General features: G+C 46.5%; 9 protein-coding genes and 8 long non-coding RNA genes across 46 annotated transcripts; 10 read left to right on the top strand and 7 right to left on the bottom strand.

The window, feature by feature from the left end:
* The first annotated feature begins 8,952 nt into the window (after window positions 1-8,952).
* On the top strand, window positions 8,953-33,836 carry LOC119135783. The gene is made up of 3 exons (XM_037273659.1): window positions 8,953-9,308; window positions 29,140-30,764; window positions 33,833-33,836. Exons 1-3 carry the CDS (start codon window positions 9,141-9,143, stop codon window positions 33,834-33,836), a joined length of 1,797 nt encoding a protein of 598 aa, XP_037129554.1. The 5' UTR covers window positions 8,953-9,140.
* Window positions 18,271-18,899, top strand: LOC119136477. The gene is made up of 2 exons (XR_005100744.1): window positions 18,271-18,460; window positions 18,492-18,899. It is a non-coding gene; the product is annotated as an uncharacterized LOC119136477 (long non-coding RNA).
* A 4,246-nt stretch (window positions 33,837-38,082) lies between the features above and the next one.
* LOC119136481 lies at window positions 38,083-41,164 on the top strand. Its single transcript, XR_005100747.1, has 4 exons — window positions 38,083-38,280; window positions 38,644-38,681; window positions 38,770-38,855; window positions 41,079-41,164. It is a non-coding gene; the product is annotated as an uncharacterized LOC119136481 (long non-coding RNA).
* A 1,452-nt stretch (window positions 41,165-42,616) lies between these two features.
* LOC119136486 lies at window positions 42,617-54,300 on the top strand. The gene is made up of 3 exons (XR_005100752.1): window positions 42,617-42,629; window positions 51,748-51,750; window positions 53,962-54,300. It is a non-coding gene; the product is annotated as an uncharacterized LOC119136486 (long non-coding RNA).
* Window positions 45,345-47,550, top strand: LOC119136480. Its single transcript, XR_005100746.1, has 2 exons — window positions 45,345-45,382; window positions 47,006-47,550. It is a non-coding gene; the product is annotated as an uncharacterized LOC119136480 (long non-coding RNA).
* Window positions 54,301-58,546: 4,246 nt separating the features above from the next.
* On the top strand, window positions 58,547-64,032 carry LOC119136485. Its single transcript, XR_005100751.1, has 3 exons — window positions 58,547-58,712; window positions 61,059-61,063; window positions 63,954-64,032. It is a non-coding gene; the product is annotated as an uncharacterized LOC119136485 (long non-coding RNA).
* A 19,169-nt stretch (window positions 64,033-83,201) lies between these two features.
* polr3glb (RNA polymerase III subunit GL b) lies at window positions 83,202-100,462 on the top strand. 9 transcript variants are annotated; one of them, XM_037275023.1, is made up of 9 exons: window positions 86,838-87,011; window positions 88,900-88,948; window positions 89,071-89,177; window positions 89,247-89,385; window positions 89,452-89,523; window positions 93,628-93,684; window positions 96,062-96,153; window positions 96,371-96,466; window positions 96,523-96,864. In XM_037275023.1, exons 3-9 carry the CDS (start codon window positions 89,076-89,078, stop codon window positions 96,607-96,609), a joined length of 645 nt encoding a protein of 214 aa, XP_037130918.1. In that variant the 5' UTR covers window positions 86,838-87,011; window positions 88,900-88,948; window positions 89,071-89,075; the 3' UTR covers window positions 96,610-96,864. The 9 variants fall into 9 exon arrangements, with proteins under 9 accessions (XP_037130914.1, XP_037130919.1, XP_037130916.1 ...); XM_037275019.1 differs by lacking the exons at window positions 86,838-87,011; window positions 88,900-88,948 and adding an exon at window positions 83,202-83,387; XM_037275024.1 differs by lacking the exons at window positions 88,900-88,948; window positions 96,523-96,864 and adding an exon at window positions 99,362-100,462 and having other exon boundaries at window positions 86,832-87,011.
* Window positions 89,592-120,306, bottom strand: myo1eb (myosin IEb). 11 transcript variants are annotated; one of them, XM_037274880.1, is made up of 28 exons: window positions 120,148-120,301; window positions 119,226-119,363; window positions 119,063-119,152; window positions 118,509-118,603; window positions 118,344-118,431; window positions 118,185-118,274; window positions 117,981-118,112; window positions 114,259-114,393; window positions 114,030-114,162; window positions 113,774-113,970; window positions 113,625-113,705; window positions 113,452-113,538; window positions 113,291-113,377; window positions 112,926-113,093; window positions 112,772-112,857; window positions 112,614-112,695; window positions 112,350-112,555; window positions 112,114-112,285; window positions 111,918-112,032; window positions 111,685-111,854; window positions 111,449-111,594; window positions 111,123-111,269; window positions 110,871-111,028; window positions 110,736-110,810; window positions 110,478-110,661; window positions 110,046-110,221; window positions 109,817-109,947; window positions 89,592-89,640 (listed from the first exon to the last, which is right to left on the bottom strand). In XM_037274880.1, exons 1-27 carry the CDS (start codon window positions 120,148-120,150, stop codon window positions 109,835-109,837), a joined length of 3,354 nt encoding a protein of 1,117 aa, XP_037130775.1. In that variant the 5' UTR covers window positions 120,151-120,301; the 3' UTR covers window positions 89,592-89,640; window positions 109,817-109,834. The 11 variants fall into 11 exon arrangements, 8 of the variants coding, with proteins under 8 accessions (XP_037130775.1, XP_037130779.1, XP_037130774.1 ...); XM_037274884.1 differs by having other exon boundaries at window positions 89,593-89,640; window positions 109,817-109,934; window positions 120,148-120,300; XM_037274879.1 differs by having other exon boundaries at window positions 89,608-89,638; window positions 109,799-109,947.
* LOC119136487 lies at window positions 91,903-93,122 on the top strand. The gene is made up of 2 exons (XR_005100753.1): window positions 91,903-92,883; window positions 92,939-93,122. It is a non-coding gene; the product is annotated as an uncharacterized LOC119136487 (long non-coding RNA).
* On the bottom strand, window positions 97,721-107,907 carry prune (prune exopolyphosphatase). Its single transcript, XM_037274989.1, has 9 exons — window positions 107,627-107,907; window positions 107,094-107,204; window positions 106,819-107,024; window positions 101,532-101,716; window positions 101,310-101,468; window positions 101,148-101,239; window positions 99,634-99,792; window positions 99,398-99,488; window positions 97,721-98,002 (listed from the first exon to the last, which is right to left on the bottom strand). The coding sequence occupies exons 1-9, from the start codon at window positions 107,663-107,665 to the stop codon at window positions 97,788-97,790; spliced, it is 1,257 nt and encodes a 418-aa protein (XP_037130884.1). The 5' UTR covers window positions 107,666-107,907; the 3' UTR covers window positions 97,721-97,787.
* A 5,402-nt stretch (window positions 120,307-125,708) lies between the features above and the next one.
* LOC119135896 lies at window positions 125,709-128,942 on the bottom strand. The gene has a single exon (XM_037273887.1). The coding sequence runs from the start codon at window positions 128,890-128,892 to the stop codon at window positions 125,818-125,820; it is 3,075 nt and encodes a 1,024-aa protein (XP_037129782.1). The 5' UTR covers window positions 128,893-128,942; the 3' UTR covers window positions 125,709-125,817.
* Window positions 128,943-131,917: 2,975 nt separating this feature from the next.
* Window positions 131,918-132,847, top strand: LOC119135901. The gene is made up of 3 exons (XR_005100632.1): window positions 131,918-131,929; window positions 132,168-132,169; window positions 132,746-132,847. It is a non-coding gene; the product is annotated as an uncharacterized LOC119135901 (long non-coding RNA).
* A 12,721-nt stretch (window positions 132,848-145,568) lies between these two features.
* On the bottom strand, window positions 145,569-149,097 carry LOC119135900. 3 transcript variants are annotated; one of them, XM_037273895.1, is made up of 6 exons: window positions 148,991-149,097; window positions 148,724-148,792; window positions 148,587-148,651; window positions 147,795-147,894; window positions 146,975-147,131; window positions 145,569-146,377 (listed from the first exon to the last, which is right to left on the bottom strand). In XM_037273895.1, the coding sequence occupies exons 2-6, from the start codon at window positions 148,784-148,786 to the stop codon at window positions 146,115-146,117; spliced, it is 648 nt and encodes a 215-aa protein (XP_037129790.1). In that variant the 5' UTR covers window positions 148,787-148,792; window positions 148,991-149,097; the 3' UTR covers window positions 145,569-146,114. The 3 variants fall into 3 exon arrangements, with proteins under 3 accessions (XP_037129790.1, XP_037129792.1, XP_037129791.1); XM_037273897.1 differs by lacking the exon at window positions 148,587-148,651 and having other exon boundaries at window positions 147,795-147,895; window positions 148,747-148,792; XM_037273896.1 differs by lacking the exon at window positions 148,587-148,651 and having other exon boundaries at window positions 147,795-147,895; window positions 148,747-149,027.
* A 79-nt stretch (window positions 149,098-149,176) lies between these two features.
* pi4kb (phosphatidylinositol 4-kinase, catalytic, beta) lies at window positions 149,177-157,949 on the bottom strand. Of its 4 annotated transcripts, none has more exons than XM_037273888.1 (12): window positions 157,794-157,949; window positions 155,078-155,659; window positions 154,218-154,553; window positions 153,849-154,076; window positions 151,613-151,840; window positions 151,441-151,550; window positions 150,800-150,904; window positions 150,612-150,735; window positions 150,281-150,546; window positions 149,917-150,049; window positions 149,720-149,840; window positions 149,177-149,637 (listed from the first exon to the last, which is right to left on the bottom strand). In XM_037273888.1, exons 2-12 carry the CDS (start codon window positions 155,618-155,620, stop codon window positions 149,456-149,458), a joined length of 2,376 nt encoding a protein of 791 aa, XP_037129783.1. In that variant the 5' UTR covers window positions 155,621-155,659; window positions 157,794-157,949; the 3' UTR covers window positions 149,177-149,455. The 4 variants fall into 4 exon arrangements, with proteins under 4 accessions (XP_037129783.1, XP_037129785.1, XP_037129786.1 ...); XM_037273890.1 differs by having other exon boundaries at window positions 151,441-151,547; XM_037273891.1 differs by having other exon boundaries at window positions 151,441-151,547; window positions 151,619-151,840.
* A 1,132-nt stretch (window positions 157,950-159,081) lies between these two features.
* Window positions 159,082-167,298, bottom strand: selenbp1 (selenium binding protein 1). 2 transcript variants are annotated; one of them, XM_037273892.1, is made up of 12 exons: window positions 167,063-167,298; window positions 165,817-165,870; window positions 165,633-165,745; window positions 165,217-165,402; window positions 164,505-164,625; window positions 164,266-164,448; window positions 163,845-164,026; window positions 163,630-163,708; window positions 163,429-163,550; window positions 163,258-163,350; window positions 159,639-159,757; window positions 159,082-159,477 (listed from the first exon to the last, which is right to left on the bottom strand). In XM_037273892.1, the coding sequence occupies exons 1-12, from the start codon at window positions 167,064-167,066 to the stop codon at window positions 159,315-159,317; spliced, it is 1,419 nt and encodes a 472-aa protein (XP_037129787.1). In that variant the 5' UTR covers window positions 167,067-167,298; the 3' UTR covers window positions 159,082-159,314. The 2 variants fall into 2 exon arrangements, with proteins under 2 accessions (XP_037129787.1, XP_037129789.1); XM_037273894.1 differs by lacking the exons at window positions 165,217-165,402; window positions 165,633-165,745; window positions 165,817-165,870; window positions 167,063-167,298 and adding an exon at window positions 164,878-164,991.
* Window positions 167,299-167,446: 148 nt separating this feature from the next.
* On the bottom strand, window positions 167,447-181,746 carry pogzb (pogo transposable element derived with ZNF domain b). Of its 6 annotated transcripts, none has more exons than XM_037273884.1 (18): window positions 181,417-181,746; window positions 180,757-180,869; window positions 180,069-180,205; window positions 177,671-177,728; window positions 177,490-177,597; window positions 176,771-176,984; window positions 176,554-176,699; window positions 176,395-176,495; window positions 176,052-176,198; window positions 175,667-175,801; window positions 175,407-175,600; window positions 172,420-172,545; window positions 172,298-172,357; window positions 172,122-172,234; window positions 170,083-171,729; window positions 169,970-170,006; window positions 167,748-169,725; window positions 167,447-167,683 (listed from the first exon to the last, which is right to left on the bottom strand). In XM_037273884.1, exons 2-17 carry the CDS (start codon window positions 180,863-180,865, stop codon window positions 167,859-167,861), a joined length of 5,199 nt encoding a protein of 1,732 aa, XP_037129779.1. In that variant the 5' UTR covers window positions 180,866-180,869; window positions 181,417-181,746; the 3' UTR covers window positions 167,447-167,683; window positions 167,748-167,858. The 6 variants fall into 6 exon arrangements, with proteins under 6 accessions (XP_037129779.1, XP_037129778.1, XP_037129776.1 ...); XM_037273883.1 differs by having other exon boundaries at window positions 181,615-181,746; XM_037273881.1 differs by having other exon boundaries at window positions 180,757-181,745.
* Window positions 181,747-186,595: 4,849 nt separating this feature from the next.
* On the top strand, window positions 186,596-207,990 carry LOC119135962. Its single transcript, XR_005100647.1, has 2 exons — window positions 186,596-187,239; window positions 207,873-207,990. It is a non-coding gene; the product is annotated as an uncharacterized LOC119135962 (long non-coding RNA).
* The last annotated feature ends 2,695 nt before the right edge of the window (window positions 207,991-210,685 follow it).

The following is a 210,685-nucleotide window of genomic DNA, read 5'->3' as shown; positions in this document are numbered from 1 at the left end:
CGTCACAAGCAACATGGAACTTGCGGACTGCAAAACTGTTCAAATTCTGATTAAAAACGTTGAACGAAACGTCTCGTTTACATTTCCGACTGGTCGCAAGAAATAGCAAACACAAATTAAAAAAAAAAAATAGAACAGTCATGTCGGGATTTAAACCCTTGACGCAAAGTAATAAAGAATAGCTCACTGGCCATTGGCTTAACGTTATCGTACACCCACTGATCAAATGATCAACTTTCTAGACACGTAAGCAGGGCCGGTTCTAGGAATGCACATAAGAGGGGGCAGTCAGAAATGTGAAGGGGGCATGTTCTTTTTTTTTTTTTTTTTTTTTTTTTTACACATTTTTAACACTGTTAGTGTTTTCTTCACGGCAGTTGTTAGCTGTGTGTCCAGATCTCAACCTGGAGAAGTGGATTGCACTCTGTCAGGCCTCTACACTAAGACCTGTCCAGCTTGGGTGTCCCACCTGAAGATTAAAGCTTCTGCTGGTATTGCTCTTAGGGTCACTGAGGCACGCAAACCCCCTGACCACAATAAGGTGGCACTCTCTCAGGGGGGGGAACATATAATATGAATGTTATATTAACTATTATTTGAGTTGTCGTTAATCATTAGTTATATCACGGGCAGGGCCGGTTCTAGGAATGCACATAAGAGGGGGCAGTCAGAAATGTGAAGGGGGCATGTTCTTTTTTTTTTTTTACACATTTTTAACACTGTTAGTGTTTTCTTCACGGCAGTTGTTAGCTGTGTGTCCAGATCTCAACCTGGAGAAGTGGATTGCACTCTGTCAGGCCTCTACACTAAGACCTGTCCAGCTTGGGTGTCCCACCTGAAGATTAAAGCTTCTGCTGATATTGCTCTTAGGGTCACTGAGGCGCGCAAACCCCCTGACCACAATAAGGTGGCAATCTCTCAGGGGGGGGAACATATAATATGAATGTTATATTAACTATTATTTGAGTTGTCGTTAATCATTAGTTATATCACGGGTCATTACGACGAGTTTGGTGGAGTTTTTACTGCTTCTTCCAACTCCTACCGCGCTGACTGTAACTTGACACTCTCTGGCTGTGTCTTGCCTCATTTGCATACTCACAGTGATTGGATGTTTACAGAGGGGCGCGGAGTCCTGACAGCAGGCTGTGTGAGGACACACACTGCACCGACATGAGAGAAGAGAGGGGGCTGATTAACGTGTGTTTCTATCAGCGGATTTTTCACTTCTAAAAGTTTGATTCGAGGGGGCAGGACATCTGTTTGAGGGGGCGTTGCCCCCTCTTGCCCCTGCGTAGAGCCGGCACTGATCACGGGTCATTACGACGAGTTTGGTGGAGTTTTTACTGCTTCTTCCAACTCCTACCGCGCTGACTGTAACTTGACACTCTCTGGCCGCGTCTTGCCTCATTTGCATACTCACAGTGATTGGATGTTTACGGAGGGGCGCGGAGTCCTGACAGCAGGCTGTGTGAGGACACACACTGCACCGACATGAGAGAAGAGAGGGGGCTGATTAACGTGTGTTTCTATCAGCGGATTTTTCACTTCTAAAAGTTTGATTCGAGGGGGCAGGACATCTGTTTGAGGGGGCGTTGCCCCCTCTTGCCCCTGCGTAGAGCCGGCACTGCACGTAAGGAATGGGTCCAAGCACTAAAGCAACGGTGTCACCAATGTTATATTGATCGGCTTTGCATATCAATAAGAGTGTGGAGAGAACAGAATTTCACGAATGGTTGTCTGTCATGCGACGCGCGAAGAGTGAGCGGTGGGATATACAGGACTGTCTCAGAAAATTAAAATATTGTGATCGTTCTTTATTTTCTGTAATGCAATTAAAAAAAAAGTCATACATTCTGGATTCATTACAACCCAACTGAAATATTGCAAGCCTTTTATTATTTTAATATTACTGATTATGGCATACTGCTTAAGAAAATTCAAATATTCTATCTCAAAATATTAGAATATCATGAAAAAGTATACTAGTAGGGTATTCAACTAATCACAATGGTCTAATTAACTCGAAACACCTGCAAGGGTTTCCTGAGCCTTGAAAAACGCTCAGCTTGGTTCAGTATACTAAATCACAAGTATGGGGAAGACTGCTGATCTGACTGCTCTCCATAGGACCATCATTGACCTCCTCCATCAGGAGGGTAAGACACAAAAAGAAATTTCTCGAAGAGCAAGCAGTTCACAGAGTGCAGTTTCAAAGCACATACACAAAAAGTCTGTTGGAAGGGGGAAATGTGGCAGGAAACGCTGCACAGCCAAGAGAGATGACCGCAGCCTTAACAGCATTGTGAAGAAGAGTCGCTTCCAGAATTTGGGGGAGCTTCACAGACAGTGGACTGAAGCTGGAGTCCAGGTATCAAAAGCCACTGTTCACAGACGTGTCCGGGAAATGGGCTACAATAGCCTTATTCCCATGGTCAAGCCACTTCTGAACTCAAGACAACGGAAGAAGCGTCTGATTTGGGCTATGGAAAAGAAGCACTGGACAGTTGCAGAGTGGTCCAAAGTCCTCTTTTCAGACGAAAGCAAGTTTTGTATTTCATTTGGAAGTCAAGGCGCCAGAGTCTGGAGAAAGGCTGGAGAGAAGCAAAATCCAAGTTGCTTGAAATCCAGTGTGAAGTTCCCACAGTCAGCGATGGTTTGGGGAGCCATGTCAGCTGCTGGTGTTGGTCCATTGTGTTTCATCAAGTCCAGAGTAAATGCAGATTTTAGAGCACGACATGCTTCCGTCTACTGAAAAGCTCTATGGAGATGATGATTTCATTTTCCAGCATGATCTGGCACCTGCCCACAGTGCCAAAACCACCAGTAAATGGTGTACTGACCATGGCATTACTGTCCTCGATTGGCCTGCCAATTCCCCTGACCTGAACCCCATAGAAAATTTGTGGGGTATTGTGAAGAAGAAGCTGAAAGACACCAGACCAAACAATGTAAATGAGCTAAAGGCCGCTATTGAAGCATCCTGGGCATCCATAACACCTCAGCAATGCCACAGGCTGATTGCCTCCATGCCACGCCGCATTGATGCAGTAATCCGTGCAAAAGAATTCCCAACCAAGTACTGAGTGCATTAATGGACATTTTCAAATGTTTGATTTTGTTTAGCTGTTTTAAATCTTCTTTTTTTACTTGGTCTGAGGAAATATTCTAATTTTTGAGATAGGATTTTTGAGTTTTCTTAAGCTGTAAGCCATACTCAGCAATATTAAAATAATAAAAGGGTTGCAATATTTCAGTTGATTTGTAATGAATCCAGAATGTATGACATTTTTGTTTTTTTCATTGCATTACAGAAAATAAAGAACTTTATCACAATATTCTAATTTTCTGAGACAGTCCTGTACAAAGGTTTACCACTGAAAAGGTGGTACACTTCCGTAGCCCCCCAGCCAAGGATGGTTTATTGTTCTGTTAAGTTTGACATCAGAGCACTCTTTGCACAATGTTGACATTCAAAAGTCCTTTTACTTTTACCAGAGAAGCGCTGTTAAACATCAGACAGTCTTCTTCTGGTATTTTATCTCCTGTTCTCTCTGATCCGGACTGTTTGACGGAGATTTTAGCCGGAGCGGCGGTGCTATACAAGCTAGCACGACGAAGACGACGCGGAAAACGAGCCGGAGCCCTCGTAAAGCTGAGGCAGAGAGGGTTCCGTTAAGCCCTACCATCAATTTATCTGGCGAATGTCCGCTCCCTGGCGAACAAGATGGACGAACTGCTGCTCCTCACTTCAAGGAACACGGACTTCAGCAGATCCGCCGCTCTGTGTTTTGTTTAAACGTGGCTTAACGGACGCACCCCCACCACGCCGTGGAGTTAGCTGGGTTTCGGCTAATGCGTGCAAGATCGCAGCGCGGTGCTCACCGGAAAATCAAAGGGAGGTAGTCTCTGTTTCTACATTAATGAACGTTGGTGTACTGATGTCACCGTGTTGAAAGAGTCTTGCAGCCCTCTCCTAGAAACACTTTTCATAAACTGCCGGCCGTTCTATTCACCACGGGAGTTCTCCTCGATCGTCATGGCGGCTGTTTACATTCTACCACCACACGCACGTGCGAGTGAAGCCACGCAGATGCTGGCTGACCAGGTGACAGACATGGAGAAACTTCTACCAAATTCACTAATCATTGTTCTGGGTGATCTTAACAGGGCGAACCTCGCACACGAACTCCCCAGATACAGACAGCACATAACGTGTCCCACTAGAGGGGCACAGACACTGGACCACTGCTACACCATAATTAAGAATGCATACCACTCTGTGGCTCGTGCAGCTTTAGGACTCTCGGACCACTGTCTAGTTCATCTGATCCCCTTTGAGGAAGTGGCCAGTGGAGTCAAGGCAGGACCTCCAAGCCTGCTTTGACTGCACCGATTGGGGAGTTTTTGAAGCTGCAACTTCAGACCTTCATGAACTCACTGACACTGTCACATCATACATCAGTTTTTGTGAGGATCTGTGTGTGCAGACTAAGACCTTCTGCACGTACAACAACGACAAACATTGGTTTACACCGAACCTCAGGAGGCTGCGCAAAGTCAAGGAGGAGGCCTACAGGAGCGGCGACTGGGACCTGTTCAAGCAGACCAGAAACACACTGAACCGAGAGGTCAGGAAAGCCAGGAGGTGTTACGGGGGAGAGCCTGGAGAGACACCTCTCTGCCAATCCTGATCACTCGACAGTGTGGAAAGGTCTGCAGAGCATCACGGGCTTCAAGAAACGAACCCCCCGTCCTGTGGAGAGCCCAAGGCTTGCAAACCAGCTAAACAGGTTCTACTGCAGGTTTGATCGGTCCACCCACACAACAGGACCTCCTGCAACACAATCAACATACTCACCTCCCCCCACAACCGCTCTGTCCACACCTCCATCACCGTTGTCACCTACTCTCTCTCTTGCAGAGGCTGCGCCCACACTCCAGATCCGCAAGGAGGAAGTGCGCCAGATGTTCCGGAGACAAAAGATCAGGAAGGCACCAGGCCCAGACGGCGTGTCACCTTCCTGCGAGTCTGTGCTGAACAGCTGGCACCTACCTTTGCACGGATCTTCAACTGTTCCCTGGAGCTGTGTGAGGTGCCCTCGTGCTTCAAGAGCTCCACCATCGTACCGGTGGCCAAGAAGCCCGCCATCACAGGTTTGAATGACTATAGACCTGTCGCTCTGACATCTGTGGTCATGAAATCTTTCGAGAGGTTAGTGTTGAACCACCTGAAGGATGTCACGGGCCACCTGCTTGACCCCCTCCAGTTTTCCTACCGGGCAAACAGGTCGGTGGATGATGCGGTCAACATGGGACTGCACTACACCCCAGGAACGTACGCCAGGATCCTGTTTGTGGACTTCAGCTCGGCGTTCAACACCATCGCTCCTGACATCCGCCAACAGAAACTCATCTAGCTCGCAGTGCCTGCCTCCACCTGTCAGTGGATCACCAGCTTCCTGACCAACAGGACACAGCGTGTGAGACTGGGGAGCTTCACATCTGACACCCGAACCACCAATATCGGCGCCCCTCAGCGGTGCGTCCTCTCCCCACTGCTCTTCTCTCTCTACACCAGGGGAGGGCAAACATTTTGAGCTCGCGAGCTACTTTTGAAATGACCAAGTCACAAAGATCTACCCACTAAAAAAAATAATATATATATATATATATATATATATATATATATATATATATATATATATATATGTGTCATCGTGAAAAAAAAGTCCTACTCCCATTCCCTATGAAAGTGATACTTCTTACTATGGCCAGCTGCCCCACTCATTATTATACCCTTTCTTAAGTTTAAGAGAAAAAACAGGGTTCTGACAATTGGAGGGAACTCGCGAGCTAGCGTGTTTGTGTTGTGTTGTTAGCGCCGTTGTTTGTACACGCGTCAAGTGCGGAAAAAAAAAAAAATTAATATCACGCGATCGATCAATAGTGGCTTGATCGTGATCGACGTATTGAGCACCCCTGCTCTACACCAACGATTTCTCCTCAGGTGACTCTCCTGTGAAGCTCCTGAAGTATGCAGACGACACCACTCCCATCGGACTGATCCGGGACGGTGACGAGACTGCGTACAGACAGGAGGTGGAGCGGCTGGTCCACTGGTGCAGCCAAAACCACCTGGAGCTGAACCCGCTCAAGACCGTGGAGATGACAGTGGACTTCAGGCGAGACCCTTCACCACTTTCACCCCTCACTATCCGCAGTAATACTATTCTCTCCACAGACACCTTCAAGTTCCTGGGAACCACAATCTCTCGGGACCTGAAATGGACCGGCCACATAGACTCTGTCCGGAAGAAGGCCCAGCAGAGGCTCTACTTCCTGAGACAGCTCAAGAAGTTCAACCTGCCGCGGGAGCTGCTGAAGACCTTGTACACTGCCATCATCCAGTCTGTCCTCTGCACCTCCATCACTGTCTGGTTTGGATCGGCCTCCAAACAAGACAAGCACAGACTGCAACGGACAATCAGGACTGCAGAAAAGTTAATTGGGATCAACCTCCCATCTATCCAATACTTGTACCTGTCCAGGACCAGGAAACGTGCAAGTAACATCTCTACAGACCCTTCTCACCCAGGTTGCAGTCTGTTCGAACTACTGTAATTTTCGGACTAAAAGTCGCTCCGGAATATAGGTCGCATTAGCCATAAAATGCACAATAACGTGAAAAAAAACATATATAAGTCGCTCCGGAGCATAAGTCGCATTTTGGGGGGAAATTTATTCGACAAAATCCAACACCAAGAACAGACATGAACGAGCAACAACAGGCTAAACGATAGGTATGCTAACGTGACATAAACACAAACGAAGAGCTGAGAACGGGCCTGACGTAACATTCAGAGTTATTCAAAAAACTATTACATAAATAACACGTTTATAAAACCATCTGTGTCACTCCAATTCATTAAATCCATCGATCGTCCTTTGTCAACAATGGGTCAACAATGGGTGCACGCCGCTGACGGCACTTCAAAATATTCCACAGGCCCATATAACGATATATAAATTAGATATCAAATAACTATTATATAAGCAATAATATTATCAAACCATCTGTGCACTCTAAATCATTAAATCCATCGATCAAATTCCTCGTCCTTTGTCAACAACGCCGCGCGTGCACCCTGACGTCAGCCTCGTCGTTATTCCACAGATCTATACTATATAACTAGATTGTAGCGTTAACAAAGTACAAGAAAAGACGTGGGTTTGGTAAACGGCTCTTTATTTAACAAAACAAACTTCCAGGCGTGTGGCGGCGTGGACTTCCAGCCACGGAGGTGGAAGAGAGATCCATAGAATAGGACCGGGCGTGCGTAAAAGCCATGACCGAGCCCCATCTACCGTCCCCGGACAGCCACCCGGCCGAGCGCCGGCCCCCGACTTCTATCCACGGAGGTGAAAGAGAGCTCATGGTGAAAAATACAATAGCTTGCACGGAGAACTGAAAAAACAGAAGGTACCGTATTTATTCTAATTATCGCCCAGGGCAATAATTAGAGAAGGTTTATGTCCAACAGGGGGGTGGGCGATTAATAGAGAACACTTTTTGTCCGATCGCTTTAAGGGTATATTTTCTATATTTTGGCATTTTTTCAGCCGATCATTCAAATCCGTCTGAAATCAAATATTTCCAGGAAAGATTCGCGTGGTTTCATTTTCCTTGGCCCAATCAGAAAACTTGTCAATCCGGAAGTGAAGGAATGGGTTCGAAATACAAAAAGTGAAGTGAATGGGAGACAACATCGTGAAATGGAGCCAAAGCCTGATAACAAGTGTGGAGAGTTTTAAAATAGCTTATAATAAATTGTAGACCTTTCCAAGATAGGATCAAATAGGTGGGAGAGTATTAAATGTAAAAAATTGGAACAATAACATACAGACTAAAAACGAATTGGTAACAGGTGGATAACTTATGAACGTTAAAGTTTGAATAACACATTATTCACGTGATTCATTTGCAGGATAAACAATGGAAGGGATTGATAAATTGAACAAATTTAAGACGACTGCAGGAGTATTATGTCGAAAACAAATAGATTCAACAAATTTTTCTTTCCCTATAAAATGGTGGCCTTTGGGTTTGAAGTACGTAGTCGCTTCAAAGGAGGAAAAGCATGATTTAAGATACGTGATTGATCAATGATTAAATGTTAAAACAACAGATTGAATAAATTACGATGACTATGCTTTGAAAAGGCTATCCCTTATACCAGGGGTGTCAAAAAAAAATTCGCGGGCCGCATTGTAGTCATAGCTTCTTTTGGAGGGCCGTTATGACTGTCACCCCAAATAAATGTCTGAGCACCTCATATTATATACAGTAAAAGCTACAAAACAAACTGACAAGTAACTCGTTTTCAAATCAGACAAGTAAAAACTGGTCTAATATTTAAAAATAAAATATTATTAAAAGTGAAGACAATTTGCAATTCGAGTAATGACACATGAATATGAAGCACAATTTGTCTTCGCGGGCCACATAAAATGATGTGGCAGGCTGCATCTGGCCCCCGGGCCTTGAGTTTGACACCTGTGCCTTATACAAAGGTAAAGTAGGATTAGAATTTGATAAAACTGATATGGACATCCACATATTCCTTTAGAGTTTAAACTGCTTGCAATACTATTACAAATAAGTGAACACTTGTGAGTGAGATTGATTGATTGATTGATTGATTGATTGATTGATTGATTGATTGATTGATTGATTGATTGATTGATTGATTGAGTGACTGACTGAAAGACTGAGTGACCGAGTGACAGAATGACCTAGACCAAATGACTGAGTGACCGAATGGGCAATCGTTCGATGTCTGTCTGTCTATATGTACGTATGTATATATGTATGTATGTATTTCGTTATTTGTTTATGTATTTTTCGCTCACATTTTCTTTCTCATCTTCCTCTTCTTTCAGCTGCTCCTGTTAGGCAGCGGAGCAATCGTTTCCATATCTTTCTATCCTGTCACACCAACCATCTGCATGTCCTGCAACATCTTCATCTCTGCCACACTCTCCATTATTTTGGCCAGTAGAGATTTCCAAGCCTCGCTTCTAACATTCTTTCCTACAACTTCATGCTTTGCTTGATCAACATAACACCTCTGTAGCTAATGCAGTTCTGTGCATCACCGTGGTCTGAAATAAAAAATAGGAACCAGTACCTTTCCTCAGGCATCTTCTCGCTTTTTAAGGAATCTCCCCTGCCATCTCTCCTTGATAGTTCCATGCTGTCACTGGAATGTCGTCTAGGCCAATTGCCTTTCCACTCTCCATCTTTTACAAATGTCTGGGTATGAATTTTATGTATATTTATTTTTCTCACTCATTGGCGGCCCCACAGAGGGACTTGGTGTGCCAACAGAGGGACCCTGGTGGTATCAACGGTTTTGGTGACCTCAGTTAAACTGAGGTCAACAGAGGGAGTGAAGGAATGGGTTCGAAATACAAAAAGTCCTGCCTAGCTACAAAAACAGATATGCTCAAACCTCATTGAATAAAGTACATAAGCAGACAAGTATATTCAAATATTAAAGCAATAAAAGAAACATATTAAGCATATAATTATACCTACACACCAAATCAATAAAGAAGACATAACTAGACATTTTTGATAGGGGGTAATGACAAAGGTTTTTATAACTTTATGATCTGATATTTATTTCTGAGCACTTTGAAATAACGAATGTTTTTTGATATATTGCCTGAATAGCTTAATGACCCTTAAGGAACTGTTTAATGCAGTGGTTCCCAAAGTGGGCGGTACCGCCCCCCTGGGGGCGGTGGAAAGATCTGGGGGGGCGGTGAGGAAGAAAGGGGCGGTAGGGGGGCGGTAGGGGGGCGGCAGTCGATTTGTACACAACACGCCGCTCTGGCCCAGTCAGATCCGACATCATAGACTACAAAAGCAAAAGCTCAGGTTTGTAATTTCAAGCTTGTAATGTTCAGAATTTTATCTTATAATAAAAACCGCATTCTGGCGGTCAACATCATCTTGAGTTCAAGTCAACATGAAATTGGGGACTCGCCAGAACGCGCTGTGTTGTGTTGTGTTGAGCTGGTTAGGGCAGTGGTCCCCAACCACCGGGCCGCGGACCGGTACCGGTCCGTGGGTCACTTGGTACCGGGCCGCCAAGCCGCACAGAATTTTTTTTTTTATCGACGATCAATTAATTCAGGTCAAGACACTCGTCCCGGTCACGTGACATGTTTCCCCAGTCGAGCCCGCAAAGCTAATATGTGGCGACAGGCTAACTAACCAGGCAGTGAAGCATTCAAAACTGCTTCAACACATGGAGACCAAGCATCCTGCAATAAAAGACAAACCTTAAATCACTTCGGGTGTCATTGTCTCCGATTACGTCTAGATGGGACCGGCTCGTTTCTGAGAAACAAACTCAGTGCTCCCACTAATTCAACGTAATGGTAATGATATTATAAATGTATTATTTATTTATTTATATAAATGTATTATTTATTTATATAAATGCCTTGGGGGGGGGCGCTAGGAATTCACTGGGGAGCCAAAGGGGGCGCCAGTCTGCAAAAGTTTGGGAACCACTGGTTTAATGCATGCCTGATGATTTTCTAAATCACGGACACTGCCAAAGTCGTCTAAAAATGTTCAGTACTTTAAAAATTAAAGATTAAAGTCCCAATGTTTGTCACACACACATCTGGGTGTGGTGAAATTTGTCCTCTGCATTTAACCCATCCCCATGTGATTTTAATCCATCCCCTGGGGGAGAGGGGAGCAGTGAGCAGCAGCGGTGCCGCGCTCGGGAATCATTTGGTGATCTAACCTCCCAATTCCAACCCTTAATGCTGAGTGCCAAGCAGGGAGGCAATGGGTCCCATTTTTATAGTCTTTGGTATGACCCGGCCGGGGTTTGAACCCACAACCTTCCAGTCTCAGGGCGGACACTCTACCACTAGGTCACTGAGCTGGGTACTTGATTGTATCTTGTTTTGACTAATGCTAGACGCCAGTTTTCGATTACTACTGAACGTTCTGGACAGAGGGAAATATTTTGCCTAACAAAGAAAAGATATGGTTGGAAGTGTTGGAATAATTTAAGTGAAGCCTTGGCCTGCCAGACCTGGAGGCCTTGTCTTTACGAGTTTATGACTTTCCTTTTATCTAGGTTCTTCCTCTTTAGTGACAGGGATGTCTTTTGATCCCTGTCAACCATATGTATCCTTCCTGTCCTTATGTTGTCTGTGTGTTTTTGTTCCTGTAAGAGTCGCTCTCTGTTTATTTGTCTTATTTTGTGTGTTTTCTGTGTCCTCTGCTGTCCATCCCGGATCACTTTTACTAGAGAAGCGCTGTTAAACATCGGACAGTCTTCTTCTGGTATTTTCTCTCCTGTTCTCTTCGATTCAGACTGTTTGTCGGAGATTCTAGCCGGAGCGGCGGTGCTGTACAAGCTAGCACGACGACGGCGGCGCGGAAACCGAGCGGGAGCACTCGTAAGGCTGAGGCAGAGAGGGTTCCGTTCTGCCCTACCGTCAATTCATCTGGCGAATGTCCGCTCCCTGGCGAACAAGATGGACGAACTGCTGCTCCTCACTTCAAGGAACACGGACTTCAGCAGATCCGCCGCGCTGTGCTTTGTGGAAACGTGGCTCAGCGAACGAACGCCCCACCACGCCGTGGAGCTAGCGGGCTTCAGGCTAACGCGAGCAGATCGCAGCGCGGAGCTCTCCGGAAAATCAAAGGGAGGTGGTCTCTGTTTCTACATTAATGAACGTTGGTGTACTGATGTCACGGTGTTGAAAGAGTTTTGCAGCCCTCTCCTAGAAACACTTTTCATAAACTGCCGGCCGTTCTATTCACCACGGGAGTTCTCCTCGATCGTCATGGCGGCTGTTTACATCCCACCACACGCACGTGCGAGTGAAGCCACGCAGATGCTGGCTGACCAGGTAACAGACATGGAGAAACTTCTACCAAACTCACTAATCATTGTTCTGGGTGATCTTAACAGGGCGAACCTCGCACACGAACTCCCCAGATACAAACAGCACGTAACGTGTCCCACCAGAGGGGCACAGACTCTGGACCACTGCTACACCGTGATCAAGGATGCATACCACTCTGCGGCTCGTGCAGCTTTAGGACTCTCGGACCACTGTCTAGTTCATCTGATCCCGGCCTACAGGCAGAAACTAAAAACTTCTAAGCCTGTGGTGAGGACTGTGAGGAAGTGGACAGTGGAGTCAAGGCAGGACCTCCAAGCCTGCTTTGACTGCACCGATTGGGGAGCTTTCGAAGCTGCAACTTCAGACTTGCATGAACTCACTGACACTGTCACATCATACATCAGTTTTTGTGAGGATCTGTGTGTGCAGACTAAGACCTTCTGCACGTACAACAACGACAAACCTTGGTTTACACCGAACCTCAGGAGGTTGCGCAAAGTCAAGGAGGAGGCCTTCAGGAGCGGCGACCGCGACCTGTTCAGGCAGACCAGAAACACACTGAACCGAGAGGTCAGGAAAGCCAAGAGGTGTTACGGGGAGAACCTGAAGAGACACCTCTCTGCCAATCCTGATCCCTCAACAGTGTGGAAAGGTCTGCAGAGCATCACGGGCTACAAGAAACGAACCCCCCGTCCTGTGGAGAGCCCAAGGCTTGCTGACCAGCTGAATAAGTTCTACTGCAGGTTTGATCGGTCCTCCCACACAACGGGACTTCCTGCAGCACAATCTACATACTCACCTCTCCCCACAACTGCTCTGTCCACACCTCTATCATCGTTGTCACCCACTCTCTCTCTTGCAGAGGCCGCGCCCGCACTCCAGGTCCGCGAGGAGGAAGTGCGCCAGATGTTCCGGAGACAAAAGACCAGGAAGGCACCGGGCCCAGACGGCGTGTCACCTTCCTGCTTGAAAGTCTGCGCTGAACAGCTGGCGCCCACCTTTGCACGGATCTTCAACCGTTCTCTGGAGCTGTGTGAGGTGCCCTCGTGCTTCAAGAGCTCCACCATCGTTCCAGTGGCCAAGAAGCCCGCCATCACAGGTTTGAATGACTATAGACCCGTCGCACTGACATCTGTGGTCATGAAATCTTTCGAGAGGTTAGTGCTGAACCACCTGAAGGAGGTCACGGGCCCCCTGCTTGACCCCCTCCAGTTTGCCTACCGGGCAAACAGGTCAGTGGATGATGCGGTCAACATGGGACTGCACTACATCCTGCACCACCTGGACACTCCAGGAACGTACGCCAGGATCCTGTTCGTGGACTTCAGCTCGGCGTTCAACACCATCGCTCCTGACATCCTCCAACAGAAGCTCATCCAGCTTGCGGTGCCTGCCCCCACCTGTCAGTGGATCACCAGCTTCCTGACCAACAGGAGACAGCGTGTGAGGCTGGGGGGCATCACATCTGACACCCGGACCACCAATACTGGAGCCCCTCAGGGGTGCGTCCTCTCCCCACTGCTCTTCTCTCTCTACACCAATGATTTCTCCTCAGATGACTCTCCTGTGAAGCTCCTGAAGTATGCAGACGACACCACTCTCATCGGACTGATCCAGGACGGTGATGAGACTGCGTACAGACAGGAGGTGGAGCGGCTGGTCCACTGGTGCAATCAAAACCATCTGGAGCTGAACCCGCTCAAGACCGTGGAGATGACAGTGGATTTCAGGCGAGACCCTTCACCACTTTTACCCCTCACTATCCGCAGTAATACTATTCTCTCCACAGACACCTTCAAGTTCCTGGGAACCACAATCTCTCGGGACCTGAAATGGACCGGCCACATAGACTCTGTCCGGAAGAAGGCCCAGCAGAGGCTGTACTTCCTGAGACAGCTCAAGAAGTTCAACCTGCCGCGAGAGCTTCTGAAGACCTTCTACACTGCCATCATCCAGTCTGTCCTCTGCACCTCCATCACTGTCTGGTTTGGATCAGCCTCCAAACAAGACAAGCACAGACTGCAACGGACAATCAGGACTGCAGAAAAGATCATTGGAATCAACCTCCCTTCTATCCAAGACTTGTACCTGTCCAGGACCAGGAAACGTGCAAGGAACATCTCTACAGACCCTTCTCACCCAGGTTGCAGTCTGTTTGAACTACTCCCCTCCGGACGGCGTTATAGAGCTCGGTACGCCAAAACCAGCAGACACCGAGACAGCTTCTTCCCCCAGGCTGTTGCTCTGATGAACTCACACCACTCATAGAGTCTCAGAGGCATTACTGTGCAATAACATCCTGCTCTTCACACCTTTTGAATTTGTCTACACTGTTTTTGCCATTATTCACATGTCCTGAGTGTTGTTAGTCACCTATATGTTGAACAGAGGGTGTGTTTTACCGAAGTCAAATTCCTTGTTTGGCACGCTCAAACATGGCGAATAAAAACTCTTGAATCTTGAATCTTGAAAAGAGGCCTTCACTAACAATGAGCAGACCTTATTTGCACAGGCGAAATGTTCTTTGTTTGGTTCAAAGAAACTTCATTCCTTTTAGTTAACTGTAGGTTTGGTTCATAGATTGTTGTTGATCAGAACTGTTTTTCAGTTTGAAGTAGTTGCATACAAGTTATCCCATATTTACTCAATGTTTGTTTAAGGAACTGCATACCAGTTACCTCACATTTACTTAATGTGTGTTGAAGTGTTTAGGACAAGTTACTCATTATTATTGTGTGTTAATTTACCAAGTAGATAAAGTTAGCAAAGGTTTAGTTGCATTGTTCCACAGGAAAGCGGCAATCAACATGATTCAAGTTATCTGATCACAGTCGAGGACGAGTCAGCCAACCATGGCGGAAGACAGCTGGTTGAGGGTTCAGGGTTGCTACAGCCACAATCTCCCCTCCCTTTAGTGTAGCAACGCCTCTGTAACCAGGGCAACCAAAACATTAAAAAGAGGGGCACGTGGAGTAAGGACTCAGAATTGATGGAGATTGTAACTGAGGTTCCTTTCTCTATCGTTCTCCTCGCGAGTAAACCTGTTCTGGTTGTCTTCTCCTCTTCCTTCCAGCGTGTGGTTTAATGTCTGATGGTACTTAGACCTGACAGGAAGCATGATTAAACTAAGAATATGATGACGTAAGCAAGTACATGGAGTATCAAAAGAACGAACAAACAAAAACATGGTAAGTGGTGAGTACAAACTTTGCATCGTCTGGGAACATTAATAAATTGATGATGTCACAGCCAAAAGCTCACATAATTCCGTACAAAATGACAAAATTGAAAGAATGATGAATGGGCGGTGTGCGACAGTGGGCGAAGTGGATGTATGTGCAAGAATGGTTTACAGGAAGGACACTTGGAGATAAAACCGGTAGAGGTGCCAGAGGAAGAGCGGCAGGAGGAAAAACAACCAAGAACCCGGCCAAAGGCCGAAAGACGGGATGGAAGACAACAGCCCTCACACACACCGAATCGCCCATAATCAGCACCCACCCCCACGGAACCAGCACTCACCGAACCAGCACCCACTCCCATGGAATCAAAATCTCCTGCGAACTTGCCACACCCCCTGACTCATCACCCATCAAACTCGGCCCACACTGGCATGTGCAACTGAATATAAGCTGACCAAAGAACCTTGAACGTTGCCTTTTCTGAATGGAGACTTTCTGCTCTTGAGCATGGTCGCACGAAAGGCCCAGCGCTGTATTGTACTTTCCTGAAAACAGAGCTTTCTTAACAAGAATTGTGATTGAACTCAACCAACCTGTTTAAGTCTAATTTCTGCTTCAGTGTCTTAGCATTTTCCTAAATCTGAAGAAATCAAACGAGCACGCAGTGAGTAAATTGGATAACAGGTGATTGGCAATGGCTTTTGCCGTGAGGCGCAGATAGCGCGCTCCCTAAATTGTGGACCACCAGGCCACCAAAAGGGTCAGGTACTCGTGGAACTTGTGGGATGCCAATGGCTCGCATATGGGCACCGGAGTGGCCTCAATACTAGACGCTTAGGGACTTTGTACTGTTGCTTAAGGTCAGGGTCGATTAGATCGGCCAGGCCACCAATAAGAGTCAGGGACTCGTGAAAAAAAAAAAAAAAGGTGAAGGCATCGCTGATATAGCAGGACGGATGCCTGGCGACCTCAATAGTGCGACCTTAGAGACTTATATTGTTGTCTAGGGCGAAGGGTAACTGGGTTAACCAGGTCGCTACATAATTGTTGAAGTGTGTCTATGTTGATATTGTGTGGAAAGCAGGCTTGGCTGTCAGATGGGACAGCGACGCAGCTGGAGAAGTGAGTGATTAGTTGTGGTGCTGCTGTTCATGGGGTGGAAGTGATGATTTGTGGTTCATGAAGAACAATAAGTTAATTTGTATAAAATTGATGATTTTTTTTTAATTTGGCATGTGAGTTGGAGTCAGAAAAATGGCTTAACAAGAATTTGACAAAGAATGTATATATATGAAGGTTGTATCCCATTGTGAGGTGAGGTTAAACTGTAACAATTTTTGTTTTCAAAAGGGTGCGGCTCTCAAGTTTGGGCCAAACGGTCAGGTGGGCACAAATGCATATTTTGGACAGAGGTGGGGGGTTGCATTGTGTGACGTGGTGGTGGCGAGGCTCTCCGCACTTCAAATGCCCCCCCCCCCCCCACTTGTCATCGGCTGGGAAGATTGTCATGTCTATGTTGTGGGCCCGTGTGTTATCTATGTTTGTGTTTGTGTACCAGTTCGTTATAAATGATGGAATTGGGCTAAAATGGTGCACGAGAACGGTGTGCTAGACAATGGTTTATCAGATTTGCATTGTTAAATGTAAAAATTTGAAATTATAGAATAATCTGAGGGTTGTGGGCAGAAACTGATCCAACGAGGAGAGTGCCCAGCCCTCATAAAAAATGTGAGAGTAAGAGAGAACATACATTGTAGAATTGGATAAAATTAAATTGTGATTGCAGATGTTACATTTAGGAGGAATTATTGATCGATTAGGACATTAGACTATACAAGGTGGTTACATGTAAGAATAAGTCAAAGATTTGAATCACTTAGAGTTAAAAACAACAAATAAAAACGACATTGCAAGGGGGCACTTTTTATTAAAAGAACACCAAGTAAAGTATTACCGTTTTTTTCCATGTATAATGCGCCCCCATGTATAATACGCACCCTAAAAATGGCATGTTGATGCTGGAAAAAAGCCTGTACCCATGTATAATACGCACCCAATTTTTATTTTTTATTTATTTATTTTTTAAAGTCCCAATGATCGTCACACACGCATCTGGGTGTGGTGAAATTTGTCCTCTGCATTTGACCCATCCCCGTGTGATTTTGATCCATCCCCAGGGGGAGAGGGGAGCAGTGAGCAGCAGCGGCGCCGTGCTCGGGAATCATTTGGTGATCTAACCCCCCAATTCCAACCCTTAATGCTGAGTGCCAAGCAGGGAGGCAATGGGTCCCATTTTTATAGTCTTTGGTATGACCCGGCCGGGTTACTTAAGTCCGTAAACGTAAAATTATTTCAGAAAAAAGATCATCTTTGGGAACAACCGGATGTTATTCTGCCGGTCAGTATCACTGCGCATGCAGTAGCAAACTCGATAGCGAAGAAATATGTGAGACTCTCAACGGGATCACCAATATTTGAGTGATGTTCCAGTTATTTATCACAATTATTTATTATTATAATAATAATATATATAATATATATAATAATTATTTATTTATTATTCACAATTGTCATGGTGATCTTTCTGGTGATTTCTTAACTAGGCTGGATGTATTTTTTTTGTTGGCGTTGATTTCTCCGACTGCCCATAAAGGCACCACCGCGATCAGTTAGGTGAAAATGAAGAGAGAGGAAAGGGACGTGCGGACATGTGAAAAAGGCGGCTCTGTATGGGAGAGAAGTTGAAGAGGAATAAAAACACCCTTGGAAACCAAAACTTGCCCCTCGTCGTGACTCGGAGCCGTTTCGGATTTGTGTAGGGTACATTGTGACAGCAAACGAGCAGGTGATCGAGCAAGCGTCTGATACGAGAGCATTGTGTTCGTATGGAGCGTGTTTGAAGTGAACAGCAAAGAAGAAAGGAACAAGGCAAAGTGTTGTGAAATAAAATATTACCTGTAATACGCATTTAGGTAGAGAACTGAACTCTCGCTCTTTATATAGCTGACGTGTCAAAAAAAAAAAAGAAAAATTAAAAACATTTTAAAAAAATTGTACCCATGTATAATGCGCACCCCAGATTTTAGGACAATAAATTAGTTAAATTTTGCGCATTATACATGGGAAAAAACGGTAAGTAGGGGGCATTCGTGATTGGGATTAAATTAAGGATAAAATTAGGTCAATGATTAGAAATCTATAGTGCTCTACACAAAAAGGCTAAAATTTTAATGAGGAAATATTTGGAGTATTGTGTGGGTCCACATATGTCATGGTCCTAGTTTATTTGGTTTTGATTGTGGGTTGGATTTATTTTGTTTATTGTTAAGGTTTTCCTTGTGTTCTGGGGTTAGGGTTCAGGTGTTCCTTGTTATTCTCTTATCCCCTGCATTGTAAATGTCTTCTTTATGCAGATAGGTTAACAGGCTAGGAATTTAGTGAGGAGATAATTGATCAATTGATGGGGGTTAATAATTGTCCAAATTCTAATCACATGTTTTGAGGGACCACAGCAACAACATTATATTTAATTTGCAGGCCATTATTTAGTATGTGATGACAGTGTCTAGATAAGTAGACTGTTTTATCAAAAAATGTGAGGGTGAAGGAGGAGGTTTGATTTGTAATCTGGCATTTGGGTGCCACTTTTAAGAGTCTGTGCAGGAGCATAGATTGTTTTTGTTTGTTTTTAAAGATATATTTAACAGTTTATCTCGGTGCAGTAAGGATATAGCAATTTTGAAAGACTTAAAATTAAAAGCAAAATTACATTTTAATTCTGACACATGCCAGCTAACATGAGGATGGAAAATAAATACATAAATAAATACTGGCTGAAATGTGGCATGTGTTGTAAATTGGGCAAGGAGACATTCACTTTTCAAGCACTATCATTTAGCGCTCTGACAACAATAATTTATGAGATGGTAAATCAACGAGGAGTGTCATATTTGGAACACAGGCGCTGTATGACCTATAGATAGAACAATAACATTTACCGCATATACAACCATGTTGGTAGAATGTTAAATTACATTACAGTTTATTACAAAGGATTTCGGAACTTTATTTGATGATGAACACTGGAACGAGGATTTTAGCCGTGTTAATGGGTAGGGTGGATGGATTACTCAGAAGGAACAAAAAAAAAAAAGCATTTGATAAGGGCGGCTTGATCGTAAGATGATGAGTGTGCGCAACTGATACGATACAAAATGTTAATAGGAAGATTTGGGGTGTAGGGAACAAATACTATACAGGAAGACTGATAACACGAAGATAGTTTTGTGAAATTTGTGTCCCAGTGTGTTCTGCCCTAGCGCGTGACACAAGTCCTGAACTGAGTCCTCGTAATCCACTGGCTGTCTCAAAATCAACAGAGGACTGTCCCTGGTCATGAGACACCTTTGACCTTTGGGAGAACAACAGGAACTATTATCATGCTTGAAGGGGGCAAGCACAGCTCTTCACAGGACTAGAACCATACAGTTGGTGGAATACACACAGTTGCAGATCAAAAAGAAAATGGACTGAAAGAACAAAGACAAGATGGACGCATTTGAGAGTGGCGGACGGTCCAGCCCTGAATCATCATCATGAGAATCTAGGAGGAGAGGCTAAAGACTTGCACGAGTCACATGAAGTCAAACTGGACACAATTGCTAAAAACTGCTGAAGCATTACAAAGTTGATGGAGTATGGGACAAAAGAAAAAAAAATAAATAAATAATAAAATTATGTGGGAGAAAATAACTGTGTTTGGGTGCTGGGACGGACATAACTGAGGAGTTTTGATAAAAGAGGGAATAATAAGGCTGCTTGTTGACACTGAAACGGGGATAAAAAACAAAATACATAGATGGACAGTGAAGATGCACTAATAATAACAAATCATATGACAGCGTGATCAGAAACTTTGCAAAGTGGACATTGATCGATAGAAATTAAATCATTTGAATCATAAATGTTTATATGTAACATACAGAGGCGTAGCCAAGCCGGGGCGAGCCGGGGCGGCGCCCCGGTTAGGACTCCCTGCGCCCCGGTTGAAAAAAATCGAGCTTTTTCGATTCTTCATTTTCATGCCGTTTTTTTCTTTCGGTCTTGCGCGGATGTGCTTGCGCTATTCTATGTGCGCGATGTTATCCATTCACCGTTTGCCTCCCGGACCCGGATGTTGTTTTAGCGATCAGCGAACGGCGTGGGTGATGTTCGATTTTTTTTCCTGTGGGCGTGCGCCCCTACTGGAAAAATTCCTGGCTACGCCTCTGGTAACATAGCATTTCGAAGACATGATGAATCTAATTGAAATAATGAAATTTTATAATTGGACCAGTGAAAATTTGGATTCGGGCAACAGAAGGCTGAATTGCTAAACTTAATTGACCTTTATCAAAACGACAGAATTTAATTACACATCAATTGCGACTGATTTATAGGATGCATATTTGAGCTTGAAGGGGTGAAGGGCCATAAGAAATTTGGAATTCTGGATAGTCAGCAGAATAGTAATACAGGGCACTACTTAATTAAAAAAGAATACAGTAGGGCTTTAAATAACAAATACATTGACATGACGACCCTTGCGACAATTGATTTAAATGGCAATTTATGATAGGCACTTGGGGTTAGGATTAACAATCCATCCATCTATCCATTACTGGTGCGGCTTGTCCTTACGAGGGTCACGGAGGATTGACAATGATAACTAGAATTTGTAATTTCTGTGGAAATTGCGTGTTAAGGCGAAGAGGCTGAAAAAAATTCGGGGAATGCTACAAAATTATGTTTAAATTTGGAACGTGGTGAATTGGTCAGAAAATGTATGAAAATATAGAAAGAATTTTGTAAAATTGGGGGTTAATTGAAAGTAGAACATTTTAAATTTTTGGTAAGTGGGAAGTTTTGGAATAGGTAGGCATAAAATGAACAATTAAAAGTTGAAATGGGTTGAGTCAGTGAAAAAAGAAACTAGAAGAAATTAGAAGGGAAAAATGAAATTTTGCAAAATTTTACCGCAATGTTAAAAGTGAAAATGTAAACTTTTAATCTAGGAAGTGAAAAAAGGGGAATTGGAGGAATTATGTGGAAGAAAATGAGAAATGTTGAATGTGCCATGAAGAATGAATGGTGAAATATTGGCTTAAAATTTGTAAATTTCTCGAAAACCGTAAATATTTGGAATATTTGGCATGAATATTTGAAATGCGTTAAAAGTGTAATGGAGTAAATCAGATGAATTATGTGGAAGTAGTTAAGATAAAAATAAAATAAAAGGCAGAAGAATGCAGAAGAAGTTGAATAATAATAAAGTCAAGGCAAGTCAAGTTTATTTAAAGAGCCCTAAATCACAAGCAAGTCTCAAAGGGCTTCAAATGTACAAAAATTGACAATTTAAAGTGCAGGGATAACATGTGTGAGGGCCACAATGATGATCATGACAGCAAAAATATTTCTTATTGTTTTTTTATAGGTACAAAGGGGGAACGTGGAAGAAGGTTTTCAAAATTTGTGATATAGCGTGACTCCATTATCAAGAGTAAGCATTTCCTTTTAATTCTAAGAGTAATTGGTATCAACAAAAATGAGAAGGATAATCTTCAAGGTGATAGTGTAAGTGGCAGGAGGAAGCTGTGTATATTGTTTTTTAAACATTATTTTTAGTATCATTATTTTTTAGGAGGAGGGTCAGTAATGCTTGTGAGGAGATGAATGAAGGAACAAGGTAACAGTAAAAGGGAGTGCTCTATAAATTTTTGGTTCTTTGCCTGAGGTAGTTATTTGGAGGGATGAATTTAAACTGAAAGCAAAATGGAAATGTTTTAGTGGAAGAAATATGGGAAGGTGGAAATATTGAAGTTACAGCTTAACACAAAGTGTCAAATAGTCTAAGTGTGAGATGTGAGCAAACTAAATGTCAAGTCAAGTCAAGTTTATTTGTATAGCCCTAAATCACAAGCAGTCTCAAAGGGCTTCACATAGACAAAAATTGACAATTATTCTCAAAGCATCCCCTGATCTTAAGCTCCCAAATGGGGAGTTAAACCATGTTCCAGCATTATGCATATTGGCAAGCGATGAGAGGACAGGAGACCAGACAATTAGATATTAATTTTGGATTTAACATAAAAAGGGAAATTTTAATTGCGGAGAAAATTTTGCGTAGGAAGGGTTCCTTTTCATGATGAAGTGCTTCGAAAGGCTGCTCAAAGAACACATCGTCTCCAGACTCCCCCCAACATTCGATCCGTTCCAGTTTGCCTACCGGCAGAACCGCTCTACTGAGGATGCCATCTCCTCCGTTCTTCACCTGAGCCTGGCTCACCTGGAGCAGAGGAACACCCACGTGCGGTTGCTGTTCCTGGACTTCAGCTCAGCGTTTAACACCATCATTCCACAACATCTGGTGGAAAAACTGGAACACCTGGGCTTCAGCACCCCCCTTCGAAACTGGCTGCTAGACTTCCTCACCAACAGACCTCAGTCAGTCCGGGTCGGACAGAACACCTCAGATGTCATCACCCTCAGCACAGGCTCCCCTCAGGCCTGCGTCCTGAGCCCCCTGCTGTTCACCCTGATGACACACGACTGCGCCCCCAGGTTCACCACCAATCACATCGTGAAGTTTGCAGACGACACAACGGTGGTGGGCCTCATCAGGGACAACAACGACCTGGACTACAGAGAGGAGGTGGAGCAGTTGGTGGGCTGGTGCAGAGAAAATAGCCTGATCCTGAATGTGGAGAAGACGAAGGAGATCATCGTCGACTTCAGGAAGAACCAGCCTCACCACGCTCCACTGATCATCAACAGCTCAACTGTGGAGGTGGTCAGCAGCACTAAATTCCTGGGAGTCCACATCACAGACGACCTCACCTGGACTGTGAACACCACAACACTGGTCAAGAGGGCACAGAAGCGCTTGTACTTCCTGCGGAGGATGAGGAGAGCCCACCTGCCCCCACCCATCATGAGGACGTTCTACCGAAGCACCATAGAGAGCATTCTGACAAGCTGTCTCTCGGTGTGGTGTGGAGGTTGCAGCGCCTCCGATTGGAAGAACCTGAGGAGAGTGGTGAGGACAGCAGAGAGGATCATCGGGGCTCCTCTTCCCTCCATTCAGGACTTGTCATCCCAGCGCTGCGTGTCCCGAGCCCGTAATATTATCAGTGACCCATCACACCCCCACCATGGACTGTTCTCCCTGCTGCCCTCTGGGAAGAGGTTTCGCAGCATCCGCTGCAGGTCCACCAGGTTCTGCAATAGTTTTTTCCCTGCTGTCGTCAGACTGTTGAACATTCAAACGTAGCATTCCTCTGCACACTTGTAAATACTGCTTTTGTCTCCTGCACTGTTTACATACTTTATCACTGCTGCACTTTGTACTTTATAATTATCTTATTTCATATTTTTATATAGAATGTCACTTTTTAACCAGCCGAAATACCACTACATTGTTGAAAGCCGTATGCAACGGAATTTCGTTTTGTGTACACCTAGTGTTGACAAAATGACAATAAAGTTTGTCTAAGTCTAAGTCTAAGTTTTACAATTTAATATTGCATGGTTTTTTTTTTTGTGCGTGTTGTGGGATGGCAGTTTGTCTGTAATGGTGTATGAATGTCAAGTCTTTGCTTGTGGTGTGGTGTTTGTGTCGTGTGAATGGTTAAAGTGATTCAAAGTTGGGGTGATGTGATCACAGCAGAGGATAACATTCCTCTCACCTGAAAAATATAAAGATACTACAGATTTGAAAAAGCAAGATTGATCAGGGCTAATTTTGGACTAAATACGGGTTTAGGATTACTCTGGGGCACCATTGACAACAAAAGACCTCAATGGAGAAGGCCCATTTCAAGATTATGACCAGACGTGACTATACCAGCATTAACAATCAAGACTCTGAGCCAAGACAGTGTATGACAACAACTCTGGACTTACCTGAAATGTATGTGACGGAATTTGTGATGATTTGCTTTGTTTTGATGTTTTACCTAATTGTATTGCAGTCTCTAACAGCAACCCAGGGAGCAGATTGTGCTTTATTTGTTAAACTCGTGTTTTCTTTGCAGGTTGGAGAATTTTGTGTCATGTCTGTGAACATGCATTAACAACTAACCCCTTACTTTTCATAATGAGTTTGTAAATGTGATTTTCTTTTCAGGACAGGCTCAGCAGGCTCCAGTTTTCAATTTGATACGTTTGACATGTGTCCGTGTGTGGATTATCTTTTGTGTATCATTGTGAATTTTACTTTTACTTTTTGGTATTATGGATGTTTATTGTGAGGAGAGCTGCATGCACAGCTGCAAGAGGGTGATGGCTTTTGTTCATACAGCCATGTGTGCCAGTTGAGTTTCAGGGACTGAGAATTGGTGATTCCAGGCCAGGATGGCATCTGGAGGTACACCGAAGTCCAGCTGGCGATGGGTATGTTACCATGGACATTGTTATTTTTACTTTTTAACCATAGTGACACATTTTTTAGAATGTGTCAAAAGGGGGAGGGGGAAAAAACCCACCAAAAAAAACCAAAGGGGGGAATTGTGAGATTTTATTTGTTTTCAGAATTGATGGTGTTGGGAAAAATATACTTTTTATCATTGGATTCTATGTATCTCCTTATGTGTGCAAGACCGTCCACAGGATGTGACATTTTGACCTCGTGATAATGACTTGGGAGCAGATGGCTGGCTAAGGAGCCCATGGCTGGAGTCACGAGTCGCGCTGTACAATAAGCCCCATAGTTAGCTATACATGAACAGATCATGAGTTTGTCATGGGATGGCTGAAGTGACAAACGTCTTATTTAAGTAGAAGTCATGAGAACGCCACAGAAGTATCCATCCCATGACCACGAAGACTACGTCTTTGTTAAGCTAAAGTCATGAGACGACCATCTGCTTCTGTCCGTAATAGTATCGCTGTTGTGCTGTGGTCATGAGATGTAATTGTGGAATGTCCTTCCTGTCTAAAGAAGCTATGCATTCATGTACACTTGCCCCATTGTTTTTTCCTCAATAAAAGGCACGACCAAACTGAGAGAAGGCACGGGTCTCAGTCACACTTGCTGTGTCTGAGCCGCGTCCATCTGCAGATGATCGCTTGCCATCGAAGACATATCCTGCCTCTGTGAGATTCTTTTCAGACAAATGTTGTGAACCCAACATTTTTGGGGGCTCGTCCGGGATTCCTGAAAATCTGCTCGCTGATCCGAGGAGTGTTGAAGACGCCGAATCCGTGCACGGCAGGAGTCAAAGGACGCCTGAAGGAAAGCCCTGGGGAGCGACGTTCATCCACCAGGCCGGCCCAGTTCAGCACCTCTCGGCGGCGACGATTGACGGAATCTTCAAGAGAAATCTTTCACAGACTCGGTGAGACCTCTTCGTTGGCTGCGTGGTTGGGGTATTTTAGTCCCCAGAAAAAAGGGTACCCGGGTAAGGACGGCGGAGTCCTTGTTGTGAATTCCAAGTAATAGGAATTCGGTCTACAGATGGAACTTGTAGGCGTAAATACACCTCGTTGTGTTAAGAAAATTCCGCGGTGTGAATGTGTGTGTGAATGGTAGCACGTATGTGCTGCATGTAATATAGTGGGAAGAAATAACGAATTTCTGTGGAAGCACAGGCAAGAATTCCTCACCAGGAAACTGGTCGAAGCAGGAATTACCACAGAAAGTCGTTATCCCACTAAAGAAACATTCCAACTTTAGAAATCCCTAGGATTTGACAGTTGGACTAAATTGATTAAAATGGGGGGCCGTCAAAGTGTTACTGACAAGGTATCAGGAGATGAGAAGTATATGTTAAATAAGTTTCCAGACAGTATCGAATGGTTGACAAAATGGAACAAAAAGTATGGTGTGACTGGTCACCTTAAAGTAGATCAGTGGAAAAATGTAGTTGCCAAGCTTGAGGCTAGTGTGATTATGAAAAAAGGAAAGAAAAAAGAAAAAAAGGAAAAAGAATTGCAATGTGCAAAATTATGGTTAAAAGAGGCTGAAAACCGACGCAGAGCTGGACTAAAAGCTAGAGAGGACCGAAAAGCACAACAAAATAAAATGACTGGTACAATTTGTTTTGTCAAACCAGAGGACAATGAAGGACAAGGACGACTAAGACAGAGACAAAATGACGCGGCACCACATGGACTTGACGGAATGAATGAGGAAGCAGTTCAAGCACAACCTGAGCGTTCCAGTCTGTATCCCACTAGGGAGTTACAGGCCGCAGCTAGAGCTGAAGCTAGTGTGCCCCCACCTTATTCTCCGGTTTCTCAGCACACTAGACAAAAGACAGGACGAAGGACAGTCCAGCCGCAGGCTGTCCCAGACAAAATGACTGAACTAACACGTGACAAATACTCAGATGAGGAAGGTGACGACCCGATAATGGGCAATTATCCCATGATTCAGGTCCCTAATCCAAATGCCGACGGACCTAATAATCAACACATGTATGTATTTCGACCTTGGTCAAACAGAGAGTGCAGAGAAGCTGTTGAGGGAATCCCTGATCCACAAGAGGATGTAGAGTCCTGGATCAGAGACATGGAAGGAGTAATACACTCATATAGATTAAATGGTAGGGAGGCAGGAGAAGCCTTCCAGTGCTCTGTCCCTCGTTTATGGGGAAGAGTGAGGGGAGATTACACAGGTAGAACTAATCAAGGGGAAATTTTCCAATACCCAAATGATGGACAATTAAGAGGTCCTTATTTGGCTCAATTAAACGCTTTATGGGACAGATGTAGAACAACATTTAGGAGAAGAGCTGATTATGGACGTCTGGCAGGGATAAAACAAAAATTGGGTGAAGATGTTGATGACTTTAGAGTGAGATTTGAAAAGGAATTTAGAGTTCACAGTGGAATCCCTGTAGACGACCAAGACGCAGGCCCCTACCAACAACAATTAAAAAATGCCCTTTTAAATGGAATGGAACCCAAAATCAGTGAATGGATTCGAAAACACAATGTAGAGGTAGACACAGCCAGTGTTACTACCGTAATGCAATGGGCTAGACACGCCGCTAAAATTGTAAAGAAACCTAAAACTCCCACAGGGTCAGCCGGAGTTTTTTGGGCCAACTCGGACTGCGTGGAAGAATCAGAATTCTTCTATCAGAACCACCTGCCCTATCGAGGCAGAGGTGGACGCAGAGGAAATTTCAGGGGGAGAGGTCGAGGATCAGCATCCAAAAATCCTCCCCACTGGTCTGGTGACCCCAATGCCTGCTGGCATTGTGGAGAAAAAGGCCACTGGTCCAAAGAATGTCCTAAAAAGAAAAAAGGACCGCGGCCAGAACAGAGTGCATGACTAGATGAGGAGGACAAGCATGATCTCTTGGATGTTTTTACAGCAGTCGAATCATTGAGTCACTTAAAAGAAAAACCATTCATAGATTTGATTGTTAATGAACAAAAAGTAACCTTTTTGTGTGATTCTGGCGCCTGCACATCAGTTTTAAGACACAAAGTTAAAGGCCTGACCACTGGAAAGCAGTCAATTTGGGTAAAAACAGCTAATGGTCAGACATACCTGGAACACATGACACTACCACTAAATGTTAAAGATCCAGAAACAGGCAGTGTGATTTCAGCACCAGTCGTCTACTCACCTCACTGTCCTGTAAATCTCCTAGGAAGAGACTTAATGTCAGCCCTAGGCATAGCTGTGTTCCCGCTAAAAGATGGGATGACAGCGGCCAGAGTGCCACACCTCTTACTCACAGAGGGAGATGAAGCCGTTTACTATTCACTTGATTTCCCACACTCCCTCTGTGACAGAGAAACGGCAGATCTGATCAAATTTGCAAAATCCACCATTTCTGATTTACAAGATGAAATGCAGTACACCAAATTACATGTCACAATGAAAGTTTCACCATGTTCAGATGTTGAATATAGTGAGGAGTTTCTAAACAAGCCCTCCGTTCCAGTGTCCATTGACTATATATATTCTGATCACAGATCATTTGCAGGTGCCACAGTAATCTTACCTACAAATCTAAAAAACATGTATAGAGGAGGATCAGTGCCTCACGTGTCACTTTTGAAACCAGAACATATTCAGTGGAAAGACACAGGTCCGAAGCTAAAAATAGCTGGTGCAGCAACTGATTATAAGCCTTGTGAAACAGGATGGGAAGCTCCAAGTTGCGAGTACAGCCCGAGCTGTGACATGTACAGACATAAATTTTGCATGTTATTCACAGCTACTCCAAAAATCCATGCCCTAGAATGACAGACAGCAACTATTGCATTTTCGGAGGAGGATGAAAAAGATTTGAAGAGTGTAGATCCTGTTGTGTGGGCCACAGGCCCAACAGATGTTGGTCTGATTACAGCCATTCCACCTGTGGAAATTAAACCAATATCTTCTTACAGACCCAGAGTAAAACAATACCCTTTGAAGCCTGAAGCTTCTATAGGCATTGAACCAGTCATTAAAGATCTATTAAACGCAGGAATAATTAGGAAATGTAATGACTCTCCATGTAATACACCTATATTCCCAGTTCAAAAAGCAGAAGCATCAAAATGGAGAATGATCCAGGATTTGAGAGCTGTAAATGATGCAGTGCAGACCAGGGCACCAAATGTTCCTGATCCACACACATTACTAAATTCATTGCAGCCAAATAGGACTCATTTCACCGTGATTGATTTGAGTAATGCATTTTTCTCTATTCCTGTAGCTGATGATTCTCAGTATTGGTTCGCATTCACATACAAGGGTCAGGGGTACACCTACACCAGATTACCCCAAGGTTTTACCGACAGCCCAACCATTTTCACACAGGCTATCATGAACTGTATGGCTGGTTTCACACCTTCATCTGAGAGTCAAGTTTTGGTCTACGTTGATGATATTTTAATTGCTTCAGAAACAAAGGAAGCATGCAGACGTGATTCCCTCCTCCTTCTGCAACATCTAGGCCAGACAGGAAATAAAGTCAGTAAACAGAAGTTACAATGGGTAAAACCAGAAGTGAATTATCTTGGTCACACACTCTCAGCAAGGGGAAGAGCAGTACAACAGGGCAGGAAACAGGCTATATTAGACACACCACGACCTGTCACAAAGAAACAACTTATGTCTTTCTTAGGACTATGTAATTACTGCAGAGCCTGGGTTCCACTCTATGCTGAGATGGCTCAACCATTGATAGAGGTAGCTCATGGACAGCCATTAGCACTCAAAGATAAAATCACGTGGACACCAGAAGCAGAAGAAGCATTCACAAAATTGAAATTGGCATTGGTTCAAACAGCAAATTTGATCCTACCTGACTACAGCAAAAGGTTTATGCAAACAGTGGACTGTAAAGATGGGTTTATGACATCAGTACTGACTCAACAACATGGCATGAAATGGCTACCAATAGCTTTCTATTCCAAAAGACTTGACCCTGTAGCTAGAGCTTTGCCACCATGTGTTCAAGCTATATGTGCTGCTGCGATGGCAGTAGAATCGTCAGCAGATGTCATCTTGTTCCATCCCACAGACCTGTTTGTACCACATGCTGTTGATGTGTTGTTACTTCAAAGTAAAATGAATATGCTGTCCCCAGCCAGACATTTGTCTTATACAGCTCTGTTACTGTCACAGCCACACATAACCATTAAACGCTGCACTGTATTAAATCCAGCGACTTTACTCCCTACACCAAATGATGGAATACCTCATAATTGTGTAGAGGAAACTGAACAACTGCAGCTACCCAGAGCAGATTTGTCAGACACACCACTCACCACAGGTAAAACGTGGTTTGTAGATGGGTCTTGCTCAAGAACACCAATAGGAAAAACGCAGACAGGTTATGCTGTGGTGGAAAACCCAGATACAGTAATAGAAGCAGCAACTCTTCCTTCGCATTTCTCAGCCCAAGCAGCTGAAATCATTGCGCTGACTAGAGCATGTACTCTAGCAGATGGACAAGACCTAACTGTATACACAGACAGCCAGTATGCATTTTCAACAGTTTTTTACTTTGCAAAACAATGGGAAAGGCGTGGAATGATAACTTCAACAGGAAAGCAAATAACACATGCACAACTTCTAATCCAGCTCCTCCAGGCAGTAATGTTGCCCACGAAGCTTGCAATTTGCAAATGTGAGGCACACACACGGAGGAAAGACTTGGTATCACTAGGCAATGCCTTAGCAGATAAAATAGCAAAGGAAGCTGCTATAGGAAAATACGGAACCTCAGACCTATTTCTGAGATTGCCGTCAGAAAAGGAGGAACTAATAAATACACAGATCTTGCATGATATGCAACATTCAGCCCCTAAACAAGAACAGAAAATGTGGATTGCTAAAGGTGCACAACTGACAGACAAAGACATATACATTGTAAATAATAAGCCTGTTCTCCCTAAATCCCTCTTTAGGGCAGCTGCGGTTTCGACACACGGTAGTTCTCATGTGTCGACAGGGGGGATGCAGGAGCTAATATCACAACACTTTACAACGTATGGTTTCAATTTGTACTCAAAACTTTTTTGTAGAGCGTGTGAAGTCTGTATAAAAAATAATCCACAAGGGAATGTAAGACCAAAGAGAGGAAAATTCCCAGAACCAGCATATCCGTTCCAAATGCTGCATATGGACTTCATAGAACTAAACAGGTACAAATACTGTTTAGTCCTAATAGATGCCTTTTCAAGGTGGACAGAAATAATCCCAGCAAAGAATGCAGATGCTATAACAGTAGCAAAGGCTATCTGCAAGACCATCATTCCCAGTTATGGTATCCCAGAGACCATTTACAGCGACAACGGACTACATTTTGTCAATTCAGTCATTCACAAAATGGCTGAACATTTGCAGATTACATTAAAAAATCATTGTTCCTATCATCCATCGAGTGCTGGCCTTGTTGAACGGACAAATGGAACAATTAAAAATAGATTAACCAAATGCATGGCAGAAACAGGAAGACCATGGCCCGAATGTCTAGATTTGGTAAAACTCTATATGAGGATTACGCCCTGTAGCAAGGGTTTAACCCCTTATGAGATCATTCATGGCAGAGCATACAGGCTCCCTCTGTTCTCACATGATTTAGACAAAGCCGCAGAAGAGCTAACTCTAGCCGACTACATGATCAAAACCATGCAAATGAAAGAAATCTCAAATGCAAATTTACTGCCCTCCACTCCTTTATCTCCACAGGATGACTCAGCGAAACCAGGTGACTGGGTCTTCATCAAAGTAATCAAAAGAAAGACGTGGTCTTCACCCCGGTGGGAGGGACCATTCCAAGTCCTACTCGCCACACCCACCGCTGTCAAGATTGCAGAAAGACCCAGCTGGATACATCTCAGCCACTGTAAGCTGCAGAGAGTGCTTGGCTCCTAGGCCTCGGTCAGGGCGAAGTCTGGCTACAAAGGGGGTGCCAATTATAGTTTGGCATCAGTCTCAAACCGGTGAAGAACTAAGAACCCTGACCATTTAGCTCCCTAGGGGTTCAGGTGGCTCTGTGGAACTGAACGGAAAATGGCACTCAGAGGAGTGCTTGTCTGTGCTGTGGCTGTAGCATGCTTGCCAATGACATGGAGTGTCCAGGGTCCCCAAGGGGAAAGTGGAACTTCCGCTCGAATCAAGAGAATGACGACCGAACTGTTGACAAAGTATATAAAGATAAACCCAGATATACCCCATGCAGACAACATGTGGTACCAGTATGTATCCATGTTGGCCGAAACATACAATCAAACTAAATGTTATGTATGTTCCATAATGCCACGATCAAGTCAACAACCTGTCCTACATGCCCGACCCATGCCAGAGAAAAATGCATGGTGTTTCGCAATACTAAGGGCTTTTGGGTTTAATCCCCTCAAAGGACTCAGACGGTCGGAAAGTAATGAGGCACAACTAGCCGCCCATCCCTGTTACAACATCTCAAGGCCATTCACAGTAGTGTCAAGAAGTTCTGTCGTCACACCCGCACCAGTGACTCTCGAAGTGAGTGAAACCATCTCACATCCCCTGTGCTTCCGACGAAGACGTGTTGATGGAATAAAGGTGGGAGAAACAAAACGCTGCATCACCACCTCACTTCTAGGACCTACCGACGAGACCTCGTTGAATATCACAGAAGCAATCAAACAAGTCCTAGCCGGAGGAGAAAGTCCCCACTCTATCATCGAAGGGGGATGGTGGCTCTGTGGTCGCCGAGGCTACGCAGTCCTTCCAGGACGATGGGATGGCACATGTGCCCCCGTATATGTGTCAGATCACACTGTGTTCCTCAGTCTGACACATCTTCAGGAACATCATCAGCGAAAGACACGTGCAGCTGTTGCTCCCACCTTCCGTCCCTACGACAGTGTCTGGGGCTCAGACGTACCAGATGAATACAAGCTTTGGAGCACAGGACAAAAGGTGGCACTCACACTCTTCCCACAGGCGGGTGTGGCTAAGACTATTCTCCGAATAGAAACTATGGACTACAGGTTGAAGACCTTTGCCAATTTTACTCTAGAGGCCCTTACAGGTTACCAGACGGAACTGCAAGCCCTGAGGCTAATGGCACTACAGTCCCGAATGGTTTTGGACCTCCTGACTGCCGAAAAAGGAGGTGTGTGTGAAATAGTTGGTACCTCCTGTTGTACCTACATCCCAGGAGAAAATGACACCCACATCGAGTATGCTCTACAAGGACTTCGGAACCTCCGTAGGGCTATGTCCCAGGACGAAACTCCAGCCAAGGATGTCCATCCCTTTTGGTGGCTGTTTTATGGCAATTGGAAGCAACTTTTCTTGAAAGTCGCGGTTCTTTTAGTTGCCATACTGTTATTTCTCTGTATTTTTACATCATGCATCATACCTTGTATTCGTCACATGATGACTAAAATGTTGACATCAGCGTTTGCTGTCCAGAATATCATGTTGGTCCAGCGTGAACAAGATGAGTGGGACCACCTAGCGTAAATCGCCTACCTATTTGTTTTTTTCTTTTGATGGTCCAGAACAAAATACATTCCATTATGACGAACATGGCCAAAGCCGAATGGAGAGCTGTAGTTCTGATAAACTCTGGAATGTAAACGTTCATACTTTTTGTTGTTGCCATACTATATTGTGTAGGCGTATACTCATTTATACACATATGTAGTTATTAGTTTATGTTTTGTTTTCCCATGAATTCCAATGTTAAACAGGGGGGAATGTTGGGAAAAATATACTTTTTATCATTGGATTCTATGTATCTCCTTATGTGTGCAAGACCGTCCACAGGATGTGACATTTTGACCTCGTGATAATGACTTGGGAGCAGATGGCTGGCTAAGGAGCCCATGGCTGGAGTCACGAGTCGCGCTGTACAATAAGCCCCATAGTTAGCTATACATGAACAGATCATGAGTTTGTCATGGGATGGCTGAAGTGACAAACGTCTTATTTAAGTAGAAGTCATGAGAACGCCACAGAAGTATCCATCCCATGACCACGAAGACTACGTCTTTGTTAAGCTAAAGTCATGAGACGACCATCTGCTTCTGTCCGTAATAGTATCGCTGTTGTGCTGTGGTCATGAGATGTAATTGTGGAATGTCCTTCCTGTCTAAAGAAGCTATGCATTCATGTACACTTGCCCCATTGTTTTTTCCTCAATAAAAGGCACGACCAAACTGAGGGAAGGCACGGGTCTCAGTCACACTTGCTGTGTCTGAGCCGCGTCCATCTGCAGATGATCGCTTGCCATCGAAGACATATCCTGCCTCTGTGAGATTCTTTTCAGACAAATGTTGTGAACCCAACAGATGGTTTTTAAGTCTTCAACATACTAGACCAGGGGTCTCCAAACTACGGCCCGCGGGCCAACTGCGACCCGCGATCCAGTTTTTATTGGCCCGCAGCAAATTCTGAAAACATAATTGAATATGGCCCGCACAAGAAGCTTGAGCTTCTCAGTTTCCACACTAGATGGAGCCCGCCACACAAAGCGTTTGACAGCCCATTAGCACCCCCCCTCCCCCGGAAGAGAAGCGAACGCGCAGCGTTTGACGTCTCCTTAGCACCCCCCCCCGGAAGAGAAGCGAACGCGCAGCGTTTGATGTCCCATTAGCAACCCCCCCCGGAAGTGAAGCGAACACGCAGCGTTTGACGTCCCATTAGCACCATTGATTGATTGATTGATTGATTGATTGATTGATTGATTGACTGATTCATTGAGTGACTGACTGAATGACTTAGTGACCGAGTGACAGAATGACCGAGACCAAATGACTGAGTGACCGAATGGGCGATCGTTCGATGTCTGTCTGTCTATATGTACATATATATGTATGTATGTATTTCGTTATTTGTTTATGTATTTTTCTCTCACATTTTCTTTCTCATCTTCCTCTTCTTTCAGCTGCTCCTGTTAGGGGCCGCGACAGCAGAGCAATCGTTTCCATATCTTTCTATCCTGTCACACCAACCATCTGCATGTCCTGCAACATCTTCATCTCTGCCACACTCTCCATTATTTTGGCCAGTAGAGATTCCCAAGCCTCGCTTCTAACATTCTTTCCTACAACTTCATGCTTTGCTTGATCAACATAACACCTCTGTAGCTAATGCAGTTCTGTGCATCACCGTGGTCTGAAATAAAAAATAGGAACCAGTACCTTTCCTCAGGCATCTTCTCGCTTTTTAAGGAATCTCCCCTGCCATCTCTCCTTGATAGTTCCATGCTGTCACTGGAATGTCGTCTAGGCCAATTGCCTTTCCACTCTCCATCTTTTACAAATGTCTGGGTATGAATTTTATGTATATTTATTTTGCTCACTCATTGGCGGCCCCACAGAGGGACTTGGTGTGCCAACAGAGGGACCCTGGTGGTATCAACGGTTTTGGTGACCTCAGTTAAACTGAGGTCAACAGAGGGAGTGAAGGAATGGGTTCGAAATACAAAAAGTCCTGCCTAGCTACAAAAACAGATATGCTCAAACCTCATTGAATAAAGTACATAAGCAGACAAGTATATTCAAATATTAAAGCAATAAAAGAAACATATTAAGCATATAATTATACCTACACACCAAATCAATAAAGAAGACATAACTAGACATTTTTGATAGGTGGTAATGACAAAGGTTTTTATAACCTTATGATCTGATATATATTTCTGAGCACTTTGAAATAACAAATGTTTTTTGATATATTGCCTGAATAGCTTAATGACCCTTAAGGAACTGTTTAATGCATGCCTGATGATTTTCTAAATCACGGACACTGCCAAAGTCGTCTAAAAATGTTCAGAACTTGATTGTATCTTATGTTTTGACTAATGCTAGACGCCAGTTTTCGATTACTACTGAACGTTCTGGACAGAGGGAAATATTTTGCCTAACAAAGAAAAGATATGGTTGGAAGCATGATTAAACTAAGAATATGATGACGTAAGCAAGTACATGGAGTATCAAAAGAACAAACAAACAAAAACATGGTAAGTGGTGAGTACAAACTTTGCATAGTCAGGGAACATTAATAAAGTGATGATGTCACAGCCAAAAGCTCACATAATTCCGTACAAAATGACAAAATTGAAAGAATGATGAATAGGCAGTGTGCGACAGTGGGCGAAGTGGATGTATGTGCAAGAATGGTTTACAGGAAGCAAACAAACTATGATTATGACCTAATTTCAAGGCAAATCCCATGGCATTTCATAGGCTCTCAGAACCAGGCAGCGAGTGAAGGTGTTTGATAAAATGGCTACAAATTCACACTTGTCGGAAGAACAGCTTTGTGTGATTTATGGAGTTTATGGAGAAAACCAATTTAAAAGGGACATTCGACGTGCTGTCAGATCAGTCATATTCAAACTTGCGCAATGACGTCGGCATGCGGTCGCGGAGGAAAACGAAAGTTTTGGGGGGAATTTTTAGCAGCAATAATTAGAGGTATCAATGTTTTTTATTTATGTCATCGCTAACACACACTGGGCGATTATTAGAATATGGGCGATAATTAGAATAAATACGGTAAATGAAATGTTGGTTGGTCTGAGGAAACGGCAATCTGTTTTCACCCGGAGCCGATATTTCAGTGATGCTGCAGTGAAAGCCAGCTACGTAATTGCTAGCCAAGTAGCATTAGCGTCAAGGCTGTACTCTGAGGGGAAATCGGAGAATTTATGGAGAAAAAGGAAAAACCTGTTCAGGAATTACAGTGCCCAATATGGCTGCAGGACCTTGCATTTATGGTTGAATAACCTGAACAGAATGTTGCAGGGACGCAAAAGATTTGTAACAGTATTATGACACCATACGTGCATTCAAGTTAAAGCTCACGTTATGGGAGACACAGATAGCAAGCGGAGACCCTGCTCATTTTCCCTGTCTCCGAGATGTGTGCACAGAAAGCGTGAATTCTAACGTGAAACAGTACAAAGACAAGATTTCAGGGTTGCTGAGGGAGTTTGAGAAACGATTTCAGGTCTTTAGCGAACTCGAGACAGAATTCGCAGTTTTTCGCTCACCATTCACAGTCAGAGCTTCTGATGTGCCTGTTGACATGCAACTTGAAATCATTGATTTGCAGTGTGATGTAGAATTAAAGGACAAATTTGCCTCTGTGGGCTTGGACACATTTTACAAGTCTCGCCTACCACGCTATCCTAAATTGACTGTCAGGAATGATTAGAGCCAGGGCGACCAAATGGAGCTTGAACCAGGGTTTATTGAAGGGAAGTGTTTGTGTGTAATATATGTACTGATATGAATGAGACCCAAGACGACAGCTGTTGTTCCAGTCTCTCTCTGTATTCAACTGCCGCGGCTCGCCTCATGACGTCACACAACACAGTATGACATCCCTAACAGGAAGGGGAGTTGGAAGGGAGGTAGGTGGGGAAACGAAGACACAGATGGGATACAGACTCACGGCCAGCAAACAGACAGACAGAAGTCCACTCGGACACGGAACAGAATCTGACCGTGAGCCTCCACACAAGACCGGGGGGGAAACAGCTTAGGAAAACAAACTGGCTTTTCCTCGCGGAGATTTTCGCCGGTGGTCCGTCACTAAAACGGGTCCGTGTGAAACGACACAAAGCTATGAACCGAAATTCTTAATGTATGAACCAAAATACTTTGAGCTACAATACTGCCTCAGATGCAGTTACACTCCCACCAAAAACATATCAACTGTACTGAATATAATTTTAAAATTACTACTGCATAGAAAAGGTAAACAGATCAATAACTTGGTCTTGGCGTCTTCCAGAATGGTCACCTCAGACTGCACCTGGAGTGAATGACAGAAAGAGGAGAAAAAGAGGAAAGAAATGGAATCTTCAGCTTGCTTCTACCAGTGTCACCGTCTTGTGGATGGGTCTTTCCAGGTGGACAGGTTTGGAGGTGCGCTTTTTCTTCGCATCAAGGGTGGAGTCACTGATGAGCAACTTGACCTTTCGTACCCTCCCATCCTTTCCCGGGTACACTTCAGTGACCTTTGCCAATTTCCACTGGTTACGCGGTGTAGTATCCTCTTGCAGGAGTACAACATCATCCACCCTTGCGTTCCTGTGACTTTTGGTCCACTTCTGTCTCTGCTGGAGGTTCAGGAGGTATTCCTTCTTCCATCTTGTCCAGAAGTGGCTGGATAATAGTTGAACTCGACGCCATCTCTTGCGGAGGTACAGATCTTCATTGGCAAATTTCCCAGGAGGTAGAGCGAGGATTGTGGACTTCAAGGTCAGTATGTGGTTCGGCGTCAGGGGCTCTGGACTGGAGGAATCACTGTGGACTGGAGGAATCAGTGGTCTGCTGTTCACAACTGCCATGTCCTTGTCTTTGACAGCCTCTATACATTCTTCCTTTGGGAATGTAGCTAGGACTTCTTTGCTGTTAGAGATAAACTTATGCAGCCGGAGTTTGCCTGTGCTGCAAAGCTCTCTAGCTACCTTCACCAGCTGTATTGCTTGATCTTCCGATGCTACGCTTGACAGTCCGTCATCAAAGTAGAAGTTCCGTTGGATGAACTTTATGGTGTCTTCACTGAAATGCCCTCGTCCTTCATTGGCGATGTGCTTTAATCCGTAATTGGCACAACCAGGTGACGAAGCGGCACCAAACAAGTGGACTTTCATCCGATAGATGGAAGTTGGCCTTCAAGATTCCCATTCTCCCACCAAAGGAATCGTAGGTAATCTTGGTCTTCTGCCTTGATGTGGAACTGGTAGAACATGCGTTCTATGTCACACATGATTGCCACCGGACCTCTTCGATAGCAATACAGAACTCCCACCAAAGCGTTTGTAAACTCGGGACCCGTCAGGAGATGGTCATTCAAGGATGTCCCCTGGTACTTGGCAGAGCAATCAAAGACAACACGTATCTTCTCAGGCTTTTGAGGGTGATACACACCATGATGTGGGATGTAGCAAGCTGGGGTTTTGTGAATGTCTTCCTCTGGGACCATTTCTGCATCACTACGGCTAATGGTCTCGTCCATGAAGGTCTTGTAATCTTCGTAATATTGATGATTTCTTCTCATTTTCCTTTCAAGGCACTTCAGGCGTTGAATAGCACAGATCTTGTTATCAGGTAAGTTAGGCCTTTCTTTTTTGAATGGCAGCGGCATTTCATAATGTCCGTCGCTCTTTAACTTGATGCCCGTTTCCATTTCTGACAGAAATTTTAAATCCTCTTGAGAGATGGAACTGGCCTCTGATGATCTTTCAATGAAGTCAGACTCCAGCATCTTCATGACATCTGCAGGTAAGATAACTTCTTTTATCTGTGTTCTACAGACATAGTGAACTTCACTTGTGAGGTCTGATGAGGACAGTAGACCTCGCATCACTTGCTTCGCTATCACTTGGTGACTCATTCCAATTGCATCTCCATAGTTGAGACAGGGGTTACCATATCCCAGCCCAAGTCTGTTCTCTGCGCAAACGGCTGACGCTCTTCCCCAAGCACCACTTGTCTTGGTATAAGGGCCTGAGCACAGTTGTAGCCGATTAACAGGCCGACATCACAGCTTTGCAGAGGAGCAATCTCATCAGCAATGTGTTCAAGATGAGGCCATGCCTTTGCCGTCTCTGGTGTGGGAATATGGTCTCTGTTTGCAGGAATAAACTCTCTTGAGTACGTCACTGGTAGAGTAATAAGCTTGTCCGAATAAAATAAGATAAGATAAGATAAAATAGTTGTACTAGGTTCATCTTGTTTTTTCTTTTTCAATTACTTCACTGGTTCTTCTATATCAAACAATTTTCTTTAGGTTCATTTACCTGACATGTTTCGGCGGGTTCTTCCGCCTTCATCAGAGTGTCAGTGATGTGATTGTGACGCGTCTTTATCAGCTGATGGATGAAGGCATGGCTCACCTGTCAGATTTGACAGATGAGCCACGCCCTCTGCTGTCCGTTCACCTCTCCAAAATGCTGTTCCAGGTTGTAGAGAGCATGTAGGCTCCCTCGTCCCTGTTGATGGTCCTCGGGCCCCGCTTGCGGATCTCAATGGCCTCCCTGATCCAACGCTGATGTTTTTTGTCTTCAGTGCGGATGACTCTGGCCTTTTTCCAGTCCATGATGTGGTTTTCTCTTTTACAGTGGTCGGTGATGGCTGACTTGTACTGTTCCTGTTCTGCTTGTAGTTTTATTGCTCTTGTTTGTCTTGTTGCTGTCTCCTTCTCGCATTCCTTCTTGTGTTCCGTTTTTCTTGTGATGAAGTTCCTCCCTGTCTCCCCGATATATGATTTATTGCATGATTTGCATGGAATCTCGTATATGGAATTGCATTTATTTTCCGGATTAACTTTGTCTTTTGGGTGGACCAGTATCTGACGGAGTGTTGTATGTGGTTTGATAGGCGTGCTTATGTTGTATTTTAGGGAGCCTACATGCTCTCTACAACCTGGAACAGCATTTTGGAGAGGTGAACGGACAGCAGAGGGCGTGGCTCATCTGTCAAATCTGACAGGTGAGCCACGCCTTCATCCATCAGCTGATAAAGACGCGTCACAATCACATCACTGACACTCTGATGAAGGCGGAAGAACCCGCCGAAACATGTCAGGTAAATGAACCTAAAGAAAATTGTTTGATATAGAAGAACCAGTGAAGTAATAAGATAAAATAATCCTTTATTATTCCCTCAATGGGGAAACTCCTGTGTAAGCAGCAGTACACTTAACATATACACACACACGCATGCGGGGAAGGGGATAAAAGATTTTAAAAAAGTAAGAGATATATATAATTAAAAAAAATATGGACAGTATATACACAATACACAATATACAGTGGAGATAAAAAAAGTATTAGATAAAAAAATAGTGCAAAAGAAGAAAAAAACAGGTAGACAGATGTAGACAGATATTGCACATATGATTGCACATACGGTTATTGCACGTTATTATTGCACGTAATTATTGTCCGTTAGCTACAGTGATTAGCCTGGTTATACAGTCTGATGGCAGCAGGGAGGAAGGACCTGCCATGCCTCTCGGTGGTGCATCGTGGGTGACGAAGCCGGTCACCCACCCCCAAAATCCTCGTACTTGTAGACCAGTCAGTTTCTGGCAGGACACGACTGTGTTTCTCGAAGCCAGTGTTGAGAGCTTTAACTGAACTGGTGCACTCTTTGTGTTGAGAGCCTTTACCGTCTCCTCGAGGACAAAGGTTGTGTCACTTTGTGTGTCAAGGAGTGCATACACAAGGACTTCACGATTTGGCTCACTTACAGATGACAGCCACACTGGAATTATTGTGGAAGTATGCGTGTCCACAGTATTCTGTACAACTCTATTTGTTGTTGCCTCATTTGATGGTGTTTCTGCCTGCTCTTGTGGCTGTTAATTTTTCTTCTCTTTGGGCTTGTCAGTGTACCTTGATCCATAAGGCTTTGTTGGCATTCTTTCTTCCTTGGTGCGATCATCGTGAAGGCAAGTTGGATGTCCTTTATCACAAGTATCACGCGTTTCTTTTTCCACAGTCCTTGGAGCGATGACCAGACTTCAGACAGCCAAAGCACAACTTCTTTTCTTGAACAAACTTGACTCGTTCTAAGATTGTCTTCTGCATGAACCATCAGCACAAGTCGATCTTGTCTCTGAAGGCCTTGGCAATTAGGAATGGATTGCCATGTCGTTCTTCTAGCATTTGCCATGCTGCATAATAGGCGGACTCCGAGCCCAGCAACTTTCTATGGACCTTTTGGCAGCTCCACCCACGTACTTGCGAAGATAATATGTCTTCTCTTCTGTAGGAATATTCTTTCTGTCAACGAGCGTCTGAAAGAACACCTTCCAGTCATTGAACCTCAGTGGTTCACCATTGAACACTGTGGGTTCAGGTAGACGAATGCGACTCACACTGATGGATTCTGCAAGTGCTCTGACAAGAGCTGATGTGCTGTCCTCAACTCTGTCTTCTTGCCTTGTTGGAGAACATTGTAATTCTAGTATTGGTGGAGAACGGTTCTGTGGCGAACTAGTTTGAGACTTAATTTCTCTCTTCACAGAGACACGACGATGTAGAAGCTCATTTATTTCTTCATCTGAGCAGTTGCCATTAGACACGTGACCTGATCCTTCACTCTGGTCATATACTTGTTGTCGTGCCTTGGCAGCGTTTAGCTTCTTAATAGTCTCCAGTCGCTCTAGTTCTCGGCCTTTGGCTTCTACCACTCTTTGTCTCTCTGCATTTTCAGCCTCTTGTTTGGCTTTTAACTCAGCAGCTTCAGCTTCCAGTTTCTAAAGCTCCTTAATACGACGTTCTTGTTCCAGCATTACCTCTAAGGCAGCTTCGTTAGCGGCAACCTCAGCAGCTGCACTTTTCCTGCTTGCAGAGGAGGATTTAGTGTGGTGAGAGGTAGTGCTTGTCTTATGTGAGGCTACAGACAGCCTTTCATCAAGTATTTGTTTTTCAGGCCTTTGACCTTTAGCCCTTTTGTCGAGAAGGTCCATCGCTTCCTTGACAATCATCCCTGTCACTACTTCACAGGTGTCAGCTCTACGACGTGTTTCATTGTCAGGAACATCAATGCGTCTCCACTCATAATACACATCATTCAGCCTCTTAGATGCATTGCATACTTGAGTGATATATTCATTCAGCTGCTCATCTGAATACCTTCCAGTGTCTCCACGAAGTGCTTGTTTGCCCACTTTAATAGCATCCTTCCACTTGTCATAGCACACACTGAAACGATGTGCAACTCTTCTTAATTGCTCACTGTGCAGTTCTTGACCCTTTTCTGTCCTATTGCGGACTCTTTGGCCTAGTTGCGGCTCTTCTGAGGTAGTCGGGTTGCTGACCATTGTGCCATCAGTCACTTGTGGCTGCATGGTTGTACTGCACTGCAGCAGCTCCTCTTCAACTGCTTCCTTGTCAGACACTTGTGGTTGTGAGTCTGCGCCCTTTCGTGCTTTCTGCCACTCTCAGACATCTTACTTGGTTTATGTTGCTCACTGCTGTCTTCTGAAGCAGTAAGTTCTCACTATAACTCCCTCTCGTATATAGAAGACAGCTTCAAGTTCTTCTTGTTACTGATCTGTTTTATTTTGACTTGACAGACCATACAGACCATCCTTTATAGACCGTGAGAACATATTAGCTGCACATACAGGCTTGAGAGGTGGTTAGTAAGGCTTTGTTTCTTCATTATAAAGAAAACTTAACTATAACTTGGCTCGTCAACAGCTTAGCAAAACAAACAGACCGGGGGGGAAACAGCTTAGGAAAACAAACTGGCTTTTCCTCGCGGAGATTTTCGCCGGTGGTCCGTCACTAAAACGGGTCCGTGTGAAACGACACAAAGTTCTGAACAAAAATTCTTAATGTATGAACCAAAATACTTTGAGCGACAATACTGCCTCAGATGCAGTTACAACTGTTGACTAAATGTATAAAAAACATTGTACCGTATTTTTCACACCAAAAGGCGCACTAGATTATAAGGCGCACCCTCATTGATGTTTTTTATTTTAGAAATTATTTCATATATAGGGCGCACCGGAGTAAAAGCCGCTTAAAATAGAAGCTATACTGCAACAAACTGAGGTTGACGATTGGAAGGGAAACATAGGTAAGCAGTACCAATGTGTTAGATCGAACTTTAGTCAGTTCTGATCATTTTATAGGAGATAGTTTGAGAAATGCAATTGTTTACAGAGGGCTCATTGGTTATTGGCTTGCGGTATGCATCCACTAGCCCAGGGGTGGGCAAACTTTTTGACTTGCGGGCCGAATTGGGTTCTAAATTTTGACCGGGGGGCCGAACCAGGAGCAGATGGATGTAGTGTTTGTGTGAAGTAATATAAATGACATGTAAAGGTCATTGCATAAAAGGTTTTTACTTTTAGTAGATACTAAAGCATGGATATTAAAAAAAAGCTTTTTGAAAACAAATGCATTTATTAACAGCATTAAAAAAATATTTCACCAAAAAACTACTATCAGTGATTCTTATTAAATACGACACTGTTATGATGAATAACATTTTCCATCACTTCAGCGCCTGCAGGTCAGATTTATGAAATATGTTTATCTAATGAGGCGAAATCACATCCAACGGCAAACATTCTGACCAAATAAATCATCTTGAAGAATCGGTGAAAGAATACATCTAAATAAAGTAATAAAGTAGTATTGTTGGTCTCCCTTTTTTGCAAGTGCATCATGGTCTGGAGTAAAATTTGTTGTGGTAATTCTTAGGATAGAGCCGATGTGTCGGTCCGTTAACCTAGATCTGTGACGGGCTTTGTTGACGTTCATGTGGCTGAACGTCTTCTCACACACGTAGGTCGAGCCAAATTGTCCACTCTTTTTTAACATTCGGCACTCAGTGTCCACCTTTCTTTTCTTCGGGCCACTCATTTTAATGGAAGGATTCCAGGGGAAGGTTTGTGGGTGGCATTAGCGTAAAACTGTATCTGAAAACTCAGCGCGCGAATTACGAGAATATTGACGTCACAGCCTACACTCGAAATTCGGCACTGATAGATGAAATTACTGCCTACTACTGAGTACGCACACGCACTTGTGAGTGTGCACCGAGCTTTCTGACACGGCTCCCGGGAGTAAATGCGCGGGCGAGCGCTTCCCCATCTACTGGGGAAACATAGTAATTGCAGGGAAAATGACCCCCAAAAAAATTAATAATACAATTTATTCAGGTTTGGCGGGCCGGATTAAACGGCCCCGTGGGCCGGATGTGGCCCGTGGGCCGTAGTTTGCCCATGTCTGCACTAGCCAATAACCAATGAGCCCTCTGTAAACAATTGCATTTCTCAAACTATCTCCTATAAAATGATCAGAACTGACTAAAGTTCGATCTAACACATTGGTACTGCTTACCTATGTTTCCCTTCCATATCGATCCGTAAATTTACACGAAACATTAACAGAGCAGCCTATTTTGACATGAAATAGCCTCGCGCGTATAGCAGCTATCATTATAGCATTAGCCACCCGCAAACTCCCATGAGCCTCAGCTCGCAGACTCCCATGAGCCTCAGCAAAGTGTAAACAATCACGTTTCTCAAACGATCTCCTATAAAATGATCGGAACTGACTAAAGTTCAATCTAACACATTGGTACTGCTTACCTGTGTTTTCCTTCCATATCGATCCGTAAATTTACTCGAAACATTAACAGAGCAGCCTATTTTGACATGAAATAGCCTCGTGCGTATAGCAGCTATCATTATAGCATTAGCCACCTGCAAACTCCCATGAGCCTCAGCTCGCAGACTCCCATGAGCCTCAGCAAAGTGTAAACAATCGCGTTTCTCAAACGATCTCCTATAAAATGATCGGAACTGACTTAAGTTCGATCTAACACATTGGTACTGCTTACCTATGTTTCCCTTCCATATCGTTCCGTAAATCTACTCGAACATTAACAGAGCAGCCTATTTTGACATGAAATAGCCTCGTGCGTATAGCAGCTATCATTATTAGGTGGCGGGCCGAAGCTCGCTAGAGGCATTCGTTAGTGAAATGAATGATATGGTTGTAGGGAAGATGTGATATTTTAATATGACCTGCATAGATTTTATATGAACACATTTCTGATTGTTGGGAGCTGTTTTTTGGTCATCGTTTTATGAAAATCAATGTTTGATTGAGAAACGCAACAGGCACTGCTGCAAAGGGGTCCTTGCTGCAGAACCAATCAAAACTCGTAACAACGTCACGTGACTTGATGTCTCCCAATGGCATTCCTCCAACTCAGGAATAGGAAGTAAATATTGCTTCGGATCTATTGACAACAATGGACTTTGTTCGCACTTGGTAAGTTCTTATTTGATATAAATTCATATTGAAAATGGCTAAGGATATCCCCGAGGCTAAGAACGTGCAGTGTGAAAAGCCCTAAAATGTGATAGATGTTAGGAGTCATCAGCAGTTTATATGCAGTCAATTATGGCTTCAGAGATTACACATGACTAAATTACGTGGAATACCATTAAACAAGACCAAAGAGAGGATCATAGTGGTAGAGAACATTTATATTTGTAACACAATAACAGCATTACCATTTACCGTATTTTCCGCCCTAAAAGGCGCACCGGGTTATAAGGCGCACCTTCAATGAACGGCCCATTTTAAAACTTTGTCCATATATAAGGCGCACCGGATTATAAGGCGCATAAAATAGAAGCTATACTGCATCAAACTGAGGTTGACTAGGGTTGCGGTATGCATCCACTAGCCAATAACCAACGAGCCCTCTGTAAACAATCGCGTTTCTCAAACGATCTCCTATAAAATGATCAGAACTGACTAAAGTTCGATCTAACGCATTGGTACTACTTACCTATGTTTCCCTTCCATATCGATCCGTAGATTTACTCGAAACATTAACAGAGCAGCCTATTTTGACATGAAATAGCCTGGTACGTATAGCAGCTATCGCAATAGCATTAGCCATCCGCAAAGTCTCACGAGCCTCAGCTCGCAATCTCCCATGAGCCTCAGCAAAGTGTAAACAATCGCGTTTCTCAAACGATCTCCTATAAAATGATCGGAACTGACTAAAGTTCGATCTAACGCATTGGTACTACTTACCTATGTTTCCCTTCCATATCGATCCGTAGATTTACTCGAAACATTAACAGAGCAGCCTATTTTGACATGAAATAGCCTGGTACGTATAGCAGCTATCGCAATAGCATTAGCCATCCGCAAAGTCTCACGAGCCTCAGCTCGCAATCTCCCATGAGCCTCAGCAAAGTGTAAACAATCGCGTTTCTCAAACAATCTCCTATAAAATGATCGGAACTGACTAAAGTTCGATCTAACGCATTGGTACTACTTACCTATGTTTCCCTTCCATATCGATCCGTAGATTTACTCGAAACATTAACAGAGCAGCCTATTTTGACATGAAATAGCCTGGTACGTATAGCAGCTATCGCAATAGCATTAGCCATCCGCAAAGTCTCACGAGCCTCAGCTCGCAATCTCCCATGAGCCTCAGCGAAGTGTAAACAATCGCGTTTCTCAAACGATCTCCTATAAAATGATCGGAACTGACTAAAGTTCGATCTAACGCATTGGTACTACTTACCTATGTTTCCCTTCCATATCGATCCGTAGATTTACTCGAAACATTAACAGAGCAGCCTATTTTGACATGAAATAGCCTCGCGGGTACAACAGCTATTCGGTGACGCCCCCTGACTACAGTTGCCGTAATGCTGGGAAGCGATGCGACCTTGTAATTTACTAGTCGTACTAAAACGTACTGAAACATTTTGGCAGAGCACTGTGTACAACCAGTATGGATCAACAAATTCATCAGTTGATCCATATATAAGGCGCACTGGCCTATAAGGCGCACTGTCGGCTTTTGAGAAAATTTTAGGTTTTTAGGTGCGCCTTTTAGGGCGGAAAATACGGTATTATTAACAGTGTTCAGACAGTCCAAACACACACACGTCTGTACACGGTAGGTGTTTCACAGAAGTGCTTGTATCCTCTTTGATACTGTGTGTTCCCTGTGCTCTTGTCTTAGTCATTTCTCTCTCTCAGTTACGTGTGCCTCTGCGTCTTCTACATTTGAAAGGGAAACAAAGTGGGATGGGGGGGGGGGGGTTAGATAGAGAGATAATGTGATGACTAACTTTATGTTTTGTAGTAGCAATGCTCCAAAATGTATTGGTTGTTTTTCTGTTTCCCCAGATGCTCAACCTTGGACGACACTACAGATATCTTCTAGGCCTAATCTGACCTATCCTGAGGGGTCTATTGTAATCTTGCAAGATCAAAGATTGAGCTGGACAGCCCTGCACTGTAGTTACACATCACAAAATCAGTCTGTTAATTCCTGTCTATTCCGGACTAGATCTGACCTTGACTCATACATGCTGTGCCCATGTTACAGGATTAAGATGCTGTGTCCATGTTACAGGATTAATACACATCTCTCACACCCATATTCATAGCTTTCTCCTTTTCTCCTTAAGAGAAAAACCAGAGCAAATTTCACAGCCAGTCCAGTAAAATAAAACACAGTAATCATGTGTCATAAGTAAAGTGCATCATCAAAGACTCCTATCATCCCAACCACAGACTGTTTACTCTTCTTCCTTCTAGGAAGCGATACCGGACTCTTCGGGTCAAGACGAGTAGACTGAGGAAAAGCTTTTTCCCCTCTGCCGTCATCGCCCTGAACTCCGCAGCACAACACCCCTGTCACCCCCCTGAACTCTTATCATTCTGAACCCTGCAGCACAACAACCCCACCACAACAACACCTGTATTACCTGCATATACTGTCCATATCTGCATATAATTGCTGCATTCCTATCCTACAGTGCCTTGCGAAAGTATTCGGCCGCCTTGAACCTTTCAACATTTCGCCACATTTCAGGCTTCAAACATAAAGATATAAAATTTTAATTTTTTGTCAAGAATCAACAACAAGTGGGACACAATCGTGAAGTGGAACGAAATTTATTGGATAATTTAAACTTTTTTAACAAATAAAAAACTGAAAAGTGGGGCGTGCAATATTATTCGGCCCCTTTACTTTCAGTGCAGCAAACTCACTCCAGAAGTTCAGTGAGGATCTTTGAATGATCCAATGTTGTCCTAAATGACTGATGATGATAAATAGAATGCACCTGTGTGTAATCAAGTCTCCGTATAAATGCACCTGCTCTTTGATAGTCTCAGGGTTCTGTTTAAAGCGCAGAGAGAACCATGAAGACAAAGGAACACACCAGGCAGGTCCGAGATACTGTTGTGGAGAAGTTTAAAGCCGGATTTGGATACAAAAAGATTTCCCAAGCTTTAAACATCTCAAGGAGCACTGTGCAAGCAATTATATTGAAATGGAAGGAGTATCAGCCCACTGCAAATCTACCAAGACCCGGCCGTCCCTCCAAACTTTCATCTCAAACAAGGAGAAGACTGATCAGAGATGCAGCCAAGAGGCCCATGATCACTCTGGATGAACTGCAGATAACTACAGCTGAGGTGGGAGAGTCTGTCCATAGGACAACAATCAGTCGTGCACTGCACAAATCTGGCCTTTATGGAAGAGTGGCAAGAAGAAAGCCATTTCTCAAAGATATCCATAAAAAGTCTTGTTTAAAGTTTGCCACAAGCCACCTGGGAGACACACCAAACATGTGGAAGAAGATGCTCTGGTCAGATGAAACCAAAATCGAACTTTTTGGCCACAATGCAAAACTATATGTTTGGCGTAAAAGCAACACAGCTCATCACCCTGAACACACCATCCCCACTGTCAAACATGGTGGTGGCAGCATCATGGTTTGGGCCTGCTTTTCTTCAGCAGGGACAGGGAAGATGGCTAAAATTGATGGGAAGATGGATGGAGCCAAATACAGGACCATTCTGGAAGAAAACCTGTTGGAGTCTGCAAAAGACCTGAGACTGGGACGGAGATTTATCTTCCAACAGGACAATGATCCAAAACATAAAGCCAAATCTACAATGGAATGGTTCACAAATAGACGTATCCAGGTGTTAGAATGGCCAAGTCAAAGTCCAGACCTGAATCCAATCGAGAAACTGTGGAAAGAGCTGAAGACTGCTGTTCACAAACGCTCTCCATCCAACCTCACTGAGCTCGAGCTGTTTTGCAAGGAAGAATGGGCAAGAATTCCAGTCTCTCGATGTGCAAAACTGATAGACATACCCCAAGCGACTTGCAGCTGTAATTGCAGCAAAAGGTGGCGCTCCAAACTATTAGCGCAAGGGGGCTGAATAATATTGCACGCCCCACTTTTCAATTTTTTATTTGTTAAAAAAGTTTAAATTATCCAATAAATTTTGTTCCACTTCACGATTGTGTCCCACTTGTTGATTCTTGACAAAAAATTAAACTTTTATATCTTTATGTTTGAAGCCTGAAATGTCGCGAAATGTTGAAAGGTTCAAGGGGGCCGAATACTTTCGCAAGGCACTGTATATATTTATTCATCACTCTTACTCCACTTGTACGTATCTGTTCATATCTGGTTATACTGACACTAAGTTGCATATTTATAACCCTATATTTATAATTAGCATTCTAGTACCGCCTGCAAATATTTGTTCTACTGCACCTTATTGTAAATACTTAGCTAGTCACATCCGTACCCGTCCCTCATGTATATTATCCTGCATAGTATAACTCACCTCATATTTACCTGATTGTACTGTACCTACTGCTCAGTATTACTTTTTACTCTGCACTTTACTGCTTTTTGCACTTCTGGTAGGATGTCAAAGTTATTTTCCCTGTACTGTACTTGTGCTGTACATTGACAATAAATTTGAATCTAATCTAATTTGGTACGAACCTTTTGTCATTTTTTCCTTCCTCTTGCGGGCAGCCTCTATGTTCCGTGTGTTTGCAAATTGCACGTAGCATTCTCTGTGGTAACCTGCATTAGCGAGCACATCTGGAATCGGGCTGTTAACTGTTAAGTTTAATGTTTTAACAGCAAATTGTGCTATTGCACTCTCTGGGACATCTAAATTAGCCCACTGCAATGTACAATTAACTTGTCTCTGAAAATGGAATTATTTTAGTGGGCTTTTTACATGAATGGTACACATGCATGCAGCACCCCATCTTCAATCTTTCCCACTGTAAATACATAAATGAATAAATACGCTACCTAGTAACATTACAACATTATTCCCATTGAGGGAATAATAAAGGATTATCTTATCTTATCTTACAATCACTAACGTTAATATCACGTTAACGTTAGCCATCTAGGTTAATTGCAAGCAAGCTCGGTAACGTCAGTATGGCTGAATACAGTTTGCGAAATACAAGAGGAAATATGCCAGGGTTCAACTATCCATCCATTCATCCATTTTCTGAACCGCTTAGTCCCCACGGGGGTCACGGGTGTGATGGAGCCTATCCCAGCTGTCAACGGGCAGTAGGCGGGGGACACCCTGAACCGGTTGCCAGCCAATCGCAGGGCACACAGAGACAAACAACCATTTGCACTTGCACTCACACCTAGGGACAATTTGGAGTGCTCAATCGACCTACCAAGCATGTTTATGGGATGTGGGAGGAAACCGGAATGCCCGGAGAAAACCCATGCGGGCCCGGGGAGAACATGCAAACTCCACACAGGGACGGCCGGAGGTGGAATCGAACCCGCACCCTCCTAACTGTGAGGCGGACGTGCTACCCAGTGCGCCACCGAGCCACCCAGGGTTCAACTATCTTAGTAAAATTTAATGAAAACACTACACAAGTTGGATCAGTCTTGAAAGTTTTCTTAGAATTGTATTTACTGTCTTCCGATGCAATGCAGACAGCATGCAGTTCCATCTTGTTTACATTTTGGGGGGGGTCCTTAATCCCCGTATGCGAATTGTCATTGGTTTATCAGCTAGAGGTGTCCAACGATATGCATGAGAAAACATTTCATTAAAATGTAAGATTGTGAAAAAGGATGACCAAAAATTAGCTCCCAACAAATAGTTTTTGACTTAATATGATAACTAGATATCACACACAAAGAATTGTGTACTCCCTCGATGCAGATCAATCAAGTTCACTTAAATCGCGTTCGGCCCGCCGTCTATATAGCATTAGCCACCCACAAACTCCCATGAGCCTCAGTTCACAGACTCCCATGAGCCTCAGCAAGGTGTAAACAATCGCGTTTCTCAAACAATCTCCTATAAAATGATCGGAACTGACTAAAGTTCGATCTAACACATTGGTACTGCTTACCTATGTTTCCCTTCCATATCGATCTGTAAATTTACTCGAAACATTAACGGAGCAGCCTATTTTGAAATGAAATAGCCTCACGGTTACAATAGCTTTTCAGTGACGCCCCCTGACCACGGTTGCCGTAATGCTGGGAAGCGATGCGACCTTGTAATTTACCGTTTTTTTCCATGTATAATGCGCCCCCATGTATAATACGCACCCTAAAAATGGCATGTTGATGCTGGAAAAAAGCCTGTACCCATGTATAATACGCACCCAAATTTTGACTCCTGCTTAAGTCCGTAAACGTAAAATTATTTCAGAAAAAAGATCATCTTTGGGAACAACCGGATGTTATTCTGCCGGTCAGTATCACTGCGCATGCGCTAGCAAACTCAATAGCGAAGAAATGTTTCGGATTTGTGTAGGGTACATTGTGACAGCAAGCGAGCAGGTGATCGAGCAAGCGTCTGATACGAGAGCATTGTGTTCGTATGGAGCGTGTTTGAAGTGAACAGCAAAGAAGAAAGCGCATCTGTAATGGCGGCCTCCGTATGATATCCGGATAAAAAAAAAAAAATAAAAATAAAATATTGTACCCATGTATAATGCGCACCCCAGATTTTAGGACAATAAATTAGTTAAATTTTGCGCATTATACACGGGAAAAACGGTACTAGTCGTACTAAAACGTACTGAAACATTTTGGCAGAGCACTGTGTACAACCAGTATGGATCAACAAATTTATCAATTGATCCATATACAGTGCCTTGCGAAAGTATTCGGCCCCCTTGAACCTTTCAACATTTCACGACATTTCAGGCTTCATACATAAAGATATAAAAGTTTAATTTTTTGTCAAGAATCAACAAGAAGTGGGACACAATCGTGAAGTGGAACAAAATGTATTGGATAATTTAAACTTTTCTAACAAATAAAAAACTGAAAAGTGGGGCGTGCAATATTATTCGGCCCCCTTGCGCTAATACTTTGTAGCGCCACCTTTTGCTGCAATTACAGCTGCAAGTCGCTTGGGGTATGTCTCTATCAGTTTTGCACATCGAGAGACTGGAATTCTTGCCCATTCTTCCTTGCAAAACAGCTCGAGCTCAGTGAGGTTGGATGGAGAGCGTTTGTGAACAGCAGTCTTCAGCTCTTTCCACAGATTCTCGATTGGATTCAGGTCTGGACTTTGACTTGGCCATTCCAACACCTGGACACGTCTATTTGTGAACCATTCCATTGTAGATTTGGCTTTATGTTTTGGATCATTGTCCTGTTGGAAGATAAATCTCCGTCCCAGTCTCAGGTCTTTTGCAGACTCCAACAGGTTTTCTTCCAGAATGGTCCTGTATTTGGCTCCATCCATCTTCCCATCAATTTTAGCCATCTTCCCTGTCCCTGCTGAAGAAAAGCAGGCCCAAACCATGATGCTGCCACCACCATGTTTGACAGTGGGGATGGTGTGTTCAGGGTGATGAGCTGTGTTGCTTTTACGCCAAACATATCGTTTTGCATTGTGGCCACAAAGTTCGATTTTGGTTTCATCTGACCAGAGCACCTTCTTCCACATGTTTGGTGTGTCTCCCAGGTGGCTTGTGGCAAACTTTAAACGAGACTTTTTATGGATATCTTTGAGAAATGGCTTTCTTCTTGCCACTCTTCCATAAAGGCCAGATTTGTGCAGTGCACGACTGATTGTTGTACTATGGACAGACTCTCCCACCTCAGCTGTAGTTATCTGCAGTTCATCCAGAGTGATCATGGGCCTCTTGGCTGCATCTCTGATTCAAGATTCAAGATTCAAGAGTTTTTATTCGCCATGTTTGAGCGTGCCAAACAAGGAATTTGACTTCGGTAAATCACACCCTCTGTTCAACATTTAGGTGACTAACAACACTCAGGACACGTGAAAAATGGCAAATATTCTCAAACATCCCCTGATCTTAAACTCCCAAAAGGGCAAGGAAAAACTCAAAACTCCAGCTAGGGAAAATGAGAAACCTTGAGAAGAGACCACAGATGGGAAGGTCCCTCTTCCAGGATGACCAGGCTGCAATGGATGCAGAGAGGACACATAGTACAAACAGTGTAGACAAATTCAAAAAAGGTGTGGAGAGCAGGATGTTATTGCACAGTAATGACTCTGAGACTCTTAAGAGTGGTGTGAGTTCATCAGAGCAACAGCCTGGGGGAAGAAGCTGTCTCTGTGTCTGCTGGTTTTGGCGTACGGAGCTCTATAACGCCGTCCGGAGGGGAGTAGTTCAAACAGACTGCAACCTGGGTGAGAAGGGTCTGTAGAGATGTTCCTTGCACGTTTCCTGGTCCTGGACAGGTAGAAGTCTTGGATAGATGGGAGGTTGATTCCAATGATTTTTTCAGCAGTCCTGATTGTCCGTTGCAGTCTGTGCTTGTCTTGTTTGGAGGCCGATCCAAACCAGACAGTGATGGAGCTGCAGAGGACAGACTGGATGATGGCAGTGTAGAAGGTCTTCAGAAGCTCTCGCGGCAGGTTGAACTTCTTGAGCTGTCTCAGGAAGTACAGCCTCTGCTGGGCCTTCTTCCGGACAGAGTCTATGTGGTAAAGGAAAATGTGCTTTTTGGCAGCTTGCAAACATATTTTATTGAAGGCTAAGTTAGACATATATATATAATCACAACAAGTAGTGGCTGTACTTATGCAAAGCATTTGATGAACCGGAAAGTGAGGAAGTGTGCAGACAACTGCACCAAGATGTTTTCTCCTTGGTGTTGTGTACACAGGGTGCAAGCATCGGTCAGGCGAGACCAAGACGCGTACAAGCCGTCAAAAATATCTACAGAGTGGAGAAGTGAGAATCACACCTCGTCGTTGTGGTCAGGCGTGCTAGACAAACCCCACCACCAGAACATCTGCACTCGCCGATAAGCACCCAGTGGGGAGGAGACGGCCATCGACCAATCATCTCACGATGTTTTGCATGTTTGAATATTCATAGTGTGTTTCTTTATAACTGGGCAATCCGAAAGAAAGTGGCAAAGAGGCTACATGAGAGATGGATTCGAATCCCTTTGTCTGTGTTCTGTGCTCGTGCGTAATCTCTGTAAAGTTTGTGTCAGTCTGTCGTCGTTCGTCTGAGCTCTGTGTGCGCGCTTTGTGTATTGGCGTGCGTGTGGATGCGTGTGTGTGTACGTGCGGTTGTGTGCGCGCTCGGTGTGTGTGCGTTTATGTGCACACCCTGTGTGGGTGCGGGCGTGTGAGGAGAGGCGACAGGCTCGGGAGGGGGATGCATCCCGCGTAGTCACATCCACCCCCGGTCCGAGCCCTCAGGCGTCCAACGTGACGAAAGAAGGAAGCTGGCATAGACTTAGTGCCGAGAACAAGGAGAAAATTGATCAAGCCGATGAACAGCGTAGTCAGGAAACGAAGATGTTAAAATGGGTAATGGAGAAAGTGAGACGAGAAGACGCAAAGAGCGAGGGGAGACAGAAAGAAAATCCATAGTGGGACAGCAGCGAAGGTGAGGAAGAAGATGATCTTGTGATGCAACAGAGAAAAATGTTAGAGTACGCGAATCAGGACAGCAGAAAGAAGCGCGCACAATATAATTTGCGAAGTGGTCAAGGGCAGATGGTGCAGGCCAAGGTACGGAAAGATGAATTAATGTGTCCACTGGTGGCCACACCAGTCGGTCAGCATTACGAGCCCATGGTGCTCCGCGATGTGACCGTGATGATGGAAAAAAACACACGGAGGTCAGTACTATCAACATGATGATCTCTGGAGTGGACAATTTGAATAGGGCTGCCCGGGGAGCCAGGGGAGCAGCGGCCCGGCAGAGCCAATGCTTCATGTGACAGTGGAGGGGACACCTGTACAGATGCTGGTGGACACAGGAGCAACTTATTCATCAATAAACACTGCCCTACCCGTATCCTCACTGTCAAATAAAACAACCACTTTGGTCGGCTTCTCGGGAAAACCACAAACTCTGCCTTTTACCAAGCCACTTGAGACGGTGATCACCCGGACGGGGTGTAGACTGTGGCACAAATATATTCATTCCACAGACACTCCAATCAATTTGATGGGGAGGGATTTGCTGTCTGCCGTCCAAGCCAAAATCTTGTGTGGGCCAGAAGGGGTGATTATTCAATTTCCAGATGGCGTCAGCATCCCGTGCTCACAGCAGCTACAACAACATGGCCAGTGGCTAATGGCGCCCCTACCAGCAGAAGCAGAAACTGCAACCATCTACTGGGCCAGGCTGGAACCAGAGACCCCTGCTGGTGGCGGTGTGTTCTCGACCTACCTGTTGTGGAAACCCTGGATCTGCTCACTGGCGCCATACCACCCACCTGTTGATCCTTTTCATTGCACTCTATATTATGACCGAAAATGTGATGATGTATATCGGGATTTGTTTGAAGAAATTGAGGGACACATGTGGGATTTAAATTCATCAAGCATTCTAATTGGCAAAGAGGGAGTTGCAGCAGTAACTGAATTGACATCTGAACAAATGCAGTGGTTCAAAATGACAGAAAAAGGGGCACCACACATCTCACTGGCTCTTGCCCCAGGGCACGAGGCCAGACAATTGGGCTCAATGGTCAAGCGATTGTTGCAACAGACCGATTGGCGAAAAACTCACATCCCTAATTTATACTGGTCTGAATCTCAGAACGCTTACCAAATTCAACAACACATGACAGACATAGGATTGCTGGAGATGAGGTTGGTATCTCGCACACATGGCAGGGAATTAACTGATCATGAGGACGCTGAAGTAATGCTTGCGGCCTTGCCCGACACCCTGTGGTCCCAGGGTCCATTTGATGTCGGGTTTTGTCACTCGGTGGCCCCTATTGATCTCCAAATGGATGAGACGCAGCCTATCAAACGGCCTCAATATCGTTGGCCAAAAGAGGCGGACCAAGGCATGGAAGACACCCTGTGCGGTCTCTGGGACGCAGGGGTGTTGGAAGTGTCGTGCTCCGAATGGAACACCCCGTTGAGGCCGGTCAGGAAAGCAGATGGGATGACATGGCGCATGGCACACGATCTGAGAACTGTAAATGATGTCACTATCACTCCTGTTCTTCCTGTACCCGATCCGCATCGCATCCTAGCTTCATTGAACCCTGCCTATCAGTGGTTCTCCGTGATTGATTTGGCCAATGCATTCTTTTGCCTCCCGCTTTCCCCCTCAGTGCGGCACGTGTTCGCATTCACATACAATGGGATCAAACTGCAATACACTCGCATGCCGCAGGGATTCAAAAACTCGCCAGGATTGTTTAATCAGGTCCTCAAGGAACTCCTCGAGCCGTGTCAAATGCCAGATGGCACTGTGCTGTTGCAGTATGTCGATGATTTGCTGATTGCGGCTAAAAACGAACAGACATTGTCTTGAAGGAACAAAGAAAGTGTTGTTGTGGTTAGGGGAGAAAGGCTTCAAAGTGTCAAGGAAAAAACTGCAATGTTGTCACCAACAGGTCACTTTTCTAGGTCGAGTGCTGACACCTAGTGGCCTCGCCATGTCGCCCGAGCACAGAAACTCCATCCTCCGGCATCCACGGCCCACCACTGTACAGGAGATGCTGTCGTTCCTGGGGTTGTGCGGCTATAGCAGACACTACATCCCCTGCTTTGCCGACAAAACCGGTGTCCTCCGAGCCCTGATCCGCGAACAGGGAGCCAGGAACCTCAAGGCTTGCCTGGTCTGGACACTGGAGGCTGCCGAGGTCTTTGTGTCACTGGTGCAGGAGCTGGCCTCTGCCGCGACTTTGGCCACTCCTGACTACACCCTGCCCTTCCATCTATAGCAGGAGTCACCAACTCCGGTCCTCAAGGGCGCCAATCCAGCCTGTTTTAGGTGCAGCCCTGCAACAACATACCTGATTCAAATGATCAGCTCATCAGCAAGCTCTATTAAGGCTGATAGCGATCCTGATTATTTGAATCAGGTGTGTTGCAGGGGGGATACATCTAAAACAGGCTCGATTGGCGCCCTTGAGGACCGGAGTTGGTGACCCCTGATCTATAGGGTGTTTCATAAAGTACGCAGTTTTTTAATTGCGCGGGATTTTTTTGTTTGAAGATTGTCAGCACTGTTCCTATCATTTTCGTTATCTATTATCACTCCGATTAGAAGACCATTTGTCGTTTTTCCATTTTGTAGCCATGGAGCGGTTCAGTATCGAGCAACGCATTCTTATTGTGAAAACGCATTACAAAAACGGGGAGTGCTACGCAGAGACTGTCCGTAAACTTCGCGCGATCTTTGGACGTGACAATGCCCCGACCGCAACAACAGTTTCGAGGTTGGTACAGAAATTCGAAGAATCTGGGTCAGTTGCAACCAGAAAATCGCCCGGTCGAAACCGTAATTCCCTGAGCGTCTGATCTCACTTCGCGGCGGCGACCAAGAATGGCCTCCGAGGTCATGTGACCTCACACCTTGTGACTTCTTTTTATGGGGATATGTGAAGTCACAAGTTTACGTGAACAAACCTCAAACGATTACCGAACTGAAGATGGAAATTCAACGGGTAATCGGCGAAATCGACAGGGACGTCTGCAAAAGAGTTATCGTTAATTTCAACGATCGGATGACTGCCTGCAGAGAAAGTGGAGGTGGACATATGCTCGATATCATTTTTCATTATTAAATTGAAGTATATGTTGAATGAAATTAAATAAAAATTTTGAATTTTGCATCGATTTTGGCTGATTTATTGCATTTTTAAAAACTGCGTACTTTATGAAACACTCCATTTCAGGTAAAGTTGTGAATGGAGCTCTGTACCAGAAAATGCGGCACGGTCGTGCCGTGTTGATGTACTGCAGCGTCCCCTTGGACAACATTGAGCAAAGACAACCCGATTGTTCCCGATATGCTGCTGGTCTGGCAAAGATCCTGCTCAAAACAGCCCACACGGTCATGGGGCATCCGTTCTATGTGTTAACTGATCATGCAGTATCCTCATTTGTTGCGTCAGCGGCGTTCACGCTGACTCCGCTGAGACAAACACGGTTGTTGAAAATATTGACTGCTGCAAATGTCAACTATGTCCATTCCGGGGTGAACATGGCCGATCAATTGTTGGTGGGTCCGCACTGTTAGGAAAATGTATATATATATGTTATCATGCGTTCTCTAATCGATGCTTTACCGCAATATTACTGCAATATATGCTTGCTGTTTGGCCTTGCTGTTTTTATGATGTACCACAGAAGAGAGAGGTTACAGCTGGGTCCGACAGGTCGCAGCGGACAACTCAGCAAAATGAAGACATCTACCAAGACAGTTCCTTTTAACAAAGACCCTTTTGATCTGATCAACAACATGCCTCATCGCTATCTCGCACCCCCCAATGAACCTGCAAGTGATCACTCATGTTTCCTGATTTCATCACAGACACAAAGAATGGTTGCTGATCACTCATACTCCTCATCACACTGTTCCTTTTTTAATATGTAACACCTTGTGATTTTTCTGCTTACGAGACAAAGCCCACGTTCTATTCCCCTCCCCTTTAGGGGCTTTATCTCATTTTGTGGGTAGGGCAAATCCAAATAAAAAGCGCAGGAGTGCATACAGATATTTAGTGTAGTGAGATTGTTGTAAGCGATCTGTACTGCACTCCTCGCGAGAAAAGAACTAATATTCCGTCTCACTTGTGGTTTGTTTGCTGATGCTCTTCTCTTAATAGTTATTCAGTCAGTGAATTAAACCTGACAGAAATTGGGGGCTCGTCCGGGATCTCGACACACCTGGCGGTTCCAGCGGACTCTTCGACGCAGGCGAAAATCCTCGGCCGAGGTAAACAAAAGCCCTTTGACGGGACTGTCTCGATCAGTCCGGCTGGACACCGGGAGGGTTGACGAGATCTTCCGAGGAGGAGAATCAGCAGACCGTGAGTAGGAATATTAATTCTACTGAAAAGGAATGAATGAGCTGTGACAAGAGGTCACTTGAAACGAGCAGTGACAAGAAGTCACTTAAAGACCTTGGGAATTCTAGACCCTGTCAAGTGCAATTAGAAACAGTTAAATTCCGCAGTTGGAGTGCGGACTCCTCTGTTATTAAAAAACGCGCGTGGTGTGATTGTGTATGGTTTGACTGAGAGTGATCTCATTAGAGCGCTACTCTATATAAACACACAGGATTGTAAACAGTGGCTTTGTGTGGATGCAGAGGCAAGAACTCTCCGCTCCCTTCGGGGAGGTGAAAGGAGACTTACCACACATCGAATTTTTAACCACTGTCCTGTGAATAAAGTTGGTTTTAGGACACTGTAGGTGCCATTCAAACTACCAACTCCAAAATTTAGAAAAATAAACCATGGGAAACTTAGATAGTAAGCGAAAGTCCCTACCCCGACATGAACTAAAATGCAAAGATTGGAAAATAAATGGAAAAGAATTACAAATAGCTTTTAAAAGTAAAATAAAGAATAAATCTGACAAGTAAGACGAGCAAAAAGGTGTTCTTAGTGGGATCTATGTGGTCTTATACGTATGTTGTGCGTCATCCTTTTGTGTTGGTGTGTGCGTGTGTGTGTGTGCGCGCAGAGGATCCTCATGAATGAGTGTGTGTATGTGTGCGCGAGTGAGATGTGTGTCCTATGGAAGACATCAGTAATGGAGAATGTTCAGGAAGCTGTTTAGGAATAATAGGAAAATTGAGAAGTAGGCGATAATGTGTTTAAGTTGGTTGGAGAAATTGAGATGAGCAGTGTGTGGCAGAAAGTGACTAGAACGGTGGCTTGATAGGACGAGAATAAGAGACAGCAAATGTTGTGTAGAAGACAGTGAAAGATGTTGAATGTGAACATGACGAAGGGCGCAACAGCAAAGCTGGCCTGCCCTTTGAGAGGGCAGGACTGATAAGCGTGCCTGCGATTGCGCGTAGTCGCGGGGCGGGGCTGTGCGCTTGGGCCTTTGCTATGCTTGTGTGGGCGGTGGGCCGGCATCATGGTTGTTGCAGGAAATGGCCAGCCTGTGACCAATCAACATTGATGCTGCGCCACCCTCGCACGAGGGGTGCTATGGCTGCGGGCGAAGCAGGGAAAGTGTGAGTTTCTCAGAGAATGTCTGAATATTTGAAGCAGGGTGATGCTTAAGGAAGATGTGACAATATTTGCTTGAAGGATAAAAGGCACTGATGAGAAAAAAGTATAACCAAAACGTCAGAACAGAGGATGACGTTTGCGCAGCGTTGTTTGTTGGTATTGTTTGTGAGCTGTGTCTCTGCTGTTTTTGTGTTGTCTGTGTGCTGTCAGTGTTATGTGTTAAAATTGGCTAATGTAGGTGCACAAAGGAATTTGGAAGACTGTAGTCTATCTGATTTGCACCACAAAACAGAAGCAATTTTGTAAAAATAAGAAGAAAAGAAAGGCAAGCAATTTTTCTTGTGGGCAGAAACTGGTCCACACTGCATTAATGCCTAGCCCTGATGAAACAAAATTTGAGAGATGGAAAGAACTTGCTTTCTGGAATTGGATAAAGCAAAATTATTAAATAACAACATTTCAAAGCTATATTTAGAAGAAATAGTCGATTGGTTGTGTCAAGACTACACAAGTTTTTACATTTGAGAATAAGAGAATGATTGAGTTAGTTAAAGTTAAGAAACGACAACAATTGACTATTATATTAATTTACTGGCGGTTATTTTGTTGGTTTTTATCTTTTATTTTGATTGGTTTGACACCTTAGGGGAGGAAAGATTAAGATGTGGAACACCGGTTGAGACAACCGGTTACACATGCAGAACGTGTGCACTGGGACACATTTTAAAAGGTGTGTCAAATTAAATGATGATGAAATCATGTGACAATGTCTAATCATTTGCTAGCTGAGTCGCTCCCCTTTCGGGGAAGCCATCCATTTACTTGCTAAGCTAGTTGTGGAAGCAGTAGCCATATGCACGTGCGCAGTGCACACACACGAGACTGATAAGGTGTCAAGGGGTAACAAGCTTGCAGATAGAACCGCAAAACTGCAGCGCAGAAGACAGTTCAAATTGTACATACACAAGAAGCAGATTAAGTTACTGACACATTTTTAAAGATGTAAAGCGACAAAGTCCATAGACTGAAATTCAATTATGGACGAAAAGAGGGGCAAGGGTGGAGAATGGTATCTATAAATGACCAGAAGACTGACCTATCCTACAAAAAACCTATATAAATGGGCAGCAATATTGAGCCATGATGTGTGTCACATGGCTCAAGAGGAGGGATAGTGGGGCAGTTCATTCAGCTTTATACAACATGTGGATTTGATTCATATTCAAAACATTTTCAAAACAAAATTTTTTTGTAGAGTTTGTTTAACATGTGCTAAACACAATCCACAGGGTTATACTGCCTGGTCATAATAGATACATTCTCAAAATGGTTTGAATTGGCTTCAACAAAAACACTGAATGCCTTAACAGTGGCAAAAAAAAGTTATGTAAAGAAATAATACCGAGATATGGGATTTCAGAAATTAATTCTCATGACAGGACTGGTATAAAGTGTGAAAATGTGCATGGAAAAAACTGGAAGATCATGGACAAAATGTTTAGACCTGGTCAAACTGTTCATAAATATTACAATTACTGTGGGTTTAACCCCGTATGAAAAATTGTTTGGGCGACAATATAGATTACCATGTTTTAAAACCAAGTGGGATACTAAGGATGATTCAAATTTGGCATTTACATTTTATATTTATAATTAATATTTTAAAGGCAAAAAGAACAAAGCACGTTCTCATTAAGAGCATTGAAAACGAAACACTGGTGTTCTTCCAACGGGGAAGGGCCACATTGAATATTGATAATTACATCAACTGCCATTAAAATAGCAGAAAGGTCAGTTGAGGTGGTCCTAGCAAATTACAAAAGGGTAATTTCTTTTGAGGTAACGTTCAATCGGAAAAAGTGACCCAAAGAAAGCCTTACCTCTTAGAGAAATGCCGGGAACAAGAAAATGGAACAATGACGTTATTGCATGTAAGGTGGCTATCTTTGTTGCCATTTTGTTAACTTCAGCAATATGGTATTTGTGGGAACTAAGTCATAATGAGTAGGGGAGAGATGAGTGAACAACTTATATTGATCACTCCCAAAAAACAATGCTGCATTGTAGCAATTTAAAAAGATCAATTTGACCTTAGCAGGATGATCTGCTGTGTCGGATCTGGACTGCCATGAAAATATGATGTTTATATGTGTACTTTGTCAACAACCGCTGTAGATGTTAAAGAATGATGTGATATCTAAAATTAATGTGGATATTTTGTTTCAGGTAACTATAAGAGTTCCTGAAAAAACGAAACAATTGATTGCTAATGGCAAAACAAGCTGTAAAGACAAGAAGCAAAAATTGAATATGTCATATGTATGGATTTGCGACCGATTCTTTATGTTGTATCGTTGCCATTGACCATAGATTGTGTGAATATCCATTGAAAAAAGAAAAAAGAAGCCATTGCTTTCAGAGAATGTAGTCAAGCTAAATTGTATATGTATCAACATGCCAAGATCTGGGAAAAAGCTGGAAAAACAAACAAACAAAATGTCTTTAAATTGAGAGGCGACGATGATCTGACTGAAATTGATGTAATCAGAGTCCCCAGAGGAGTTCCTGATTAATAAGAATTAATTGACCAAATTGTAGCAGGATGGGAGTCTTCCATTTGCTGGTGGTGTACGATGAACAAGAACGTCGACATGATAAATTACAACCATTGCAACATGCAGAAATTGGGCAAAGGACACAAGCGGGACTTGAGGCAGTGCACGAACAGCTAGCCACGCCTTCCCTAATGTCACACCAGAACCGCAATGCTCTTGTTATGTTGTTGTCTGAGAAAGGAAGGGTCTGCGCAATGTTCAGGGAACAATGCCGCACCTTCATCCAGAATGACACTGCCCCTGATGGGAGCCTGACGAAGGCGATTGCAAGCTTGCAATCCCTCAAAACGAGGATGAAAGAGCACAACAAGTGGATGACTGCTTTTGGGAAGTATAAAGCCCTTGTGTCCTCAATTACTGCTATACTCACCTTGTGTGGTTGTTGTTGTATTCCATGTCTCCGTGCTCTGTTTAATCGTCTCATCACTACAGCAATATCGCCCATGGAAGACAAGATGGCCGGGGTATGCCTAATGTCTGAACGCCAGCATGTTGATGATAACGATGATGATGATGGAATTTTTGCACTTGGGTTTACAGACTTCTTACCAGATCTGGGTGTTTCCGAATGATAATATCGCAACGTTTATCCTTTCTTGGAGTAAACTTATTTGTGCTCATACTTGTGATCTTACGGCTGAAAATCTTTTTGAAGTGGCCGCTTTTAGGTGATAAGATGGTCTCTGAGAACTTATGATAAACAGGAGGGAATTGTTAGGAAAATGTATATATATATGTTATCATGCGTTCTCTAATCGATGCTTTACCGCAATATTACTGCAATATATGCTTGCTGTTTGGCCTTGCTGTTTTTATGATGTACCACAGAAGAGAGAGGTTACAGCTGGGTCCGACAGGTCGCAGCGGACAACTCAGCAAAATGAAGACATCTACCAAGACAGTTCCTTTTAACAAAGACCCTTTTGATCTGATCAACAACATGCCTCATCGCTATCTCGCACCCCCCAATGAACCTGCAAGTGATCACTCATGTTTCCTGATTTCATCACAGACACAAAGAATGGTTGCTGATCACTCATACTCCTCATCACACTGTTCCTTTTTTAATATGTAACACCTTGTGATTTTTCTGCTTACGAGACAAAGCCCACGTTCTATTCCCCTCCCCTTTAGGGGCTTTATCTCATTTTGTGGGTAGGGCAAATCCAAATAAAAAGCGCAGGAGTGCATACAGATATTTAGTGTAGTGAGATTGTTGTAAGCGATCTGTACTGCACTCCTCGCGAGAAAAGAACTAATATTCCGTCTCACTTGTGGTTTGTTTGCTGATGCTCTTCTCTTAATAGTTATTCAGTCAGTGAATTAAACCTGACACGCACGAATGTGCATCAAAGGTCCAGACGGTGGCGAAAGTCCGACCTGACCTCTATTCCACTCCGCTCGGGCACGGTCAGGTGGTGTTCACAGATGGCTGTTGTTGGAGAGACAAACAGGGCTCCCTCCATGCGGCCGCGGCCGCGGTCGAGTGGAGGGATGGTTCCTTCCAGCCTCTTAGAGTGATGAAGCTCACCACCCGCCCATCGGCCCAGGCGGCAGAAGTCTTTGCCTTGGTACTGGCTCTACAACAGTATAAGGGGGAAGCCGTGACCATCTATTCTGACTCCGCCTATGCGGTGTCAGCGGCCTTAATCGACCTGGTAGGGTGGCTACAGAATGGATTCACGACGGCCAGAGGCTCGGAGATTGCACACAAGGACTTGATGTTGCAGTTGTTTGAGGCGTTAAAGTGCCCGAGTGAGGTGGCCGTTGTCAAAGTGCCTGGTCACTCCAAAGCTGACACCTTAGTGGCTAGTGGTAATCGAGCGGCTGACGAATTGGCCAAACAGACGGCCGGGTACGGCGGGGCAGCGGACATGATGGTGTCCCGCAGTCCATTGATTGTGGACGGGGAACACCCCGACTCCTGCTTGCCTCTGTCACTCTCACATGCCGATCTGTGTGCCGCCCAGCAAGCCACGTCCCCGGAACAAAAATCGGTTTGGCTAGCGGCAAAAGCTGTCAAGCGATCAGATGGCTTGTGGGTCGGACCCAAAGGACAGCCTGCCCTTCCGGAGGGAAAGCTGATGACAGATGTCCTGTCACAGGCACACACACCTTCTCATGTAGGTCCCCATGCCATGTTGATCCATCTCCGAAGTTGGTGACATCCCAGACTTTCAGACGTGGTCTGGAAATTCGTTGCGACTTGTGAAAATTGCAAAACGTTCAATGCCCGCCCTACGCTAAAACCTAAACCCGGCCTGTTTCAGCCGGCCCCGTGGCCAGGGGCCGAGGTGGTCATTGATTTCACCGACATGAATACAAGAGTGAATGGAAAACGCTTTTTGCTTGTGTTGGTTGACGCTTACTCAGGCTGGCCGGAAGCATATCCGTGCTCGAAGGAAGATTCTGCTGCTGTGATCAAGGCTTTGGTCACCCATTACATCCCCACACATGGTTTCCCAGCCCTGATCCGCTCTGACAATGGTACACACTTTAACAACAAAGCCTTGGCCAAGGTAGAATCAATTTTGGGGTTGAAACATCGATTCGGCTGTATTTATCATCCTCAGAGCCAGGGCAGGTGTGAGAGGATGAACCGGACGCTAAAAGAGAAATTGGCCAAAATCATGGCTCAGACGACGATGAATTGGCTACAAGCACTTCCGCTTGCTTTGTTGTCCGTGCGACAATCCGTTAACAGGCAGACTGGATTCGCACCATTTGAATTGATGACGGGTCGTCTGATGCCGGGACCGGCAACGACGCTCGTCCCACCGGAGGATGTTCCGGTACCAAATTTGTCCCACACAGCATACTGGTCCTATTTGTCTGCTTTGGTATCCAGTGTGTCTGCACAGATTGGAGAGAAATCCGCTGCGGCTGCAGTGGAGGAAGGTGTGTCGGTAGAGAAACAGCTCACGCCGTACGTGTACGTCCGAGTCATCTCCAGAAAGTGGACGGATCCCCGGTGGAAGGGCCCCGTTCGTGTCTTGGCCCGAACGTCTCACGCGGCCCAGCTCGACTTCAAAGGACGCAGGTGGTATCACTACTCGCAACTCCGTCCGGCCCCTGAGTTTGTTCCGACAGGATGAAGGTGTCCCTGTTTGGCCGTGTCGCGGACCCGGCCAAGAGAGGGAGGGAAGGTGGAGTAGGAGTAGCGGAACGGAGGGAGAAAGAGGAGAGCCCGAAGGGGTTTTCAGGATTGCTTTTAGTAGGAGTATTAATCATAAGCTGTGTTTTTGTGTGGACATTGATGATGACAATTGATGAAACCTCCCAGCAGAAAACGTCCCAGATTCAAAATTCACACACCTACAGCCAACACCGATGCGGAGAGAAAGTAGTCTATGAAGCTGAGGCAAACACAACAGAAGAGCTCTCACGAGAGGAACAGTGGGTTTTGAGACAGAGATGTGACAACGAAAATTGGCAAATGTATGTCACGTTGTTTAATTGGACAGAGGCAAACCAAACATTACATAACAAATTGGCAGAGTACCAAGGAAGGGTGTGGAGGAAGCAAATTCAACAGGTAATGGATACAGGGCCCCCAGAGAAGGAAGGGACTAGCATTTATCAGTGTAAGGAAGACGGACAATTTATACTCGTGCCAGCATCCGGGAGGGACAGAATCAGGTACATCGAACTGTGGCAGTTTTACGCACAGTGCAAAGGTGAAGAGTATGGCTTGGCCTCGGTTGAGAGGGTGTTGCGCGCCCTGGGGGTTGAAAACAACGATCATACCTGGGCAATTAGAGAAGAAGTAGCTAAAGAAAGCGTGGTGGCGAGGCAACGTGCCCCACCACCGTTGGTAGAACCGGTTTGGTACTGCAATGGGACGTGGTGTAAGACAGGGGGCAAGATAAAACATAGAGGGGAGAGCCAAGGGCAGCATCAAGTAAGGAAACGACAGACATCTGAGTTGGTGAAAGGGATGCGTCAGTTGAACGACCCGTGTGGCCAGGGGCGGCAACGCATAGCCAGGTTGTACTTCTGTTACAGCCCAGGGGTAAACGAGACGATTCTCATGTTAGATTTAAGCACGACATTCGTATGCGGCCACTGAATGGCTCTCTTATGTGTGGTACCTAGACATGCGAGGCTATGAGAGGGCCCCCACTTGGGGCTCGGTGTCGCATGTGATAGGTCAGACGTGGGATGAGGCTAGTTATGGGATCGGGGAGAAAGCCCGAGAGTGGAAAGATAGGATCCCTGTGGTACAGGTAGTAGGACAGCCAAGAAGCAAGGCTTTGATGTTAAAAATCGATCAGTCCCGGTCGCCGTTGCCCCACACAGTAAGTCAGGGAGCCGGGTTTAATTGGGCGCCGGGTTGTTACACATTCCATCTGTGTGTATATAAGGTAGGAAAAGATCCCTGCATGGATTTTTATTTGTGTCCCAATACTACTGCTTTTGTAACATATAACTCCACAGGTAGGGCGGAGAATGTCCGTACCTTATTGACCCTAGGGGAAAAATCCCGTACCAGGGTGGGGGTACGGATCTTGCCGAGCCCGGAGGACGTAGATGAATGGTTTAGGGCAGGGGTCACCAACACGGTGCCCGCGGGCACCAGGTCGCCCGTGAGGACCGCATGAGTCGCCCGCAGGACTGTTCTAAAATTAGCTCAAATAGCGGCACTTGTCAGTGAGCTGCATCTATTTATTTTACAATCAAACCTGGGTTTTCGAACGTCCTGGTTCTCGAACAAATCAGTATTCGAACAAAAAATTCAAGATTTTTCTGCTTTGGTTGTCGAACAAAATTCGGAGGTCGAACCTCGCGAGATGAGCCGGGAGGACCCGAGAAAACCCGACCGCACGGCCCGGATGCCGACTGACTCCGTTGTTATTGTATTTCCGTTACTTTGAGGTTTGTATTAACCCCTAATCATGCCTCCAAAGAAAGTAAGTGGGAGCAGTAAAGCCATCCTAAAACACAAAGACGCTCCTAAAGCAATGCGACAGTGAGCGCTCGACGCGCTGCGGTTGCGCGATCGGACCAAATTAAGCTCCCTGCGCACTGAGGTCCACTTAAATTTTGGAAAGTACATAAGGACTTTAAAAATGTTTTCTAAATTTTAGCGACGGTTCTGTCACAATAATGCGACAAGCGCGGTGCAGTTGCGCGGTCGGCGACGCGCTACTGTTGCGCGTTCGGCGGTGCGCTGCAGTTGCGCGATCGGACAAAATTAAGCTCCCTGCGCACTGAGGTCCACTTAAATTTTAGAAAGTACATCAGGATTTTAAAAATATTTTCTAAATTTCAGCGACGGCTCTGTCACAATAATGCGACCAGCGCGGTGCAGTTGCGCGGTCGGTGACACGCTATGGTTGGGCGTTCGGCGGTGCGCTGCAGTTGCGTGATCGGACAAATATGCCCAAATGAAAAAATGCTTAAAAAAGGTGGGGTTTTTTTGTCTTGAAACGGATTAAAATGTTTCCATTATTTGTAATGGGAAAAATAGATTCGGAATTCGACAGATCCGCTTCTCGAACCGCCTTCTGGAACGGATCGTGGTCAAAAACCAAGGTTTGACTGTATTTTTGCTATTCTTGTCAAAATCACACTTACAGTGCCTTGCGAAAGTATTCGGCCCCCTTGAACCTCTCAACATTTCGCCACATTTCAGGCTTCAAACATAAAGATATAAAATTTTAATTTTTTGTCAAGAATCAACAAGTGGGACACAATCGTGAAGTGGAACGAAATTTATTGGATAATTTAAACGTTTTTAACAAATAAAAAACTGAAAAGTGGGGCGTGCAATATTATTCGGCCCCTTTACTTTCAGTGCAGCAAACTCACTCCAGAAGTTCAGTGAGGATCTTTGAATGATCCAATGTTGTCCTAAATGACTGATGATGATAAATAGAATGCACCTGTGTGGAATCAAGTCTCCGTATAAATGCATCTGCTCTTTGATAGTCTCAGGGTTCTGTTTAAAGCGCAGAGAGAACCATGAAGACAAAGGAACACACCAGGCAGGTCCGAGATACTGTTGTGGAGAAGTTTAAAGCCGGATTTGGATACAAAAAGATTTCCCAAGCTTTAAACATCTCAAGGAGCACTGTGCAAGCAATTATATTGAAATGGAAGGAGTATCAGACCACTGCAAATCTACCAAGACCCGGCCGTCCCTCCAAACTTTCATCTCAAACAAGGAGAAGACTGATCAGAGATGCAGCCAAGAGGCCCATGATCACTCTGGATGAACTGCAGATAACTACAGCTGAGGTGGGAGAGTCTGTCCATAGGACAACAATCAGTCGTGCACTGCACAAATCTGGCCTTTATGGAAGAGTGGCAAGAAGAAAGCCATTTCTCAAAGATATCCATAAAAAGTCTCGTTTAAAGTTTGCCACAAGCCACCTGGGAGACACACCAAACATGTGGAAGAAGGTGCTCTGGTCAGATGAAACCAAAATCGAACTTTTTGGCCACAATGCAAAACGATATGTTTGGCGTAAAAGCAACACAGCTCATCACCCTGAACACACCATCCCCACTGTCAAACATGGTGGTGGCAGCATCATGGTTTGGGCCTGCTTTTCTTCAGCAGGGACAGGGAAGATGGCTAAAATTGATGGGAAGATGGATGGAGCCAAATACAGGACCATTCTGGAAGAAAACCTGTTGGAGTCTGCAAAAGACCTGAGACTGGGACGGAGATTTATCTTCCAACAGGACAATGATCCAAAACATAAAGCCAAATCTACAATGGAATGGTTCACAAATAGACGCATCCAGGTGTTAGAATGGCCAAGTCAAAGTCCAGACCTGAATCCAATCGAGAATCTGTGGAAAGAGCTGAAGACTGCTGTTCACAAACGCTCTCCATCCAACCTCACTGAGCTCAAGCTGTTTTGCAAGGAAGAATGGGCAAGAATTCCAGTCTCTCGATGTGCAAAACTGATAGAGACATGTCGCTTGCAGCTGTAATTGCAGCAAAAGGTGGCGCTACAAAGTATTAGCGCAAGGGGACCGAATAATATTGCACGCCCCACTTTTCAGTTTTTTATTTGTTAAAAAAGTTTAAATTATCCAATAAATTTTGTTCCACTTCACGATTGTGTCCCACTTGTTGTTGATTCTTGACAAAAAGTAAACTTTTATATCTTTATGTTTGAAGCCTGAAATGTCGCGAAATGTTGAAAGGTTCAAGGGGGCCGAATACTTTCGCAAGGCACTGTACATGTGAACTGGAAATTACAATAATAACATAGTGATAGCCCAATTGAGCAAATTGGCTATTTCAGTAGTGTGCGTCAAACTGGGTGCACCTTTGCCTTAATCAGTACCCAGGAAGTAGCTCTCGGTTTAAGAAAGGTTGGTGACCCCTGGTTTAGGGTAACAACGGGAGTGTCAGCAATTAACAACAATTGGCTTCTCATGGCAGAACAGGCTGCCCACTCAACTCAAGAGGATTGTTTGATCTGTCTGCGCGCACGGCTGGTCCTGAAAATCGTACCAGCAGCTATCGACCCAAAATGTGTTTTACAGGTGTTGTCAAGGTCCCGGGCCACAGGTAATTGTAGCAGGTATGACGATGTGTTCCCAGTCGTAGGGAAGGAAAAACATAAACCCATTTTTGACAATCAAGTCACAAAGCAAAATTTGTCATGTTTGGTCCTCAATGGAACGGGAAGAAGCATCGGCCAAGTTGACCAAACATGGTGTCAGGTGAATTTGAACCTAAACACAACAAATCCTTTCTCTCGCGCCGATGTGTGGTTGTGGTGTGGTGATAACAAATTGTACGACCGCCTCCCGGCAAACGCCTCGGGGGCGTGTGCGCTTGTCTCGCTGATTATGCCTGTGTTAGTTGTCCCCATTGATTTCCAGAGCATCAACTGGAACGCGGAGCTCCCGTTGACAGGGCTCTTGCAGCGGGCACGGCGCGACCTACAGCCACCATGGCTAAGCGAAAACGACCCAACATATATAGACGCCATCGGTGTGCCCAGGGGTGTCCCAGATAAGTACAAACTCACCAATCAGGTATCCTCGGGATTCGAAAGCATTTTGATATGGGTCATCCCGAATAAAAATGTGGACCGAATCAATTATGTCCACTATAATGTACAGAGATTGGGAAATTATACCGCTGAATCATTTGCGGCGGTCCATGGGCAACTTGCGGCTACCTCGCTCATGGCCTTTCAGAACCGCATCGCATTGGACATGCTATTGGCGAAAGAACAAGGCGTGTGCGGCATGTTCGGTCAATCTTGTTGCACGTTCATTCCAAACAACACCGCACCTGGGGGGCGGCTGACTAAGGCATTGGAGGGACTCCGCACCCTAAACAAAAAGATGAAAGATCATTCCGGTGTACACACCAATATTTGGTCTGATTGGATGAAAACGTTCGGAAGCTGGAAAGGCCTCATCATGTCTGTGCTTGTTGCTGTGGCTATTTTTACTGCAATAATGATTTTATGCGGCTGCTGTTGTATTCCATGTATTAGATCACTCACTGTCCGGTTGATCGAGAAAACCGTTGGCCCGTTGCCACCGAATGGCCAATATACCCTGGTGACTCAACATGAGCTGCCGGGGGCAGAAAGAACCGACAGTGTGCTGGTCGCTGCTTGCTAGAGTAACAGGTGATGATCTCATAAATGAGGTCATGAGAGGGAATAAAGGAAAATGTGCTTTTTGGCAGCTTGCAAACATATTTTATTAAAGGCCAAGTTAGACATATATATATAATCACAACAAGTTAATCTTCAGTAGTGGCTGTACTTATGCAAAGCATTTGATGAACTGGAAAGTGAGGAAGTGTGCAGATAACTGCACCAAGATGTTTTCTCCTAGGTGTTGTGTACACAGGGTGCAAGCATCGGTCAGGCGAGACCAAGACGCGTACAAGCCGTCAAAAATATCTACAGAGTGGAGAAGTGAGAATCACACCTCGTCGTTGTGGTCAGGCGTGCTAGACAAACCCTACCACCAGAACATCTGCACTCGCCGATAAGCACCCAGTGGGGAGGAGACGGCCATCGACCAATCATCTCACGATGTTTTGCATGTTTGAATATTCATAGTGTGTTTCTTTACAACTGGGCAATCCGGAAGAAAGTGTTGTTCCTTGCTGGTCACAAGAGCACACTAGTTTTTGTGTGAGGGCCCCGGAACCCAGGCCTGTATTAGCTTGCTTTGTCAGGAATAAACAATTGGTAAATTCGGTCTGATTGATCTACTGGTCTTCTCTTTGACAGAACGAACTCGCAAAATTGTTAGGTGCGCCAGTGTGTGGATTAGGACATAGCAATTCATGTGTTAAGTGTTGATCATAATTTGGAGTCAGATCAATAGCTAAACTCCGTAACCTAACAGTGGCCAGTCCATTTCAGGTCCCGAGAGATTGTGGTTCCCAGGAACTTGAAGGTGTCTGTGGAGAGAATAGTATTACTGCGGATAGTGAGGGGTAAAAGTGGTGAAGGGTCTCGCCTGAAATCCACTGTCATCTCCACGGTCTTGAGCGAGTTCAGCTCCAGGTGGTTTTGGCTGCACCAGTGGACCAGCCGCTCCACCTCCTGTCTGTATGCAGTCTCATCACCGTCCTGGATCAGTCCGATGAGAGTGGTGTCGTCTGCATACTTCAGGAGCTTCACAGGAGAGTCACCTGAGGAGAAATCATTGGTGTAGAGAGAGAAGAGCAGTGGGGAGAGGACGCACCCCTGAGGGGCTCCAGTATTGGTGGTCCGGGTGTCAGATGTGATGCCCCCCAGCCTCACACGCTGTCTCCTGTTGGTCAGGAAGCTGGTGATCCACTGACAGGTGGAGGCAGGCACCGCAAGCTGGATGAGCTTGGATGTCAGGAGCGATGGTGTTGAACGCCAAGCTGAAGTCCACGAACAGGATCCTGGCGTACGTTCCTGGGGTGTCCAGGTGGTGCAGGATGTAGTGCAGACCCATGTCGACCGCATCATCCACTGACCTGTTTGCCCGGTAGGCAAACTGGAGGGGGTCAAGCAGGGGGCCCGTGACATCCTTCAGGTGGTTCAGCACTAACCTCTCGAAAGATTTCATGACCACAGATGTCAGTGCGACAGGTCTATAGTCATTCAAACCTGTGATGGCGGGCTTCTTGGCCACTGGAACGATGGTGGAGCTCTTGAAGCACGAGGGCACCTCACACAGCTCCAGAGAACGGTTGAAGATCCGTGCAAAGGTGGGCGCCAGCTGCTCAGCGCAGACTTTCAAGCAGGAAGGTGACACGCCGTCTGGGCCCGGTGCCTTCCTGGTCTTTTGTCTCCGGAACATCTGGCGCACTTCCTCCTCGCGGATCTGGAGTGCGGGCGCGGCCTCTGCAAGAGAGAGAGTGGGTGACAACGATGATAGAGGTGTGGACAGAGCAGTTGTGGGGAGAGGTGAGTATGTAGATTGTGCTGCAGGAAGTCCCGTTGTGTGGGTGGACCGATCAAACCTGCAGTAGAACCTGTTTAGCTGGTTAGCAAGCCGTGGGCTCTCCACAGGACGGGGGGTTCGTTTCTTGTAGCCCGTGATGCTCTGCAGACCTTTCCACACTGTTGAGGGATCAGGATTGGCAGAGAGGTGTCTCTTCAGTTTCTCCCCGTAACACCTCCTGGCTTTCCTGACCTCTCGGTTCAGTGTGTTTCTGGTCTGCTTGAACAGGTCGCGGTCGCCGCTCCTGTAGGCCTCCTCCTTGACTTTGCGCAGCCTCCTGAGGTTCGGTGTAAACCAAGGTTTGTCGTTGTTGTACGTGCAGAAGGTCTTAGTCTGCACACACAGATCCTCACAAAAACTGATGTATGATGTGACAGTGTCAGTGAGTTCATGCAAGTCTGAAGTTGCAGCTTCGAAAGCTCCCCAATCGGTGCAGTCAAAACAGGCTTGGAGGTCCTGCCTTGACTCCACTGTCCACTTCCTCACAGTCCTTGTTAGGGTTTGCAGAATATCTTCATCGTATGATTATGTTGGAATGTAACCTGTAATAATTTACCTAGCTTGTCCTGTCTTACCAAAAGTAGTAGACCAAAGTGCTAAGATCTTTTCACCTGATTGACTAGCTGCAGAGGAAGCAATCAAAGTTGCTTTGTTTCCACAAAGTCGTAAAAGGCCCCCTGCTATGCTTTGATCAGCAGGGGAGCGGCTTCACCCCATCCTGTGTTCCCACACCCCCACTTTCAACCCCACTGTGTTTCTTCTCAATAAATATGCACCTGATGAGGCCTGACTTCAGACTTCATTCGACCATCGCTGTAAGCACAGCGACGAGTGAACTCTCCGCCTGCAGGTGTTTGAAACGACTAACTTGTCTCCAGTGTGGTTCTTGCAAAATAAGTTAGAGTGAGCACTATCCTAACATTTTGGTGCCGAAACCCGGGACCCTCATACCCGCCATCTGGCTGACGGAGGACGACGCGCTGTACACCGTCGACGGGCCAGCGTCCATTAGGAGGACCTGGTAAAGAAAGACCTGGGAAGGAAATCCTTCGCTGGGCCAGCGTCTTAGGTCTGCCTTCGTCTGACAGAGGTGGATTGACGGGACCCGGCAGTGCAACCAACCAGGGGACAAGTAGGTTAACGCCCTAAAATTGTGTGATTGTGTTGTTGTGAAAAAAGTGCACAGGGAAAACTTAAAAAATAGGCAAGACAGAAGATATTAAGTCTTGTGGAAGGAGGGGGTGTTGTAGAGTCCCCCTCCGGATGAAGTGGCTCTTCTGGAGCAGTGGTTTTCAAACTGTTTTATATATTTTTGTAAAATCTCACGTACCTCCATGTACCCTCATTTGACAACCACTGTTCTAAGGGGTACAACTTCGCGTTGGCAGGGCTGGGTAACAGGACTGTTGTCTTAGTTCCCAGGGAAGGAAGGGGTGTTGTAGAGTCCCCTCTCCGGATGAAGCAGCTCTTTTTTTTTTTTTAAAGAAAGAGGACTTCGCGTAGGCAGGGATAAGAAACTTGTGTGGTTGAGTGTGCGACTGGTAGGATAAATTGACTGCAAAGAGAATTTGGTGGAAGGTCAATTTAAACCTGCATTGAGGATCCTCAAAGAAATAAAAAATAAAATAAAAAAAATAAAAAATTGTATAAACCTAAAATACCAAATTAAGATGGGAAACAAAACCGGTAAATCCCTAGTTCTTGAAGGAGATGAGAAGTACATGGCGTGTAAATTTCTTAATTGTATGCAATACATGCCAAAGTGGAAGAAAATGTATGGAGTGGAAGGGAAGTTGAAAGTTGAAGTGTGGAAGATGGTGGTTGATGTTTTGGTGGAGAGTGTAGATAGAACGACAAAGGGACTGAAAAAGAAAAGAAAAGAGAGAGTTGAATTGTGCTAAAATGTGGTTGAAGGCTTCACAAGAGAGATCTTGTGCAAAGAGTGCGAACTATATTTCGAAGACGAGCGAATTATGGTCATTTGGCAGGAATAAAACAGAAGCCTGGGGAAGATACTGATGATTTTCGCTTAGGATTTGAAAAAGAATTCAGGGTGCATAGTGGCACCCCATTCAATGATGCAGCTGAGAATGCTTATCAGCAACGTCTAAAAACGCGCTCATCACTGTTTCCCCCCCTGAAATCGGCAACTGGGTGAGGAAACATTTGGTGGAAGTAGATATTGCAAGTGTGACAACAACTATGCAATGGGCCAAAAGTTCTGATGTATTTCATCTAGGCGATGATGATGATGTTGACCTAGATGAAGATACAGCAGTCTTCTTTCATGGGTCCCAGCAGGCCAGAGGAAGAGGTCGAGGCCAGCAAGGTCGCAGGCCGCCATAGAATTCAAAACCTCCATCAGATTCTGACAACTGTTGGAACTGTGGGAGACGGGGACACTTCGCAGGAGAGTGTCGTTTTGCAAAACAATACCAATCAAAGGGTGGAGGAAGGGGCAGAGGAAAAGCCAAATTGTCAGCATGACTAGATTCCTCCCCTGTGATCTCTTGTGCTCCTACAGAGGAAGAAATAACAGATGTCCATATGAGAGCAAGACATGTCATTGTCAGATTATTAGAACGTTTTTAGATTGTTAGAGCTCCTGTCCATGCTAGGAGTATGACAATGCTGTTGTATGCCCAATGACAAATGACCAGAGATCAAATTGTGTATGTACATTAAAGTTAAAATTTGCAAATCAAGTGGTAAATGAATGCAACTGGCTTCTAGAAGATAAATAAAACTTAGAATGTGCTGTCCTCGTGTGCGTGGGAGGGACCAGCTCATGATCGACCACAGGAAATGGCCAGCCTGTGACGAATCATAGGTGCTGGGATCTACCTTGCGCGCGCGAGAGCTGTGCATGTGTGTTAAAATTATGAAAATTGGCTGAACTTTTAGTGCACAGAAATTTGCTAGACTGTGGTCTATCCAATTTGCACCGCAGAACAGAAACGCTTTTGAAAGATAAAAATGAGAGGAAAAGAGAGAAATCTGTTTGCGAGCAGAAACTGATCCACACTAGTGCATGTTAAGTAAGAAACGACAGAACATGCTTTCAGGAATTGGAAGAATCAAAATTGTGAATTTAAGACATTCACATTTAATAGAAATAATTGACTGGTTGTGTTATAAGATTATACAAACTTCTATATGCGAGCTGAATCTGAGAGACTGGGTTCTTCAAATTTAAAAACGAAGGAAAACTCCTGATTGATTTGCCAGTAGTTTTTTTGCGTGTTGAGTTTTTTTTGGATTGGTGGATTGTTCTATCAGGAACCTTGAGATGAAAACGGTATGTGAATGTTGTGTGGTGAGCTTGGATGAATTGGGACCGATGTGATAGAAAGTCTCCTTCTTGGAGACTGCGTGTGAGATGCAAATGAGCATTGATGACTGATTGCCTGAATGAAGGGAAAATACAGGTTGAATGGTTGGCGTTGTTGGACACTTCTATCGAAAATTAGTAGAGCGACTTTGAAGAAAGAGTGATTTTGAGTACGTTAAATGCTAAGGAAGAAATAAATACATAAAAGGAACAATCAAAGTGGGTATGCAATTGTGAAATTGCCAAACCAGATTGTTGAAGCAGAGAAGCTTCCATACAACAGGTCAGCGCAGGCTGCTGAGCTAATTGCACTAACAAGAGCTTGTGAATTGGCGGAAGATAAGGAAGTCACTGTATACACAGACAGTCAGTATGCGTTTTCCACTCTGTTCTATTTCGCAAAACAATGGGAGCGCAGGGGGTTGACAACATCAACTGGTAAGCCAATTACCCATGCCTCCTTGTTGAAGGACTTGTTGCAGGCCATTCATTTACCTGCTAAACTAGCTGTGTGTAAATGTGCTGCTCACACCACAGGCACAGACGAAGCCTCGAATGGAAACATTAGCGGACAGAATTGCTAAAGAAGCGGCAGCAGGGAAACATGGCCATGAATTTTTTTTAATAGATTCAGAGGACACGCAACTCATAGATAAGACTATACTGACAGATATGCAGGGCAATGCTCCAATGGTGGAAAAACGAATGTGGACGACAAAAGGAGCAATAGCGGACACAGATAATATCCTCCGCGTCGATGACAAACCTGTTTTACCTAAGTCACTTTTTAAAGCAGCGGCAATTGCGACGCATGGGCCTTGCCGTGTGTCGACAGGGGGGATGAGGTCCATCATACATCAACAATTCACTACCTTTGGTTTGGATGTTTACTTAAAAAAAATTTGTAAAGCATGTCCCGTTTGTGTGAAACATAATCCACAAGGAAACATGAGACCTAAGAGAGGCTCATTTCCAAAACCGTCTTACCCATTTCAAATCATACACATGGATTTTATTGAGCTCACACAAAGTGGACCTCACAAATACTGCCTAGTGATGATTGATGCATTTTCCAAATGGGTGGAAATAGTTCCATCTAAACGTGCGGATGCCTTAACAGTGGCAAAAGCCATTTGCAAAGCCATCATACCGACTCATGGCATCCCCCAAACCATTTACAGTGACAATGGTCCACACTTTGTGAACCAAGTTGTACAGAACGTGGCTGTACACCTTGGGGTAACGTTAAAAAACCACTGCGGCTACCACCCGTCCAGCGCTGGCCTGGTTGAACGAGCAAACTATACTATCAAAAGCAGGTTGAAAAAATGCATGGAAACAACAGGCAGATCTTGGCCAGAGTGCCTGGACTTAGTGAAGCTCTATATGAGAATCACTCCCACTTCAGAAGGGCTAACACCTTTTGAAATCATCCACGGGAGGCCATAGACTACCTGTGTTCCATGCAGATTTACAAAAGGCAGATGAAGAACAGTCTTTGGCAGATTACATGATCAGAACGCTCAGACTGACAGAGGTGTCAAATGCAAATTTACTGCCGCCTGATCTTTCATCCTCACAGGTCGACAACGCCATCAAGCCAGGAGACTGGGTCTACATCAAAGTCATCAAAAGAAAGAACTGGGCCAGCCCACGGTGGGAGGGACCATTCCAAGTCCTGCTGACTACCCCCACCGCAGTAAAGATAGCTGAACGGCCCAGCTGGATTCACCTCAGCCACTGCAAGTTGCAGAGAGTGCTGGACCCCTAATTCGGAGTGGTGGGGAAGGCTAACTTCAAAGGAGACCTATCGTTTAGGGTGGGACGTCTCAATGTTCGTGAAGAAAACAACGATCCCCACTCCGCTAGGCGAGGGGATGTCCCGGTGTCTCTGCCATCCTAGTAGCAACGGGGCTCCATATGTCAGATGGATCCTCTGCTGCGTTGTGGTTGGAGCGTGCTATGGTCTATGGACTCAACTGAACAGACCAAGTGACTATGTTGACCGTGGAAAACGATGGTCACACGATGAGAACTTTGAGGACTGGTCATGGGACCCGAGAAACCCATACGAAACCAACACGTGGTACCGCTACGTCAAATTCACTGTGAGATCGCACACACAGGAGGGCTGCTATGTGTGTTCCAAACTCCCTCCGTCCTCCACACAAGTTCACTTGGAGGCCAGAGCAATGAATGTCACTGAAGCGAAATGCATGGCATCCATGGGAGGAGTTGGATATCAACACCGTGCTGTCACAGTTAGTGATGCCGACCCGTCCCGCCCTGGACTTGCGGAAGGTACCTGTGATCAGCTTTTCTGGACAAATCTCAATGTGACTGTTAAAGGACGAACACTGCCGCAGGTGGCCTTCACAGACCGGCCACCTGGAGTGAACTATACGTGTTACATCCAAGGAAGTGAGACCCACAAATGCATTGACAGAGACTGCTCTCCAGGAGGGAACTGGATGGGAGCTTTGGACATCGCCACTGAGTGTCAAGATAAGAGAGCCATTTCAGGCGGTGAGGGCTCTCCGACCAACATGGCTGCACCATCAAACGGAACATACTTCATACAGAATGGCTGGTGGCTTTGTGGTCACAAGGTTTATCCGATGCTGCCCGCCAACTGGACAGGAGTGTGTGCACCAGTGTGGGTGACAGACCACACCTACAGGATACAACATCGTCAGCTGACGACAGCACACAACTCTTCTGGACGTCGACGCAGGGCGATTACAACCTTTGACCCCCATGACCCTGTCTGGGGTGCGAATGTTCCGGACGACTGCTGTTTAGCTCAGCGTTATTTTACAGAAACTTGATGTTTTGACCATCGAAAATGCCTTGCAAGTGATGGGTACAATGATGTACTGTTTCTGTGTTTTTCTTTTTCTTTTTTTTTTTATAACATTCTGGTCGCCTAAGGCAGAGGGGCCGTGTAACTCTTTTCCTGCATTTAATCTGGCCGCAGGTTTTTCAGTTGCACACAAAATTTGGACTGGAGCATTGAGGGAAATACCTCGTCTTCACTGGAAGTTATTGCTGTCATTGTATTTTCTTTCTTATGTTTGATTGATCGGGATTGACATACTCATATGATAAAACAGGGGGGATATGTTAGGGTTTGCAGAATATCTTCATCGTATGATTATGTTGGAATGTAACCTGTAATAATTTACCTAGCTTGTCCTGTCTTACCAAAAGTAGTAGACCAAAGTGCTAAGATCTTTTCACCTGATTGACTAGCTGCAGAGGAAGCAATCAAAGTTGCTTTGTTTCCACAAAGTCGTAAAAGGCCCCCTGCTATGCTTTGATCAGCAGGGGAGCGGCTTCACCCCATCCTGTGTTCCCACAGCCCCACTTTCAACCCCACTGTGCTTCTTCTCAATAAATATGCACCTGATGAGGCCTGACTTCAGACTTCATTCGACCATCGCTGTAAGCACAGCGACGAGTGAACTCTCCGCCTGCAGGTGTTTGAAACGACTAACTTGTCTCCAGTGTGGTTCTTGCAAAATAAGTTAGAGTGAGCACTATCCTAACAGTCCTCACCACAGGCTTAGAAGTTTTAAGTTTCTGCCTGTAGGCCGGGATCAGATGAACTAGACAGTGGTCCGAGAGTCCTAAAGCTGCACGAGCCGCAGAGTGGTATGCATCCTTGATCACGGTGTAGCAGTGGTCCAGAGTCTGTGCCCCTCTGGTGGGACACGTTACGTGCTGTCTGTATCTGGGGAGTTCGTGTGCGAGGTTCGCCCTTTTAAGATCACCCAGAACAATGATTAGTGAATTTGGTAGACGTTTCTCCATGTCTGTTACCTGGTCGGCCAGCATCTGCGTGGCTTCACTCGCACGTGCGTGTGGTGGAATGTAAACAGCCGCCATGACGATCGAGGAGAACTCCCGTGGTGAATAGAACGGCCGGCAGTTTATGAAAAGTGTTTCTAGGAGAGGGCTGCAAAACTCTTTCAACACCGTGACATCAGTACACCAACGTTCATTAATGTAGAAACAGAGACCACCTCCCTTTGATTTTCCGGAGAGCTCCGCGCTGCGATCTGCTCGAGTTAGCCGAAACCCCGCTAGCTCCACGGCGTGGTGGGGGGTTCGTTCGCTGAGCCACGTTTCCACAAAGCACAGCGCGGCGGATCTGCTGAAGTCCGTGTTCCTTGAAGTGAGGAGCAGCAGTTCGTCCATTTTGTTCGCCAGGGAGCGGACATTCGCCAGATGAATTGACGGTAGGGCAGAACGGAACCCTCTCTGCCTCAGCCTTACGAGTGCTCCGGCTCGTTTTCCGCGCCGCCGTCGTCGCGCTAGCTTGTATAGCACCGCCGCTCCGGCTAGAATCTCCGACAAACAGTCTGAATCGGAGAGAACAGGAGAGAAAATACCAGAAGAAGACTGTCCGATGTTTAACAGCGCTTCTCTGGTAAAAGTGATCCGGGATGGACAGCTGAGGACACAGAAAACACACAAAATAAGACAAAGAAACAGAGAGCGACTCACCGTGGCTGCCATCCGCGGCGCCATCATATGACGTCACTCTGATCAGTCTTCTCCTTGTTTGAGATGAAAGTTTGGAGGGACGGCCGGGTCTTGGTAGATTTGCAGTGGTCTGATACTCCTTCCATTTCAATATAATTGCTTGCACAGTGCTCCTTGAGATGTTTAAAGCTTGGGAAATCTTTTTGTATCCAAATCCGGCTTTAAACTTCTCCACAACAGTATCTCGGACCTGCCTGGTGTGTTCCTTTGTCTTCATGGTTCTCTCTGCGCTTTAAACAGAACCCTGAGACTATCAAAGAGCAGGTGCATTTATACGGAGACTTGATTACACACAGGTGCATTCTATTTATCATCATCAGTCATTTAGGACAACATTGGATCATTCAAAGATCCTCACTGAACTTCTGGAGTGAGTTTGCTGCACTGAAAGTAAAGGGGCCGAATAATATTGCACGCCCCACTTTTCAGTTTTTTATTTGTTAAAAAAGTTTAAATTATCCAATAAATTTCGTTCCACTTCACGATTGTGTCCCACTTGTTGATTCTTGACAAAAAATTAAAACTTTATATCTTTATGTTTGAAGCCTGAAATGTGGCGAAATGTTGAAAGGTTCAAGGGGGCCGAATACTTTCGCAAGGCTGTATAAGGTGCACTGCCGGCTTTTGAGAAAATTTTAGGTTTTTAGGTGCGCCTTATAGTCCGGAAAATACGGTACAATCACTGTGATCAGTTTTTTTTTTAAATGTATAATGCACTTAAATATCCTCCATTTTCTATATCGCTTGTCCCCACGGGGTTCGCGGGCGTGCTGGAGTCTATCTCAGCAGTCATCAGGCAGTAAGTGGGGGACACCCTAAACCGGTTGCCAGCCGATCGCAGGGCACACAGAGACGAACAACCATCCGCACTCGCACTCACACCTGCTCAATTGGCCTACCAAGCATGTTTTTGGGATGTGGGAGGAAACCGGAGTGCCCGGAGAAAACCCAAGCGGGCACGGGGAGAACATGCAAACTCCACACAGGGAGGGTCGGAGGTGGAATCGAACTGGCACCCTCCTAACTGTGAGGCGGACGTGCTAACCAGTACTCCACCGAGCCGCCTGCACTTAAATAATTATAATATTTATTTAAGTATTAAATAAAACTGAGTGAAATGTAAAAGGACAATTGATTTAATGTAAAGATTTTTAATTTATTTCTTCTTTGCTTTAATACAAAGGAAAAAAAAGTGGACTTGCTGTTAGTTCTTTGTAATTTTGGAATGAGTTTACTGGTCTGGCCCCCTTGAGATCAGATTAAGCTGTATGCGGCCCCCAGACCAAAATGAGTCTGACACCTCTGTGTTAAATTGTATTCCAATCGGAGTTCTCCATCATGAGTATGTGCGGGCGCGCGTGTGTATTCAAATGCCTATAAGGACTTTCGAATGTCAACATTGTTAACAGAACAATAAACCATCCTTGGCTGGGGGGCTGTGCAAGTGTACCACCTTTTCAGCTGTAAACTTTTGAATATCGCGCGTCACATGACAGACAACCATTCATGAAATTCTGTTCTCTCCACACGCTTATTAATACGCAAAGCCAATCAATATAACATTGCTTTAGTGCTTGGACACATTCCTTATGTGTCTAGAAAGTTGATCATGTCATAAATGCATAATGCCCGACTGCGAGGTTGGCGTGAAGCCTGGAAACGAAACCATGTCAAGTTGGTTCCGAGGAGCCAGTTAACATGGGCGGGTATACACTAGGCATCAGATCAACTCGTACCCTCACCGGGTAATTTGGTTTTATTTATATCCAAGATAATTTGCCATGGTAGCAGTGGGTGTACATAGCGGTTAAGCCGATGACCCATGAGCTATTCTTTATTACTTTGCGTCATGGGTTCAAATCCTGGTTATGACTGTTCTATTTTTTAATTTTTGTGTTTGCTATTTCTTGCAGCCAGTCGGAAATGTAAACGAGACGTTTCGTTCAACGTTTTTATTGAGAATTTGAACAGTTTTGCAGTCAGGCAAGTTTCATGTCGCTTGTGACGAATCTGCAGTCACGAAACACAAGATTGTGCAACTTGCTTTACCCTTACGAGCGCAACTGGAGACGGGGAGCAAGATAACATGGGAGCAAGTTAACCTGTAACACCTGCAGGTCAGATTTATGAAAGATGTTTATTTTATCAGGCGAAATCACATCAAACGGCAAACATTCTGATCAAATATATCACCTTGAAGAATCAGTGAAAGAATACATCTAAATAAAGAAATCAAAACGGCAACACGGTGACGGATATCTGAAAATCAATACAGAGCTTTAACTCACAAACACCTGGTGACAGAGGTGAGGAAACGGGAAACACTTCCTTAAAGTCGGCCTTAAAAACTTTAAAAGTTAAGATTAGTCGAAAACAGGTGGTGCATCAAAAACTTGCCTCTGTACTTGACTTTTGATCCGCAGTTTGTCGGTGAAAAAAGTTTTGCTGAGTCTTCAAATTAGCTGTCAACCTCTCCGCTGTAGCCGCCCGTTTATGTGTTGACTGCTAGCGTAGTTAGTATGCTTCGTAGCAAAGTGACGGTGAAGATTGTACTCCTTGAATACTGCAACTGTTTCTTGGCATATCAGACAAACCGGCATTGATCGGATTTAAGCGAAAAAATATTTTGTTGTCCATTCTTTTTTAAACACTCGGCACACAGTGTCCACCTTTCTTTTCCTTGGGCCAGTCATTTTAATGGAAGGATTCCAGAGGAAGATTTGTGAGTGGCTTTAGCGTAAAACCGTATCTGAAAGCTCAGCGCGCGAATTACGAGAATGCTAACGTCACAGCCCACACTCAAAATTCGGCACTGATAGAAATAGTGCGCCGGGTCCGTACTACTGAGTACGTACACGCACTTGTGGGTGTGCACTGAGCTTTCTGACACGGCTTCCGGGAGTAAATGCGTGGGCGGGCGGTTCCCCATCTACTGGGGAAACGCAGTCATTGCAGGGAAAATAATTAAAAAAAAGTTTAATAATACAATTTATTCAGGTTTGGCGGGCCGGATTAAACGGCCCCGTGGGCCGGATGTGGCCCGCGGGCCGCACGTTGCCCATTAGCTAGAACCATATAGCAACGAAATTAAATTCGTTGACGTGATCTGGTGTATCCTTCGTGTGCAACGTCACAAAAAGGCGCGCGAGAGTTAGTTTAATTCAGCTTTAAACTCCGTTTTGAATAACTAGAAACACGTCGAGTCATTACTAAAGACCCGATCGACAACGGCAGTGGAAGAAGCATTTGTTTCAGGAGGAGACGTGGATTAATTTCCCCAATGGCACTTATGCTCTTAACTGATTGGTTCATTCGAACTTGCTAAGGTTTGCCCCACCTCAACACAACTCCCCAGTCCCCACTGTTGGAACTAAGGGCGCGTCCATCGAGTGTTGCTCCATGCGGGATGTTGAGAGGTGGTCAGGGCCGGTTCTAGGAATGCACATAAGAGGGGGAAGTCAGAAATGTGAAGGGGGCATGTTCTTTTTTTTTTTTACACATTTTTAACACTGTTAGTGTTTTCTTCACGGCAGTTGTTTTCTGTGTGTCCAGATCTCAACCTGGAGAAGTGGATTGCACTCTGTCAGGCCTCTACACTAAGACCTGTCCAGCTTGGGTGTCCCACCTGAAGACTAAAGCTTCTGCTGGTATTGCTCTTAGGGTCACTGAGGCACGCAAACCCCCTGACCACAATAAGGTGGCAATCTCTCAGGGGGGGACATATAATATGAATGTTATATTAACTATTATTTGAGTTGTCGTTAATCACAGTAGTCTCAGAGTCATTACTGTGCAATAACATCCTGCTCTCCACACCTTTTTTGAATTTGTCTACACTGTTTGTACTGTGTGTCCTCTCTGCATCCATTGCAGCCTGGTCATCCTGGAAGAGGGACCTTCCCATCTGTGGTCTCTTCTCAAGGTTTCTCATTTCCCCTAGCTGGAGTTTTGAGTTTTTCCTTGCCCTTTTGGGAGTTTAAGATCAGGGGATGTTTGAGAATATTTGCCATTTTTCACATGTCCTGAGTGTTGTTAGTCACCTAAATGTTGAACAGAGGGTGTGATTTACCGAAGTCAAATTCCTTGTTTGGCACGCTCAAACATGGCGAATAAAAAACTCTTGAATCTCTTGAATTAGTTATATCACGGGTCATTACGACGAGTTTGGTGGAGTTTTTACTGCTTCTTCCAACTCCTACCGCGCTGACTGTATAGAGGCTTTGCAGTCACGTGGTTTTATCACGTGATTTTGTGTTATGCCGCCATCTTGGCGGTCAACTAGTCAGCTCGTTCCTACGTGTTTGTATGGATTGTCTGATTTCTGCGCTACGTTTTCACCGATTTCTTCCGAATTATGGCTGATTTGCTATCCAACGAAGTTAGGCATTTGGATGAAGACTCCAAGAATCGTCACAGAGAGAAGTTGAACCTTGTTGGCACAACGGATCCGTACCTTTTACCGAGAAGCATGCTAAAATCGCCCGAGCATTTTGCAACAGCCGACCTGCCTGAACGCTCATATCCAGATATTTATAATTACCTCGTCGATTTGTTTTGTAATGGCATTTCATAACTTGACATATTAAAAAACTGAATAGAGTGAAATCATTCAGATACTGTACCTGTCTGTTCAAGTTGCTACCATTTTTATTATTTGTTTATTTTTGCATGATGCCACATCTGATTGGCTTGAAAACTTAACCAATAAATATAATTCAATATTTACATTGATAACGTTTTCAAGCATCATGAAAAAATAAACACAAAATAAAAACGGGGGGGGTGAACTGAAGAAATCATCCCATTCCCTGCCTTGCTGCTCTTGCTGCCTTTCTAAAAATGCACCCAGCATTTTCAACAATCATATTTGTATCATCCCATATTGTATTATTTCACATTTTGTGAAACAAATCAGGGGTGAATAGTTTGTTTACATACCTGATATGAAGTCCTCATTGCATATCCTTGTGTAAATCGTAGGTTTCCATCGTTCACGACGAATATCCGCGATCCATTTATCACGTTTTTTCATGTTCGCCGGAAATCTATAGAAGCTAAGATTTGGTTTATCGCCTCGTCTATTGCTACATCCAACAGCACAGCAGGTATCCGGCATTTTTAAGCTCAAATAGCAGCAGATATAACAAGAAAGCGTGTGTGAGTCGTTGACCGGCACTGAAAAGTTGACCGCCATGATGGCCGCCAAGCTAATGTGGGTAGCTTGATGACGTCAGCTGCAAAGCGCGGAGTCCTGACAGCAGGCTGTGTGAGGACACACACTGCACCGACATGAGAGAAGAGAGGGGGCTGATTAACGTGTGTTTCTATCAGCGGATTTTACACTTCTAAAAGTTTGATTCGAGGGGGCAGGACATCTGTTTGAGGGTTGCCCCCTCTTGCCCCTGCGTAGAGCCGGCACTGGAGGTGGTACGTGTCTGAGAGAAAATAAAGTACGTCATCACGAACGCCACGCACGGAGTCGAGTGTGTCTTATTATAGTCACACTATAGCCACTAGCACCAGACCGATCGCTGTAGCAATGACCTGGCTTGCCAGGCTCGGAAGTTGTGAGTTTGCTGCAGTGCTTCGGCGAGCCGCCAGGAGGCGGCGTGCTGACGTCAGATTGGCTGAAGGATCCAAACAGCCGAAAGTAGAAACAATGGGAAGATGGCGGCTGGCGCGTAATGACTCGGGCAACTACGAAAGGCTTCATTTTTCAGCCGACTGACGACTCAGCCGAAGTAAGACTTTGGATGGAAAGGAGAAAGCTTTGTGCGAAAGATTTGACTTTAGTGCATTGCGACGACTGCTGAGTGGAACTTCACTCAACGCTTGAGTGGCGCTTTACGCTTGAGTGGAGCTTCAAGCAAGGTTTGTTGTCGTGTCTGCTTGGAGAACTTGCTTCATTTGTTTCACACTGTGGCCAGTAAGACGGACAACAACTACGACAAAATATGTCCGCTCTCCGATTGTGCTTGACGGCGCGCTTTTTCTGTCGCTGACAACGTCACGGTCACCATTCTATCGACGTTGTACAGTGCACGACTGAAAGGAGAACCTACTTCATCACTAGTCTCCAATGACATTACGTCCAAGTTGGATATGAGATAGAGTAAAGTAAACCAACAATCGAATTTTTGATGGCTGAACAAAGTATGGCTTGGTGGCGATTTAAACGCAACATTCTCAGTCATTCATCGTCGTCCCAATTAAAACAAACACAAACCTCTACATACAAATTTAATTCGTTCCGTTTTCACCAGCAATCTCCTTGTCCTTTATCCATATAAGCAAAAGGCGTACATCTCTTCCAGAGTAGGGCTCTGACATTTAGAGATGATGGGGATCCCCTTGGATCGCTTGACCGCTTTGAGGGCTCCCTTCTGCTTAATGATTGTTGACACGTTTTCACGGTGATATTGTTTTGCAAGATCACTCACACGCACCCCGCGCTCATGTTTTCCTATGATGTCTTGTTTTAATTGTAAGGAAGTGGGGGGCCAGCTTCACGCAGGTGTCACCCCGACGTGCCGCTGTCTAGCGGGCTAAACATGATGACGTCCATGTTGGGAATTACTTTGGATATTGTGTCAAATATTTGATCTAATTTCACATGGTATGATGAATTGTTTTTGTTTTATATTGATATTGTGTCAAATATTTGATCTAATTTCACATCATATGTTGAAAAATTTATATGTTTAAGCAATTGTATGTAGAGGTTTGTCATTAATTGGCTGGTTAATTGATGTATTTTAATCAATATAAAATAGTTACCAGCTATAATAATATTTACCAGCTCAGTGGCCTAGTGGTAGCAGGGGTGTCAAACTCCTTTCCTCGGGGGCCGAATCCCTACATGTTTTCCAAGTTTCCCTTGTTAAACACACCTGATTCAAATGACCAGTTCGTCCTCACTTTCAGCAGGAGCCTGATTAATTGAATCAGCTGTGTTTAACGAGGGAAACTTGGAAAACATGTAGGGATTCGGCCCCCGAGGAAAGGATCTTGACACCCCTGGTAGCCTATACTGTAAATAATATAAGGCGTTTACAGTCATAATGGCCCTCCGCAGGAAACTATGACTACAATGCAGCCCGCGACAAAAACGAGTTTGACACCCCTGTGGTAGAGTGTCCGCCCTGAGACTGGAAGGTTGTGGGTTCAAACCCCGGCCGAGTCATACCAAAGACTATAAAAATGGGACCCATTGCCTCCCTGCTTGGCACTCAGCATTAAGGGTTGGAATTGGGAGGTTAGATCACCAAATGATTCCCGAGCGCGGCACCGCTGCTGCTCACTGCTCCCCTCTCCCCCAGGGGATGGATTAAGATCACACGGGGATGGGTTAAATGCAGAGGACAAATTTCACCACACCCAGATGTGTGTGTGACGATCATTGGGACTTTAACTTTAACTTTGTGATTTAATTAAAAAATCATGTAAGTGTTGTTGATTTGATCAAACATTTGGTCAAATATATTCTACTGAACATTAATGATTTTATTTGAACTTTTTCTTTTCTACCTCTCATCTATGGTTGATTTGACCTGTTATTTATTTTCGCAGTCCTACTTTTGGATGATATACGGTGCACTCTTGAACCTTTTTATTTTGTGCCATCTTCAGGAGGGAAATACTTTTTGAAGGCACTGTAGTTCATAACCGGCTGCCAAAGGTCGCTACCGTGGCATCTTACATGAACACATTAGTTGTGTTTTTCTTGCGTTGCCACGGCGACCACCTTCCAAGCAAAAACAGTCACACTTTTACTGTTGTCGTTGCACAAACGGCTCGTAGGCGGAATGTCGGGGCGTGGCCGTGGCCGGCGCGGTGCAGAGGGCGCAAGCGTCACCAGAGGCGAACCGCTCCTGCCGTCTGTCCAGCAGCCCAGTCCTCTGTTTCCCGTAAGTGACCGACATCGGAATCGGCCCGGCTCGACCTGTCACCTTTGACCTTTTTCCTGTGCGGCGCAGGCAATGGAGCACAAGCCCCTCCCCCTGACGTGCGGCGAAGAGGCAGAGTACCTGTTGGCCCTCAAGCAGGAGCTCAGAGGCGCCATGGGCGCGCGACCAGGTTTCATCCAGCCGCACGCGGGTCACAGGTCACACGCAGGTCAGAGACCTTGCGCTGCTGCTGCACATATCTAGATCCATTGTTTGATTTTGATCTGATATTCAGATGTGGAAAGATATTCAGACAAATACCACAACTCCAGCGAGCAAACGGACGCGCTGACCAACTGGATCACAGGTACATTTACGGACTTGGACTCCCGCTTGCCATACCTTTGTTTTCCCATCCATCCATCATCCATCCATCCATCCATCCATCCATCCATCCATCCATCCATCCATCCATCCATCCACCTTCTTCCGCTTATCCGGGGTCGGGTCGCGGGGGCAGCAGCTTTAGGAGGGACTCCCAGACTTCCTCTCCCCAGTCACTTCATCCAGCTCATCCCGGCGTTCCCAGGCCAGCTTAGAGACATAGTCTCTCCAGCACGTCCTGGGTCGTCCCCGGGGTCTCCTACCGGTGGGACATGCCCGGAACGCCTCCCCAGGGAGGCGTCCAGGAGGCATCTTGATGGGATGCCCGAGCCACCTCATCTGGTTCCTCTCAACGTGGAGGAGCAGCGGCTCTACTCCGAGTCTCTCCCAGATGACCGAGCTTCTCCCCTATCTCTAAGGGAGTGCCCGGACACCCTGCGGAGGAAACTCATTTCGGCTGCTTGTATCCGGGATCTCGTTCTTTCGGTCACGACCCATAGCTCGTGACCATAGGTGAGGGTAGGAGCGTAGATCGACCGGTGAATTGACAGCTTTGCCTTTTGGCTCAGCTCTCTTTTCACCACGACAGACCGGTATAGAGTCCGCATTACTGCCGACGCGGCTGTCGATCTCACGTCCATCCTGCCCTCACTCGTGAACAAGACCCCAAGATACTTGAACTCCTCCACTTGGGGCAGGATCTCATCCCCGATCTGAAGAGAACATTACCCCCTTTTCCGACCGAGAACCATGAACTCAAATTTGGAGGTGCTGACCCTCATCCCGACCGCTTCACACTCGGCTGCGAACTGCTCTAGCGAGAGCTGGAGATCACGGTTTGAAGAAGCCAACAGCACCACAACGTCTGCAAAACGCAGAGACGCAATGCTGAGGTCCCCAAACCGGACACCCTCAATGCCTCGGCTGCGCCTAGAAATTCTGTCCATAAAAGTTATGAACAGAATCGGTGACAAAGGGCAGTCTTGGCGGAGTTCAACCCTCACTGGGAACGAATCCGACTTACTGCTGGAAATGCAGACCAAACTCTGGCATCGATGATACAGGGACGGAACCACCCTTATCAGTTGGTTCAGCACCCCGTACTCCCGAAGCACCCTCCACAGAACTTCCCGAGGGACACGGTCGAACGCCTTCTCCAAGTCCACAAAACACCTGTGGACTGGTTGAGCCGAGGGTATAGAGCTGGTCCAATGTTCCACGGCCAGAACGAAAACCACACTGCTCCTCCTGAATCCGAGGTTCGACGTCCCGACGGACCCTCCTCTCCAGGACCCCTGAATAGACCTTACCAGGGAGGCTGAGGAGTGTAATTCCTCTGTAGTTGGAACACACCCTCCGGTCCCCCTTCTTAAAGAGGGGAACCACCACCCCAGTCTGCCAATCCAGAGGCACCGTCCCCGATGTCCACGCAATGTTGTAGAGGCGTGTCAGCCAGCACAGCTCCATAACATCCAGAGCCTTTAAAAACTCCGGTCGGCTGCCTCAACAATGGAGGCACGGAACATGGTCCACTTGAACTCAATGTCCCCCGCCTCTTCCGGGACGTGGGAAAAGCTCTGCCGGAGGTGGGAGTTGAAGCTCTTCCTGACAGGGTATTCTGCCAGACGTTCCCAGCAGACCCTCACAGTACGTTTGGGTCTGCCAGATCAGACCGGCATCTTCCCCCACCATCGGAGCCAACCCACCACCAGGTGGTGATCAGTTGACAGCCCCGCCTCTCTTCACCCGAGTGTCCAAAGCATGCAGCCGCAAATCCGATGACACGACTACAAAGTTGATCATCGAAATGCGGCCTAGGGTGTCCTGGTGCCAAGTGCACACATGGACACCCTTATGTTTGAACATGGTGTTCATTATTGACAATCCGTGTCGAGCACAGAAGTCCAATAATAGAAAACCGCTCGGGTTCAAATCAGGGGGGGGGGGGGGGTTCCTCCCAATCACATCCTTCCAGGTCTCACTGTCATTGCCCACGTGAGCATTGAAGTCACCCAGTAGAACAATGGAGTCCCCAGAAGGAGCGCTCTCTAGCACTTCCTCCAAGGACCCCAAAAAGGGTGGGTACTCTGAGCTGCCGTTTGGTGCATAGACACAAACAACAGTCAGGACCCGTCCCCCCACCCGAAGGCGGAGGGAGGCTACTGGGGTGAACCCCAATGTGCCGGTGCCCAGTCAACAAGTATGCCCACACCTGCTCGACGCCTCTCACCGTGGGCAACTCCAGAGTGGAAGAGAGTCCAGCCCCTCTCAAGAGGGCTTGTACCAGAGCCCAAACTGTGTGTGGAGGCAAGTCCGACAATGTCTAATCGGAACTTTTCTGCCTCGCACACCAGCTCGGGCTCCTTTCCAGCCAGAGAGGTGACATTCCATGTCCCAAGAGCCAGCTTCTGCAGCCGGGGATCGGACCACCAAGGTACCCGCCTTTGGCCACCTCCCAGCTCACTTAGCACCTGACCCCTTTGGCCCCTCCTACAGGTGATGAGCCCATGGGAAGGGGGACCCACGTCTCATTTTCGGGCTGTGCCCGGCCGGGCCCCATGGGCGAAGGCCCGGCCACCAGATGCTTGCCTTCGAGCCCCACCTCCAGGCCTGGCTCCAGAGGGGGGCCCCGGTGACCCACGTCCGGGCGATGGAAAATGAAGTCCATTTATGTTTTTCTTCATAAGGGGCTTCTGTGAGCTGTGCTTTGTCTGGCCCCTCACCTAGGACCCTTTTGCCATGGGTGACCCTACCAGGGGCATGAATCCCCAGACAACATGGCTCCTAGGATCATTGGGACACGCAAACCCCTCCACCACGATAAGGTGGCTTTGTTTTCCCAGGACAGTCAAAATGGGGGAGACCACTTCCTGCTCGCGCACAAGTGCAGGAGACAAATTGTGTGAGGCAAAGCTTCACGACCATCGAGTACTCCAGTCGCGATTATTATGCGTTGGCTTTAGACAGTCGCCACGGCTGCCCCGTGCAGGCAGGCCGACAGACGGAGGCGTGGCTGCTGATGCGCACCAAGGACCCTCCGACTGCCACCAAACGAGCGGCAAGCTCAGCGGGATTCGAATGGCCGACCCTCCGCTTATTGCTGCCGCCTGAGTCCCAAATGGCAAGACGTATGTTTAAACTAGCGGGGTCCATCCCGAGGCTCGCGAACCAACACGGTTCGCTCTCAAAGCAGTCAGAAGCGGGGGGTTGAGGGTCAACGACATTTGCCATGATGTGTGGGGACGATCTTACTCAGCATCCCGCCACTAGGGAGCGCTATCGGTTTCCACGTCAAGGAGATCTGCTCAACAACTAGGAGTACAATTGCTGCCAAGAGATGGTGGTTCTTGAATCTACTTTTCAGATTTTAGGAGCCCTACTTTCAATACATTTTGGAGCCATTCAATTGCGACCAGGGTCTCTACTGGGCCATTGTCTTTTGGTTCACCAACGACAACATTTGATATGCGAAGGCTCGATTGGCATTTTTGTATGTACTCAAGAGTTGTCAAACGATACGCCATGTTCCAAAGTCACCAGCTATAAAGCAAAGCAAATTTAAGCTTCAATGTCATCGACCGCGGACACAACGGAACGTCTTGTTGTTTCTTTGTTCCTCATAAGGTTTTGTCTTCAAAAAAAGTTGAACACACCGAAGAGCCATGGAAAAAAATACAAGAGCCCAGTCGGCGTGTGTCCCCCAAGGAGGTTCAACAGGGTTGAAGTTAGATTTGAATTTCAGTCATGAAAATAAAACTGTTGGCTCTTGCGATGAAATGAAATCAATCCAAGACTCAACCAAGCAGGGCAACACAGCAGCAGTGTTTAAGTCCCGAGTGCAAATATTACAAGCCTGAGCAACATTGACGCACAAACCAAGAGCATCTGCAAGCTTTTTTACCTCCACCATTCCTTTTCCATGAGTCGAGCTGGTCGCCCCGTTTCCCAGCTTCCTTTTGAGTCTTGAGAACTCAGATGTTCGCTTGCATTGGCCAGCTCGCCGCTGCCGTTTTCAGTCACATGAGTGTCTTTTGCAGATTTGCCTCAACGGGTTCACTTTTATTTTCTGTTTTTTCTTGTTGTCCAGACTGGAAGAGGTTCCCAAAAGAAATACAACTTTGTGTTAGAAGATCACTAAAAACAGGTGAGTGCATAGAAACACGCGCACGCACAGCGGCGAGTAGAAGCGGGCTAATCATCGTTGACTGCCGAGAACAGGTGTCCAGAGGGCCAGATTTGGTGAGGTGAAAATGTGTGAGGGCTGACCATTCAGCCTGACATTCTTGACATGGAACTCAAATCTAAACAAATTTGACTAAGTCACTCAATTTATATGAGCCTTTCTCATTTATATTTCTAGAAGCTTAAACATGTTCGGTTTTTTGAAAACTGACATTATTGGCAAGTAAATGCTCACTGTAAACACGACAAGATATTGGAACTTTTAAATTCAAAACTGAGAAATAGCTAATCTTATTCAGGAGTACAAACACATAAATGTGGATTTGATGGTCACAAAACTAAATTAATTATCTGAACTGCAGTACACCGTCTGGCTCAAAGGCAGTGGTTTTGATGGGCAAGCTGTCACGCAAAGGAGGATTAGTTAGTAGTGTTCTCATGCGGCTCTGTTTTATAACCGAAAAGGTCTTCTCACACAAATACGTCGAGCCAAACAAGCTCAGCATTTTCTTAGCAAATGTTTGAATGAAAGAAAGTAAAAGTCCGCAAGAGAGAGCTGTAGTTGTCGACTGCGGCAATCTGCGTCACACTGCAGCTTAATGTTTCAGTTTGTTGCAGTTTCAGGTGGTCTGGAGCAACTGGATGTTGATAAGAAACTGTTGAAACTGATGGTGGCACACGGCTTTAGAGTGGATATAATCAATAGCCTTCATCAACAGTCTCATAACATGATCATATTTTAGATGTTTGGCAGAGAACTTGCTGGTGATTAATACAATGACGTTTTACAGCTTTACCTCCTTCACAGACTGCTACAGATTAGGGTTGATAATCCTCTCCGGTCGCCAGCCATAGCAGGTGCGCCATTCGTAAAAATCCCTTTATCCCACGGGAGTTTCATGTAATCTACGGCGGAGCAAACAGAAGTGAATAAATCCATTCCTTTTGTTTGGCTTGTAAAGGCTCTTGAGGTCAAGTAGCTCTTCAGTCACATTCATTTCACTGTCCACTCCTTTCAAAACATAAGTAACTGAGCGGTTCCGATGCGTCCGTGCTTTTGTCGCAAGCTAAGGAAAACACGTCAAACTCCTCTCCTTTGGCCCCCAACTGCCTCTTAATATCTGATGAAAAATATGTGATGAAATATCTTCAATTCTTCACACCAGGCAAACATTGGCAAATTCTTGCTTCTTCTCAGGGCAGATTTTCTCTACCATTGACATCACACAGTCTTTGATAAATTCACCCTTGGTAAAAGGTTTGCAGTGCTTCGCAATCAGCCTTGCCACCTCGTAGCTCACCTTTGTGGCATTTTCATTTGACTCTCGGGCTCTTGTGAAAAATCGCTGCTAAATCAGCTTCCAGCTGCTGCAGTTTTTCGCTGCGTTCGTTCCCCGTTACCTTGTTGTATATGTCACCATGTTTCGTCTGGTAGTGTCTATTGACATTGTATTGCTTTAAAACAGACAGTCTCTTGGCAAATTAGGCAGACACAGTTGTTTCGTATTTCAATGAAAAAATAGTCATATTTCCACTTGTTCTGAAAGCGCCGACTCTCCCTGTCAACTTTCCTATTTTTATTTGTGGTCGCCATTTCAGTAATTGGCCGTAAAGAGTCACAGGTTCATGCAGCCAGAGTGCGTTAGAGTGGTGCTGCTATGTGCTGGGTAAATATAAAATAGCTTTTGTAGCCTGCGTGTGTGTTTTATACTTCAACAGTGCGGGCGGGCCACATATAGATTTTATGACAGGCTGCGGGCCTGATGAAAATTTATGTCCAATGATTTGATGTCCACAATACAGCCCGCGGGCAAATTGCGGTCCGCGGGCCAGACTTTGGTTATCCCTGGCCGAGAATGTTTTTCTTGGGCCACGTTGAAGCCAAGCGTTGCCCGCCAGGCGCCAGCCACTAATCAATCGGTCAGATTACGTCCATTGCGATTAACAGACTCCAGGAGATGGTAGCATGCATCACTTTGGATTTGAAGGAAGCGCAACATTTTGGTCAGTTAAACATTCGGCGGTGATTTTCAGCTTGTCACCTAAATTAATGAAGGGCGAGAGAAACGTCGACGTGTCGCATGTTTTGTCACTGACAATTCAACACAGGATGTGTGTGTCTGGCGTGGCAGTCAATGCCACTTAAACAAATTTAAGGTGATTGTCAGCTTGTCACCTAAATTAATAAAGAGGGAGAGAAATGCTCACCAGTTTTGGCACTGACAATCCAACGCAGGATGTGTGTGTCTGGCATGGCACTCAACAACTTGGCCAAATTTAGCCACTAGCAAATAAATCCAGAACACAATGCAGTGTCCTTGCTCAAACCCAAACGTTAGGTGTGTCTGGAGCGGCGCAGCGATCCAAGAGAGGTCGGGCTGATGAGCAGAAGGAAAGCGTGAAAGAAAAACAAGTCCTCCTCAAACTGGAGGTGAGCCAACCACTAAATACGCCAACATCAAGTCCACCTCGCCGCCGTCAACACCCCTCATTCCGCCTTCAATACACGCTGCCACCCTCAATGCTGCCTTCCACTCTCTTCACCACCTTCAACACGTTTCGCTCGCTACCTTCGGTTGCGCTGTAGACACGTGGCTGCTGTCCGTCACTTCTCTTTTAATCATCTGCCGCATGTGGTCGTCACGGAGACGCTGGCAAACGAGGAGCAGCGGGGCTCCGAGGACGAGGGGGAGAAGGAGGACGATCAGGAGGTGGACGAGGAGTACGAAGAAGAGCTGGAGGAGGTGAGCCCGTGCACGAACGGCTTTTATTTTGAAAGGTCACTCTGCGTTTGTGACAGGACACGGATTACATCATGTCCTACTTTGACAACGGCGAAGATTTTGGCACCGAAAGCGACGACGACATGGACGAAGCCGTTTACTGAAACCTTCAGGCCATTGCCGTGGCAACACTCAGACGAAATGACCACTTTGCGAGCTTTCTTTTTTTAATTCCTTTTCATGTTAAATGTTCACTTTTTACTGAAATACAGTGAGTTTTACGCCAAATCCTTGTTTTTGTTTGACGAAGTAGCATAGGAGTGGTCTGACTTGAGATTTTCAGCTTAGGCATCATTAAATTGGCCTGTTGGGTTGCTTTGTGTGAGAGCCAAAAGCTGAGACAGGAGCGGGCTTCAGTGCGAAAAAGATGTACGAAAATGATGCCGGTGTGCGTACATGCGTGGGCAAAGACAGCCACAAAGTACGACAGCTCACCAAACATCAATTGGCCTTGGCTAGCTTAATGCTAAGCCAGAATTGGGAAGCCCATAGATAGGAGCGTCAAGAGTGTTGTGAAAAGTGTTTGCCCCAATTTGAGGAGAGCAACCCCTTTTTGTTTGCTGCAAGGCGGGAAGTTGAGTGCCCCTTGGGGTCGTGCGAGAAGTTGAGCGCCCCTTGGGATCGTGTGCACACGAGTTAAGTTGTGGCTGTCGGGCCATCTTTGCTGCAACAGGCCCACCTTCCTAGAACGTGGCATAAATTGTCGATGTGTAGTTGCCTACTGGCAGGCCAGGTACCGGTTGTCGTGGCGCCGCTCTCATCGCGCATTATTCTCGTATCTGTAAATTCACACGCAGGTGTCCTGTGGGAAGGAGACACTGTCATCAACACACACGCAGTGCTTCATGTAGCACACACACTTAGCTGTCAGTGGTAGAAGGTCAGACCATGGGGCGTCCCACAAAATCTTGCGCAACTGAGAAGTGCCAGAGGGCGGCCATCCTGCATGCTTGGCAACAGGATGGAGTCGGGAGCCAATCCCACCATCCAGACCACGTCAGCTTAGTGTGGTGAAATCTGCTGGCGAGCTCGACATTTGCCAGCCGATTCATTTCCCGATGGGCAGAGCAGTCCTAAAGTGGCACTTGACTTTAGAATGCCAGCGCAAGCCACAATATGCACAAAGCGCTCCTACGAAGCGCTCCTCTCACACACACCGAGGGCCTTTCACCCAACTCGACATTGCCTGCTGCGATGCGCAAGAAAAGCGACCCATTTGAGGTTGTTACCTTTATTTGCACATAAATGACAGTTCGGTTGGAGAAGAGCACATCTTGCGGGCTCAACGAGCGTCGATCTGGCCAAACTTGTCGTGTAGAGCGTGGGCGCTGATGGGGGGTGGACCGGCGTCCAGGGGGCAGCCCTCCACCAGGCTGTTGGCGGGCGTGGGCGGCACCCGGCGCTCCCCGTCCTCGTCGTCCTTGTCCTGGCCGCGGCGCACCCTCACAAAGTCTTTGAGCAGCGGCAGAATCTTCTTTCGCGACGCCGACGCATTACCTGAAGAACAGACGGACCAAAGTCAATCCCATTGGCGGTGACCTTCCACGCTGCTTTGCCCTCACAAGGCCTCGATGAGTAGAAGAAGGCCCAAGGTTTGCAGGTTTCCATTCCAATAACCTTTCTGAGGAGGTTGACAAACTACAGCGGAGAGAGCGACAGCAACCAATGAGAGTGAAAGGCTGAGGAATCAGTAGCGGCCTGTCCTTGAGAGGAAAAGCTGCTTGGTCCAAGTTGTCACAGTGTCGTCAGTCTCATCGGGGCAGCTTGCTCATTGGTGCGCGCGACTCATTGTGGGGTGAAAGCTGCAGCTCAACAATTTGTTGTCTTCACACCTTCTCACACTTTCATCCTAACGTCAACCACATGTACAGTATCTCACAAAAGTGAGTACACCGCTCTCATTTCCATTATTTTTCAGCACCACCGTAACCCTTTTAGTTTTTGGTTGTCGCCACATGCTGGACACCATTCATGGTTCCAGTAACCCATATCCTTAGTCTGCTTGTCTTCAGGATATGGATGAGTTACTGGAACCATGTCCTGTGGTCTGATGAGACCAAGATAAACATAGTATTTGGTTCAGATGGTGTCCCAGCGTGTGTGGCGGCAACCAGGAGAAGAGTACAAAGACAAGTGTGCTGGAAAATAATGGTGGCCACACAAAATATCGACATTTGGGTCCAATTTTGACATTTTCAGTTGGGGTGTACTCACTTTTGTTGCCAGCATTTTAGACATTCATTGTTGTATTTTGAGTTACTTTGAAGTAACACTACATTTACTTTGCTATCCAAGCTCTACAGTAACTACTTAACATTGTCTCAAAGTGTCATTTCTTCAGTGTTGTCCCATGACAAGATATAATTAAAACATTGCAGAAATGAGAGGGGTGTACTCACTTTAGTGAGATACTGTATGTCACTAAGTGACCTATTTCCCACAAGAGAAAAAAAATAAAGCCATACTAGGACAAATGGAACAAAAGTTTGAATTTGGATGCAGGGCACGCAATTAGGGATTTTGCACTCAACTTTTGCGCCTGATCAAAACACAACAAATTGCTGAGAATCAACAGCCGAGACGGTTCCAAAAAGCTCGGCCAGGCTGGGCGCATCACCAAGCGGCGGAGGCAAAGGCGGGCTCGCCTTGCTGAGAGTCTGGCCGCAGCGGTGCATTCGCAGGGAGGCACATTGATGGCTTTGTTTTCTTGGATGAGAAGGCTTTTAAAATGACGAGTAGCCAAAATTCAAACCACAATTCCATTTTACCCGATTGCCCATGCCGAATCAGATTGTGACTTTCCAATGGCTGAGATCCAACTCTAACTGCGGCATGGTGTTTGTTTTTCACCGGCAGCTCATGGTGCTCATTTTAAACGTTGGAGGGCGTTACCTTGGTGAAAGGCCGCCATGTGGTCATGAGGGCAGCTGATAGCATGCAGGTCCAGGGCGGGGTCGCCGGCCCGCTCCAGGAAGTGGCTTACCTGTCAGGAGCGGGCGGGGGAGTGGTCGTAAGAGGTCATTTCAACACAACATATGCACCACTTTCATCGCGGCTCCTTACAGATAAAGAGACAGGGCACACGGGGCTTCCAGAGCCAGCCTCGTGCGCGCACACGCGCAACTTACCTGTTCCCTGCAGGTGGCGCTGTGACTAAAGAGTGCCAGCTCTCGGATGGGCTGCTTGGCCTCTGTGAAGGAGATGCTCATCAAAACCAGCACATCCAAAGCCAACTTGCGGCAGAATCCAGAAAGCTTCTCCTCTAGCTCCACCCTCTGCAGGAACACCTGACACACACACGAACACATGCAAGCGAACACTCGCACACACACTCACAATGACCCACGAAGACACATCATGGGAAATCCACTTTTTTTGCTTTTATATTCATTTTATTGTGCACTTGGAGTCTCCAAGATTGTAGAAAAGTGTAATCTATCCCTCCAGGTGTTGCAGAGATACCTTTATGATCTGTTTGGGGGCTATTTTTTACTCCGTTCATTTTTCTCCATTATCCATTACCTATTTTTATCTGTTACGTCACATTTGTTGGGGCGGAACTACCAAACAAGATGGGTGCGGCCAAACGGTTTCGCAAATCTGCCATCTTTATTACTCTGAGAGACTTTTGTAGTCCAAACAACTCAAGGATGCCGAAGTGGAGGGATCAAAATGTTTCATTGTTGGATGCATCACACAACTTATTGCACTGTCCCCCAGCATCAGAACATCATAGAAGTGCCTGGTCAAATGTTATTTTTCAAGCTTGGTTCCCACATCTGTGGGCAGAGTCCTGCTAGTTCAAGGACGAGTGTTTCAGAAAATATTTGTCTGTATAGAGAAGGATTTGCCAACTTTGTTTCGTTGATGGTTCAGTTCCTTCAATCTATGGAAACGACGAACACAGTAAAGCGGTAAACTTGAGATGACATAAAAATAAACTGTATTTCACTTTAATAATATTGCGTTTCTATGCACTTGTTTTCATAGCATTGGCGTTAGTCTTTCTGCTGATTTTAGAGCTGTGCGCTCTATATTTTCACTTCTTGTGAGTGTATTTTGAGTAGTTGTATCAGATGAATTGCATTGAAGGTGCTGTTTTATTCTTAAGAACACAATAATGTGTTAAATGTATTCTTTAGCTTCTCACTAACCGTTAGTGAAGGAGACTGCAGTGCTTGTTTCCAAGACGTGTTCATAAATATTGTGAGGGGATTTATTTTGTTACGTGTTATGTATGTATTGACAAGTCTTCTGTCATTGCCATCTTTTAATCAATCAAAAAGTTTGCGGCGCAAGTAAACACCACCTCAGCTAAAAAAAACTACAAATATGTCCGACCAGAAAGGGAGGCGCACATCTTCCGGCCTGGAAGGAGTGGGGTGTGAAGTATCTCATTTGCATTTAAAGAGACCGCAACAAAACAGCATGCGCTGTTCCACTTTACATAGACCACAACTGAATGCGTAAAATTGAAGAATTTATACATAATAAATTTAGTGATATGTAAACTTCAACACACAATTTATATAGTGATATGTAAGCTTTAACACACATGCTCATTGACACAAGTTTTTTCCTGACCTCGAGTTACACACACACACACAAAGGGCTGTGTGAGAGTGAGTGAGAGTGAGAGAACCTCAATGGGCAGGTAGAGTACGGAGATGGCCATGGACAAACTTCCTTTGAGCATCTTCATGTCCTTCATCAACATCTGTTCCGTGTTGAGGCCTGAAGACGATGACATCATCACATGTGACCTCACGCATGACATAAAAGGCCCCGAGCAGGGCGGACTCACCTGACACATCAAACTTGGCATTGTGCAGGGCCTGGAAAAGAGCGGCACGCGGTGGCAGGGAGGGGAAACGTGCTTCTAGGGCGGTAGCGAACAGGCTATCTTTAGCCGTCACCTTCCCCGCCGCGGGTGCCATGTTGACGCAGTCCGCCAGGATGGTCGCTAAACAACGCACCCAATGCTCGTCAGTCATGGGCGACCAGGCGGCTCTAAATCCTCGCTTACCGTAGAGAAGCTGCGCCAGCTGCTGGTCCAGGATGTGTGGTGCCTTCTGGAGGAGGCGCTCAGTCACCAGGGTGGCGCAGGAGCCAACTGTCTCCACGGTAGCGGGGCAGGAGGGGCTGGGCTCTCGCTCCAGCATGTGATGGTCGATCACCTCCACCACCGCCCCCTCAAGGCTGGCATCTGAACTGCAGGGACAAACACCTGACAGGTCACCTCACTCCGCCTAAGCCCCCACTGCCAGTGATTGGACACAGGACCGGTTTTTGCTATGGGCAATATGGGCGACTGCCCAGGGCGCAATCCAAGTGGGGGCGCATGAGCGAGCTCAAGAAAAAAAAAAAAAAAAGAAATCGCCAGTTTTCTAGCTCACTCAGTTCCATCTCAAATCTGTTCAGCGGGCACTGGGGTGATGTCAATTTGCTGCTGAGAGTCGGGGTTCTTTCGTTCTTTGTGCGTGTGTCAGAAGAGCAGCCCTCCCCTCTCGCCTTGCCCCTCCCTCCCTGCCTCTCTTGCCTGCTCCGAGCAGGCACGAGGGCAGCGGCCGGCGCGGAAAAGCAAAGGAAGGGGAGTGAGGGATTCCAAGGCCACACAACTGCTTCCAAATAAATTGTATTTATTCATAAAAATAATAATACCTATCCACATGTAATCAATTGGGTTATGTGAAAAATGTACACAAAAAAAAAAGAAAATCACCTCGTCACCTCATCTCACCTCGAAAGCTGATCCGTTTGCATTTTGGGAACCGGATGTGAGTGAACGCTGGCGCGACTTGCTGCCGCTGCTCTCCGGTCATTTTTAACGTTTTGCTCTGATTTCTTGCAAAGTCTGCAGCAGACCATCAAACCTTGATGAATGTGGTACTGTTGGCTTCATTCTGGGTCAACTCCCAAGCGGACTTGTCTGTCTGAAGCGTGTCTTTGACCGCCCAGGTGCTACCTGTGCTTTCCATTTGCTGTCCATCTCCTTTCTTCCCCCCTCTCTTTCCTGCTTCCAACTTCCCTCTGCTGCTGACCTATCTGAACTCATCCGAAACTCAAAGCCATCTACATGTCAACTTGACCCCCTGCCTTCTTCCCTGGTCATAGCCTCTCTCCCCTCTCTGCTGCCCCTGATTACTGCCATCATCTATTCTTTCCTCACCTCTGGCTCTGTCCCTCTATCTTTCAAATATGCTGCAGTTACACCAACTCTTAAGAAACCTAGCTCAGACCCCAATATCCTCAATAACTTCAGCCCCGAAAAAGCTGTTGCATCGCAGGTCCACACTCACCTCTCTAGTAATAATTTATATGAGCAGTTCCAGTCCTGTTTTCGCCCTCGACACAGTACAGAAACAGCCCTCATTAAAATCACAAATGATCTCCTTATCAAGTCAAAGTCAAAGTCTGCTTTATTGTCAATTTCTTCACATGCCAAGACACAAAGAAATCTAAATTACGTTCCCACTATCCCACGGTGACAAGATATAGTACACAATATACGTACATACAAGTAAACAACACAAAAAATAAAAACAAGAAGGCACAAACAAAGAATAAATAAGAGTGATGAATAAATAATAAATAAACAAATAACATAATAAATAAGAGGAGCAAAAGTGGAGCAAATGTGCAAACAGCAGATAGTCAGAATAATTATTGCAGCGGACTCTGGTCTAATATCCATACTCATTCTCCTTGATTTAAGCGCAGCTTTTGACACCATCTCCCACTCCATCCTCCTTGACCGACGAGCCTCTATTGGACTGTCTGACACACCCCTGCACTGGTTCCACTCATATCTCTCTGGCCGCTCTCAATTTATCCAGTTAAAATCATTCACATCTCTCCCCTCCCCCCTGTCCTCTGGTGTTCCTCAGGGCTCTGTCCTTGGTCCCATCTTATTTATCATTTACCTCCTCCTACTTGGCCTGATTTTCTGGAAACATAACATTAATTTTCACTGCTACGCGGACAACACCCAGCTCTACGTCTCCTCCAAACCCCCTTCCACCCTACCACCCTCCTCCCTCTGTGCGGGCCTTCATGAAATCAAGTCTTGGTTCACCTCAAATTTCCTTAAACTTAACAGTGACAAAACTGAGGTAGTCTTCATATTAAACATGCGTTTATTACGTCGCGCCTGGACTACTGTAACGCATTATTCTCTGGTCTTCCTAAGTCCAGTATCAAAAATCTACAGTTAGTACAAAATGCTGCTGCACGGCTGCTCTCACGGACAATGAAAATTTGATCACATTACCCCAATATTAGCCAACTTACATTGGCTCCTGGTCCATTTAAGATGTGACTTCAAGGTTCTTCTATTAACCTATAAATCATTGCATGGCTTAGCGCCTTCATATCTCGTCGACCTAGTTGTTCCTTACGTTCCGTCTCGTAACCTCTGCTCGCAAAACGCTAGTCTTTTAGTGACGCCGAGGGCCAAAAAAATGTCTGCAGGGTCTAGAGCAGGGGTCACCAAACTACGGCCCGCGGGCCGGATACGGCCCACGGGACCGTTTAATCCGGCCCGCCAACCCTGAACAAATTGTATTATTAAACTTTTTTTTTTTGGTCATTTTGCCTGCAATGACTGCGTTTCCCCAGTAGATGGGGAAGCGCTCGCCTGCGCATTTACTACCGGAAGCCGTGTCAGAAAGCTCGGTGCACACTCACAAGTGCGTGTACGTACTCAGTAGTACGGACATGGCGCACTCGCGCTCTATTTGTATCAGTCCCGAATTTAGAGCGTGGGCTGTGACGACAGCATTCTTGTAATTCGCGCGCTGAGCTTTCAGATGCAGTTTTGCGCTAAAGCCACCCACAAACCTTCCCCTGGAATCCTTCCATTAAAATGAGTCGCCCAAGGAAAAGCAAGGTGGACACAGTGCCGAGCGTTTAAAAGAGAGTGGCCAATTTGGCTCGACGTACGCGACGTGACGTTCAGCCACATGAACGTCAACATCAAACCGTCACAGATCGAGGTAAACGGACCAACACCTCGGATCTCGCCTAAGAATTGCCACAACAAATTTTACTCCAGACTATGACGCACTAGCAAACTTTAACAAAAAAGACAGCGGTGTCTACAAGCCTACTGGAACCTACAAAAGGATTATAAGGAAGGAACACAAGAACTTTAAGAGACTGCTCATATGTGTCAGAGAGATTCTGCTCTGACAACTGAACTTTTATCTGTTAAGATTGTGCATGGCACAACAGAAAGTTAATGTTCCATGGCTTTTTTTTCTATGAGGAACCCAGAGAGAGTTATTTAGTTATTATTTATTTCCTGTTTTTTCTGTGAAGAACTCAGAGAGGGTTATTTAGTTATTATTTATTTCATTAATAGTGTTATTATTTGTTTCCTGACTTTTTTTCTGTAAAGAACCTGGAAAGGGTTATTAAATAACCGTTATTTGGTTATATGTGGCTTTCTGGAAAACAATAAATATTTTAAGCTCCCCTACGATCGTCACACTTTTTCTGTTACAAACTGACACCGGCCCCCCATCAGAGAAGGGAAAGGTTATGTGGCCCTCACAGGAAAAAGTTTGGGGACCCCTGGTCTAGAGCATTTTCTATTCGGGCTCCAGAGCTTTGGAATGCCCTACCAATGGATATTAGAACTGCTACCTCAGTAGAAACATTTAAGACACGTCTAAAGACACATTTCTACGATATGGCCTTTAATTAACCTGTAGTGACCGATTCGGCTGGAGTTTGTGTTTTCGCCCCCCCACCCCTCCACAGCTGGGGAGGTGGGTAGGTGACACCCAAGCTGACAGCGGCTGTCTGAATTCTCGTGGACCAATCAAGATGAGGGAACTGCAGCGGATTACCTCCCTCGAAGACACTACCAGGACAATCAAGGGTACCTCCTGCAGCTCTTCGCTTTGAATTGGACATCCACTTTTTCTTTATTTTTTTTTACATTATGTATTTTATGTGCCCTCTCTGCATCCATTGCAGCCTGGTGATCCTGAAAGGGGGATCCTCCCATCTGTGGTCCCTTCTCAAGGTTTCTGATTTTTCCCCTAGTTTTTTTGAGTTTTTCCTTGCCCTGTTGGGAACTTAAGATCAGGGGATGCTTTGAGAATAATTGTCAATTTGTTTTGTATATGTGAAGCCCTTTGAGACTGCTTGTGATTTAGGGCTATAGAAATAAACTTGACCTGACTCATCGGTTCTAAAGCTTCCCTCAACAAACAACCCAGTTTCACACATTGACAACTCCTCGGTTTTCCCTTCCCCTCAGGCTAAGAGCCTGGGTGTCGTCCTCGATAGCACCTCATCATTCAGCACCTACACCAACAACATCATCCGTTCTGCCTATTTCCACCTCCCTAACATCAACCGCCTCCGTCCATCACTCACTCCAAACAGCGCTGCTATCCTGGTCCACTCGCTCGTCACCTCCGTCTGGATTATTGCAACTCCATTCTTTTTGGTCTCCCCAACAAACTCCTCCATAAATTGCAACTGGTCCAGAGTGCTACTGCTCGCATCGTTACCAGAACCCCTGTCCACCATCACATCACTCCTGTTCTACACCAACTCCACTGGCTTCCTATAAAACAGCGCATTGACTATAAAATTCTCTTCCACACATTCAAGGCCATCTATAACCTCACCCCTCCATACCTGTCAGACCTCCTGCACATCAACATTCCCACCCAGTCTCTCAGGTCTGCCTCCACTATCACCCTCATTGTCCCCTCATTCCGTCTGTCCACTATGGGGGCTAGAGCCTTCAGTTGCTCTGCCCCGCGCCTCTGGAATTCTCTCCCCCCAGACATCAGAAACATTGTCTCCATTCATCTGTTCGCATCCCACCTCAAAACCCACCTGTTTAGGCAGGCATATGTCTGAATTCATCACTCTGCTGCAGGGTTTTTTGCTTTTATACTCTTTTTTTTCTTTTTTTCTTTTAATTGTGCATGCTATTTTATGTCTGTACGGCGACCTTGAGTGCCTTGAAAGGCGCCTTATAAATAAAATGTATTATTATATGAAAAAATGGACAGTGTACGCATTACCCGCATCACCTGATGCATGCATGCGTGACGTGATCAATGTTAAGTTAAGGATGTTTGACGGACCAGATGGTGTTTGCAAAAAATTTTTTTTGGGGGGTGAGCAGGGTGGGGGGGCCGTGATGGATGGTTCCCCCTGGGCGCAAAAGTAACGAGGACCGCCTCTGGTTGGACATCACTACAAATGGAACCTGTCTGACTGTTTTGATGCACTTTTTATGAGCTTTTCGTGCCTACTTGCAGGACAGCCACCTTCCAAGTTTTTACCTGGGAAGGACGTTGTGGTCGACGAGCGTGAGGCGCAGGCGATCAGACCGCCGCAGCGCCACCAAGTCAAGCTGGTCCCGGAAGAGCAGGAGGTCCGGAGACAGGCCTATCTGGCGCAGCAGGAACACGTTGTCGGAGCGGAGCGGTAGCTCCTCCCGCTGGATGTTGAGCAGCGGCACAACGAGCGCCTCTTCGATGCCACAGGTCTGCCCAGAAAAGGTGGCCGCTTGCACAGCACATTGGACGAGACGAGGCGAGACGGGACATGGGCTCACCTTGGACAGGAAGTAGGCGTACGCCAATGAGGATGCCATGGAGTCCAGGTCGCAGGCCTCGTTTCCCAGAACCACGTGGAACGGACAGCCCGACGGCAAGCCGGCACTTGCCTGAGCCAAGGGCAGCCCACAAAAAACATATGACATGCAGCATCCGTCTCACGAGCTACAACAGCCCCCCGACACGTGACATTCCACACCCAATATGTGACAATCGACACCGGGCAGTCAACATCCCACAGGCGACATTCGACGTCTAGCAGCCTACATCAGACTGGCAACACGAGGCAAATCTCCAACCGCGAAAACTGTTCTCTTTAAAGTTTGATTGGCAGAGGCCACGTGTGACTGCCTGCCATTCTCTTGCGCTTGACGCAGCTCCATGTCTCGCGGGATTGAGGCAAGCTCACGTTCGCGTTGCTCCAGGGAGAAAATGTCAAACAAAAAATATGTCAAACGGCCCCACCTTCGATGACTGTCATCCCCGTCGTGGATGCACGCCTGTCATGTGTGCGTGTGTGTGCGTGCGCTACCTGGACGGCTGCATGGCAAGCGGAGAGAAAGTCGTCCATGGGTCATGCACGGTTCCGGTCCAGTGATCGAATGTTTGTGTTGCTGTGTGGCGATGAGCGTGTGAGAGGTTAAGTTGCCTTCACGGTCTTCTCCCAATGGGAATATTTTGCTTCGTCTACTGTTGTGTCATCGAGGCTCCATATTTGACATCCATCCAAGCTCCAGTCCGAGAGTTGGCTGTGAGGGAAGCCTGGTCGTTGTTCGGCGCGATGATTACGTCATCAAAAAGCGACCATCTCGTACGATTATCGCAATTGTAAAAAAAGTGTTTCTGAGTTTTGTTTATGAAGAGACGCTTTAGAAGCCCCTCCAATTAACAGAATAAACAACACGCACACATTGTGTCGCACGTGCCCTATTTTCGGCGAAATACGTGTACGTTGCTCTTTTTCAAATACCCCTCACCACCACCCTTTATCATTTCCTTTAATGTATGCAGTGACGCCATTAACGGGCAAATACATATCACGCCAGCACGATTTGGTGGCTTTTACGAAGTCTTCCCGCGTGCGTCAAGCGCCGAGCAACGTCGCTGCGTTCAGTCACGTTCAAACATAACAGGACGGGACTCGTGTTCGAGGCACGTACGTTTCCCACCAGCACCGGGAAGCAACATGACCGAACTAAAAAAGGCAAATCTTGAATTTATGTCTTTCGAGAACTGTTTCTCATATTTAAGCATTTTCAAATCTTTTATTTGCACGCTAGCTACGTTCTTTTAGTCATTTCAGTAAGCTTTATTTTTAAAATGTCTTTAGTGGGGTTGGTGTTCAAAGGTCAATCATGTAGAGCAGTGGTCCCCAACCACCGGGCCGCGGACCGGTCCATGGGTCACTTTGTACCGGGCCGCCAAGCCACACAGAAAAAAAAAAAAAAAAGTTTTAATCGACGATCAATTAATTCAGGTCAAGACGCTCGTCCCGGTCACGTGACATGTTTCCCCAGTCGAGCCCGCAAAGCTAGCAAAAATGAGTAAGTATTTATTTTGAAAAATATAAAAAAGTTGGCGATTCTCTACCAATTACATCCGTCGGTTCAGGTCAAGACGCTCGTCTCGGTCACGTGACATGTCACCTCAGTTGAGCCCGCGAAGCAAGCAAAAATGAGCAAGAAACAGAGATGTTTGGAAAGCTTCTTCGGAAAGGGAAAAAAGCCCAATGAGGAGACGGAAGAAGAAGAGGCTACGACTTCTAAGAAAAGGAAAGCTGCATTTAAAAGACCATGACACGCCAAGCCCACTCTGCATAATATGTGGCGACAGGCTAGCTAACGAAGCAATGAAGCCCTCAAAACTGCTTCGGCACATGGAGACCAAGCATCCTGCATTAAAAGACAAACCTTAACCACTTCGGGTGTCATTGTCTCCGATTACGCCTAGATGGGACCGGCTCGTTTCTGAGAAACAAGCTCAGTGCTCCCACTAATTCAATGTAATGGTGAGTTTTATTTTAATGTCGTTTATACTTGTTTTTATGCCAGTCGTATAATTTTATTTCATCGTATTCATATATTTATTATAAATGTATTTATTTATATAAATGTATTATTTAGTTATATAAATCTATTATTTATTTATATAAAGGCCGGTCCGCGAAAATATTTCTGACACGTAACCGGTCCGTGACACAAAAAAGGTTGGGGATCACTGATGTAGAGCACAACCAGTTGCTAATTGTGTATGAAATGCGCTACAGAAATAAAGGTGCCTTGCCTTTTCGAATCCAGACAACACAACAGATGTCACTTTTTCTTGGCGTCGTTGACCTCCGGCTGACGTCACACGAGACACGCTACACTTGAAAGGCTTAAAAAGAACAAGTGTGCATACCGACTCGTTCATTTTATTCAAGATGAGTGACTTAGTTGATTTCAGTCGAACAGAACCCTCAGTAACATCAACTGGCTTCAAATGAATAAAGGTGAATGAACAAATCTCAGCCGTCAATTTGACTTTCTCCCCGTTTTCCATGGCAACAAGCCACTTTGATGACAGCTAGCAGCACATTGACCCGTGACCCCTGGGGTGAAGACTGACATGTCAGTCTGTAAAAAGAAAGGTTTTTTTTCTGAAATAGTAAAAGAATGGAAAAGAAAACGTAAAAGAATGGAAAAGAAAATGTAAAAGAACTTCATCCATCCATCCATCCATGGATGGAGTAAAAGAATGGTCAGTTTGCTATGACCTCAACATCTAGATCTTCTCCACGTAGTTTCCGGGGAACATTCCCTCTCGTCCGCGAAGGCGTCCAAACCACCAGCCCGACGGATCTAAATGACAAACCTACGATGGTTAGAAGAAAGAGAAAACTAAGGAAGAGGAGGAAGGGAAATATGAAGAGGAGGAGGCGAAGAAGACAAGTGCGGCAGCTGCACTGGTACCCTCAGTGAGAATCTCAATGACATCATCCATGTTGAAACTGAGCTCATCTGTGTCTTGGGCATCGTAAGCGTAGAGGGCGCGACACTGTGGGGAACGAGGCTTCGGCTTGGGCGCCGGTTTTGGTCGACCCGCTCCAGGGACCGGCTTCAGCTCCTTGGAACGCCGACGCTGCAGCCTAAAGGCAAGCACAAGCCGAGTGGGTGGAGCTGTACCGGTGTGACACGTCCCCCGCCAGCTCGCCTAACTTCATGTCCAGGACTTTGCATGCGGCTATCACTAAGGTCACTAAGTATACGTGTCAGGTCGACTTTGAAAGGCTTTACTCGGGTTTATGCGCACGTCACATAGCGATTGGCCAACTCGTTTGGCTCGACTCGCCTGCGGCCGGCTCAAAATCCCTTGGCATGAGAATGAGCACTGAGCGTTCTCACCCGGCGGCGCCCTGGTCCGGGACGCTCATGAAGCCCATGTCCACGTGCTGAGCATGGCCGCTGTCGCGCCGATGCCGGTTCTGGAGTCGGGGAAGACTGGGCTGCTCCATGCTGGACTGCTGCCTCAGCGATGCGCCTCTGGAGGGGCTTCCTCGGCGTGTCCCGACGCCTCCGTTGTGAGGATCTGAGGAAGTCACGGAGGGGCAAAATCAGCCCCACACTCCCCGTCCTTAAAATGGTGGGATGTTCAACCGGTACCCGAGTCGTTCTGGGCAGTGGGTGCGGCCCGATTCTCTCGGTAGAAACTCTTACGGTTGTCCCTCCTGGTGGGTCCTGAGAAAAGACAGTGAGTCAGAAAACCTGCTTGCGCTCACCAGAGCGTTTGGTGCTTACGCGAGCTTTTGGGAAGACCCGGTCCAATGGAGACACGCAGAACCTTGCCACTGGGTTTCAGGACTGCCTCATCCCCCTGACCCAGTTGGAATTGGATCTGTCTGGAACCCGATGAGCTGAACGGGCCCCAGCCTCCCTTCTTGACCTTGAACTCCAAACTGAAAGTGGAGGGGAAGGTGAAGCCCAATCCATCTGAACCGGGAGCCCGACTCGGCTGGCGCGAGGACGCCCGATGGACTTGTGGGTACTAACAGGTTGTTGAACTTAAGCGGAAGATTACTCTGAGTTTTCTCGTGATGACGTTTGACGAGTAGACTGAGGAACTCGGTCTTGAAAACACTCTGGAGAACACTGTCGTAGTCTTGTTGGTGGACGATGAAGATGTCGTCTTGAAGGGCGCTACATGCAATACGCAAAGATTGCCACATTTCAGCAAGCTTGCAGCTTTGTCACCAAACGGTGAGCTCCTCAAATTGTTGTCGTGCCATTTGCTCAATGTTTTATGCGCTTGGTTTTCCAAGACCGGCCCAAGTCTGCCTTTGGGTTCCCGTGATACGGTTCTGACCGTACTGTCGTACCTTAAGGAGACAGACTGGATATTGGCGAGTTCCACCTTCCTCTTGAGAACCTCCTGTATTTGACCCTTGTCCGGCCCCTGCTTCACCTTCTCACGACCGATCAGGTACAAGAATTTGGGGGTGAGTATGAGGTCACGCTTCACCATCTGCTCCAAAGGAGAAGAGCAAAATGTGAGGTGTGAGGCCGAGCAGCTTTCTCCTCCATGGTGCCTCCAGTTCAGTGTCCCTCCTCTTACCCTGAACCTGCGGTCAAATTTGATGACCACGTCGGCAAAGTCGATCCTCTCCCTGCGGCCGACAAACTGCCGGATCTCCGGATGGACGTCGGTGCCGATGTAATCGCCCACAAAGTTGCGGTTCAAGCTGTTCTGGCGTCGTTCCTTCTTGTTCAGCAGGATGTCGGATGCTGGAAGACAAAGAAAGAAAACCGCGAGGACGATGACTGTGCCGAGCGGAGATGAGGTCTCACCTTCCTCCCTCATCTTGACGTACTTGCGGACGGCGACGTGCTTCCGCCAGGCCTTTTGGATGAGCCGGGCATAACCGTTGTACTTCCTCTCCCTCATCTCTTCCAGCAGGAAGAGCTGCAGGAGAGACAGTGGATTTTTGCTTTTGAAGGAAAAAAACACCTGCACCTGCGCCAGCCTCGGCACCTGCGCCGGCACCTGCGTTGTCGCCGCATGCCTTCGTACCGACTCTGGAGCCTTGACAAAGACTTTCGTCTTCCCCAGCTGGAATTGGTCCTGGTCCATGTTGACAGAGTTCAGGAGGTGCAGGACACCCTGACGCTCATCACCTTGCCAGGTGGGCCAGGTCTCTTTGGTCAGGACGGCATACCTGAGCAGCCGAGATGTCAGAGAAGGCGGGCGATGCCATTGCTGAGTCATCTCTCGACGCTGACCTCTGCAGGAACTTGCTGAAAAGGCGCCGGTACGCATATCCGGCTCGGCGGACACGGATGTTCTCGCGGAGGCCCAGGTACTCCACCTGGTGCCGTACTCTGCTCTCCTCCCAGTCCCGAGGGCGTTTGGTCTCGTTGGGTTTGATGCAGCGAACGTAGTGAGGCGTGCACCTCATGAGTGTCTGGACCAGCGTGTTGGCTTGTTTCTACGCAGAGGAGGGAGGATCAGAAGGAGGTGAGCGAGGGCGAGAGTGAGCCGCCCACCTTGATCTTGCTGCCGGCCGTGGTGGGCCGTCCTCTCTTGTCCGCCTCCAGGTTCTCAGGGAAAAGCGCTCGAATGAAGGGACTGACATAAAAGCGTGGCGCGCAGCCATCAGCTCACGACTACAAGACTGTGGCGTAGCACGCTGCCGGGGACTTACAACTCGCTGCCTTGCATCAGCTCAATGATGTCGTTGAACAGCACATCTCTGTTCCTCTCGCAGAAGCCGCTGACGTCATAGGACACCTGAACGACACGCGCTCCGTCAGACGGGGTCGCCGAGCACGGGCCACACAAGCTCCGCCTGCCCACACCTTTCCAGCGTAGTGGTGCACCACAAAGCCTTTGTTCCAGCTGCTGAAGTGTTGGTGTGAGCCCACTTGACCTTGGAGTTTCTGCAGCAGAGTCTGGTCAGCGCCATCGCCTTTGGCGTGCATGGTGGCGCACACGTCGTCCAACACGCTCATGATGCCAGGAGGATTCTGGGAAGATGTAGGGTGGTCAACTCAGACATTGCATCCAAAAGACTCGTTCACATTGCTCAAGAACTTTGGGATTAAAAGGTCCTCAGCAGCTGCCAAAATGGCGGATTGCAAAGAACCTGAGCCAAAATTAACAAAGAGTGAATTTGAAATGAAGAGGACGCAATGTCGAAAGGCTGTGCCATTGGACAACTCACCAGCTTGGATTCAATGAGGTCACACACAACTTTGTTGTTGAAATACTCGATGGGCGTCCACTTGATGCCCTCCTGAACGTACTCCTCCTACACACGCATAGAGACAGAAGTCTGAGAGGGAGGTTCTTGGATGGCAGGAGTGGCTGGTGAAATCATAACACCTGCTCCGCCTTCAATGTGAGTTCAATGAAAATCTGCTGCAGCTTCTCGTTGACAAAGTTGATGCAGAACTGTTCAAACCCGTTTTGCTGAAGTCACAAAGCAAACGCGGGGTTAGCGAGTAGTGTGTGTGTGCGTGCGTGCGTGCGTGCGTGCGTGCACATGGTGGTCGCACTTGGAAGATCTCAAAGCCGTAGATGTCCAGGACTCCGATGTTGAACTCCTCCCGGTCCTTCTGTATGGCTCTATTGACACACTGACACGCATAAACGCACACAATCAGCGAAAGGCGATGGACCAGGACAAGTGCGGATGCAGACTCACGTCCACCAGGAAGTCAAAGAGGCGGCTGTAGAGGGCTTTGGCCAGGGCGTCGCGGGTGAAGCAGGCCTGCTCCGTGTTGAGGGTGACCGAGATGGACTCACTCTTGCCTCCCCACTTGCTGTCCATGATCCTGCTGGTCAGTTTGCTGCATAGAGCGTCCTGGGGGATCCCCAGCAGGAAGGACGGGAAGGCCAGAACTGAAGCAAGCGCACGGCGTTACATGAGCTCACCCGCCACCCCGTCATGCGTAACTTACAGTCAGCGCTCTCCACCACCGCAAAGTTGTTCTCCTCGCGAAAGTTTATGTTGCCCAGGTGGAGGATGCCCGCGACCAGCTGAACGACCGAATCCTGGTCTTCCATGGACAGGCCTACCACCGACATGGCGCCCTGACACGTAAACACACATTCATACAGACGTACAGAAGGGGACGGAGACATCGAAGGAGCGACGAACGGGGAGGGAGGGGGAATGTGCGGACCCACCAAGGTGTCAGAGAACTCCTTCTTGTCGTTGACGTCTTCGACTGTGAAAGTTCCCGATTGGTTAAGGTAGTTGTAGTAGTCGGGGATTGTGACCCCAAGGTTTTCCCTCTGCTCCCCGCTCGCCCCCTCTAGCAGCTGAGGGCCAGAGAGGTCAAAGGTGAGCAGACTGAGTTTGAAGCGTTGGCCGAGCGCTGCTTGCTGCAGTGGGAACAGCTTGCTGCAGTGGGAACAGCTCGTGCCTGGCAAAGTCCGGGATGCTATCCGGCAGTCCTAGCAGATGGACGACAACCTTCACGCGGTCTTCCCTGTGAGTAGCAAGGTCAGGGTACAAGTCCCGCTTGCGAAACTAATGTCGCCAAACAAACGCAGAGCCGGCAGACTGAGGAACGGTGGACGGGCAGCTATCCCGACCGTCGAAAACCGAGGTCGGTGCTTCAACTTAATGTCGAGGGCCTTACCACCGCCAAACTCGAAGTCCTTCGGCACCTGGCCGACTCCAATGGGGCCGCAGTCCTGCTCCTACAAGAGACGCACTGCACGACCAACAACATCCTCAGAATCCCTGGGTTTCATCTCGCCGGGTCCATCAACACCAAGCAACACGGTGTGGCAACCTTCGTCCGCACTGGAATAAGCTGGGCAGCCTGTAGCCAATCCCCACCAGGCTCCAACATCGAGTGGCTGGTTACTAAAATCCAGGAAACCTCAGTCATCAACATCTACAAGCCCCCACCATCGGAGCTAACCACAACGTCACTCCCATCTGTAACTGCACCCGCAATCTATGCAGGCGATTTCAACATGACAGCACACAGACTGGGGGTACAACCATTCAACTCCTAGCGGAGTGGCGCTGTGCGAATGGGCCTCCAACACTGATGCCCTGCTACTGTACGACCCCAAGGAACCCCCAACCTTCTTCTCTGCACGCTGGAACACCACCACCAACCCGGACCTGGCCTTCGCCATCCGCCGCAGCAACGACCCAAGACCGGAAAGGCGTGTTCTTGACAGGTTCCCCCGCTCACACCACTGACCTTCCATCATCAAAGTTCCATCACTGGTGGAACCGGTGCCAGGGAAGCCTGTGAAGAGATGGAACTTCCGAAAAGCCAACTGGGGGTCGTATACTGAGGAGATGGAAAGGAGGTCTGCCGGCCTGCCAGACCCAGAGTCCACAGATGTGGAAGCAGCCTATGCAGCCTACTGCCAGGTCCTCCTGCGTGCGGCAAAGAAGACCATCCCACGTGGGTACAACAGGAACTACATCCCAGGCTGGGATGGGGAGTGTAGCCGCCTTCTGAAGGAACACCAGAGAGCCAGCTCCAGAGAAGAGGAGGACGCAACGGCAGCAGCACTGCTCGAAAAGCTGGATGCCACCCGCAAGGCGAGATGGACAGAAGTCATTGAATCAATCGACTTCACCCATTCCAGCCGCAAGGCGTGGCAGACCATCAACCGGCTCACAGGCAGAAATACACCAGCCCACAGATGCCCAGTCACTGCAGACTCCATTGCCTCCCAACTCCTGAAGAACGGCCGCTTCCCGGATGCAGACAAAGATTTTGCACGACTAATATCACGTGAGGTGTCTTGCATCTCAAGAGCGGCCAACGTCGATTTCAATCTCTCGGGAGCCTTTACAGCAGAGGAACTCAGTGAGGCCATTAGCAAGCTAAAGCCGGGCAAATCCCCGGGCCGTGACAACATTCACCCGGAGTTCGTCATCCACCAGGGCCCAACAACATCTAGATGGCTTAAAGGTTTCTTCACGTCATGCTACCGGAGATTAAAGCTCCCGAAGATCTGGCGTAGGGCCTCCGTGATAGCTCTGCTGAAGCCAAACAAAGATGCGGAGGACCCCAAGTCATACAGGCCCATCTCACTGCTGAGTGTCCCATTTAAGATCTTGGAAAGAATGATACACAGCCGCATAGAGCCAGTGGTGGACTCACAACTCCCACGGGAACAAGCTGGTTTCCATCGCGGAAGGTCAACAGCAGACCAGATTACCCTACTCTCCCAAGACATCGAGAACAGCTTCCAGGATAAGGAGAAAGCTGGAGTGGTATACCTGGACTTAACTGCCGCATATGACACCGTGTGGCACCGGGGACTCCACCTGAAGCTGCTGAGGACCATACCGGACCGGCACATGGTGCAGTTCATTATGGGGACGCTTTCCAACCGCAGCTTTACTCTCCAAACCAGCAGTGGGCAGTGCAGTAGGCTCCGTAGACTGAGGAGCGGGGTACCGCAAGGGTCAGTTCTCTCACCAACACTATTTAACATCTATATATACGACCTACCGGACACAGCATCCAGAAAGTATGGCTATGCAGACGACCTTGCCATCATGCTGAGTCGACCAACGTGGAAGGCGACGGAAGACGGCCTGAATGAAGATATGCGCACCATGGCAGCATACCTTCAAAAGTGCCGTCTCCAGCTCAGCGTTGGAAAGACTGCTGGTGCATCATACCACCTCAGCACCAGGGAAGCAAGGAGAGAACTGGCAGTGAGCATTGAGGGCAAACGCCTGGAGGTTCAACAAGCCCCGAGGTACCCCGGCGTGCGTCTGGATCGGACCCTATCCTTCAAACAACACCTCGAAGATCTGAAGGCAAAGGTGACATCCAGGGTTGCACTGATCCGCCGCCTTGCTGGAACAACGTGGGGAGCCTCTGCTAAGATCTTGCGGATATCAACCCAAGCGCCGGTCTTCTCTGCAGCAGAGTACTGTGCTCCAGTTTGGAACAGAAGCCCCCATGCCAAAAAGGTGGATGTGGCAATTAACAACGCCCTCCGAACTATAACAGGATGCCTGAAACCCACCCCTGTGTCCCTCCTGCCTGTCCTTGCGGGAATAGCGCCGGCCAACCTTCGGCGAGAGGCTGCCACCCTCGTTCTCGCCAGGAAGGCAAAAAATAACAACTGGCACATCCTGCACAACACTACAACAACTCCAGCTCCACCAAGCAGTCTCAAGGCATGCCACCCCTACAACATGGCAGCACAAGAGATGCTCAATTCCATCCCTGAAGACATCTCCAGAGATGCCTGGCTGGCAGCAGCTTGGAAGCAGGAGTGGGAGGTTGCTGGCCCCTCCCTCATGCACCGTTATGTCTGGGAACCAGGAGACGGCGCCATAGGAGGAGACGAACTACCTCGCCAGCAGTGGACCACACTGAACCGCTTAAGAACTGGTGTTGGGCGCTTCAACACGTCTATGCGGCAGTGGGGACTGGCGGACAGTGCGGCATGCGAGTGTGGAGCCCCCGAGCAGACAGCCGACCACATCATCAACACCTGCCCCCTATACAGACCACCCTCAGAGGCCGGCCTCTTCGACCTGGGACCAGAGATGCTGGCGTGGCTCCACGACACCAAGTTGGAGCTCTGACGTTACACGAGAGAGAGAGAGAACTCCTTCTTGTTGTTGACGTCTTCGACTGTGAAAGTTCCCGATTGGTTAAGGTAGTTGTAGTAGTCGGGGATTGTGACCCCAAGGATTTCCCTCTGCTCCCCGCTCGCCCCCTCTAGCAGCTGAGGGCCAGAGAGGTCAAAGGTGAGCAGACTGAGTTTGAAGCGTTGGCCGAGCGCTGCTTGCTGCAGTGGGAACAGCTTGCTGCAGTGGGAACAGCTTGTGCCTGGCAAAATCCGGGATGCTATCCGGCAGTCCTGACTCATATCTGCTGCTGCTCGCTGGGACCTGCTAGTACCTGGTAGTAGATGTGGAAATTCCTCTCTCCTGGATTTTGCGAAACCACTCGGCTCTTCTCCAACAGGAAGTTGGAGATCTTTCCTCCGTCGGGAGCGCCGCCACGGCCAAACTGGATCTCAAAGTACTTTCCCTGTCAGGGGAGTGCACTTGTCATGCGCATTTGGGTTGGGGTGTATACCTGCGTGCTCGTTCCAGTACTCACAAAGCGGCTGGAATTATTGTTCCGGACCGTCTTGGCGTTCCCGAAGGCCTCCAGCAGGGGGTTGGACTGCAGGATGATGTCCTTCACGTGCTGCACCAGCACCAGCACGCACACTACTTAGGGCCCCGCCTCCGCTGGAGCCCCACCACCTCCACTCACCTGCACCTTGTCACCACCCCCTGACACCTTGGATACGTAGCTCATGATGTATTTGGCCGCCACCGTCTTCCCCGCACCACTCTCACCGCTGAGGATGGGCCACAAAGTCAGATGGGAAGTCAGAGGGGAGGCCCTCTCTGCTTTAGGAAACAAAGTCCTGCCCACCTGATGATGACACACTGGTTCTCGCAGTCAATCATCATGTTGCGGTAAACGTCGTCAGCCAACGCGTAGACGTGAGGCGGGTTCTCGTATTGAGCCTGCGACACAGGACATCATCAAGAGACACATGGTGGTGGTGTTGGTGGTGGTGGGGGCTCAGGACTCAAAACAAGCGGGTGGAGCCACCTTGGGGTGGTTACGACAACTAGTAGTAAAAAAAAAAAAAAAAAAATACGGATTCGCATTTCTGACCGTCTACGTCTTGCGCATTGCTACACCTCGTGGCTTCAGAGACTTTCCTAAAATAAAACATGATGATGTGACATGTGGAAACTGCATTTCGTGCACTTGGGATATTTCCTTGGACTGGATTGACTTTTATGGCGTTGTGTTGAGCCTCACTTTCTTAAAGAGCTTTCAAAGGCACTTTTGGACTCAACGCTTGAGAATCTCTGCGCTAGGCTCATATGCGACAGCTTCAAAATCTACCAGCAAGCCAAAGCTGACGTTGCAGGTTGACGATTAGAAATGCGGATGTGCAAGCGTGCGTATGCTACCGCGCCCTGGTAGAGGTCCACTTCTCGGTCCGTGAAATAGGGAAGTTGTTTAAACGGATTGACGGAGATCAGAACTGGTCCAATGTAGGTCTGACAAAAATGGGTCAAGGGTTACAGTGGCTGTGATGGACTGAAAACAGTGCGCGCGTGTGTTTGAGGATACAAAGATGTAATCATCCATATATCTCTTCTTGAGGTTCTCCGTGATGGCGTCCTCGTTGATTTTGGACAGGAGCACCATGTCGTCCACGCCGCTCACCTTCACGTCCTGAGCCAGCCAGTGATAGCGCTCTTTGCTGCCCTGTGTGGGTGGGGCAATCAAGGCCACTTACTTAATTTTTTGGTCCCCAAAAACACGCGCGCGCGCACACACACACACACACACGCGCGCGCACACGCACACACGCACGCACCTATCAATCACACGCCTCCAGTGCAAGGCTGACGACATTGAGTGAACCCACTCTGTTTAACACATTTGAAGACAGATTTGAGGGCAAAGGTAAAAATGGTGGTTTTGCACCCGAACTGGCTTCAGGCTTGACTGGTGCACAATGTCAGAGAACATCCTGATAATGTGAGCTGCGGGTGTGTCTCCTGAATTTCCAGCATTCCAAAGTCCTGTTGGCTCATGTTAGTGGACACACGTACACACTCAGCCTGTGCCTGGAGTTAGGGTGGTGTGTCTGTGTGTGTGTGTGTGTGTGCGTGCGTGCGTGCGTGCGTGTGCGTGTGTGTGTGTTGATGCCCAGAGCTGATATGGCAATGTACTTTTGGGTTACAATAATTTTTTGGCATTGTCTTTTTTTTTTTTTTTTTTTTTTTTTTAACCATTTTGCCTGAAAAACGTTTGATACACTGATCTTCTGATCTGCGAAACAAACCAGAAACCAGGACCACCTGGAAAAAGAAACAAGTCAAGGTAAACATTACAGAACAGAAGCAAGCGTTCACAGCCCCAAGTACAAGGATCGGAGGCAAGATGTGGATTAGAACCAGCACCAAGACAAGGAGAAGAACTACGATCACACACACACATGGAGCAGAACCAGGATAAAGGTGTGTCACCAAGACGTTGGCCTCACCATGTCTGCTGCTGTCACTTCCTGGAAAGTTGACCCGCAATGTATCCAGATCAGACGAGTCCACTTGAGTCCACGCAGCTACTTCGGAGGCAGACAGAGTCAAGGCAAGTCGTGTCCGTGCAGGTGTGGACAGGTATGGCCGCGCCTCCTCCTTCGTGGAATTCCGGGGGAAACCCACGCGTGCCCGCCCCCTGCTGTCGGGAAACAAAACAACAGGTCTTTATGACTTTTTTTTCAACACGACAAGCTGATCAAAACCTCCCGACTGAGCCATATACGTCTAGTCTAAGTTTTATTTACGTCAATGCGTTTTATTTAAGATTTAGGGTACTCTCCCCGATCGCCCTTCGTGCGAGTTGATATTTTATTTTACTCTGATCCAGTTGTGGAGTTATATTTTGGGTGAATATACACTGTTTAATGTATTTAATTCAATCGTACATGGTTAAAGAAGGTCTACATTTAGACGTCTAAATGTGGTTAAAATAATAACCACACTTTACACGGATTAATGGTTGTTTAAAATTAAACAACCATTAATCCGTGTAAAGTTGTACTGCTTCGTTTTAATTTAAAACAGTACAAAGCGAAGCAGTACAACTTCTGTACATTATTTATACAACTTACAGCTGGTTTAGAGTTTAATATTTCGAAATATGATCCTATTTGATGGATTTAATTATGTCGTCTGTATTATGTCTATAGATAGCCGAATTATATACGCGTCTAAAATCAGTCTACACTTAGACGAGACGTCTAACAGACGTCTATGGCTCAGTGGAATAATATATATTCTTCTTTAGGAAGGCAGTGGTCGTCCTGGAGGTGTGTTTGGGGTCGTGATCCTCGAAGACGACCACTGCCTTCCTAAAGAAGCTGAGGGTGAAGGTGATGGACTGGCTAAGCATGTCCCCAGACCTTCTTCTTCTTATCGTGGCTACAATGCAGTTAGTTACAGGCTTGGCTAGGTGAGGTTCAGCCACAGCTGAACACATTTCTGTCCCTTCTCGTTAAACTCTGCTAAATCTGATGCTGTGCAGGGATGTTCCAGCAGGGGGCATATGAGGAGGTGTTGCATGGTCTGTGGTTCAGTGCCACACTGAACGGCTAAGATTGTTCGTTTTGCAGAGGAGAACCCTTCGATGTTCACAGATAGGACCGTCAATGCTGGTCGTGAGGAGGTTCCTCGTTTCCAAGGTCGACCTTTGTGTCCATCTCCAGGCATGATGTTGTTTTCTGTTCTGTATCTTTGTGGCTTGTAGCTTGCAGTTTTCGGCGTAGCTTGTAGCGTAGCTTGTAGCTGCGTTGTAGCTTGTAACTTTTGCTTGGAGTGGTGAAAGGATTAGCAGCAGGGCTGTGGGCTCGGGGACTCGGACTCGGGCGGACTCAGTCTTTTTTTGCCGGACTCGGACTCGGTGCTGATTTTGACCGAGTCCACCGAGTCCGACAATAAAAAAAAAACGTTCAATTTTATTTTCATCATGCTGCTGAGAATGCGCGTCGGACACTAACAGCAATGCCAATCAGCCAAGTCAGCGTAGAGCGCCTGTTTTCCGGGCTCAAGTTTATCATGTCTGATCAGCGCGGCGCGATGAAGGCTGACTTGGTTGAGGCGATTTTGTTCCTAAGAACAAACTCAAGTCGTTGAATTGAAACTTGAAAGTATCTGTTTATTGTATTCGTTTCTATGTTTAATAAAGACAAAGCCATCACAAAACTGTTTCAGGGCTGTGGACTCGGTCGGATTTTTGCACCGAGTCCGAGTCCGGCCTCTTGACCACGAGTCCGAGTCCGGCTGTCCATTTTTTCTGTTAATTCATGTGACCGCTTAGTCTTTATTCAAGGCTAATTTAGATCAAAATCTAAATAATTACAACAGTTTTGTGATGGCTTTGTCTTTATTAAACATATAAACGAATACAATAAACAGATACTTTCAAGTTTTAATCATTAATTACACCATTATAGCTCAGACATTTATCTAAACAGACATTTATCTAAACACAAATAATTAGTGACGACCCCACAACTATCGAAACACATCAATGATATAAGCTGGGTGACATAATCGTCCTTGACATTGGTACATAATGTAAACATTAGCCTAAGTGCAACTCAACGTGGCCGCATTGATCGTAACTTACGCTCCGTTTCCCCCCCAAATCTAGAGGCAAAACATTGTTCTCTCGCTGCTCCCGGGTTCTTCCATCTTGGCTGCGCGCGGGGCATTGTGGGTCTTGTACACGCACGCAGGCAGGCAGGCGCGGGCGCGCACGCAACAACTAAATTTGTCTTCATAACAAGCAAGCAGCATTCTCAGCAGCATGATGAAAATAAAATTCAATAACGTCACTGAGGCATATTTTAACGAACTCCACTTCATTGTATGGCTTTTTAGCCCGTGCAATGTTCCAAGCCAGTTGAAACAATGCAAGTGTGACAGTCTCTGAGTGCTTCGTAATTTTTTTGAAAAACTGTACCTATTTTTCTGCCTGACTTTTCAAAGTCTCCGAACTTGTGCTTGCGAAATTCAATCCCTTTTGCAAAGTCCTTATCGATATTGGCATGAAGTGAGCTGAAGTGGCGCTGACCATTTGAAGCTTTTAAATGCGCCAATGACGTCCGACATATCAGGCAGAATGGCTTGCCATAGCGTTCAACAAAAAACAACTTTAACTCTGTTAAAAACGTCCTGTGTTCATCGTCATATATTCGTTTAGCTGTTGAAGGAATAGGGGCAAAAGACACAAAACCCGCCTAGCCACAATACCAGATACGCTCACATCTCTTTGGATAAAGTATACAAGCAGACAAGTATATTCATGGAATCAACCAATAAAGCAGACATAACTAGACATTCTTTGATGCAAGATAATAACAGAGGTTGCTACAACTTTATGATTCAATATGTATTTCTGTGCACTGCAAAATAAATGTATTTTGATATGTTGCTTACATAGTGTTAGGATACGGATTTTAGCTATTGATCTGACTCCAAATTATGATCAACACTTAACACAAGAGTTGTTACGTCCAAATCTACACACTGTCGCACCTAACAATTCTGCGAGTTCGTTCTGTCAAAGAGAAGACCAGTAGATCAATTAGGCCGAATTTACCAATTGTTTAATCCTGACAAAGCAAACTAATACAGGCCTGGGTCTCGGGTCCCTAACACAAAAACTCGTGTGCCTTCGTGACCATCAAAGACAACACATTCTTCCGGGTTGCCCAGTTTTAAAGAAACACAATATGAATATTCAAGCATGCAAAATATTGTGTGGTGATTGGTCGATGGTCGATGGTCGTCTCCTCCTGGTTTGGGTTTTTCCCCTGCTCAGCACAGGTGTCTGGACCACAAAGACGAGTTGTTCTTCACCGGCCTTGAGATATCCTCCCTGTCTGGTCATCCTGTTCCACAATACTTTGTAGAGAACAAATTCATTGTAGCCTGCACATTCCTTTCCACTTATTAATCACCACACGAGTACACTACTACTGATATGATTGATATGATTATAAGTCTAGCGCTGTCTTAACAAAATATGTTTGCAAACTGCCGAAAGCACATTTCCCTTTATTCCCTCTCATGACCTCATTTATGAGGTCATCACCAGTTACTCTAGTAATCAGCGACCAGCACACTGTCGGTCCTTTCTTCCCCCCGCGGCTCCTGTTGAGTCACCAGGGTATATTGGCCCTTCGGTGACAACGGGCCAACGGTTTTCTCGATCAACCGAACAGTGAGTGATCTAATACATGGAATACAGCAACAACCGCATAAAATCATTATTGTAGTAAAAATAGCCACAGCAACAAGCACAGACATGATGAGGCCTTTCCAGTTTCCGAACGTTTTCATCCAATCAGACCAAATATCGGTGCGTACACCTGAATGATCTTTCATCTTTTTATTCAGTATCCTTAGTCCTTCCAACGCCCGGGTCAGTCGGCCCCCTGGTGCCGTGTTGTTGGGGATGAAAGTACAACATGCATCCCCGAACATTCCGCACACACCATGTTCCTTAGCCAATAGCATGTCCAACGCAATTCTATTTTGGAACGACATCAATGACGTCGCGGCCAATTGTTCATGGACCGCTGCAAATGATTCAGCTGTATAATTACCCAGCCGTTGGACATTGTAATGAATATAATTAATACGGTCAACATTTTTATTGGGGGTGATCCATAAGAAAATGCTTTCGAATCCCGAGGACACTTGATTAACGAGTTTATACTCATCTGGCACACCCCGGGGCACTCCTATAGCGTCAATATATGTCGGATCGTTGTCGCTCAACCATGGGGGCAAAACGTCTCTTTTGGCTCGCCTTAGGAGCCCCGCCAGTGGGAACTCCATGTTCCAATTGAGATTCTGTATTTCAATGGGGACAACCACCACAGGCATTATCAAAGACACAAGGGCACAGATACCTGATGCATTCTTCGGCAAGCGATCATATAATTTGTTGTCACCACACCACAACCAGAGGTCTGCACGAGAGAGAGGAGAGGGGACACTCAAAAACAAATTTATCCTGCACCATGTGTGATCTATTGTCCCAATACTTATGCCGTTTCCCTTTAACTTTAAACATGTCATATTTTGTCGAGTCACATGGCTATCAAAAATGGGCTTTCTTTTCTCCAAGCCCACGACTGGGAAAATATCATTATAAATCAAACAATCGCCACTGGTCCTGGACTGGGTCAACACCTGTAAAACACATGCTGATTCTATTGCAGCTGGAACAATTTTTAACACTACTCTTGCTTCGAGACAAACCACACAATCTTCACCAGTTGCATTAGCAGCTTGTTCCGCCATCAAAAGCCAATTATTGTTTACAGCGGTGACTCCCGTAGTGACCCGAAACCAATCATCTACGCTCCTAATCGCTTTCGCTAAAATTCGGGGGTCTGTTGAGGGACTCAAAGATACTTCTTGTTTGGCATCCTCACCTTGACAGAGGAACATCTGCCAATACGGGTATTTATACACATATATGTTTAACTGGAAACCCCAGCACCCTACTGTGCGTCTTCCTAAATGTAAATCGTGTGAAGCATTAACCCACAAGGTGATGCCTGTCTGCGTTTTTTCCCCTTTTATCATTTGCTGATGTTGTTTTGCTTGAACACTAGTCCCCCATGACTTATACCAATCTTTAGTGTCCCATACCAGATCTTTCCAACCCCTATTTACCAAGTCGTTGGTCAAATACCAATCATAATCCCGATAATCCTGTCCTCTACTCTGCCCGTTCACCAAACTTTCAAACGGTATGATAATTTGTACTGTCACGTTTTTAGGGATGCAAACCTGGATCCCCCATTTAAATGATTGGACCGGTTCGCAGTGTCCCCGGTGTGTCTGAGTGACCCCGGTCACTTGTCTTTTGGACCGGATGTTTAAATGATGCTCAGACATGATGTTGTTTGTGGTGTGTGAAATTTGAATCTGGGACGTTTTCTGCTGGAAGGTCTCATCAATCGTCATCACTGTCCACACAAAAATACAACCTACAACTAACAGTCCTAAAATTAATCTCGCAAATTTCGAAAAACCATTCGGGCCCTCCCCTTTCCTTCTCCGTATTGCTTCCCCTACTCCTTCTGTTCCCCCCCTCTTGGCCGGGTCCGGGACACGGCCAACCAGGAATACCTTCATCCTGACGGAACAAACTCTGGGGCCGGACGGAGTTGTGAGTAGTGATACCACCGGCGTCCTTTGAAGTCGAGTTGGGCTGCGTGAGACGTCCTGGCCAAGACACGAAAGGGGCCCTTCCACCGGGGGTCCGTCCACTTCCTGGAGATGACTCGGACGTACACGTACGGCGTGAGCTGTTTCTCCACCGACACACCTTCCTCCGCCGCAGCCGCAGCGGATTTTTCTCCAAGCTGTGCAGAAACACTGGACACCAAAGCAGACAAATAGGACCAGTATGCTGTATGAGATAAATTAGGTACCGGAACATCCTCTGGTGGGACGAGCGTCGTCGCTGGTCCCGGCATTAGACGGCCCGTCATCAACTCAAACGGTGCGAATCCAGTGCTCCTGTTAACGGATTGTCTCACAGACAGCAAAGCAAGCGGAAGTGCTTGTAGCCAATTCATTGCCGTCTGAGCCATAATTTTGGCCAATTTCTCTTTTAGCGTTCGGTTAAGTCGTTCAACGCGGCCTTGAGACTGAGGATGGTAGACACACCCGAATCGATGCTTCAACCCCAAAATTGATTCTACCTTGGCCAAGGCTTTGTTGTTAAAGTGTGTACCATTGTCAGAACGGATCAAGGCCGGAAAACCGTGGGTAGGGATGTAATGGGTGATCAAAGCCTTGATCACCGCAGCAGAATCTTCCTTCGAGCACGGATATGCCTCCGGCCAGCCCGAGTAAGCGTCAACCAACACAAGCAAAAAGCGTTTTCCATTCACTCTTGTATTCATGTCTGTGAAATCAATGATCACCTCTGCCCCCGGCCATGGGGCCGGCTGAAACAGGCCGGGCTTAGGCTTCAACGTAGGGCGTGCATTGAACGTCTGACAAGACTCACAATCCGCAACGAATTTCCAGACCACATCTGAGAGTTTGGGATGCCACCAACTTCGAAGATGGATCATCATGGCATGGGGACCCACATGGGAAGGTGTGTGAGCCTGTGTCAGGACCTCCGACATCAGCCTTCCCTCCGGAAGAGCTGGCTGTCCTTTGGGTCCTACCCACAAGCCATCTGATCGTTTGACAGCCTTTGCTGCCAGCCAGACCGATTTTTGTTCCGGGGACGTGGCACCCTGGGCGGCACACAGATCGGCATGCGAGAGTGACAGGGGCAAACAGGAGTCGGGGTGTTCCCCGTCCACAATTAGTGGACCGCGGGACACCATCATGTCCTCTGCCCCGCCATACCCGGCCGTCTGCTTGGCCAATTCATCAGCCGCTCGATTCCCCCTAGCCACTAAGGTGTCAGCTTTGGAGTGACCAGGCACTTTGACAATGGCCACCTCGCTCGGGTACTTCAACGCCTCAAACAACTGCAACATCAAATCCTTGTGCGCAATCTCCGAGCCTCTGGCCGTCGTGAACCCATTCTGCAGCCACCCTACCAGATCGAGTAAAGCCGCCGACACCGCATAAGCGGAGTCAGAATAGATGGTCACGGCTTCCCCCTTGCATTGTCGTAAAGCTAACACCAGAGCAAAGACTTCTGCCGCCTGGGCCGATGGGTGGGTGTTGAGCTTCATCACTTTAAGAGGCTGGAAGGAACCATCCCTCCACTCGACCGCAGCCGCGGCCGCATGGAGGGAGCCCATCCTGTCTCTCCAACAGCAGCCATCTGTGAACACCACACGACCGTGCCCGAGCGGAGTGGAATAGAGGTCAGGTCGGACTTTCGCCACCGTCTGGACCTTTGATGCACACTCATGGGGTCCCACCAACAATTGATCGGCCATGTTCACTCCGGAATGGACATAGTTGACATTTGGGGCAGTCAATATTTTCAACAACCGTGTTTGTCGCAGTGGAGTCAACGTGAACGCCGCCGATGCGACAAATGAAGACACTGCATGATCAGTTAACACATAAACTGGATGCCCCATGACCGTGTGGGCTGTTTTGAGTAAGACCTTTGCCAGGCCAGCCGCATATCTGGAACAATCGGGTTGTCGTTGCTCAATGTTGTCCAAGGGGACGCTGCAATACATCAACACTGCACGTCCATGCTGCATTTTCTGGTACAGAGCTCCATTCACAACTTTCCCTGAAATAGAGACATCTAGATGGAAGGGCAGAGTGTAGTCAGGAGTGGCCAAAGCCGCAGCAGAGGCCAGCTCCTGCACCAGTGACACAAAGACCTCAGCAGCCTCCGGTGTCCAAACCAGGCAAGCCCTGAGATTCCTCGCCCCCTGTTCGCGGATCAGGGCCCGTAGGACACCAGTTTTGTCAGCAAAACAGGGTATGTAATGTCTGCTGTAGCCGCACAACCCCAGGAATGATAGCATCTCCTGGACGGTGGCGGGCCGTGGGTGTCGGAGGATGGAGCTTCTATGTTCAGGCGACATGGCGAGGCCACTAGGGGTCAACACACGTCCCAGAAAAGTGACCTGTTGGCGACAGCATTGCAGTTTCTTTCTTGACACCTTGAACCCTTTCTCCCCTAACCACAACAACACTTTCTTTGTTCCTTCAAGACACGTCTGCTCGTCTTTTGCTGCAATCAACAAATCATCGACATATTGCAACAACAATGTGCCATCCGGCATTTGGCATGGTTCGAGGAGTTCTTTGAGGACCTGATTGAACAATCCTGGCGAATTTTTGAATCCCTGCGGCATGCGTGTGTATTGCAATTTCATCCCTTTGTAAGTGAAGGCGAACGCGTGCCGCACTGAGGGGGAAAGCGGGAGGCAGAAGAAGGCATTAGCCAAATCAATTACGGTGAACCACTGATAGGCAGGGTTCAATGATGCAAGGATTCGGTGCGGGTCTGGCACGGGAAGAACAGGAGTTATAGTGACATCATTTACTGCTCTCAAATCATGTGCCATGCGCCATGTTTTCCCATCTGCTTTTTGGACTGGCCTTAACGGGGTGTTCCATTCGGAGCATGACACTTCCAACACCCCTGCGTCCCAGAGGCCGCACAGAGTGTCTTCCATGCCTTGGTCCGCCTCACTCGGCCAACGATATTGGGGTCGTTTGATAGGCTGCGTCTCATCCATTTGGAGATCAATAGGGGCCATCGAGTGACAAAACCCGACATCAAATGGACCTTGGGACCACAAGGTGTCGGGCAAGGCCGCGAGAATTACTTCAGCGTCCTCATGATCAGTTAATTCCCTGCCATGTGTGCGAGATACCAACATCATCTCCAGCAGCCCTGAGTCTACCATGGGTTGTTTAATTTGGTAAGCTTTCTGAGACTCTGACCAATACAAATTAGGGATGTGTGTTTTCCGCCAGTCGGTTTGCAGCAACAAATGTTTGACCATTGAGCCCAATTGTCTGGCTTCATGACCTGGGGCAAGAGCTAGCGAAATGTGTGGTACCCCTTTTTCTGTCATTTTGAACCACTGCATTTGTTCAGGTGTTAATTCAGTAGCTGCTGCAACTCCCTCTTTACCAATCAAAATGCATGATGAAGTTAAATCCCACATGTGCCCTTCAATTTCTTCAAACAAATCCCGATAAACATCATCACTTTTTCGGTCATAATATAGAGTGCAATGCAAAGGATCAACAGGTGGGTGGTATGGCGCCAGTGAGCAGATCCAGGGCTTCCACAGTAGGTAGGTCGAGAACACACCGCCACCAGCAGGGGTTTCCGGCTCCAGCCTGGCCCAGTAGATGGTTGCAGTTTCTGCTTCTGTCTGTAGGGGCGCCATCAGCCACTGGCCATGTTGTTGTAGCTGCTGTGAGCACGGAATGCTGACACCATTTGGAAATTGAATTATCACTCCCTCCGGCCCACACAGGATTTTAGCTTCAACGGCTGACAGCAAATCCCTCCCCATCAAATTGATCGGAGTGTCTGTAGAATGGATATATTTGTGCCACAGTCTACACCCCGTCTGGGTGATCACCGTCTCAAGTGGTTTGGTAAAAGGCAGAGTTCGTGGTTGTCCCGAAAAGCCGACTAAAGTTGTTGTTTTCTTTGACAGTGAGGATACAGGTAGGGCAGTGTTTATTGATGAATATGTTGCTCCTGTGTCCACCAGCATCTGCACAGGTTTTCCCTCCACTGTCACATGAAGCATTGGCTCCGCCGCGCCACTGCTTCTCTGGCTTCCCGGGCAGCCCTATTCAAATTGTCCACACCAGAGATCATCATGTTGGTAGTACTGACCTCCGTGTGTTTGTGGCTGTTGCCAGGGCCGTCCACCAAATGGAGCTGTTGCTGCCTGTTGCATCGGCGCCCCGGGTTGGGGTGGTGGGCCTCCGGCTGGGCAGGCGGCTCCGCGCGGTCGATATTGTGGGCATCTTTTTGCCCAATGATCGGTTTCGCCGCAGATGAAACATGCGTTGTACGGAGAGGCTTGGTGTGTCGCCCTCCCCTGGTAAGCAGGCGCACTCACTCCCCGGCCTCTGTATCCACCCCGGAACTGGCCCCTCCCGCGCCCAACCACCTGAGGAGCCTGTGACATTTGCATTTCCTTTTTCTGTGATTTTGACTGTTTAGCCTCACCATGCATCTTTGCCAATTGTAATTTCAGCTGTTCAACTGTTTTGATAATGCGTCTGTCTCGTTCTCAACTTTAGCTTGTGACTCAGTGAACGTTCTGCAGTGATACAAAAGATGACGTTTAAATCGTGCTTCGGCACAAACCAGAATGTCAGGGTCTGACATCAGCTGCTGCTTCACGTCTGGCGGAAGTCCATCCACTAGCGCCGTCCGGAAGAGCACCTCTGCCTCGGGCGAGAGAGCCGGATGACGACCTGTGGTTTCAATCCAACTTTCCACACGTTACATAATGCTGTGCTGGTGACATTTTCACATCATAAGGAAACATAGTGGGGGCCAGATCGGTGGGTTGTGGGAAAGTCAATTTAATGTTTTCAAACAGGGGCGCTGCTACTTGTGGCAAGGGCACCTCCCTCCCCAGTCTCGCTGTGCCTGCTGCTTCCTCAATCGCCTGCAATTGTACTAGAGAGCATGCTCCTGCCAATGTCTGACGCATGTCACCGAGTGTACAGCTCTGCCCACTCATCAGAGCCAAAAATTTGTTCAGCCACACTTTACCTCCTCTGTGAAGTGGGGGCATTTTTTCCATCATCGCAGTCACATCACGGAGCACCATAGGCTCGTAGTGCTGGCCGCCTGGTGTGGTCACCAGCGGACACATTAATTCATTTTTCTGCCCCTCGGTCTGCGTCATCTGTCCCTGACCACTCCGCAAATTGTATCCTTTCCGCATCTCTTTCTCTCCCTGCCTGTACCTCTTTCTACTATCCTGATTCGCGTACTGTAACATTTTCCTCTGTTGCATTACAACGTTATCTTCCCCCTCCCCCTCGCTGCTATCACACTGTGGAAGCTCTTTCTGTCTCCGCTCGCCCTTTGCGTCTTCTCGTCTCACTTTTTCTGTTGCCCATTTCAACATCTGCATTTCCAGTCTACGCTGCTCCTCAGCTTGATCAACTTTTTTCTTTAGCTCCTCATTTTCAGCACTAAGTCTCTGCCAACTTTCTCCTTTCGTCACGTTGGAGGAGTGGGGGCTCGGGCCGGGGGTGGATGTGACCACGTGGGCTATATCCCCCTCCCTGGCCCGGCGCCTCTCTTTATTTACTGCTTGTTCAATCAGCTGCACAATGCTCTGATCTGCCCTTTCGCCTTCGCCCTCAACATCCAACACCATCCGGCCACCCAACGTCACCACCGGAGCCATCACTCCGGGGGCGCCGTACGGCGGCGGTCCAACATTGGTCACTCCGAGTGTGGGGGCACTCGGGTGTGTCACATCATGCAAAGATGGATAAATGCCCTTGTATTCATTCCTTTCCTCGTCTATTTTCACCACTTTCTCTACCTTCTCTGCTCTTCTCTCACTCTCTGCATGTTCTACGGGAATTTTCTTTTGAGTAGCGAACAAAGCTGTTGCAGCTGTCGCCAAATTGTGCAGAGAGCGCCGTTCTTCCTCTTTTTCCCTAATGTGCTTCTCTAGCAACCTGCGCTTGCGCCAGTCGGCGCCTTTTTTCTCAACCTCTAGGTCAAGCTTTCCTTTCAACACCACACACTCTTTTTTCTGCAATTGCCTTGCCAGGCGTTCCATGTCCCAAGCTGTTGGGAAGCCCTGAAACAATTTGTCAGCTTCCAATTTCGCGAAGACTTTTCTGTGTTTCATGCGCTCCTTTGCAACTTCTTTTCGGTCAAATCCACTCACAATTTGCGCTTCCACATCAGCATACAATCCTTCAACCTCATTCCATTCATTCCTCTCACCACACACACTCTCACTCCATTCATTCTTCTCACCACACACACTCCCCCCAATTTGGTTGCACATTTTGGACATTTTAGCGGTCTTATCTCTCACAGGAGGAACTGTTATCACCGGATACTTTTTGAGGAGGCCTCACTTCTCCTCGGGGATCTCACAAGCACCCCAGCTATTTGAATACGGTCGTCACCGCACCCTTGTCCGCCACGACGAAGCAAAACAGAGGAGCCCGCCCTCCTACCACGGAATTTAACTGTTTCTAAAAAGAAAACAGAGGAGCCCGCCCTCCCACCACGGAATTTAACTGTTTCTAAACAGAAAACAGAGGAGCCCGCCCTCCCACCACGGAATTTAACTGTTTTTAATTGTCTTAACTTCTTGCACACCTTATTTGATCTGAACGACAGTCTCCTCTTAAATTTCCTCTTTCAATTTGCAGAATTTCGACATATAGTAACAGGTATTCTGCTTACCTCATCAGTGATGAGCTCAGGGTTGAGGAGACGTCGTACCAGCTCAACGTTGTGCGCTTATTCCTTATTCCCAAACGGTACGCCGACCGGGAGACAGCTGTCCCAGACTAACTGTCCGATGACCTGGATACAGACCACGAGTTTGTCAATTACCCTTCTCTTGACATCACGTCAGGGTCACCAAGAAATTGTTAGGATACGGATTTTAGCTATTGATCTGACTCCAAATTATGATCAACACTTAACACAAGAGTTGTTACGTCCAAATCTACACACTGTCGCACCTAACAATTCTGCGAGTTCGTTCTGTCAAAGAGAAGACCAGTAGATCAATTAGGCCGAATTTACCAATTGTTTAATCCTGACAAAGCAAACTAATACAGGCCTGGGTCTCGGGTCCCTAACACAAAAACTCGTGTGCCTTCGTGACCATCAAAGACAACACATTCTTCCGGGTTGCCCAGTTTTAAAGAAACACAATATGAATATTCAAGCATGCAAAATATTGTGTGGTGATTGGTCGATGGTCGATGGTCGATGGTCGTCTCCTCCTGGTTTGGGTTTTTCCCCTGCTCAGCACAGGTGTCTGGACCACAAAGACGAGTTGTTCTTCACCGGCCTTGAGATATCCTCCCTGTCTGGTCATCCTGTTCCACAATACTTTGTAGAGAACAAATTCATTGTAGCCTGCACATTCCTTTCCACTTATTAATCACCACACGAGTACACTACTACTGATATGATTGATATGATTATAAGTCTAGCGCTGTCTTAACAAAATATGTTTGCAAACTGCCGAAAGCACATTTCCCTTTAATAGCTTAATGACCCTTAAGGAACTGTGTAATGCATGCCTGATGTTTGTTCTCTACATCATGGACACGGCCAGAGTCGTCTTGACCGTTCAGTACTTGATTATATCTTGTGTTTTGACTAAACGTCATATGTCGCCTAATGCGGGACGCCAGCTTTTTGATAAGTGAAAGAATGAGGTACGACAGCATATGTGCAAGGATGGAGAAGAATGTTTACAGGAAGGTCACTCGGAGATAAAAAACCAGCTGGTGCCAGAAGGAGACAGCCAAGGACTCGGCCAAAGATGATCACCAAGGCCGAAAGACACACACACCGAATCTTCCATAACCAGCACCCACTCCCATGGAATCAAACTCTCCTGCGAACTCGCCCCACCCCAACTACTCATCACCCATCAAACGCGCCCCACACCAACTGAATATAAGCTGACCAAAGAACCTTGAACGTTGCCTTTTCTGAATGGAGACTTTCTGCTCTTGAAGGGCCCAGCGCTGTATTGTACTTTCCTGAAAACAGAGCTTTCTTAACAAGAATTATGATTGAACTCAACCAACCTGTGTAAGTCTAATTTCTGCTTCAGTGTCTTTGCATTTTCCTAAATCTGAAGAAATTAAACGAGCACGCAGTGAGTGAATTGGATAACAGGTGATTGGCAATGGCTTTTGCCGTGAGGCGCAGATAGCGCTCCCTAAATTGTGGACCAAAATCCAACAAATGGTGACCATCCGACGTGATTTCTTCAGAAGGGAAAGTGCATGCTCCAGGAAGGATTCTTCCATCTCCGCTCTTGCTCAACAATATTGCAGTCCGATCAACACAAAAGGTAAGGGGGAATTTTTTTTTATAAAAATCTCCCAGTTCAGCAATGTTGTGGAGTGAAAGCGGAGTAAAATTAAAATTAAAAATTAATAATTTTAGCTCTGTGTTCAGGAATTGTGGTTGTATGTATATACTACATTTATGCTTGTATGGGAACTGGTGAAAAAGTGACGTTTTGTGGAAAATAAAAGGAGAAAGGTGGTGAGGACTTCGTCTGATCAGCGAAGGAAACTCACACCGTGGAACTTGTGGGATGCCAATGGCTATCATATGGGCACCGAGTGGCCTCAATAGTAGACGCTTAGGGACTTTGTACTGTTGCCTAAGGTCAGGGTCGATTGGATCGGCCAGGCCACCAATACGAGTCGGGGACTCGTGAAAAATAAAAAAAATAAAAAATAAAAAGGTGAAGGCATCGCTGATATAGCAGGACGGATGCCTGGCGACCTCAATAGTGCGACCTTAGAGACTTATATTGTTGTCTAGGGCGAAGGGTAACTGGGTTAACCAGGTCGCTACATAATTGTTGAAGTGTGTCTATGATAATATTGTGTGGAAAGCAGGCTTGGCTGTCAGATGGGACAGTGACGCAGCTAGAGAAGTGAGTGATTAGTTGTGGTGCTGCTGTTCATGGGGTGGAAGTGATGATTTGTGGTTCATGAAGAACAATAAGTTGATTTGTATAAAATTGTTGATTTTTATTTTTTGTCATGTGAGTTGGAGTCAGAAAAATGGCTTAAAAATAATTTGATAAAGAATGTATAGATATAATTAGCATGAAGGTTGTATCCCATTGTGTGGTGGGGTTAAACTGTAACCATTTTTGTTTTCAAAAGGGTGCGGCTCTAAAGTTTGGGCCAAACGGTCAGGTGGGCACAAATGCATATTCTGGACAGAGGTGGGGGGTTGCATTGTGCGACGTGGTGGTGGTGAGGCTCTCCACACTTCGGTTGCCCCCCCCCCCCCCCCCCCCCCCCCTTGTCATCAACTGGGAAGATTGTCATGTCTATGTTGTGGGCCCGGGTGTTATCTATGTTTGTCTTTGTGTATCAGTTTGTTATAAATGATGGAATTGGGCTAAAATGTTGCACGAAGATGGTGTGCTAGACAATGGTTTATCAGATTGGCATTGTTAAATGTAAAAATGAGAAATTATAGAATAATCTGAGGGTTGTGGGCAGAAACAGGTCCAAAAAGGAGAGTGCCCAGCCCTCATAAAAAATGTGAGAGTAAGAGAGAACAGGCATTATTGAATTGGATCAAATTACATAAATTGTGATTGCAGATGTTAAATTTAGGAGGAATTATTGATCGATTAGGACATTAGACTATACAAGGTGGTTACATGTAAGAATAAATCAAAGATTTGAATCACTTAGAGTTATAAAAAACAAAAAAAACAACAACAACAAATAAAAACGACATTGCAAGGGGGCACTTTTTATTAAAAGACCACCAAGTAAAGTATTAAGCAGGGGGCATTCGTGATTGGGATTAAATTAAGGATAAAATTAGGTCAATGATGAGAAATCAATGGTGCTCTGCACAAAAAGGTAAAAATTTTAATGAGGAAATATTTGGAGTACTTGGGTTTATTTTGTTTATTGTTATGTTTTCTTTGTGTTCTTGGGTTAGGGTTCAGGTGTTCCTTGTTATTTTCTTATCGCCTGCATTGTAAATGTTTTCTTTATGCAGATAGGTTAACAGGCTAGGAATTTAGTGAGGAGATAATTGATCAATTGATGGGGGTTAATAATTGTCCAAATTCTAGTCACATGTTTTGAGGGACCACAGCAACAACATTATATTTGGAGGCCATTATTTAGTACGTGATGACAGTGTCTAGATAAATAGACTGTTTTATCAAAAATGTGAGAGTGAAGGAGGAGGTTTGAGTTGTAAGCTGGCATTTGGGTGCCACTTTTAAGAGTCTGTGCAGGAGCAGAGATTGTTTTTGTTTGTTTTTAAAGATATATTTAACAGTTTATCTCGGTGCAGTAAGGATATAGCAATTTTGAAAGACTTAAAATTAAAAGCAAAATTACATTTTAATTCTGACATATGCCAGCTAACATGAGGATGGCAAATAAATAAATGAATAAATACTAGCTCAAATGTGGCATGTGTTTTAAATTGGGCGATAAGATGTTCACTTTCAAGCACTATCATTTAGCGCTGCTGACAACAATAACATATGAGATGGTAAATCAAGGAGGAGTGTCATATTTGGAACACAGGCGCTGTATGACCTATAGATTGAACAATAACATTCACCGCATATACGACCATGTTGGTAGATTGTTAAATTACATTACAGTTTAATGCAAAGGATTTCGGAACTTTATTTGATGATAAACACTGGAACGAGGATTTTAGCTGTGTTAATGGGTCGGGTGGATGGATTACTCAGAAAAAAAAAAAAAAAAAGCATTTGATAAGGGCGGCTTGATAGTAAGATGATGAGTGTGCGCAACTGGTAGGAGACAAAATGTTAAGAGGAAGATTTGGGGTGTAAGGAACAAATACTACACAGGAAGACTGATAACACGAAGATAGTTTTGTGAAATTTGTGTCCCAGTGTGTTCTGCCCTAGCGTGTGGCACAAGTCCTGAACTGAGTCCTCGTACTCCACTGGCTGTCTCAAAATCAACAGAGGACTGTCCCTGGTCATGAGACACCTTTGACCTTTGGGAGAACAACGGGAACTATTATCATGCTTGAAGGGGGCAAGCACAGCTTTTCACAGGACAAGAACCATACAGTTGGTGGAATACACACAGTTGCAGATCAAAAAGAAAATGGACTGAAAGAACAAAGACAAGATGGACGCATTTGAGAATGGCGGACAATCCAGCCCTGAGTCATCATCATGAGAATCTAAGAGGAGAGGCTGCTAAAGACTTGCATGAGGCACATGAAGTCAAACTGGACACATTGATAAAGACTGCTGAAGCATTACAAAGTTGGTGGAGTATGGGACAAAAGGGATGGAAGTGTGTTTGGATGCTGGGGCGGACATAACTGAGGAGTTTTGATAAAAGAGGGAATAATAAGGCTGCTTATTGACATTGAAACGGGGATAAAAAACAAAATACATCGATATGGACAGTGAGGATGCACTAATAATAACAAATCATACGACAGCGTGATCAGAATCTTTGCAAAGTGTGCATTGATCGATAGAAATTAAATCATTTGAATCATAAATTTCTATATGTAACATAGCATTTCGAAGACATGATGGATCTAATTGAAATAATGAAATTTTATAATTGGACCGGTGAAAATTTGGATTCGGGCAAAAGAAGGCTGAATTGCTAAACTTAATTGACCTTTATCGAAACGACAGAATTTAATTACACATCAACTGTGACTGATTTATAGGATGCATATTTGGGGCCATAAGAAAGTTGGAATTCTGGATAGTCAGCACAATAGTAATACAGGGCACTACTTAATTAAAAAAGAATACAGTAGGGTTTTTAAATAACAATTACAGTGACATGACCCTTGCGACAATTGATTTAAATGGCAATTTATGATAGGTACTTGGGGTTAGGATTAACAATCCATCCATCCATCCATTACTGGTGCGGCTTGTCCTTACGAGGGTCACGGAGGATTAACAATAATAATTAGAATTTGTCATTTCTGTAGAAATTGCGTGTGAAGGCGTAGAGGCTGAATAAAAATTCGGGGAATGCTACAAGATTGTGTTTAAATTTGGAACGTGTTGAAGTGGTCAGAAAATGGATGAAAAGATAGAAAGAATTCTGTAAAATTGGGCGTGAATTTTAAAGTTGAAAATTTGAAATTTTTCAAAAGTGGGAAGTTTTGGAATAGGTAGGCATAAGATGAACAGTTCAAAAATTGAAATGGGTTGAGTCAGTGAAAAAATTAATTAGAAATTATAAGGGAAAAAGGAAATTTTGCAAAATGTTACCGCAATGTTGAAAGTGAAAATGTGAAATTTTAATCTAGAAAGTGAAAGAAGGTGAATTGGGAAGTTAAAGAAGGCGAATTGGAGGAATTATGAGGAAGAAAATGAGAAATGTTGAATGTGCCATGAAGATTGAATGGTGAAATATTGGCTTAAAATGTGTAAATTTTTCAAAAAAACGTAAATATTTAGAATGTGTTAAAAGTGTTAAAAGTGGAATGAAGTGAATCCGATGAATTTGTAGAAGTAGTTAAGCTAAAAAAAAAAAAAATAATAAAATAAAAAATAAATAAATAAATAAGTAAAAAAGAGGCAGAAGAATGCAGAAGAAGTTGAATAATAATCAAGTCAAGGCAAGTCAAGTTTATTTACGTATATAGCCCACAAGCAAGTCTCAAAGGGCTTCAAATGTACAAAAATTGACCATTTAAAGTACAGGAACAATAAGTGTGAAGGCCACAATGATGATCATGACAGTAAAAATATTTCTAATTGGTTTTGATAGGTACAAAGGGGGAACATGGAAGAAGGTTTCAAAATTTGTGATTTAGCGTGACTCCATTATCAAGAGTAAGCATTTCTTTTTATTCTAAGAATTGGCATCAACAAAAATGAGAACGATAATCTTCAAGGTGATAGTGTAAGTGGCAGGAAGAAGCTGTGTATATTGTTTTTTAAACATTATTTTTAGTATCATTATTTTTTAGGAGGGTCAGTAATGCTTGTGAGGAGATGAATGAAGGAACTAGGTAACAGTAAAAGGGAGTGCTCTATAATTTTTTGGTTCTTTGCCAGAGGTAGTTATTTGGAGGGATGAATTTAAACTGAAAGCAAAATGGAACTGGTTAGTGGAAGAAATATGGGAAGGTGGAAATATTGAAGTTACAGCTCCACACAAAGTGTCAAATAGTCTAAGTGTGAGATGTGAGCAAACTAAATGGGGAGTTAAATCATGTTCCAGCATTCTGCATATTGGCAAACGATGAGAGGACAGGAGACCAGACAATTAGATATTAATTTTGAATTTAAAATAAAAAAAGGGAAATTTTAATTGAGGAGAAAAGTTTGCGTAGGAATGGTTCCTTTTACAATTTAATATTGTACATTTTTATGTGTGTGTTGTGGGATGACAGTTTGTCTGTAATGGTGTATGAATGTCAAGTCTGTGCTTGTGGTGGTGGTGTATTGTGAATGGTTAACATGATTCAAAGTTGGGGTGATGTGATCACAGCAGAGGATAACATTCCTCTCACCTGAAAAATATAATAATACTACAGATTTGAAAAAGCAAGATTGATCGGGGCTAATTTTGGAATAAATATGGGTTTGGGATTACTCTGGGGCACCATTGACAACAAAAGACTTCAATGGAGAAGGCCCAATTCAAGATTATGACCAGACGTGACTATACCAGCATTGACAATCAAGACTCTGAGTCAAGACAGTGTATGACAACAACTCTGGACTTACCTGACAGTGTGACGAAATGTACGTGACGGAATTTGTGATGACTTGCTTTGTTTTGATGTTTTACCTAATTGTATTGCAGCCTCTAACAGCAACCCAGGGAGCAGATTGTGCTTTATTTGTTAAACTCGTGTTTACTTTGCAGGTTGTCAACTGCAGTCTTGGAGAATTTTGTGTCATGTCTGTGAACATGCATTAACAACTAACCCCTTACTTTTCATAATGAGTTTGTAAATGTGATCGTTTTCAGGACAGGCTCGGCAGGCTCCAGTTTTCAATTTCATACGTTTGACATGCGCCCGTGTGTGGATTCTTTTTTGTTTAGCATTATGAATTTTATTTCTTGGTATTATGGATGTTTATTGTCCGGAGAGCTGCATGCACAGCTACAGGAGGGTGATGGCTTTTGTTCATACAGCCATGTGAGATGCTGCCAGTCGAGTTTCAGGGACTGAGAATTGGTGATTCCAGGCCAGGATGGCATCTGGAGGTACACCGAAGTCCAGCTGGCGATGGGTATGTTACCATGGAAATTGTTATTTTTACTTTTAACCATAGTGCCACATTTTTTAGAATGTGTCAAAAGGGGGAAAAAAAATAAATAAATAAATAAAATAAAAATTAAAAAAAAAAAATTGAAAATAATAAAAAAAACAAAGGGGGGAATTGTGAGATTTTAAGTGTTTTCAGAATTGAGTCTTCAACATGCGAGACGGAGGAGAAGAAGCAGCTTGGCAGAAATGAAGTGAATGGGAGACAACATCGTGAAATGGAGCCAAAGCCTGGTAACAAGTGTGGAGAGTTTTAAAATAGCTTATAATAAATTGTTGACCTTTCAAAACAGGATCACATAGGTGGGAGAGTATTAAATGTAAAAAATTGGAACAATAACATACAGACTCCAAACGAATTTGGAACAGGTGGATAACTTATGAACGTTAAAGTTTGAATAACACATTATTCACGTGATTCATTTGCAGGATAAACAATGGAAGGGATTGATAAATTGAACACATTTAAGATGACTGCAGGAGTATTATGGCGAAAACAAATAGATTCAACAAAAGTTTTTCCCTATAAAATGGTGGCGTTTGGTTTGAAGTACATAGTCGCTTCAAAGGAGGAAAAGCATGAATTAAGATACGTGATTGATCAATGATTAAATGTTAGTCAAACAACAGATTGAATAAATTACGATGACTATGCTTTGAAAAGGCTATCCCTTATACCAGGGGTGTCAAATTTTTTCCCTGGCCGCATTGTAGTCATAGCTTCTTTTGGAGGGCGGTTATGACTGTCACCCCAAATAAATGTATGAGCACCTCATGTTATATACAGTAGAAGCTACAAAGTAAACTAACAAGTAATTCGTTTTCAAATCAGACAAGTAAAAAACTGGTCTACTATTTAAAAATAAAATATTGTTAAAAGTGAAGACAATTTGCAATTCGAGTAATGACATGAATATGAGGCACAATTTGTCTTCGCGGGCCACATAAAATGATGTGCCTGGCTGCATCTGGCCCCCGGGCCTTGAGTTTGACACCTGTGCCTTATACAAAGGTAAAGAAGGATTAGAATTTGATAGAACAGATATGGACATTCACATATTCCAATAGAGTTTAAACTGCTTGCAATACTATTACAAATTAATTAACACTTGTGAGTGAGTGCGGGATTGATTGATTGATTGATTGATTGATTGATTGATTGATTGATTGATTGATTGATTGACTGAATGACCGAGTGACAGAATGGGCGATCGTTCGATGTCTGTCTGTCTATGTGCATGTATGGATGTATGTATGTATTTCGTTATTTGTTTATGTATTTTTCTCTCACGTTTTCGTTTTCATCTTCCACTTCTTTCGGGAATCTTCTCGCTTTTTAAGAATCTCCCCTGCCATCTCTCCTTGATAGTTCCATGCTGTCACTGGAATGTCGTCTAGGCCAATTGCCTTTCCCCTCTCCATCTTTTACAAATGTCTGGGTATGAATTTTATCTATATTTATTTTTCTCACTCATTGGCGGCCCCACAGAGGGACTTGAAGCGGCTCCACAGAGGGACGTGGTGGGCCGACAGAGGGAGTACGAACACATATGGGTTTTTGGTGACCTCAGTTTAACTGAGGTCAACAGAGGGTGTGAAGGAATAGGGGCAAAAGACACAAAACCCACCTAGCCACAATACCAGATACGCTCACATCTCTTTGGATAAAGTATACAAGCAGACAAGTATATTCATGGAATCAACCAATAAAGCAGACATAACTAGACATTCTTTGATGCAAGATAATAACAGAGGTTGCTACAACTTTATGATTCAATATGTATTTCTGTGCACTGCAAAATAAATGTATTTTGATATGTTGCTTACATAGCTTAATGACCCTTAAGGAACTGTGTAATGCATGCCTGATGTTTGTTCTCTACATCATGGACACGGCCAGAGTCGTCTTGACCGTTCAGTACTTGATTATATCTTGTGTTTTGACTAAACGTCATATGTCGCCTAATGCGGGACGCCAGCTTTTCGATAAGTGAAAGAATGAGGTACGACAGCATATGTGCAAGGATGGAGAAGAATGTTTACAGGAAGGTCACTCGGAGATAAAAAACCAGCTGGTGCCAGAAGGAGACAGCCAAGGACTCGGCCAAAGATGATCACCAAGGCCGAAAGACACACACACCGAATCTTCCATAACCAGCACCCACTCCCATGGAATCAAACTCTCCTGCGAACTCGCCCCACCCCAACTACTCATCACCCATCAAACGCGCCCCACACCAACTGAATATAAGCTGACCAAAGAACCTTGAACGTTGCCTTTTCTGAATGGAGACTTTCTGCTCTTGAAGGGCCCAGCGCTGTATTGTACTTTCCTGAAAACAGAGCTTTCTTAACAAGAATTATGATTGAACTCAACCAACCTGTGTAAGTCTAATTTCTGCTTCAGTGTCTTTGCATTTTCCTAAATCTGAAGAAATTAAACGAGCACGCAGTGAGTGAATTGGATAACAGGTGATTGGCAATGGCTTTTGCCGTGAGGCGCAGATAGCGCTCCCTAAATTGTGGACCAAAATCCAACACTGTGCATTTTTTCCTTGCCATTTTGGCAAGCGTCTTGTCATCTTTTCTGGACCTAATGGGCCCCCGTAGTCACAGTCGCCATTCATTAAAAAGCCAGCAAAACCAATCGCTCTGTTTGTCCCTCCTCCTTTGCGGGATTTCCCCTCACGCGCATGCGCGTTTGACCGGTTGGCGAGGTGGCGGCCGACAAACGCCGGCGGCGCTCAATGCTGTCAAGTTCTTTTTCAAACTTGATCGTAAGCAGGGCTGTGGACAGTATTCCTACGCGCATTCTCAGCAGCATGATGAAAATAAAATTGAACGTATTTTTTTTATTGTCGGACTCGGTGGACTCGGTCAAAATCAGCACCGAGTCCGAGTCCGGCAAAAAAATGACCGAGTCCAACCGAGTCCGAGTCCCCGAGTCCGAGTCCACAGCCCTGGTTGTAATTACCGTTTTTCCGTGTATAATGCGCAAAATTTAACTAATTTATTGTCCTAAAATCTGGGGTGCGCATTATACATGGATACAATTTTTTTTTTTTTTTTGAAGAAAATCATGGTACAACAATTTTTGAAGAAAATCTTGTCACGGATGGTTCTTTACGTCACTTTCCTCTCTTTTCATTTTAACCTAACTGATCGCGGTGGTGCCTTTCTGGGCAGTCGGAGAAATCAACGCCAACAAAAAAAATACATCCAGCCTAGTTAAGAAATCACCAGAAAGATCACCATGACAATTGTGAATAATAAATAAATAATTATTATATATATTATATATATTATTATTATAATAATAAATAATTGTGATAAATAACTGGAACATCACTCAAATATTGGTGATCCCGTTGAGAGTCTCACATATTTCTTCGCTATCGAGTTTGCTACTGCATGCGCAGTGATACTGACCGGCAGAATAACATCCGGTTGTTCCCAAAGATGATCTTTTTTCTGAAATAATTTTATGTTTACGGACTTAAGTAACCCGGCCGGGTCATACCAAAGACTATAAAAATGGGACCCATTGCCTCCCTGCTTGGCACTCAGCATTAAGGGTTGGAATTGGGGGGTTAGATCACCAAATGATTCCCGAGCGCGGCGCCGCTGCTGCTCACTGCTCCCCTCTCCCCCAGGGGATGGATCAAAATCACACGGGGATGGGTCAAATGCAGAGGACAAATTTCACCACACCCAGATGCGTGTGTGACGATCATTGGGACTTTAAAAAAAAAAAAATAAATAAAAAAAAATAAATAAAAAAAAGTCAAAATTTGGGTGCGTATTATACATGGGTACAGGCTTTTTTCCAGCATCGACATGCCATTTTTAGGGTGCGTATTATACATGGGGGCGCATTATACATGGAAAAAAAACGGTATTTAAATTTTGATCTAAATTAGCCTTGAATAAAGACTAAGCAGTCACATGAATTAACAGAAAAAATGGACAGCCGGACTCGGACTCGGTGGTCAAGAGGCCGGACTCGGTGCAAAAATCCGACCGAGTCCACAGCCCTGGCCACTGAAATCTGCTGACGACACGACTCTGGTGGGTCTCATCACCAAGGGCGACGAGACTCAATACAGGTTGGAGGTTGACCTTCTGACCACGGGGTGCAAGGACAACAACCTCCTGCTGAACGTCAACAAGACCAAGGAGTGGGGGTGCACATTAGTGAGGATCTCTCCTGGTCCGCCGCATCACTGGCGAAGAAGGCCCAGCGCCGCCTGTACTTCCTGCGGAAACTCAGGCGAGCAAGTGCTCCTCCGGCCTCCTCTCCAGTTGTATCACTGTTTGGGGTGGTAGGTGCACTGAATACAACATGAAGGCCCTGCAGCGCATAGTGAACACGGCTGGTAAGGTTATTGGTGCTTCACTCCCCTCCTTGAAGGACATTTACACCTCCCATCTCACCCGCAAGGCGACCACGAGTCACCCCGCTCACTCTTTGTTCGATCTTCTGCCCTCTGTGAAGAGGTACAGGAGCCTGCGCTCCCGCACCACCAGACTCACCAACAGCTTCATTCTCCAGGCTGTTAGGATCCTGAACTCTCTCCCCCCTTCTGCGTAGCGTCCTGTACTTTTGCGCTATATTCTGACTGTCTGCTGTATGCACACTTGCTCCATTTTTGCTCCTCTTATTTATTGTGTTATTTGTTTATTTATTATTTATTCATCACTCTTATTTATTCATTGTTTGTGCCTTCTTGTTTTTATTTTTTTGTGTTGTTTACTTGTATGTATATTGTGTACTACGTCTTGTCACCGTGGGAGAGTGGGAACGTAATTTCGATTTCTTTGTGTCTTGGCATGTGAAGAAATTGACAATAAAGCTGACTTTGACTTTTTGACCCCCACGCCCGACTACGATTACACGGCCACCTTTGACTACGACTATGGTAAGGACACACACAACGCACGCCGGTCGCCAAGTTTCCACTTGCATGGCGAGATACTTTTTTTTTTTTTTTAAATTCATTTTCATTATGTTAGATAAAAAAGATAAACGGAAGATGGCGATGCAATACAGACCCTTGCAGCTAGATAGCGCCGGCATCATTCGCTCCACCTGCCCACAAGTGGCAGTCCAAAACCATCTGGCAGCACAAATGCACCACTTTTTGCCAACCGACCGAAAAAATGAAGCAAATCACATTAAGAACAGCAGCGGGTTGTACGTGTTTTCATGTTTTGCTGAGCACAAATGTTACAACTGTGACTTTTTTGCCACTCCAATAACAAAAAAACAAACACATTGTGGTGTTTTGTGTGTGTGGGGGGGGGGGGGGGTCTGGAATTGACTGATAACATTAGCATTGAATTCTATCAACTTGAGATGCAAGTGTTTCGAGTTACATGCGCAGTCACAGAACAAATTTAGCTCAAATGCCAAGGCACCAAACGATTCTTAAATCAAAGAACAGGTCACACACACAAACCCACTAAAAAGCTTTACACAAAGTTATTTTGAGATCGAGATTCATTTGTTGTCATCACTGACTGCCACAAAGTGTGGAGACCAATTTTCTACTTGTTTTCACAATCAAGCCATGATTGGAATGTAAGGGACCAACACAGCCACAAATGCCTGTTTGGCGCTGTTGTGCCTAGTTACAGCAACATCTCCAAAGGCCAGAAACAAGGTGAGCAAAGGTCCGAATGTCAAACTCTGCCGAGGAAGTGTGTACACATGTGACCTTTGACCTGTTAAGGCTTCAGGGGCAGGACCCAGTTTGGTGCTCTTGCTGATGTTGGCGACCGTTCAGCTGAGGGTATGAAGAAAAACCTCCGAGCCTTCTTTCCAGAACACAAAGTAAAACTTGTGCACCCGTTGGTCCCTCTCACCTATCTAACAGGCCCGCAAGCTAAATAAGTCTATGCGAACGCTAGGCAAAATGAAAAAAAAAAAAAAAAGCTTGGAGGTGGCAAAGCGCGCAGCGCTCATTCCCACCATGTTGGTGACTGTCCGGCGAGCGCCATGTAGGCGTCCAGATCGGCGTCCAGTTGCTTCTTGGACTTGGCCATATACGCGTCTAGGTCGGCATCCAGTCGCTTCTTGGACATGGCCATGTAGCCATCCAGCTGCGCGTCCAGCTCTCTTTTAGTGGGCACTTTGATGCTCTGCCCCCTCGAACAAACAGAGGACTCCAGGGCTCCACGAGCCACTTTTTGGCAGCGATGTCCAGCCAGCCTTCCACTCCCTCCTGTGGAGGGACAGCCACATGTGACTCAGTGTGTGAAGGCTTGGCTCGTCAAGAAGCCTTCACGGACTGCTGTCGTTCATCGACACGCGAGAGACAAAAGGCAGAACAAAAATCTGGCATGCGAGTTGTCGTCTTGGACCTTGGTCTGTTTGCCGTGGCAAAAAGGATCACTTATTCATGAGGTCTGCTTGTTATTTTTTTAATTTTATTTTTTTTTAACTGTCCCCAAGTATTCGGCCGCTTCGAGGCACTCTCTTCAAATGCGAAATCCTGCATGACATTCTAAGACTAGCACCACAGGTCGGAATGGTTCGTCTCAATGGTGACGGTATATCCGACTACATTTTCCAAGTTTCTTTCATTGCAAGTTTTGGGTTGTTCTTCAGTTTTTAGGTGAGCTCAAGCTCATTTCCCTCTCAGGCAACAAACAAGCCAACGAAATTGGGTAGTACGAGTTCAAATTGGAGAACACAGGGAGAAAATTGCCTAAAAATACAAACAAGCCATGCCGTGAATATCGACAATGGAACTTTTGTCCAGGTGTGTGTGGGGGCGGGGATTAGGATTTTTGTTGCAGAGGCGACACCTATCACTCACTTGGTTTGGCGAGGGCGGCGCGGCACCTGGCTCTCCATCCGTACTTGTTCCGGAAAGTCCAGAAGCCGACCCGCCGCCAGCCCAGCCGGGTCCACACGCTCGCTCGTCTGGTGGGGGGTGAAGTCGCGGGCACCGGCGAGAAGCACGTTTGACTCTTCTGGAAGACGCAAACATAGACATAGCTGCTAGCACGGCGTGTCAGCCGGGCCCTCGCTACGATCACACGTCTCTAGTTGACATCCCGAGCTGACCGCCACTTGTTTCAAGCAAACGGAAGCCGTAAGAGCGGCGAAAACAGCTGCTGGTACTCTGTCAATTGCTTTGGTAGACAAACGCTAACAGAATCCCATAATCCAAAACTGACAGCGAGCAGCTGATGCTAGCACCAGGAAAGAGCTGGCCCAGATTGGCCTCTTGGATAACCGCGTGCTTAAGATCCGCCTGGATGCATGGATGGATGAACAGCAGATCACTGCGCTTGCCATTGTCAAATTGCCTTGTTTTCTGGCCATGTCGGCTCCCGTACCGCCCGATAATGGCTTGGCTTCCATTACCACGACAACCAGACGACAACCAGTCGACAACCGGACACCCTCCCCCCCCTCTCCAACTCGTGGAGCTGAGCTGCGAAATGATTGGCTGTCACTTTCTGGATGGTTAATTACACTGAAAGACTCACTCAGGCACATTTCACTTGTTTTGGTGCAAACTTGATGTGTGGGCGAAAACTCGCCAAATTATTTGGACGCAACACATTCAAATGTGTTGCGTCCAAATAATTGCCACTTTTTAATTAGGAAAAAAGTGGCAGAGAACTCACCGGACTGACTGAAGATGAGGATGCCACCAATAGAAGCACAGACTCGGGAGCGGTTGCCACGTGGGGTCGCATCAGTTGCCCAGCCAGCACCTGAGAGAAGCTAAATCCAAAAATCATGAATTACAGAGACAATTAGGGGGAAGAAGAAAAAAAATAATTCAAAAAGTTAATACTTCAAAATACACGTGTAACTCACTATTTTTAAATAAATTTATACAATTTATTGTTATTATTGCAATATTTTTCTTATTTCTTTCAGTGTATTCTCCAGGACGTATGGGAACCAAATTCATGTCTTCTCTTTTCGGACCGATTAGTTTGTTTGCTACGTCAAGTTGCCTTTCATCCCTGCCTAGTTCCTCGACTTGTGAAATCACTGCATGCAGTTCTAGGGCGGGTCGACAAACTATTAGCAAACAAACGCTGCCCTAGCCAAAGCCAGTTTGACATTAACCCCCATGCTACACATCCAAGCTCTTACGTACTTTTATTTGCTGAGAGAATTGGGGATCAGATATCAATTACAAAAACAGTATTTACAAATAGAGCGGTGTTGTTCAACCCCCCCCCCCCGGTTAATCTCTTAAAGACTGTCTAATATTTCAAACAAATTATAAAGTTCCATCATTCAAAATAACCCTAAACCCATTAAAAACGAGTAGTTCACACCAAGCTTCCAAGAGGACAGAAAACCGGGATTAATTCGTTCAACAGCAGAATTAATTTGGACTAAAAATGAAATTGAAATTAAATGGTTGGTAAACATGAGCACTTTTCTCAGTTTCTGCTCACCGCTGATGAAGGGATACGTCCGAAGAACGTTTCAGGCGAACGCGGGGTGGCATTCGTCTCTTCGTCTTGACGAAAAAGAGCATGACATTAACGCACACCCGCCAAGGGTTGAACGCAGCGCCGACGGTTGTGCCTACCTGTCCCGGTGGCCCACAAGCAAGCGCGCTGCAACTCCTGCTGGCTTGGAAGCTCCCGGCCATCGAGTCCTATAGCGTCAGCCAAACGGACAGGACGACGTGAGCTCGAGGCTATTTCATAGGAACGGCGCACGTTGGCTAACAGCTAGCATTAGCCCGCACGCACCTGATTCCTTTCTACTTCAAACGTCATTTCAGCGAGCTAACCTGAGCCTTCAAAGTATTTTGGCGTAATCTTTGTCGTTCCTTGGTATTTAGTTCACCTACCTGTGCAGTTGCAGGGGGCTCTTTGGCAGCTTTTCTTTCCTTCTTTCTTTCTTTCTTTCTTTCTTTCTTTCTTTCTTTCTTTCTTTCTTTCTTTCTTTCGTTTTCCAGCCAAGGAAGACTCGAGCTTAACAATGTTTTGCTTAATGACCAGCCTCTTGTTTCAGGAGCAGAAAGAGTTTATAGTGAAACTTTGTCACACTTTTATTTCGGTGCGTCCATGAAGCAGTACACCGTCAAATAAATCACCGCTGCCATTAAATGTGAATTGACACTTCCAAGCGATGCTGTACAATGTGGACGGGGCCTTGTTAGGAGTGGCAATGTTGACAGGTCAGGGTGTTTCCGTCACACCCAACAAAAAGAACTAAATGGAGCAAAACATGTCAGGAATGTCACACCAACTTTTCTCCACGGAAGGATGACCAAGACACCAGTGACCCAAAACACCTGAGAATGCAATCGTCATCACATGATGCCGTTGGTGATGTACTGGAAGCCGTCGTAAAGTTTGGTGGTGAGCGAGCGCATGGAGCCCACCACCATTTGTTCAACTAGAAGTTGCAGCTGCTCCTCGGTCAGGCTCATGTGGAAGCGCTCCTTCAGGCCTCGCATGGTGCTTGAGCCGTGGAAGCAGGGTAGCTGCGAACCTGTGGCACGCCAAACGCACGCCTGCCGTCAGCTCACGGCCTCGCGCCCCATCTTAGCATGTTCTTGGCATGCGCTGCTGACCTTGTTGCATGATCTCCACAATTTGCAGCACACGCTCCATGTGCTTGCGGGCGGCGATCAGGCCCTGGAGCATCAACATCTTGTAGTAATTGAACATGTCGCCGTCGGGACCGCCCATCACCTGACATGCGCACACAGACGCGATGAGGGTGGGGCTTCGGCGAGCCTTGCGGTCGATGGATGGAACAAGGCAAGACCTCAACAAACTCGGCGGTGAGTTTGAAAGCGGACGTCTCGAAGCCGAGGTTCTTGGGCGAGCTGGACAGGATGAAGCCGAAGTCGATGTGGATGATGTGGCCGCATGCGTCCAGCAGGATGTTGCCATTGTGCCTGAGGGGACAAAATCCACTTTTCAGGCTCACACTAAGTAGCGCCCCCAGTTGAGCTTGGGGGAAAATTGTATATATTTATTTATTTATTTATATATTAGATGTGACTATAAATCACAGGGTCGGGCATGACTGGGCAACAGAATCAACAGAATAGAATAGTCTCTGGTTTTATAGTAGGCGAATTGCGGGGTGAACTAAAAACGGGCCCAAACTTTGGCTTTGCGCTGACCTGTCCTTGACCTGCAGCAGGTAGCAGATGAGGCTGTAGCCAGCACAGCTTTGCACAAAGTTCCTCTGCGCTGTCAGGAAGGCTTCGGTGGTGGGCGCACCGTGCTCCTGCAGGAAGTAGTCCAGCAGAGACAGCTGGCTGTGCTTCTTGACCTGATGCAGCGACACTGCGTTGACCACCGGCTCGATCATGCCGCTGTCCGACGACAGAACCAGGATCTTGTAGGGCTTGATCCACAGCGGCACCCGCTCCGTCTCCCAGATAGTCTGACAGACACATCGGCTTAGGGAGGGAGAGAAAGGGGGAGGTCCCGGGCGCGGCGGCGACTTACCTTCAGCTGCCGCAGCACCTGGAAGGCCAGCAACTCCTGACGGAGGTCATCGCCGCACTTGACGATGACGGATAGCAGGCGCCAGGTTGGCATGTGCCCGTAAGGGGAGCCTTCGCGGATCCTCCTGAACAATGCAGTCACGGTTATTGGATGCGCGGCGGGAGGCGGCTAAAGCGAGGTACGCCTACCGGACTTTCTCCTCCCACGGTTCTTTGAGAGCCACGGCCGACGGGTCCTCGGGGTCGCGCTTGAAAGCGGTGGGGGTCTGCGCCAGCTGCTCAGACAGCCGACGCCTACATATGCACGTTCCAATGTGTTGGCGGAAATGGCAACGACTCGACGGCCACGCCCGCGAGTCTTGACTGACACGCTGAACGAGGCGCTAGAGTCAAGACAGCGTCGAGCGGGAACAAGACATTCGAGACCAAGACAGACCGAGACGGTATTTATCCAAGACAAAACAAAAGACCACAGTCTTGTTTTCGTGGCCTTTGCAACTAGACCACTTTCTACTCGGTTGTTTTGGAAATCTAAGCAAATTTGTGCAAGGCACGTGGCATTTCAGGCGACACTTGGAATTGTCTCTTTCTGACAGCAGTACCGGACCGGCGGTCTTGAGCAAAAGTCTGGAATCGGACCCGTCCGAGTCAGAGTAAAAATGCCTTTGAACAAGACACTCAACGGTTCAAAGGCAAGACCAATCTCGAGAACACTTTGACGGATGCGCCGTCATCTGGAACCCTGCAACGCGAGATCGGCAACCTCAAAGCGCTCCCGACGGATACGGCCAAATGCAGACAGCTGCTTAACTGAGCGTCAGGGGACCAACCTGATGTCCCCCGCAGCGATGAAGACGGGTTCTTTGCTGTCAAGACTGCCTACGCTGTCCACGGAAAACTGACTGATGTTGTCGCAGCTGGTGTGAACCTCCGGAAGCTGCCGGAAAAGAGCAGTCATGCGGCCGACAACTTGGGTCGGAGAGCGCCCGGCCGGACACGCACCTCGACCTGCAGCTCGCCGATGTCATCCACCGACCAGGCCTCATCATCGTTGTCGTAGTTGGGGACGGTGGAGAAGCTTCCGGCGCGTTGCTCAGCGCTCATGCCGCAGTCAGGCAGGTGCTCCACTGAGCGTGTGCTCCTGATACGGTTCTCCGGGATTCGAGCCGGCACCTTGGACGTCTCAAAGTTGTCCACCTCCAGAACCTCCACATAGATAAGGTAAGGCGCCTGTGGGATCAAAAAGACTTTCATTTTTTATATATATATATATATATATATATATATATATATATATATATATATATATATATATATAGACTTTGCAATGGTAATTTTTTTTTGTCTCAAGAATAAATGCCTGTGAACATTATTGTACGATCTGTCTCCATGACTTCAATTCACCCTGTACACCTCTGACTTCCAGTACAACTGAGTTCTGCCATGTGCAGACGTTTGGGGATGACACTGCTATTGTTGGCTGTATTAGAGATGGACAGGAGGAGGACTACAGGGGCCTGGTTCAGTGGTTCGTCGGTTGGTGTGGCTTCAACAAATGCACCTAAACACCGCCAGGTCTAGGGAAATGGTGGTGGACTTCAGGAGGCCCAGGCCTCGTCCTGAGCCAGTGACTATCAATAGAGACTGTGTGCAGGCCTGTAAGGATCTTGGAGTGTTGCTGGACGACAAACTCGACTACTCTGCGCATGTGGACGCTTTGTGTAAGAAAGGACAATGTACTTCCTCAGGAGGTTGGCGTCCTTCAATGTCTGCGATGTGATGCCGCGGATGTTTTATCGTTCTGTTTGGTGAGCGCCCTCTTCTTTGCGGTGGCGTGCTGGGGGGCAGCATCAAGAAGAGAGATGCCTCCTGCCTGGACAAACTAGTGAGGAAGGCGGGTTCTGTTGTGGGCACAGAGCTGCCTGATCTGGCATCTGTAGCAGAACAGCAGGTGTTGGCCAGGCTGCTGTCCGTCAAAGACAACCCTGTCCACCTACTCTACAGCACAGTCACTGGGCGGAGGAGTAGCTTCAGTAGCTTCCGATTTTATATTGTATATCTGTTATTTATGTACCGTATTTTCCGCCCTAAAAGGCGCACCTAAAAACCTAAAATTTTCTCAAAAGCCGACAGTGCGCCTTATAGGCCAGTGCGCCTTATATATGGATCAACTGATGAATTTGTTGATCCATACTGGTTGTACACAGTGCTCTGCCAAAATGTTTCAGTACGTTTTAGTACGACTAGTAAATTACAAGGTCGCATCGCTTCCCAACATTACGGCAACTGTAGTCAGGGGGCGTCACCGAATAGCTGTTGTACCCGCGAGGCTATTTCATGTCAAAATAGGCTGCTCTGTTAATGTTTCGAGTAAATCTACGGATCGATATGGAAGGGAAACATAGGTAAGTAGTACCAATGCGTTAGATCGAACTTTAGTCAGTTCCGATCATTTTATAGGAGATCGTTTGAGAAACGCGATTGTTTACACTTTGCTGAGGCTCATGGGAGATTGCGAGCTGAGGCTCGTGAGACTTTGCGGATGGCTAATGCTATTGCGATAGCTGCTATACGTACCAGGCTATTTCATGTCAAAATAGGCTGCTCTGTTAATGTTTCGAGTAAATCTACGGATCGATATGGAAGGGAAACATAGGTAAGTAGTACCAATGCGTTAGATCGAACTTTAGTCAGTTCTGATCATTTTATAGGAGATCGTTTGAGAAACGCGATTGTTTACAGAGGGCTCGTTGGTTATTGGCTAGTGGATGCATACCGCAACCCTAGTCAACCTCAGTTTGATGCAGTATAGCTTCTATTTTATGCGCCTTATAATCCGGTGCGCCTTATATATGGACAAAGTTTTAAAATGGGCCGTTCATTGAAGGTGCGCCTTATAACCCGGTGCGCCTTTTAGGGCGGAAAATACGGTACTTAACTGCTGGCAACTGAATTTCCCCCCGGGATCAATAACATATGTATGTATCTATCTACCTACAGACCTACCTCCCTACCAGTTAGTTAGTTAGGTAGTTAGTTAGTTAGTTAGTTAATGTCCGTCCGTCAGTCACTCTCTAAAACTCAGTGCTGCTTTCTATATGCTAAGCTAAGCCCGGGACAGCGATGGCGTTGTTTGTCAAACAGTTCCACGTCTGCCAAGTGACTTTGCCGCCACCACGCTCGTGCTCCAACTTAAAAGATCAAGAGGCGATACGTGCAAAGAGAAGGCGGGCATCACCTTGTCCTTGGAGTTGAGCACGACGGCCTGCGTATGCGGCACGCGCACCACGTGGTGCTCGAAGGCGGCGGTGGGCAGCCAGACGCGGGCGGGCAGCTTGTGGTTGAGCAGCGATAGCTCCGAGATGAGCCGCTGCGTCTTCTGCTCTTTGGTGGGCAGCGTGGCCAAACGCTTACCGATGCCCATCAAAGACTTGATGAAGTCGCGCTGCGGCGCCAGGCGCAGCGGCTGCCGGCCCGTGGGCCAAAACAACACAAGGCGGCGGGCGTTAGGTTTGGCCCCATTGCGGTTTGACGCAGCAGCAGGTGGGACTTGCCCAAGCCAGCTAATGGGCGGCCTTTCCTCAATCGATTAAGGGTGCCCGCGTACCTCGTCATGGCTGTTCTCCACTTTCGGGTTGCTGGCCGTCCTCTTGAGGTCGCCACTGAGGCTGACGGCCACGGCTGCGTCCGACTTGGACCGCTGGTGTGTGCGTTTGGAGGGCGACAGGCCTGTCTCGGTGGGCACGGCACAGAAGGGCGCCAGCGTCAGGGGGTCCCGGCGGGCCCGGCTGGCGGCCGGCTTGAGCTGGTCAGACAGGATGAGCTTGCGCAACTTGGCACCTCGCGAGTGGCGCTGCGTTGAGATGTGCATATCGGACGAGTACGCCGCCAGCAGCCACGCGCACTGCAGGCTGAAGGAGATGCTCTGCCTGCAGCGATGCACCTGAGGGAGGGACAGACAGACACAGACAGACAGACGCACACACGCACGCACGCATACACACGCACGCACGCATACACAAACACAAACACAAACACAAACACAAACACAAACACAAACACAAACACAAACACAAACACACACACACACACACACACACACACACACACACACACACACACACACACACACACACACACACACACACACACACACACACACACACACACACACACACACACACACACACACACACACACACACACACACACACACACACACACACACACACACACACACACACACACACACACACACACACACACACACACACACACACACACACTTGGCAGCCAAGAAAACACTGCTGGTTCCTGATGGCATATGCCGGCATTTGGCAAAGCTTCCCCCACAACTTCACGCAAATATAAAACCCAACCCAACTGCCCTGTGCGTGTTTGCATCGACCGCGTGTGTGTATACGTTGTGCGCGCGTGTGTGTTTGCCATGTGCGCGCCCGCACCCACCACGTAAGGCTTGATGGCGTCGCCGACGTGCTCATCCATGTGCACGTACATGTTGAGGAGCTGCGGCAGGAAGAAGTCAACGTCGTCGTGTGGAAAGCTGAAGAGTCGGTTGCCGATATAGGCCTGCACGCCGGGCTCCTTGGAGTTATGCAGGTAAGAGATGGCCATGGACACGTCAAAGAGTTTGGACTCAAACAGGCGCAGGAGCCACGACTGCTTGGACGGGTTGGGCCGCCGCCGCCGGCCACCCTCCGCCCGCCCGTCCTCGTCCCCGTCCTGGTCCCTGTCTGACCCGGTCGACCTGTCCCCGTCGCAGGCGGGGTCGATGTGTCTCAGCTTGAGCTTGTGCAGGACTTCCCGACACGCCCTCTCTGCCGCCGCCGCGTCGATCAGCGGCCCCGCTCCTTCGCTGCCCGCCCCCTCGCCCGTCCCCTCACTGATGACGCCCAGTGGGGGAGTGATGGCGGCAGCGGGAACCGGGCGCGGGGAGGGGGCGTCGTGTTCCAATTGGACGGGAGAGTGCTCCGCATACTTTTCCTCCATTGAGACCACCAGGAGGGAAGGAGGCTCCGCCCACCTTCACTGCAGCAGACACACACATACACACAGATGAGAATGCTTGTTGTCACTGTGTACTCCTTGGCCCCATTTGGGGTTGGAAACTATGTTCTAACTAGTACAACTGGTGGTGGGTTTTTGTTTTGGGACCGAAATTGCACATCATGCCAACAGGGCAGCGCTACAGTTGCGGGTGGCTCCAAAACCCACAAAGGAGAAGGAACGTCGCACAGCTAACGTGTCGACTACACAAGTGTCAGATCTCAGATGTTCAACAATAGACAATCCAAGAACAAAGAACAAGAACTGGCTGCAGTTCTGATTCCAAACTTGAAAAGCGGGACGAATGGCGAGGGCTCTGACAGAATAATGGATAATGAAGAATCACAAGGTAGCCAAATCGACGGCAGGTTTTCAAGCCTAACTTTGGCTTGAGGCTTTTTGTGATTCGACGTTTTATCCTCTACAGATTTCCGCCCGAGGCCGAGCCAGCGGTGAGGGAGCGGAGGCGGGCTGGGCTGCCTGCCTCAAAGAGAGCTGGAAAGAAAAGCTTCCTTCTCAAAATCTACTGCGCATCTAATCACGCTGTTGACCAATATTGTGTTTGTGAAGTGAAAGCCGCCTGTTTTTCATCGACCTCGGCAGGGGGGTGGGGGGGGGGGCAGCCATTTTGACGCTCACTGTCAACTAAAAAAGACATCACGGCTGCTCACGGCCAATCGCAGCTCTGCTTGCCACGTGACCAAACTCAGAACACAGCTGAGCAACCACGATGTCATTTTCAGTCAACAGCAAGCGGAAAACCGGCAATGCATTTTGACGCTTGACTCGTCCTCCACCACAAATGCAATATCCACCCCAAGTCAAGTTCTGATGCTCTACAGTCGTAACCGTCCTGAGGGGTTAAACCCTGCTTTCTCGCTGCTCAAATTTTCGGCCGCAACTTGCATCTGGTGGAAAATGGCTTCCACGGGTAGCAGAGCAAACCGAGGCTCCATCGGACATGCTGGGAAATAATCGCGGTGTGGCATTTTTTTCACCAGCTTGTCCAAAAGTGATTTTTCCCAAAGCAAAAACTCAATTTCTGCAGAAGATGTGCTCCACTTTTCAACTTTCTTGATGCTATTGCAGCCACACCCCTGACACTTTGGGGAACTCGAAATGAGTGCCTTCACGTTTTGCACCTCATCCAAACACACTGCAAAGCAAACCGGCATCCATGTGGCACAGTGGAGGCGCTTGCGTTCGCAACACGCATATCTCATTTCTCTATTTGCAAAGTTACAAAACAGATGGGCAACTGGTGGCTGAGTGGCCCCCAGAAGAATGCCAACATTCTTTTTTCCTGTATGTGCCTCAGTGCTTTTGGCCTCATTCCGAGGTTGTTGCGTGGGTGTCGTAAGCACGAGTCAACGTAATTCTGTTATTTTGCTCCTAATTACTGCCCCAAATTGAACATCTCACCCTCGCAGCCCTGCATTCAACTCCCCGTCACAGTGCAGTGACAGGATTTCATTGTTTAACAAAAGCCATCCAGCTACCGCACTCCTCAGGACGTTATTTGGAGCCTTGCACGTTACTGATTCACGTGATGAGGGAAGAACGAAAGCTTGCGAACGCGGTTGCTTAATCATTATATTTCTTATCTTTGGGAACTCGCTAGGTTACCAATTTCAAAAGGCCAATTAATTTCATTGCATCTCAAAATCCTGGCATTTGAACACGGGTTCTGCAGGCTTTACTCTCCACCCAAGCAAGACAAACAACAACGGACTGGTCCCCTCCGTGGGCGAGCCCTCTATCCAAACAACTTGCGCATCAACTCAGCAAATTGTTGAAAATAACCTCGACGCGAACCCGTCTTTGTGGGCTTGCAACTGACATCGGCACAGTCTGGACTAGGCTCATGCATTTCGCGGAGTAGCAATCGAGTGTGTTAGTGGCTAACATTCGGCTAGCAGTAGCAGTTCTGTAGATTAGCCAAGTGTCTGGCCGGCTCCGAGACCGTCTGAGCTCACTCGGAGGCTTTTTAGCTGCGTTAGCAGCAGCCAACTGTTGCTAGGGTCTGCTGAGTAAATGCCTGAACTCACTGGGAAGCTAAAGGCTAAGCTAACGTCGAACGAAGTGCGTGACGTGTTTGCTGGCGGCTCGTCCGTACCTTGTTGAGCTCTGGTGACTGTCAATCGTGTCGTCGAGTCAACTTTGTCCTCCCATTGATGCTGTCGACTGGCCGCCCGCAGCCGTAGAGGATGATGCTTATTGGCCGCTAGGAGGAGACATGCAACTTTATTTGCCTCTTGTCTACCTCGCCGCCATTTTGGTCGAGTCAAACCGTCCGCTCGTGTCGAAAAAAGTCGGCAGATGCGCTTTACTCCCTTTGAGCGGAGCTTCTCAAACGTTCGACACAAAGTAGCAGCTAAAAAAAACATTTAGCACTCCAACCAGCACCATTACGACCAATTTCAAACTGCAGAAGTGCAGTAGGCCTTAGTGTTCATTAGAAACGAGACAACGTCCATTAACGGTCACATTTTCCATTCAGCAGCATGAGAAAGTGTTTCTCAATTTTTGACTGGCCCACTTCACTTGAAACCAAGCAGACATGTGTTGATAACTTGTGATGGTGATGATTCACACATGGATGACTCATTGTGTTGCCACCTATGCACTAAAATGTATAGCAAGGAGATTGTAAATCATTGACTTCTTACCATGCCTAGCGACAATTTTAAATCCTCAAAGATGATGCCATCTTATCATTAGTTGTGTTTCCAGTGTGGTGCCATAGTCGTTACCTGCACAATCATTTCATTGTAGTGCCCCAAGTTACTGGTTCATGGAGTGACAGCCACTGACAACCCCTTTTATATATATATTCCATACAATGAATTTGTGGCAGGCTCATTTTTGCTTGTTGGTTTTAAAACGTGTGAATCTCAACACAAACTTTGCTGTGTGAAGTTAGCATGTTCTTCATGTGCCTGCATCGCTTTCCTCCCACCTTCCAAAAACATGCACGGTAGGCTGATTGAGCGCTCCAAATTGCCCGTAGGTGTGAGTGTGCGAATGGTTGTTCATCTCTGTGTGCCTTGCGATTGGCTGGCGACCGGTTCAGATTGTCCCCCGCAATAGGCTCCAGCACACCTGTGACCCTTATTAAGAGAAGATAATGGATGGATGGAATGTTATGTTAATGGTTACCATTAGCAACAAAAGTAGTGAGCGCAATCTGGACTCATTTTTACTTCACAATGCCATAACATGGACCTCAACTTAGAAACATTTTTCCAGTGAGCGGGTTTCAGTTTTAATGTGAAGCGTAAATCAAGATGAATGGTTTGATCCAGTAAAAGGCCAAGGATTTTGAAGATGGCACAGTCACCCGAAACAGGTGGCAACAATCGAGTTGGCCTCACTTGGCTTTTTGGTAAGAAAAACTCTCCTAAACAGGCCTTTTGGGGCGACACACATTTATTGTACCAAGTACAACCGTGGGCCCCAGTGCTGCTGCTCTCTTAGTAAGATCACGATAATCATCATCAAGTCTTTTGAATTTGCATTTACAATCACGCATGGGTTGTTAACATTCAGACAAAACCATGTGATGAGCTTCAAATTGGAAGCACAGATCAAATTTGACTGGCAGGCACCCTTTAGAAGAAGCAGCGAATGTTTGGGGTCACAGCCAGATGTCAGATGTGCAGTCTCCTCCCGGGTACCGCAGCTCATGAGCCAGTGCCGGACCACCGGGCTCCTTGCCGAAGTCCACAAGGAAGTTCTCGTTGAGAGTTAGACCCCCCTTGAGGGAGTCCACGTGGATTTGCATCATTACCGACCCCTCCCTGCAAATGGCATTAGCAACGTTAGCATCATTGCTGCCCAAAGACAGAGTCTTCTTGTGTGTGTGTGTGTGTGTGTGTGTGTGTGTGTGTGTGTGTGTGTGTGTGTGTGTGTGTGTGTGTGTGTGTGTGTGTGTGTGCGTGCGCGTGTGAAAGACACTAACCGGACCATTTCAGGGTAGAACTGTTTGTCCCAGCCACTGTAGAGTGACGTAGTTGCATATAGCCTTTGACCATCCAAACTTAACTGTAACATCTGGGGACCACCAGAGACGCGCTTCCCCTAGACACATGTGCAGGCAGGTAAGTAGACAACTAGAGCAAAGCTTGCTAGCAAGCTAGACAGACCGGTGATAAGACAGCTACTGCACAAAGACAGAGGGATAGATAGCTGGACGGCTTGAATAGGTATGGTCGTAGGTAGCAAAATAAACAAGGGATAACTGGACAGACAGACAGACAGACGATACATTCGCCTGCTTAAACCAAATAAAAAAGCCTAGAGCAGCATAGCTCAAAATTTCAGCCGTAATTTTAACTCCATGACTGCAACTGCGCTATCTGAGTTACTGTCGCCGGCAACCGCCATATTTCCCGCATACATCGGCTCGATTGATAATCTTACAAATGAATTCAATGCGACATTGTTAAATGCCATCGACTCTGTGGCGCCGCTACGTCTGAAAACTCGCCGTAGAGTGCCTACTCCGTGTTTCACAGATGAAACACGTACGCTTAAGCAATTATGTAGAAAGCATGAGCGCAGATGGCGTTTAACCAAACTTGAGGTTTTCCATCAGGCATGGCAGGACAGCCTCCTGAAATATAAAAATGTGCTTATCTTAGCAAAAACTCGTTATTTTTCGCAAGTCAATCTCAATAAAAACAATCCTAAATACCTATTTGATACAGTGGCAAAGCTAACACTACGCCAGCCGACCCCCGATAGCTCCTTCCACTCAGCTGACGAGTTCATGAAATTTTTTGCTCAAAAGATTGAATCCATTAGGAACATCAAGAATACCGTATTTTTCGCACCAAAAGGCGCACTGGATTATAAGGCGCACCCTCATTGAATTTTTTATTTTAGAAATTATTTCATATATAGGGCGCACCGGATTAAAAGGCGCATAAAATAGAAGCTATACTGCAACAAACTGAGGTTGACTAGGGTTGCGGTATGCATCCACTAGCCAATAACCAATGAGCCCTCTGTAAACAATCGCGTTTCTCAAACAATCTCCTATAAAATGATCAGAACTGACTAAGGTTCGATCTAACACTGGTACTGCTTACCTATGTTTCCCTTCCATATCGATCCGTAAATTTACTCGAAACATTAACAGAGCAGCCTATTTTGACATGAAATAGCCTTGTGCGTATAGCAGCTATTACTATAGCATTAGCCACCCGCAAACTCCCATGAGCCTCAGCTCGCAGACCCCCATGAGCCTCAGCAAAGTGTAAACAATCGCGTTTCTCAAACGATCTCCTATAAAATGATCGGAACTGACTAAAGTTTGATCTAACACATTGGTACTGCTTACCTATGTTTCCCTTCCATATCAATCCGTAAATTTACTCGAAACATTAACGGAGCAGCCTATTTTGAAATGAAATAGCCTCGCGGGTACAACAGCTATTCGGTGACGCCCCCTGACCACAGTTGCCGTAATGTTGGGAAGCGATGCGACCTTGTAATTTACTAGTCGTACTAAAACGCACTGAAACATTTTGGCAGAGCACTGTGTACAACCAGTATGGATCAACAAATTCATCAATTGAGCCATATATAAGGCGCTCTGCATTATAAGGCGCACTGTGGTTTTTTGAGTAAAATGTAAGTTTTTAAGTGCGCCTAATAGTGCGGAAAATACGGTACCATTCCAATCGGTCAGTCGAGACCGCCGTTTACCAGCGCTGATGATCATGCAATAACCTTCTCAAATTTTAAAAGCGTGTCCCTTGAAAGGCTTACACAATTGGTTAGTGCGGCTAAACAAACAACATGTTTACTCGACCCGCTTCCAGCCAAATTACTTAAAGAATTATTTCAAATTTTAGGACCGTCCGTCTTAAATATAATCAATCTGTCTCCTCTGGGATAGTGCCAACAGCCTTTAAAACCGCTATCATTAAACCGTTACTTAAGCGACCAAATCTTGACCCGGACTGTCTCAGTAATTATATGTTGATAATTGGTCCAACTCGTTATCAACACTTATTTAAGGAAACCACTATAACTATAGATAACCGTACTATCACTCAGAGCGAGACTGTAACTAATCTCGGGGTAATATTTGACCAAACGCTCTCCTTTCAAAAGCACATTAAGAATATAACCAGAATTGCGTTTTTTCACCTTCGTAATATTGCTAAGATTCGTCCGATCCTCTCGACCGGTGATGCGGAAACTATTATACATGCGTTCGTCACGTCGCGCCTGGACTACTGTAATGTATTATTCTCTGGTCTTCCTAAGTCCCGCATCAAAAGTCTACAGTTAGTACAAAATGCTGCTGCGAGGCTGCTCTCACGGACAAGAAAATTTGATCACATTACCCCAATATTAGCCAACTTACATTGGCTCCCGGTCCATTTAAGATGTGACTTCAAGGTTCTTCTATTAACCTATAAATCACTGCATGGCTTTGCGCCTTCATATCTCGTCGACCTAGTTGTTTCTTATGTTCCGTCTCGTAACCTTCGTTCGCAAAACGCTAGTCTTTTAGTAACACAGAGGGCCAAGAAAATGTCTGCAGGGTCTAGAGCATTTTCTATTCAGGCTCCAGAGCTTTGGAATGCCCTACCAATGGATATTAGAACTACTACCTCAGTAGAAACATTTAAGACACGTTTAAAGACACATTTCTATGATATGGCCTTTAATTAACCTGTAGTGGCCGATTCGGCTGGAGTTTGTTTTCGCGCCCTCTCCCCACCACCCCTCCCCCCACCCCTCCCCCGGCTGGGGAGGTGGTTAGGTGGCACCCAAACTGACAACGGCTATCTGGATTCTCGTGGACCAATTCAGGATGGGGGAACTGCAGCTCAACCTCCTCGAAGACACTGCCAGGACAATTGAGGGCACCTCCGGCAGCTCTTCGCTTTGACTTGGACATCCACTTTCTCATTGATTTTCATATTATGTATTATTTGTGCCCTCTCTGCATCCATTACAGCCTGGTGATCCTGAAAGGGGGATCCTTCCATCTGTGGTCCCTTCTCAAGGTTTCTCATTTCCCCTGGTCGGGTTTTTTTTTTTAGTTTTTCCTTGCCCTTTTGGGAGCTTAAGATCAGGGGATGCTTTGAGAATAATTGTCAATTTTTGTCTATGTGAAGCCCTTTGAGACTGCTTGTGATTTAGGGCTATACAAATAAACTTGACTTGACTTAGTTTTGTTGTGTTTTGCTGCTGATTTGCAAAAGCAGCCAAGTCTGGAGCAGTTGGCTTGGGTCACTGGCGAACCTGCTCAACTCACTGAGTCAAAGCCGTGCCATAAGACCAACATGCTGTTGTTGCTCCGCTGCGAGCTGGTGACACCAGCAATTACCCAGTAACACAGCACCCCAGTAACAGGCTGGCTCAGTTCAGTTCACAGAGGGGGTTGTGGAGAACACAACAAAAACATACTGGTCACTGTTGTTGTTGTTGTTTTTGTATTGGAAGCAGGCTTGACAAGGAAGTCAAGCAGACAGATGACTACTAAGCGCAAACTAGCTAAATGGACAACCCACTAGACGACATAGACGAAAGTCAGGCAGGTATCCTGTCTGAGAGACCTTAATAAAACGGGGGCGGGGCTGCAGCTGGTTATCTGGGTCCTCTAGGACTCGGACCGGTCCATCACTGGTGATACTGCCTCCCAAAAACACCTGGGGACACACAGATGCAAAGTAAATGCCTCTCTTGCAGCGCTCCGCCTGTGGACGTGCAGTCATATGACATCTGACCTGTCCAACCAGTCGAGGGTTCCTGGTGTCGCTGATGTCGTACTGTCTGACGTCACCATGTAGCCAATTGCTGAAGTAAAGGAAGCGGTCATCCAAAGAGATCAGGATGTCAGTGATCAGGCCTACAGACATGCAGACAGGTGTTAGACAGACAGGCAGGCAGGCAGACAGACGGCAACTCAGGCTGGTGTTGCCGCAGACCTGGCATGTCAGGCAGAATCCATCCTTCGACTTTCTTACTGGGAACACCTATGGCCTTCTCTGCAGCCCACTTTCCTGTCTGAGGGACAAAATGTGACATGAAACGGAACGGTGCAAAAGAGGACAATTGTGGACAAAGGTGACAGTAAAAGGCGGCAGGTAGTTTCCAAAGCGGAAGAGTTCTGGCATGTTGGGCCTTGCAAGTAGTCACCCACTGGTTCTCTGTAAAACCGGAACACGTTCCCCCTTAGGGCACAGCCCACAAAACCTTCTGTGGCATCTGGGTCATGGAGAAACCGGACCTCAAGAGGAATGGCACCCTCTTCTCCCAGATCCAGTGTCTGCACCCTCTTATGGGTGCTCCAATCCCACACGTGGAGGGAAGTACCATAATGGCCTGGAACAACAAGGAACCTGTATTGGCTGTTGGGTTCAAGATTCCGATGCTGAATTGGTGCCGACCAGAACCTCGACCCCGATCTGGCTTTGGACTACTTTAACCCGATAATCAATCTATGAGGTCTGGCGGGTAAGAACAAAAAAGGCCAGCTTCAAAAACAAGGAATGTTTGAGCAATGTCTTGAGTCAGGCACATTTTGAGGAGGGAAAGAAGAAAGACCTTGTCTTTGTTCTCACCTTCTGCGACATGAGCAGGATTAAAACCCTCTGCAAGGATTTTGGGGGCTCCCCACTCACTGCTTATCATCACGTTGTGGCGAGGCTGGTACCAAAAGTCGTAGCCGAAGGGGGCCGCCTCGCCAGGATGCTCCCAGTTGCCAATCACCTCAAAGGTCTCAGCATCCAGCAGCACAAAGCCACCTGAGAATTCAACAGTCCCAAACCTTGGAGTTGACAGGCTGTGGTGGCGGTCTGACCTTTGCCGCCCCCGGAGGGGTCCCCCATGCAACTGATCAGGATCTGACCACTGCCCAGACAGTGGCTGGTGTGGGGGTTGGCCAGGCCGCATTTCCAGTACAGATCCACAGGCTCCACGATCTGAGAAGACGAGACAAGGGCCACGTGACTCGCCGTCACCTTTGAGGAGCCAAGCGCCGCCTCACTCGGCAACCGAAAGCAGAGAAGGGGACACGAGCCGCTGGCTCTGGCTCGGAAGTTAAAGGCTCAGGACTTGACTCGGAACCTGAAGACTTTCTGCAGAAAACATGATCCTTGTCTAATTTCAAGATGACAACACGTGTGTTGGCAATGTGTGTGATCGCGAGTTTGTCAATCCTGTCTGCGCTGTACAGAAGCTCGCAGCAGCGACAGCGTCATGTCCTCGGTCGGAGCAGCACGTGTGCGCACTTTCAGGCAGTGTTAGGCAAAAGGGATCACCGTGCATCATCTAACTTGAGCCTCTCTGCCCGCTGTAATATGGCATATCTTTCTTAGCCGCCTGCTTGATGGGACGCAGAGTTCAGAGTGCTCGACGACATCAAGTCGTTTGGAAGGATTTGACAAAAGAAGGTAGGTTAAAAATGGCTGAGAAGAAAATTGGATTCCCGAAGGAAATTGTGGCAAGCCTGAAAGGATTGACACCTTCCTCTGAGCTGACGCGCAAGACTGACTGCGAGGTGCAGGACGGACCTTGTGGAGTCTGGGCTTTCGGGGGTCGGCGCCGACGTCCACCACATAGATCCGAGAGGAGATGAGAGCAGGCAGGATGAGGCGGTTGCGCTTCTTGGAGGCGTCGCCGAAGCAGCTGCTGCACGCATTCCAGCCGCTGTGGTGGAGCTCATCGTTGACGTTGGGCATGGGAAGGCGGTGCACCACCTGCAAGACAAGCCGCAGCGTCCAACCAGCCCACTTTCAAACTTGCTGCTGAATTTCACTCAACAGCAATAGATGAGGAACTGGTTCTGCTGAAGGCGCAACTACCGACCAGCTACCTCAAGTCTATAAAACCTAAAAAAAGAGGGACCAAAACAAGCGCATGTCCCGCAGAGGCAAGAAGCCGCTTGTTGGCATGAAGGAGGGGCAGGGTGAAGATAATGGCAACATACCTGGCAGTAGGACGAAGAGTCCGGGTCCACGTCCACGGTGGCCAAGTAGTCCGCCTGGCAGGTGGCCGTGTTGCGGTAGATGCACGGAAGATACACAATCTTCTCGCGATCGCCTTCAACATGCATGTACGCTAAGTGATGTGCGCACACACGCAGACATGCGCAGACACACACACACACTCACCCTTCATGGCGTTGAGCGGGCTCGCGTATCCCGGTCCACATCCTGAGCAGCCAGCTGCGTATAAGCAAGGGCAAAGGTCACAATATAGGATGTGGCAGCCCCGCCCAGTCTGACCGCCCCCAAGCCCCCCCATGGGCAAAGGTCACAAGACGGGATGTGGCAGCCCCACCCAGTCTGACCCCCCCAAGCCCTCCCATTGTTGACGGAAAGAGGAATGCGGTGAGGTGAGCAAATGTGGGAAAAGGCAGGAGGCGCGTGTACAAGAGTTGCTCGCACTCATCCAGGTCACAGAACCACTGGATCAGGCCGTTCCAGGCCCCAACAATCAATGAGCGTTACGCAAGTTGGGGTTGAACATTAACCAGCTGTTCCCGTGTTGCAGCTCCAGTCAAGTTGATCAGTGCAAGACTTGGGTTGGACTTTTGCAGCCGGCAGCGGCCTCTCACCAGGCCAAATGTCAAAAGATTTGGGGAAAAACAAGTGCATTCACAAGTGAGGGCAACATTTCCACTCTCAAGTAAGCTCATACAACTCTGGCCCACGTTGGAACCAGTTATGAGCATAAAGTAGTCAGGTGGGCCACGCACAGGGGCGCCTGGTAGACTGTCAACCTGTGCCAACGAATTCCCTGTGAGGCAGAAAAAGGTCGCGCCTCCAGCCGGGTCTCTGTCTTCCAGCCGTTCGTGAAAGTGAGAATGGTTCTGTCGCACACCTGTTCCTGCTAGCAGCACTCAATTGCAATCTTTTGCGCCACCAGAATGTTTTCCGAGGAGGAAGAAAGCAACTGGTTGCCTCTTTTGTTTTCGCTGAGCTGTGGTAAACAGCCCCGGTTTTGTTTGGCGGCCTAGGGGAGGTCACCTCAGGACTCGGTTGCCCCCGTGGAACCCACTTCCGGGTCAAGCTGCACCAGTACCAACAACAACATTTTGCTGAGCGCACAAAATGAGGGCCAGTCTTTGACTGAAAGTCGCCTCCTGTCGTTACGCATGTTGTTGCTTGGTCTGCATTCACCGTTTCGAAAGCTTGCCAGTGTGTGGGGTCAAGGTCATCTGGTTCAACAAAAAAAGTGCAGCAGACTTCAAGAAAAACAGGAAGTGAATCCCAGTATAGGATTGCACGCAGCGATATCAAGATCTCGCATACCTCGTAGCTGCGTGCACGGAGCAATGACAAGCATTTTACACAAAAGCAACGAAAGCATGTTTGTTGTGCGAGTGGGCTATTACGTTTGCAGAAGCTCACTCACCCATGTCGACGCTCGCTGGTGTTTAGCAGTCAGCATGCACACACACTCGGACAAACACACGCACACACTTTTATGGGTTTAGCCCACCAACGAGGGGGGAGAGGAGAGCAGAGGGGGTGGCAGGCGGAGCTTCTGGCGAGAAGGCCAATAAACTCTGCCAAAGCTAACTGGCTGGGAAGTGGCTCTTCCCTTTGCTTTGTATGTCACATGACAAAGCAAAGGAGCAAATGGATCTTTGGCTGTTTGGGGCCAAGGGCGGCTCACTCACGCGAGCAGAGCCGTCACCTCCAAAGCGAGCCAGGCAAAATCCGCTCCAATTGTGGACAACTTGTTTTCTATTTGAAGTTATCTTCTGTTTAAATCCGACACAATAAAAGCCCCAGGTGACCATAAAAAGACTTTTATAGTGAAAAAATTGGAAAATGACTTTCAGCTTTCCCAGCAGAACCATGTGGCTTGGGACAAAGCCACAGACAGGACAGAAGAGACAGACTGAACCAAAACAAAAGGACATCATGTATGAGGAGCTTCTCATTCCAATCACTGTGGAATGCAGGCTACATGCTGTGGTTAGCGCTAGCATATAGAAACAAGTCACTGCTAACATTCAGTCACAATCAGTTTTGCATTCCAATTGGCCAGCTGCTCTGGAGTGGCTGAGCTCACTTTGGAGGCTGGACGCTAGCAGCTAGCTTGGGGGGCTGGACGCTAGCAGCTAGCTTTGGAGGTGAGCACAAGTTGAAAATCGCAATGGACAATGCCGCATCATTGTCCGACGCCAGCCATATTGGGTCCTCTAAAGATCTGGAAGGACTTTCAGCTCAGGTCCATCGTCTTGGTTGCTCCGAGCTGTCTCTGTCCTGATCTCCGTCCTCGTCTTCATGGTTATCTTCCATTCATCCCCAACTTCCTCTCCGATCATGATTCTGGTCTCCCTGCGCTCCTTGGTGGCCTTCCTATCCTCGTTCTCCTGCTCCTTCTCTTCTTTTGCTTCTTCTTCGCTGTCCTCTTCCATTATCTCAAGCTGCTTTACTTGGACCATTTTGGTGTTTTCCATTGGCTCCTGGCCATTTGCCTCTTTGTTCTCTTCCCAGTTTCTGTTGGTGTCCACTTGTTGCTCTTCTTCCTCCTGGAGTTCTGTGTTTTTGTTCTCGTCCCTTATCTCTAGCAGCTTAATTTCAGTGTGTGCCCCGGGTTTGTCTTGCTCCTGAGGGTCCTCCTCCTCTGCGGACATTAGGTCGTCATCAGAGTCCTCTTCATCCTCTACTAGCAGGAGGTCCAAACTGTCTTCAGAAGGCAGCAGTATCTTTTCAAGACTCTTCAGGAGGTTCTGCCACTCTGCTTTTCGGTCGGGACCTTCCCGGCCGGTGTCTGTCCTCGGCAGGATTCCCGTAATCTCAAAAGAGGTCCGCCATGGCTGCCGGAGGTCTTTCAGGCACGTCAAGGCTTCAGCCGTCCAGCGGATCAGCATTTGAGCGGCAGTGTCTTGCAGTTTTCTTGGCGCCGCCGCTTCTTCGGGCTCCTCTTGGCCACCAGCACTGAACTTGTCCCACCGTGCTCGGAGGAAGCGCTGCAGAGCCGGTTTGACACAGAGGTCCAGAGGCTGCAGGAGGAAGGAACATCCTTCGGGGATGACGGCTGGAAGAGTGCCCCAGTTGCTCAGGTTGCCAAGAGAAAGGTCTCCCACGTGGTCTTGGTGCTGGTCCAATACCAACATGGATTTCCTGTGGCAAACTGGCCCAGAAAGATATGGCAGCCAAATTCGTTGAATCCAGAGCTTGAAGGCCTCCCGCGCGGTTGGGTTCTGTGAAGTGACTTGGAGAAGCACAAAGTCCGGCAGCGGCTCGTTGGCCGGCCGTCTGTTGGTCAGCACCAAAGCAGGCAGCATGGTTCCGTCAGCCAGTGCCGACAGACACACGGTGACCAGCGGCACAGAGCCCGTGAACTGCAAAGCCTCAGCGCGGTGCTGAACGCTCCCAGCATCCACAAAGAAGCACAGCTCGTCCATCACGCCGACCGAACTTTGAGGAAGTCGGTTGGCCAAGATGGCTCTGTGGGTGAACTCCTTGAAGGACTGGACACGAGCCTGCAGGGGCAGCGGCAGCCGGTAGGCTGGCGCTCGCTTGCTGCCGGCGGGCGTCGGGCCCAGCCGGTGGCGGAGCATAAAGAGCACGGCCCAGTCGTAGGACATGCGGAAGGTGTCGCCCAAGGCGCCGTTCTTGTTGAGTGTGGCCGCTTTGTGGAAGAAGACGCTCTCGCTGACAGGAAGCTGCTGCTCACGCTGGCTCAGCACCCAGGCCACCAGATGGGCCTCGCCGTCTCCCTGGACCTGCATCTCGTCTCTGTCCCGGTTCTTTTGTTTGAGGTGTTTCCTGGCCTCCTTCAGCCAGACCCGGATGAGGCACGGCCCAATGGAAAAGACGGCGGACGCCTGGTGTAGGCCGCCGCACAGAGCCAGCAGCGCCACTCTCAGTTGGTGGGCTGACAGGAAGTCTGCTGGCTCCGTTTGGCTGCTGACGTCGGCCAGATGAGGCGAGGGAGGCGGAGAAGTACCCTCCTTTTTTATAGGTGGCCTTTGCTTGGGGCTGTCGGCGGCCTCGTCTTCAGAGAAGTCTTCCAGGGGGGCCAGATGATCTTGGACTCTGTCGGATTCCGCCTCGTCACTGTCACACAAAACCGACGCACCAGTCAGACACCCAAGATGATTCAATTTACCGCTGCCTCAATCTGACACGAGTGCAGTGTATTCATGTGAGCCTGTCTGGGCATATACTATGTATTTGCTTTGAAAGAGCAGGACACCCAACAACAGAAAGAAGCTACTTGACAAAAACACAGTCACAGTTCATAAGACGACTGATGACAAAATGATTTTGTGGAGGCGGCTTAGCAGCGGGCTGCGATTACCTATGGCTGCCCTCGAGGAATCCCACTTCCGTCGGGCCTGCGGACAACAAAGGCGGCTTTAAGCGGCGAAGGGCGGGCATCGGCACAGAAACCCTCGGATGAGCCCCACCCACCTTTATTGAAAGGCGACAAGCTGTGAAACTCCCAGAAGCACGACGACTCTTTGCACAGTCGCGCCCCGCACACCACGCAGCCCCAGGTGCCGGTATCCATGGTCCCACCGCAGTGTTGGCAGCTCCCGGACGAGCCAGTGATCCGGTCCATGCGGTGTCGGACCTTCCGGTCACCCCTCTCCGCCTCCCGTGTGCTCCCATGCGAGGGCTGGCGGGCACACTCGGCCAGCTGGATGCCCAGACGCTTGCGGAAGTTGACCTGCGTGAAGAGGCCGTCTCGCACCCAGGCCGGCGGGTTCTCCTTGCGGCTCTCGCGCAGGACGATGAAGGCGTTGACCACACTCAGGTTGACCAAGAACCAGAAGAGAGCGCGCCAGTGGCGGTCCTGCAGTATTCCACCCAGCGGGTTACAGGCCAGGAGCTGCTTGCAGATGTCTACCCCTCGCATGTTCTCTTGCAGGAGTCGGAAGGCCATGGGCCGCCTGATGGGATCCAGGCTACCCATCTTGCTCTGCGAGCGCCTCCACACTGTGTCCGCTTCCCCCGCGCGGGCGTTGCTGGACAGGCAGCCCATCTCCTTGGTGTCCTTCCAGCGTGTGGCCAGCAGGGGACCCAAGCGCCTCTGCAAGAAGTCCCCGGGCTTGTCCAGTCGGCCGTCCTCCCACAGCGCTGCCGGCAGGATGGGACTGCGAGGCGGGAAGGAGCTGGAGGCATAGATGCCCTGGTCCAGAAGCTGCTGCACCAGAGGCACAGACGTGAGCGACTTGGCCAAGTAAATGTGGTGGTGCTTGTTCTCCAGACCCTTGACCAGCTCCTGCACCACGCCCGGGCCCCTCCTGGCCGCTCTGGATGAAGAAGCGGGGGCCACCTCCTGGTCGCTCTGGATGAAGAAGCGGTGGCAGTAGCCGGACTTGGAGTCGCACAACAGCCACAACTGAGGCTGGCCCTGCAAGCTCCCCATTGGAGGATCTCCCTCCAGAGCGGGGAGCAGCGCTTTGTCCATGCTCAGGCAGCAGTTGGGCCGGTAGGCATCCCACATGGCGCTGCTCAGAATGTCCAGCATGCGCCCGAAGACGCGCAGCGGGTCGTGGGCTTGGCGGCCACGCGACAACTTGGCGGTGCTGAAGCTTCCCATGCGGATGTTGGAGGCCACTTGCTTGAAGCGTTCCAGGCTCATGGTGCGCTGGAAGGTGGGGCCGTCACGTTGGTTCCAAGACCAGTACTGAGATGGCTCTGGGAGGTTGTGCAAGCCCATCAGGATGCACAGACCCAGGAAACCTTTGACTTCTCGCGGGGTGACCGAAAGCCAGTCCCGGCAGCCCGAGTCCAGGTAGCAGCAGGTCTTGGCGTGGGCGTTGGTCTCTGCAGCGATCAGTTCCACCAGCGCTGCAGGGAACAGCAGGTTGAAGAAGTCCACAGCGTCGCCGTTCCTCAGCGCCGGCTGGCGAGGCCCGCAGGGCTGTGTGAAGGGCGAGATTCTGATCTCTGCATCCAGGTCATCCTCGGGGCGCGTCCAGCTGTCGGACAGCCTCCAGTCCCGGTGGCCAAGCGGCTCGTCGCTCCCGAGCTGGCATGGCATCTGGTCGCTCTCGAGCTGGTGTGGCGGCTCTCGGTCCCAACGCAGCTGGATATCTGGCTCCACGTACACTGCAGACGACAAACAGCTCCAAGCTTGAGCAAAGCTCATCCCCAGCCGGCACAGGAGGGAACATTTTAAAATCTACTCTTGTCCTTCTACTCTGGTGCCATGTCATCTGGGAAAGCCAAAATAATGAGACAGCAATATTCTGTCTGCTTTCCCGTCATAATGCTTCGTTTACGCACCAAGGTGACGCCAATTTGATTTGTCATTTCATTTTGACTAACATAAAAACAAAATATTTTGTGACAAGTGAGTTACTTTCCATATCGTCAGTGTTGAGCACGTTGGATTTCTTGACTTTTGTTTGTACAACAGCAAGGGAGGACGTGGCAAACACTTGACGCCTTTGCTTGAAGCCGCCGCTCGAGGCGTTAGGAAGCCTGCACTAAATGCTCACCTCTGGGGCGGCAGATGGCACCACCATGCTCCGGGTTGGCCAGCAGGTGTTCGGCCATCTCGTCCCCGGACACCGACGCAAAGTCACAGTGGCAACATGTCAAGAAGAAAGGACTGAAACATAAGCAGGCCTTTGTCAGCAGCCGCTCGAGGACGGAGGACGCGACGGCGGCTGACCAAGGAGGCGGGTGTTGATGCGGAGGGAGACGGTGGTCTTTGGAGCGTGGCACGTGGTGGCTGCAATGAGATGGCAACAATCGATCACGAGCCCCGCTGCTTCCCCGCCCTTCCCGTCTTACTGGATCATGTGGCCTGCGTATGCGCGAGAGCAGCAGCTGCCAAAGGCGCACAGCAGGCAGCGCACGTGCGTGGGGTAGTGGGCAGCCATGTCGCGCACGTCGCCGCCGCACTCCAAGCACCACAACCTGACAACCAAAAAGCAGATGCTTGCTTTGAGCACACGCTTCAGTCAAATTACATCAATTGGACAACAATCAGCTGGCAACCTGCAAACACAAAAATGCGCTGAGAGCGCTACTTTGTTCCCATTGAAATGTCCTCAAATAGCGACAATGCAATCCAAAAAAATCCTTTGTTAGGGACTTGAAACGAAGAACATTTCATTGCATTGTTTTGACAAAATTTGACGGCATCCATTTGCTGTATGCGTGTCAGTCATTATGGGGGAACATGACACCTGCGCTCACGTAACACAACACGAGCCAAACGGTGGCCCCAAGATTGAGCACGGTGCAAACCACATCGCCCTGAACATGCGCAAAAGGAACTAACAGGCAGAAGAGTCACAATCTGTTCAAGTGCGACTGGCACTGAGGAATACACAAAAGAGAGAGCGCTGGGAAAATGAATGCGTGGTGGAATTTTGACAATGCCATGAGACCAAATGAGAATTTAACTCAGGTTTTGCCCGAGGAGTAGTCCGCAAGCGTGGTCGCCGTTCGGCCCGGCGTGGTCGCATACGTCGCTCGGGAAAAAGGCTGCTGCTATTCTGGAACGCTTCAACACACAAAGATGAAACTTAGACTGAAGACTATCTTTTCACTCCAAGTACGTATGACTGAAAGCAGAAGCATAGACGCACGAGTCTTTTGGGGTAATGGCTTTATGGAAACAAAACACACATGGGTATTTCCCACACTTACAAATTGTTGTCACCACGCCAGTCACTATCGCAGTCCCTGGTGCGCAAGAAGCAGAGCCAAGCGCGGCGCACTCGATGGGCGCTTTGTCACGGAGAAGCCTGAACCTCGATGGGTTCAGTCGGGCGATGCCATCCAGGCCGACATCCGGAGAAAAGCTCTCCACTTTGCCCTTCTGCTGGACGAAGGCATTCACCACGGCAATATCCATGAAGTGAAAAAAAACCCAACTCTTGTGCCACTTCTTCGTGTCACCCTATCAGGGCACTGGCTACGCCAAGTCAGCTGAGAGAGGGGTTAGGGTTAGGGTCACATAAAAATAGACCCAGCGCACAAATGACTGCAATGCCAAATGGCTACAATACACACCTGTTGTATTATTTTGCCGCTGACGGGACAGGGATGTCCAGCGGCCATTTTGGGCATTAAAAAACATCCCTGGAATCTCTCCAATGGGTAAAGACAAGCGAGTCGCTCCTCAGCCATCAGATCAGACAATCCTCGGGGCTGCTGTTGCTTTTGGGAAAGTCCGTTTGGTTTGCGCCGATGGTGCTGCACACCCCGCTCTTCCTTTCTGTTTGGTTTGCGCCAATGGTGCCGCACGGCCCGCTCTTCCCTTCCGTTTGGTTTGCACTGATGGTGCCGCACGCCACGCTCTTCCTTTGGAGCAGGTCATCGAAAAGCACCTGCACTTGGTTGGTGCTGGGCTTGACCTGAGCCCAGTTGTAAAGCTGCTCCAGCAGGTCCTTGTCCAGATCGGAAGTGCCGATAGCAGCGATCCTCTGGCTGTGGACGAGCGCCTCCAAAACAAAAGTGCCCGCAAACAGTTTGTATCCTTTGCACGGTAAATTGCTTTTGCTCCTTCCAATTTGACCCGGTCCCCTTCTGAATCTTGACATTCCTATGACTGGGGCGATGAAAGAAATGTCATTTTCAAAAGTGGCAATCCTTTCTTTGCCGATAACATGATTTTCTTCTCACAGGCATGCAAGCTTTAGCTGAGTGGGAGCCAATTCATGGCCCAAAAAAGCAAAGTTCAGATTCAAAGGATAAGAAAGCACTTACTCGTCAGGGCAAAGGTGGGCTGCTTCTGCCTTGGAGAGCGAGGGATGTGGCGCCTCGGCATCAGAGTCGCTGTTGCTGTCCTCCTCAGGCAAGCAAAACTCGCTCTCAATTGTGATTATCGCCACATAGACAAAGTCCAATCGCTCGCCGTTTGGTTTTTGATAGCCACATTTCCAAGTCAACCCTGGCCAATGCACAAATGAGCCTCGCAAACTGTTTGTGCGGAAAGCCATTTCCATGCCAAAGACTTTGTCGTTTTTCCATGAATTTCACAGAGCTTTCAATGCGTCAATCACAGGGAAGCTTCACCGGGAAGGAACATATGAGGTGGGGGGTGGGGCTACTTTTTACGGTAAGCTTGTCCATTGGCTGCTGTGGACCTGGCGACAGGGTAAACGTTTGCATTTCGGATCAAGTGAGGACCCGACCTTTGTTTGGGCAAGGTCAACGACAAATCGTACGGCAAACAAGACAAGGCAAATTGAAATGCATTTCTCCAAATGTACATTTTGGCATTGAAAAAGGGGTCTGTGCCTACTTGTGGTTAGCAAGCCGTGGCTTCATCCATTCCCGTTTTTCCCGTGGACGTTATCCTTCGAATGTGCCCAAAAACTCACATCGTCGTATGGCGGTGCCCTTTCTAAGGTAAGTATGTTGAAGATATTCATCTCAACCTAAATTCTTTGTGTGCGGGATTAAATTGAACCTGGGTTGTTAGCCATCGTTATGGAGAGCCTTGTTCTCAAAAAGTAGAGCCATTGACGTTAAATGGTTAACCCTGGAGATCGATTGGAAGGACTTTTTTTTCATTTCTGATTGACTTGGCTTTATTTCTACCTCCCGTCAGTATCGACGCTGGAAAATGGCAAGAGCGACCCGATTGGTCAGAATCCCACAGAGATAATGCCGCGCTGAATCGAGGAGGCGCCCAAGCCAAGACACCTGCCTCTGCGCCACGGCTCGCCATTCCCCCTCCCTTTCCCCACGGCAAGTATGGCCGCCTCCACAAATGGATGCACTTTGTCTTGATGAACCCAATCTAGTTTTCCTTTTTAGCTTACCTGCCGCCACGCGGCCGCCCGGAGGGGGATGGGGGGGGGTCGGCCAGTGGGGAGTCCCCAAGGCCGGAGGCGCTCTGCTGCTCCGTCTTGATCTTGATGGGCTGGATGAGGCAGGAGGGATCCCGCAGGAGCCGGGCCCCGCCTCCGACCGATGCGGCGGGAATCCTTTTCTTGCCGTACATGCGAATGGTCACCTGGGCGGGTGGTGATATCAACATCAACAACAAGGACTCGCCGGGGAACTCTGGGCGGGAGCTGACCTTTGAACCCAGCGGGAGCCCCTCCAGCTTGGCGGGCCTGCGCACGCTGCGGTGGCGCTCCAGCTTGTGGCGCTTTTTGTCTGCCAGGAAGGCAAACTGAAGGCGACATCTGCTGCAGTGGAAGGCCTGGCCCGCCTGGCACACAAAGACAACCTTTATTCCCATCTCCAAAAAAGCAAAGTTACATCACTTGCTGGCGATGGCTTGCCAGCGCTTGACTAGCTTTAGATTGAGTCCAACTTTGGTGTTTATGTCCTACAGTGGTGTCTTGTGTAGCTACAAGTCAGGACGTGAGGCTGGAAGCATAAAAGTGTAGGGATGGAGGCCGCGGGTGGTGCTCTGCACAAGATTGTGCATGTGTGTGTGAGTGTGTGTGTGTGTGTACCTGGTGGCGCAGGACGTGCTTCTGATAGCTGGCCACGTTCCTGCTGACTTTAAGGCAGAAGACGCAGAGCAGGTAGCGCGAATTTCTGTGGAAGCTCGCAAAGTGCTGCAGGACGTCCGAGTAGAAGGATGAGCGGTAGAAGCACACCTGAACACAAGTCACAATTCATCAGGATGCCGCAAGCGGGCACCGATAGATGGTGGCCTCCCTCCCATCCTGCTTCTTCTTCTGGGCTTCCCTTCACACATGCTAGCAACCATCCGCACTCACACATGGCTGCGTGGGTTTCCGCCATGCTAACTGCACACCCGAACGGAAGCCGCAACCAAGAAGGCGCGCCCACCTGGCAGACATAGGGCATCTCTCCCGGTTTATGGTTGGTCTTCATGTGGTTGAGGAAGGCCGGCTCGTCATCAAAGGCCCACTCACAGATGCGACACGTACCTGCGGAGACCCGCCGCGGCGTCAAGATGGCCGGCATCGACGGCACGCGTTAACTTACAGGAAGAGGGGGCGGGGCCGTGAACCCGCTCGCGGTGGCCTTGAAGATGAGCGCCGCTGGAAAACTGGCGGAAGCAGAAGGCGCACATCTTCCGGTCGTCGCCTCCTCGGATGAGCGGCGAGTGCTGAAGCGTGTGCTGCACCAACCTGCGCCAGTGACATTTTCCTCACGTCGAGCGGGTGGCCCTCCCTCGTCAAGCAGCCCCCGAGAGGCACACCTGAGGTTGTCGCTAAATGTGCGCTGACAAACACTGCAGTCGAAGGTGTCCAGCGCCTGCCGGTACTTCGACCTCAAAGGCTGCTCCCCACCGGCCATCCCGTAGTAGAACTCGTCCACGCTGAGGACCACCTTGGTCGGCCTAATGCTGGAGGAGGACGTCGAGCTGGGAGCCGCTGGGTCACCTGACGCTGCGATCGCAGCAATGAAAAGCGAGATGAAAATAGGCTAACATTAGCACTTGAACTCAACATGTGGATGGGGGGACGAGTTCTCCGCTTTCTATTTTAATCAAAGACAAGTTTAGCATCATGGAAAGTCATTTTGATACAGGAGATCTATGACAAGAAATGCGCTTCTTCTTTCTGACAACAAAAAAAGAAAATGCGATTTTTAGCACGGTAAGAAAAAGAAGTCTAACTTTAGCGTTTGAATGCTGTCTGAAGCAAACAGCCAACAATTGAACACAATACGAACAAATTGTCCTTCGACGCAAGAGTGCGACGTGTCACAAAACCTGACCTAACAGTCAACAATTGAACGTAATGTGAACAAATTGTGCGTCGACGTGACAGTGCGACGTGTCACAAAAACCTAACCTTGAGCCACTTAGCCGTCAAAACGTGTGGAGCAAAGTGATGCTGCCCACAAGTTGGAGGCTTAACCCCAAGAAAACAATGGGCACCAAAACAAAAAGGCTTAATCAACGAGGCCACTGACCTTGGTGCCCCCTGCTGGCGTGATGGCCCAGCTGGGGGGGAGGTCCCAAGAGGGTGTGCCCGGCGGGTAAGCTAGAGGACGCGCCCAGGGCAAGCTGTACCCCGGGGGCTGCGCAGACGGTCAGTGCAAAATGTCAACTCAGCTTTGGAGGGTTGAGCATGAAGAGAGCGGCGCCACCTACACGGCTTCTGCAACAGGTTGACAATCTGCGACGGTCCGGGTGATGGCAGCGGCAACGCCTGAGCCAGAACAGTACATGCACACACACGAAATGGTGACATGTGCTTGAGTGTGAAAGCCTGGTCTTATAAAGCTAAAATGTGATGTAACCCCCCCCCCCCCCAAAAAGAGATAAAACTACTTTAGAAAGGGATGCCCAAGTTTGGTTGCTAAGAGCCCCTTTCGAGATCCTGGTGGCAAGCCTGATGATTTTTTAGGGATGCATCTCAAACAAGGTTCTAAATCTAAGCGTTTGACTAAGCGTGCAGACGAGAGCGGGTGGGGGAGCGCCGCACCAGACGTGTCATAAAAGGTCAGGCAAAACCCAAAGGTGGGTCACTTGTGTTTACGCGCTGCCGTCAGGTGTTCCCATGAAGCATTTTCATTCACCTTCATTCTGATTCCGATTTTCAAGGCTCCTTGTAAAGCGGGACAATGTATTCAACATGGGCAGTACATATACATATATACTAGGGGTGTAATGATTCATCGATACACATCGATTAATCGATATAATGCTCTACGATTTATTGGCATCGATGCTAAACGTAAACATCGATTTATATCGCCGTGTTTGACCTCGGACATTAGACGCGACTTTATTTTGAAATCCAGTTCATTGTTGCTTGCTTCCTCTTTCCGGGAGCAGTACGCGGCGTGTTGTGTTGTGAGCAGAGCAGGCACGTGAAAGGGGAGCCGACATATATATATATATATATATATCCATATATATATATATATGGATATATATATATGGGATATGGGACAAATAAAAAACTGAAAAGTGGGGCGTGCAATATTATTCGGCCCCTTTACTTTCAGTGCAGCAAACTCACTCCAGAAGTTCAGTGAGGATCTTTGAATGATCCAATGTTGTCCTAAATGACTGATGATGATAAATAGAATGCACCTGTGTGTAATCAAGTCTCCGTATAAATGCATCTGCTCTTTGATAGTCTCAGGGTTCTGTTTAAAGCGCAGAGAGAACCATGAAGACAAAGGAACACACCAGGCAGGTCCGAGATACTGTTGTGGAGAAGTTTAAAGCCGGATTTGGATACAAAAAGATTTCCCAAGCTTTAAACATCTCAAGGAGCACTGTGCAAGCAATTATATTGAAATGGAAGGAGTATCAGACCACTGCAAATCTACCAAGACCCGGCCGTCCCTCCAAACTTTCATCTCAAACAAGGAGAAGACTGATCAGAGATGCAGCCAAGAGGCCCATGATCACTCTGGATGAACTGCAGATAACTACAGCTGAGGTGGGAGAGTCTGTCCATAGGACAACAATCAGTCGTGCACTGCACAAATCTGGCCTTTATGGAAGAGTGGCAAGAAGAAAGCCATTTCTCAAAGATATCCATAAAAAGTCTCGTTTAAAGTTTGCCACAAGCCACCTGGGAGACACACCAAACATGTGGAAGAAGGTGCTCTGGTCAGATGAAACCAAAATCGAACTTTTTGGCCACAATGCAAAACGATATGTTTGGCGTAAAAGCAACACAGCTCATCACCCTGAACACACCATCCCCACTGTCAAACATGGTGGTGGCAGCATCATGGTTTGGGCCTGCTTTTCTTCAGCAGGGACAGGGAAGATGGCTAAAATTGATGGGAAGATGGATGGAGCCAAATACAGGACCATTCTGGAAGAAAACCTGTTGGAGTCTGCAAAAGACCTGAGACTGGGACGGAGATTTAACGTCCAACAGGACAATGATCCAAAACATAAAGCCAGATCTACAATGGAATGGTTCACAAATAGACGCATCCAGGTGTTAGAATGGCCAAGTCAAAGTCCAGACCTGAATCCAATCGAGAATCTGTGGAAAGAGCTGAAGACTGCTGTTCACAAACGCTCTCCATCCAACCTCACTGAGCTCAAGCTGTTTTGCAAGGAAGAATGGGCAAGAATTCCAGTCTCTCGATGTGCAAAACTGATAGAGACATACCCCAAGCGACTTGCAGCTGTAATTGCAGCAAAAGGTGGCGCTACAAAGTATTAGCGCAAGGGGGCCGAATAATATTGCACGCCCCACTTTTCAGTTTTTTATTTGTTAAAAAAGTTTAAATTATCCAATAGATTTTGTTCCACTTCACGATTGTGTCCCACTTGTTGATTCTTGACAAAAAATTAAACTTTTATATCTTTATGTTTGAAGAGTTTGGAAAAAAAAGACCAGATAATATGAATTAAACCATTTCTGTTCAATACGCGTCGGTTAAAAAAAAGAAATACTGTCAATGTACACTTTCACGTTTAACTTCAGCAAGTACCGAAGCAGAGCAAAAACCAGACCACAAAACCGCGTAACCTGAGCGAACCCTGGCACAGATGAAGATGCATGCGGGTGTACCTGGGCACTGAGGAGGAGGTGTGCCCCGCCGCTGGTCTGCGTCAGGAAGAAGGGCCTGTGAGGCAACACAGGGGCGGCGGCACAGGATGATGGAAGAGGCGGCGCCATCGGCTTCAGTGATGAGGGCGACAAAGAAGCTGAGGCAGACAAACAAAGTCCTCACCACTCGCACGCCACAGGCCATTATTAGCCTTCTTCAGAAGAACCACACTCAGCCCCGACAAAGCCAAATACATTCTTTCTCATCTAACAAGTGTTGGTTGGTGTCATCAGAATGATGTACCTGTGCTGATTGTCCGCTAGAAGGCGCTCTGACTACATTCGATGCGATCACAGACACAATGACGTGTATGTTACAATGTCACGACAGTGAGCAGAAGGTAAAAGCTTCATCGGATGTACAGAAAGCAGCATGACCTGCTCTTCGTGACAGAGGAAAGTTGTGGCTAAGGGTCAGCGTTTGCATGATTTTTTAGAATCTAATGAGTCCTGTTAAGCACATATTTGCAACGCAAGGCTGTCAAAGCCGCCACGTTTTGACAGGTAAAGGCAAATGATTCCAAATGCACTCGCTGCCTTTGAAATCTTTTTACTCGTTCGCACAGTCGACGGGCATTTGCGGTGCGGTCAAAGTCCGCAATTGCGAACGATTGCCAACACAGACACGCACGCGGCTTTTACTGCCTACCTGGCTCACAAGCGCCCACGTTGTCGTTGTCTTCGTCCACGCCGTCGTCCACCTGCTGCCACGGCTCCAGCTCCTCCTCTTCACACTCCATAAACAACTCCGTGTCCATGTTGCTATGGAAACCACATCAAGCCGCCGTGCGAAGAGCACGCGCTGACACATGGGGCTGAGGCATCCTCACGGGGGACAACATTGGACTGGCAACAAATTCGATCGATGTGTGCTAACGGCGGAAGGCTGGTCATAAGCAGGGGCACACATCGGGGCACACATCGAAAAACGCCAGCCAATGTGAGGGCCAAGCCGACACAAGCACAAATTGCACGCAGATGAGAGCCAAAATAAAAATACTGAGGTCAACGTGTTGCCCGAGAAGACGACATTCGCGATACAAATCGACACACACAAACGGACATAGCGAAGACTGAAAGTGACGTATACGTGGTTAACTTGTTTCTCGCTAAACTAGACTACAGTAAGACGAATAAAGCAAAGCTAAGATAAACTAAAATAACCTAAGATAAGGAGCCGTGTCAACGTTTGCGCGGCACTGATATTTAATCTGTGGCGGCGGCTGCAGGGTTCGCTGCCCCGTCCCTCCTCGTCTACGTTGACCTTTCTTCTTTGCTCTTCGGTCACGACGGCTCAAAACGCACCCACCAAGTGACCGGAAAGTATATAGAAAATCCAAGTTTGCCCAACGGACGACGACGTGAAGGTTGATTCTGCTGCGCTGCGTTTTGTTGGACACGCACCGCCCCTCCGGTGCACCGATTGCTCCCTCCGTGCTCCCGCCCAGCGCAAGGCGAGGTTCTCGACCTAACCAGACCGAAGCAGCCCGAGAGGGAGCGCGCTTACCTCCAGCAGGAAGATGAAGCCCAACAACACAACAGAAACAGCCGACAAACACGGACAGCCCGACGGACCGCAAAAGACGAAAAGCGAGGGCGGGACTTCTGCTTGTTTCTTGCGTTTGTGCCGCAGATTGGTTGGCGTTAACTGCGTCACTTCCGGGGAGGCGGCTTTCGTCTCACGATACACTGTAACACGAAAACAATAAAACAACACAACAAAAATCACGACAAAACAGTGCTTCGAGAGCAAGCATCATTTGAGTGGCATTGTCCCGCTTCTGGCTGGATAGACAATGTGACGTCAGCGTGACGCAACACACAGGGATGAGAATCTTCCGCGGATCCGCGGCTTTCCGTGTTTTTTTTCCGTCTAAAGTATTTTCGTGAATCATGTAAATCCGTTGAGAAAATTATTTCTTTTATATATGGGGGTCAGCGGCCGGCTAGCTGGCCGGGCAACGTTAGCCTTGGTGACTCTCGCGGGCATTCCCCCGCCCGTCGCGACTGCGTTTACCCCACCCCTCCCCTCCCGCTACTTTTCCCTGCTTTTTCACATTTGCCATTCTCATCCCTGAACACACGCGAATCGGAAAGATGCAAACAAAATTCGAATTGGGGACCGCAGCGGTGTCAAACTCATTTTTGTCACGGGCCGCATTGTAGTCAGTTTACTGCGGAGGGCCATTATGACTGTCAACCCAAATAAATGTATGAACGCCTCCGTGTCAGCCATAGACGTCTATTAGACGTCTGGTCCATGTATAGACCTAATTTAGACGTCTACAATTGGTCTCGGTATAGACCTAAAATAGACGTCTAAATTAAAAACATCAAATCTGATCATATACATCAGCTGTGGCCAACCCGCGGCTCGCGAGCCGCATGCGGCTCTTTGGCTGGTTTCATGCGGCTCTTTTACGTTCATATCAACATTTGTGTTTATTTTTCGTGCGTATTTGCTTCGCTTGAGTTCAATATGGTATTTTGGTCAAACGCGCATGCGCGTGAGGTGAAATCCCGCAAAGGAGGAGGGACAAACAGAGCGATTGGTTTTGCTGGCTTTTTAATGAATGGCGACTGTGACTACGGGGGCCCATTAGGTCCAGAAAAGCTTAAAGTTGTTTTTTGTTTCAGCCATTCTGCCTGATATGTCGGACATCATTGGCGCATTTAAAAGCTTCAAATGGTCAGCGCCACTTCAGCTCACTTCATGCCAATATCGATAAGGACTTTGCAAAAGGGACTGAATTTCGCAAGCACAAGTTTGGAGACTTTGAAAAGTCTGGCAAAAAAATAGGTACAGTTTTTCAAAAAAATTACGAAGCACTCAGAGACTGTCACACTTGCATTGTTTCAACTGGCTTGGAATATTGCACGGGCTAAAAAGCCATACAATGAAATGGAGTTCGTTAAAATATGCCTCAGTGACGTTATTGAAATCTTGTCTCCTGAAAACGACAAACTAAAACGAATGGTCTGTCCCGCCACACATAGTAAGTGAAAAAACTTATGTTTTTGTTTGTGGAATTTGTTGAACTGAGAGTTTGTCTGTGTGAGACAATGCACACAATGTTCATTGTTGAAAATGTGGTCTTTGGTCTGTGGTTTTAGTACTGTAGGAGTCAATTTGTCATTATCATGTTGGTGCGTGACATAATAATGTCACACAATAAATTTGGCTGAGCAGAGGGGTGTGTGTGTGTTTGTGTGTGTGTGTGTGTGTGTGTGTGTGTGTGTGTGTGTGTGTGTGTGTGTGTGTGTGTGTGTGTGTGTGTGTGTGTGTGTGTGGGGGGGGGTGTTCATGTGTGCTCATGTGTATGATGTGGCTCTTTGTGATGACAGTAAAAAATGTGGCTCTTGGTCTCTGACTGGTTGGCCACCCCTGATATACATAATGATTCCCGAGCGCGGCACCGCTGCTGCTCACTGCTCCCCACTCCCCCAGGGGATGGATTAAAATCACATGGGGATGGGTTAAATGCAGAGGACAAATTTCACCACACCCAGATCTGTGTGACAATCATTGGGACATTAATCTTAATCTTTAATATTTTAAAATCTGAACCAGCTGTAAATTGTATAACTAATGTACAGAAGTTGTTTGGATTTGTGTTTAACAACCATATTGATCCGTACATGTGAATTGGTTATTTCTGTAACCTGATATAGACGTCTATTTTAGGTTATTTTATAGACCTAAGATAGACGTCTAAATTAGGTCTATATATACTGTTGACCTAAAATAGACGACAAAATTAAATCCATTAAATACGAAATATTAAACCCTAAACCATATGTGTCAAACTCAAGGCCCGCGGGCCACATCCGGCCCGGCATGCAATTATATCCGGCCCGCGAGATCATTTTATATTATTGTTACTAATGGCCCGACGATATGAAAAAAAAAAAAAAAGAAAAAACACTACAGATCCCATAATGCAGTGCTTTCGCTCCCTTGCCGAGCGTTTTTCCGCGGCAATCAGGTCAAGTGCTTGTTGCTGCAAGTTATTGCGAAGCTAGCCCCTCATGATGCCGAAGAGAAAAGTTGATTCTGAAAACAGAGCCTTTAAAAACCGATGGGAGGTTGAGTATATGTTTACTGACATTGCCGGTAAGCCCGTTTGTCTCATTTGTGGCGCTAATGTGGCTGTATTGAAAGAGTTTAATCTAAGACGGCACTATGAAACAAAACATCTGGATAACCTGAAAGACCTGAATGCAGAGCAGAAGATACAGAAGGTAGAAGAGTTAAAGAAGAAGCTGACATTCCAGCAGACGTTTTTCACCCGTGCAAAATCACAAAGTGAAGCTGCTGTGAAAGCGAGTTTTATCGTGGCAGAGGAGATCGCCAAAGCAGGCCGGCCATTCACAGAGGGAGAATTTCTGAAGAGCTGCATGGTCAAGGTGTGCGACATCATATGTCCAGACAAAAAGCAGATGCTGGCAAATGTAAGCCTGAGTAGAAATACGGTTGCTGATCGAGTTTGTGAGATGGCCACTGATTTAAGAACACAGTTGAGTAAAAGAAGCAAAGACTTTATTGCATACTCTCTTGCTATGGATGAAAGTACTGACATGACTGACACTGCAGAGCTAGCCATCTTCATCCGTGGGGTGGACTCCGATTTGCGTGTTACTGAGGAAATATTGGACATTAAACCGATGCACGGGACAACGACCGGAAAGGACATTTTTGAAAACGTATGTCAAAGTGTAACCGACATGAAACTGCCCTGGGACAAACTTATTGGTCTTACAACTGATGGAGCACCGGCTATGTGCGGTGAGAAAAGTGGACTAGTAGGAAGGATGCGAGAAAAGATGCAGGAGGAGAACTGTACTGGTGAGTTAACAACATACCACTGCATCATACACCAGGAAGCACTGTGTGGCAAAGTCCTGAAGATGGACCATGTAATGAGCACTGTAACGCAAACCGTAAACTTTATCCGAAGTAGAGGTTTAAATCACCGGCAATTTCAGTCCTTTATGCGGACTATAGATTCAGAGTTTGCCGACATTCCTTATCATACAGAGGTGCGTTGGCTAAGTCGGGGGAAAGTTCTCAACAGAGTTTTTGAGCTCAGCAACGAAATTTGTCAGTTCATGGACAGTAAAGGCAAAGACTCCACCGTTTTACGGGATGAAAAGTGGAAATGTGAGTTGGCGTTTCTAGCTGACATAACCGCACATCTCAATGCCTTAAACCTCCAGCTCCAGGGACGTGACCGCATGATCACTGACATGTATGACGCAGTGAAGGCATTTCAAGTGAAGCTGATTTTATGGGAGACACAAATGCTTCAGTGCAACTTGTCCCACTTTCCCTGTTGCCAAGTAATGCTGAACCAAGTCGGCACAACGGTGTTCCCAAATACGCACTTTGCTGTTAAACTGAGCGCACTGCGCACGGAGTTCGCACGGCGCTTTGGTGATTTTGAGGAACAAAAGAAGAATTTCGAGTTGTTTCGCAACCCATTTGCCGTCGACGTGGAATCTGCACCTGTTCAGATTCAGATGGAGCTGATTGAGCTGCAGTGTAATGGGACGCTAAAGTCAAAGTACGACACTGCAGGGCCCACAGAGTTTATTCACTCCATTCCCGCAGCAATGTCCCAACTCCGTCTACATGTGGCTCGAACCTTGTGCATGTTTGGTAGCACATATCTGTGTGAGAAGCTGTTCTCAGTGATGAAGACAAACAAAACAGCACACAGGAGTCGTCTCACTGATGAGCACCTTCAGTCCATCCTGAGAGTCTCCACAACACGGGACCTCACACCAAACATAAACCAACTTGTTGCCAAAAAAAGATGCCAATCATCCGGCTCTGATAAAATGGCATAAGAGCAAAGAAAACTGAATGTTTTGATTCATTATTTGTTATTGCTGAAAAGCACAAATTGTTTTTATATTTCCAGGTTTTGTTTTGTTTTGCAGCATGTTCATATTTCTATCTTGTATAATTTTGACAGGAGATATTTTTCTAACTTGTATAATTTTAACTGGGTATATTTTTATGGAGATCAAGATATTTTAAGTTATTTAAAGTTTAAGTTTATATATTCCAGAATAACATTCCTGTCCGTTTGTATTTATATTTATGTTAAAAGTTAGTTTTAGTGTGTTCAATAAATGTTTGTTCTGTTCGGCCCGCGACCTGAAGTGTGTTTTGAATTTCGGCCCCCTGTCCAATTGAGTTTGACACTCCTGCTCCAGACTGTTAGGATCCTGAACTCTCTCCCCCCTTCTGCGTAGCGTCCTGTACTTTTGCGCTATATTCTGACTGTCTGCTGTAGGCACACTTGCTCCATTTTTGCTCCTCTTATTTATTATGTTATTTGTTTATTTATTCATCACTCTTATTTAGTCATTGTTTGTGCCTTCTTGTTTTTACTTTTTGTGTTGTTTACTTGTATGTATATTGTGTACTATGTCTTGTCACCGTGGGATAGTGGGAACGTAATTTCGATTTCTTTGTGTGTCTTGACGTGTGAAGAAATTGACAATAAAGCAGACTTTTGACTTTTTTTTTACTTTAAAAATAAGATATGCTAATAGCTGTACACACAGAACGAATCATTTGGGACTAATCAGACACCCTTGTCGTATTTCACGCATTACCTTTAATCTAGGTGTCAACCCTGGGAAAAATAAAAAAAGCTTACTACTCGCAGGTTTTACGGCGGGTCGACTCCCTCCGCCATCTTCCCATGATCCACTAAGAAGAAGAAGATGAAGAAGAAAAAGAAGTAGAAGAAGAAGATTCGTAGCTGCAGCTGAGCAAACTCGTGTGTAGCAACGTCTGTGGTCGGTTGTTGTTTTTTCGTAACTAACGCTCTGCAAATAGGTTTTTCTGTCCGGACAAACAGGTCGCGCGCTGATGCTTCTCGGTCGTGTTTGCTTATTTGACCTTAGTCGCTAACAAAGAGAAACACACGCTACATTGTCAATAAGAGCTCAAGTGGGAATCTATTGGGAATGATTTTGGATTGTCGGGTCAACATGTGTGCAATACCGACACCAAAGTACGAGGTGAAACTTCGTGGAATAAAAGAAGAGAACGAGCAACATTTTCAACTGCTGAGCGAGGTTTGCAAGCACCCTCGTGTTGTGCTACACAGAACAGGTTTGTACACTTTGTTTTAAAATTTCAACGTATAGAAGGCCAGGGCCTTGCATTAACCATTACTTACCTTCGTTTTTTCTTCTAAGGACAAAGATATTCACACAAATCAGACTCACACCAATTCAATTTCAACCAATTATATTAAATCTACGTTCAAGAAAAAGCAATACGGCGCCGGGCGTTCTCCCCAAGACATGGAAGAACACACACAAAACAACTCAAACATTTTTACATACGTCACTTGGTTTCGTAACAAGAGCTGGCGACTATTAGTCTCGTCCTTTTTTGGATATTTTAGAGCAGGGGTGGGCAAACATTTTGACTTGCAGGCCAAATTGGGTTCTAAATTTTGACTGGGGGGCCGAACCAGGAGCAGATGGATGTAGTCTTTGTGTGAAGTAATATAAATAGCATGTAAAGGTACTTCCTTAAAGTCGGCCTTAAAACCTTTAAAAGTTAACATAAGTCGCAAACAGCATGCACCGAGCTTTCTGACACTGCTTCCGGGAGTAAATGCGCGGGCGGGTGTTTCCCCATCTACTGGGGAAACGCAGTCATTGCAGGGAAAATGACAAAAAAATGTTAAATAATACAAATACCGTATTTTTCGGACTATAATTTGCGTTATTTTTCATAGTTTGGGTGGGGGGTTGACATACTCAGGAGCGACTTATATGTGACTTTTTTCACACATTTTTACTTGATCATTAACACATTACTTACTTACTTACTAGTATAGTTGATCACTTCACATGTTGTTTTCACTTCAAACCGCATGAGGGCGCACTATGGCTGTGGAATAATTGGAGCCTCATTGACAATGAGTTCCATTTCCATTCACTGACTTCCGAAGTTGGGAGATTTAATGATTTGGAGTGACACAAATGATTTGATAAACTTGTTATTTATATCATAGTTATTTGACATCTAGTTTATTTAGAGTAGCAACATGTATCTAGACTTCAGTAATTTCCGATTGTCTAGGGAGGCCGTGAAGGCGGGGGGGTCGAGCGATCCAGGGCGCTTGCGTGTGTTGGCTCATATGTTGAGCTCTTGATTTGTGAAATAAAGAGCCGGTTACCAAACCCAGGTCTTGCCTGGTACTTTGGTAAAGCTACAATATAGTTACCGTAATTTTCGGACTATAAGTCGCACCGGAGTATAAGTCGCACCAGCCATAAAATGCCCAAAAAAGTGAAAAAACCCCATATATATGTATATAAGTCGCTCCTGAGTATAAGTCGCCCCCCCACCCAAACTATGAAAAAAAAACCGCGACTTATAGTCCGAAAATTACGGTATATACTAGAACTGTGGAATAATTGGGGCCGCAGCTGATGACGAGGCTGACGTCAGCGGCGCACGTAGGTCCGGAATCGACAGCTGTTTTTTTTTTTTTTGATTTAATGATTTGGAGTGACACGGATGGTTCGTTAAAATTCTTATTTATATTACATTTATTTGATATATCTAGTCTGACATCAGCAGCCCACGTAGTCCGGCGTCAACAGCTGTGTATTTTTATTTTATTTTTTGCACAGATTGTTTTTTTTTTTTTTTTTTTTTTGCACAGAGGATAAATATTCCGATGGATTTAATGATTTAGAGTGTCACGGATGGTTTGTTAAAATTGTTCTTTATATTACATTTATTTGATATCTAGTCTGACGTCAACAGCCGTGTGTGTGCGTGTTTTTTTTTTTTTTTTTTTTAAGTGACAAGATGAAGATTAGATTTGGAGTGACACTGATGGTTTGATAAAATGTTTGTTTATATTATTGTTATTTCATACATAGTTTATATATTGTTATATGGGCCTGGAGAAGAATTTGAACTGCAACTGACGACGAGTCCGACGTCAGCGGTGCGCCGCACACGCGGCGTTAACATAAAGGAGGACGAACTCGATCGATGGCTTTAATGATTCGGAGTGACACAGATGGTTTGATAAAGATGGTATTTATGTTATAGTTATTTGAATAAGTGTTAATGTTACATCAGGCCCGTTCTCAGCTTCTCCTTTGTGTTTGTCACGTTAGGATACCGTATCGTTAGCCTGTTGTTGCTGGTTCATGTCTGTTTTTGGTGTGGGATTTTGTCGAGTAAATTTCCTCCAAAATGCGACTTATACTCCGGTGCGACTTGTATATGGTTTTTTTCCTCCATATTGTGCATTTTATGGCTGATGCGACTTGTATTCCGGAGCGACTTTTAGTCCGGAAAATACAGTAATAATAATAATACGGATTAAACGGCCCCGTGGGCCGGATGTGGCCCGCGGGCCGTAGTCTGTTTTAGAGTCTAGTTATCCCCTCACCCGCAAGGCCTGCTACATCTTGTCCAATCCTTGTTTGGATATTTTTAAAGTCCAGTTCTCCCCTCACTCAGAGGGCCTGCTACATCTTGTCCCATCCTTGGCAGCGCTCGGCCTTTTTTCTGTCGCCTAGTCGTGTAAACAGTTTCAATCCTTCATCTCCTCGGTCCCGGTGAACTGTCTTGTGCGACGATGAACTCAAAACAATATTAATCCTGGCTAATGTTTTGTTGCTATGTTATCATTTGCCATGCCAACGGTCTCTGTCCACATTTCAATTCTCCATGCTTCAGAATAACACATTATTTATTTTCAAAACATTTTGCCCATTGAACATGTTTTTCTTGCTGGTGTCTAATGTTTACACGTGATGAGTGTATATGCATACTTCTGAATACTTCATAGTTACTCAGTTAAACTGATCATTGTTTGACATATATCATAATTTTCGGACTATAAGTCGCGTTTTTTCTCATAGTTTGGGTGGGGGGGCAACTTATAATAAGGAGCGACTTAGATGTGTGTTTTTTTTCAAACATTTTCAAAAAAAACCGCGATAAACCGCGACGTAGCAAGGGATTACTGTAATTTGAAGTGACGTCAGCAGCGCGGCGTGGCGCGGCGGTTGTTTACAAAAAGGATAAAGATTGATCACGGCATGACGAAGATGACGAAGGGCCCCACGTACTACCGGCATCATTAGCGGCTTTGTTTCTAAGTGACACGGAGGACGAAGAGTTTGAAGGATTTAAGGATTTGGAGTGACACAGAAGGTTTGAAAAACATGTTATTTATGTAATAGTTTTTTTTTAATAACTCTGAATGTTACGTCAGGCCCGTTCTCAGCTCTTCGTTTGTGTTTATGTCATGTTAGCATACCTATCGTTTAGCCTGTTGTTGCTCGTTCATGTCTGTTCTTGGTGTTGGATTTTGTCGAATAAATTTCCCCCCAAAATGCGACTTATGCTCCGGAGCGACTTATATATGTTTTTTTTCACGTTATTGTGCATTTTATGGCTAATGCGACCTATTTTCCGAAGCGACTTTTAGTCTGAAAATTACGGTATGAACTTTAGCTAAATCTCATGTTTTGTAATTCCAGATTTTCCAACTTCTTACTTTCACTTACCATATTGGCCCGAATATAAGACGAGGTTTTTTGCATTGAAATAAGACTGAAAAAGTGGGGGCCGGATTACATTCGGGGTCTCGACATTATAACCATTCACAACGCTAGATGGCGCCAGATATCTTTAAAGCGAAGTTACGTCACCGCGCCTTAAGTCGCGCGTGAGTTACCTCAGCTTATCGCGATTGTTGGAGCTTGTGTGCAGCGGTAAGTTAAAGGTTGCTGGTATCGACTGGGTATGTTGCTGTGATAGACTTAGACTTAGACTTAGACAGAACTTTATTGTCATTTTGTCAACACTAGGTGTGTACAAAACGAAATTTCGTTGCATACGGCTTTCAGCAATGTAGAGGTATTTCGGCTGGTTAAAAAAAGTGACATTCTATATAAAAATATGAAATAAGATAATTATAAAGTACAAAGTGCAGCAGTGATAAAGTATGTGAACAGTGCAGGAGACAAAAACAGTATTTACAAGTGTGCAGAGGAATGCTACGTTTGAATGTTCAGCAGTCTGACGACAGCAGGGAAAAAACTATTGCAGAACCTGGTGGACCTGCAGCGGATGCTGCGAAACCTCTTCCCAGAGGGCAGCAGGGAGAACAGTCCATGGTGGGGGTGTGATGGGTCACTGATAATATTTCGGGCTCGGGACACGCAGCGCTGGGATGACAAGTCCTGAATGGAGGGAAGAGGAGCCCCGATGATCCTCTCTGCTGTCCTCACCACTCTCCTCAGGTTCTTCCAATCGGAGGCGCTGCAACCTCCACACCACACCGAGAGACAGCTTGTCAGAATGCTCTCTATGGTGCTTCGGTAGAACGTCCTCATGATGGGTGGGGGCAGGTGGGCTCTCCTCATCCTCCGCAGGAAGTACAAGCGCTTCTGTGCCCTCTTGACCAGTGTTGTGGTGTTCACAGTCCAGGTGAGGTCGTCTGTGATGTGGACTCCCAGGAATTTAGTGCTGCTGACCACCTCCACAGCTGAGCTGTTGATGATCAGTGGAGCGTGGTGAGGCTGGTTCTTCCTGAAGTCGACGATGATCTCCTTCGTCTTCTCCACATTCAGGATCAGGCTATTTTCTCTGCACCAGCCCACCAACTGCTCCACCTCCTCTCTGTAGTCCAGGTCGTTGTTGTCCCTGATGAGGCCCACCACCGTTGTGTCGTCTGCAAACTTCACGATGTGATTGGTGGTGAACCTGGGGGCGCAGTCGTGTGTCATCAGGGTGAACAGCAGGGGGCTCAGGACGCAGCCCTGAGGGGAGCCTGTGCTGAGGGTGATGACATCGGAGGTGTTCTGTCCGACCCGGACTGACTGAGGTCTGTTGGTGAGGAAGTCTAGCAGCCAGTTCCGAAGGGGGGTGCTGAAGCCCAGGTGTTCCAGTTTTTCCACCAGATGTTGTGGAATGATGGTATTAAACGCTGAGCTGAAGTCCAGGAACAGCAACCGCACGTGGGTGTTCCTCTCCTCCAGGTGAGCCAGGCTCAGGTGAAGAACGGAGGAGATGGCATCCTCAGTGGAGCGGTTCTGCCGGTAGGCAAACTGGAACGGATCGAATGTTGGGGGGAGTCTGGAGACGATGTGATCTTTGAGCAGCCTTTCGAAGCACTTCATCATGATGGGAGTCAGTGCCACAGGTCTGTAGTCATTCCATGAGGTGATTTGAGGTTTCTTCGGCACCGGAATGATGGAGGCAGCCTTGAAGCACACTGGCACTTTGTGTGATCGTGTGCGTCTTTGACACAAAGTGAGTATAAACATTTATTGTTAATACTGTCTACTGTTGTGCCGTGTGTCTGATCGCGGTTTGTTTCGTGTGTGCGCCGTTTGATTGATAGCTTCGGCACGTTCCTTTGCCTCGCATTGTACGAGTAGCCGTTACGCAGTGGTTAATCTATTTTGTTGTCTCGATGACTTATGTTTGGTGTGTTGCCGAGAGTATTTCATTTATTGTTATTTACCGTAATTTCCGGACTATAAGTCGCGGTTTTTTTCATAGTTTGGGTGGGGGGGCGACTTATACTCAGGAGCGACTTATATATGTTTTTTTTTCACAAATTTTTACTTGATCATTAACACATCACTTACTTACAAGTATAGTTGACCACTTCACATGTTATTTTTAGTATAGTTGATCACTTCACATGCTTTGATATCTTTATCTTGAACATATTCAAAACATGAAAAATAGAGAGAAAAAAACAAGTAAAGTAATTAACACTTTAAAGCGCCATATCCTCTGGACATGTTCTCTGTCACCAGGATGACATAAAGGACGAGAAATTTGATTGATGGATTTAATGATTTGGAGTGACACAAATGGTTCGATAATATTGTTGTTTATGTGATAGTTATTTAAAATATAGTTTATATATCGTATGGGCCTGTGGAATAATTTGAACTGCGGCGCGGCACACGGCATTGTTGACAAAGGACGATCGATAAAAGACGAGAAATTTGATCGATGGATTTAATGATTTGGAGTGACACAAATGGTTTGATAATATTTTTGTTTATGTGATAGTTATTTAAAATATAGTTTATATATCGTTGTATGGGCCTGTGGAATAATTTGAACTGCGGCGCGGCACACAGCATTGTTGACAAAGGACGATCGATGGATTTAATGAATTGGAGTGACACAGATGGTTTTATAAACGTGTTATTTATGTAATAGTTTTTTTTAATAACTCTGAATGTTACGTCAGGCCCGTTCTCAGCTCTTTGTTTGTGTTTATGTCACGTTAGCATACCTATCATTTAGCCTGTTGTTGCTCGTTCATGTCTGTTCTTGGTGTTGGATTTTGCCGAATAAATTGCCCCCCAAAATGCGACTTATACTCCGGAGCGACTTATATATGTTTTTTTTCATATTTTTGGGCATTTTATGGCTGGTGCGACTTATACTCCGGAGCGACTTATAGTCCGAAAATTACGGTAGTATAGCGGACCCGTTACGCGCTGTTAGTTATGTCTACTAGTGTTGTGTGACGTCAGAAGTTGAGCGTTGACTTATGTGCTGTATTTCTGTCTGTTGCAGAAACACACGCACACACACACTCACACACACACACACACACACACACACACACACACACACACACACACACACACACCCTCCACACGCTTCATACAATAATCACACACACAAGAATCACATTCACACACCCAAAGACTCACCCATGTACTAGAGATGCACCGATCCGATATCTGGATCGGATATCGGCCCCGATATCAACAAAATTGATGGATCGGGTATCGGAAAATGCAGCCGATCTGTGAGCCGATCCTTTCCTTAATCTATTGGGACGCGGGCTACGTCATACGTCAGCAGCACGTGTGCCGCGGGACGCGGCTACGTCATACGTCAGCAGCACGTGTGCCGCATGCCACGAGAGTTTTCTAAACAAACGCAAACATGGAGCGAACGAAAGAGTCAGCTGTGTGGAGGTACTTTAAACTGAACACGCCAACTAGCTCGACGGCAGTTTGTAATGTCCGCAAAGCTAATGTTGCCAGGGGTGGTGGTAGTACTGCCAGGTATAGTACTAGTACTAAGCGGAGCTTGTTTTCAGGGAGCACTTCTCATTGCTGCTTAAATGAGCATTTAGAGCATCAACAGGTCATGAGTGATGTGGAACGGCACCTAATGTTTACATGTTTACTATTTATTTTAATATTTGGTTACTGTGTGCTTGATCACCCTTTCTATATTTGCCCAGTGCAGTTCCAGCTGCAACATTTGTATTTTTTTTTAAGAAGTTTGTATCCTAATTTACTTGAATTTAAATGCTGATACACTTTATTGCTGCTGTTGCACAATTTATGTTACAAATAAATAGTTCATTGCATGAATCTGCTTTATCTTGTTACATTTTGTCTTAGGAATGAACTGTGTAGTCATGCCTGATGCCATTGCCTTTAGTCTTTTCTGTTCCACATGTAGAGGTATGTAGCTTGTTAAGTCAACCATAATATCGGATCGGTATCGGGTATCGACCGATACGCAAAACCACGGCATCGGTATCGGTATCGAAACTGAAAAAGTCGGATCGGTGCATCTCTACCATGTACACTACACACACCTGCTCTCACATCCTTATGACCAAACGTGTGACTATACCTTTTGCCAGTTTGCCTGTATGCCCCTATGAGCCACAGGGCCTGTTACCTTTTTGCCGGTAATTCAGTAAAGCAATCAAAACTGAACCACGTCTTCCCTCCTGTGTTCTGACCGACACCCGGGGGCAAAAAGAGCATAACCATAAGAGCCAACCCCGTATACAGTCCTCAGGCTCCCCAACAATAGCGGTAGCAGTTTGCTTTATTTTATTGCAGTGTTTTTCCTTATTCAGATTTGTTTCAAGACTACAGTTACAGTTAGACTTCACTTTGACGGTTAATGCAGTTATTGCAATTGTGTTGTTCTATCACAGTAGATTGGTTTCTTTACATTTCAAAAACCAGAAGCCATTCATTTACAAATGTGATTGCACTTTAGTTTACATATTTAAATGTTCAGATGTTAAGATGTGATAGACAATTTTTGCATGATTTGAATGAGGCAAAATAACATGCTTTTTCTCTCGAATATTGTGTTGTAATCATTTGTTTCAGATGTACTGTAATTATTTTCTGTATAAAAATTAAATTTGGTGTTCAAAAAGTCTTTTTTTCAAACTTGAGTCAAAAAGTCTTTTTTCAAACTTGAGTCTTGATAAAGAGGGGGTCGTCTGATAATCAGGGTCGTCTCATATTCGGGCCAATACGGTACTTTGTAAAGAACCACCTTCAATCGTTAGAAATAGGAATATGTTTTTATTTCAGTGCAATCTTCATTTACGCTAATGTAATTGCGTAATATGTCATTGAGCAAATGCGTTTTAAGGTTTTTGCCTATGAGGCTCACGAAAAGTCCGCAGAACACCGCAATAGTGTTTAAACACATTCAAAAAAAAAAGTTGATCCATCTATTCATTTTCCATGCTGCTTGTCCCCACGGGAGTCACGGGCATGCTGGAGCCTATCCTAACTGTCATCATCGGGCAGCAGGCACTGCGGTATAGCCAGCCGTCTTTCATTTTCTCGTGGTAAAGCCAGTCGCTCTGAAAAAGTGTGTCCATAGGCGTTGCGGTAAAAGAGAGCAAAGATAAAGAAGTGTGATAGCAGCGCGATGTAAACGCCATAAAAGAGAGTTAAGGGAAATCATAGCAGTGCGATAGCATGTAAAGACATCTGGTTTGACAGCGTCGAAAGAGCGGTGAATGAGAAGAGGAGGTGCCATAAAGTATGGAAGAAATCTAAAAGGGAGGCAGACCGAGTGCGGTATATAGAGGCAAGGAGGGCGTCACGGACAGCAGTGTGGGAGGCCCAAGAGACCAAGAGGAAAGCATTTGCAAGTGAATTGGAGAGTGAGAGAGGACAAAAGAGCTTCTTCAAGATAGCGAAGCAAATGGTTAAGGAGAGGCGTGATGTGACCGGTGCAAACTGTGTGAAGGATGAGGATGGCAACATCGTGACAGACAACAGAGGAGTGAAGGAAGTATGGCGAAGGTACATGGAGAAGTTGCTGAATGTGGAGAATGACTGGGATGGTGAGGCGGGATGCGACAAAGTGGAGGGTGAATGTGGCCCGATCACACGGACAGAAGTGGGAAAAGCCATGAAGGCCATGAAGGATGGAAAGGCAGCTGGACCATCTGGAGTGGTGGCAGAGATGCTAAAGGCAGCGGGAGACGTCGGTGTGCAGTGGATGACCGACCTGTGTAACAGTGTCATCGCTGAGGGGCACATTCCGGAGGACTGGACAAGAAGCGTCCTGGTGCCTCTATTCAAAGGGAAGGGGGACCCACTCGCCTGCGGGTCATACAGGGCCATAAAGCTGCTGGAGCATGGAATGAAGTTATTAGAGAGGGTGTTGGAAAGGAGGGTGAGGACACGGGTAAAGGTGGACGAGATGCAGTATGGCTTCATGCCTGGTAAAGGTACAACAGATGCAATTTTTGTCATCCGACAGATGCAAGAGAAACACCAGGAGAAGAGGAAGAGGTTGTACTTCGCTTTTGTCGACCTGGAAAAAGCGTTCGACGGTGCCAAGGGAGGTGGTGAGGTGGGCCCTAAGGAAGTCGGGTGTGGAAGAGGGACTGGTAAAGGCTGTGATGGCTCTCTATTGCAGAGCCTGCACAACTGTTAGAACAGGGGTTGGCGACAGTAATGGGTTTGAAGTAAGGGTAGGGGTGCACCAGGGATCAGTGCTCAGCCCATTACTGTTTGCTATCGTGATGGATGTGGTATCGAGGGAAGTGAGGGGTGGACTACCATGGGAGCTGCTCTACGCGGATGACCTGGTATTGATGGCTCACAGCCGAGAAGACCTAGCTAGGAAGCTAGCGGCCTGGAAGACATGCCTGGAAGTGAAAGGAATGAAGGTGAATGCGGCAAAATCAAAGGTCATGGTCGGTGGTGCTGGCCTGGGAGTGATATCGCAGTCAGGAGCATGGCCATGTGGAGTTTGCGGGAAGGGAGTGCAAGCTAACTCTATCCAGTGCAAGGGTTGCCAGAGATGGGTACACCGAAGATGCAGCGGAGTAAAAGGCAGCCTACTAGCTGCAAGTGTGACCTTCCATTCATTGCAAGCGGTGTAGGGGAGAAGTTGCCCAAGCAGACCCAGCTGAGCAAGAGGGGCTCGTGGTAGATGGGGAGATGTACGAGGTGGTGGACAGCTTCTGCTACCTTGGAGACATGCTTAACGCTGATGGGGGGGTGGACCTAGCAGTGACCACAAGGGTGAGAAGCGGGTGGAAGAAATTCAGGGAACTCATGCCCTTTTTAACATCTAAGGCCCCATCCCTGAAGATGAGAGGCCAAGTGTACTCAGCCTGTGTCAGAAGTAGTATGACGTACGGAAGTGAGTAGGGGTGTAACGATTCATCGATACACATCGATTAATCGATATAATGCTCTACGATTTGTTGGCATCGATGCTAAACGTAAACATCGATCTATATCGCCCGTTTTTGACCTCGGACATTAGACGCGACTTTATTTTGAAATCCAGTTCATTGTTGCTTGCTTCCTCTTTCTGGGAGCAGTACGCGGCGTGTTGTGTTGTGAGCAGAGCAGGCACGTGAAAGGGGAGCCGACAACTACGCGGCTCCTGGGCTGGTGCTATGGCTAGTGTCCAAGAAGTTAGTGTATAGTTCTCTGGTATTGCAAGAGAATGTTTTTTTTTTTTTGCATTTGGATTAGAACATATGGTCAAGGTGTAATGTTTACTACATTCATTATAAAGAACTTATTTTTGTTTTGTAATTAAATAGTTCAGTAATGCACTTTAAAGTTAATGGTATTACAAAAAAAGAAAGAATATTCATTTTTCTTTACTTATATGAGAAAAAATATAGGAATTTGATAAAGTTCAGTGTTTAAAATAAGCACTTTGTATACTACAATACTCTTGTAATTTCCTAAATAGAGTTTGCAGTACCTTGTTGATTTTGCGTATGAATTGTTATAAATCAGGATATTGTTCTATATCGATCGTAGAGCACTATAGAGGCTTTGCAGCTGACGTCATCAAGCTACCCACATTAGCTTGGCGGCCATCTTGGCGGTCAACTTTTCAGTGCCGGTCAACGACTCACACACGCTTTCTTGTTATATGAGCTTAAAAATGCCGGATACCTGCTGTGCTGTTGGATGTAGCAATAGACGAGGCGATAAACCAAATCTTAGCTTCTATAGATTTCCGGCGAACATGAAAAAACGTGATAAATGGATCGCGGATATTCGTCGTGAACGATGGAAACCTACGATTTACACAAGGATATGCAATGAGGACCATATCAGGTATGTAAACAAACTATTCACCCCTGATTTGTTTCACAAAATGTGAAATAATACAATATGGGATGATACAAATATGATTGTTGAAAATGCTGGGTGCATTTTTAGAAAGGCAGCAAGAGCAGCAAGGCAGGGAATGGGATGATTTCTTCAGTTCACCCCCCCGTTTTTATTTTGTGTTTATTTTTTCATGATGCTTCATCTGATTGGCTTGAAAACGTTATCAATGTAAATATTGAACTTCATATTGGAATTGAACAATTAATTCTCGAGTGAATGCATTAGGAAATTTCCCCAAAAATTATTATGAACCTTGTGAAACAATTTTTTTTTAATGTAGCATTTTTTAACAAGAGGGTTTTTGTTACTTCATTTGGCACAAGGTAAAATCTACATTGGTAAAGTTTTCAAGCCATTGGCACAAGGTTAAAATTTTTATTGGTTAAGTTTTCAAGCCAATCAGATGTGGCATCATGCAAAAATAAACAAAAAATAAAAATGGTAGCAACTTGAACAGACAGGTACAGTATCCGAATGATTTCACTCTATTCAGTTTTTTAATATGTCAAGTTATGAAATGCCATTACAAAACAAATCGACGAGGTAATTATAAATATCTGGATATGAGCGTTCAGGCAGGTCGGCTGTTGCAAAATGCTCGGGCGATTTTAGCATGCTTCTCGGTAAAAGGTACGGATCCGTTGTGCCAACAAGGTTCAACTTCTCTCTGTAACGTTTCTTGGAGTCTTCATCCAAATGCCTAACTTCGTTGGATAGCAAATCAGCCGTAATTCGGAAGAAATCGGTGAAAACGTAGCGCAGAAATCAGACAATCCATACAAACACGTAGGAACGAGCTGACGAGTTGACCGCCAAGATGGCGGCATAACACAAAATCACGTGATAAAACCACGTGACTGCAAAGCCTCTATATCGTGGTGTATCGTGAATGAATCACAGCAGGCTTTAAGATATCGGCAAATATCGTATCGTGGTTCTTTGTATCGATATGATATCGTATCGTGACAAAACCCGCGATTTACACCCCTAGAAGTGAGGCATGGGCCCTGAAAACAGAACACGAAGACAAACTAAACAGAGCAGAAATGAGGATGATCAGATGGATGTGTGGTGTGTCAATGAGGGAGGAAAAGACCAGTGCAGAGCTGAGACAGAAGATGGGAGTGGAGGCCATAGTGGATGTGGTGAGGAGAGGCAGACTGCGATGGTATGGACATGTAGTGAGGAAGGACGAGAACGACTGGGTGAAGAAAGTTATGTCGTATAACGTAGAGGGAACAAGACCCAGTGGCCGACCTAAAAAGACCTGGCAGATGACCGTGGCAGCCGACATGAAGGCACTCGGCATCAACCACGAGATGGCCATGGACCGTTCCCGGTGGAAGAAGGCCATATCGAGAACCCTTAGACTTAGACTTAGACTTAGACAGAACTTTATTGTCATTTTGTCAACACTAGGTGTGTACAAAACGAAATTTCGTTGCATACGGCTTTCAGCAATGTAGAGGTATTTCGGCTGGTTAAAAAAAAAGTGACATTCTATATAAAAATATGAGATAAGATAATTATAAAGTACAAAGTGCAGCAGTGATAAAGTATGTGAACAGTGCAGGAGACAAAAACAGTATTTACAAGTGTGCAGAGGAATGCTACGTTTGAATGTTCAGCAGTCTGACGACAGCAGGGAAAAAACTATTGCAGAACCTGGTGGACCTGCAGCGGATGCTGCGAAACCTCTTCCCAGAGGGCAGCAGGGAGAACAGTCCATGGTGGGGGTGTGATGGGTCACTGATAATATTTCGGGCTCGGGACACGCAGCGCTGGGATGACAAGTCCTGAATGGAGGGAAGAGGAGCCCCGATGATCCTCTCTGCTGTCCTCACCACTCTCCTCAGGTTCTTCCAATCGGAGGCGCTGCAACCTCCACACCACACCGAGAGACAGCTTGTCAGAATGCTCTCTATGGTGCTTCGGTAGAACGTCCTCATGATGGGTGGGGGCAGGTGGGCTCTCCTCATCCTCCGCAGGAAGTACAAGCGCTTCTGTGCCCTCTTGACCAGTGTTGTGGTGTTCACAGTCCAGGTGAGGTCGTCTGTGATGTGGACTCCCAGGAATTTAGTGCTGCTGACCACCTCCACAGCTGAGCTGTTGATGATCAGTGGAGCGTGGTGAGGCTGGTTCTTCCTGAAGTCGACGATGATCTCCTTCGTCTTCTCCACATTCAGGATCAGGCTATTTTCTCTGCACCAGCCCACCAACTGCTCCACCTCCTCTCTGTAGTCCAGGTCGTTGTTGTCCCTGATGAGGCCCACCACCGTTGTGTCGTCTGCAAACTTCACGATGTGATTGGTGGTGAACCTGGGGGCGCAGTCGTGTGTCATCAGGGTGAACAGCAGGGGGCTCAGGACGCAGCCCTGAGGGGAGCCTGTGCTGAGGGTGATGACATCGGAGGTGTTCTGTCCGACCCGGACTGACTGAGGTCTGTTGGTGAGGAAGTCTAGCAGCCAGTTCCGAAGGGGGGTGCTGAAGCCCAGGTGTTCCAGTTTTTCCACCAGATGTTGTGGAATGATGGTATTAAACGCTGAGCTGAAGTCCAGGAACAGCAACCGCACGTGGGTGTTCCTCTCCTCCAGGTGAGCCAGGCTCAGGTGAAGAACGGAGGAGATGGCATCCTCAGTGGAGCGGTTCTGCCGGTAGGCAAACTGGAACGGATCGAATGTTGGGGGGAGTCTGGAGACGATGTGATCTTTGAGCAGCCTTTCGAAGCACTTCATCATGATGGGAGTCAGTGCCACAGGTCTGTAGTCATTCCATGAGGTGATTTGAGGTTTCTTCGGCACCGGAATGATGGAGGCAGCCTTGAAGCACACTGGCACTTTGGCTTGGTCCAGCGAGATGTTAAAAATGTCTGTGATGACACCAGCCAGCTGGCCTGCACATTCCTTGAACACCCGCCCAGGTATGTTGTCGGGGCCTGGGGCCTTACGTGGGTTGACTCTTCTCAGAGTCTTCCACACGTCGGCTGAGTCAAGGCAGAGGACCTCCTCTTCCTGGTGGGGAACAGTTTTAACTGCCGGAGTGCTGTTTAGTGCCTCAAAACGCCCAAAGAAGTTATTTAGACCATTTAGGAAGTCAGCATCAACCTCACCCACCGGGGGGGAGGGTGAGTTGTAGTCCGTGATCGCCCGTATGCCTTGCCACATACTCCTGGTGTTATTGGCGTCGTGGAAAAAATCCTGAATTTTCCGACTGTGGCTTCGCTTCGCTAGCCTGATGGCACGGTTCAAGTTGGCTCTCGCTGTCCTCAGTGCCTCCTTGTCGCCAGACTTGAAGGCTGAGTTCCGTGCTCGTAGCATATGACGTACATCCTCAGTCATCCAGGGTCGTTGGTTGGCTCGGGTGATGATGTTCTTAGTGGTGCTGACGTCCTCGGAGCATTTGTTGATGTAGGCTGACACAGTCATGGCGTACTCATCAATGTTGATCTGATTGTCATATGTTGCTGCTGATTTGAACATGTCCCAGTCAGAGCACTCAAAGCAGTCCTGGAGTGCCTCCATGGCCCCCTCAGACCACACCCTCACCTGCTTCACTGTGGGTTTTGCTCTGATCAGCAGGGGCCTGTATGCAGGGGTTAGCATAACAGATAGGTGGTCTGAAGAGCCGAGGTGGGGGCGGGGGGCTGCTCTGAATGCATCCTTTATATTGGTGTAAACCAAGTCCAGAGTGTTCTCTCCCCGAGTTGGAAAATCCACGTGTTGGTAAAAATGAGGGAGAATAGTCTTCATGCTAGCCTGGTTGAAGTCCCCAGCAATGATGAAAACCCCCTCTGTGTGCGTGGATTGCAGCTCACTGATCGTCCGATAGAGAACCCTCATGGCCTCTTTAGTGTTAGCGCTAGGAGGCACGTACACAGCCGTGATGCTAACAACAGTAAACTCTCTGGGCAGGTAGAAGGGTCTACAGTTAACAGTCAAAAGCTCGATGTCCGAAGAGCAGAAGCTGGCGACAGAACCCAGTCCAACCCAGCGGCGCCTGGAAAGCGGACTTTAAACTGATGATGATGATGTTTTCAAAATAAAAAAATAAGCATTTCTAATATGCCTCACCATGTTGTATTTTTATTTTTCAAAATGAAAAATGTGTTATTGACATGTACGTTTAAAATAGCCTCAGCAATGTGTTTTAATATAATTGGGTCACATGACCTCAGAGCTATTGAGCTAAAATGCTAATATTTACAGTAATAAAATCACAAAAAATATTTGAAGCATTGGAATGAAATTTCAAGAGGTGTATCTCAACCAGATCGTTTTTGACTATCATCTGTCTCAGTTTGGGGTCAATAGATCACATGACCTGGAAGCTATTAAGTTAAACTCTAATTTTGATAGTAATAAATTCAGTGAAAAAAATTAAGCATTGGCATGAAATTCCAAAAAGAGTATCTCAACAAGCCTAGGTGGAACTATCATCCTCCATAGTTTGGGGTCAATAGGTCACAAGACCTGGGAGCTATTGAGCTAAAACGCTAATACCGTAAATTTCGGACTATAAGCCGCGACTTTTTTCTCAAATTTTGAACCCTGCGGCTTATATAGGATTTTTTCCGTGATTTTTGTGATGACTTGATCACTTTTATACACTCGTAAAAAGGCTGTGGACCGCTGTTGTGCGGTGCCGCTTTGCTGGGCGGAGGGATATGTGACACGGTCACTGGGGATAAAAGCTTTTATACACAAACCGTCAAACTGCCGAGGGAATTTACTGCGATTCTGCTAGTTGCGGTATACATTCCGCCTTCCAACATCGAAGGCGACAGGATCGCGGCTCTTAGTGAACTGTACCAGGCTGTCAGTGAACAACAGACGGCGCACCCTGACGGTTTCACCATCTTCGCTGGGGATTTTAATCACGCTAACCTGAAGTCTGTTTTTCCGAGGCTTCACCAGCATGTTAATTTTCCAACACGTGGCGACAGCTTCCTGGACCTGGTCTACTCTTCACATAAAGGAGCTTTCAAAGCCGCCCCCCTCCCCCATCTTGGACTTTCTGACCATATCACTGTTATGCTTTTGCCCGCATACAGACAAATGGTGAAAGCATCCAGGCCGGTTCGCAAGCGGGTTAGAGTGTGGCCTGAGGGTGCCTCTGATGTGCTTCGAGACTGCTTTGGCTCTACTGACTGGGAAATGTTTAAGCAGGCGGCCACTTGCAATGATCGGACGGACATAGAGGAGTATACTGACTCTGTTTCCTCTTACATCGCGAAGTGCATTGATGATGTGACCCACTCGAAATACATCGTCACTCGGGCTAACTGGAAGCCATGGCTGACTGGGGCTGTCCTCAGGCTGCTGAGGGCCAGGGACAAAGCCTTCAGAGCGGGGGATGAGGCTGGCTTGAGGACAGCGAGGGCCGACCTGTCCCGGGGCATCAAGGAGGCGAAAAGGGCGTTCTCTTGCAAGATTACCGCCCACTTCAAGGACGCACGGAGCCTTTGGCAGGGCATTCAGACCATCACGGACTACAAGCCCGCGCCGCAGAGCTGTGAGGGCGACGTCCGTCTGCTCAACGATCTCAACCGCTTCTTTGCTCGCTTCGACGCTCAGAACAGCACTTGCCCGCTGAAGACCCCTCCCCCTCCACAAGAGCAGCCCCTGTGCCTCTCTGCTGATAGCGTGAGGAGGGCGCTTGCCGCTATCAACACCCGTAAGGCGGCGGGCCCTGACAACATCCCAGGTCGAGCGCTGAAGGACTGCGCTGGGGAGCTGACGGGTGTCTTCACGGACATCTTTAACATTTCCCTGCAGCAGGCCGTCGTCCCTTCGTGTTTCAAGGCTGCCACCATCGTACCTGTGCCGAAGAAACCTGCCCCGTCCTGCTTCAATGACTACCGCCCCGTGGCACTGACGCCCATCATCATGAGGTGCTTTGAGCGGCTTGTCATGGAGCACATCAGATCCATTCTCCCCCCCACCATAGACCCCTTCCAGTTTGCGTACCAAGCCAAACGGTCCTCTGAGGATGCCATCTGCTCTGCCCTCCACTCGGCCCTCACCCATCTGGAGAGTAAGGACTCGTATGTGAGATTGCTGTTTGTGGACTTCAGTTCTGCCTTCAACACCATTGTGCCACAACGACTCATCTGCAAACTCGCCAAGCTGGGCCTCAGTACCTACCTCTGCAACTGGCTACTAGACTTCCTCTGTCAGAGGCCTCAGGTGGTGCGTGTTGGCGACAAAATCTCCGCCAGCATCACGCTGAGCACGGGGGCCCCCCAAGGCTGCGTGCTCAGTCCGCTGCTCTTCACCCTGCTGACGCATGACTGCGCTGCAACCTACAGCACCAACCGCATGGTGAAATTTGCTGACGACACGACTCTGGTGGGTCTCATCACCAAGGGCGACGAGACTCAATACAGGTTGGAGGTTGACCTTCTGACCACGTGGTGCAAGGACAACAACCTCCTGCTGAACGTCAACAAGACCAAGGAGATTGTTGTTGACTTCCGGAAGGGTCACACCCAACACCTGCCGCTGACCATCGATGATGCTGTGGTGGAGAGGGTGAGCAGCACCAGGTTCCTGGGGGTACACATCAGTGAGGATCTCTCCTGGTCCACCAACACCGCATCACTGGCGAAGAAGGCCCAGCGCCGCCTGTACTTCCTGCGGAAACTCAGGCGAGCAAGTGCTCCTCCGGCCGTCATGACTACATTTTACCGTGGCACCATTGAGAGCGTCCTCGATTGTGAGTGATGTGAGTCACCCCGCTCACTCTTTGTTCGATCTTCTGCCCTCTGGGAAGAGGTACAGGAGCCTGCGCTCCCGCACCACCAGACTCACCAACAGCTTCATTCTCCAGGCTGTTAGGATCCTGAACTCCCTCCCCCCTTCTGCGTAGCGTCCTGTACTTTTGCGCTATATTCTGACTGTCTGCTGTATGCACACTTGCTCCATTTTTGCTTCTCTTATTTATTGTGTTATTTGTTTATTTATTATTTATTCATCACTCTTATTTATTCATTGTTTGTGCCTTCTTGTTTTTATTTTTTTGTGTTGTTTACTTGTATGTACATTGTGTACTATGTCTTGTCACCGTGGGATAGTGGGAACGTAATTTCGATTTCTTTGTGTCTTGGCATGTGAAGAAATTGACAATAAAGAAGACTTTGACTTTGACTTTGATTATGGGGGGCTTATATAGGATTTTTTCCGTGATTTTTGTGACGACTTGATCACTTTTATACACTCGTAAAAAGGCTGCGGACTGCTGTTGTGCAGCACCGCTTTGCTGGGCGGAGGGATATGACATGGTCACTGGGGAGAAAAGTGGTGTGTTGTCGCATGTCCATCCGCCAGGCAAATAGTGCCGTAACATTTACACAAAGATGAGACAGAACGAGTTCAAGACGGACATTACTGAAAGGAAGCTTTTATACACAAACCATCATTATGGGGGGCTTATATATGATTATTTCCGTGATTTCTGTGATGACTTGATCACTTTTATACACTCGTAAAAAGGCTGTGGACCGCTGTTGTGCGGCACCGCTTTGCTGGGCGGAGGTATATATGGACACGGTCACTGGGGAGAAAAGTGGTGTGTTGATCGCATGTCCATCCGCCAGGCAAATAGTGCCGTATAATTCACACAAAGAAGAGACAGAACGAGATCAAGACGGACATTACTGAAAGGAAGCTTTTATACACAAACCGTCATTATGGGGGACAAAAGAAATGCATATGATGCCGCTTTTAAGCTAAAGGCAGTTGATGACATTGTGTTGCATCACCCTTTTCTTTATTTCGTGGTCCCGTCTACTCTGGAGCTATACGTGTCGCTCGCTAGTTTAATGTAATTTAGCGCTTCGTGCATGAATAAAATTAGCATGAACAGACCCTCATCATGGAATATGCTAGAAGAAATGCATAAAACCGACGACGAAAGAGATACTGAGAAAGTGTGTGGCAAAGGATAACTAACGCTATTCCAGTCGGAAGACTTCGATGGTTTCAATGCACAGGAGGAAGATGAAGACGATGAAGCTCTTTTTTTTACTTTTACTTGTATGCTTTTTTAATCAGCCCTGTTAGTGCTGTGCTACCGTGTTGCTGCTGTGTTACCGCCGCGTCTCAGTGACTTTTACCGGTATGTTTTATTTAATCAAACCCTATTAGTGCTGTGTTACTTCCGTGTTGCTGCGGTATTACTGCCGCGTCACAGGCAGTGTTTGGAAAGAAATGTTAAGGTATGTTATTAAAACTTTGAGGGATCGAAGGTCACGGTCATTCAGTCTTGGTTTCCGGCCGTGGCGGTTACGTGCAGTGATTTCACCAGATTCTCTGAACCTTTTGATGATATTATGGACCGTAGATGTTGAAATCCCTAAATTCCTTGCAATTTTGCTTTGAGAAATGTTGTTCTTAAACTGTTCAACTATTTTCTCACGCAGTTGTGGACAAAGTGGTGAACCTCGCCCCATCCTTGCTTGTGAATGACTGAGCATGTTTGGGGCGGCTCCTTTTATACCCAATCATGGTACCCACCTGTTCCCAATTAGCCTGATCACATGTGGAATGTTCCAAATAGGTGTTTGATGAGCTTTTCTCAGCTTTCTCAGTATTTTTTGCCACCTTTCCCAACTTCTATTGATCTTGTTGCAGCCATGAAATTCTAAGTTAATTATTATTTGGCAAAAAAACAATTAAGTTTATAAGTTTGAACATTAAATATGTTGTCTTTGTAGTGTATTCAATTGAATATGGGTCGAGAAGGATTTTCAAATCGTTGTATTTTGTTTTTATTTACATTTTACACAATTTCCCAACTTCAACCGAATCCGGTTTGTAGATGGTTTGATAAACGTGTTATTTATGTTAGTTATTTGAATAACTGTTAATGTTATGTCGGGCACGTTCTCAGCTCCACGTTTGTGTTTATGTAACGTTAGCATACCGTTGTTGTCTGTTCTTGGTGTTAGATTTTGTCAAATAAAGTTCACCCAAAAATGCGACTTGTACTCCGGTGCGACTTATATATGTTTTTTTCTTCTTTATTATGCATTTTATGGCTGGTGTGATTTATACTCTGGAGCGATTTATAGTCCGGAATATACGGTAATCCCTAAAACACTTCTGACTGAGCCATCACTCAGAAATGTCCACGTATTTCCACAAATAAACAAGGATACCCGCCTAAAAATGCCATCAGTCAGTTTTCTAATGTCAAACAGTAAAGTCGTAAAGTGAACTTGATTTTGCGCTCTGAATAAGCTTTGTTGTAAATATAAATTATTACGTGTGTTTGTGTTTGCAGACATTATTGAAGATTTTGGTCCTGAGCATCAGGAGCCAGAGCGTCGTCATGTTAAAGAGGAAGAGGTGGACGTAGAGGTCCCCCACTTTGAGCAAAAGCAGCAGAAGACTCCTTTAATCAAAAAAGAGGAGTCGGAGGAGGAGGAAATCTACAAGTTGACATCGACTGCTTTTCTTGTGAAGCATAAAGATGGAGTTCCAAGTGGGGCAAGCAAAGGCTTGGCTTCATCATCAGATAGTGATGACACGTCTCATGACGATTATGATGATGATGATGAGTATAGCGGTGATATTACAGGTCACTCTGAAAACAAACACTGGAAATGTTCTCAGTGTTGGAAAATATTTGCTCATAAGAGTAGTTTGAAACTACACACAATGATACACACAGGAGAGAAACCTTTTCCCTGCCCAGTTTGTGGCCAAAGATTCTCTCGGAAGGGTTACTTAAAAAAACACACACGGACCCACACTGGTGAGAAACCGTTTTCCTGCTTAGTTTGTGGCCAAAGATTCTCTCAGAAGGGACATTTAAAAACCCATTTAAGAACACACACAGGTGAAAAACCTTTTTCCTGCTCAGTTTGTGGCCAAAGATTCTCACAGAAGGGAACCTTAAAAACACACACAAGAACCCACACTGGTGAGAAACCATTTTCGTGCTCAGTTTGTGGCCAAAGATTCTCTCTGAATGGTCACTTAAAAAGTCACACAAGAACCCACAGTGGTGAGAAAGCTTTTTCCTGCTCAGTTTGTGGCCAAAGATTCTCACAGAAGAGAAGCTTAAAAACACACACAAGAACCCACACTGGTGAGAAACCTTTTTCCTGCTCAGTTTGTGGTCAAAGATTCTCACACAAGGGAAGCTTAAAAACCCACACAAGAACCCACACTGGTGAGAAACCTTTTTCCTGCTCAGTTTGTGTCCGAAGATTCGCTTGGAACTATCAGATTAAGAATCACTTGTGCGTTGGTAAAATGAGCAGCGATCAATGAAGATTATGTATCAATGATAATTATGTTCTATGTACATTCTTGTCGTAATACTAAACTTATCTTTCCATTTACCTCGGTGAAAAGTTCATGTTTTAGTTTTTAATGAATTTGAAAATGCTGTGACATGTCGTTCGTTAACATAGTTGGAACAACCCTTCATTGTAGTTAGCATTTTATCTTGTTTTGAGATGTGAATTTTAAACCTTCTTTGTCTTTAGTATTACTGGTATTTAGTTTACTGGGCAAATTTGTTTGTTTCTATTGATTTGTTTTTTCTGAAAGTGTTGTATTGTTTAATTTTTATAGTTTTAGTGTTACATTTTTATGTAATACAGTAATCCTTCATTTATCTCGGATAATTGACTCCAAGACCACCCACGATAGGTGAAAATCTGCGAAGTAGGAACTATATATGTTTTAATTAGAAATATAAACACATATGTATTAAAATTTCCATCATGTGGTGTTTCCTGTTGGCCCCTAGAGGGCATGAATGTATTGCAAGTCAATTAGAAGAGTGGTCTGTCCTTGCCAAGCAATGCAACATCACTAACCCTGGCGACATCATGCATCGCGAAACCAAAATAAGTCACAGTTGCGCATGAATCTCCTGTTGCATTGTGCTCCAGTGCACAATATTAAAGCTTTTTAAACCCTCCCCAATACATCTGTGTGACATAAACATTTCCCACTCCCTTAATAACCATTGCCACACTGCTCTGTGCATGTATTGTATGGAAGTAAATCTGTCCCATCAAACTTTGAATCAGAATATGTACCTGTACTGATCTCCCTGTGCGTTATGTACTATGTACGTTATCACAGTTCATCAGCAAGCCAAACTCGGGTATAAAACACTTGAGATTCATAGCATCTTACTCCCTTTATTTCCGCATTCCAATGTAATACACGAGTAAAAAGCCATTGCCTCCGTGAGCATGAGAAGAGAGGAGAAAGTTTCACCTGGATGACGCGAGAAATGTTCAAGTCTCTCAAGCTAATTGGTTGATAAGTCACTTCAACGAAAATATGCACAACTTCAGGTGTATTTCAAAATAAAGATCCAGTTTGCTTCTGAACCATAAATAACTGCTTGTGTGTGTTTCTTTACATAGAAAACATTTCTTAGCATAACATATACATTCAATAAATCCGTTTTAAAGAACACGTATCATGGAAAATCAACTTTTTTTGCTTTGAAAATAATTTTCTTCTGTATCTGGAGTATCCAGGAGTGTAGAAAAGTGTAATACAGTAATCCCTCATTTTTCGTGGATAATTGGTTCCTAGACCACCCGCGATATGTGAAAATCCACGAAGTAGTGTCACCCATTGTGTATCGATAAGTGTATATTAAACCATATAAGTGCATATCTTATCATTAGAACATTAGATAATAGTTATAAACGTACCGTATTTTTCGGACTAAAAGTCGCTCCGGAGTACAAGTCTCATCAGCCATAAAATGCTCAATAAAGGAAAAAAAAACATATACGTCCCACTGGAGTATAAGTCGCATTTTGGGGGTAATTTATTTGACAAAATCCAACACCAAGAACAGATATGAACCAGCAACAACAGGCTAAACGATACGGTATGCTAACGTGACAAACACAAACGAGGAGCTGAGAACGGGCCTGATGTAACGTTACCAGTTATTCAAATAACTATAACATAAATAACACCATCTGTGTCACTCCAAATCAATAAATCCATTGATCGAATCCTTCGTCCTTTCTGTAAACAACACCGCGTGTGCGGCGCGCCGCTGACGTCGGACTCGTTGGCGTCAGTTGCAGTTGAAATTATTCCTCAGGC

This window comes from Syngnathus acus, chromosome 16 (genome assembly GCF_901709675.1).
Source record: "Syngnathus acus chromosome 16, fSynAcu1.2, whole genome shotgun sequence".
Lineage (NCBI taxonomy): Eukaryota > Metazoa > Chordata > Actinopteri > Syngnathiformes > Syngnathidae > Syngnathus > Syngnathus acus.
The sequence above is the reverse complement of the archived record's forward strand: the minus strand, read 5'-3'. Positions and strand labels throughout refer to the sequence as shown.

Coding starts and splice junctions, on each gene's coding strand:
- LOC119135783 (XM_037273659.1), top strand. CDS start 9,141: ATGCAGTTCTGTGCATCACCGTGGTCTGAAATAAAAAATAGGAACCAG. Junction 9,309..29,139: donor CTTTCCACTCTCCATCTTTT/ACAAATGTCTGG, acceptor TATCTTGGTCAC/ACACTCTCAGCAAGGGGAAG.
- polr3glb (XM_037275019.1), top strand. CDS start 89,076: ATGTCGGGGCGTGGCCGTGGCCGGCGCGGTGCAGAGGGCGCAAGCGTC. Junction 89,178..89,246: donor AGCCCAGTCCTCTGTTTCCC/GTAAGTGACCGA, acceptor TGTGCGGCGCAG/GCAATGGAGCACAAGCCCCT. Junction 93,685..96,061: donor TAGAAGATCACTAAAAACAG/GTGAGTGCATAG, acceptor CCCAAACGTTAG/GTGTGTCTGGAGCGGCGCAG.
- prune (XM_037274989.1), bottom strand. CDS start 107,665: ATGGACGACTTTCTCTCCGCTTGCCATGCAGCCGTCCAG. Junction 107,205..107,626: donor CTTGCCATGCAGCCGTCCAG/GTAGCGCACGCA, acceptor CCCTTGGCTCAG/GCAAGTGCCGGCTTGCCGTC. Junction 101,717..106,818: donor GACCACAACGTCCTTCCCAG/GTAAAAACTTGG, acceptor TTGTCCCTGCAG/TTCAGATGCCAGCCTTGAGG.
- myo1eb (XM_037274880.1), bottom strand. Junction 114,394..117,980: donor ATTTCCACATCTACTACCAG/GTACTAGCAGGT, acceptor TCTGGCCCTCAG/CTGCTAGAGGGGGCGAGCGG. Junction 109,948..110,045: donor CATTGAGATTCTCACTGAGG/GTACCAGTGCAG, acceptor TAACCATCGTAG/GTTTGTCATTTAGATCCGTC.
- LOC119135896 (XM_037273887.1), bottom strand. CDS start 128,892: ATGGCCCCTATTGATCTCCAAATGGATGAGACGCAGCCTATCAAACGA.
- LOC119135900 (XM_037273895.1), bottom strand. CDS start 148,786: ATGGCCGGGAGCTTCCAAGCCAGCAGGAGTTGCAGCGCGCTTGCTTGT. Junction 148,652..148,723: donor CTTGTGGGCCACCGGGACAG/GTAGGCACAACC, acceptor TTTTTCGTCAAG/ACGAAGAGACGAATGCCACC. Junction 146,378..146,974: donor CGCCGCCCTCGCCAAACCAA/GTGAGTGATAGG, acceptor GTCCCTCCACAG/GAGGGAGTGGAAGGCTGGCT.
- pi4kb (XM_037273888.1), bottom strand. CDS start 155,620: ATGGAGGAAAAGTATGCGGAGCACTCTCCCGTCCAATTGGAACACGAC. Junction 151,551..151,612: donor TCGGCGAGCTGCAGGTCGAG/GTGCGTGTCCGG, acceptor GCTCTTTTCCGG/CAGCTTCCGGAGGTTCACAC. Junction 149,841..149,916: donor TCACCGCCGAGTTTGTTGAG/GTCTTGCCTTGT, acceptor TGCGCATGTCAG/GTGATGGGCGGTCCCGACGG.
- selenbp1 (XM_037273892.1), bottom strand. Junction 164,027..164,265: donor TCCTGCTCATGTCGCAGAAG/GTGAGAACAAAG, acceptor TTGTTGTTCCAG/GCCATTATGGTACTTCCCTC. Junction 159,478..159,638: donor TTCTACCCTGAAATGGTCCG/GTTAGTGTCTTT, acceptor TGCCATTTGCAG/GGAGGGGTCGGTAATGATGC.
- pogzb (XM_037273882.1), bottom strand. CDS start 180,865: ATGGACACGGAGTTGTTTATGGAGTGTGAAGAGGAGGAGCTGGAGCCG. Junction 176,496..176,553: donor CGGCCCCGCCCCCTCTTCCT/GTAAGTTAACGC, acceptor GGGTCTCCGCAG/GTACGTGTCGCATCTGTGAG. Junction 175,802..176,051: donor AGCACGTCCTGCGCCACCAG/GTACACACACAC, acceptor TTTGTGTGCCAG/GCGGGCCAGGCCTTCCACTG.